Raw genomic sequence first — 259,550 nt, forward strand, 5'->3', positions numbered from 1 at the left:
AGGTGGAACGCAGGGACCCCGCTCGGGCGTCTCTATGCCGGTCCGAAGCGGGGTCAGTGTGTCTGTGTGTGGTGTGTGCAAGACATTTACCTGCGTTCTGGCAGCTGGTGCGTGAGTAGTCCGTCTTACCGCACTCTCTAACCGCCCAGCGCCATTCGCTGGCGGGAGGGGAGAGGGGGTGAAGCCCGGGGCTAACCCGTGCAACACCCGCTGTCCCCTCTGGGGACCCAGAGATAGTAGAAACTGCTCTTTTATTGAAAATTTGGGTGTCACCGGCCGTGAGACCGATGACGGGTTTCTTAAAAGAAACTTTTTTAAGGGAAACAAAAGATTCTCCGCCCGGCCCTCCTCCGGGGGAGGGAGTGGTGCGATCACCATCTCCCGAAGAGCAGCTTCCTCCATCTCTGGGTCGCCCGTCTCAGGGACGCTTGTTCTTGCGTTTCCCACTGGTCTTGGTGGGAGCCTGGACGGGCGGGGTGGCCGCCCTGGGACCGGCTCCACGGCGCCGCCGTGAAGGCTGCTGCGCAGGCTGCTGTGGAGCGGGGGCGGAGGCAGGGGGCCGCCCTCGGCGACGAGCAGACCGAGGTGCCGCCGGCGGCTGGGTGGAGGCAGCAGCGGGAGCACGCCGGGGCAGGATATGACTGATGGCCTCAGTCTGCTTCTGGGCGGCCGAAAACTGCTGGGCGAAGTTTTCGACCGCGTCGCCGAAGAGGCCGGTCTGGGACACGGGGGCATTCAGGAACCTGACCTTGTCTGCTTCCCTCATGTCGGCCAGACACAGCCAGAGATGGCGTTCCTGGACCACCATCGTGGACATCGCACGACCCAGAGACCGTGCCGTAACCTTCGTCGCTCGTAGCGCGAGGTCCGTAGCGATACGGAGTTCACGTAGAACTTCCGGGTCGTGACCACCCTCGTACAGGTCCTTCAGTGCCTGGGCCTGATGGACCTGTAACAACGCCATAGCATGTAGGGCGGAACCAGCAGCGCCACAAGCCGTGTAGGCACTGCCAATCAGAGCCGACGAGTGCCTACAGGCCCGGGAGGGGAGCAACGGGTTGCCCCGCCACTCCACCGCACGCTCCACCGGCGGGACAGCCGCGTACCCCCGCGCTGGTCCGCCATCAAGGGTGGTGAGGGAGGACGTGCCACTGGAGCGGTTTCTGGCAGTAAAAGGTGCCGTCCACGTCCCAGTAAGCTCATCATGCACCTCCGGGAAGAAGGGCACTGGGGTGGGACGCTGAGAACCAGCGCGGGCCACCCCAAGATACCAGTCATCCAGCCGAGAGGGGTCGGGACGTGATGGAGGGTTCCATTCAAGCCCTACCTTCTCGGTGGCCCGGGAAAGCATAGCCATCATCTTGGGGTCGGTATCCGGCACCGCTGACCGCCCAGCGGACGGCAGCGATCCGGAATCGTCCTCCCCCGAGAAGTCTGGCTCACCCCCCGATGCAGCGATTGACATCCGGTCGTCAGGGGGAGCCCCAAAAGTAATGAGCGGTACCTCACGAGGAGGACCCGAACACTCTTCTGGGAGCTCCAGATGGAACGGACTGTCGGTGGAAGGAGGAACCCCCAGCGGATCATCCGCCGGGAAATTCCCCACCGTCACCGTCAGACCAGTCAGCCCTCTGCCAGAGGTAGAGGCGTTTGCCGGGGGGAACGGTAGATCTGGGCAGAGGAACTGGCACCCCGCCCCTTTGCAGGAAGCGGAGTCTGGTCCGCAGCTCCGTGATGGACATGCCGCCGCAATGACGGCATGACTCATCCACAAACGCCGCCTGAGCGTGCTCAATACCCAGACACGTCAGACAGCGATCGTGACCATCACCTGGCGCCAGGTAACGACCGCATCCAGAAACGCACGGGTGAAACGGCATTGTGTTTCAAACACCTCGTCTTTAAAAAGACGTTCACCCGTGATACTCTTTTAGAAACTGCTCAGTGGTGAAGCACACAGGGGAGATGGCCGCAGCGACACAGAAGGCAGGTAGTGCAATCCTTGACTGCGCGCTTTTTCCACCCACAGGAGACCACCAACGCTGACACGCCGTACCGCCAACACCGCAGTGAAGAGTTCTTGAAGAAGAAAATGGCTCGTTGCGTCTCTCATGAACAAGATCGGCTCCGATGCGAAATGCTGTCTATGCATTGCACCTGCTGTGTATTTATGCTCACGCTGTGATCAGCGACAGCTGGATGCAATCATGCATGCCAATGTGCATTGGCTCGTTTAGTTTACACACGAAGAGGATTGGTATCTCTAAAGCGATATCCCAATTCGTCGGTCTCCGACGTGACGTCGAAGAGACCGACTGAGAGGGAACTGTTTTCTATGTGAATATATTTTAAAATGTAATTTATTCCTGTGATACAAAGCTACATTTTCAGCATCTTCTGTGTCACATGATGTCACAGGTGGGCGCCCTGGAGACCACTAGACAGGGATACAGGAAACACAGGATACAGGGGTGGTCTCCAGGGCGGATCAGGGAGCTCCGGAGGCCATGGCCGGGTTAACAGTTCAGGAGGCCATGACGGATCTGGGAGCTCAGGAGGCCATGGCCGAGTAAACAGTCCAGGTGGCCATGGCTGATCAGGGGAGTAGCTCCCCCCCCCCCCCAAAATTTTCTTGGGGGAACTTAAGGCATAGTCCACCCAGGAGAGCACGGAAGGGCGCGCAGGAGAGAGCTCCGGCTCTGGAGGGCGCGCTGACTCTGGAAGGCGAGCAGGAGGGCGCGCTGGAGGCGTCGGCTTTGGACGGCGCTCTTGAGGAGCGGGCTCTGGACGGCGCTCTAGAGAAGCAGGCTCTGGATGGTGCTCTTGAGGAGCGGGCTCTGGACGGCGCTCTTGAGGAGTGGGCTCTGGAGGACTGGACGACCCCAGCGGAGACTCTGGAGAGCTGGGTGTCTCCAGCGGAGACTCTGAATGAGCAGGCTCTGGGCGAGCAGTCACTGGAGGGCGCTCTGGCAGCGTGGTCACTGGAGAACTGGGCGGAACCAGCGGAGACTCTGGGAGGCTGGGCGGAACCAGCGGAGATTCTGACTTGGCGGTAGCCATTTTGGGTGCAGATTCAGGCTTGGCGGCCATCTTGGCCGGGGACTCAGGCTTGGCGGCCATCTTGGGCAGGGACTCAGGAACAACGGCCATCTTGGCCAGGGATTCAGGCTTGGCGGCCATCTTGGCCGGGAACTCAGGAACGGCGGCCATCTTGGCCAGGGATTCAGGCTTGGCGGCCATCTTGGCCGGGAACTCAGGAACGGAGGCCATCTTGCGTGCAGACTCTGGCGTGGCAGCCATCTTGAGGGCAGATAGTAACATGGTGGCCATCTTGTGAACAGACTCTGGTGTGGCAGCCATCTTGAGGGCAGATAGTAACATGGTAGCCATCTTGTGAACAGACTCTGGTGTGGCAGACATCTTGCTTGCAGACTCTGGCATGGCAGCCATCTTGTGAGCTGACGCTGGCTTGGCGGCTGACGGGCTTGAACGCGGAGAGGAAGCCGGCGGGCTTGAGCGCTGGGCGGCGGCCGGCAGACTAGAGCGCGGGGAGGAGGCCGGCCGCATCGGGCTGAGGACAGCGGCGGAGCTTTGGAGGATGACTGGGGATAGGAGACTGGGCTGGCGGTTCGATCCGTTGGAACCGTATGTGGAGGTTCTCGGCTTATGGCAGGCTGGCGCGATGTGCTGTGTCCGTGAGGGGACCGGAAGATGAGACTGACCAGAATTTGGAAATTCTTCAACTTCAAAATCAGATCCATTCAAATAGAGAATCAGGTTTATTAGCTTGATCAAGGGGAAATTACAAGAGGGAAGATCGCAGCGAATGGTCTCATCATCCAGCCCCAAAACAAACACAGCACCAAGAGCAGCCTCGTGCCAGCCTACCTGATGGGAGAGCTCGATGAAGTCCTCCACATATCGCTCCAACTCACGGCCACCTTGCCGCAGTCTCCTCAAAGCTACCTCAGCCCGACTCATCTTCTGTTTAGGTCCGTCGATCTGTCACAATCAGGCTGGTTGAGGAGTGGAGATGGAGGAGGAGAACCAGAGTAAATGAATATATATTAAAGTTTATTGAATGAAACACTGAATATATAAACAAACAAAAACCAGGAGCATAAACAGAGAACATGTAACGTTATCGACGGACATACGGGAGTGAGGAGACACAGACTTGAATACACTGAACATAGGACGTGGTAACAAACAAGATAACAAGATGACGAGGGGGAAATACAAATATGGGCATGATTAAACCAAAATAGACAAAACCAGGAGGGGAAGACAAAGACTAAACCATTACACTAGAAACATAGGGGGAAAAACACTAGGAAAACAGAACAGGACAGGACAAAATACTGACACATGATTCTTTAGAAATCATTATAATATGCTGATTTATTATCAATGTTGGAAACAGTTGTGCTGCTTAATTTTTTGGAACCTGTAATATTTCTTTCAGGATTCTTTGATCAATAAAAGGTTAAAAAGAACAGCATTTATTTCAAATAGAAAGTTTTTTTTTCAATATACACTACTGTTCAAAAGTTTGGGGTCAGTAAATTTTTATTCTTTCTTTTTTTTGAAAGAAATTAATACTTTTATTCACCAAGGATGTGTTAAATTAATTAATTAATAAATTAACAAGTAATAGCGTAGATTTACATCGTTAGAAAAGATATATATTTTGAATAAACGCTGTTCTTTTTAACTTCTTATTTATCAAAGAATCCTGAAAAAAAGAATCACAGGTTCCAAAAAATATTTGGCAGCACAACTATTTGCAATATTGAAAATTCTAATAATAAATCAGCATATTAGAATTAGATTTCTGAAGGATCACGTGACACTTAAGACTGCAGTAACAGCTGATGAAAATTCAGCTCTACATCACAGGAATAAATTATATTTTAAAGTATATTAAAATAAAAACCATTTTGCAATATTACTGTATTTTTTCAGTATCTTTGATTGATCATAACAGCCTTCTTTAAAAAACATTACAAATCTTACTAATCCAAAACTTTGAGCGTCAGTGTATATATTAACTAATAATCTGTTAATCATTATATAATGCATGTTAATGATTTATTAATGAAAGTTATTATAAAGTGTTACCCGTTATATACTAAAAATAACTATTATATACTATATACCTCAGATGCAAAAATCTGTAAATCTGTCTGAGATTTTTAAATTGAAATGACTGTTTTTGTCATGCTCCTATGTATAGGTTCAGTAATTTCCCTTTATTTCCAAAGAAAAGGTTATTGAATGCCTTATTTTCAAAAATGTCTAATGATATTTCCATAGAAGCCTGATAAAAAAAACTCATTTAACACTGTTGAAATCCTTTTAATGAAAATGTTGCATACAAAAATAAATGTGTTGTGCCTTCTTAACTGCAACCCATGGTCTTGAATAAATTGTAATTGTCACATACCTTATGTGCTTTATACTCACTTAAGATGCCCAAATACCACTTGAGATGCACTTTGCAGCTAGGGCACTATTGGACGATTGGAACACACCCTGACTGTGCTTCCCAGTTGTCTAGAGAAACACTATTCTCCCCTTCCCTTCCCTCCTCTCCGCTCTCACCCTATTGGTTGAATTTGATGAGACTTGAAAGTTCCCTATAGGCTGAAAGCCTAGTGGAGAGTTGTTGCTGTTGCTAGGTTCCTGTTACTAGGATGGGCTGTCGTGCCGGAAGGGGGGTGGGACACACACAATGAATTATGGATGAATGATTTTTTTTTCTTTTTTTTGTGCAGAGTAGAGAGAGGACTCATCTGTGATGCAGATGAGAGGGGAGTAAGTGAGAGAGAGAGAGAGAGCGGAAGAAAGAGGGGGGTGTCTGAAACCCTAGGGCAGGCGTTTGGCAGAGTCCTGGTTGCTGTGGTAACCAGCTGCAGAAAAATGATGTTGATTCTCATGCAAAGGCGAGGTTCAGAGTTCACTATCTGTTATTTGTTCAGCAGGAGCACCAGGGAGTTGACCTCCTGATCTTACCTGACCTCCACTAACCTAAGAGATTAGCCACTGATGAGTGACAAGACACTGAGAGAGGAAAAGAGGAGGGAGAGGGGACGGTCAGACAGGAGGAAAGTTGAAGAGGAAAAGGGAGTTGAAGATGAAACAAAGAAAAAAAAAAACATCTGATGTATGAGGGGAAAGAAGGATGTGCCCGTGTAACAGCAAATGCGAAATGGGATGAGAGAGCCTTATTGGACCACTTTGGCTGTCAAAATGAAAAGAAAGGTTACACACAGGGAGGTGCTGCATGTTTAACTCCAAAATGTCTGTCCACACAGAGCCTGAGCAGCCTTTCCAGTGTTTTATATAACTTTGCCAGAATGCAGATTCAGTTGTTGCAGTTTATTGTTCTGCATGGCACATTTTGTTTTTCAGTCTTTTATTCACCTTTTTCTTGCCGTGAATCACAGTCTCATTAAAATGCATAATCAGCTCTCCACCTCGGTCTAAACGTGCGGGTCGTCTTTACAATGGCTGCGAGCATTTTTAATAACACGTTATTGAATTTTCGCACAATGAACATAGGGAGGGATTGTGCAGAAACAAGCGCATGATATTTCATCCTTTATATAAGAAAAAAACACACACGTGCTTGATACAAAGCTTTTTTTTGTTTTGTGTTTTTTTACTCGTGCAGCTGTTCCCCTATAAACCATTTGAACCTTTCATATGGAATCAGGCCGACTAGCCTCCTGTGCTGAGGAAGGTATAAAAGCCATAATTACCATAAACAGATGAAGGACAATATGGAGCCTGCTGTTTCAATGTCACAAACACAGAAACACATGCACATACACCTACACGGTGACAGCACATGGTCTCACAAAAAAAAAAAGTGAGTTTACTTGCAACAGTAGGGGGGAGAATAAGGTCAGTGGTGTATTGTAAAACCTAGCAATTATCTAGAATACAGACCCACATTGAAACAAGTGGTGACACGTGCGGACAAAAAAACACATGAACATAATTATTCCCTAAATTAGACATCAACACGTCTCTGCCAGGGGCGTATTCTCTGAGGAGGCAAGGGATGAGAATTTTTTTTTTAATATAAAAATAAAACGATAACATTCAAGAGTGTATAAATAACTAGTTTTTCTAAAGAAACATTGTCCAACGGTGATACCAGCAGGTAAAGTTACAGCAGGAGTCCACGTCTCTCTCGCCTCCCCTGAGCCCATTGAGTTTTAACAGACCTTCCAAAGTGTGATATGAATGGAGGAAAGTCAAATGAGAGGAGGCCATGCCTCCAGTGCAATATGATTGGATATGCCTGATTATGTTTAGCTGTGATTGGTTCATGCGATAAATCGCGCCTCTTGTGTTCATGTGCATTCCGCTTTTGTGAATTAATTTGAATGAACAATATAATGGCGTTAATGGGAAGACTAATAAAAAAAGTATGCAAACAACTTGTACACTTAGATATAACCACTTTATAATGTCAAAATAAGACTTAAAATGGTAATAATCTGTGGAAGTTTTTAATGAGTAATCACACTGCAAAAATGCCTTTCTTACTTAGATTTTTTGTCTTGATTCCAGCCAAAATATCAAAAAAAAATGTAATCAAGAAGTATTTTCTAGATTAGTAAAAATTATTGTCTAGTTTTTAGAAAAAGCTAGTCAAAGTTAAAGGAGTAGTTCACTTTCAGAACAAGAATTTACAGATAATGTACTCACCCACCCCCTTGTCATCCAAGATGTTCATGTCTTTGTTTTTTCGTAAAGAAATGGTGTTTTTGGAGGAAAACATTTCCGGATTTCTCTCCATATAATGGACTTCTATGGTGCCCCAGAGTTTGAACTTCCAAAATGCGGTTTAAATGCAGCTTTAAAGGGCTCTAAATGATGCCAGCCGAGGAAGAAGGGTCTTAGCGAAACGATCGGTTATTTTCTAAAAACATTTACAACTTATATTCTTTTTAATCTCAAATGCTCGTCTTGCCGAGCTAGACAAGATGAGCATTTGAGGTTAAAAAGTATATAAATAGTTTTTTTTTTTAGAAGGTAACCCATCATTTTACTTGATTAGACCCTTTTTTACTTGGCTGTGATCGTTTAGAGCCCTTTAAAGCTGCGTTTTGGAAGTTCAAACTCGGGGGCACCATAGAAGTCCATTATATGGAGAGAAATCCTGAAATGTTTTACTCAAAAAACATAATTTCCTTACGACTGAAGAAAGAAAGACATGAACATCTTGGATGACAAGGAGGTGAGTACATTATCTGTAAATTTTTGTTCTGAAAGTGAACTACTCCTTTAAGTGCATTTTTGCTTGAAGCAAGCAAAATAATCTGCAAATGGGGTAAGAAAAATAATCTTGTTTTCTGTATGAAATATTTTTTTGCTTACCCCATTGGCAGATTATTTTGCTTGTTCAGTTTTTTTTTCTGAAAACAAGAAAATAAGCTTTACTTGTCTAGAAAATCCTTCTTGATTTGAGAATTTTTAGATATTTATGTATTTTTTTTTTTAGAAAATAACCCATCATTTTGCTAAATAAGACCCTTTTTTCCTCAGCTTTAAATTAGGCCTATTTAAAAGTTAACTATTAAAACGAATAGCTGAACTTAAGTTCACAAATATGCAATATGCAAAATACGATGGGACCATCGCAACTGGCCCACCTTTACCGATAATATATTGTGACACATACATTATGTACACAAAAACTTTTATTTTGGATGCAATTAATTAAATTAAATTTTAATAACTGTAAAATGCTTAAATACACTAGCTTGATGAGATTCATACATGGCTTTAAACAGAATATTGATAACACTGTTAATACAGAACACAAATACAGAACTGTTTTTAATAACCTCTTAAGCCTGCCGTATCATTGTTGACCTCTGACTTTCAACTGCAGAATCCATATCATTTAGGTGTCTAAATACGTCTGTGACACTAATATACCATGACATTCTTGTTAGCGCCGCTCTTTATCGTTGATAATTATGCGAGCACGGAGCGACGCCTCCTCGACTCGGAGCAGGAAAGGGAGGGAAAAGCCAATCTCAGTATGCAGATGGTTAAAATCCCTGCGGAGAGGCTGGCCGATTAGATGTGTGTTGATAAACTCACTTACTCTGAGTGACAGTTTGCAATATTGGGGTCGCGGAGGTGACCTCCGTCGACGACACTGATGAAAACAAGGAAAAAAGAGGAGACAAAATGCCAGAAGTGTCCCCTGATGCATGATGGGACAGGGATGAAAGCTTGTGAAATGTCAGTCTGTTTTTTTTCTTTCTCCTCGTTTGTGTGTGCTTCCTCTATGGTTAATAACCGTGCCAGAGCACGAGGTGTAATGAGAGGAGATTCTTATTCAGATCAGGAGATTTCCCTTATCTAACGCTCACTTCCTCAACATGTGGAAGTCACCTTGGGTGCTAAATCATCTGGTCTAGCCAAATGTACATACATATTCATGAACTCATGTTATATCGTATTAAATGTTATACTGAACACAAGAGATACGCTACTGTTCAAAAGTTTGGGCTCGGTAAGATATTTAACATTTTATGAAACATTCTGAAAGTTTGTTATGCTCATCAAAGCTACATTTATTTGATCATTAGTACATTTTGAAATATCTGTTTTCTATTTACAAATATTTTCAAATATAATTTATTCTTGTGATGGCAAAACTGAATTCAGTATCGCATGATTATCAATGTTGAAAACCATTTTTGCTGCTTAATATTTGTGTGGAAACATGCAAAACATTTTTCTTACATTGTTTGATGACTAAAAAGTTTAAAAGCACAGCAGTTATTTGAAACAGAAATCTTTTGTGACATTGTAAATGTGTTCACTGCCCCTTTTCATCAATTTAGTGCATCCTTGCTGAATAAAAGTATAAATTTCTTCAATTTCTTCAAACTAAACTGTTCATTTTCTATTAATTTCATTTAGATGTAAATGTACACTACTAGCCAAAATGTTTTGAACAGTAAGATGTTTTTTAAAGAAGTGTCTTCTGCTCACCAAGCCTACATTAATTTAATCGAAAGTTGTTTTTTATTTGAATATATTTTTAAATGCAATTTATTCCTGTTATTTTAAACTTGAATTTTTAGAATCATTGCTCCAGTCACATGATCCTTCAGATATCATTCTAATATGCTGATTTGCTGCTCAATAAACATTTATTATTATTATTATTATTATTATGTTGAAAACAGCTGAGTAGATTTTTTTCCAAATAAATAAATAAATAAACAAATAAAATAACTCCAAGCTGACTCCCAAACTTTTGAATGGTATAATGTACAATGTTACAAAAGCTTTTTATTCCAGATAAATGCTGATCTTTGGATCTCGAAGTATCCTGAAAAAGCAACTGTACGCAACTGTTTTAAATATTTATAATAATAATAATAATTAAAAATTAGTAATGATGCTGAAAATTTCAGATCACAGGAATATATTACATTTTTAAATGTATTCAAACAGAAACCAGTTAGTAAAAATATTTCACAATTTTATTACTGATTTTGCTGTACTTTGGATCAAATAAATGCCGGCTTGGTGAGCAGAAGAGACTTCTTTAAAAACATAAAAAATCTTACTGTCTAAAAACTTTTGACTGGTAGTGTATGTATATATTGGACACCAGGACTTTTAAAAAGTCCAATTAATAAAAAGTAATGAATAGAAACTACTAGAAACTAGAAAGTAATAGTATTTTTTAAAATCACCAATCAATAATGTTTTATACCAAAAATGTATAAAAACGATTCTCAACTATATCAAACATATTTTGATTTGAAAACCCATAACATTTTCCTAAGATGTTGATTTTTGACAAACAATTTTGACAAAAAAATTTGATTCCAATTACAAATCATTACAAAATATTATCATATTTCTAAAAGGGTGTTAAATTTGATCACTAAAGACCAAGGAGTGGGAATAGTCATGTTGAAACTTCCAAACATTTGGTATCTCATTACAGGACATCCAGACCAAACTGTTGCATGTAAGGTCTCAGAGAAAGTCACTGAAATATAATATCCTGTACAGAGGACCCCATAGCTGGGTGTCAGGTAATATATACAGTCAAACCAAAAATTATTCAGACACCAGATATCATTTTTGAGATTTTTTTTACTAGTGGGTGCAGGACACTTTAGTTTATTTATGTAAGTGAGGATAGCAAAATAAAGTAAACAGTGACATATTATAACCAAAAATTATTCATACAGTGGACTACCAGTAAAACTGATAAAAAATGGGACCAAAAATTATTCAGACACTTTGACCATGTTTTGCTCAAGTGTTTTTTGTTTAATTGCTAATGCGACCTTTTTACACCACAGACTGAACAAGATTAAGCATTGCTTGGTAATTGGTTAACAAATTATTGATAGTTGTGTAATATTGTCATCCATTAAATACCTTTCTATCAAAGTTCCTTTCTATCGAGTGTCATATTGTATCTATAGCGAATGAACTGTGATAATGTGAGAAATGTTGAAGGTGTCTGAATAAATTTTGGTTTGACTATATATCCTGCTGTCATTATTTTTATTTTAGTAATTCTAAAATCAACCTCATTTATTCTCTATTACATTATCTGTAAAAGCATCTGGTTATAAGTTGGTGAGGGCATGAAAGATGCTCTATAAAGAGCTCCATCCATATAGCAGCATATCAAGGCGAGTGGGAACGCTTGTGTGTGTATGTGTGTAAACTCCTATTCATGTTTCCTCTATTCACTGGGTCCATTGCATTGGAGAACACGGTGAGAGTCCCTGCCTTGTAGCACCATGTTTAAAAAGCTTGTTTGTGTTTTATAGGAGATCAAAGCAAGCAGGGGTCTTGGCCAGACATGAGACGCTACTGCTGCAATCTGCTCCCCTCTCATTACAGCCCTGCACATTCAGATGGGAGAAAACAAGCCCGGCTTCAGTCAGCCGTCTCAAGGAGACCTGGATCACTTCCCACATGCCTCTTCTGGAAGTCGCCCAAGCCAAACAGCATCAGGGTTCACCATTGTTTTTAGGGGTAAAGACGGCTACCTGTGCACACATCTATTGATCAAACAGGTATTTTTAAAAGCAGCCCATTTCAAAAAAGTGTTTGGATCTTTTCTGATGAACTTTCACACTATGTCTGAAGATATATTTATTGGAAATATCTATACTAGTCTTCAAAAAGGCTCTCAGAATATATCTTCAAGCTATAAGTGGATGTAATAAAGCTGTTATAAATGTCATCATGCGTTAGTAGGAGGTTGTTTAAATATTAAAATCAAATGCAATTATCCACAGTAGGTTTGAATATGCTTTGATTTGAGAGTAAATACAAACTGCTTTTAAATGTGAGATTCTCTTTGTCATCCTTCTTGGATTGACTCAGCCTATTTCTTAGGAGGGTAACGGGTGCAAAGACATGATTATGAGCTGGATTGGAACTGAGTTTGAAGTACTATTGAAGGGAATCTCCTATTGAAAAGGGTCCTCTTAAAGAGCTGGGATACTGGGCCAGTGATTGTCAGAGGGGACTTGGGCATAATATGGAAAGATAATTGGGTTTCTAAGTGAGCTTCACTACAGGGCTCTGATTGAGTCATACTCTTGAGGACTTCTAATCGTAACTTTTAGTCCTTTCACGCTGAAAAATTCGGAGCTGGGAAATCTCACTTTCTTCACATCAGTAAGTGATATCAGAATATTGTGGGAACCCTTACACAAGAGATGAAGTGACCATACTCATAATATCTGTAACACCGATGAACTCAGAGACAGAGAAGAGTAGGATCCAAATGTAGAGTGCTTATTTGAATAATAATGATAACAACAAAAATACTAAACAACAAGAAACACAAGGACCAGAACTGAGAATGCTGATGGAACATCCGTAAAAAAACAACCCTAGAAAATGAACACAGGAAACACAAGGGTTTAAATACACAAGTGTAAACAAGACTAACTAGACACGACAATCAGGGAACAACCAGACTAATGACAATGAACAAAAAGGAACAGGAACTAAGGCTGTATTTACACTACAAGTCTTAAATGGTTAGTTCACCCAAAAAATGAAAATTAGCCCATTATTTACTCACCCTCTAGGCATCCTAGCTGCTTTGGGAAGGGGCGTGACAGTACTGAAACACTGTCTAAGCTGTTCGTCAATCGCAATGCGGTGGGACTGCTAACCAATCACAACACATTTAGTTTTTCGAAAGGTGGACCTTTATCAATCCCGGAACTAATTGAGCCCTTTGTGCCAGCTTGGGGAGAAAGCAAGTGTAATAATGTAAATTATGTGAAAAACAATGCATTTTTTGAACCACCAAGCATGAGAGCATGTTCTAGTGCACCCCCAAAATGAAACAAAATAAAGACTTTGTAAAAGAGCATATTAGGACCCTTTAAGGTAGGGCTGGGCGATATGGCAAAAAAAAAAATGATCACGATAATTTTTTTCATTTCAGTCGATATCGATAATTATCACGATAAATGTCAAATCTTTATATCTATCAATTTTAAAGGAAGATTTTTACTCCCGAATGAAAGAAAAACCAGACAGTTAATTATTATTTATGGTTTATTGTCAGAACATGACAAATACTTTCCAAATAATGATCAATTGAGGTAGAATACAGATTAGAATATTACTAGTAAAATCAACATCAATAGAAGACAATATTATTAATATGATTAGAATATATAAAACTTTTTTATAAAAAAATAAGAACTGTAATATGATACAACACTTGTAACATGGCTCTGTAAATGCCGAGTTAAAGTGATTTTTAAGTATATTTATCATTCAACAAAAATAAGAATAGACAAATCTTTTCAGCATGTCAATCCCTTTGTGTAGCTGATTTAACACATTTTGTAAAATGTTTTAGCTGTCTGACAATATAAACAAAAAAAATAATGGCTTACTTTTCCTGCTAGGAGCACTTATGTTCCTAACTTAAAAAAATTTAGGAGCACAGTCAAAATTTTAGGAGCACATTCTACACAATAATCAAAACTCTGATAAAAAAATTAGCCTTCCTATTACGAGGTGATATTTGACTCCTCAAAGTGATTTACAGGGGAATTTAGTTTTTACCTTTGTTTTTACCTTTTACCTTTTATGTTTAATGAGGCTCAGAGGTAACATGAGTACAATCAAAATCATAAATTCATGTTGAGATTAATGTTTTAATTATAAAATTTTGAACACAGAAATATTAAAGATTTAAATAACTGAACAGATCTGCCAGCAGGTGGTGGCAGGACACTGATTTAATTACTGAATCATATCATTCTTTTGATTCATTCGAACGGATGGTTCATTCGGGAATAAAGCAAGTGACTGTCTTTATGAATGGGAAATTGAATCGTTTCACTAGATTCCTTTAAAAACGCAAGTTTCATTCATAAACGAAACACCGCTGTGTTTGAAAGGAGATGCGTGCAGTTGTGACTTTATTTCAGATTACTTTTGACAACGAAATAGAGCAAAATCAGGCAATAGTGTTATAGTCAGACAATGTAAGTCACTTAATAATAACTTCTTGTTTATTTAACTGCTGTATTAGATCAATTTCTCATTTACAAACTCCCTTAAAAATTTTTAAAAGCTGTCACTCATCTTAGTTCGCGATATCACAAAGCTCTATTATAAACAACGACGCTCTCTTTACTGCACAATCAGTCTCTTATTTACACTCTCTCTACACTTTATTTGTGAAAGGATTGGTGAGATATGTCCGTGATACATTACTCTACGTTGCAAAAACACGTAGAAACCTTTGAATCTCCCCACAAACACAAATATGCTGATGGGGTCAGTCGCACATGGTGCTTAAATATTTTTTTTACAGTTGCACATACTAATTTTTAGTCGCTAATGCGAGTGAAATGGTCGCACTGTAGAGCCCTGTGGCTGTAAACTAAATACTTTGTGCGGCATCCGGAAGTGCAGGCTGCAAAATGCCTGCGCAGCATTACGCATAGTGCGTAAACATTATCGAGCGCTTATCGAACTGTCATTATCGTTTTATCGAAAAAAAAAAAAAAACTATATAGTGATAATTATCGTTATCGAATTATCGTCCAGCCCTACTTTAAGGTGATTACTGCATTTTAAATATGGATATTTTTCTTACAAAAATGCATCAATTCACTACAGGAGGCCTTTATTCACCGCCCAGAGCCGTGTGAGGCACTTTTTATTATGGATGGATGAACTTTGTTCTAAAGCTTGGAAACGCCAGGATAAACTTAAAAACTTATAACTAAAAAAAAGCATAGCTTCATAAAATTACGGTTGAACCATTGATGTCAAATTAACTATTTATGATGTCCTCACTACTTTTCTGGGCCTTGAATGTGGTAGTGGTGTTGCTGTCTATGCAGGGTCAGAAAGCTATCAGATTTCATCAAAAATAACTTAATTTGTATTTCGAAGATGAATGAAGGTCGTACAGGTTTGGAACGACATAAGGGTGAGTAATTAATGACATTTTTGTTCATTTTTTGGTGAATTAACTCTTTAACAACATGTACTTACTATAAGGCTAGGTTCAGTTGCATGTAATGATGCATAACTCACTGTTGTACATGTAAGGGTACTAAAATAAAACATTACCTATATACCTTTCCTGCATATGAGTGGCTGTAATGCCAGGCCAGCAGAGGGAGCCATTACTCACACTGACTGTTGCTGCTCCCTCTGCTGCCTCTATGGTTACTTCCTGTTTGTCAGCCATTTAAGGAGCAGTGTTGCCAACTTGGCGACTTTGTCACTAGATTTAGTGACTTTTCAGACCCCCCTAGCGACTTTTTTTCGAAAAAGCGCCTAGCGACAAATCTAGCGACTTCTTGGACAAACCTTATTTAGTTTATGAGACTCTCTGGTACTGCCGCGCGAGCGCGAAGTCGTGCTTTCCCAGTGCGCGCGCGCTCTCCCTCTCTCTCTATTTGCGTCTGTTCTGTTCAGTGAGCAGCACTTTCAGACAAAAAAGATATTCTGATGCTTATAACTCTATTTTACATAAAAGTAAAGCCGAAATCACAGCACAGCCATTGTCTTAATTGTATGTGTATTTGATTTCATTAGACAATGTCGTGATTATGAATCATGATTTTAGTGTAGATGAATATGTTCGAGAGCTGGTTATGTAGTCCTAATGGGCCACGTTTCAGTCACTATTTCATATTTACCCCGTTGTCTGACAAAAGAAACCATAAAATATATCAATATATTTATGAAATATATAAATGAAAACAGTTTTATTGAATTTGGCTGCATTAAATAGCAGTATGTGAGCACAGAGACGGAAGACAATACGACGTACTGACGTCATGAATATGCTAATGAGCGTATGACGTCATTTAGCGACATTTGGCGACTTTTCAAGCGGGCTTTAGCTACTTTCCATTGAGAAAAGTTGGCAACACTGTTAAGGAGGGCCATGCCAAACAGGCCCTCGCGAAGTATTGTTTTGCTGTGCGGACTCTACTAAACGTTTCTCTGATTTTCTTGCCTTGTTCTTGTTATTTTCACGGTTTGGTTTCTTGTCATAGTTTTGCCATTGTTTTGTTCTGTTTCATTGCCTTGTTTATTTGTTACTTTTCGGACTGCCCTCTCTGGTTTTTGGACTCTGCCTGTATTTTTGTGGATTACGCTTTTGTCTTGCCCTGGATATTACTGTTTGCTGGTGTTCGATCCTGCCTGTCTTGACTACGATCTGAAATAAAGCTCGCATTTGGATCTTACCACGCTGTCGTCGAGTCCTGCGTTACAGTGGGTAAGCTGTACCATTCATATTTGTATAAATAAAAGATCACATTGCAATTTGCTTGCTAAGAACATTATCACCTCTGAAAACAAAATAATCGGTACCACTTTATATTAGGTGGCCTTAACTACTACTTACTTACATCAAAAAATAAGTACAGTGTACTTATTGTGTTCATATTGTATTGCAAAACTTTGCTGCTATTGAGGTGGGATACAGCGGCTTTGGTTTTTGGGTAGGTTTAAGGGTGGGTTAAGGTGTAAGGGGTGGGTCAACAGATGTAATTACAGAAATAAATAACAGATGTAATTACACGCAGGTATTTTTTAAACTATAAGTACAATGTAAAAACTTGTACAGTATGTACACAGTAAGTGCACTGTATCAAAAGATTAACTGGAGACCTAATATAAAGTGGGACCAAATAATCAAGCCAAAAACAAGACTGTATTTAAAATCAATATACTCCTAAAGATTTTTAGTGAACATTAGCAATAAAACACAGTCTGTGCCTCAAGTATATCTCTTCCTTAAGTCACATTTAACAAGTTGTGTATTCTAGATAAGAAATGATTAGTCATTTGAACCGTTCTGTCTGTACGTGTGGGCGTTCTGTGTAGCTTTATGTCTTTCTGTAGATTCTAGCCAGTTTCCTTTTTATCCGCTAATGCGGTGGCAGGTAGAAGTAAAGCTGTTATGTAGTACAAAAGCACACAAGGTCACTTGCTATCATTAACCGTAAAATGCGGATGTACTGATTTATCTAGTGTTAAACCAATTAGAAAGCTGTTTTCATCTCTCTGTTCTTAATATATCCCATAAAATGGCATTTCCGATGCAACTTGTTCAATTTAGTAATCATCAGCGAGGCTCGTCTTTCAATTTGAATGTTTATCTTTTATTCATTCATACATGTGAATTATGTAATTCTAAGGACACCAAGCTTTGAATACTTTGATTTTTCTTTATGCTGGTGATGTCTAACATCAAACTTGCAAACTAAGTTTTTGGGTCACTTGAGGTCTTGAGCTGACAAATTCAAGGAAAACATGCAAATAGGCCATTATTTGCAGTTCTAGCGTGTCAGTGAATGTAATGAAATTGAATAGTTTAGGACTAATAGTACTAACAGTAATACCTTGTCTTTGACACACAGACATTGTGGTGGTAAAAATGAGATATCTTCATGTGAGGGAGAAAAGAAAATGGATAATGACATTCTGATTTAGGCAACTTGGAACAGACGAGAATAATCACAATGCAAATTATCAAGGACAATCTAAATGGAAGAATTTTAAAAAGAATGATAGTGAAACTAAGTTAATTAAAAACTCAGCTCGAGTTAAACTAGTTGTCGCCAAACGCAATAATTAATCATGTTAGCAGTGCTGAACGATACCGGGAAATATGAATTCCCTGAACAGGAGACGACAACATATCACAATCCTGCATAATGCTCTAGTTGCTGCAGGAAGCAATTACCATCCGTAATTTTTTCTAATAAACTTGTATCCCTCTGATGACGACCAATTAAACATGCACAATTATGGTTACCATATAGTTATTCATAAGATGATTAGCATGCCCCCCTTACATTCAGATTGGCTGCATACTGATAAGAAGCAGGTTAAGCGACAGATACGTATGCAAATGGCATGCAAATCAACATACAGAAATAGCAGGAAGGCGCATGGACGTCGTAAGTGCTGTCAATAATAGCACTGCAGACGGGAAATTAAGAGGTGTGAATATTTATGCATGCACCTAAGTGAAAAGTTTCCAAATCATTTTTAACAATAAAACACATTTCTATTATTCATACATTAGTCTGTAGAAGTCGATCAGCCCCTTTTCTGTTCTTGTTCAACTCACCAGAACAGATTTAAGAGAACTGTCTGACAATTCACGTGACCATAACAGGTTTTTCTCCCTCCATTATACGCGAAATGATTCATGAATGCAATTAGCACTCAAGCTACAGCATTTTGAGATTTATTATGATACTTTTATATCGCACACACAAAAATAATATGTACAATTACATTTTGGCAGACCATTTTTAATCACATGGTTCAGTCTCTATGTATCATCAATTTATCTATATGTAATACAATCTGTTTAGTAGTTGATCTAGAAACAATATATCACAACAACGAAAGTTGATGCCAACTGTAATAATATACTGTAGTATTCTCACTGTCGCATTGGTATTGCTCATCCAAAACTAAAGTGTGGTTACATGAACTCACTGTATAAGAACATAACTGCAGTAAGATCACATCTGCTTCACATAAACACATATACTTCAAATATTTCAAATGCACAACTAGTGGATATGTAAACACCAATCCGAGCAGCAAATACAATCTATGATTGCATGCCTAGTTGGCTAGTTGAATATCGTTCTAAACAATTATTTCAATGCTATAGAATTGTACACACACTTAGTACAAAGAGTCTTATGCAATACAATGCGTCTGAAATTGGATAGCGCTTAAAATTGTGTCGATTTTCATAATCATCCAGGTTACACAGAAAAGAAAGGAAGAAGATAGGTTGGAAGTGTTTGTGAAAGTCTCCTTCACTGAGGAAGAGCTTTCAGGATGGCGTTGACCTCTTCTGCTACAGCAGTCAATGCAAACTCAAACTGTTCCTGAAGACAGAAGGAGAGAAAAGTGGAAGAAACTCAGCCAAGTACTTGGAAAAAACACCAACATTTTATACTAAGCACAACGGATGCCAGTGATATATCTTGCAGAATAAAGTAAAAATGGACCTTAAGAAGTTGCTGGAAAATACATACAAAATGTGTGTGAAGTTCTTGTGTAGATGTGTGTATTTAAAGCTGCAGAGAATGTGTGACTCAATGTATTCTGTTCAAACTATGACTCAAAATCTGTCTCTTCCCTCAGGGGCACCCTGTGAAGATCGATCATTGTCTGAAGAGCGACCCTCAAAACTACCATTTGAAACCAAAGCCTCCCACTGCAGGCCATGGAATAAACCAGGCTAAAGTGGGCGTTAAGTTAGCTGAAAGCTTCACAAACAAGAAACGGATAAAAATCCCTCTTGAATTAACTTAAAATGCACTTTTCTGCATTTTGAACCAACATAAATTAGACTTTCAAGCACATGTACTATGCATTAAGTGACAGTAAAGGTTTGTGATGTTAGCACAAACACCTAATGCATGCAAACGACCATAAATGCATGAGAAGGATTTGATCGTTTTCACAAATATCATACACTGTCATATGCAAGGCGATTTGGAAGTAAAAGGCGACCGCTTAAGTGTAAATGTGAGCATTTTACCACTAGATGGTGTCACATTAATGCCTCAGTGTTCTCCAGACATGATGAAGTATGGCTGTGGATATTTATCTGATCAGTCAAGCTGTTTATGAGCTTCTCTTCCAAGGTAAACAAAAGCCGGAGAGCTCATGGAGCTGCTAATGCACAAAACATTCCTATTCTGGGCCAGGAATGGAGAGGGTAGAATGGATTTTAGGAGGCAGACCAATTTCACACACGAGTACCTGCTTTGAGAGCGTTCTAAACGCGCAGGGCGAGAGGGCATCCTTTGGACATATGCTGCCTTTTGGAGCTGAAGTACTGACTGAGCAGGCCAGAACATTAAAATCACAAATTCTGTACTGTGTACAGTCCAGAAACTAGCTGAAATAACAAACAACAAAGCTTGAGGGCAACCTGTTACGTTAGGCTTAAGGTAAATTATTAAATAAATGTACTATCCTTTTTTTCCTAATGAAAAGTTTCAGTTAATTTAAAAGTGATTAAAAATGTACCAGCAAGTCCCAAGGTGTACCAGGGAAATCATTAGTTTAAATGACAGGATTATATTAGTAATACTAAAAATATTTTGCTCATAAATAAGTGAAAACCAAAGAGAAAGATCCAGAAAGAGCCTGATATACAGTCAAACCCAAAATTTACTCACCTTAGAAAATGGTAATGCAATTTGACAAGAACTGTGTCAGAACAAATTCATCTTGACAATGTCAGATAACTCTGATAGTAAGTTGTCATGGATTACAATCAACTGTTAGTATAACAATATTTACACAATTATCAATACTTTGTTGAACAATTATCAAAGTAAGTAAAGCAAAGTTGGGTCAAAGTATCTGAATAATTTTTGGCCCCAAATTTTGATCAATTTTATTGGTAGTCCACTGTATGAAGACTTTTTTGGGTATAATGTCACAGTTTACTTTACTTTGCTATCCTCACTTATATAAATGAACTATAGCGTCCTGCACCCACTAGTAAAAAGAATATCAAAAATTATATCTGGTGTCTGAATAATTTTTGGTTTGACTGTATAGTCACAGACTAACTACAAGGAGGATGGAAACTTGCTAAGGAAATAATGGCAGTAATTTTTCCATCATGACTTTTTACACTCTGACAGTTGTTGGTACATTTTGTTAACTTGCAGTTACTTTAGAAACCATTAAATTTTCTGTTGGCTGAGGAAACGGCTTGGCTTTGATTCAAATATTAGGAATTTGTTGCACACCATGATAATGAACAAAAAAATGAATAGCTGATTATTCTGTAAAGTAGGTTGATTGCTCCAACAAAATGTATTCACTAACCTGAACATATGAAAATATGAATAAATAACCTAACACAGAGGAAGATAATATGCTACTAATATTCACTACTATTTTCGGTTTCTTCTTAATAGATTTGCAAGCTGAATGCTATCTTTTCAACATAATCTCAGTTTACAGTGGCTAAACAGGTAGTCAGGTCTTTATCTTTCATAAATAGCAGCTAATGTAATTGAGTGTGGCTCTGAGGATGGGGCTGTCATTTGCTCATCTTGTTATCTCCAGTTAGAATGCTAAATATGTGTTTCTTTAGCATAGTTTATAAAAAAATAGATCTTGTGTCAGTCAATATTGTAATGCTGGAGACTCTTCTGGCTGATGTTCAAAATGCTGTTGCTTGCGGCATCAACAGGACGTGTTTGTCATGGAAGAAGTGATCAATTACAAGTTAATTTTCTGAGCCTGGCTTTTGCTGCTTTATTGACTATGTGGTTTTAGATTACAAATCGATGTTAATTGTAGCTGTGCGGTTAGGGTCGTATTGTACAGGACTTCTAGGGACAATGAGTGCAGGTGTAATTGCATCAAGTTTGAACTTTCCCTTCTGATGATGAACTTATCATTAAATTCAATAATAGTATTGGCATTGCTGTCGAATTATTGCTAGAAATGCACCAAATACAACGATTAATCTGCCTTTAACAGACATAGAATTTCAAAGCAATAACAGCAGTGCTAGATAGAATAGCGTACATTTAAAGCTTTTTAAAAAGATTTTAAAAATCTTTTAACAGAGACTCTAAATACCTAACATCTATCATCTCTGACTTTTGCACTGTTCTTCAAGCAGCGAGTTTTACATGGTGTCTTACCTTGGTCTGTACCATGCCTGATCTCTGGTCCCTCAGATGCTCCAGGGTAGCAGCAATATCAATCTCCTTTGCACCTGCAACAGAGCCACATAACATGAGTTCAAAGTACTCCATAATCATAGATCATCTTCCACTCTCAGCAGCGCTCACTTTTTCTGTGGAATTACATTCCCTGTACAATTTTGGATAAAGCTTATAGACTGTGTCTGTACCTTGCTCTTAGCTAGCCTTGTTTTAGTGTATAGCAGGTCTTCATGGTATATTCTAAAACAAAATAAGTCATTTTTAAGAAATAAATACAATAATAGCAGTGAAAAAAATATAATTACAAAAAACAGTAAATGTACACTGCCTTTCAAAAGTTTGGGATCAGTAAGACTTTTCATGTTTTTTTAAAGATGTCTCTTATGCTCATTAATCGTGCAATTATTTGATCAAAAATGCAGAAAAAAAGGAATATTATGAAATATTATTAGAATTTAAAATAATGTTTTTCTATTTTATTACTCATCTAAAATATAATTTGTTTCTTTCATGCAAAGCTGAATTTTAATCACAGATTACACAATTTTTCAGTGTCACAAAATCAGAAATCATTTTAATATGCTGATTTGATACTCAATTATCATCAATGTGGGAAACAGTTGTGTCCAATATTTCAGGATTCTTTGATGGATAAAAAGTTAGAAAGAACAGCATTTATTAAAATAGATTTTTTTCTAACAATGTAAGTCTTAACTTACTAAAAAATCCTGACCTCAAACTTTTAAATCGCAATTTATATTGTTCCAAAGGATTTCTATTTTGAATAAATGCTGTTCTTTTTGACTTTCTATTCATCAAAGTATCCTTAAAAAAGTATCACAGGTTCCAAAAAGATATTAAGCAGCAAAAACTTTTCAACATTGATAATAAATCAGCATATTAGAATGATTTCGAAGGATCACATGACACTGGCGCCTGGAGTAATCTCTGCTGACAATTCAGCTTTGATCACAGGAATAAATGATATTTTAAAGTATATTAAAATAGAACACTGTTATTTTAAATTGTTATAATATTTAATTTTTATGTAATATTTTTCAGTATTTTGATCAAATAAATGCAGCCTTGATGAGCATAAGAGATTCTTTTAAAAACATTAAAAATCCTACTGATCCCAAACTTTTGAAAGGCAGTGTACACGTTTAAAAAACCACAGAAAATGTGAGATATTACATTTTTTTCTACCTGCTCTGACTCTTAAAATAAATTTTGTAGCTCAACCCACTCAGATTGATTTAGTTATATTACATAATACATTTGGACTTGAATAAAGCATTTAGTTTAGATTTTGCAGGTCACCTAATTAACAGTGTTAAGTCCTTTATACTATTTAGCAGATTTAGCCAAGACCTGCAAATCATTTTAATTTTAGCATGAATAATCACTTAAAATAAGAGATTCTGAGACAGTGGTTAAAACATGAAAACACAGAGTGAACCCACATGCAGTTACATAAGACTGTGCTCATGTAGATTTGTAAATACAAATTACATCGGCACCAGCGACTGAACCAAAACTGTAAAGTGAATATGAAATTTTTCACATGGCGGTAAGAGCAAAAAGGCTGATTAAAAGAAATCTCCCTTTCACCTTTAGCATGAATGACTTTTTCTACAGGTCCATTGTTGTTTCTCCTCATAAATGAGCGGAGAGCAGGAGAGGTCTAACAAGGCCTTATTTCTCATTCATTCATTCATTCTTCAAAAAGAAAAGAAAGACTACCCCCTCCCTTCTGCACAGATTGATAGAGAGAGAGAGAGAGAGAGAGCGAGAGAGTTTGAGGGCGAAGGAAAGAGAAAAGCGGGTATCCTTATAGATGCTTTCTGAAAGGGAGCGAGTGCAGCTGGGGTTCCAGCCTCAAAAGTGCTCCAACACTTTCATGTCTTAAGAAGTGCAAGATTCCGAAGTTTAAGGGGAAAGACAGAGAGCGAGCAAAGGAGGGGGCATCTAACAAGAAAAGGCTTTGGAATTAAAACAGCATTCTTCACTAATTTACAATTCATTCCTAGAGATGAAGAAAAGCGAAAGAAAAATACGACGGGGTGTTTGAGAAAAAAAAGTGAGAGAGAGAGAGAGAGAGAGAGAGAGAGAGGAGGAAGACATGAAGAACAGGAGAGAGAAAAGGGGAATGGAAGAGGGAGATTTCTGTTGTTTAGGACTTTCTGGGGCTTTGATCACACAAGTGAACACTGGAAAGTGGGCAACCTGCGAGCCCCACCTCCTTCACAGAGAGCAGACAAAAGGGAGATGGAGGGGGCCGCTGAGGGCCGAGATCTCCGGGCCCTTGACAGCATGGGAAAGAGGCACAAATGCCGCGACGCTCTCCCTTGCATCTGGCCTTTGATCCCTCATTATGGAAAAAGCTACAGACCATGGTCGGGTCAGGAGTAGGGATGGACTGGTGACCAGAATAGAGAAGGATGGGGGGGAGGCAAATGCATGGGTGACCTCACCAGATGGGGTCAGGAAGAATGGTGCCCGTGCTGGAGAAATGATTCGGACAGGTTATGAAGGCACCTTCTGTCTTCGTGGCTGGATTCACATGACTTGTTAAACTCTATGCGGCGCTGAACGTTTCATATTTGCATGTGAAAAAGTCAACCGTATTAGGCGAAGCCGAGACCCTCGCAGTTGCTTACAGGTGCAATCACAAGGAAAAATCACATACACGCTTTTCTCCGTCCTTCACACTTTTATTCACATTAGCCTTATGTGATCCTTGGCCATTCATTAAAGACCTCAATCATCCCCTAATGCACAATGAGACCCTCACTGCGTGAAACGCTGTGTGTTATGCCAGCACTTTCTCATCTCTTACCTTTGGCCATTTTATTCAGAACCATGTCAATCAGGATGTAGGTTCCACTCCTTCCAGCACCATCGCTGCAAATGAAGAGAGAAACGTGTTATCACTTGTGAAAAAAGAGCAGACCTGTCTGAATGAGCATTACAGTGTGTGCCTGCTGAAACGAAAATAAAGCGTTCATTTCTCTGTTGTGTTTCAGCTGCATTGTTTGCTGTTGCATCATCCTTCAGCATTCACAATAATTCTGTCAAAGACGACTGCTGTCTTGTTTTCCCGTTCTTTACAGAACTAAACTGCATTTCCAAAAAAGGTGTTTTAAGAGCAAAAAACAAAGCGTCTAAGCACGAAGGGACTTGCAAGAGCATTTTAAACTTGTTTTACCTTCTACGCAATCTAAATTGCGAGAGCCAGCCAAACTCAGACGCAGTTGGATGGTAAACTGCATTCTGATTTGAAATCAAGGTTACTTTTCAAGACATGCGGCTGAATATTATGAGTGTATTACTGAATGAATGTGTGTATGTCACTTTCTGAGCTTGCTCAGGTTTATGCACACACACACACACACACATGTTGGGTTTACATGTTTTATGGGGACATTCCATAGGCGTAATGGTTTTTATACTGTACAAACCGTACTTTCTATCGCCCTACACCTAAACCTAGCCCTCACAGGAGATTGTGCACACTTTTACTTACTCAAAAAAACTCATTGTGCATGATTTATAAGCCTGTTTCCTCATGGGGACCTAAGAAATGTCCCCACAAGGTCAAAATCTACTGGTATTCCTATCCTTGTGGGGACATTTGGTCCCCACAACGTGATGAATACCAGGTACACACACACACACACACACACACACACACACAACACATTCAAGTGGGGGGTTTGGGAAATCAGAACTATTTAGGGAAACTCTTCCCTCTCCCTGTTATCATTCTGAATTATTCAAATATGCATGACAGCTGTGAAGCCTGTCTTCCCCACAACGCACAACATGTTGGTCATTAACCCCTGGTGTTAAAGATCATTTGGCCACTATTTTAGTTTACACAGACTCTCACCTTCCTCAATTTCACACTGAGTAAAGTAAAGGCCATCTATTTTTACCAACAGTCATGCAGATATTCACTGAATACTTCATTTATTTGACCAGTGGATCTTGTCTACCAAAACCTGTGAGATAATTCAGACCACTGATAATTTACATCACTGGACTTGATACTGCTTTCACTTTTGCATTTTATATTAAGAAATAAAAGCAATATATAAGTGACTAAGTACACTTCAAATCCATTAACATATTAATTGACATATCACATAAGACATATTTATATAAAATTACAATTAAACTTTATTTGGAGTATTTCTTTATTGCACAATGCACATATTATGCCTTAAATGTGTTTTAATATCACTATCAATAAGGATTGTATGATCACTGTATAATATACACTACCAGTCAAGAGTAATTTTTTGTGTGTTTTTTTAAAAGAAAAAAGCATGCATTTATTTGATCCAAAATACAGCAAATACAATAATATTCTGAAATATTTTTACTATTTAAAATAACTGCTTTCTATTGAATATATTTTAAAATGTAATTTATTTCTGTGAGCAAAGCCAAATTTTTAGTATCATTACTCTGGTCTTCAGTGTCACATAATCCTTCAGAAACCATTCTAATATGCTGATTTGCAACATTTATTATTATTATTCTAAAAATGTAAAACAGTTCAGTACATTTTTTCAGGATTCTTTGATGAAAATAAAGACCCATAGATCAGCATTTATCTGATAAAGAGATTACTATAACATTCAAAAGGAGGGGGGGTGATAGAAATTAATACTTTTATTTAGCAAGGATGCTTTAAATTGATCAAAAGTGATAATAAAGACATTTATAATGGTACAAAAGATTTCTATTTCAGATAAATGCTGTTCTTTTGAACTTTCTATTCATCAAAGAAACCTGAAAAAATCTACTCACCCTTTTTAACATAATAATACCAATACTAATAAATGTTTATTGAGCAGCAAATCAGAATATTAGAATGATTTCTGAAGAATCATGTGACTGGAGTAATGAGGCTAAAATTCAGCTTTGAAATCAGGAATAAATTACATTTTAAAATATATTCAAACAGATAACAGTTATTTTAAATAGTAAACATTTAATAATTTTACTGTTTTTGCTGTACTTTGGATCAAATAAATGCATGATTGGTGAGCAGAAGAGTTATGTTTCTTTAAAAACATAAAAAATCTTGGTTTAAATGCAAGATATTTAAAGTGTACCTTAAGTATACTTGCAATACTTCCACTTTAGCACAAATATACTTTACAATATACATACATACTAGTATTAGTATAGTGTCATAGTATTATAGATTGATGCAACTAGTTTATAAATGCATTTTTATATTGTTGTGATACTTGCCTGCAATGAACAATTATTGGACAAGATCTGCCCCGGTAGCACTTGTTAACCTTTCTGCAATGACAGAAAAAAAGAGGCCATCAGTATTGGAAATGCAAATAAGTAGATCATGGACATATTCATTTGCCATTTTAGAAACTCTTAAAAATACAGGCACACATAAACACATCACACTGCTTAATATCAAACACGTTACTATCAAACCAGAGGACTTTCTAGCACGTCAATCAAAATCATTACAAACGAAAAGGTCCATGCCAAACAATTAAAACAAATGGAGAGGTTGTTCAATCCGTCACATTGTGACAAGCCATTAAGTAAATGATGTGTGGTTAGGTGTCATGATCCAAAACACATTAACCTTGCACAATTATAAAGCCTGCAAAACCATAAGGCCTTGCAGGATTTTAAGGCACATAGGTGCTGTTGCCATGGAAACCAACTGTGTTAACTCATATTGTTTCGCTTATCCCCAAAAAATAAAAAAGCTCTGCTTTGTGCACACCTCAAGGTTGATTTCTCAAGAGATACGAAAAAGTGTTTTTAAGATCAGATCTAAATGCTCATGGGACGACTTTCAATTGTAAAACCCGCTGCACACATTTATATAATGTTATTTAAGACAGCAGGGTCCAAAATTAACACTCGCCAAGAGCCACACACTGAAAAATTGGCTTTGGTGAGTTTATAGAACAGAATTTATTAACTTTAACTTTTAATAAGTGAAGTCAACGTATAAAAATGGTTCTCTAACACACACACTCATGTGAGTGACATGCTCAATTAAAATCAAAGGCATAATAAAAACTATTAAAGAAAGAAAAATTCTCATTACTCACATATCATCCACAGACTATACAGACTAGATTAATTCTGTGGAAAAAATACCTTCAGAAGAATGCCTGAAGTTTTTTTCTTTTAGCAACACAAATGTGAAACATTCTTTGATTGTAATATTCATTTAATAAAAGTTAATTAAAATAAAATTTTGGACCTTGAAATAATTATAACAAAGTCTGATGTTTCCTACACAAGAAATGCGTAATAAAAGTGCTTTAAATAGTTGCTTTCTTGCAACTATCAGTTTTGTTTGAGAGAGGGCAGATCTGAAAAAGTGCAAAGGGGACCGTCATGCATTGGGCTGTTAGGGCAGAGCGTGTGTTTCTGGGTAAAACAGAGGGTGGAGAAAAAGGGTGGGTGAGTGCAAGAAACAGGGATATCTGGTAAGTTTGAGATGCAGGTGGGGAGGCAAGGAAAAATCAAGGGCCTGGAAGAGGAGATACAGTTTCCAATGATCACTTTTGTGACTATGCAACTGGGCTCATATAACTAGCTGCAACATCACAAAAATGACACTGGCAACCGCTAATTAGCTGGCCAACGAAAAAACAAGAGAGGTGAGTGAGAAGCGTTTGACAGATTCAGTGTGAGTCATGGCAGTGTATGAGACAAGACTGTGTCACAGGCCTTTGGGGAGATATTCAGAATGGCAACAGAAACCAGAGCAAGTCAAACACAAGCACCAGGGTTAAAACCATATCACCAAAGTCTCAATGCTCAAGGTGTCATTGAACCTTTGGGAGATTTTTGTTTTTGCTAAAGTGAAAAGAACACTTTGGGTCTCAGAATGGGAGTGATAATTCAGAATCAAGGATCATATGCCAATCATCAATAAGACTGCTGATAGAGGATCAGACCCATTCTTTTCATTTAACAGGGCACAAGATCCAGCATCAGCAATCCAGATCTAAATGCTTTGTGCATATGATCCAACAATCCTCCCATGAATCCAACAACTCCAAATCTCTCTTTAGAAATGTCAATACATACATTTTAATCTCATATGTGACCCTGGACCACAAAACCACTCATAAGGATACAATTTTTGAAACTGAGTTTTATACATTCCATTGATGTATGGTTTGTTAGGACAGGACAATATTCAGCCAAAATACAACTATTTGAAATTATGCAATCTGAGGGTGCAAAAAAATCTAAATATTGAGAAAATCACCTTTAAAGTTGTTAAAATTAAGTTCTTAGCAATGCATATTACTAATCAAAAATCAAGTTATGATGTATTTATGGTAGGAAATTTACAAAATGTCTTCATAGAACATGATCTTTACTTAATAACCTAATGATTTTTGGCATAAAAATAAATCAATAATTTTGACCCATACAATGTATTGTTGGCTATTTCTACAAATATACTCATGCTACTTATGACTGGTTTTGTTGTCCAGGGTTACATATGTCAGGTAACTCTTAATTCACCTGCATATGTAAACAAATAAGACATTTCCCCAAAGCATACAATGTGTATAGTAAACTATTTGAAATCTAAAGCATACTGCGCCCCTGTGTCTATAAAATGCTTAGATAAATGATGGATATACCTTAATTCATAAGTCAACAACAGGAAATTCTCCAAAAGACTACACATGAAACTGAAATGTAACATGCCAACATAACTACATTCTGTGGTGAAGTATTGGGATTAATAAACTAAATGTAACAGCACAGCAGAACACTTGCTAAAATGTGTTAACTCTGCTTGAGCATGAACAGTGAAACTAGAAGACCAAAATGGATCATCCTATTGCAGGTATACATGAGCCTGTGCCAGGGTTGTTAAATTTCTTTAAGGTTTTACCCCAGAGGCCTACTGCATCTCTTCAGAACGCACACAGCAGGTGAAAAATGAGGGAGTCATATGCTGCCATTGGCTTTCCTTTCACTACTGTTTTATTGCTGAACATTTCACATTTAATTGGAGTGTTTAATTTAATAGGGATTATTGTGGAGGCACTGCCAATGCGTTTGCTACTATGCACACATATAGGAATCTGGAATACAAAAACGTATTTAAACTAAAAGGGTAGATTTTATTCCCCCCCCCCCCCCAAAATACTCTCTATTCTTTCTAAACCTACAGGCTGAATGTAAATGAACAAAAACTTATTGGGAAAATAAGCATATTAGCCCAGAACTACATTAGTAAACATTCTGCCACTAAAGGGATAGTTGACCCAAAAATGAAAATTCTGTTATTAATTGCTCACCCTCATGTCGTTCCAAACCTGTAAGACCTTCATTCATCTTTAACACAATTACGATATTTTTGATGAAATCCAAAAGCTTTCGGACCCTGCATAGACAGCATAAACTACCAAGGCTACTACAGAATTGTTAAATAAATTCATTATTTTTGTTTTCTTTGCGCATGAAGTACTGTCGTAGCTTTGTAAAATTGCGGTTGAACCACTGATGTCACATGGACTGTTTTACCATTGTCCTTGCTGCATGTTTGTGCCTTGACCGTGGTACTACCCTTGCTATGCTTGTCTATGCAGGGTCAGAAAGCTCTCAGATTTCATAAAAAATATCTTAATTTGTGTTCCGAAGATGAACAAAAGTCTTAGGGGTTTGGAACATTTGGGTGAACTCTCTCTTTAACATCCTTGTGAAATACGGCAGCTGGACGCATACCTGCGGAAGTCCAGCAAGGTTCGAGCTGACTCTGGAACATTCTGGTCCATCCAGGACAAGAAGTGGAACTGAGTGACTGTGCGGGTCTCATTAGTCTGGACGTTCTTCAGGTAGAAACTGCGCACCAGGAAATCATCACACCAGATATGCTCAGAAACCAGATTTACCTTTAAGAACACAAGGAGAGTGTGATTTTACACTGTCACTGGAACATCCTGTAAAAGAACACGCATGAGGGTCTCAAGGTTCCAAATCTGATTTAAGATTGAAATTTTGGGAAATGTATCATCAAATGCTCTAACATGTAAAATTCAATTAAAACAAATACATTTTTAGAACAAACACAGACAAAGCTTGTAGGAAATATTGTTTTGGCACAACAAATAGGATAATTATGGACCCTTTTCACATTTACAAGGTACTCAGAAGCGGAAGTTGTCATAGTAGGGTAAACTTGACATGGCTTCCCATTTATTACAATAGCAAAAGATAGTGTTTGATTTTCCAAAAGAGGATTGATTATGGTGGTCAGTAAGAGGTCAAATTTGCTGTCACTCTCTCAGTCGTTTAATTAAAAAATCATACATCTGCATTTAATAGTTTTCTGAAATGTAATGCCAAGGTAATATACTGTAAAACAAAGTATAGCTTTATGAATGTACTTTTTTAAATAAAATATTAAAAAAGCTAGATTTACAATGTTAATAACTGTAGAAATGCATTATTACAATTTGTGAAAAGGGTCCATTAAAGGGTCCTTAAATTTAGTCAAGGTATTTAACCTGAAATACTAAATAAACCATCATTCAAATATATATAACCACAGTGTCCACAAGAACTTTACCTCATATATGTGGTACAGGTCTGAGCCTTCATCAGGCCAATACTGATGACACTGTTTGATGCCGTTTTCAGCAAGAGGTGTCAGCATGACAATAACCACACAGCCACTCTCCCAAACCATCTACACAACAGAAAATGCAACAACAATGTTACAATGTAGACTTGGAAAGCCAAAAATAAACTCAGCATTCCCTTTCAGCAGAGCTCACTTTAAACATAATTGGTCCTAGTAACTCAACCCCACTCGTCGCTGTAATCGAGGTTTAGTTTAGTCTTCCAGCCCACCTCTCTTGCCCTTTATCTCTCGATCTCCAGTTGCCCTTGTATACAGAACCTTCTCAGCCTTGCTCCATTTCCCCTAATCACACTTTTACTGTGCCCTTCAATCACGGAGGGGCCCACTGCGGCCATTAGGAAAATGAGGGAAAACACTGACTTTTATGGTAGCAATAAAATACAATGATCCCGCTCATAAAATAATCAAACTCATGTGCCACACGTCCCCACAGAGTCATTAACAGATGAATGCAGAGACATTACACCATGGTAAAAGTGGTTCAAAAAGCAATATAATGTTATCATTATGAATATGTTATCATTTTTAATCTCACAAAACACTGGAGATGAAATTGATGAAAAATAAAAGATCTTAAATTCAAGATTATATGATGAAAGAACGGTGGAAATACAAACCAGCTTTTACTGAATGTAGTATTTAATATTTTTTGCTTTTGTTTTACATGTTTCATCCTAACAGAATTTATGGGATTAGCTTACAGGAATAAAGACAGAAATGTGTTTGGATGCTTATTACTCTACACATTATTTGTCAAATGACGTTAAAGGTAAATGTCATTCAGCATTATAAATTCAGAATTATATTTTCTGACTGAGGAGATCATATACAAAGATCACAATACTTGATTTTTTAATTCAGGAATGGGAACTGAAGGTCATTGGAGAAGCTTGCACTAATGTTCCAGACCAGGTGATCAAATATTGTTGAGTTTAAGCTTTGCAGTGCAATATGCAGAAAAGGTCAAACAAAACCAACAAACATGTTTCTGAAAACTCAGCAGAGAACAGGACTGAGTGCTCTGTGCTTGGTGAGAATTCTAAATACAATTGCATAAAGCATGAATGTTCTGTGAATAAAACTTGAAAGATGTAGAAGTTCCTTCCTCTCTGAGGAAAACTTTTTACAATATTATGCAAAGAAACTTTTGTTGTTGACATAGGCAAATATCCAATTCTGACATTCATATTAAAACATCACATTGTAACATGGACCTAATGAGAATCATCACCGCTTGTCTTTAGAAGATCAGTGGAAATAAATAGTTGCAGAGAAGTTCATCTATAAAGACCTAAAACACCAATATGTCATATGCAATTTTTTTAAACTACATTTTTATAATATTCTCTTCAATCATTAGTTTCTCTTTGGATGTATACATGCAGATTTTTAATGAGTGACTTCAGAACTTTAAAGTACATGGATGCTTATCACTAATTAATGCTGTTCTATTTTGGCAAATTAGAGAAAGTCATGCCTAATGAAAAGAGAAAAGTTTGTACTCAATATATAAGTACATATGTATCTATACGTCCCCTTTATTAAAGAGAAAACCTAAGACAGTAAACTTTTAAAAGCTTGGCTCTGTTTGGTATGAATCACCTTTTCATTAATGAGAAAACAATGACATCACCATGTTAATTGACAGGGATTAATGTACTCAGTTTAATTTAAATGGAACTTTTAATGGCCTTTTTTGGATTCATAACTGGCTTGACTGTCTATAATTCATCTGCATGGAATTAAATCAATTTAGATCATTAATTTTCTGCCAGTAATTGACAAAATGACAAATTCAAACAACCAATAACATCAATTAGTGTACACCCACATCATTTAGTAAACACAGCTTTGTGATTATAGAGGGTCAAGTGACAGCAACACATTACCACAATCAATTTATTATAATGTAGATTATGCTTTGTATTTAATACCATCTACAACACCAAACAAACAGGAAACAAAGAGAAAACAGGTTCAGAGCTGCTGCTATCTGCTGGTTGGAAAATATTAATTGAGCTGAAAACATCTCACACATGCTAGCAAAAAGCATTTAGCTGTTTCATAAAATCAACTCAGCAATTAAAACTGATTCTAATATGCAGACAAACAAACAAACAAAAGCACTAAAAATCAATTTGTTATAATTAAAACTATTATAGTGAGATACTTTCTCATTCAAAGCATGTGTCTCGCAGAAAAAGCTCAGATTCTCACATATTTTCAGTACTGACAATGTGCAGCGAGGAATCTCAAACCTTATGGGACCTTTGGCCCTCTTAATTAAGGTAATATGGTGATGTTCATAAAGCAGCTTTCAGAGCGTGGATGGAGAGTGTCCTTTCTACCCTTACCATTACCAAAAATAGCCCCAGTTTTGCCTCACTTGAAAGTTCATAAGGTGCACAGATGCTTTCACATTATATTTCGAGTTCTCAATTTGCTTTTACAGATATTGAAACCAACATGAATGCAAAAGCAATTCTTGCTAATGGGTTTGGCTGAGTCTAATATGGTAAAAAGGAACTATCCTATATTTTGATTCATGTGTTTTATCCACATGGATTAGACGTAGACAACACAAAGTATCTTACCTGCCAGAAGTCTGCCACCGTGGGGGGAAGAGGACCTTGAGCGCTGATATAAGCTGGGTTTCGGGGGTCATGGTCCATCTTGAAAGTGAAAAGACAGAGTAAATTTTTCATGAATATTTATGACATGTACATTTTCAATCAATGCTAAAACACTTAGCAGTCTGTTGATTAAAATATATCTGTTCTACAGAAGAACAGAAGTGATATAGCTGGATGTTGGAAGGATGGAGGTTTCTATGGTGCTCTCCTCTGACCTGAAGCCTCTATGTAAACTGCACTGTTTCATTTATCTTATTTATTTGCTTGCTGAACATTTCTTCGGCCCCCTCCGATCTTTGGGGAAGGGGTAAACAAACTTGCTGCCAAGAGAAACAGAATGTCCACGATTTCTGTTTGGAGTTAAAAAGCTTGCGAGAAAAAAAAAGGAAAAGGAAAAGCAAATCAAATAAAGAGAAGGCAGCGAGGCCTGTCACTAATGAGAGCAGAGTCGTCTCTCTCACGACCACCTCCCCTTTCTCCTGTCTTTCTCAGTCTCATTTTTACCTACTCCACATCCACTCTGTCTTCCATTTCTATATCGTTCTATCATCTCCAGTCACCCCTTCTTCCTCTCTCTCCCCTGTCTGTCCTCTCCGAGCATGTGCATTCTTTAATACCTCTGATTAAAGCCGGCTCTGGGAGTGAAGCAAGGCATCTCTCTAATCAAACGCATTTATTGATGAGAAGCTCAGTGGCTGGAGGAGGGTGTCTGCGTGTAATTGTGTGTCTGTCTGAGTGAAAGCTGTCCCGACGGAAAAAAGCTAATGATGGAAAGGGAAAAAAAAAACTTGATATGGCTATGGACTATGACATTCATAATGCACTAGCCACAATTAAATAATGACAGGCAAGATCTTCACCAGCACTTCTGCTAATCAGCAGCAAAACCATAACAAGCAAAAGCAGATTTCAAACCGGTGCAAAGGGACAATCCACCTCTTTTAACTTATTAAATCTAATAGGTTTGCAAACTGTCAAAGTATGCCAGTGTTTCTAAACCTTTTGAGACTCAAGTATCTCTTCACTGGCACAAACAACAATGTGTTAAATGTTACAAGCAATATCATGCCGTTGTTACCATAAGAAGCTATTTCTACCTGATTTAACTTTTTAAATTTGGTTTTGATGGTACAGATTACAAGTTACCCTATTTAAAATGTAGTAGTGTGACTATTTCAATTACTTTATTAACGTAATTTTACTGATTGCATTTGATTACTGTTTTATTACTTTCAAACATTTAAAGTAGGCAGGGTTAACCTTACAGTAGTACTCAACACTGTTTACTGCCTGACTTTCAAAATCTGCCATCACTTGATTTAAGATTATAATAATTTAATTTTAAAGCACAGCCACCACAAAGACTTTAGCACCTCTTTTTACTTTGAGATTATTCTGAGGTTAAATACAGAGTTAAGATCGTAAGACATAGTTTAATAGCTATGATACAGTTTTCAAATCTTCAAATCTTTGCATAGCTATGACAGAAAACACTGGCATCTAACAATGTCTTGGAAAAAATAAATTGTATAGCCAAAATATCACAAGGATATTAAGTAAAGATCATGGTCCATGAAGATATTTTGTAAATTTCCTAACGTAAATATATCAAAACTTAGTTTTAATTAGTAATATACATTGCTATGAACTTAATTTAGACAACTTTAAATATTTAGATTTTTTTTGCACCCTCAGATTTCAGATTTTAAAAGAGCTAAATCTCAGCCAAATATTGTCCTAAACAGCAATATGTCAATAAAAAGCTTATTTATTCAGCTTTCAAATGATGTATAAATCTCAATTTCAAAAAATGTACCCTTATGACCACCTTTTTGTGGTCCAGAGTCACACATAAGAAATGAAACAGTTATCAAATAACCATGTGTCCTATTCTGTCTTAAACTCCTGAAACATTGGTGTCAAGTAACTAATTTAATTACATATTTTTTCTCAGTAACTGTAAATGATTACAATTAGTTACTAGTTACATTGATTCAGTGATGTTACAAAACATTTTTTGACTTGCATAAAACCAGTTCATTTAGATTTTACCACATGAAACACATTCTTAGATTTACCATTTAATTTTGTTCATACTATTTTTATATTAATATAACTTTTTAAATTAATATTATATTTTTAATATCACCAAACTGGATTTCATATAGCATTATCATTAACATTTTTAAAGTAAAAATATATATACTTGTTACTGTTTTCTCAGGTTTGTATACAGTCTTTACTGCAGGTTTACTTTTGTTTTTCTTCATTTTTTCTGTTTATCCTTTATATATTTGATGCATAGTCTATAGAGCAAACCAGATTTACATTTCACTGCAGGTTGTGTTCTGTATACATATGTATGTGACAAATAAAAATGTTAAATCTTAAAACTACTGTGGATGGAAAACAAGCCCATCAAGATGCACATATATTCTGGGGAACACATAAACCTGATTGGCATTTACCAATATATGCAGTATAAGATAATTGAGAATGGAACATGCTATTGATCAATTCTTATTTATTAATCCATGGCAACAAGCTGTGATACCACAATTTAGAAGTTAGCTCTTATTATTGTCTATGTCTGATGTATGGCAACCAGTCTTTCACTCTGACCATTAGTCCACACATCATACTATCTGTCCATCAAAGAACATCAACACGAACCATCATTCATCGGGTTCAAAAGAAAAGACGAAGCGAAAAAAAAAAAACTTCACTGATTACAACACATCCTGTCCACACTCATATTAGAGGAAAGATATTATTGTCTGGATGCATTACGAGGGGAAACATCCTCCTGACCTGAAATGTCTCCTTACAAAAAGAAGTGAAAGCTGTCATCAGGTTGGAATGTGCCCATTCTGAGCTGTAACAAAAGCATGTTTGCTGTAAGGAGGCAAGGTATGCAGTCTTGTTAGAGTGTCAGACCTGGGCTTATTAAATGAAGGAAGGAGAGAGTGGACGAGAGTGTAACACAAGCTCCAAACACTTCTAGAATTGCTGTTGCTCTTTCATCTGTAAGTGTATGTGTGTGTCCTTGAAGCTTCAAGCTAAGATCGTTTAAAAAGTATAAACGTGGCCATTTTTCACATCCAAAATGCTCTGATTTGATGAACATTTCAGCATGCTGATCAAATGCTACAGCTGTCTGCATGAGCGTGTGCTTGATAGCACGTATGTCTGTTTTTGTGAGTGCATTTGGGAGTACGTATGTCTTTAAAGCACAAAAGCCCATCACAAAGCCTTTCAAAACTTTTGCTAAAGTAATTGCATGGTTCAGTACTTCTGCACTAATTTCTCTATAGCTTCACAAAAAGATCAAACACCACTGCATGAGAGAGACAGATTCAAACCCCATGGTTACAGTGAATGACACGCACACCCATTAGCATGGCAGAAAATGGATATAATTGCTTTGCACAACCTTAATTGTTGGCAAGAGCAATTTAAGGGTAGAACAATTATATATACACAAGCTGGCTAATGCCGGCAGTCTATATGAAACTGTTTTTTGACTACCCGCTCTCTATAAAGGCTGTTATTATAGTTGATTTGTCATTTCACACTCAGAGAGATTATCACACTCCTAAAGTCCAATTACTTTAAGAGATCTGAGACTTTTAGCGTTTTATCAGTAAATTCAGCATCCTCAAAGAAAGAAGAAGATTGGGGCATTTTATGATTTTTTCACAGGATACATCACCTTGCTATGTGAAATGTTATGTATAGCGAATTAAAATTATTAGATTGATTTAAGATTGATGGAATAAAACAAAGAATGTAATATTTTTTACCTGGTTTATTTACTCACTATTACTGAAAGGAACTAAATGTTTCTAAATATCATCTATATGCATGATTGAAAGATAAAAAATAGAGATTCAGAGCATAACTCAACCCTAAACAGTCACCAAACCCGAAGGAAAGGGTGTTGGTGTGGCGAGGTTGTGAAAAATATCACGAATGATTTACTTTGAGGCCTTTTTTCCTTTCTTGCAGCTAATGAGAAAGAAGCTACAAACATTGACAGACATAATTATCACAGTTTTTGAAACGCACATTGCCAAATCCCTGCTGCGCTTTAATTACCGCGCCTCCATGCATTTGTCTCCGCACCAGCGGATCAGTGCACCCAACCCCGACTGCAGCGCGAAACCCTCGGGGAGGGAGGGCTGACTCGCTTGTGCCTTTTGTTTCATCTTTTGACGAGTTGGAGTCCAAAAATAACAGCATGTAAAATGACTCAGTTTGACTTGCTCAGTGTGATATTGCTGCACAGGTATTATACTGATTAACTTTATGTGTATGTACTGATTAAGGGGCTAAAACAAAAATTATTGTGTCTGCGATGGCAATAAAATAACAGCGTTTGGTTTCAAAGCATTCATGTGGTCTGTGTCTTATATTATGCACACAAAAAGCTAGTCAAGCCTTCCTTTTAGCTCATAATGTTTGCCATGTTTAGTTTTGTTCTAGAAATGAACAACTGAGTATTTGAACCTACTTTTGTCAGTTTTATTCTTTTCTCAGTCCCTCAGTGTCTGTGCTTCTACATGTACATAAAAGAGCATATCTAACGGCCTGAGAACGGTCACTGTTGATCCACAGAGGAGAGAACAGAAGGAGAAAGGGGAAACATAACTATGAGCAAATAAATAAAATATAACAGCAAGCCTTTAATTTCAAAAAAGAGGTTAAAATAGACCTCAAGCAGTTGGCACAAATGGACATAAATACTGTATATCGAAAAGAGTCAGTGTTTTGGTCGGTTAAACAACCTGAAAGAGATTTTTTTACTCCTATAACTGGACATGATGGGTAAAATATGTAATGAATGAGTGTGGCTACTTACAATGGGACTGGCGTTGATGTAATCAGACCTGGATTGGTTATTCTCTGGCTTCAGGATGACTCTGGAGTGATCAACTACAGTATTCAAAGACAGACAGACCAACGATGACGTAACTACTACAGCAGCAACACACTACTCTTAGTTGAGAATGCATGTTTTTATAAAAATTCTGATCAGTGTATGATTAGAGAAGAGGTTACTGACTTTTTTAATTAATCAAAACAGAACGCATTAGCCTGTGACAGGCCGTGCTGCTGTGTTACGGCATAGTGCGCAAGAAAACAAACATAAATTCACTCGAGGCAGATACAATTTGCGAGGCACTCACACACAAGGACGCCGTGTGGGCGGTTGCGCTGGACATTCTGTTCCTCCTGACCCACCGCACATGCTGCTGGCTCAGCCTGGTAACTACAGAGAGCCTCCCACTCCTTATCCAAACGATCCTTATTCTGCAGGTGATCCTCCATATACGACTACACAAGGGAGAAAGAAACAGAGACAAAAGTTGCTTGAAAGGTCCTAATGATGATATGGCGAACAGAACATTTCCTGTAACACGCATAACTCTCTCATGCATTCCATACAAAAGAGTGACGCACATATAAAGCAGAGGATTTCAGTTCAATGCCGGGTTACATTTGTTGTTTATACAATGCAAACAAGAGCGTGAACCATATTTCTTGTGCTTATGCATTTCATGTGCCGTTTGCCTTCCCGTGTAAACGTTTTTGAATTAAGTCTCCGTCCCTCCCCTAAATCCGACGAGTAAAAAAGCTCCATAGCAAGTTTCCATTCGTCTGCTATAATCCAGCTTTACCTCCAAGGCCAACCTATCGCTTTCTGTGCTTTCTTTCTTCCCAACAATACAATCACTCACCTATCCACCTTCAGACAGACAAGAGCTCAAACCCGCTCAGCACGGGAATCGTAGACAGTAATCCTAAACATGCACCACAAAGGAGGAAAGAGAGAGAGAGGGAGAGGTAGAGAAAGGGGGGTTGCAGGGAGGGGGCTTGTCCTGACAATCACACATGCAATTAAGACTCCTGAAAGGCCTGGGCACGCCAGTGCCTCTTCAGCCTGCTTCAATCACTCCTTTTCACTGCTTGCACAAATGCTGATAAGATTGTCTGCGCTTAAGCCGCCTTCCCAAGAAGCCCAAATTGAATTCAACTGAGACAAAGGGGAGTGGAGGGAGAGAGACAGAGACAGAGAGAGAAAGTGAGAGAGAGAGACAGACAGAGAGCTCAGAGGACTGTGTCGCTGGCCAGAGTGTAAGAGCGTAAGTGTTGTTTGGCGGTTGGTGTCTTGTTTTTTGGCTGCTTATTTCTGGCCTCCCATTGTTCACCCACAAGAAGGGGTTTACCTTCTGCATGTGGGCATGTGAATGTGTGTTTATGAGTTTATTGTGTGAAAACAAATTACACAATCATAACCTAATGTCAAGAATCCTCTTGGCCCGAATGCTGACAACAATCCGTAATCTCACAGGGCTTTGACACACATTCAAACTTTCCGGCGTGCCTTTTTGAAACATTTTAAATATATAATTTACAGAACATCTATGTCCTCATGTACACCAACATCACCACTATATAAACATTTTCTTACATATCTGAAGAGCATTTTGCACTGCTCTGAACAGGGAGCATGTGTGTGTGAGACCTTGTTTTAAAAGATGATGAACCGTGTGACAAGTTGCTTAATAGAAGACATTATGGTTCATATGGAATTCATGATTTAGTGAAGGAGAAGAGACTTTGATTAAATGCCACTGTAATAAGATTAACTCAAAGAGGAGAAAAAAATGTGGCCACTGGCCAAGAAAGCCTAGGTGTCAGAAGGCTTTCCTTTTAGTTTAGAGACACAAATACCATTGTTATCGTTTTAGAGCATGGTTATTACCACAATTTTCTATAACACCTACACTACTAGCTGTGGGGTTGGTAAGATTTTTCAGTGTTTCAATGTATGCTCACCAAGGCTGCATTTAATTGTGCAAAAACAGTGTTAAATATTACAACTCAGCTGTTTTCTATTCAAATGTATTTTAAAATATAATTTATTCCTGTATTGGCAAAGCAGCCATTACTCCAGTCTTCAGTGTCACATGATCCTTCAGAAATCATTTTAATATGTTTCTCAAAAAACATTTCTTATTGATTTTCAAAACAGTTGTGCTGCTAATAGGATTCTTTGATGTACATTTGAAATTAAAATGTTTTGTAACATTAAAATACAATACAATAATCTCTATTGATCTCTATCTAGCTTAACTTAATAACAACCAAAGCAGTTTTCCACAAAACCACTGCCATTTTACCAGCATAAACCATGACAGGCAGCTGCACTTAAAATGTTCTCATCCTTCAAGTGACATATCACAAGAGAAACAAATTACCCAGCAATCAGTTTACTTCTCTGGTTCTGCCTGAGTGCCGCTAGCAGACAAATGGCAACTGTAAGTGGCCACATATGGCTGTTATGAGGACAATTTGCTCTTCTTGAACATATATCTGACCTTCTGGACAGAAGTGTTTCATTTTTTTTTTCCTTTACTTTTTCTTGTTTTGATGTTACAGATGGCTGATGGAGCATCTGCCCTATGTGTGTGTGTGTGTGTGTGTGTGTGTTTCTGAGACCATATGTAACAGTAACTCTCTCTATTTGCCTTCTCTAATACCACCTCTATTAGCAAGATGATGCGTGATTTAATCAGAGACAGAGGGATTTGGCAACCAGCCAACCATTTAATCACTGAGGTACTTCTCCCTGACAGACAGCAGACTCTTTTTTCTCCGTTCACACTGAAAAAAATCACTCCATCTCTTCTTTAAGCAATGTCAAATAAGCACTAAATACTGCAGGGTATTGCTGGCTTTCAAATGCACACACATTTCATACTGAAAATACATAAGATTTGTTGCTGTACTTAAAAAAAAAAAAACGAAAAGAAGACAAAACCTGTGTCTCTCCCGCATTATCTTTCACCATGTCCAGGCTGCAAGTATGAATAATAAACACAGAGTGCAGTGGAGCAACAGCAGTGAACTGTGGCGCTGTCCAAGGTTCTGAATTAGTTCTTCATGATCCTGCAGTAGCTATATATAATAAAAAGGTCAGAAATCTGGGCTAAATCTCACACTGTGTCTGAAATCACATAGACAGTATGGAAGCAGGTACTACATTTGAAATTGAACTTACTATGTGATCATTAAAAACTATGTTCTATATAGTATGGACAAAATTCTGGTGATGCTGACCTATAGAGTCAGTAAATTGGCTTTACTGCATTTCGCAAATCCTCTTCCGTTGCTTCATGGGGTAGTAAAGTTTCCATCGAATGCACACTTTGGAATCTCATCGTAAGTAGTAGGTCATCTGGTTACTTTTTGTTGAATAATTTGTATTTGGACATAATCATTTTTCACATATATAGTAGATAAGTATTTAATTTTGGAGGCAATGTCAGATTCTTAAACCAATCATATGTGACCCTGGACCACAAAACCAGTCTTAAGTAGCACGGGTATATTTGTAGCAATAGCCAGAAATACATTGTATAGGTCAAAATGATCGATTTTTCTTTTATGCGAAAAATCATTAGAATATTTAGTAAAGATCATGTTCAATGAAGATATTTCCTACTGTAAACCTAAATTTTGATTAGTAATATGCATTGCTTTCAAATAGTTGTATCTTGGCCAAAAATGGTCCTATCCTAACAAACCAAACATTAAAGGAAAGCTTATTTATCAAAAATTGTGGTCCAGGGTTACATATATCATAATATCTGATTTAAGCCTTACATTTTATGCATACAAAAACATCCATATCTGACCTACAACATCTGTAGTAATGTATTTAAATAATTAGCTGTATTCTTATGTGATTAAAACTATGTAAAGACTGTGAAAGACAAAAAGCAGTTTTTGATACCGAATAGATCTTATCTTACAGTGTGGTAGTAGACGGAAATCAAATACATACTATACATTAAACCAAGAGGAAAAAAGCTAGGATTGTCAATCAAAACATGACGGCAACACAGGGGGCCATTATAATGCTGGGCAGCTCCATATGAGGCAGGGCTATGGAGAATGCATTTCTCTAGCTTTGCTCTTATCTTTGAGGAGGGATGAAAACAGATGCCTTATAGCAACCTGACATACTGAGAGATTACGCTATCAGAATAGTTATTATTTCATAACCCGTCTTTGATTGCACCCATTGAGAGATGGATAGTGTACAAGCAGTAACCTCTGATAGTACATTGCAGTAGCTGGTATTGCAGTCATTGCTTAGAGATGTGATTTTTTTAGGTTTTCTGTAGCACATCGACCAATATGGATTTTTGTATGGCCGATGCTCATATCTTACACAGCAGTGTGGCCAATGGTCGATATAAAGCCAATATATACAACATTATACTATTTAATTTAAAGATTTAAAACATGCTCAAAGGTGTCCTTGTTACATGTTACATGTACTTACTATTATAATAACAATAATTAGGCATAATTACATGCAAGTAAGCTTTAACCATATAGTAAGTACATGTAGTTAAGTAATATTACTTAGTACCTAAATATATAATTACACTGTAACAAGGACACTTTAAAATAAAGTGTAACCTATTTTTGATGTAATATTTACTAAATTAAAAAAAAATATTTTTTTAAATATGGAAAAAATATTTTTTGATTATTTGATTATAAACTTATTTAAAATGTTTAAACTGAATTACAAAAAAAAAAAAAGATTTCTTAGAGAGCAGTGTGGCCGATGGTCAATATAAAGCCTATATATACAATATCACACTATGTAATTTAAAGATTTAAAACAGTGTTTTTGTGTGTGTTTAATGTAATATCTACTTACTTTTTAAGAAACAAATATTTTTGGAATATGGAAAACAATATTTTTGAATTATTTGATAACAAACTTATTTGAAATGTTTAAACTGAATAAAAAAATAGATACTTATAGTATTTTTTAGAAAATAAATAAATAAATATTTAATTAACTAAAAAGGAACTAAATACCAAACGTTTATTAGATATTCAAAGACTTCTATAATAATAAATATATATTACTTAAATACTGATGATATACAAGTATAATACTGTTCACTTTTCTATTACTAATAATAGTCTTTTTTCATATACTGTTTACGATTTTGTTTAATATTAATATCTAATAATTTATTAAATAGAACATTTAAATAACGAACGAAGAGAATGGGAGTTCCTGTGCATCAAAATAAAAGTCTGGGAGCTGTCAAAATAAAAGACTGTCAAAATAAATATCAACTACTACATGTAAGCATTATTGCACTGTTCAGAGTGCAATGTGCATTTATACATCCTTACATTAAAAGTGTGCATAAACAGCTTCTACATAAAAAACTAAAAATCTAATTGTCTCTAACACAGTCTAAAAGAGTAAACTGCCAAGTGTTTTACTATCCTTGCTGTGTGTGTATGAAGACAAGACGCTTCAAAACAGCTGAAGAATCAATTAAATCATTACCACAGCACTTTGCAAACTTCTGAATGCTTGAACAATGGCTTTGTAATTGTGTACACTTTAGCACATGCATCTCTGCCTAACAACGCACATGGTTTTATTAGCTGCTGGGAAAAAAAACCCTTAAACAATCTCAATAAGGGACATCCATTACAGGAAAACACAATACACTAAATGAATCAACTCAGTGGCTGTCTTTTGCTCCACTGCTGGGTGTATGATAGATTCCCTGCTCGGTAATGAACACAACGCTACCAGGCACCTATCAGTCTTTCCTGTCGAAGCTGTGCTGAGATGAATAAAACAAAAGTTGGGGCGAAATTAAAACAATCCATTGTGTCAGAAAAAACAGCGTCCATGGAGCCCTGCAGTCCCTTTCAGAGCAAAAACAAACCCAAAATCTGAAATAAGAGACTGATGGGGGGATAGAGGTGAAAGAAAAACAAAAAAAGAAAGAGAGACAGAAGCAGAGGCATGTGTTTGGATATCTATCCACCTTTTTCTTTTCATAAGAGTGGGAGTGGCCATTTGTAAATTTTATGGATCTGGCTTCTGGTCTCATCCAGCTATTTTTTGCTGTGGAAAACAGCTTGTTTTGCTGCTTGATATTGCAAATTGGTGTCTTAACATATTATTTTAATTATGAACACACTGGTTTTTAGTGCAAACAGTTTTACCATTTACAATTATTTTCCTATAGCAGATAATGAACTGTAAGTCTCACGAATAGGCTTACTTCTGTGTTAAAAAGGTGGATAATGAGAATGCAAATGGGTGTGAAGTGTCCTGTGTTCACATAAGCATATGTTAAACTGTTTACCAGTATCATGTGTCCAGTGGAGATGTCCATGTTGGTTTGAGTAGGCTCTTCGCTCCAGGAGGATGTGCTGCTGCGGGTGGAGGGACTCTGCATCGGTCCATCACTGAATTGTGAGGACACGCTGTTAATGCGTGACGTGTGCGATGGGTGAAACACCTCTGAACGGTCTCCACGCTCTGATGTCTGCACCGCCATGCGCTGACGACAGAGATCCTATCGAGACAGTGGACAAACATTAGTCTTATCTGTGGAGACATTATCTGGGACAACTCATAAATCTGTTTTACTACAGCATCAAAGCACTGGTTATTATACTTTGAATATTATAAAGGGTATTTATAAGAAAATCATATAGATACAAACTGATACTGCATCAGCATTCCGGATCAAATAAACGCGATTTCATTTATCTCCACTTTGCATCTCAGAGTGGGTTCATGATACAGCCAACAGCACATTACGTCACTGTCTGTTCTACAAGATGAAATCGATCATCTGCATAAACTCACCAACCCACCAGTGGAGCAAATAATTACTATATGCTACCAGTCATATTTAAACACAAGGGTTATAGATAAGGGTTTGTCCTTAAAATGAATACATTTACATATATAATCAATTTTGTGAACATTTAAGACTAAATTGTTTATAAAATGCCACCAGAAGCATTGCAAACTAGCCATTTATTTAAAAAACCAATGAAGCTGACTTGAAAATACAGCTAACTCTCTCTCTCTCAGAATATAGCCACTGCATTCGTCAACCAGCTGCAGAAAAATGTATTTACTGCTATCCTAAGCCTTTCCTTTGGCCTTAATGGCTACATTTCTGTCACTCACATCATTCAGGAATTATAATTCCAAGCTTTTATCTACCATTTGTCACTTTATGCAAATGAAACAAAGCAGCAGACTAAAAAACAAAAAGGCAGAAACATACAGTTTGCTGGAGTCTTTTCAAATCACCTTCCCAAGGATCAGTGACTCTATGAGGATATCAGATGAATGCTTCAATGTACAAACTGGATTCTCGCACAGATGTGTCATTAGATCCCCGCTAACCTGGCTCTCAACACATAATTGCTGTGAGCAATTATTCATGGCAGAGCACACAGAAAATGTCTGCTCTACCTGACAGATATCACTGAAATAGGAGTCCTGAGAAATTATGTCTGTTAATAGAAAAAATAAATTCGAGGTGCGGGACGCTATTGTCTAGGCCAGTCAGAAGACGATGGGATGCTCTCTGCCTGTCAGTCATCTTGCGTGCTTGGTTCAGTGAGATCAGGATTGATCTTTGGGGGTTGGGATAGTGAAATGGCTAACATCGCTTACAGCACTGTTAACAAAACAATTCTAGTTCTAGAAGCACCCTATAATGTTTACAACGATTTACAAGAAATTAAATCTATTCTGAAAAGCTTGAAGCAACTATGTTAATTTCCAGGCTCAATGCTTTGAGGTGTAAAACAACAGCATTTTGTAAGCCATTTTAAAAGCTTCAGTTTTATGGCATTGTGCTGGATTGCGATTTTACTTTGCTTTCCTTCCATTTTATTTACTCAGAGGTGAAACACCACAGACAATTACTTCCTAAAGCAGTTGCTAGTCACAACAGCATGACCCCATCTGAGATCAAATGTCAAACAGTTAAAAAAGCACCCAGATAAAAAAAAGAGAGGAGAGTGAGGCTGACAGGAGGGTCAGTGAGGGAGTGTGGGGGTCAGAGGTGGAAGTTTAGTGCGTCTCACTAATGGAGCTCCCCAGTGAGAGAAACCTGGAGGGAAGGTGGTGGGGGCTAAACAGAGGCCACAGCCTGCTAAAATCAGCCATGGACTAGAGGACGGAGTCCACCCTTAACAGTAATATCTGAGCTGTTGTCCATCCAAATAACCAAAACTGCTAAAATATGTGCCAACTTCTTGATAAAAGCATGTTCATGTCAGCCAGCACAAATTAATGCATACAGTTGCTTCTGTTATAACCAGTGAACCAATAAGTATTTAATATTTGATTGAATTAACATTTAATCAATGAGCAACCATATTTAAGTGATTTCCAAAATTCTTTTTAGAAAAAAACAGGCTGGAACAGTGAAGAAAGTGAAACCAAATGAGAGAAAATAGTGCATATTTTTTAAAAGATTTTTAAGAGCACTGACAGTGAGATAAATTCTCGTTGAGTGCATATGTTTTTAGATGTTTCTGGAAGATAGAAAGTGACTTGTTTGTTCAGTAAGAGTTTGGAAGGTGCAGTGAAAACTGCAATATATAAATGTGAATGAATTAATGTTCTTGATCACATATAACATTAACATTTTTATGCATTTGGTAAATGCTTTTATCTAAAGTGACTTTCTGCGCATTCAGGGTGAACATCTTCATGTGTGTTTTCATTGGTGTTGAACCAATGACTTTGATGTTGTTAGTGCCATCCTCTAGTCTACTAGCCTGCACCTAGTCTCAGAAAATTGATCACTAAAACGATTTGATAATTTAAAGCCTAAATCTTTAAAACATATATTACTTTAAGAATGTTTTTACTTTGTAACTATTACCTTTTAATGTCTAGCAAAAGGTAAATCCTTTATAAGGAATGTATGGTAAATAAATGTGGTTAGAATGTGTGAGATAGAAACAGAATTTAAAAACATTGAGAGTATTTAAAGGCCACTGTTGGTCTAATAGCATTGACCTTTTCCAGTTTTTGGAATTAAATTGCAGGCAAGATACAGACTGATGATTTAATTTAAATAGCTTCAAATAGTAACAGTTTAAGCCTGTTGCACCTTTGAATAAATGTAAGTAAAAATAAAATAAGCGAGAAAATAATTTTTGCTAAAAAAAATCTTAGAATAAGAAATGTATCATAAGTTATTAAGAGGGAGAACAAACAAGTGAGAATATGCGTGAGTGTGTTTGATTATAGAATAAAAATAAAAGTGTAATAGTGTGACAGGGTGTGTGTGAGAGAGTAGGAGGGTGGCGTTGGTGATGGTGGTGTGTGTGTGTGTGTGTGTTTTGATCTTCTACAGAATCATTGCGGCAGAACTGATTCTAATTGCATGTTTCACTGTAAGAGTCCCTGTGCACAAGACTGCATTCATTGCAGCTACAGCAGTTGGGAAATCCCTTACAACTACACAGTAAGAGCCCTGTCTACGCCTTTAATCTTATTCGCTTAAAAAAAAAAAAAAAACCCTAAGCAACCTGGCAGATCTAAAGGGCCGAAAGCACTCGCTATAAACAACAATGACAACATTACGCACAAATTAAAATCAATACAAAGTAATTAAAACCTGAAATGGAAACATAACAAAGGTGTCAAGACATAATGCGTGACTGCCCCATAATAATATTGAGAAACACCGATTACTTTGCCACACTGATAGGACCGACGTTTATGGAAGGGACTTCTCGACAAAGTGTGAGAGGTTTATTAAATATTGAAGGCGGGGGAGGAAGCCAAGCACTTGCACCCTGCGATCCAGTCTCATTGAGTACAGCTGAGCCCAACACAAAATCAATAAGCCTTCACCGCAAGCCCTCCCTCCAGGAGCCGTGAAAGAAAGGTCAGACAACAAACTCATTTCCCTGCTAAAAAGGGCTCTGCCTCAATTAGGATTCATATTAAACACCGCTGTCGTGCAAGGACATCTGCGCCTGCTCCAATGGGTCATAATTAAGGAAAAGAAGCTTTAAATGAATTTCCCTGCCTTTTTATTAACGAGCTACAATCATTTTGGAACCACTAAGAACCTGCAAATATGGACAGAAACGGTTTGCTGGACAGGAGGTAAAAATAACCTTGGTTATTCAGTATATCTGAAAAACAGAGATGCTTATTCATGTTAAATTGCACGGATGAATGTTAGAGACAACATGATTGGCTGAAATAATCGGCCTGCTCTTACCTGATAGGCTGCCGTGGCATCGTGGCCTGTGTAGCTTCCCAAACCAGTGAGCTTTTCCTTCAGCTTATGGTGGGAGCGATAGCGCAAGCAGTACAGAGCCCCCGACATCCCCAACACCATGACAATAAAAACCATGGAAACCACCACCAGAATCAAAAAGTTGCCTGGCTCCACTTGACTCTGTTTGACCACAGGGATGTGGTTCAGTTTGCCCCTCTGAAATGAGAACAGAGAAGAGAAAGAAACATTGTGAGTTGAAAACAAGAAAATACATACACTTTTTATATAGAATATACAAAAATATTAAACAGAACATCTGTTTTTAACATTAACAATAATAATAAATGTTTCTAGAGCAGCTCATCAGCATTTTAGAATGATTTCTGAAGAATCATGTGACACTGAGGACTGGAGTAATGGCTTTTAAAAATTCAGCTTATATTGTAATAATATTGAAATATTTTGAAATGTAAGATATATAAAGGACATAATATGAATTTGATCCAACTGATCACAGTATAATATCCGATTGGTGTTTTCATATACTTCAAATAAGGCACCAATACACTGCTAGCTATACACCCTGATGCAGATACACCTCAAGCCGACACTTGGGAAGTGAAGGCCCGCTCCACTCTTGTCTTGGCAGGTTGAAGCATGCCACCACAGAGCAATTAGGGTCGGTCCTCACTGTACCAGCTTGTTGCTAATTAGCCTCCAAGTCTTGGGTTTGGTCGGGATGGGGGAATTGGCTCAGACCTCCAAGTTAATAAAATGGGAGAGGGGCTAAGCCGAGGGGGAGTACCTAAAAGGTCCGAGCCCCACTAACGTTCCACTGTAGAGGGGGTTGTCAGGCTTGTTAGCCCCTCGGGGGGAGGGCTGACAGCCGGGGCTAAGCTGCTGGGGGATTGGCGGCGTATTGTTTCCAAATGCCTTGTGAGCCTGAATAGACTGAGGCCTTTAGAATGGGGTTCAGAGTTTTTTTAATCTGCCTCTATTCGCATTCAGTGCTATCATACCAACCGACTGATCACAGAACTATAAGCCATACGAGCAGGCAAGATGCCATCCCACGACTGATTTTTCTGATCGGTATTTTAGAAACGATGACCCGTTTCCTGCTATCCTTTGAATTAGTTGCTGCGGTATTATTTTTCTTAAAGCATAACATTCGGGACTGCTACACCTTGTATAACAGAATGCAAATTTGGGAAGCACAAAATATTTAAATCGAGCTCTAATTACATATGCCACTCCATTTAATCACATACTGAAATCCCCCCATACACTGACTACTCGTTGCTGGAAATATTAGCACCTAAATGTGAGCTTTAGTAGTTTTCAAGGATTAGTTTCTACTTTTTGTGATTGTGAGCTTTTGTTGGTGCAAAAATGGTTTGCTTTCCACCCATCAAATGTTGCATGGAGAGTGTGTAGAGAGGAGGGCGCATTCAGCTGGAATAGAATACCCCCTCTCTCCTTCCCTCCATCCCTCTATAGGCTTAGCGCTCTCAATCGAATTACATGAAAAGATCTCTAACATGAAAAGCTGGCTCTGAAAAGAAAATTGTGCTTGGCTAAATAATGTCCGCAATTAATTATAACTAAATAGAATACATGCATTAGGCATTTGAGCAAGGGACTGGAAAATGGACCAAAAAAGGAGAGAAGACATAAAAGAAAAATTGAAAAATGTTGTCCTGAGGTAGTCTACTCCCTAGTTCAACACAGTGTATATGAAATTAAAGATGACTACAAAAATGAATCCTACAGCACATTTGTATATACATGTACATACATACATTAAAATAAAATAAAGCAAAGCATCTACGCCAAAGCAAGGTTGACAAAAACTATTTTATATTATGTACAAAATGATTGCTTAGCAAAAATATTTCTTTTGATCTAAACATGTTCTTTGGATGCATGTACAATTCATATATATATATATATATATATATATATATATATATATATATATATATAATTGAAAGGAAAAAAGAGGGAAAAAGATCTCAGTGTGACTGAATTATTAGAAAAATAATAAGAGAAAGAACTCAGTCGATGACATTGCAAACTACATTGTATGTTGTATTGTGAAATTGCCTTAATCTTTACTCTCAAAAAACAAAAAGAAATCTTGAATGAAGAAAAAAAGCTGATTATTTCAATTGAAATAACGTGCCAAATCCTCTCAGCCCTACAGTAGAAAACCCGCAAAAACACAGTTCACGTAAAAGCAGAGAAGAAAACTAAAAAATGAGAAAAAAAAGAGACAGAAAAAAGGAAAAAAGGGAGGGAGAGACAGAATCCTTTACGCTTTTATGGTTTTGTTCTTCTGTAGGGAATAAAATTGGACTTGCAAATTTCTGATTCACAGGAGTCTACTGAAAAAAGACAAACAAGTTCAAATGAAGCATTAAAAAAAAGTGCTAAATCCTTATTTGAAGTAGAAATACAAAGAACTGTGTGCGTGTAAGTCTATGAAGTATCTAGAATTCCACATAAATTTGTTTCAGTGAAGAAATGTTTTTCTTTATTTAAATATATAATAAGAATGTACTTTTTCATTTTTTAAATCTAAATAAGAGATGATTGGAGGAAAAAACAAAAAAACGAATAACAGAGAAACATTAAACAAATACAAAAAAATTGAAGCAAGACAGCAAACGAGAAGAGGAAAAATATGTTACTGGGTGAGATGTGTTCCTGGATTAATGGATGTGCTTGCAGGGTCATCAGCTAATGAATCTCTAAACTGAAACTTTACAACACTGACGAAATTTTAATCCTGATACATGTAGGTTTTTATAATAAACGATTAAATAACAACATTTGTAAAACATTAAATCAGCGTCCATACAAAATAGCACCTCAAACCAGGACCACTGCCCAAGCCAATGTAAAACATAAACTTAACACCTAACAAAAAGATCAATGCACGGCAAGACAAACATCACCGATAGCAATTAACTTTTTAAAGCAATCACTACTGGAGTTTTGGTTTTTATTTCTACCCACTTTTTTTGCTCTAAAAGAGACAGAAGATAAAGAAAAAGATTTGTATATTTGAGGAAGGACAAAAGGGAGATGGATTTGGGATGCTCCGGCTGATTTAAATCACTGAGGGAAGGGTTGGGTGGAGGAGAGACTGTGACGGGTGAAAGGTTGAGACAAGGGCCGCCCAGATATCCTTTCACTATTACACACAATAATCACTCTACCTTAAAACATCCACTCCAAAAAAATGAAAAGAAATACACTGAACTAAACACCTATAAATTTAAAAAGACCTGAATTAAACATCATGCACACGATATTAAACAAATAAAAATCAGTCTGGTAGTCTTTCAGATTTGCAGCCCCAGTTTTTAAATATATATTTAAATGACTAATTTTTGCACAACACACAAAACTACATTAAAAATTGTATTAAATCAGAAAAATATTTCTGTTTTAATACAGAAAGTCTAAATTGAATTTCCATTAATGCAGGTATCCTGTTAGATAAATTCAGTTAATTTGCACACCAGGGAATATATTTAAATTCATTCTATTTTACATTTCACTAACCATTTCACTCAAGTTAACTTTTCAAAGTAAATTAGAAATTAGACATACCCAATGTGTAAATACATTTACATTAAACGTTAAACATTAAAGCTGAATATACAGAATAAGCATAGAATGAATCTCTGATCATTGCAATTTGTAAAGTCCTTTAAGTTTCTCATTCCATTCTTTAAAAAAAAAATTAATCTCAGAGATAAATAAACTACTTACAGCGCTTATAAATTACCACCAAATAGTGCAATAACTTTCACCCGTTTATTTATCCACTATCTACCTTCCTATTCATCTTTCTTATATTATTATTATTTATTTTCGTCTCCAAGTCATTTGCAACTAGCAAAGACCCACGCAGATTGAACACACCGCTTTCCGTGCGATCGATTTCCCACAAACGAACAGCTAAACACCGATTTCTCCCTCTATAAAGAACCAGAATGATGTTTCTGTTTGTAGCTACTCTGTACCATTTTGCTCAGCTCTTACTACCACTCTATATTGACTCACGACCCATATCAATTACATAACGATCTGCAAAGCATCAAATCGCACACACTATGCAAGAGCTTCAATCAGCAGAAGCGTTAGAAATGAAAAGCAGGATGAAATGTGTCATGCTGTAGCACCGCCATGTAAGTCTTGCAGGACAGTGTCACTCTCATTATCAGTCCAGATGCATCCGGATGCGCAATAAGTTTTAGCTGACGCTTAATGGCGCTTTCACAGCCTCGTTACATTTATTTACCGACCATTATACATGCGCATCAACAGACACGTGTAAGTCCAAGAGATAGTTACCTAGTTCCATTGTCGGACAGCGCGGGAGGGATGCTTTTCAAGATCCTATTCCGCCTTTCTACATCAGATGTCCGACTGGCGACTGCAGCCTCCGTTCGCAATCCCGCTAGCTAAGAAAAGTTTTTAACCTCCCCGTTCGCGTCCACCTCAACAAAAGAGCTTCGCTGTTCGAAGTCTTTTTTTAATAGCTAGAAACGGAGGAAAAAAAGGAGTTTGAAAGAGGCAGAGCGGGAGAAAAAAAGGCGAGCTAAATCGTCCGCCACATTTCCCAAAGACTTATAAGAAGCTGCAGTGGGTTGTCTTGTCCTTTGAATGATCATGTGCGACTGAAAAGCCAGGGTTTTTTCACGGAGCCCCTCCTTATATTCAGCGAGACTCGAGTCGCTGTCTGTAGCACATGTCACATCCACTGGTTGCTATAGCGATGCCTCCACATGTTGCCCACAGCGTAGAGGGCCAGTTTGAATGGACGGTAAGCTTGTCACTCATTTGTTCAACTATTCGGGATTTCGGTGCCTGCTCAATCCTTCGCGCTTGGATTTTCCCTAAGCGTTCTCCCACGTCTTCAACCCGTTATATCGCAATCAAAACTAACTAATGTTGCAACGCCTACTGCCAACTACAGTCTGTACGAGCCAGACAGCGACGGACGTTTTCCTCACCACAGTATCGACCCGTCGTTTTACGACTGACTTCAAAGAATACAAGTCAGTTACTATATAAACATTGTCTTTCATATTACATAATTTATTTAAATGACAGTACGCATGACGATTACACACAGGCTAAGATGCGCCATACACACGTTTATTAGCAATAACGTGTGTATTGCCAGAGGAGTTTGGTTTCACTCAAGTTTTTTTTACTTCTTCTTCACCTAATCATCTAATAGAGATTCATTGCCTTTCTTTAGTCAAATAATTTTTTGTAAAAACCTGATTTCTACCTGATCTTACCTTTAAATTTGTGATTCTAGACCACAAAACCAGGCATAAATGCAAGCTTAATGAATAAGTTTTCCATTTACATATGGTTTGTTAGGATAGGACAATATTTGGCTGAGATACAACTATTTGAATATCTAGAATCTGAGGGTGCAAAAAATCTAAAATTTGAGAAAATCGCCTTTAGAGATGTTCCAAAGGTAATGTTAGCAATGCATATTACTAAGCAAAAATTAAGTTTTGATATATTTACGGTAGGAATCTTACTAAATATCTTCATGGAACATGATCTTTACTTAATAACCTAATGATTTTTGGCGTAAAAGAAAAATGGATCATTTTGACCCATCCAATGTATTTTTGGCTATTGCTACAAATGGTTTTGTGGTCCAGGGTCACATTTAGTTGTGTTGGTGTAACCTAATATATAAAGGTTGAATCAGTAATGTTAAAGAACATTTTTATTTTAATAAAATCAGTTAATTTATATATGCCACATTAGGATACCAGTTTTTTCATTGTAGCGCAAGTAGGATGGAACCCATGTACTAATTCACAAAAAATGGAACTTATTTTGTTCGTTATAAAAAAATTACAATTTTGGGGGACTATTGTGAGGTTTGAGGAGGGCAACAGCTGCAGCAAGCAGAGAGGGATTACCAAGTCTAACGAAGAGAATAGAGAGAGGGAAAAGAGGGGAGGGGGAGGCTTGTTTGAGTGTTTGTGTGTGTGTGCAAGAGAAAGAGAGAGCAATGCAAGCAAGCACTCAGAGAGGGAGAGTGTGTAAGAGCTATACAACATGTGCCCGTGAGGTGTAAGTGTGTGTGTGTGTGTGTGTGTGTGTGTGTGTGTGTGTCTGTGGGTTGGAGAAACTGGGGGTGGGGTCCCGTCAAATGCAGATGACGAGTCTGCGGAGGGGTCTTCGGTTTATCTTTGGTTTCAGCTGCACTCCTCCCTCCGTTGTCCCCTGCTTACCCCTCTTTGTCCCACAGCGTGACAGCTGGAGTTGGCAGAAATGAGAGAGGAACAAATAAAGTGGTTCACCCGTTCCTGCATCTCGAGATCAGATAAACACACCTCAGCGTGAGCACCGGCCAGACGTACTTCCACCTTTAACCTCACCTCCCTTTATTTTCCTTTTCTTGCTGCAAGAATCTGGGCGTGCTGTAGTGAATGACTTGTATACAATATGATCTTCGACATGGACAAACTGCACACAAGCTCAAAACCACAAAATGCAGTTAATCACACTGAACACTTATTCCATCACTATACGCTTTACGATATTTTGTCTACATGTTTGTGTGATTAATTCCTGCAAGAATGGTACATCTGTGTCCTAAAATGCATTGAATCATTATTTCACAGCTTCAACCAATGATGCATCAACCATTTGTGCCATTTACTAGAGAACAAAATCTGGATGACTAAAAACCTCACTGCCATTTCTGACAACACACACACAATGGTTCAAGGAATGATATATTAAGTTATAGACATTTAATGTCACCAAAAAATGCAATATCATTTTTCAACAAGGACTTACAAACTAGCTTGTAACTAAACCTAGAGTTGCACCGCATGTCTTCAGGCTGTAAGGAGTCCTGTGGTGACTGACGAACAATACTACCATCACTTGGTGTACTCACTTAACTGTACTGATCAATCTAAATCACAGACTGCAGAAGGAGAAAGTGATGTTAAACAAGCATCTGGATAGAGGGTGAAGTCAGGCTGCCTAAACAGTGCCTCCAACCATACCCACAGACTGCACCATCTGTCCGTATCTTTCCTCAGGACTCAAATGTAGATGTTTGAACACTGTATAGTGAATGTAAGCTTCACAAAGGTGGTCATTTTGAAAGAGTATTTTCGAAACAGCTTATTTTAATCAATTGTGGCAAATTGTTAAAATGCATCATTCTCTATGCTTGTGCTTTTTCTTTGTTTAATGCATCTAACAATCAAACCCATTTACTTGTCTAACTGTCTAATACTACACAGCTAAATTGTGCCAGAACTATTTATTTCCCAACAGTGTAATTGATTTTTGAAGGTGCTTGAAAGGATGTTACAGCTTAATTTTGTGTTAGGTGCAAAAAATGAAAGTACATATTGTACACTTCTGATATTTTATATCTATCCATAGCCAGGTTTGTGCACTTCAAGCTAGACAAAGAACAACATGCTGTTGTTTAATGGAGTTGGCTAGTCCAAACAGGTCTCATGAGAAGTCATAATTTGTACAAGATGGCAAAACCATATTAAAAGTATATAGCCCAAACCTAAACTTAACTATCAGTTTTAAAAGGAAAACAACTGTGGAAGTCATACAGTTCATGCAATCCAAGTCGTATGATATCATAAGATTTTGGCATGCTGTATGAAGTTGCCATTAAAGAGTGTTGGCTGTGATGGTGTAAAGGTGCGGTCGCATTAGCAACATTTTGTGGAACAGCAAATGTGCAGCTGTTTTTAATGACTCGGCGCAAAGCAGTACAATTTGTTAAACAGTTTTTTTTTACAGTCACAACAAGCAAAAACTATGTAAGTCAGATGTTTAAGGACTGTCAATTGTTTCATCACTGAAATCGTTTTTTAAAGGGGTCATCGGATGACCATTTTCCACAAGTTCATATGATTCTTTAGGGTCTTGATTATAGAATGAAAAGTCTATAATATACTTTGGTTAAAAATTCTCAATAGTAGTGTAAAAAACACCCTTTTACCTTGTCAAAATCAGCTCTGCAAAAAAAAAAAACTCATTTTATTGCACGGTTCCTTTATGTGCACATGAGCTCTGCTCGCCCCGCCCTTCTCTGTGAGCCGTAATGTTAGCCGCGTTAAGCCGCATTTAGCGGCAAAACTTGCCAACAAGCACATTATTAAGAAAGGCCATTTGCAAAGATGCATAAAAAAAACCTTACACTCACTTCTGCTGTGGGTGAAGCTGCATCAGGAATGATTCACACGAACATAGACGCATGTGTAGATCGGGATCGACGCTTTCCTTTTAAAAACAAAAGTAACACTTTCCTCTGCATTGTCAGCGGCTCAGATGTCGGGAGTAAATGACTACTGCTTTGTTCAGTATTATATCCAACAACAGAACAACTTAATCGCTCAATCGGAGGCATTCTTGTTTTCCTCTGCACCTGAGTCGACACAATGGTGATCGGAGTCGGACTGTTTCAGCTCAGTGAGGGTGGGTCTAAGGTAAGGTGCTCATGTCAATCAACTATCGTGGGAGCGGCCTCTGTCGGTGTGCCATCACACCAACAAGAAGCTGAGAATGACCTGATTTTAAAAAGGGGGTATTACTTTAAAAGATAAAAAAAAAAAAAAAAAAAAACTGGGTGGATTTTTATCATTGTAGGGTGGTTATGTACACAAACTGCCAACACACATTAATGTTCAAACAACCTATAAAAGTTAGTTTTGCATTCGACGACCCCTTTAAATGTAAGTTAGTAAGATGCCTGTGTATGTTGTGTAAAACAGCACAGACGTCACCAATATTTTCTTTTTGTGGCGTCCTACTTTCTATATTCCATTAAAGGGATAGTTCAACCAAAAATAAAAATTCCATCATTAATTACTCACCCTCATGTAGTTCCAAACCCGTAAGATCTTTGTTCATCTTCGGAACACAAATTAAGATATTTTGGATGAAATCCGAGAGCTTTCTTACCCTCCATAGACAACAATGCAACTGACACGTTCAAGGCCCAGAAATGTAGTAAGAACATTGTTAAAATAGTCCATGTGACATCAGTGGTTCTCGGCTTAATTCAACAATTTCTTCTTTTTCCTGTCAGACTTTGACATGTGTTCACGACAGTACAACTGTGGCGTGGTAACCAAAAATACCAAACAAAAGAACCTTTTTGGGCCTTAAATGTGGTAGTTGCGTTGCTGTCAATGCAGGCTCAGAAAGCTCTTGGATTTCATCCAAAATATCTTAATTTTTGTTCCGAAGATGAATGAAAATCTTATGGGTTTGGAACGAGATGAGGGTGAGTAACTAATGACAGAATTTTCATTTTTGGGTGAACTATCCCTGTAAGTTTTTCATTGTTACTAACTGTGTCACCCAATGGTTTAATTTGCTTCATTTTAATGTTATTTTGTAGCTAACTCAGCATCATATGTTGTGTGTTGTTGATTTCTGATCATGCTATATACACAAGATGTCTGTACACAAAAAAAAGTGTAACATTCACTGTACTTTTCTCACTGATTTTTGATAGCTTCAGCAATTTTTTTGTGGGGAAAAGAGGTACACTGTCCTTTGTCAACATTTAGCAATGTATGAAGCAAAGCTCACAGAAGTCATTTTCAAACCAAGCAGTTTTCTGTCGGTCAACGTGAGTTTGAACCTGATGCGAAATCTACATGGTCAAATCTTTCACCCTCAAACAAAATTCCTGACTGCACAGATTTCTATTGAATTGACTGAATTTCAACAACGAAAACCTACCCAAGCAACAGTAAATGTGACTGCACCTTAAGAAAAAAAAATAGCCTAATCAAAAATAATTATTTGACTCAATTATTTGAGAAAACAAGCATTTGCTTAATAAATTATCCTGTCTGTCAGAGCATTTTAACACTTTGCATTTTCGGCTAGTTTTAGAACATGAATCCACTTCACCATTGATGAACCAACATCAGGATGTTGTGTGACATTTTCAGGGCATTTTGGAGTGAATTAACTTTACATTTCCTTCATGGATGAAAGAGATTTGGTGGAGGGGAGAAGATGGGGAAAAAAACAACCCGTCTCTAATCCACGCTGAACACTGCCGCACTAATTGGCGAGCGCTAACATTTGGCTCGCTATGTCTCATACATATATAAGGCTTAAAGGACTAATTTAGGGAGAGATATGTGTCGGCCATGTCGCTGCAGTCTTTGCTGTAGATTAGCTTGTTAAAATAAGCTCCCTCATTGTCTGAATCTAGGCTAGAGCTAGACCCATGCCAGGCGGTTCAAAGCTATGAACAAGCTAGCGATCAAGGTAAATGCTACGCTTGTCATCTTGTGTATACTGACTCAGCATGATCAAAACCCAGCAACACACAACATACACAGCTGACTTAGCTACAAAATAACACTGAAAAGCAAACCAATAAAGAAAATCAAACCATGAGGCGACACAGTTACTAAGAATAAAACTTCAAATATGAAGAGAAGGATATCAGAAGAATGTCGGCACTGCTCTTGCTGTTTAACACAACATACACGTGTCTTACTAATGCCCAAACATTCGGACACTTGATTTCAGTAAAGAAACAATTCTTGGAAATCTTCGACTGATGTGGTATTGACTGTAGCACTCTGAAAACATCTATTCAACAAATTTTACTACTTTGTGCCAAGTCATAAAAAACTCACTAAGCTGCACAATTACTGTTCCACGCTGCTGCTGATCTGGTGAAAAATGCTGACTCACGCTTCAGTCCACCTTACTCGAAACTGCTGGGGCCAGGGCCAACAATTAAAGTATTCCCTTAATGCCCATATCAATACTTCTGATAGGCTCCCTTTAAAGTTTAAGAGTAATGGATTTCATTAGGAACATTGTACTCTCAGGGCCTCCAGCCATAGTTATTATGTTGAACTCTATTAGCAGTTCTTGCTTTTTAAAGGACATGCTTGGAAGCCACTTTGAAATAAGATATGACAAAGTCTAAAGATGGACTTGGCATTAAGGACATTTAAAACATTGAATGTGCTAACATGTTTAATCAATTTTGTGTTATTTGATATTGCTTATTACTTTTCATTTGTGCCTTAATCACATGGTTACTATAAATAATGCATTAGTTAGGTTAAAAGGTTTATTTCTTCATTATAGTACAAAAAAACATAATTATAATCTGTCCCCTAAGAAGAATCTTACAGATTATGTATTTGGAGCATGGAAATCCCTTCAGTTTAAAACACCCCCGCACTGAGTACGTGATTTGCGCCCTACTTTTAACTGTGTTTAAAACACAATCTGTAATTGATAAACACGACTTTAAACTTGAGCATTACTTTTGAGGTTAAAGAGAAAGGCCTGTTTTAAAAACCGTGCGCAGAATCATAGAAGCCTATTGTTGAAGGTGTCTTATGCCTCCACTAAGAGTCTGTCAGATGCAGTAATTACAGACTGCTGCTCCACCACCGCCTCTCAAACCTCAAAAGACCAGTGACCCAAGTACTGTGATCTACCTGCTGAAGAATTTGGAGAGTTTTCACAGAACTTATTTCTTACTGCCATTATGTTGCCATAGATGAAATGTCTTCACTTTATGGGTCAAGTCCCGCAGTTACGTTAAAAGCCATCGCTGAAAGTCTAAAAGTGTAAAAAGAAAGATTACTGTGATGTCATTGCTGATAAGTCAAGAGATGTGAGTGGTTAGTGGCTATGACCCATAATCCATCTATGCCCACAAGAAAATTATAGAAGGAAAAAAACCTATTGCCCTGAAGCAGCTACTTTGCTCACACAGGTACTGTATATACTATAGTCCTGACTCTTTTCACATTTGCACAAAGCTAGAAAGTATGATTTGTAGATAAGGACACCAGATGAAAATATGCAACTGGCTAAATCTGGTGCATTTACATCCGTGTGATGCTTGATAAATGCGCTTTGTTCCTGACAAATAAATAAATCACATGAAATAATTAAAAAAAAAAGACACTTGAGTGTTGAGTCATATTTGCAGAATTGCAACATGGCCAAAAGTATGTATAAATTACATCTGTTAAACAACAGGTTTGGCAATTCTAGTCATTTCAATGAAAACAAATGTTATGTACATACTGCATTTGTAACCCATGCTGGCAAAATGAGTCGGAATGAGCAAATTTTCAACAGGTGAGTACTTTACAGTTTTATATTCTCCATTAAAACACCTTCAAAATGATATATGACATGTTGGGATCGGACAAAAATGACTGAGCTACAGCCGCTTGAAGGCGAAAGAGTCAGCAGAGTTGATTTTGAGAAAAATCAAAGTTAAAGTTTTCTGAAGATTCCAAAGCAAAATCACCAAGCAAAGTTTCTTATTTTCCTCCAGTTTATTTCTTAATAATAATAAGTATATTATTACACAATATTTTTTATTCCATCTTTGTTATTAAAAATAAGAACAAAGACGCAAATAAACAGTAGTTTAATCAAGAGCAGCGAGTGGTTCCGTCTACTCTATTTAATGTTTGATTACCATTGAGACAGATCTATATTAAGACCTTCTGTAATGCATGGATCTAATATAATGTTACACATCAGATTTTCCCCCAACCATTAACTAAAAGTTCATGTAAGACAAAATAGATTGTTGATTATTGTATGTGTAAATCTCAGCAAGACATATTTTAAAGATCATTTTAGATGTTCAATTACTATTTGGAGCATTGGGATCACTAGAAGAACAAATTTTTGTGAAAACCTCAAATTTGACCAAAACTGGCATTTTTCACTTCTTTTGCCTGTAGCTCAAAATTACACCATGCACATTCAGACTCATTTTGCCAGCACGGGTCACATATAGTAGCTTCCATCTTGATCCCAATCTCATTCTAATTTTTTTTTTTTTTTTTTACAGTGTGTCAGCCGCAGTGACGCGCTTTACCGATTGGCTCATTTTTTCTGAAAGCGGGGCTTCCTGCGATAGAGTGGCAATAATGAGCACTGCATTTTTTCCCATTCAAAACTATACGAGCGACACGTCTTAGGATTTGGGACTGAAGTACCCATTACCGCTAGCTGTCAAAATTACATACTGCACCTTTAAATATAACTTTTTCAACAGCGGGAAGTTGGTTAAAAGGTCTTACCCAGTAACACACTATGCCAAAGGTGAAAGAAACTGCTCACTAGCCATTACCTCCAAATGGAAAAAAATCTGCACAGTAGAAAACCTTCCCAGAAGTGGTGACTGACCTTCCAAAATTCCTCCAAGAGCACAGCTACAACTCATCTAGTAAGCCACAAAAGACCCAAGGACAACATCAAAAGAACTGTATGCCTCTCTTACATCAATAAATGTTACTGTTCATGACTCCACTATCCGAAAGACACTAACCAAAAATGACACCTATGAAAGAGCGGCAAGGCAAAAACCACTAGCAAGGCTGGTGTGAATTTTGCCAAAATACACCTTAATGATCCTCAAGCCTTTTGTCTACTGTTTTTTTCAACTGATGAATCGAAAATGGAACTGTTTGGACAACAAGGGTTCCATTACATCCGGCACAAACCGAATTCCACATATAAGTGTGCTGGTGTGGGAATGCACTGCTGCTTCAGGGCCCGGGAAACCTGCAATAACTGAAAGAAACATGAATTCTACTTTCGACCAGGAATTCCTAAAGGAGGATATCCAGTTTTCAGTTTGTAAATTGAAGCTCAAGCGCAACTGGATTATGAAGACAGAGATTGAAAGCATAAGAGTAAGTCCACCTCTCAATGGCTTCAATTTAGCAAAATTAAAGTCTGAAGTTGCCGAGTCAAAGTCTTGACTTGAACCCTATTGAGATGCTGTGGTTTCATGCTTGAAAACCATCCAATGTGGCTGAACTGAAGCAGTTCTGCAAAGAAAAATGGGACAAAGTTGGGACAATGCTGTGAAAGACTAATCTCCAGTTTTCAGAAGCATTTGGTTGAGGTTCTTGCAGTTAAATGTGACACAACAAGATTTCAAAGAAGTTTTAGGGAGCAATTAGTTTTCAACTAGATTGACAGATTTAAAAATTTTTTTTTTTTGCTTCAATCAATTAAATAAATAAAAAATAAACAAAAACTGTATGTTTGATCAGGTTGCCTTTGTATTACGTTGTACTTTGTTTAAAGATCTAAAACTATGTAGTGTAAATACACAAAATACAACAACAAAAAACATCAGCAGGCATTTTATATCTTATGATCCTATTATTCCACTTCCACATAGAAACCGCTAGCCAATCTATTACATATCTCAACGGTCAATCACCTCCTAAAGCAGAATCCTGAAATGACCTGCAAAGAGCTCACACATCCCATATCCCTCTCCATCTAAAATTATATAGCAACAGCTATTCTGTAATAAACTGGGAGCAGTTTGTATCTACAGGTGCAATACCACATATATTAAAACAACCTTAGAAAGAGTTGGGTGATGTTTTTAAGACAGTCCCTGTTGATGTTTTCAGCTAAGGGCACTGAGGTCTGTAAACTGAGAATTTAAGACAGCTTCCATCGTTACACCATCACAGCAGACATCATTACTCACCGTCCATACATCAGTGTCAGATCTGCCACCTTGTTCCTGTATGCGGTCTCATTACTGCTGATTAGGCCTCTCATTCACACATGACACCTTGCTTTTCTCTCCTGATCTGGTAATGGACATTTTTAAAAGCAGCCTGTGACTATAAAGAAAGATAGTGAGAGTTTGAAAACAGCGAAGAGCTATCAGGTCACCCTTTGCACATACATCAGTAGACTGGATACTAAAGAAAACTGTCAGAAACACCTCTAGCATGCAAAGTGGTAATGTGAGAAACTTTTATATTCAAGGCACGTAGCAAATACTTTTATCCAGAGCAACGTACAGAAAAGCTTTAGGATCGCATGAGACTGTTGTGATCAACAGATGGCATACATGTAATTTGGAAAAATATCTGCTAGGAAGGAAGTGCTTTTGTACAAATACAAACAAGTACAGTAGTACGTAGGACAATAAGCCTAATACATGTCACTTTACTTTTTTAGTGATTGTCCACAGCCGACACTGTGGCTTTAATTTGTTTCCTTTTAAAAATGTTTGATGGACCGTGCTGAGTTACACATGACTTTTTTTGTATAGTCATCCATCTAGGAATTGCATGTGCTGGTGAGGTCCTTTAATTTATTATGCATGTCTCTGTTAAATTATTGCTTTTGATTATGGCTATGACCTGATTTTCATTAGGATACAGCCAGGACACACTATATTATAGATTATATTATCCACATACTCTTTCATGAATCCTTAATGAATGCTTAAACACACTTTAATCAGAAGTTGTGGATCATTGCTCCACTTCTGCTAACGGCTTTTATACAATATTATGTGTGAATGCCTCTTTATTGCTGTGGTTTTCTGATTTTGCCTGTAAAACTCTAACGGTAGCTTTACTGCAATACACTTCATCCTAAATTACATTTTAAACCATTCACAGTATGAGGACTGGGGTTAAAACACTAACGATAATTATTGTGAAAAAAATTTTCCTCGATAAAACTAACAAGAGTTCGATAAATGTTCGATATAAATATAAATGTTCACACAGACTTACTAGAGCAGATACGTTTACTCGCTGATAAGTTTCGGTTAGTGTGAAGCACTTGAATTTAGTGAAGAACACAACTGACTCAACTGTAGTTTAAAGTCCGATTAAACAGGGCTGACAAAAAGTCAGAAGGCTTTTCAATCTACAAACACCATCACAACACTAACCATGGTACTGTTGCAGAAATGTGATATTCATATAAAATTTTATTATATTAATAATGTATTAAATGTATTTTAAAAAGTGATGGAATATAATTATAGTATTTTTGTGATTAGGCTAGGGCTTATGCATTTATACTAAATGTATTTAGATTACTGTTTTTCATACAAATACCTAGAAACCATATAGATACATTTTACTATGGTGTTGTTTTAACTTGTGGTTATCACAGACCAATGGTTAATTTTAACAAAACTCAAACAGTTAAAATAATTAAATTTCACTATATAAAAATGAGGTTCTTAAAACTTTTACATATGTTGCTGTTTGTGATAATGAACATAAATGTACATCTGCATCCTCACTCAAGCTACTTCTACTGTCAACTCAAGCTGCTGTCAAATGTGCATTAAGAGACAAAAAAGGAAAAATGACTTCAAAAGAATTTAAAAAATTTGACTTTTTTGTCATATTCTGACCATAGAGAGTAGTTTAAAATCACAATTAATGATCTGGTTTTTACAGCTTTCTCTTAGGAGCAAAAAACTGCCTTTAAACTTCAAAGATATAAAGATATGAAACATATCGTGATAATTATCTATATCGACTCATATGAACAATTTTATCGTGATTTTTTTGCCACATCGCCCAGTTCTACACACTACCTTAAAATAAGAGACCTAAAAGGAAATGATTTTGTCTTTGAGCTTTGTCTGTGATATTTTATATTAACCTGAAATACAATTGGCTTTGTCAGATAGCTTGAAGCCATTGTTCAAATGTGCACCCTCTGCAGTCAATGTATATAGAATATGAAATGCATGAAAAACTATTTTATATATGGCAATTTCTGAGCATTCTATAGATCTGCTAGAATGGCTGTCTATCCACACAGTTACACAGGTTTTAAAAGTGCCAATTCCTAAAACACACTGTAAAAAAGTTAAAAGTTCAAGTTGTAAATAATATTAATATAATATATAATACAACGATTTCTACAAAATACTTTTTTTAGTTCAAAAATTCACATTTAAGTCAGTGTGTTATTTGCTAATTCTTTGTAATTAGTTGTGGAATTTATATTTTATATTGATTTAGAATTTATGCTTATATTTCTCATGGATTTTTTTTTTTTAAGGAATAAAGTCGTTTTTTCCCCCAAGTGATGGTTACAGGTAATACATCAGTTTATAGGCCAAAACATTTCAATGCCTTTTGCTTGTTTTGTATTTGAATTTCAAACTGTTTTTCTTAAAGTTCTCCAGGTGCAGGTGCTTTTTTATCTTTCTGGTGTGCATAACATATATTTTACACACACACACACACACACACACACACACACACACACACACACACACACACACACACACACACACACACACACACACACACACACACACACACACACACACACACACACACACACACACCACATATGTTGGGCTTCTATGTTTTATGGAGATATTCCATAGGCGTAATGGTTTTTGCACAAACCGTATATTCTATCGCCCTACACCTAAACTTTTTTTCTGCATTTTTTAATTCTCAAAAAAACTTAATTCTGTACTATTTATAAGCTTGTTTCCTCATGGGGACCAACAAATGTCCCCAACAAGGATTTCGGATGTTGCCATCTTTATAGGACATTTCGTCCCCATAACATAGGGTTTACCAGGACAAACACACATATATTTAGTTAACCACAAGTAATTTAACATAGCTTATTCAGGCAAGTACTAAAAAAAGAACATGTCATTTTTATTACCCCTCTTAAAATTTCTAATTTATCCCCTCTAATTTGCGTAATTTGTAAATTGTGACATTTAAATAGGTCATATTTAATTGTTAAATGTGCTATTACTAAAGCATACCTTCAGAATATGTCTTGACAAAACATGTTTTAAAAAAGCAGACTATGCTGAATATATGCAGAGCTCTATGTATTTGCAGATTTTTTAATCCTGCCGCAGTCTCGACTAAAACCTCAAGTGCCTTTTTTAAGGCAGAAAACACTCATTATGCACAGTTACAATTGACAGATACCTGCCACAAAAACAATACAGCAAAGGAAAGCTATACAGAAACACTAGTCACAACAATGGCTGCTGATGTCACACAGTTGACACACGCTCTGAATTCTCCAAAATGTTTACTTCATTTGTCATTTCATTTGTCTCCCCCGCCCACCGCCTCTCTCAAACACAGACTCACAAAGCACACGTTACTGACTGCAAGAGAGGTCAGTCATTAAGGAAAGAGGGTCCATGTGCCATTACGCAGAAGAAAGACAAAAAAGAGAAGAAAAAAGACAACATAATGGTCACATAAATTCTCATTAGCATCTTCATTACTACAGCGCAACCAGTGGGAGAAGACGTTTCCCTCGGCCTAGTCATTGCCATGACAACATGACTGAAACACAGCTTGACGACTACCCTCTACATGCGTCGTCTGTCTATCTATCGACACGCAGCTGAGTTTCTTGGGAAGTGGGGCTGTAAGCTGGACACATGCATCGCCTTCTCTGTCTATTTTTTTCCTTTTTCCCTTGTGTCTGAAGAGGAAGAGATGGTCAAGAGCATGGAACAGAGCCATGCCAGTTTGATCCATCGCCTCACAATTCCTCCTGACAGGCCAACGCTGAGACCTGACTCGGTGCCAATCACTCTGATTTCAGCGTTTAATTACTGCTAATCTAACACAGTGTCACAACTGCTAATGATGCTATGGAGTCTGGGCTTCTCCCTCAGTTCACTCTGGCGGACCTCGACCAGAGCTAACAGTGTCTTAAGTTCACATGAAAGCTGTTCTCTCTTTGCCTCGAGGCAAAAGACCGAGCACAACTCGAGCTCTGGTGAATGTGTAATGAAGCCCATGCCTATGCCTGTATGTTGGCATGAATCGCTATGAGGAACCAACTGGCTGTATTTTTCCTTGCTTAGTTCTACCAGCAGATACAACATTATATGAGTCAGATAATCAGCAGGTGTTGGTTATGGTGGTTTACAGCACATTAACCATAGCTAAACTGTATGGAAACAAAATTCTTGACAGTTCTGAAAGATTCACAGGACATCAAGCGAAAAGTATGTATATAAGAGCAGGCGCTGAGCAGACACCACAGACAATCAGCGACATATTCGATTAGCGCACATTATCACTTCATTACTTTTAATGATCAGCTCATGTTGAGGCGGTTTAAAAGCCCTGATTATTTTGCAGTGTTTCCACAATCTGCATTTGTATTAGCACCTCATTTAAGCTGAATAACCTTGATGAAAGACATACTGTGGAGAAAAACATAGCGCCAGTCTTATGCAAAAGCATGAATTGGGCAGACATGCATTAAAAAGGAAAGGTTAGGATGACTATTTCCATATGTTGTTGAAAAACCAGACATATGACAAAAATAAAGGTGATACTGGCATACACTATATTTTAAGGTGTCAATTTTTAAAAGGAATAGAACTTGTATAATAAAACGCTGAACATGAAAATAGACACACTGATTTGTTTTATCAATAGCTGTTGATGAATGATGGAATAAATGCAGAGCATTATTCATAGCATATGCCTGACAATTTTCATAGTGACTCATTTGAAATGTTCAGTTTAACTTGAAGAGAACGAAGAGGGTGGTCTTGGCACTATCTAGAATTAAGGTACTTCTAGGATAAGTTACAAACAGCACATCAATAGAGTTCAAACAGAAAGAGTAAATATAAAAAACAGTAAGTCAAATCTGAGACTGGTGTTCCCAAAAATTTTTTTTAATAAAAATCTTTCAAAAAGGGTGCATTAAAATTATCAAAAGTGGCATTGAACAATTCTGTTTCAGACAAATGCTGTTCTTTTGAACTTTCTACTGAATAGTCCTGAAATGTATTATAACTGTTTTAACACTGATAATAAGAATTACTTGACCAGCAAATCAGCATATTAGAATGATTTCTGAAGAATCATGTGAGTAATTGCCACTAGAAAAAAATGCTCTGTCTTCAATTAAACATTATATTTTAAAATGTATTACTTAAAATATTTTCACAGTATTATGGTTTGTATTTTTAATATATATCAAACAACTGCAGCCTTGATGAGGATAGGAAACTTCTTTTAAAGCGATAATCAGTGTTCAAGTGCTTTAAGGCATGCAAGCACAAATGAAAAAATCATGAAGTATTATTTAGCAAGTCACCTAAATCATTGATTTAAAAAAAGAATTGTTGGCAAATTCAGGTAATTTACCATAAAAATATGATGATTTTATACATTTATGACGGTTATAGTGCCACTAATAGTCAGATTTCCATATAACTTTGCATGCTTGTTTAAATCATCTGCTGCATGTGCTCACCTAGTTTCTAGGGCTGGTCCGAATACCATTTTTTGAGCTTCGAAGCTTCGGTAGTAATCAACACCGAATATTCGAAGCTTCGAGGGAGGGGGCTGAACGTATTCTTCTCTCTAATAAAGGCAGGAATCTCTGTATGTCTATCTGTTTGCATTTTTATTATGTTGAGAACAGTTCATCCAATCGACTTCACATGTGGCGGATGTGTTGCTGTAGACCCAAGGTAGTGCAGTGTTGCATTTTGGTGCAATATGGACACATGACACGTTTAGAATTATTAAACTTTTAATAGAACATTACGAGTTGGAAGCGGCGCGCCACACGCAGACAGAGCTCATATGCTTCGAGAACGGACACTGCGCTTTTTTTAATAAGGTAGCCTAACAGTTTTTTAACAAACAAATCACTCCCAAATCAGAAATTAGCAGCACAGTAATGTGTGTGCACAGTAAAATTACACACACCGTAAAGGGTGGGCTATTTAAATAAAAGAAAAATAGAAAAAATGGCGTGCTGTTTATATATTTATATATATAAATTTTGAAACACAAAATAAATGAGGCTCAAACATTATTAATAAACGTGCGTGTTTATTTTAGCACTTCCGCCAGTAAACAAGCAGCCTACAAAACATAACATAAATAGAATAAATAATACATTTAAATAAGAAAGTAGCCTAAATACAAATGTTAAATAGGCCATTAAACAAACATTCGTTGCAAAAATTCCTAACAACCTCGACAGCTCATCAGAATTACTGGCCCGAGTCCGACGTCTTTTTTCTCTTTCTCTTCCCCATTACACAGCTGCTGTTTTTAATAGCAAAGTGATTACATTTATTTTCGTTTCTTTAGTTTATGAAGTTAATTTAGAAATATATTTGGAACACATTTTGTTTGTTAAATTCGAGTTTTTGTTTTTTAAAGTAACGACCAAGCGGCCAGCAGCAGACAGATCAATTTAGCCTTCTCAAGTCATCACGATTTAAATTAAATATTCCATAGATATAAAAAACTTAAAGCATATCACAAAATTAGTTTAATCGTTTAACCTAAATAAACGTGTGCTATTATGCGCATATCCAATCGTTTGTGCAGAGAGGGAAATCGGAAGTGCGCTTCATAATTCATGCAGGACATGGAGGCGCCGGTGTGATGTGAAACTTAATTTTTGCTCATAAAGGTAAGAGCAATATATTATCCGGAACTTTAAAAGGTCTACCTTAGTTCACGAGTTCGCGCTTACATATAATTAGCCGGAGAATAGAAATGCATGTTTGGCGTGCTGTCCGGTGAAGGGCTCCGAGCTCGGGGATGGCCCGAACCCAGAGTACCCCCCCAATAGAAGTAGTGAGAACTCGGAGTGAGGAGATGGGGTGGTGGAGGGTTACTGATAAACCATCAAGTGAATGGAGGTGAGTCCGCTGTATTTAAACCTATGGCGCTGATTGACTTGAGTGGGCTCCTCTTGTGCTGTTTACGCTAAGTATCTGACGCGCTTCTCCCGAACTTTGTTAATGAAACATCATTTCACGAGTTCGCGCTTACATATAATTAGCCGGAGAATAGAAATGCATGTTTGGCGTGCTGTCCGGTGAAGGGCTCCGAGCTCGGGGATGGCCCGAACCCAGAGTACCCCCCAAAAAGCAAATAGATAGAAGGACAGCCGCCGGATTAAAGACACCCCCCAAAATAGACACTAATGTGACGGGGGCTGATGATCGGGAAGTTGGCAGGTAGGCAGGCCAGAGTGCTCTGGTTTGAGGCTACAGTCAGGTAGGCCCTGCCAGCTGTTGATGTTGGAGTACGTGGTTTGGGGTCGGAAGGACTACTGAGATGATAGGCGGGAGATTATGGCACGTGGCGTTGGATAGATGAGTCTCGCTTGTGGGCGGCGAGTATGTAGGCCCGACCGGGAGGGCTCTCACCGGCGGGGAGGTAGAATGAAAAGCCCGCCTGGGAGGGCTCTCTTGGCAACGATGGGAGATCAAGACTCCTAGCGTTGCACCAGGCGGGGGGGAGGGAGAGTTTAGCCCCTGGGTGGGGGGGATGAGAGAAAAACCTGCCTGGGAGGGCTCTCATGGCAATGATAGGAGATCAAGACTCCTAGCATTGCACCAGGCAGGGTGAAGACGTAGCGTTTGGCCCGCCCGCTGGGTGGGAAGGGGAAACTGAACGAACCTGCCTGGGAGGGCTCTCATGGCAATGATAGGAGATCAAGACTCCTAGCATTGCACCAGGCAGGGGAAAGGTGTAGCGTTTGGCCCGCCCGCTGGGTGGAAAGGGAAAACTGAACGAACCTGCCTGGGAGGGCTCTCATGGCAATGATAGGAGATCAAGACTCCTAGCGTTGCACCAGGCAGGGGGAAGGTGTAGCGTTTGGCCCGCCCGCTGGGTGGAAAGGGGAAACTGAACGAACCTGCCTGGGAGGGCTCTCATGGCAATGATAGGAGATCAAGACTCCTAGCATTGCACCAGGCAGGGGAAAGGTGTAGCGTTTGGCCCGCCCGCTGGGTGGAAAGGGAAAACTGAACGAACCTGCCTGGGAGGGCTCTCATGGCAATGATAGGAGATCAAGACTCCTAGCATGGCACCAGGCGGGGACGTTGCATCGGACAGAGGAAGGCATGACGTTTGGCCCGCTGGGCGGGAGGCGGAAAGACAAGCCCGCCTGGGAGGGCTCTCATGGCAATGATAGGAGATCGGGACTCCTAACATTGCACCAGGCGGGGGGAGGAGGCGTAGAGTCTGGCCGGCCGGGCGGGAAGGGAAAGTGAAAGAACCTGCCTGGGAGGGCTCTCATGGCAATGATGGGAGATCAAGACTCCTAGCATTGCACCAGGCAGGGGAAAGGTGTAGGGTTAGGCCCGCCGGGCCGGGAGGGAGAAAAAGACCCGCCTGGGAGGGCTCTCATGGCAATGATGGGAGATCAAGACTCCTAGCATTGCACCAGGCGGGGGGATAGGGAGACCTGGAGAAGGTTACTTTGGGTGGCTTATGGGCTGATGAGGGTTTGGTGGGCTTCTTTGATATGTGACTGGCCAGTTCTGATGTAGCTCTGAAAGGCTTCTGATGACCATCTTCCTAGGGTTTGGATCTGCTGTTTAGAGAGGCCTTTCTGGGCTGCTGATGTTGCTGCCCCGATGCGAAAAGAGTGGCTTGAGAAATTTCCTGCTGGGATGCCTGATGATTGCAGGACGGACTTGAGATGTTTTTGGAACCAGAAGCGATTAGCAGGTCTTTTGGCTTCGGCATTGGTGTTGCAGTGAAGAGCGAGTACTGTGGTTGGAGGAGTGAGCTGTAGGAGGCTGGTGGAGGGCCTGTGTGAGGCAGCCAGTGCGACCAGGCGCTCGCTTGAGCTGCGAGCCCCGAGCTGACGGCAGAGGGAGGCGGGGCTGTGTGTGACAGCCAGTGCGGCCAGGTGCTCGCTTGAGCTGCGAGCCCCGAGCTGACGGCAACGGGAGGCGGGGCTGTGTGTGACAGCCAGTGCGGCCAGGTACTCGCTCGAGCTGGGAGATCCGAGCTGACGGCAGTGGGAGGCGGGGCTGTGTGAGGCGGCAAGTGCGGCCAAGCACTCGCTTGAGCTGCGAGATCCGAGCTGACATGAGCTGGAGGCGGGGCTGTGTGTGACAGCCAGTGCGGCCAGGTGCTCGCTTGAGCTTTGAGATCCGAGCTGACTGCAGCTAGAGGCGGGGCTGTGTGAGGCGGCCATTGTGGCCAAGCGCTCGCTTGAGCTGCGAGCCCCGAGCTGCCGGGGGCGGGCGGCGGAGCTGAGACTGGTGGCCAAGCGCTTGCTTGGGCTGCGAACTCCACGGGAAAAGAGGTTGGTGGCCAGGGCTGCGATTGGCAGACGAAGCGGCCAAACGCTGGCTTGGGCTGCGGGCCCAGGCATTGCTTGAGGAGGAGCTGCGGTGGAGGGCTGGGCTGCGGCCATTGTTCTGTGTAGGGTTGTTTGATTCCGAAATTTTTGGAATCAATTTCGATTCCTGGTTCAGAATCGATTTCCTCACTGTTGTTTTCAATTCTTGCCATTTAAATTGGATGAAGCTAATTTTGCAATGACTGCAGGATATTGAAGTCAAAGAAAGTAGCTTTCTCATAATATGAAGCTTCATTGTAAAAATATGAAAATGTACAATATTTTTGTAGCTCTGACAGATTTTAAATTGTAATTTGTCTGTATTGCCCATGGAATTAGTCATAACCCAGGGCTCAGCAGTGGACATGCGTTTATTGCAATACTAAAACAAGTCATGAAGTGTCTAATGTCCACAGTTCAGCTGAATGATATTTACTTTAACAGTATGCGTCGCACGAAATTAGCAAACGATACAGTGAAACAAAATAAACAACTTTAACAACAACACTAATGTTAGAGCTTGTGGATTAGCTGTCAATCAGGTGCGTTCTAGAGACCACTGATTGGTGCTCTCTGCATTCTCACGTCTATTCCGTCGTGCAGCGCTCAAATTTGTGGACAACATGGGTGACTCCCATCGTAAAATAACTTATAGTTTTTTGGACTAGTTTATTAAAACGATCTAACAGAATTTTAATAATTATCAGTGAGCAAGAGCCGAATTAATGGGTGCTTCAGACGAGCTCTGTAATGATCGTTTCATTCAGTTTATTTTCATGGATCGCCGAAAACGTTCGGCAACATTTGATGACTAGCAGCTGAGATATGCAGCCTTCGTGGGATGCAGTCTTTCGTTTGACAGGCATCTATGTACATAGATATAAGTTGTTGAACTGAACACGGCTCTGAATAAGGAGTCAATTCCCCTTGATGGGATCGATTCCAAACTTGGAATCGACTCTCGATTCCTAATGCTTCGGAATCGATTCTTTGGAATCGATTCCCAGCCCTGTGAGAGGCCTCGCACGGGAGAAAGACATTGGCGTCGGCGCGGCCGGAGGTTTGTGTTTCCTTTTGGTCGACTTCGGGGTTAGAGGTTTAGTTAGTTGCAGATTATTGTACAAGTTAAATAATTCTGTTTTGTTTAACTTGCGTGAAGGCTGGACATCGGATTTTGCCAGCGCTAGTTTCATACTCGCCATAGTCCGTTTGTCTATGGGCGGAATTGATTGCCTGACCGAGCGGATGATGCTGGGGAATCGGCTGGTGTTCTCGCCGATGGAGGCGAGGGCAGGCCGAGGCGTTGTGAGGCGGTCTGGGCCGAGCGGCGGCCGCGAGATGAGGCCTGGGGCTCAATTGAAGCGAAATGCGGGGAAGACACGGTCCTGGAGCCGGCCGGAGGAGAGTCGGAATCGTCTTCTCTTGTGGCAGTTTGTCTTTGCGACGTAGTAGCGGACGGGGGAACCAGTTACTGATAAACCATCAAGTGAATGGAGGTGAGTCCGCTGTATTTAAACCTATGGCGCTGATTGACTTGAGTGGGCTCCTCTTGTGCTGTTTACGCTAAGTATCTGACGCGCTTCTCCCGAACTTTGTTAATGAAACATCATTTTGTGTGTACTCACATTATCAACAAAACGTGCTTTTAAAGAAAACAAACAGGATACACTTTCTGATGTTGAACAGGAGCGCTTCACAAAAAATTTGCGAAACGCAATTGCCTCAGACACAATTAGAAAGCTTTAAATTATTACTTTACTACTATAAAACGAAATAATTCAAATTCAAAACAAAACTCTTTCATTAGCTATGGGCCTAACCATAAAAATGCATTTAGGCATTAAAGGCGCGTCCATTGAGCAGATGGCGAGTCAGGATCGTCAATCTTTGCTACAAATACTAGTTTATTAATAAATATTCAAATATCTCCTTACTCCTTCCCCCCTGTCTCTGTGTTAGTGGCGCAGCAGTCTGATCTTCTCCATTCATATTCAAGCGCTAATGAAAACCGTTTTGCGGGGGATGCCAGGTGTATGAAAAAAATAAAATAAACAAAGAATATTCGAATCTCAAAATTTAAAATCGAATGCCAACCCACCGAACGAATATTTGAATATTCTGGTCCAGCCCTACTAGTTTCATGTTTTTGTTTAGGATTTATTGGCTTTTAGGTATAATTGACCACACCCCTTTAAAATTACTCTGTTATAGTTACCCAAAGAGTAAAGTTAAACCTTTTTTTAATAATTATTGACCTAGAGAGTCCAAGGCAAGGCAAGGCAAGGCAAGTTTATTTATATAGCACATTGCATACACAATGGTAATTCAAAGTGCTGTACATAAAAAGGAATTAAAATCACAATAGCATAAAAATTTAAAATAATAATCACAACAATAAAAACAAAATTAAGAACATTTAAGATGATTTAAAAAAAAGAAAATGATTTCAAATTAATTAATACAGTAAAATGATTATACATAAAATAGTGCAAACTGTTCGGACGTAGCACAGTGCTCATTCAATAAATGCACAACTGAACAGGTGAGTTTTGAGTCTGCATTTAAATGTGTCTAATGTATTAGCACATCTGATCTCTTCTGGAAGCTGATTCCAACTGCGGGCGGCATAATAGCTAAAAGCGGATTCCCCTTGTTTTGTGTGAACCCTTGATATTACTAACTGACTCGATCCTAGTGATCTGAGTTGTCTGTTAGGTTTATATTCAGTGAGCATATCTGCAATGTATGTAGGTCCTAGGCCATTGAGTGCTTTATAAACAAGTAAAAGTACTTTAAAATCTATCCTAAACATAACTGGAAGCCAGTGTAAGGACCTGAGGACTGGTGTAATATGCTCTGATTTTTTGGTTCTAGTCAGAATCCTGGCAGCAGCGTTCTGTATGAGCTGCAGCTGTCTAATGGTCTTCTTGGGAAGGCCAGTGAGGAGACCATTACAATAGTCCACCCTGCTGGTGATAAAGGCATGAACAAGTTTCTCCAAATCTTGACGGGAAACAAAACATCTAATTCTTGCAATGTTTTTAAGATGATAGTATGCTGATTTAGTTACTGCTTTAACATGACTACTGAAACTGAGGTCTGACTCCAGAATCACACCCAGATTCTTGACTTGATTTTTTGTTTTTTGACCCCTAGTGTCAAGGTACGCATTTACCTTATGAACTTCATCTTTGTTTCCAAATGCAATGACTTCCGTTTTCTCCTTGTTTAACTGTAAAAAGTTTTGGCACATCCAACTGTTAATTTCATCAATGCATTGGCAGAGAGAGTCAATGGGGCTGTAGTCATTTGGCGATAAGGCTAGGTAAATCTGGGTATCATCTGCATAGCTGTGATATGCAATTTTGTTCTTTCTCATTATTTGACTTAGTGGGAGCATATACAGGACTAGTTTGCAAAAATAGTTTTTTTGTATTAAAAATAAACTTGAATAATTAATTTACAACTTGATTGAACATTTTGATTCTTGAGGCAAAGTTGAAAAACACTGCATAATTACAGAGGTGTAAAACTTGTTAGCGCCACCTTCAAATTTCTCATAGACCTTTAGGGCCGTGAGTTGAACATGCCCACAATCAGCCTCCGGTAACCTTGTCTAATAGGTCCTCAAACTTCATTGGCCAATGGCGGCCATGTTTTTTGTAAAATACGTAAATGTTTTAGACACGTATGGCACTTTGAATAAAGACACTGCATACCAATTTTTACCAATTTTTTACCAAGTCGATTGGACAAAAGATTGCATCGTTATAGCCATTTCATTTTTTTCCTCTTCCACCAAGTGGCTAAAACTCCAGTTTTTTTTATTTGACCAAAGTTTGAGCTTTTATATGTGTACCAAGTTTGGTGTACCAAGATATGGCTATCCGTTCAAAAGACATAGCCGATTTAGTAGTGGCTCTGCCCCTTTCAAAAGTTTTGGCATCCTTTTGTGACGGAGAGTCAGGCCGATTGGGACAAGCCTGTAGATTGTGTAAGTACTACCATCCCTCCAAGTTTAAGGTCACTATGACCTACGATTTAGTCTGTGCGATCACTTTTCGGTGGAGAATGTTGACTCCCTGCTGAAAAAAGCCCTCTGCTAAACCCAGCCTAAGCTGGTTGCCTGATTTTAGCTGGTCATCTAGCCTGGTCATAGCTGGTCAGCAGGCTGGTATTAGAGGGCTTTTATTTATTTTAGATTGCTACTTTGATTATGCTTTCAGGAACTAATAAGTACCACATTTACCTATGTATAAATATCAAATTCACAGAGTTTCAAAGATTTCAAAGATTTTTTTCTAACCAAAAAATGCTCAAAATGCTCAATCTTTACATTATCTAATGTATAGCACTAGCAACAGCGCTAAAATCCTAAATCTTAATCACACCTTTGAAGCTTAAATGAATAATTTACTCAAAAGTGTGTTGCATAACTCAAATCAAAGCACCTGCTTTTTTGCTATAGCATGGACAGCAATCTGTGAAATACACAAACTCCTAACATATTTGCAACACTATGATATGGCTACACAGTTTGAGCTGAAGTCAGTGTATTTTTAATGTCCGTGGTATTACAGACTGTCTCCAAAAGTGTTCTGCTGATAGACTCACAAAGTGATGCCCGCCGTGAGAAACAGCAGTCGACCATTCACTGGGTTTCAGACCTGCTCTGCCTCTGACCCCACCAGTGCTTTACCATGTGACATGTCCCACAAAATGGCACTGAGAGGGAGACCCTGCCAGGCTGACATTTAAACCCCAGCATTGTACCCAGCTGTGACCCCGCACCACCCTCCCTCAGTGCCTGAGGGTGCTTGCTCTGTCTCGGTTTCTTTCTCTCACTCTCTTTTCTACATACACACAAATGAGACAACATGCTGAGAGGAAAGCTAGACTAGACTAACATATGGCAACAGTGCATCATTCAAATAACAGTTGACTGTTATACACTGATCATTTTACTGTTTCAGATTGAACTGGTTTATAAGACACAAAATAATTTACCTGTGTATTATTTACCAATATTAAACTACACAACTAACTAAATTTTTTCAGCTTCATGACACCTATCAAGACATTTCTCTTTCTGATATATAGTGATGGTTTCTAATGAACTGATTCATCCTAAATGGTCCTCCTCTCTAAAGGCCTGTTTAAAACAAGCAGGGCCATTTATATGCCATTTACCATACAAATTCTAATTCTGTGACTGATTTCAGACGCAGCTTCAACGTCTATTTATAGTGTAGGGGCCGAACACGTCGCCTTCTAGAGAGCATTTGATTGGACAGAAAATTTATTGAGAAGCTGAAGTGCAGGGTGATGTCATCAAAACCGTTCATCCATATTGGCGGAAGTTAGAGACTGTACGTTTTGAATGTCTTCTACTAAATGCGAATTTTGCCATTGTTTTGGAGCACACTAGTTTACAGATAAACTTAAGGCTAACATATTCATACTAAAAGCCAACAAACTTCAATTTTAATTTCATGGGGACTTTAACATTTAGATTTGATTCATTCTTGTGAATCAGTTTATTTGGATGGTTAACGTAAATGACATACTTTCCAAAACCACTCACTGATTTGAGTCCCTACACTATGTTTTTGAATCAGTTATGTAAGGTGTTAGATGGTTCTGATGTATTTAGTACAATTTTCCTGTTAAAGTTTGATACTTTGCCCCTAATTGTGAGTTTTAAATCATTTCAAAGCCTTTACTGTATACAACTCTGATTAAGTTATAAATGACATTATCATTCAAAAGTTTAGGGTCAGTAAGAATTTTTTGTAAGAAATGCAATGATGCATTAAGTTTGTTATTTCTGAAGGATCATGTGACTCTGAAAACTGGCGTAATGGTTGCTAAAAATTCAGCTGCGTCATCAAAAAAAAAAGGTTTTAAAAACATTTACAAATACATTAAAACATAAAAAAGTTATTTTATACTGTAATAATATTTCAGAACATTCCTGTTTTTACTGTATTTTTGATCAAATAAATGCAGTCTCATTAACGTGTTAACATGAAGGACTTCTTAAAGGAGTAGTTCACTTTCAGAACAAAACTTTACAGATAATGTACTCACTCCTTGTCATCCAAGATGTTCATGTCTTTCTTTCTTCAGTCGTAAATAAATTACGCTTTTTGAGGAAAACATTTCAGGATTTCTCTCCATATAGTGGACTTCTATGGTGCCCTCGAGTTTGAACTTCCAAAATACAGTTTAAATGCATGTCTCTAAATGATCCCAGCAGAGGAAGAAGGGTCTTATCTAGCGAAACGATCAATTATTTTTAAAAAACATTTACAATTTATATACTTTTTAATCTCTACACAGAGTACACACAGAGCTAGACAAGACGAGCATTTGAGGTTAAAAAGTATATAAATTGTATTTTTTTTTCTTTGAAAATAACCGATTGTTTTGCTAGATAAGACCCTTCTTTCCTTGGCTGTGATCGTTTAGAGCCCTTTGAATCTGCATTTTGGAAGTTCAAACTTGGGGGCACCATAGAAGTCCATTATATGGAGAGAAATCCTGAAATGGAGAGAAATCCTGAAATGTTGTCCTCAAAAAACATAATTTCCTTAAGACTGAAGAAAGAAAGACATGAACATCTTGGATGACAAGGGGGTACATTATCTGTACATTTTTGTTCTGAAAGTGAACTACTCCTTTAAGTTACCTAAATGTACTTTATGATATACTTTATTATCTTATAGTGTAACAAACTATTTCAAATTATAATTGCAGCTTGGTGAGACAGTTTCAAAATAGATGTAAATTAGCCAAGGTAAGGAAAATGATTGGCATGTTTCAAGAAAAATGACATTATCCTGTTGGTTACTTGAGGTTATAATTAATAGAGAGACAATCTGTTCCTAATATAACATGAGGTAATGGTCTTTGTGTTTCAAGGAATAAAACGGTGCCACGAGAGCAGTATGTGGGAGTGATGTCTAATTTAAAGCATTTGTTGTCTGACAAGCTCTAATGGCACAGCAGCGACAGCTTTTACAGTACTTTCAATGTAACTTTAAAATAACACGAAGTACAAGCTGCAATTGTCATAAAACCACCTGCCTCTCATATGTCACTGTCAGATGATGTAAAAAGACTGCAGGGTGGAAGGTCAAAATAGCTGGTTTGAATCCCATCAGCTTAAGGCCGACCTAGCCATTACCTTTTAAAACAGAGAAGGAAAGGGAGGTGTAATGAGGGCTAGATGCAGGTGCCCACACGTTACTCACTATTCCCTTTCAAGGCTCATAAATGCAATAAAAAAACGCCTCTCACACTGCTTTGGAGAGCTGCTTCAGGGGTTGATTGGTGGGGGGGAATGCCTGCACAGACCGCCATCAAACGCTCTTTCCCTGACCAAAAGGTCAGACCATGGTAAAAGGTTGCCAGAGTTGCGAGTCCGCCTCTCTTTCCTTGCTTTCATCCATCCTCTGGAGCCCTCGCTCCCGTGAAAGAGAAGGAGAGAGAATGAGGAGAGAGAGTCGCTCTGTAGTGGCTGCTCCAATATGACATTTCACACAGGGATCCACCGCAGCAACCGCTGGCATTTAAGTTACTTTTCAAGCAGGCAGACCGGGTTCCTAACAGCATGGCTGTTGTTAGTGGTGGCTGATGTGCCCGCTGAAATCTCTATCACAGGCAGCTCAGATCTCGGCACATTAGGTTGACTCTAAAAATGCAGCATAAACAAAATTATAGCATCGAGGCTCAGACACACACGCACACACACTTCATTTGACAGGTTCACACAGTCTGAACATTACACACCACATTAGCACTCCGGCACCTCGTTAACACACAGTCTTTTTGCACAGGAAGTTAGGATGCCCTCCATCTGTTGCGAGTGTAGGTGTTTATGATGTCAGTTAGTGTTGCAAATAATAGCAATGCTGAGCTTTGAAGAACCAAGCGACGAGATCTTTGACCTCTTATTTACAACACTGATAAAACATGGCTTCAGAAAGTCTTTATGCTATGTTTTTTTGGTTTGATACAACAACAACCTTCCTTTAAATAAAAGCCAGAAAGGTAAGACAGCAGTTGATCAATGTGGTTTTGAAATAATAAAGACCTTGAGTTTATTTCAATTAAGCAAAAAAATAAAAACTACAAATCTGAGGTGTTGCTGGATAAAGATTATCGTAAAGGGTTCGTCAACATGCCACAGCCTTTTTACATTTAAATGTTTAAAGATACACAACAGGATGTGCACATATAAAAAAGCATATGCACTAAAAAGAGAGGACTTTCATCTCCAGACCATTGAAAGACCCTTGGAAAAAAAGAAAAGAGATGGAAAGAGAGGAAACAGGGTTAAGCTTTGAAGTTGTGTGCAGCACTCTTGGTATTTCAGGATCAATTTATTATCTCTTATTTCATTTCATTTGTGCTACTCCCTCTTTCCTCTGCATTAGGAGAACAACATCATTTGCTTTGATGTCTGGGGCAGAAATATCATGGCTCTGCAGTGGAGATGTAAAGAATCTCTGGACTGGCACAAAAATCTAAATTATGTCCAGACTGTTTTAAAGTGGACAGTGGGACAAGTTAAAGTTTGAAACAAAGTGCTTATGGAAACACTTGCTATGAATTATGATCTATTTGTTCTATTTGTTTGGTCCAAAAAAAAGACACAATTATGACCTGAAAGGTTGTCATCCAAGATGTTCATGTCTTTCTTTCTTCAGTCAAAAAGAAATTAAGGTTTTTGAGGAAAACATTCCAGGATTTTTCTTCATATAGTGGACTTTAATGGGGATCAATGGGTTGAAGGTCCAAATAGCAGCTTCAAAGGGTCCCAGCTGAGGAATAAGAGCCAGTTTTACTAACAGCTTGCGCCAGCGCAAACCGTCTAAATAGTACTCTCAGGATTTACTAAAGATGCACAGTAAAGAAATAGTGCTGAAAAGGTGTGGACAGTTATTTTTGCGTCCGACCTTATTGAATATGCATTTGTAGGAGTTTTCCTTTCAGACACAACATTTATTGGAGGACTGTATTGTGCGCTAATGTTTGCGCTCGTCAAATTACTGGCATTTGCGCCACAGAGAACAGAGAGCGTGTGGTAAAAGGGAGAAAAAATTTCTACACATATTAAATTATTTGTTTATTTGGAAAGCCAAAAGAAGACATTATCCAAAAATATTGTTTGCCAAGCCATGTTATTTTTAATTTGTTTCAGGAATTAAAAGACCAACCCTTAACTAGGAGTCATGCAATACCAGGTCTATCGAAACTTCTTGCAACCCTTAAATTTTTGGCCTCTGGTTCTTTTCAAAGTACTGTGGCTTCTTTTTCTCTTTATTCTTTATTAGGTATGCTAATTTACGCTGCGCTTGGTATATTGCGTTGGTCGATTTGTAAATGAAATCTGTGTTCTTTAATTTGCACATTGTTAGTAAATCACCACAGAAATTTTTGGAATTGGGCTCTCGCACTAATTTGCCGTTTAGTAAAACTGACCCTAAGTGTCTTGTATAGCAAAACGATCGATCATTTCCTAACAAAAATAAAGGGCGTTTGACTTTCTTTGCACATTCGCTTTGTAAACACTGGGTTGATACTTCCGCCTATGTTACACGTGACCTTTCCAACGTGATTGCGTAATGCGTGTAGTTATAGTAGTGCAAGATGAGCATTTGTGGTTAAAAAGTATATAATTTTTTATTTTTGTTAGAAAATGACGGATCGTTTCTCTAGATAAGACCCTTATTCTTCGGCATGGACTGTGTAAAGCCCTTTGAAGCTGCACTGAAACTGCACTTTGGACCTTCAACCCACTGATCCCCACTGAAGTCCACTAAATGGAGAAAAATCCTCCAATGTTTTTCATTTAATTTCTTTTCGACTGAAGAAAGAAAGACATTACTATCTTGAATAACATGAGGGAAAGTAAATTATCAGGATTTTTTTCTGGAAAAGAATTAATCCCTTAAAGAGATGAAAATAAAAAAATCCAGCATCATTTACTTACCCTCATGTCATTCTTCTTCTATTTTTTGTCCATATAATAAAGTATATAATGAAATAAATGCATTTACAGTGACTGGATTACTGTACATAAACATGTCTATTATATTTAGAGACATTAGGATGTCACAAGGTTTTCATCAAAATTTTAGCTTTATATTATTGCCACGTGAGCTTCTTAGGAAATGGTTAAAAAATAGTTGTTCCAAAGCAGCTTTAGTGCCTTGCAGATCAAGCCAAAACAGATCATAGCAAGGAAAACCTCCCTAAGATACTGAAGTACATGATGAAGAAACCTTGGGAGGAAACAGATTCCTCCTTGAGCTTGCAAATTTTAAATAAATGATGAACAATTACATGTACAAAAACATTGTGCAAATAACAATAATCATAAGTTTCACAAACAAAACATCCATCATAAATTCACATGCAAGACTGGAAATAATTAGGTAAATATTGACACATTTTTTTCTTGCTCAATGGAAGCTCACACAGGCCTATTGTGCTGCTGCTTTTGGCCTTCTGTTACTGAATCAATAATAATCTGATCATTCACCTGATTAGATTGAGGCGATCTTCACGGACAGCTTTAATCTGTGCAGTTGTGATCTCCCTCACGTAAAGTGTACACAGCAAACTGATGTTCGATCTAACCACCAATGAAGCCCCACATTATAGTGCGGTATTGGCTGTGCAAAAGCTGAAAGCCACCATTAGGGGTAAAGTGGATATTCATTTGTGCCACCACGCAGTGGACACGAAGGCCATATTTGCTGGCCTTCAATATAACAAATATTTGCGTTTCCATGGTGATCTTGACTTTATCTCTTCCTTTCTATCTGGCTGATTAACACCTTCAAGGTCATTTCTAATCAGGCGAAGACTGTGGAACGGTGGAATTTATCAAATATTCCTTTGATACAAATTGTATCAATGTACATTTCAGAACCTTCCACAGTTTCAGCTCAGTCTTGCAAAAACCTTTTATGTAAATACAATACTCAGTTTCACATTTTGAGCAATGCTTAAATACAGTGTAAATTAATTTACAGTAAGATCATCACCAGACCCAACTGCATGAATATAATTAAGCAGCAAATGAGGGAGAATAACTGAAAAGTCAAACCAAGTGTGAATGCCTTTTGTCTAGCTTGGTATTCCTTTTTTTCTTAGAGTATTCCAAAGTCTCCTGACTGTCTAATATCTGACACACATGCGACTCTGAGAAGCGTCTTAATGAGTCATGAGTGCGAATGGGGATTTTTACGGAAACCCCATTTACATATCACAACAGAAACACCAATATGTTCCCCCAAAGACTTCTCAAGTGCTGCGGTAAAACATCAGCTTACACGCCAACTGTAGAGCTGTTATATTAACTGCTGCCTAGAAGTGCTAGAAGTGTGAGACATTTTCAGGTTTCAATTTAAAGCCTTAATTACAGTATTAGAAAGGACCATAATATTGTTCAAGGCCAGAATGGACAGCTTTTGCAGACAATTTTCAAAAACACTAAGCCAAATTATAGAATACATTTGTATTTAGTTTATTTTTTATAGCTCACACTTGAGTTTTTTTCTGCCGGACTGAAATGTGGATTCATACTATATTTGCGCATATGTGTGACAACGTGTCACGTATGTAACATGTTGTGAACACTAGCAGGGCAAGGCAGGCAAATATCTGAAAGGAAGGTCTAGTGAAAAGGCCTGAACTTGTTGGAGAAACCTCTTCCTGTTTCTACACCTGCAAGATGTGATTCGACAGCGGATCCCTTCCTTGACATGTCACAGTATTATATGCTAATGTTTATTTCCACTGCATCAAATTCCACTCTCTTGTTGGGTTGGGAAAGGAAGAGAAGGGACGGGAAAAAGAAAGTCAGTGCAGGGATGGAAAGAGAGAGTTTTTGCTCACATACAAAGACAATGTTTCAATGAAATGCATTATTTGTACCTATATGTTACTTTTTATGCATTTACAATGTTTAATATTCTTTATAACAACTGTTAATAATTACAGCATCAATTTAGAACTCTTTTCTCCTTTTCCCTCCATGTATTTCTTTCTTTTTTTTTTTGCTATTGTATTTATGGTTGAAATATCCCTTGTTACCTGCCAAGCTCCCATTCTAAAATGAGAATTTGCATTTAAATGGCCTACCTAGTTAAATTAAGGTGAAATAACTGCAAGTAAATAAGCAGACAAGGTTTACAAGCCTTTCACTAAGACTATTCTATGAAAACAAGCATGTAGACATGCTTAATTTTCTCTATAAAAATGTACACGCACACACAAACACACACATCAGGAAAATCGCAGTTGAGATTCCTGCCTGTCATAGATGATTTTCTGCTCCTTCCTGCATTATCTGTTGAAGTGGTGCTTGGAGAATTCTTCTGCTAATGGCTGCATCCATGCATAAACAACCTGAAATAATTCCTGCCCCAATTTATTCACAAACTCAGTCAGATGTACCGTTTGACAGGATCTGCCTCCTGCTAATTTGAGAATAAAGTAGCCAACAGCATCGGCTCATTCATACACATCCTTTCCACTACCTGCTCCTGATGCCATCACAGCCCATCCCTCCTAGAACAGCTTCTAAACTTTTCTTCCAGCACTTTACTGACCATCATATGAACACCGTTCTCAAAATTTATTTTCCTCTAATGTACTTCACTTGACCTTCCCCAATCATCCACAATTTCCTGACAAGTGCATAGCCTACAGAATCTCCAAATCTCAAAAAGTCCAACTCTGACCCATTGTTCTCATTTTCTTGTTGTGTCCTCTCACCTTACGCAGCCTGCATTGTATTTTTGGGGCTAATTATATTGTATTATACACAAAGGCTCTGATTTTCAAATAAATATATTTTGTTTTTTTCTTGATGTGACATTTTTGATAACTGTTCAGAACCTGTTGTTCTATTTCCACAAAAACAATGAAGGATTTTGTTATGTTTTTCTTTGTATTTGGTACTCAAATTCCATCAAGTACTTTTCCATCTTGTATATTGCTAGGAACACTTAAAGAGTTGTTGTTTAAAAATCCAACAGCACAGTGCCAAAAATGCTAAAGCTTTATAATAAATTTCAATTCATTAACATTAGTGACATAACATTAAATTCCGACTTTTCTGTGTTTTTTTCTGTGTTTCTGGGTTGGAAGTGCATCTTCCAACCCAGAAAATGTGAAAAAGGACAACCCAGTAACTTTGTTTTGGTAGGCCTTTCTTTGCAAGCTTGTGAAAAAACAAGGCACTCAGATTCCGCTTCCCCTATGACGTACAAAAGGGGATCTTATAATAATATTACTGCCCCTTAATCTGCACATTTCCACCCAAGGCGCCGGCATTTTATTTTCGCAAGCAACAACGGTGTACCAGTTCCAACACAATGGCACAAATTCGAGCAAAGCATGCTAACTGTTCTGTCTTTGACTGCACAGACGAGCACATAACACTATTTAGAGTCCCAGCCTCAGAGGAAACAAGAAAGCAGTAAATTTATTGATTTACTTACTGTATATTATGCTGCTTCCAAACAGATCTAATATAAATATGCAATTTCTTTACCAGCTGTTTATCTTCACAGACATAACCAACTGTTTTTGTAACTTATGCTTGTTTTTAACATAAACCTATATGTATTGGACAGTTTAAGCTTAAAAGAGAACTTAGTTTAGTACTCAAATGCCATGTGAAATCCACTGTCTGTGACCGTGCTTCGGATGTGTGCATTCAGAAAATCTATGGCTGTATCCGAATCGCCCCCTATACCCTCATTCACTATTCCCTACATTAGCCCACTAATACAGTCCACTTGAAGGAGTAAATGAAAACAAGTGAGTGAATTCAGACACTGAGTGCACCGCAAGGACTGCTGCCTTTGCATAGTTTGTGCTTGCTGTTTAATAATCATTAAACTGGCAAACGGGCAACTCTAGTAGTAAGATTAAAGAATTTATCCCGAACTCTGTAATGAAAATTATGTATAAACCCTAATTAAAATGGCTGTTCCAAATAGTACCCTATTTAAGGGTATAGTGCACTCGGGAACGTCCACTATGGTTTTGGGCACCACTAAAAATGTCTGTCCCCTCAAATACTGCCCTATTTAAGGGAATAGGAGGAGATTTCGGATATCAGAAGATTAAAGGGAAACTTTTGCCAAAATGCAATCTGGGGTGTTTTTTGGATTGTAAACGAGTCAAACTTTCATCTAAAAGCATAATTACGACGAAAGAGCCACTTTTAAGATTGACCGTGATTCGTTTTCTGGTCAAATGGCCAGTGAATGGCAGTGTTAGGGGCACTACTTTGAGCGCATCAAAATCGATATTTTTACAACACTAAGAAGGCTCGACACACCATGAAACTTTGCTCGAAGTATTGCCTGGGTCTCTACACATGAACTTGAGCATTGAGAACATTGTTTGTGTACACAGAGTTTACTAAAAAGAAAGGTTTTGAACAACTCACTTACACTGTTTGGGTTTCTGCTCGCAGCCGTCTTGCCAGTCAAGAAGTGTCGATCTCCGAATGCGAGGTAAAAGTGAGGAGAGTAAAGATGGATAGCTCCTAAAGCATATTTCCATATAAATGCACGGCTAATTTGTTGTTTTGTCACAAGTGAAAAACAATATTAACCTTAAATATTAAGTCCATTCATTCGCATTCGGAGATCAACACTTCTTGACTCGGATACTTCGAGCAAAGTTTCATGGTGTGTCGAGCCTTCTTAGTGTTGTAAAAATATCGATTTTGATGCGCTCAAAGTAGTGCCCCTAACACTGCCATTCACCGGCCATTTGACCAGAAAACGAATCACGGTCAATCTTAAAAGTGTCTCTTTCATCGTAATTATGCTTTTAGATGAAAGTTTGACTCGTTTACAATCCAAAAAACAATAGACATAACGCAATAGACATAATAATCAAAACCAAACAGATGTTTTTTAGCAGAGCATCTGAGCTACAAGCGGTAAAGACACTGTCCTATTCCGGAAAAGGGGGTGGGGAGCAGCAGCTCATTTACATTTAAAGAGGGATGCACAAAAACATTGTGTTTCTGCTTCTACTCAAAATAGGCATTTTCAAAGTTATATAATAAATTATCTGTGTAGTATTTTGAGCAAAAACTTAGCCTTGAGACAAACCTGAGATTTATATTACATCTTGTTGAAAGGGGCATAATAGGTCCCCTTTAATGTCTTGGCATTAAGTATTAAAACCTAACAATGGGTATTTCTTTTACAGAATCTAGGTTAATGTTAATTTATAAATACTGATGTTCCTTCCTAATATTTAGAACATTTACTTACTTATTTATAATTTATGTATTACTTTATTGTTAAAAAATGAATTAATATAGAGATAGTGATGAATAATAGCTGTAAAATGATGTTCATTCTTAGTTCATGTTAGCTTCTTCTAACTAAATCCTATGTTCCTGCAAAAATATTATCTTGAGGCTTCTGGGTGGACGAAACGCACGACTGGTTTTGGGTGATGATGGACGGTTCTTTTTAAAGCTCTTCTTCCATCACCTCTCTACACCTGGATGTCTCCCACACTTCCCACCAACTGCTAGGCAGAGACTGTGAGTAAACGATAGGCCTGTGCAGCTGACATAGAGTGTTGGGGATTTAGTCGCTATGGAAACCCCTATCATAGCTGACGTGGGGTGGCAGAGTCACTGTCGCTATGACAACTGGGCCAGCTGACATACAGGTGGTCAGGGGGCAGGTGATATCACCAGGTGTTGTGTGCCCCCCGTGACCTCTGGCACTGATAGAAGGAGGAAAAAAGGTCAGGCTTTTTCTTTTGCCTTTTATGAGCTATGTATATCTCTTTTGCGTTCCCTCTCTTATATCCCTGTTGTCTTGCTCTCCCTATTTCCCGTTCCCTTTTATTTTTCATCCTTTGTGCGTAGCCCTGTGTTTCTTCATCCCACCCATCCTCTCTCTCTCTCTCTCTCTCTCTCTCTCTTACTCTGTCTTTTAATCAGAGAAGGAGCTATAAAGAGGTTCATCTTTTAACAGGAAGGAAGATATGATATACTGGCCAGCAAATGAGTTCATTAAAACATTAATCAACACATTTATCAACTATCAACTGAAAAAAAGAAATCTTTCCCTTCCCTGCTTCCATCTCACACTTTTTTGTCTCCCTCTCCCTCATCTCCACCAGATTTCACACACATATATATTAATATGAAAAAACTCTACTGCCACCCTTTGTATCATTTTTGTGCAACGGAAAAAAAATATACCTAGGTACAAATGTCAAAACAACAGAGCTCTACACGCAGGAGCTATATATGCCATTCAGACATCGCATCAAATAATCATGTCTTCATTTTAAATGTTGCATGTGCCCACATGGAGGTGTGACCTGTGGAAGGCCTATCGATCCTCCCTCCTTATCTCTCTGACATTTACTTACCTCAGTCTACATCTACCACAGTCACATCCTCCACTGTCATATCAGATCTCTAGCTAAGCATTTCTGTCATTACTTTACCGAGAAAGATTTCAGTCATGCGTGAGGTGAGAGGAATCCTATGACTTGATTGGCCCCCATGGGAAGGCATTTTTTCTTTTTAAACCTTTTCTTTCCTTCTTTTTTCCTTTCTTTTTACTTCTTTTCTTTTTCCTAGATCCATCATACACCTTTATGATCTGCTTATGATCCTGTTTCTCTCTCCTACAAAGATATGCCTTTCATAATGTGTCAATCCACCTACTCACACACCAGGGATGTAATGATTCTTTCTTCAGTCGCAAAAGAAGTTTTTTGAGGAAACATTCTAGGATTTTTCTCCATATAGTGGACTTCTATGGTGGCTAACGAGGTGAAGGTTCAAACTGCAGTTTCAATGCTGCTTCAAAGGGCTCTACATGATCCCAGCCGAGGAATAAGGGTCTTATCTAGGGAAACAAATCTGTCATTTAAAAAATTATCTGTGTACTTAGGTTCAAAAGGGTAGGGAATGGTGAAAAACTCAATCTCATTTTCTCCTCCAACTTTAAAATCGTCCGACATCTTGTTTTACCTTTTTTTTTTTTGTAAAGGGCATTTGACTTTCTTTGCATGTTCGCTTGGTAAACACCTTTCCAACATGACTGGTGCAAGACGAGCAATTGTGCTTAAAAAAGTTTTTTTTAAATATAAAATGACCCATTGTTTCGCTAGACCCTTATTCCTCGGCTGAAATCATGTAGAGCCCTTTAAAGTGGCAATGAAACCGCAATTTGGACCTTCAAACGGTTGGCCACCATTGAAGTCCACTATATGGAGAAAAATCCTGGAATGTTTTCCTCAAAAAATTTAATTTCTTTGCAACTGAAGAATGACATGAACATCTAGCATGACATGGGGTTGAGTAAATTTATCAGGAAATTTTTATTCTGGAAGTGAACTTCTCCAATAAGACAAATTATAAGTGAAATTATTGCTTGAACAAAATGCTGAACATTTCTTTGTGAAACTGAAATATGACATTTTAAAACAAACCCCAGATCAAATGAAATAAATAAGACAAACAAAAGAAATCTCTTTACATAACAAAGTAAGGCTTTGCTTTTGCTCTTTCCATTTTATTCAGAGGAAACCACTGTATTTTAATCATGATCCAAACAAAGATTCTGCATGACCAGTTTTTAAACTAAATTAGACTGTATAAGTTTGAAATGTGAAGCTATAACAGAATGGTCTGATTTTAACTTTGTGAAAGTATGGTACGTAAACATCTAAACAAGACAAAAGCAGAAGAGCTGAAAGAGAATGAAAATTCACTCTTTGACAGCAGGTGGCGCTTATGGAACAGTGGCAATACAGCATTTACTTGGTTACCGCTGTAAACAAAGCAGTGCTGCGCTTATGAACACTGCTTTAATAGAGTCAATATGAAAAGAAAATACCATGTAAACCTTTCTAAAGACAGTCAGTTCCCCTCAGAGCAGAGGTCACGTTAACCGAAAATTGTCCGTCATTGACAGAATTTTTTTAGCAATGACGGAAAAATCTGAAGACCGTCCGTCACTTTGACAGATTACCTGAGGGTGATCTATTGTAATTTGTAGCTGTAATTCCCACCTCTGTCCAGTTGGTGGCGACTGCACTCTAGTGTGGCAGCAGAGCACTGAATCCAGAACAAAATCTAAACTGTCACAAATCTTTTGCTACGTGTTTGTTTATGCACAGACGACTACACAGAAGCTACAACGATCTATCACGGCACATTAAAGAGCGCCAAAACGGCACTTATTGCTTGAATTTTCTAATGAAATTGACAGAATTTGAAATTTGAGACTTCGTTTCATTGCGATTTTTTGGATGGGAGGCGCATTATGTACTGTTCAGTTATTAACTTAAAACAGCATAGACCAAAAGATCGACGGGGATTTATGAATTGAAATTGGTCATAAAAATGAGAATATATTAAAATAGCTGTCACTGGGGGGTGTGGTATTGAACATGAAAAGTTACGCTGTCTAATCTGTTCATCTGTTCTCTTCGAAATAAATGCATAAGCCTATATCGTCCTGTAGGTTGAAAATGTGAACAAAAATAAATGCAATTAAATGTGTTATTATAATTAAAATATGAAAATTAAAATGACGGGTAATAATGGATTATGACGGAATTTTAAAGTCTAACGCAACCTCTGCCTCAGAGATACATTCATATAAACTTCCACCCCCAACGATTCATTTAATATCTCAACTGATTTGAATAGTCACATATTTGTATAGATTTTCAACTGGCTTGTGATGCATCGTTAACTTACATCCCTATCACATATACTTCTGCTCAGTGAAACACACACAGTCGTATGCACGACTCTGCGTAGCTTTTTATTTTATTCAGTGCTATCTGATCACATTCACACAGCTGAGATAATTTCTCTTTCCCTTCCAGCTGAGAGTCCTGCGCCTCCGCGACCCCTGCAGAGCAGTCGTGATTAAGGCTAATTACCAACAAAACGGGCCAAGATGACAAACTTTAGACAGCGGCCCTGCACCCATACAGCATGGTGAAAATGACCAGAGGTGTGTGAACAGAGCGAATGAGAAAGAGAGGGCCAAAAAAGGGTAGTATTATCTTCTGAGCGCTGTAATGAGAGCTCTGGGTTCAAAAAGTTATTTGCACTTGATTACGAAAATCTGATTTAAAAAAGGGTCAACAGGAATGTTAAACATGACCAGCATCTCAATCTCATCGTTAATTACTCTTCATTTTTATAAACTACGTGATATGTTGTCAGTCGGCGCTGCAAAATGTATGCACTCATGAACAGTGTGTAAACACCAACTCACAGCAGTGAAACATAAAAACCATTTCATGACCCTGTCAAATGCAAATAATAATAATGTCGATGACAGTTTTTACTAGCAACCCAGCAGTTACAGTGGATAAAAGATAAAGGAGGAGTTGGAAGAAGCGTAGTTTGTTTTGCGACGTATTCTCCTCTTTGCTTGTTTGTGGCACACATACTGAGGTCTTATGGTCACATTCTCTATTGGAAAGCTCATTTAGACCAGGTTCATAAAGGCTGCCGGCACATCAATACCCTACTTGATTACATTCTCACCTCCGCTGAGAGGCCTCTATGAATATTTATCAACGTGGATGCACGCGCACCCTCCCCTTTCATCACATCCGTCCACCGCCCCTCAAAACCTTCTTCACTTAATTTCTTTATGAATATTAAAGGCTGCATTATGTCAGCTCACAGACTGACAGCACTTGAGCTAATCCTGTTATTGTCTTAGCGAGATGGCTGCATCTCTTGCTTAATGTGTCAAAAAACATGCGTCCCTTTATTTATTTATTTTTTTCCTCTTTCTATTGTTGTGTTTGTCTTATGTTGGCATGGAGACAACCCTAAGTGGATCGGAAAACAATTTGTGGAGGTGGGAGGATGGGTTATCAAAGTGCTGCTTTCAATAGGAATATGCTTGACGTTAATTCTTGGCAAACAATCAATGCCTGGGTTTTCATGTAATGGGAGCGTCGTGGCAAACAGCACAGGGAAGGAAACTTGAAAATTAAAAACATCTATCTCAGTGATTGTCCAAAAATCACAAAAACAAGAAAATGTTCACGCTTGTGAATCACTTACTGCCATGTGCTGTGAATGATTAAAACACAACACTACAAGCGAAATACTGAGAATGCGCCTTATTTTCAATGTAGAGCCGGCATTTATATGTGCAAGGCTTCCGGTGTCAGCTGCTATTTTATCTGTACAAAAATAAAAATTATGCTGCTTGATGTTGAAAACTAGTTTTTGTTAGAATATTATTTTAATTTATTATTGTAATCATAAACACACTGGGTTGGTTTACTGCACTGTGTTGTTCTTCTATTTGTTCTAATCTAGATTTTTAATAAACTTTCCATTGTATACTATGAATATGATTGGGTTTGTGACATTGCTGATGTTCCTCTATTCTAAGCATCTGCTAAAGGCATGAATGTAAATGTAAATAGTGGCTGATGAATCGTTAGTCAGAGATTCACAGGAAATTATTGACTACAACGCCAAATAAGTCCTATACTAAATAATTCCATGTCTCTTGCACTTCACTGACATTTGGGTCTGTACAGAGATGTGTTGAAATTTGATGAACAATTTTAGAACAACTGAAAATAAAACTAAAACAATCCCATAGTATATTTTTGATCATTTACAAACATAGTGTATGAATTCTCTAAGATATTCTCAGAGAAATCAGTGTGTCTGTGAGACAGCACTTTACAACAACAGTGTTCAAACAGTGACTATTAAAATATATTAAAAACAAGAATAAAGTTAAAAAATGGTCAATCATACCCACCAGAAAGATCATGATGGTAGTCACGTTTTACCAAAGTTCTGAACAAAAAGGCTATAACAGTTGCCAGCTAGACCAGTCTTATTCAGAATGCTGATAATTTAATTGCTTTAAAAAAAAAAAAAAATGTTAATTTATTAAAATCAGCATTAAATAATCATCAAAAATCTAGTATTCATAACGCCTGTCTTTCTGCCAGTGGTTTAACATGCGATGCTGCATCAGTGCAGTTGTTAAAATCATAGTTCACCCAAAAATGAAAATTCTGTCATTACAAGTACTCACCCTCATGTCGTTCCAAACCCATATTACCTTTGTTCATCTTTGGAACACAATTTAAGCTAAAAGAATACTTTTTTTGCACAAAGATAAAGAAAAAAAAACATTATTCAACTATTTTTCTATTCTGTGTCAGTCTACATGCACGTTCACAAGAGTACCGACACAGGAGCTGGAATTCTGACATAGAACGTCCATCTGTCTTAGTTCATCGTCTGTATATTCTGGTTCAAATATGCAAAGCTGGGGGGGAAATTGCAAGTCAACATCTCTTTTGAAGTCTTTAGACAATAATTTTTTTTAATAAAGGCATTTTTTTTGTTTTCTTTGTGCACAAAAATTATTCTTGTAGCTTCATAACATTACAGTGGAACCACTGATGTCACATGGACTATTTTAACGATGGCCTTACGACCTTTCTTGGCCTTGAACATGTCAGTTGCGTTGCTGTCTATGCAGGGTCAAAAGCTTTTGGATTTCAAAAATATAGAATAAAAATATCTTTATTTGTTTTCTGAAGATGAACGAAGGTTGTATGTTTTTGGAACGAAATGAGGGTGAGTAATTAATGACAGAATTTTCATTTTTGAATTAACTATTCCTTTAAGGACTGCTCAACAGGCCACTAAAGAAACAACACAGACTTAAGGGCAGGTGGTCCAGGGGTGTAGCAGCAGTATGGTGATGTTCATACAGTATAATAAATTCTAAATAGAAGAACACTGGGCATTTTACAGCACCAAAGTGGCAATTTGAGGACACCCAAGAGATTTGCGCTGTGATTGGCTAAATGTTAGTACACTCAAATCTAAGTAACAAATCAGAGAACAATGGCGGAAATATTGGTGCTAGGTCAAAAAAAGTGCGGGAGACATGTCCCCCCCGGTTGCTACGCCCCTGGGTGGTCAATGGTTATGAGATCAAATGTCCCAGCATAAGAACAGAGTCTCATTCACACAGTGTTCCCTTAAATTCTGAGAATAATGCAAGGATATCCTCTCTGATTATTATCCCAAACATAAGCAAAACACGTTTCCCCATTTTCAATCTAAGATATTAAACTACCCCTGTGGTATATACCTGTACAGTATTGTTTATGTTTTAAATGGCTTCATGTTTCATGCAGAACAGCACTTTTAATCATTTTAGTTTAAAGTATCTAGTGAAATTGCCAAATGTCTACGTGTTAGGCAATAGTCTCTAAACATCTCTTTCCATGTATTTGATTGAGATAACTAATAACCATCTGTCCCTCCATCCTCTCTCTCTTTCTCTCTCTGTTGTGTGGCCGTTTTGATTGACAGAGTATATTTGGCATGTTGCCTCTGCAGCAGACAGCGAATTGAATCAGTGACATAGAGAGCCGCTTAGCTCTATTTAATGGCAATCACAGACATATACACACACTTACACGCTCACACACATCTACACACACACAGACCACCATATATAAACATATACCACAATCACAGAAGGAGGTTTAATGATGTAACCCCATTCCTTTGGGTGTAAGACGTGTAAGTCGAATAATAAATCCAATTTAGGTTTGGACTTAGTTTTATCTGATCTAATAATTCACAAGAATAGAGCTAGCTAATAAGAGAGCACCAAAAATATATAGTAATGGCATGCATTTTTAGATATGCATCACAGTAATAGTATTTTTGGAAGTACTTTAGGAATAACATAAGCTACACAGTATGAATATGGCAACCATTTAGCACCATTAGGGATTTTGCATCAGATGGAGTTCGCATAAATCTTAGTGTAGCAATTCTGGGACTTTACCTTTCATCTGGGACGCAAGACTTTTTCCTATTAGTTGAGTGCTAGTCATAAGTGCTATGATTTTGCCTTTATCTATACTTATTCAGCACAAATGTAGCACTAAAACTTCAAAGAACATTTACATAAATAGCATCTCCAAGCCATGGCTTAAACTGTTCTCACAATTTATAGGGATAGATCACCAAAAATGAACCCACCCCCAAGTTGTTCTAAACCTGCATGAATTTCTTTCTTCTGCTGAACACAAAAGAAGTTATTTTGAAGAATGCTGTTCTCCACTGACTTGCATAGTTTGGAAAACAGGTACTATGTCAGTAAATGGGGACCAGCAACTGTTTAGCTACCCATATTTTTAAAAATATCTTCTTTTGTGTCAGCACAAGTAAGAAATTCATTCAGGTTTGGAACAACTTAAGGGTGAGTAAATGACAGAATGACACAATTTTCATTTTAGGTGAACTATCCCTTTAATGCCAGCGGTGCTATTGCTAATCCATGACATTTCTTTCTAGAGTTCGATATAAACACCATCTATAAAAGAATGCTAGGGACAGATTCTGCGAGTGGAAGGCATTCAATATGGGGTTGCACTCTGGGAAAGCAGGATGTCATCATTGGTAAAGGGGGGAAGAGGGGAGAGAAAGAAGACTCCTTTTCTCTGACTTACATCACTCAGTCCAGCCTCAAGAATCCGCAGACCACTCTCCTTCTCCAGCTGTCCTTTCTGCTCAACTGTTAAAGAGAAAAAAGGGTGACTGAGTGAGAGCACATCAGAGGGTATATAGCATGTCTTCAGTGCTGAGACGGATGAGTGTGTGACAGAGGTGCTTGAGCTCCTTTGAATATTCATTTCCATGTTGTTTTTGATCAATAACATTTGAATACTAAAATATATATGACATGACAAATATCCACAAGCAACAATCAAGAGGGACTGAGGACAATGGAAAATGATGAGAGGGTGTCTAAAATGCTCTTCAGGATTATTAGCACTAAGACAGGATTTCAGTATGTTTTGGGACTTTAGTATATTGCTCCAGGGAGTCTGACATCTTTAGAAAATACACCAAGAAAAATATGTTTCAGCTCGAAACCTGCAAGTACAAACATTTATCCTACTGTGTGAATCTGGGAAAGAGCACTGTGTGGTTGCAATAACTGAATTTACTAAGACCACTGTGGATGTCGTCATATTTTCAGCTGATGGATCAGAGTTCTGAAGCTTTTTTCCAGTATGTGACTATTTCTGAAGCTTTCAGAGATTTTCTATTGAATAAAAGGTTCATATAATGGCACCTTGTGTGTGGGCTTTGTATGTCAAAAGAAAAAAAATGATCTTTTCTTTCATAACTTCTTAAAATACTAAAATCAGTGGTTCCTTTCAATAACATTGTGACATGTTTAATACTTCAACACATATATAAGCCATTTCAAGTGGCATTTCAAGTTGTGAGAAACAGAAAAACATACATTTGACCTGCAGTAATGTTAGTTTGCTTACACTCCCAGCAAAGCAATACAAGTGATACTTAACCACTTAACATATTACAATTTCTGTTCATCCGCAACAGTTTGCTGTCTCTCCTCAACACAAATCCACAACAAATCAGTCTGAAAGTCAGCAAAGGTTAGATTTAACACAACTGAAAACTGAGTCTGTGCATCTCTCAAACAGTGTCACTTCTATTACAAAAAGTGTACATTTAACTGCTTCAAATAAATAAACAGATAAATATATTTTTTAGTCAATAGATAATAAAAAAGGTAATTTGATAGATTTTTTTTTTATTCTATTGTTAAATCTCATTTGTTTGCTTGGTCAGTGGTCTTTCTGAGTTTGGTTTATTTGCTGTTGTAGGCTGGAAGGGCTTTTGAAATAACTAATAATTTTCTGATATGGAACTGAAACGCTGAGCTGTTCACATGTTACCATTCATTCTAACCAGCATCATTTTCCTTCATTACATATTACTGGAACCATCTTAGAGATGAAAGCGGAATTTTTGTTCCTAAAATACATGCGTAAAAACATTTTTGTAAATCATGCCACGTAAATTTATTTATTTTATTATAGCTAGCCACTGGGATAAATCTATGATAAATTAGTTTTAGCATGCAAGTTTGACTCTTTCTAAGGATGTCCTTGATGTCATGAAGCTATTTTCATTCAGTGACACCAAAAGCTTCTATTTCAATGCTGAAATTCCTAATTTTGAAATTATATTCATAACAGTGCCAAGGTAATAACTAGAAAAAAAAAAAATATGTAGATACCAGGGTCAGAAATTAACTTTTCCATTAAGGGGCAATGTTTGCCCCCTGGAATTGGTTTCCAGGGGCATTTTTTACACTTGTGAGGGCAATTTTAATCACCTTGTGATGATAATCGTCATACTATGTTGTCTTTAATGTGAATTACTTTAATTCACCCAATTACTTCAATCAATATTTTAACTGGTGTCAATAACAAGAGACTGTTTAAAATTGTAAAATTGTATCTAAATGATAAAAAACTGGAGCTCATAGGGCTGCAGCATTATGACAAAAATCATTATTGTGGATTATTGCTCTTTACATTGTAATAATGATTATTAATATCAATATAGAAAACATTATATAAACATTATTATAAAATGTTTTTGTTTAGTTTTAGGCATGTCGCATTCTGGCTTTACAGACAAACATGTCAGCCCATGACGTTAGTCTAGTATAGCGCAAGTTATACATAAACTCCTGTTATAATCACTGAAGCTACAAAATTAATCTTTTATTTGTTTGTATCTGCACTGTGTTGTTTATGATGAGGGAATTCACGAGTGTGCACACTCAACACAGCTCCAGAATTTTTAGCGCGGACTAATCTAAGCGCCTATGATTGACCAATGAATTCGTAAGTTCAACAGAAACACATTTGATTGGTTATAAGGCTCAATGCTACACGAAACAGAGCATAAAAGCGATCTGATGCAATGCGAGTAAATCCGAATGTAATTCTGTGAATTGACACTTTTCATTCATTTTCACATTTTATTTTAATCATGACAGACGTAATACATTGTTTAATTGTGCAGGGGCATTTTTTGCCGCTTTGTCTAGAATTTAAAAGGCATTTTTGTTCATTTTGGTGCCATTTTTGCCACAAGACCTCATTCATTTCCGACCTGGTAGATATATGAAGATTACTCACAATTTAAAAAAGCACATTTAACAGCTTTCAGCAACAAATAGGCCATCAGAGATGTTCATTACGAAAGGTGGGAATCATGTCAGTCAGTTACTGATCGAAATGTGCAAAGAATTACCTGCCATTTTCTATAAGCCATGAAGAAACCTAGAACAACACAAGTGTACGAGCGTGAGAGTGTGTACACAGTAATATGTGGATTGAAGCATATCTTAGGATGATTGAATTAAACAAAATGCATCAGTTAGAAAAAAAAGCTCAACATATAAGATATATATAAATGCTTTCTCCTACTTTGATTCTCCGGCAAGTTGCTCTTTTCAAGCACAGCTTTGATAGCGCATTTAGAGAGAGAGTGAATTAAAAGGCTTTTTACAGATTACACAGAAGGGAAAATAATTATACAGTGTGAAATTATAATTGACTTTGTTTACTTTGCCGAAGCAGGAACGACAGAGGGAGGGAGCGGGGTTAAGAGGCAGCACTGAGATAGTGGAGAGAGAGACAGAAAAATATATAAGAAAAACAGACCGTCAAACACTCAGGAAGATAAGGCAAGAAAAGTGTGAAAATAAATGGCAATGCAAGGAAGCCGAGGTGAAGATTCTGGACAGAAAAGAGAAACGGCAAAAAGGAAACATTCTGAAGAAATGAGTTGAGCAAAAAGGAGAGAGAAAGAGTTCTTAAAGTGCCCCCAGATGACGTCTATGCTAATGACACCAGCTGAGTTGGTCTCTAGTGCTGGTCTTGTCTGCTGGAGACTCTTTAATTAGGATTTTAATCTACGAAAGCCCATTCCTCTCTTAATGCTACATTCCATATGATTAAGCACGATGCCTCAGAACAATCAACGAGTGGCTCATCTCTCCTTACATCACTGTCTGTCTGTCTTTCACTCCTGAAGAAACTCTTTCTCCCACTCTCCCGCCTGTGACAGCGTTAAAGCCCGGTCTCTATAAACAGGTATATGTGTGTGTGTGTGTACCAGAACGAGAATGAGGGAGTGTGTGAACTAAAGTGTCTATCAGCTGCTGTGGTTGAGAGAAAATGAAAGACACTTTTTTTTAGTGTCTGGGTTTCAAATACAGCTGAGCTATTCTGCACCACAACATCACTTCTTGAGACAGAGATCATCCAACCTCGCTAAACATCTATTACTGCCACATATATACTGTTTTGTTGTACAGGCACGGAAATAGAGGCGGCAAATATACTATCCGCTGTTTGTACACGGTCATTTTTGTCAGCTGAAAATGCTTCGCTTTCGTAGCAAAGCAAAGAACATTATGATGTGATGCTCATTTTTTGTGACACAAATTTAATCATTCGAAAATATGTTAAAAATGCAATTCATACAATGGCTGGCAAACTACGTAGGTATATTATGGTATAATATTTAAGTGTTTTTTAATAATAATAATAACTATACCCCTAAACTGCATAATAAAGTCCAAACAAGAGTCAAAAATAAACCATAAAACAGGAAGCGACCACATAGATCACTTCCAGACCCTATTAAATGTGCCAAGCTCAAAGTGTCACAATATCACACAACTTGACCTGGTTGGGCAAAGCAAGGCAAGTTCAGGTTTTTAAATATCATGTGATGTGAGCTCTCAAATTAAAGGACAAGATTACTTCCAAAATAAACATTTCCTGATAATTTATTCACCCCCAAGTCATCCAACATGTTCATGTCTTTCTTTTTTCAATCTAAAAGAAATTAAGGTTTTTAAGGAAAACATTCCAGGATTTTTCTCCATATAGTGGACTTCAATGGGGACCAACGGGTTCAACATCCAAACTGCAGTTTCAATGCAGCTTTAAAGGGCTCTACATGATCCCAGCTGAGGAATAAGGTTTTTTTTTTTTTTACCACAAATGCTCATCTTGCACTAGCTCTGCGATGCACATCTGTGACTTCAGGCATTACATAATCAAATTGGAAAGGTCACACACGGTTAGTTCTATGTCTGTGTACTTCGGTTCAAAAAGGTAGGGTAGGGCGAAAAACTCCCTCTCATTTTGTCCTCCAACTTCAAAATCATGCAACATCGTTGTTTTAGCTTTTTTGTAAAGGCCGTTTGACTTTCTTTGCACATTCGCTTTGTTAGTACTTCTGCCTATATCATACATAACCTTTCCAACGTTACTACGTAATGTGTCAAGCTAGTTTTTTTTTTTTTGACCAATTTGAAAATGACCAATCGTTTCAGTAGATAAGACCCTTATTCCTCAGCTGGGATCGTGTAGAGTCCTTTGAAGCTGCATTGAAACTGCTATTTGGACCTTCAACCTGTTGGCCACCATTGAAGTCTATTATATGGAGAAAACTCCTGGAATATTTTCCTCAAAAACATAATTTTTTTTTTTCGACTGAAGACAGAAAGACAATAACATCTTAAATGACATGGGGGTGAGTACATTTTCAATCTTGAAGTGAACTAAATGTCTAATGAATTCATATATTCGGGTCATTCTATGGAAAGAAAAAGTGCCAAAGTGCTTTATTTTGAGTCAAAAACAGGTTTTTTATCGTTTAAAATACAAGAATGTATTCATACTATCAAATACATGATGTAAATGGCATATACTAAATGTTGAATAAATATTATAAAATATATAATACAAAATATATAATATGTTACCTTCCTTATGGGTAACAACACTGAAGATCAGTAAATCAGGTCTTATGTATGTCACTGGTGATTCATTGTGTCACTGTGTTTTTTTCTGTCACATTAAATATATCAAAAATCAATTATAAAAACATAATCTCCTTATTTCTTGCATTTTTATAATTTTTCGGTAACTAAGTTGAAAGTAATATTTTATAAATACCTTTAATATTACCAAAGAAGGTACCACCAGTGACAAAAAAAATGGTATATGTGGTCTTTAAATAACTGCACAAAAAAAAATCATTAAGCTGTTATTTATATGTATTCATAAAGTCAAAACATAATCTAATAATGTGGTCTACGTTTATATGTTAAAAAACGAAATACATTTTAAGACATCTTGCCATACTAAAAGTGGACATTTCTGTAGAATGTCCTATTCATAAATTAACCTTGAAAAATGTATCTTAAAAATCTTTTCCTTTCTCCTTGAATGCGTTATCACTATTTACTTGATAATTACACCACTTGACATTCTTAAAGTGATTCAATTTAAACTTTAACATAAAACCAACATAATTACAAAGAATATATTTCTAAGCATGTGTGTTTCAATATGTCACTGACCCATGCTTGTTAATGAATTACCTGGATAATTTTAAGTAATTGTAATCTAACTAAATCATACATAGTTCAGTGTCACACCTATGAATGCAGACTACATTCATAGGTAAACAAGAACAAATACTATGCCACCAATATCCATCCGTCATTTGTTGATGTGTTTTTTACTCCATAGAGTGCAGAAGATATGCTAAATGAGAGCAAATGCAACCACGTTAACAAACATGCCTTCTCACATCGCATATTCGCACATGAGGGACTAAATCTCACTCTCCCCTGCGCTGAGCTTTGACCCACTCTTGCGAATGAAACTGCACCCAGGTTAACCTTGTGTCACAGCCAATCCCCAGAACCCCTCAGAGTCTCCATTTATTAGAGCTCAGAGACTGTGGAGGCCTCCTCCATCCACTTTGCACTCAGGCCTGTCTGCAGCCACTTTAAATGTAAATGAAAGGCTGGGGACAGAGTCAGGGGAGCCTGAGCGTTTCTCAGGGGAAAAGAACTGCATGAGGGTAAGATGCCCTGCTTTTTGAAAAAATGGCTCATGAAAGTTTGTGTTTTGTTGCATTTAGGACTGTATGCTGGATTTGGATGAGGTTCAAAGTAATGAAAAATAAACAGAGAAAAGATTTGTCCACAGATGATGAAAAAAGATAGCAGCCAAACAATCGTAAGCGGTGGTCGTCTTGCAAATCTGCCATAGGGGGCAAATAAGGCCTTTAAAAAATGAAACATATTTTGTTTAGATTTCATATAAGACATTTGACATATTGACAAAAAATTGTAAATAACATAAGCCCATTTGAGTGCACTATGTGAATTACAATCCGTTTCACACATACACACACACACACACACACACACACACACACCAATTCTGGAAGCTGTACATTTCTGATTTTATTCAGTTAAAATTGTCTTGACTTTCCAAATTGCTCAAGACAGCCCATGAAAACATGTGTCAGGCTTGATTTTCAAGTTGTTTTTCAAATGGCTTTAATTGGCTATTGTATCAGTCACTACAGTTTTATTCCAGATATGCACTTCTTAATGTTCCAGCTGTTCCGACGCCTCCGTTGTACTAATAGGCCGCATTTTTGAAAGTCTTCTCAAAGACGTAAATAGCAATTTAAATGCATTTAGTTTGAACAAAAAAAAAAAAAAAATCTTGTCAAACACTAAAATAACTCTAATCTATGGTGAAAGGTTTGGCTTCCTCAACCTCTCTGGCATGTTAAGCCAAAACCAGTGTGAATGTTTACATCGCTACAAATTTAAGCAGTTAAGCTGAAACAGGTTTATCTGTCAGTGATACCATTTACCTGATGGTAGGTAGGTCCAAAAACTTGGTTGTAAATGTACCTAAACAACCATTTATATCCAAAGATTCATTGGACAGGAAACAAGGACAACCTGTTCATCTGGCTCTGAATCAAGCTTGATTTGCCTGTGGGCTTTGAACCAGGGGATTTTATTTAAACCACACTACTCATCAGAAACAAGTGCTACTTCTCTCTCGTAAGCTCTCCACGCTTGTCCTGCAAGAGTCAAGATGTCTGAAGGACTTTTGGAAAATGTGGCCCACTTTAAACAAAGTCGAGCATGACAGTAACACAAACAAGTCAACAGAACCATTTGACCTGATACAGATTGCGCTGTAAATATATATATACAGTGTGTGTCTGAAAAATTAACTTTGGCCACTTGGGTGGCATGGTCTAGTATGAAAGCATTTATAGCTGTGTATGTTTTCGATACTGATGGCATATTTAAACAGCACTATAATGTCACATTTATATCATGCAACCATATTTTTAAAGAATACATTTTGCAACATGAATTTTATCAGTTTGTCATCATCCTATACTGAGCTGAGGCATGTGTGCATCTATTTCATTTTACTGAGGAGAGAAGGAGTGATTGAGAGATTGCGTATGAAATGAGGGCCATCCCATCATGCCTTTCCCCCGATCTGTTTGCAAAACATAATGCCGTTTTAGGATGACAAAAAAAAGCATTTTCCAGAAAGCGCTCATGGATCTTTTAATATCACATCTTCATCTCACCACCCACATTCCTCTGCTGACCTATTCACCCAATCAATCCATCCCTCTCCATGGCTGCCAATGAAAAAGGCTGCAAGCAAAGAGATGATGACAAGTGCCTGCCCGACGTGGCTATAACCGTTATCGAGCAATCACTCCAGAATTAGAGCAGACATCATGACAGATGCCAAACCCACCACATATGAAGCCTGTCTATACGTATCTATCACAGAGAAAGAGAGAAAAACAAAAAGAGAGAGACAGAAAGTGAATAAGATACAGAGAGAGAGAGCAAGAGAGGGGTGGGATAGATGAGGGATGCTTGTTTTTCAGTCAGACAGGCAGAAAATGTTTAGCAAATGTCATTCAATTAGCAGACAGAATTTTGGCAACTAGGAGTTAATAAGCAAAAAATGCAGATGTGAAAAGTGAACAGCACAGGATGGAATACACCACTATCCTTGCAAAAAAATCTCATTAAAACAAAATGTGTGAATTAAAATTATGTAACAGTCCACAAGAGGCTATGAGTTACAATGATTTATGAGTTTTGATTTCTTAATCGCGGTAAAATCAAATGGTCTTATGTGCTTGACACCAAAATGTAGCCTGATCTTGTTGTTCATTGGTGAAATGCACAAAATCATACAACTTGTACCAAAATGTTAGAGTATACACAGCTTTACAGAAGTAAAAATCTTTACACATATACTATATTATATAAATATTCTCACACAGCTACATTTGACTATTTTACATGACAATATTCTAAATAATCCATTGCCAGAAACCATCTGGTTCACACCCAAACATAGTAGGTGGCAGTGAATAGTGTCTATTCACTATCATATTGGCGAAACAGATCTGGCAAACTATCCAATGCCTATTTGTTTTTGCGCTCTGGTGAGCATTAAAAGGTTTCTATTCCAATCACAGACATTTCTGTTGAATTCATCTCAAAACACCAGAGTTTTTGTCCGATAACAGGCCTAGATAAAACTCATATTTAGGTGATCACATAGAGATTTATGTGGCAGTAGGCTATGCTTCAAAGTTGAAAAAATTAGCAGGATATTTATTTATTTCTTCTGCAAAAATCTGTATACAGTTAGAGTAAACATTAAAGGAGATGTTCACTTCCAGAACAAAAATTTACAGATAATTTACTCACCCCTTGTCATCCAAGAAGTTCTTTGTCTTTCTTTGTTCAGTTGTAAAGAAATTATGTTTTTTAAGAAAACATTTTAGGAGTGTTCTCCATATTGTTGACTTCTATGGTGCCCACGAGTTTTAACTTCCAAAATGCAGTTTCATTGCAGCTTCAAAGGGCTCTAAACAATCCCATCTGAGGAAGAAGGGTCTTATCTAGAGAAACGATCGGTTATTTTCAAAAAAAAAAAAAAAAAAATTGACAATTTATATACCTTAACCTTAAATGCTTGTCTTGTCTAGCTCTGTGTTAACTCATTTTGGTTCAATACAGTAAGGGTAGGTCGAAAAACTCTTGTTTCATTTTCTTCTCCAACTACAAAATCGCTGTTTTACTTTGCTTACATCACTGTTTTACCTTTTCTTTGTGAAGGGTGTTTGACCCTCCTTGTGTGTTCACTTTGTAAACTTCTACAGCGATGTAGGACGACTTTGAAGTTGGAGAAAATGAGATGGGAGTTTTTCAACATACCCCAACTGTATTAAACCGGAATGCACAGAGTACACGCAGAGCTAGACAAGATGAGCATTTGAGTTTAAAAAGTATATAAATTGTAATGTTTTTCACTACGTAATACCCTTCTTCCTCAGCTGGGATTGTTTAGAACCCTTTGAAGCTGCATTCAACTCACAGGCACCATTGAAGTCCACTATATGGAGAAAAATCCTGAAATGTTTGCCTTTCTTTACGACTGAAGAAAGAAAGACATGAACATCTTGGATGACAAGGGAGTGAGTAAATTATCTGTAAATTTATGTTCTGGAAGTGAACTTCTCCTTTGATGCTCAAGGGCTTTGTCGAATAATCTGTTGATTGCATCGTATGTGTGGATTATTCGGTTTTATTTAGTGTGACTCTCCAGTTTCAACAGCTAATAACATGATATGCGGTTGTCCCATGTTAACTTTATTTGAATAAAAACACAAAACATTTACCCTGTTTACATCTGCGAGGCGTCCATTATATATTGACCCTGTGTGTTAACTCGAATATCTGACTACCTGAATGTATTTTGCACTCTGTGTGTTTCTGTTCGCAAACTGAACTCCAAAAAAAAAAAAAAAAAAGGAAGAGGGGGGGTTACCAGCAGAAACATAAATTGGCGCCTATGCCACCAACAATAAAATGAAATAAATAAATACATACATAAATAAGAGCAATGCAGCGACTACTGATGCACAAAATCAAGTTGGAGGAGATGACAGGCGAAAGCGTGACACTCTACTTGTACCCCAAAAAAGTGAACTCGCCAGTGTGGGAGTTTTTTGGATTCTTTCCAAAAGACAAAGTGTTTCTTTCTTTTTGAACATTTTTGTATCATTCTGGTTACAAACTCTCTCCACCTCGCTACAACTGTATTTTGACTGTGATTCATTGGCCAAAAAAAAAAGAAAACAAAAAATTAAGTTATTTGCTTTGTACTGTATTTATTTTTCTTTTATCTACAGACATTGCAATAATATTATTGTAAATTCTTTTAGTCACAATGATCATGCAGTGAAAAAATGGGACAACATAACAGCCCTAATATACAATATATATTTACTAACAGGTAAACAAATAGTTTTTAGGTAAAGTTTTGAAAATATGAAATCACACTTTGCATACAAATACTAATAATAATAATAATTCGTTACATTTATATAGCACTTTTCTAGACACTCAAAGCGCTTTACAGTGTCAGGGGTATCTCCTCATCCACCACCAGTGTGCAGCATCCACCTGGATGATGCGACGGCAGCCATAGTGCGCCAGAACGCCCACCACACACCAGCTTACTGGTGGAGAGGAGACAGAGTGATGAAGCCAATTGGAATATGGGGATGATTCGAAGGCCATGATGGTCAGAGGCCAATGGGCAAATTTAGCCAGGATGCCGAGGTCACACCTCTACTCTTTTCGAAAGACATCCAACTCATCCGAAGGACGGTGCTTTTTGGCAGTATAGTGTCCCCATCACTATACTGGGGTGCTAGGACCCACACAGACCTCAGGGTGAGCACCCCCTGCTGGCCTCACTAGCACCTCTTCCAGCAGCAACCTAGTTTTCCCCAGGAGGTCTCCCATCCAGGTACTGACCAAGCTCAACCCTGCTTAGCTTCAGTGGGTGACCAGTCTTGGGCTACAGGGTGATATGGCTGCTGACCTACTATGAAAAAAATACCTAAAAATGAAATATAAATACCTACTATGTCTAGTAATGAGATTGCAAAATGACACCATTAGACATCAAGTTCAATTAAAAGACAAACTGATCTTCCACCAGGTAATATAGTTCCTAACTGTAGGATGTTTATGGTTGTTAAAAAAAGGTAGAACATTGCAAAATTTATGACAGATGTGTAATTTTTAGTGTTGCATAGTTGCTCCAAACATGAGTCATTCAAGCAGACTTTATATATTAAAGAAATAGTTCCCCCAAAAAGAAAATTTGATGTTTATCTGTGTATACCCATCCAAGATGTAGGTGACTTTCAGTAGAACACAAACAAAGACTTTTAACTTGAACTGTCTGTCAGTCATATGGGACTCAAGGCTTTGAGAGTCAAAAAAACATACGGACAAAACCAAATTAAACCCTGCGGCTCGTGACGATACATTAAGAAAACGTCTCAGGTTACGTATGTAACCCTAGTTCCCTGAGGGAACGAGACGCCGCGTCATGGAACGCTATGGGGAACGCCATTGGCGGGCAGCACTCTGAATCATGTCTACAACCAATCAGACGACGGGAGTGACGTCACAGGCGCGGTGACGTCAGCGACCAGGAAGTATAAAGCACGTGCGTTTGAAGCCGGCGGCAGCTCTTTTAGGAATGAAGCGAGCGCCGCAGGGTGCGGGAATTATGGTCCGAGACGCGGCGTCTCGTTCCCTCAGGGAACTAGGGTTACATACGTAACCTGAGACGTTCCCTTCCGGGAACTCGAGCCGCATCATGGAACGCTATGGGGAACGAGACTACCAACGCCCCCATAATTTCCAAGCCCTGCGCAGTGTCTGCTCAACCAGGGTGGAAAAGTTGTGTCTGGTGGTTCTTGCCAGAGCACAAGAAGAGCCATTGTCTAGTATTCCACGGACAAGAGGGCAATGTAATCCTCGGCCCTCGGGCACACGAGGAAGGTAGAAGACCTCTGTCTGGTCGCCAGCCAGAGCGAGAGGTACTCCTCGGCCCTCAGGCACACGAGGAGTCTTAGTCCTTTGTCTGGGAGTAGCCAGAACAAGAGGGACCGCAATAACCATTGTCTAGTGTTCCACGGACAAGATGGTGTAAGTAGTCCTCGGCCCTCAGGCCCACGAGGACAGTGCACTCGACCTCCAAGAGTGCTCCTCGGCCCTCAGGCTCCCGAGGAGAAGGTAGTCCTTTGTCTGGGGTTCCGCCAGAACAAGAGGGTCTCAAGAACTCGGCCTGGTATTCCTGCCAGGACGCGAGGGGAATAAGCCTTTGTCTAGTATTCCACAGACAAGAGGGCGATATAATCCTCGGCCCTTGAGCACACGAGGAAGGATGAACACCTCTGCTTGGTAGCCAGCCAATGCAGGAGGTACTCCTCAGCCCTCAGGCGCACGAGGAGTCTTAGACCTTTGTCTGGGAAAGGCCAGAACAAGAGGGACTGAATAAACTCGCCCTGGGAATCCTGCCAGGACGCGAGGGGAATAAGCCATTATCTAGTATTCCACGGACAAGAGGGCACTGTAATCCTCGGCCCTCAGGCACACGAGGAGGACAGTAATAGGCCTCTGCCTGGTAGCCAGCCAGTGCAAGAGATACTCCTAGGCCCTTGGGTGCATGAGGAGTCTTAGTCCTTTGTCTGGGAGAAAGCCAGAACAAGAGGGACCGAAGTACACTCGGTCTGGTAGCCTTGCCAGAACACGAGGGGAATAAGCCATTGTCTAGTATTCCACGGACAAGAGGGCACTGTAATCCTCGGCCCTTAGGCACACGAGGAAGAAGTAGGCCTCCGCTTGGTCACCAGCCGTTGCGGGAGGCACTCCTCGGCCCTCGGGCGCACGAGGAGTCTTAGTCCTTTGTCTGGGGAAAGCCAGAACAAGAGGGACTGAACAAACTTGGCCTGATAACCCTACCAGGACGCGAGAAGTATGAGCCTTTGTCTAGTATTCCACGGACAAAAGGCAGTGTGATCCTCGGCCCTCAGGCACACGAGGATGCGGAAGTACTCCTCGGCCCTCAGGCACACGAGGAGGATTATGGCGAAGAACGACTTCTCTTCTTTAAACAAAAAGAATGTGCCTTGAGAAGTCTCCTCCTGGCTAAGGAGGGGGCTGACTCTATCGGACTTAGCCTTGCTAAGTCGAGAGGACAAAGGAGCCTGGAGCGACATCCCGCAGCATTGCAGATGTCCTGGATGGGGACACCTGCTGTCAGAGCTTTAGAGGCTGACAAGCCTCGTGTGGAGTGAGCCTTGACTCCCAACGGAGATGGGAGACCAGAGGACTCGTAGGCTGTAGAAATGGCATCTATGATCCATCTACTAATTGTGGGCTTTGAAGCCGGGCACCCCCTCTTTGGAGGGCCGAAACAGACAAACAGTTGTTCTGATCTACATGGCAGCTCTGTGGACGTAGGCGTCTAGTGCTCTGACTGGGCACATGCAATTAAACTTCCTGTGGTCAGACTCCACGAATGGAGGAGGATAGAACGCCTGAAGCGTGATTGGCTGTGGTGCTAGGGACGGGACATTCGGTACGTACCTGACTCTCGGGTAAAGAAAAGCTTTGGCCATCCCTGGGGCAAAGTCAATGTGAGATGGGGCCACCGAAAGGGCCTGCAGGTCCCCAACTCTCTTCAGAGAGGTGAGAGCTAACAGAAGCTCTGTCTTTATGGTAAGCATGCGATCTGTGATCTCCTCATGGGCTCGAATGGAGGCTTACATAGAGCATCTAGCACCACGGCCAGGTCCCACGTAGGAACCCTCGGTTTCACTCGAGGCCTCAACCTGAGTGCACCGCGGAGGAAACGAATGACCAAGGGATCTCTGCCCACTGAGAGGCCACCGTGAGGGGCGTGGTAGGCAGATATAGCCGCCACGTACACCTTCAGGGTGGAGTGAGCTAGCCCTGCGGAAAGGCGAGTTTGTAGGAACTCCAGTACTGTACCAAGCGGGCAGTTAACTGGGTCTGAGCGGTGTTCGCGACACCATCTAACAAATAGGTTCCACTTGAGGCCATAAAGTTTCCTCGTAGAGGGAGCTCTGGATTGGTGTGGCCCCTGAGGGGGCACAACTCATAGGAGCGGGTCTCTCAACCGAGGTTGTTGAGACCCGCTCCTATGAGTTGTGCCCCCTCAGGGGCCACACCCATAACTTCCACCTCTCTGGGTGGGGGTGGCAGATCGTGCCCCCAGCCTGAGAGAGGAGGTCCCTCCTGACGGGAATCTCCCATGGAGAGCCGTCGAGCAGGGAGACTAGGTCCGAGAACCATACTCGGGCTGGCCAGTACGGGGCTACTAGCAACAGCCGCACTTGAAACCGGCGTACTCTTTCCAGAACTCCCGGGAGCAGAGCGATCGGGGGAAAGGCGTACAGACGAAGCCTCGGCCACGTCTGTACCATAGCATCCAGTCCTAGAGGAGCTGGAGGAGCTAGAGAGTACCAGAGGGGACATTGCGATGTCTCTCGAGTCGCAAAGAGGTCCACCTGAGCCTGGCCAAACACTCTCCAAATCTGCTTCACTACTTCTGGGTGAAGCATCCATTCCCCGGGCCTTGGCCCCTGCCTCGACAGGACGTCTGCTCCCACATTCAGATGTCCAGGAATTTGGACTGCTCTCAGGGAGAGAAGTTTTCCTTGAGACCATAGGAGGATCCGGTACGCCAGCTTGTATAAGGGGCATGAGCGGAGACCTCCTTGGTGGTTTATGTAATAAACTACCGCAGTGCTGTCTGTACGGACCAGCACATGACGGTTTCTCAGGTCTGGAAGGAAACACTTCAGGGCCTGGAATACTGCCAGCATCTCTAGGCAATTTATGTGCCAGGAGAGATGGTGATCACTCCACAGGCCTTGGGCCGAGCGGCCACTCATGACCGCCCCCCCAACCGGTGAGGGATGCATCTGTCGCTAGTGAGACGCGGCGACAAGGAGCCCCTAATACTGGACCCTGAGAAAGGAACCAGGGTTTCTTCCACATGGCCAAGGCACGTAGGCAGCGCTCGGGGAGAACCCCCTGGTTTTGAGCCACCACTGCAGTGGTCTCATGTGCAGCAGTCCAAAAGGTATCACGTTGGATGCAGCTGCCATAAGACCTAACAGTACTTGGAACTGTTTGACAGTGAGTGACAGGCCTAGCTTGACCGCATTTACTGCAGTAAGGATCGACTCGATCCGAGCAGGTGACATTCGTGCCTGCATCATGGTCGAATCCCAAACTACACCTAGATAAGTGGTCCTCTGTAATGGAGAAAGCACACTTTTCTTGGCGTTGAGTCTCAACCCCAACTCTTTCATGTGAGCAAGAACAACACCTCGATGTTGAACCGCTAACTGCTCCGAGCTGGCCAGGATCAGCCAGTCGTCTATGTAGTTGAGTATGCGGATGCCCTGGAGTCGCAGAGGAGCCAGAGCAGCATCCACACACTTTGTAAAAGTTCGGGGTGAGAGAGCTAGGCCGAAAGGAAGCACTCTGTATTGGTAAGCTTCGCCCCTGAAAGCGAACCTGAGAAACTTCCTGTGCTGAGGAAGGATGGAGACGTGAAAATAAGCGTCTTTTAGATCTATCGTGACAAACCAGTCCTCGGACCTGATTTGTGACACGACATGCTTGATAGTTAGCATTCTGAACTTCAGTTTCCTGACTGAGCAGTTCAGTTGTCTGAGATCTAAGATGGGCCGAAGCCCTCCATCCTTCTTGGGAACAATGAAGTACCGGCTGTAGAACCCGGACTCTCTGTCTTGTGGAGGGACCACCTCGATGGCCTCCTTCCTGAGAAGAGTTTCTACTTCCTGTTCCATTACCAGACCCTGCTTGGGGCTCACCAGAGTTTGAGAATACCCCGCTGAAAGGCGGCGGCTTGGCGCCGAACTGAATGCAGTAACCTTTCTCTACAGTGCGCAGGACCCACATAGAAACATTCGGCAGTAGTTTCCACGCTGCCAGAAATTCTACTAAGGGAACCAGCCTCTCGAGACTGGTTTCTGGATTTATTTGAGGAACTAATTCGGAGACCTGTAACAGCGTACTGGCAGGATGCTCCTGAACTAGCTTCTCTGAAAACCCCCGTGGGGGTTGCGAACTCTCCAGGGCCGCTACGTTTCCGGGCGGAACAGCTCGAGAATGATGTTCGCGGGAGATTGCCGCGCCCTGTAACACTGGCAGGGTTAGCTGACAGATCTCCTGAGGGCCCCGAGGGGGCTTGGTGACCATAAACTGTGGTGCAACGCAAGCCCCCTCGAGAGGGGCTGCCCTCATCGGCCCTGAGACACAACCGTCAGGGCCATTTAGCCGAGGACCTCTTCGATTGGAGGACGACCCTCAGGCCCCCGGCTTAGAGCGTTGCTGACCCTCAGGCCCCCGGCTTAGAGCGTTGCTGACCCCGCCCTCTAGGCCTGGCCGGAGGAGCACGGGTGGCAACGCTCTGCTTCTGTGCCTCCCTGTACGAGGAGCTAGTACACGGCTGAGGCTGCTCCCGTCTATGAGTCTTGAACGCCGCCGCCTGCTTGCGGGCCTCCTGGTGCCTGGCGACAACTGTGTCGACTGAGGCACCGAAGAGGCCGGTGGGATGCAGGGGGGCATCCAAGAGCGTGACCCTGTCCTTTTCTTTGAGTTCGGACAGGGTCAGCCAGAGATGCCTCTCCGCGGCCACCAGGGCTGCCATAGACCGCCCCACAGCGCGGGCGGTCTCCTTGGTGGCGCAGAGAGCAAGATCAGCCGTACGGCGTATGTCAGATATATTAACTTCCTCGCCATCGTTAAACTCCTTCAGCAGGTCGGCTTGGTAGGCTTGAAGGATAGCCATAGTATGTAAACATGAACCAGCCTGACCTGCTGCCGTGTACGCCTTGCCCATTAAGCTAGATGTTAGTTTGAGTGGCTTGGTGGGCAAGGACGGAGCCTTCAGGGACGACGCCGAGCCGGGTGACAGATAGTCCGCAAGCGTCTGTTCAACCCGTGGCATCGTCCTGTATCCGTACTCCTCCGCACCCCCCACATTTTATTTTTTAGCGGGGTTATAGAGGCGGAAGGAGTATGGCTTCTCCCATGATCTAGACAGTTCTTTGTGTAAATCAGGGAAGAAGGGAAGGCTCCGTTTGGGGGGTGCTGACTTTGTCCGCAGGAAGCGTTCGTCTAGTCTGCTTCACTGCGGCTCATGTTGTTGCTCAGCGGGCCATGAGATGTTTAGTTTGGCTACCGCGCTAGTCAGCACCTCCACGAGCTCCTCGTAGTGAGGCGAACGGGGGGGCGGTTGGGGCTCTGCCAGGCTTTCAACATCAACCTCCTCGGAGGAAGATATGAGAAGCTCTGGGACCTCCTCCCAGGGGGGAAAAAACCGCAGCGCAGGCTTCCGCATCCAGGAGGAGATCGCTCGAACCGCTGAGTGAGGGAGGAGATAGGGGGTCACCCGTCTCCATACCCTCCAGCAGATTGAGCTGCAAACCCCACGAGTGCAGCTGCCGCTCTGCCTCGGCGGAAGCGGGGCCAGACCCGCGGGGAACGCTGGTGAAAGCCCCCTCCTCGAAGAGGGCTTTCCGGGAACAGAGCACCCGCAGCGGAAGACGCTCACACTGCGGGCAGTCAGCCTTTTTAAAAAATTATATAAATACTGTTCAGTTTCTTTCACAGACCGATTGTTTCGTGTGTTAAGACATCAATGTATCGCCACGAGCCACAGGGTTTAAGTTGGTTTTGTCTGTGTATGTTTTTTGACTCCCAAAACCGTGGGTCCCATTGACTGCCATTATATGGCTGACAGGCTGCAATGGTTTGAGTTAAAAATCTTTGTTTATGTTCTACTGAAGAAACAAAGTCACCTACATCTTGGATGCCCTGGGGGTAAGCAGATAAACATCCAATTTTTATTTTTAGGTGAACTATCCCTTTAAGACTACCTATTTTATAAACAGACAGATGTTCAGGAGATGAATCCCCACTCTCTAAGCCCAAATAGGTGTGTTTACAGGCAGATCTTCTTAATTCAACGCTTTCGTTCAACATGAAATGACAGTCTTGCTTCATTTGTACCATGGTCATAGGGCTTGCTGTGTCTCAGGAGGAAAAACAAGCACAAAAAATTCAAACCTCTTTTCTCCCACCCATTTTACAAAGCGTGCAATCATCTCTCCTCCTGCAGAAATGCGTCTCATCCTTGTGTATTTCAATGGCGATATGACATTGTGCTGGCCTGCCTTTGATAAGCCTATGAGATGGAATCAAAGCAAGAAACCTTCTGCTCCGAGTCCACCAATGAATATTACAGAGAAAATGAGATGTGATAGTGGAAGTAAGCAAAAGAGTGAAACCTTAAAAGAGAAAAAGAGAAAGAGAGAAGGAGAGACAAAGATAGGCGCTGAATGAAGATGGAAGGGCAGAAAGAGGGATGAAGAGACGGAGATGAAAGGGGAGAGAGACAATAAGATGAAGCGACTGTGACAGATGAGAGGAGCAGCAACAAAGAGCTGGTGTTTGAGCAAGCAGCTGATCAGTTAGCAACAAGCCACATAGACTGTGTCTTACATCTCACTGCCACGTCTCAGCCTGCAGAGCTGTGCCGTTTGGTCTGGGGAAAACAGTGAAACACAACCTTACCCAGGGAAATGTCAGAAAAATACGAGTCAGTAGTTTGATATGGTTAATGCAGCAGTCATCTGGCCATATGCAGTCAGAGCTACATGCAGGTAAGCGATTGCATATGTAATGTCTGGAACTGCAGGATGCCGCTGTACTTTACAATCAAAGCTGTTCAAAAGTTCAAGGCCACATCAATGGTGTTCAGTTCTAAAGTCAAAATCCAGCCAATAGTGAGCAGATTCGGATCAGAATTTGGCAACAAAAAGCAAACTGCCTGCTGCAAACCAGTCAACCAAATACACAATCACTACAGAAACTGTGAAGGATATTGAATCCAAATGCTGAGTGGTGATAATGGTTATATCCAATGTGTCCATTCACACTTTGATGACTTATTTTCCTCTGAAATTGTTGGTACGTGTTAGCAGCCATGTTTGCTTGCTTTGTATTTAAAGAACTAAATCATACTTGAGTTAGGGGGTAAGATGCTCCCCAAGGCACTATAAAGTTTTCTCTTGCTCGTAGATAGACCAAACCTAATCTCAGCACATTTAATGCCACTTTTCTTAATTTTTGTTCTCAATTTCATCTAAACATCAACATCTGTAAGATTTAGTCATCATTTTGTGACCCGTGCTGGCAAGTGAAAAATCTCAGTTTTGGTTGAATTTGAGGTTTTCACAAAAATTAGTTCATTAAGTCCCCTTCTAGATCTCAATGCTCCAGATAGTAAATAAATTTCTAAAATGATCTTTATTTGTATGTTTTCTGAGAGGAGTACTTTTTCTCTGCTCAAATCTGGGCTGCTGCTGTTTCTCACCACAAGTTGTAGGTCTATTGTTGCAAAGTGCAGCATTCCAGCTTTGTGAATATTCATATTGAATTCTCGATGACATGAGTCCAAACTAGTGAAATATGATTTTTAAACCCATGCTTATGAAAACAAAACGATTGCGCTGTCTGACATTTGCAAAGCACGGCACAACACGGTTCTCAGAGAGTGCGCAATCTCCCGAAAAAGTACATTATTGTACATTGTCTTGGCAAGATACACACAAACATAATCTGTTATGTCTTACATGAATGTTTAAGGTTGGGGAAAAATCTGATGTGTAACATTATATTAGATCCATGCATTACATTAGGTCTTAATATAGATCTGTCTCAATGTTAATCAAACATTAAAATAAAAGAGGGAATCACTCTCTGCTCTTGATTAAACTGTTTATTTGCATCATTGTTCTTATTTTTAATAACAAACATAAAACATAAAATAGCTATATTGCGATTATTGATAGTAATTATTATTAAGAAAAAAACATGCAACGCTGCTTGGTGATTTTGCTTTGGAATCTCGATCTTTCTCAAAATCATCTCTGCTCACTCTTTCGCTTTCAAACTGCTGTAGCTCGGTCATTTTTTGTCCGATATAAACAAGTCACATCATTTTGAAGGTATTTTAATGCAGAATGAAAATAAAAAAGAACTCATTTATGAAAATGTGCTCATTACGACTTACTTTGCCAGCACGGGTCACATTTCTGTCTCTGGAAAATTAGATCTATGGCATTGTATTTTGTTGAATACATTTTTTTGTGTCTATTTTTTTACTGAGGGATTTGTAGAAACATCAATGTTTTTAGAATTGTGGAGCAAAAATTCTAGGTTTTATTTCAAAGTGAAAAGATAAAATTAGACCTCTAGAGTAAGATTTCAGTTAGGTTTCAATTAAAATATTGCAAATTAAATATGTAACATTTCATATGCACGTCATATAAGTCATATAATATTACCTTTCAAAGTAGTTGGAATATAATAGAGCAGTTTAACATTTTAATTTAATGACACTTCCACAAAGGGTAGAAATGGGGTAAAATGGTCTCTTCTAATAATTTTACATTTTGTGCTATGATATAAATGAAAAACATTTCTATTCATTTCCTTTAAAGGATTAGTTGAGTGCTGAATTATTTCTCCAGTTGAAAAGAAATTACGAATTTTTCTCTATACAGGTTGAAGGTCCAAATTGCAGTTTCAATGCAGCTTGAAAGGGGTCTACATGGGAAATAAGGGTCTTATGTAGTTAAAAAAAAAAAAAAAAAAAAAAATATATATATATATATATATATATATATATATATATATATATACCTTACTTTTTGAACCAGACTACACAGATGAAGTACTAACCACGTGTGACCTTTCCAGTGTGATTAAATAATGTGTGAAGTCACAGACTGCAGTTGGTTAAAAAGTCTGCATTGCAGAGGTTAAAAAGTATAGATATATAGATATACAGTTTTCTTTTTTTTTCTTTTTTAGAAAATGACTAATACCCTTACTCCTTGGTTAGGATTGTGTAGAGCCATTTAAAGCTGCATTGAAACTTCAGTTTGTACCTTCAACCCGTTGGCTCCCATTGAAGTCCACTATATGGAAAAAAATCCTGGAATGTTTTCCCCAAAAACCTTCATTTCTTTTCAACTTAAGAAAGACAGACAGGAACATCGTAGATAACATGAGGGTGAGTAAATAATCAGAAAATTTTAATTCACAACTGAACTAATCTTAATAACATGACTACTGATGCATCAACCTTTCTGTGTAGGTCTAAATATGTTACAGTTTTTCATGTGCATTGTTCTTGAGGGAGGGCTTCTTTTATCTTACGATTCCATCTTTAGTGTGTTGTTAGCCCCAGTTTTAAATATAATCATGTTCATTTTGCATTTATTGTGTAAACTTTTAACACTAGTGTTATTTAGATTAAAATGGCTTTTTATTATAGATGAAAAAAAACAAAACAAGACATGGTTTGTGTCTAGATATGCACAAATTTGAAAAATCTGGTATAGATCACCACAGTTCTAGAACGAAAGAAAGACTCAGTGAAACAGTGGGCTGTTTACAACTGAATCAGTGCAGCATGGGTGTGTTGTACATATGAACTGTCGACTCTTATTTCCAGCATACACTAATGGTTGTCAGGATCTGTTTATTAACAACCAAATGCCCGTGCAGAAAATCTTTGAAATCTATTTCACGCATCGCCCAACCGGATTATTTATTAGCTTTTCCACTTTCTTATCATCAGACGTGATCAATACCTGATTGGTCTAGCAGGGAGGTGAGGTAAGGATGCATTACCTGATTGGCCTAAAAATTGCCTAGCAACCTCTGAAATAGAACAAAATAATTCTCACTCAGTCTTAATGACTCTAGAGCCGACGGCTGTATTCAAATCCTTGGATTTGTGTGTTCATTGTCATGTGATTTTGTCTCAGATAAAGGCTGTTGTTGGATATGGTGCATTTCACACATCTCCAGTTGTTAGCAACCAAATTCGACAGTCTATCACAAAAAATACGCACAAATACGACCATGCACCCACCCACTACCAGCAGACACACTGATACACACAATGATCCCACTTCACATCAGACTTTTTATGTTCAAACTCTAGATGACATTTAAATAGAGAAACTGTAAAAACACAGATAAGACTGACACATTGGAAAGAGCTTCAACATTTTCACTCTCTCTCTCTGTTATACACACACACACACACACACACACACACACACACACACACACACACACACACACACACACACACACACACACATACACACACATTGATTAATAGGTTGTGACTTCTGTAATACTGTGTATATAGGCATGTCAAATGAGAGGAGATGGTGATGCTAATCTTTCACACTGATTTAAGCAGCTGGCACCCCAGAGAGTTTTTTCCCCTGCTTTTTTTCCCAGAATGAATGAAATACTACTCCAGCCAAATTTAAACAACTTACAATTGTGCTTTCCATTTATAGTTTATTACCAAAGGCATCTATTTTGGCACTGAGGTATTCTGAACACCACTGAGGTATTCACTGGACCTCTAAAAGCAGCCAAACACAAAATCTTATTTTTCATAAAATGTCTCTTTCAAGTTAACGTATAATTAACCTGTATAATTTGCATAATATTATAATCCACTTGTACCTTTTAGGCACCCTACAGCACTAATGCTACAATTACCAATCTGTAGATGATTAGAAACATTTAATCAGTTATCTGTATATCATATACACAATGGGGTCCAAAACTCTGATATTCAGTGGGGGTGCTTGTCTTTTCAGTATGTGGGTGCTAGATGCAACCTCCGGAAATTAGAAAATGCTGCAAAATTGTTTAAAGCATATTTATTCATTTAGTTAAAGCTGTTTTTTTTTTTTCAAAATAATATCACTTTATATGCCTGAGTCTTACCGAACTTACAGCAGGCATTTAAGTTGGAAAACACACAGAAAATCTAGATTTTTTTAAATAGAAAATTTAATATTAATTTAAAATGTTACTACATAATATTAAGAGATTCTGAGATTTTTGATGATTCAAGATCCAAAAGTTTTACACTTACAGTAGTGCTGCTGTCATTTAAGTAAATGGTAACAAACCAAATACTAAGACAATTCTCAAATTCACAATAATCATAATTTAAAGGTCCCATATTGTACACACTTCTGGAGGTTTATTTTAGTTGTTGATGTCCTTAAGAATATATATTTGTGGTATAAGTGCCAAAATCCATCTCAATAAATTTTTACAGCTCCTTTTTTATGAGCTCTCTCAATAACAGGTCGATTTTGGCCCATATAATTAATATTCATGAGCCTCTCTTCTGATTGGCCTGTTGTTTTCTGAGTGACGCACAGCCAGGCCAACCACAAGTAACTACGGACATGTATGCTGTAGCCTAGCCCAGAGCCTCGCCTGCTGTGGCTTGATGATACTCAAGAGGACATTTCAGAAAGATCATTAATGTTTTTTTCTTTTTCAAACACCGAATGCAGTAAGCTATGTAACTGTTGCTTTAGTAAAGCCCCTTTTCACAATACGCGCTGATTCCGGAAAATTACGGGAACGTGCACTGTGTGAACAAAAGCCAGAACCAAATGCCATAAAGGCAGTGTTGTAGTGATGATGCACGTTACCCTGCGACTTCATGACGAAAAAATACGTGCAAAGTGGAATGAAGCAGCGATCAGGGAGCTCTTCACTATCAGCGCTGAAGCACAGAACCTTCATCAGGTTAGTTTCGGTTTAGTGAAATGTACGCGTCGCATTACATCTCACATGCACATGTCTGTACGGGTTGTGTGTAAAGCACGCACAGATTCCGGAAAATCACTTTGTGAATGAACCAAATCAAACAATTCCGGAACAAATCATGGGTCACATTATCCGTGTATTTTCCGGAATCGCCGTGTGAAAGAGGCTGAAGTTGACGTGCCACTGGTCTCTTATTTTAATGTTGTTCGGAAGCCTGTGCAATGATGTAGTTTCCTGACATCCATAGACTGAACAGCATTTTCTCGACTTGTTTTCGTGTTGTTGCTTAACAATGGCATGGACGCCATGTTGTCGGGTTTCATAAAAGGAGGGTGGGACGGTGGTTGGTGCTCAGGGTGGTGACTGAAGGCGGTGACTGAGTAGATCGGACGTCACATTTTTACAGAAGTCACAGTGGCTGGTGAAAAGGAACAGCTACTTTAAGCAGGCTCTGTGCAGTTTACTGTGGATTGACTGTTTTGAAAATTATATGGTAGTTACATAGCCCCTAGACCTCAGTTATCATGAAGAAAGCCAGGACATTTCGATTTTGACAATATGGGACCTTTAAGTAAGAAATGTCCAATCCAGTGTTGGGGAGTAACTAGTGTATTTACAAAATAAATATAACTGTAATCTGTTACAGTTACGGAGAAAAAAAAGTGTAATTAACATACTGTTACTTATGAAAAAACAATTACAAAGGGGGTTACATCTGAATATTTTTAAACACATACAGACTGAATTGATTTCTTTCCCAAATTGCTTTGAGTGCTCTAAAATATAAGACACCAATGTTTCAGGAGTTTAGGATGCAGAATTGGACACATGCTTTTTCGATAACTGTTTTCTTTTCTTTCTGGGTTTATGTACTGTGTATGCTTTATTTTTTAAGATGAAGTGTTTTTTTTCCAAGGCATTGTTAGATGCCAGTGTTTCCTGTTATAGCTATCCAAAGATTTGATTTCAAAGCCATTATCGTAGCTATTAAACTATATTTTTTTATTATTTTTAATCTGTTTTTAACCTGATGATTTCAAAGTAAAAAGAGGTGCTAAAGTCTGATTTTGTGGTGCCTGTGCTTCAAAATTAAACGATTCATTAGTATTCAATTAAAAATCTTAATCCAAGTGATAAAGGACTTTGAAAATCTGACAGGAATATTGAGTACTACTGTAAAGTTAACCCTGCCTGGTTGAAATGTTAAAAAATGATTAACAGTTGAAAACATACATTAGAAATTTAGAAAAGTATTCAAAGATTAATCAAATGTATTCAGTTACATTACTTGAATAAAGTCATTTTAAATAGGGTAACTTGTAACTTGTAACCTTCCCAACACTGAGTAATTCATAATATCTTCAGTCCTTGCAACAACTGCATTGCATGCAAGCAAATTCACAATACCAAAAATCATGTTTTGTAAATAATATCAACTTTGAAATTAAATCTAAATCAGCTCTTTTGTGAAAAATCACCAGTTTAAATATCACTGAGAAACAATCAAAGCAGATTCATTTATTTCGATGGCTTCTCTGTCCCAAAGCCAAGCGTATACACATCCAGGAAGTGAGATCTGGCAAGCTGGTAGCCAGCTGCAGCTTTTTTCCTCCGGGAGCCCTGAGACACAGCGGGAGGATGTCCATTTTGGCTAAAACCAAAGCAGTAGGAGGTATGGGGTGTGAATACGCTTTCACACACTCAGATCCTGAGCTCTGTCTGGACAGATAAGCAGCTTTACTGGCACTGAATCACAGTAATAAACAGTGTAGGGAACTTTTTATTCAATAAATATTGATGCTGCAAACATAGTATTTAAATAAATGCTTTATTTGATTTAATAATGCCAGCTGGGAATGGATGGGACACTGCCTCTTAAAGAGTAGCCCACCCAAAAATCTAATTCTGTCATGATTTAGTCATCCTCATGTTGTTCCAAACCTGTATGACTTTTGTCTTCCATGGAATAAGATATTTTATAAAACACTCAAACATTATTTTGTGTTCCGCACAAGAAAGAAAGCCATACAAGATTGAAACCATGACAACATTTTCATTTTTGGGTGAATCCCCATAAGTCATTATAGTTTGTCTGTTGTATGTGCCAAAGGGTTCATAATAATATGTTTTACGCAATGGGAGAAAAAATATGCGAATGAAAAAATACAAACATGTACGACACAAACTGCCAACAAAGACTACCCGCTATAGGCATCAGTGACTTGGTGCCAACTCGCCACGCTACCAGAAGCTTCATTACCTTCCCCTGCAGCTGGTTCATCCTCACACTGCTTCAAACGCATGGTCCATGGCCCTCTGGCCAGAGAGAGAGAGAATGAGAGAGAAAGCGGTGAGGCAAACAGACTACACGGCAAGGTCACCTCATTACAACCCATTTGTTCCAGCTGTCATTAAAAATCACACACAGCGTCACTCAGAGCAGCAACGAGAGAGGAGGGGAAAAAGAGAGAGCGGTGTAGTTGAAAATGACACCTATCAGATATACTACATAACACCCACCCACCCACACCCACGTCCAAACACACACACACACATATATGCCACCAAATGCATTAATCACTGAACCCCTTCATGACCTTGTGGCTTACAAACACATCCCACCTCAGCCTCCATAACACACGCCTCCCTCCATTTTGGCCTTCTTCTCTCCTGTCTCCTCTCAGCTGCTACTCCTTAATAATGAGCAACTGTAATATTGGGAGAAGAAATTTTAATAATATGTTATCATATACGGCACAGTGATAAGTCTAGCTGGAGGGAGGGAGGGAGGGAGGGAAGGAGAGACGGCTTTGGAGAGCTCTGCATGGTTAGTCATTAGTTGGACTGAAGTTTGAAACTGGCCGCCCCAGAGCTTAATTTCCCCTTTTGTTTCTCAGGAGAGATAAAAGCTCAGTGGCAACCCACAGCATTGCAGAGCAGATGTGATAGTTTTATTAATAAAGAAAGTCCTGGTTAAAACAAAGAACTTCTAATGCGGAGCTCTCTCTGCTTTTTAATATGCCGAGAAAAGAAAGGAAGACAATTGAGTTTGGAAACCCCGGCTGTGCTTGGGAAGTAATGTTGAAATAGCGCTCACACTACTTTCCAAACACTTAATTTTATAAGCACTGACATCACTAAAAAAGGATCCAACCAAAAGCAAAATGTTATGATTTAACTTTGAGCATTTAATTATTAAGCTAGTCATTTTTAGGTTCTGTTAAATGTTTTGATATAGTTTAACCATAGTTAAATTCAAACAAAATTTACAAAAAATTAGCAGAAGGAGACAGTTAGACAGTTTTTTAATTAAAAAAACATACTTTTGTTTAGCAAGGATGCATTAAATTGATCAAATGTGACAGTAAAGACTTTGATATTGTTATAAAAGATTTCTATTTTAAATTCAAGAACATTTAGTAATATGATTTTGATGTACATTTTCCATGTTAATTCAATGTCTGATTTTAAAACGGCATTCCAAAGGATGAATTTTGAAATTAAGTTTTCATCTGATATATAATTTCGGTAACACTTTACAATAAGGTTCATTAGTTAAACATTAGTTAATGTATTAACTAACATGAACTAACCATGAGCAATACATTAGTTACTGTATTTACTAATCTTCATTAACGTTAGTTAACAGAAATACAGTTGTTCATTGTTTGTTCATGTTAGTTCACGCTGCATTAACTAATGTTAACAAGATTTTAATAATGTATTAGTAAATGTTGAAATTAACATTAACTAAGATTAATAAATGCTGTTTAAGTGCAGTTCATTATTAGCTCATGCTAACTAATGTGGTTAACTAATGTTAACTAATGAACCTTATTGTAAAGTGTTACCATAATTTCTTATTATTTCTAATGTGTAATATGGAAAAAGGCAACAAGAACTCCTGTTATGAAGTAGATTTTTGAGGTGTACTCTTGTCATAAATGAATCTATGAAACTCTTGTCATAAATTATTTTCCTTCATAATTTGTAACACAAAAAATGTCAAATATCTATTTAGGAGCCTTAAACCTTTCCAATGATATATAGTTTGTCATGATTAGATTAGGATTTATTTGTAAAATGGTGAAGTAAACTTGGGCATCCCAGAGAGTGGACGGTGACAGCCATAAAATGTTGATAGTTTCTAGCTAAGAATCTTTAAATCGCTTTACTCTGACATAATACCTTTGTATGTTTATTTTTTAATGTTTAATGGTGAATTTATTTATTTTTTTACATTATTTTTCATTACATTTCTTTAAATTTAAAGCAAAGTTTATTTCGTCTTATTTTACTGCTGTTTGATAACCTGATGTTCAGGGGTAAATCTTTAAAATAAAAAAGTTCTCCAGAATCGTGATCTTTATTCTGAGCAAAAAAATCGTGATTCTCATTTTATTCAGAATCGTGCAGCTCTAGTAAGGGGCGGGACACTACGGACTCTAGAGAGCATTTGATTGGACAGAATGTTTGATGAGAAACTGAAGTGCACGGTGATATCATCAAAATCATTGATTCATATTGGCGGAAGTGACGAGACTGGAAGTTTTGAATGCCCATATCTTGTAAACGCGAATTTTGTCATTGTTTTGAAGCACACTATCTTATAGCTAATCTTAAGGCTAATATATTCATACTAAAAGCCAAAAAACTTTAATTTTGATTTCAGGGGGACTTTAAAGGAGGTTTTCTCAATATTTAGATTTTTTTGCACCCTCACATTCCAGATTTTTAAATAGTTGTATCTTGGCCAAATATTGTTCTATCCTAACAAACCATACCAATGGAAAGCTATTTATTCAGCTTTCAGATGAAAAAAATGACCCTTGTGGCTGTTTTTGTGGAACAGGATCATTTCTTACGCCTTTAAATACATTTGATGGCACAGTTTGTTAAAACTCCATGTGTAAAAGTTGCACAACAATATAACCCAGATTACATTCAGTACATATGTTTAAAAAGATTCATCACTTTTCACTGTCTGTGCATCAAGTGCTGAGAAGTTTGTATAAAGGTTCAAAGCGTCAAGAACAATTCTGGTTTAAAACATATATTTTTTATGTCTGATGAGAAGAGGATGATTCACATCATCATAATGCGAAGACTGGGGTTAAAAAGCCCTTTTATAGAGGTTGTGGGTGGCTGAGAGTTTATGATTCAGGATTTACAATAAGCGAATGCACTTAAAGCTTAAGTACAGTATAAGCACATGTTTAAAACAAATGTAAAAGACAGTGAGAATCGATGCTTTTAAGGGCATGATAAATGTCAGACTCAGGAACATTTAAAACAATAAAGCAAAATATGTATTACACAACAAATATTTCTGATGAGGGACTAAAAAGGTAAGGGGCTTGATCTGCTGCTAATCAGTTTGAATGTGTTCAGAAATATCTATATGACTGAGTGGAGAACTTCTGCAGTGTTGTGTCGGGTAATTTTACTTTATGCAGCTTTTAAAGGCATAGTTGGCCCAAAACTGAAAATTCTGTCATTAATTATTGATGTCTTCGGAACACAAATGAAGATATTTTTGCTGAAACCTGAGATCTTTATGTCCCTGCATAGACAGCAACACTACTACCACATTCAAAGCCCAGAAAGACAATAAGGACATCATTAAAATAGTCCATGTGACATCAGTGGTTCAACCGTAATGTTATGAAGCTACAAGAATACGTTTTGCATGCAAGGAAAACAAAAATAACGACTTTATTCAACAATTTCTTCATTAAGGTTATTAAGGTTGAACCACATATGTCAGACTATTTTAACAATGTGCTTACTACCTTTCTGGGCCTTGAACGTGTCAGTTGCATTGCTGTCTATGCAGGCTCAGAAAGCCTTTGGATTTCATCAAAAACAATTGTGTTCAGAAGATGAACGATGGTCTTACAGGTTTGAAACGACATGAGGGTGAATAATTAATGACAGAATTTTCATTTCTGGGTGAACTTTCCCTTCAGTGTGTTTGGCTAGGAAAATTAGTATTTTGTCTTCTTTTCCAGTACAAACATCTAAACATCCTTAAATCAAGAAACATATTTGAGATGCAAAATGACATCAAGTCTTGTTTTCTAAAAAGAGTATCAAAATTAAATGAGTTTACGCTTAAAACAAGAAAAATATCTGCCAATGGGGTAACAAATGGAAATTGTTTCCCCTTTGAATTAACTTTTAAGTGTCATTTGATAAATCTTAAAATTAGTTATAAGATTTTCAAGTAACTTGGTTTTGATTTAACAATAGTTAGATATTCTTACTGGAAAACATGACAGAAATACTGAAAAAGGAAATCACTTTTTGTAGTGTTTATCCATTCAACATTTTACACCTTTGTAGTCAATAACAAAATAGTAGTCTTTGTTAGATCATGGTTCAGAACAGAAAAAAAGAATCTTATTACATTACAAATCTAGATGAGATCAGATATTTAAAGAAAAGCTACCACTCAAATATAAAACAAGTTCTATTTCAATAAGTTTCCATCAATGTTATTAAAACTTACTATAACTTACTAAAATGAAGAAGTAAATGATTGAGCACAAATAAATATCACTTAATTTTACTAATTTTTCTACTGCTGATAACAATAAAGCTTTCTTTCAGTGCATGTAGCGGTGGTGACTTTGGCAAGTGTCTCATGGAATGTGTAATGAATGTGGCTAGTGTTCTGTCTGGCTGAGGGCTGCCGGGGTTGGCAGGGCGGAACTGCCAACATCAGGCCCTGCAATACTGCCAGAGAGTAGAGAGACCACATGGAGCAACTGCAGGAGCTTACACAGTCTGGCAAAGTCGAAATACACCCAGGCAAATACAAACACGCACACACAATGGGAAACAACGGTAAACACACAAACAGCCAGCTGCAAACAGCAGCCTCATCTATAAATCCATGTACCAGCATCTATGGCACATCTACACCACACACACATTATCCATCCCCCCTCCGAAATAGAAAAACAGGTTATAGCTACCCTCAGAGCCCATTAACTTTCATTAAATCGAAGAAAATGGGCAGAATATTCTCAAAATATTCCAGGAAGTCATACGGTTTGGAACAACATGATGACAGAATTTTTTGGATGACTATTCTTCTGTTATTGAGAGCATTGAAACAAGAAGACTTATTCTTTAGCAACAAGGCATAAAAACGATAGAGCAATTAAGCATTGAGAACTGTACACTTATATGCAGCTTATTTTTTACGTTTGAGCTTTTCTCTCAAATACAAGGCAATTCAAGACAAATATATGTTGACTTTTTAAAATCAGTGACATTGTCTTTCAAAATATAGTTTAGACCATGTTTAAATATATTTAAAGGTTGTATCAGCGATTTCTAGCCTGAAACATAAAGTGTCAAATTCAGCTGACCTTTCATCACGATCCGCTCGCTGCCTGCCCCATAAATTGTCTGTGAAAAAAACGCGTCTCTCTGGTCAGCCTAGGGTCCGAGATATGCCAAAAAAACAATCGGCACTACCAACCTTTCCACACATAAACAAACAGTGTTCCAACCAATCAGCGTCAGGGGTTTGGTGTTGTGGACTTTCGCTCCGCCTCCCTCACATACCTGCACCAATAGGAAAGTCCACAACACCAAACCCCTGACGCTGATTGGTTGGAACACTGTTTGTTTATCTGTGGAAAGGTTGGTAGTGCCGATTGTTTTTTTGGCATATCTCGGACCCTAGGCTGACCAGAGAGACGCGGTTTTTTCACAGACAATTTATGGGGCAAGCAGCGAGCGGATCGTGAAGAAAGGTCAGCTGAGATTGACACTTTATGTTTTAGGCTAGAAATCGCTGATACAACCTTTAAGCACGTCAGCAACTCTGTGATACTTCAGAACACTATTTACATACTTTCAGGTAAGTTGACATTTATCAGTATAGAATGAGATAAATGTATACTAAGCTTCGCATCCGGTAAACACATTTACACTTGAAAAAAATGGGAAAGTGCATGCGGTATGAGAAAATATGCAAGATATGCATTATGCAAGGATGATATTTAGGAGGCTTTTTTGACAGCGGAGGACACAGACAGACAACATCAGAGGAGTTCTCACCTCTGTGAGTTCTGTGAGCCATCCATCAGATCAAGAGAGAAAAACAGGAAAAGATGGACAGAGAGAGAGATATAGACTAAAAATAGTGAGACAGAAAGGTGCATACAATGGAAAGAAAGACAGCAAAGGGATTGTAAGCATAAGCAATAGTAAAAGAGAACTGAAATAGGGCAAAACATGTTTAAGAATCATTTAAAGGGTTACTAAAGGGAACATTTTGTCATTAATCACCCATGTTGTTCCAAACCCATAAAAGCTTTGTATTTTTGATGCATTCTAACAGCTCTCTGACCTTCCCATAGACAGCAATGTAATTAACAATTACATTAACAGTAATGTAAATAATCAATGTCTAGAAACATAGCAAGGAGATCAGTAAAATAATCCATGTGACATCAGGGGTTCAACCGTAATTTTACAAAGCTACGAGAATACTTTTTGTTCGCAAAAAAAACCAAAAAATAACGACTTTATTCAACAATTCACACTAGGTCCATTTTAGCGAGTATCCCCTGAACACAAACAGCGTATGCTGTTTTGTTTCAGCAGCACCGCACGGATATGTACGTCATTTCCGTTCAAATCAAAGCGTAAATAAACACAGAAAATGTATCCGCGTGGCACAGCTGACACAAAACTGCGTACACTGTTTGCGTTCAGTGGATACTCTCCAAAATGGTGCTAGGGTGACGCTGAGGAGATGAATTGTTGAATAAAGTCATTATTTTTGTTTGCTTTGCATACAAAAAGTATTCTTGTAGCTTCTTAAAACTACGGTTAAACCCCTGATGTCACATGGATTATTTTACTGATCTCCTTGCCACATTTCTGCACATTGATCGTGTTAATTACATTGCTGTCTATGGGAGGGCCAAAGAGCTGTCAGAATGCATCAAAAGTACCTTAATTTTTGTTCCGAAGACGAAGTAAGCTTTTACGGGTTTGGAGCAAAAGAGCAAAAATACATGTGGTCAAATTCATTGAGCGAGAGAAAGACTCATCTCGACAGCGTATATAAGTACCTGAGTGTGTGTGTGTGCTGCGAGTGTGTGTGTACGTGAGAAATCGGTGTGGAAAAGGTAATTCTTCGGCTGTTTACACCTCCAGGTGATAATGTGACACCTCCTCGGCCGAAGCTATGGATGGAAAGAGCGTCAGAGAGAGAGAGAGAGAGAGAAAAAGAGAGAGGGATGTGTCCCCGGTGTGTTGACAGGAAAAGAGAGGTGTTGTGTGAAGTAGAAAAATATCCAGAGGGCCACTCTCTCCACAGCACCCTTCAGGAAGGTAATTAGTGTGGCGCTGGTGTAAGGCCACGAATACGAACGCCACCATCACAGGGTTTTGACAGAATTTACACCTTTTCATTAACTGTTGTCTGACTGTATAGCAAATAGCGTTTCGCTTTTAACCAGGCTGGATAATTGAAGTTGAACTGCTTTAATCATCTGTTTTTGAGCTTTTATGCACACTCTTCCACGAGAGTTCAAGTGCATCTTCCAGAGTAACTATAAACATGGTTGTGACTTTTAGAAAAAGCTCATTTTAATTTATAAAGTAATACTCTGGGTTAAATACAAGTTAAGCTCCATCGACACTGAAAATGTAAAATTGGACAAGCTCCTTGTTTTCTTAAAAAAAATAAATAAATAATAATAATAAATAAAATAAAAATTTAGGGCTTTACTCTTACTTTTCTTTTTGAAGCACTTGTGCTCCTAACATAAAACATTTAGAAGCACAGTCAAAATTTCAAATTTCAAAAAATTTGATCAAAAATTTGCCTTGGTGATAATTGACTCCTTAAAGTGATTTACGGGGAAATTTTGTTTTTAATTTTGTTTGTAATGGCATTTTTGGCAACTTTATTTAAACTAAATCTGCTAGTACGTAGCGGCGAGTCACTGATTTTATTACTGAATCATATCATTCATTTGATTTGTTCATAAAGCTGATTCATTCAGGAATAAAGCAATTTTTCTTTATGAATGGGAAATTGAGTCAATGACTCACTAGATTTGTTTAAAAAATGCACGTTTATTCATAAACGAAACAATGCTGTGTTTAAATGGAGATGCGCAGCGGCTCAGTTGTGACATGTTTCAGACCAATTTGATGACAAAATATAGCAAAATCAGGCAGTAGTGTTATAGTCAGAGAACATAAGTCACTTAATATTAACTTCTTGTTTATTTAACTGTTGTATTAAATCAATATCTCATTTACAAACTCCCTTAAAAATCATTAAAAGCTGTCACTCATTTAGTTTATCGCAATCTCACAGAGTTCCATTATAATCAACGAAGCTCTCTACACAGCACAATGAATCTCCTATTTACACTGTCTCTACACTTTGTTTATTAAAGCATTCGTGAGATATGTCCGTGATAAGCCCTTGTTTCCTTCCCTTGAGTCTGGAGTCCACACTTTTGTGATGTAAAATTACTTTGACTTTAGGGTTTAAGTCTACTGTGGAGCTCAGTGCGCACTCAGCAAAAGTGCACATCTAGCGCGTCTAACAGTCGCAAAGGCGGGCTCTTGAGCACCCTTCTGAAGCCCTTAAATGACACATGGGGCACCCTAAGGTCTTGTGTACATAAAAGACACGTGCATGGGGTGGCCATTGTAAGTCAGCAAAAACGCAGTGCATCCTGTTTGGGACAGAGCCAATGGGATTGACTGGGGCCATTTTTGGAGGAAATAAAAGCAGAAATTAGAAGTTTATCATTTTAGGAAAAAATTTACATCTATTCTTTTATTACAACTTGTGTATTATTTGAGCTGCCCTGTTGAAAATAAAAACAGAATAAGCTGGTTAAAGGTGGTCATTAGTTGGTCATGAGCTGGTCCTAAGCAACTAGCTCCTACTCTGGACCAGTTTAAACCAGCTCATGACCAACTAAGGGACAGTTTAAACCAGCTCAAACCAGCTACCATGCTTCAAAACATGGCTGTAAAGTCATTTTTACAGTCATGTTAAGGCTGTGACACAAACAGACATTAAAGAACTAGCATCAACCAAAGCCAACTGTGTTTTCGCCTCGCGCTGTGTGTGTCTGAGCTAAAAAGTTGAGCTTGAACACACCATGAAGACTACAGCCAGTAGCCGGATACACATATGTTTTCCAACTGCAGACCTTGGCAGAAGTCTATGTACCTCATTCAAAGGGAAACAACACTAGGATATACAAATCATTAACTTTTCGAATATGAATCATGTTGATCAGTTGCCAAGTTGATCAGTGGTCCTGACTTTTTCATTTCAGACAGCCATGCTGTATGAAAATATTTGCGTATTGGATGCTCAGGTAGGATGAAGAAATATTAAAACAGCATTCTGTGTGACTTTATCATCTGCTTGCTTTCGTCACATTCTTTGTTTTTGTTTTTTTTGTTTTTTGCATGTACTAATTCGCTAAGCTGAACAGCCAATCAGAGTGATCTGTCTCATTAACTGGCCGATGGTGATGCAACATTGGTCAAAAAGCTGCCAATGGGCTCCGACTAGTGCAAGCAGTGCAGAATACACCACAGAAACTGAGATGACAGACTGTCAACGATGTCCCAACATTCACAGACTGCCAACCATTAGCTTGGTGTCACAGCCTTGGTGTCACAGAGATCCACCGATACAAAATTTCTCAGCCGATATTGATAGCTGATTATTCGGAATGATATCTGCCAATGCCGATACCAATAGTTTTGTTTTCCTAAAGGGAAAAAAAATCTCTCCAAACTAACTCTGTTATCTAATCTTCTTATTTGGTACATTAGAGGTTAAAATGAACAACAACACCTTTATATTCAATGCTATTTATTTTCAGATATAATAATAACACTCAAAAATTGTACATAAGATAAGGTAGTTTTCATTTGGTCTTCATGAAAGGTTTTTTTAAACATACATATTTAATTAACAGTAATTAAACTCCCTCTAGTGTTTTTTATAGCTAACTAACAAACTGTGGATAACTTTGCTGAGGAATGTGACGTAAACTGTTTTATTTGGCGCCTTTCTTTCGGTTATAACACTGATTAAGTGACTACATGACATATGATACATTTCAGCTGTACTGTATCTTTCAACATACCTTCTTTACATTTACATTGTGCTATAACTTGTAATAAAGTGGAAGAGACTCGCATTTCACACTGCTACTTTTTTTTTTATCAAAAACTGCATTTATTGTTTGAATTTCATAATAAAATGAACAGGATTTGAAAACTGAGACTTTGTTTCTTATCAGAAATAACCAAGCACAAAGCTCTATGTGATTATTGGCGCATTAAGGCGCATTACAAAAACTTTTTATGAAGGGAAAACTACGGACCTGGCAACCCTAGCTTGAACTAAAGGTGGTTCATAGAGTTAAACAGAACCCATATTACGGAACAGCATTAATACATTATTACTGCTTTAACCTGGACAGCCCTTAAAATCATGCCATTTGATTAACAGGAAATAATTGGCTCTGGTTTTTAGACATTACGTTGTCAAACTGAATATACCATTATGTATGTAACTTCAGTGACTGTTTTTTACAGAAAATTACAAAAATAATACAGTGTATTTTAATGTTCAACGTTTGGCCTCATTCATTTCAACTGCTCCACTGTAACCAACATTTTTTAAGGAAAAGAGGGACAAAAGTGGAAATTAATTTTCACAGTATTCAACAAATTATACCACAAACGGTGTCGACCGAACTTATCTTGTACTGAACCTGGAAAACTCCTCAGCGTGCTTCTTCGAGAGTACCTACAAACACTTTTGTGATCATTAGAATAAGCTCATTTGAAAATTTGAGGGGATATTTGTGCCTCTTTCCACAATAAGGAGGTGACAGATGCGGCGCATGACATGTCTCACTCAGAGCAGGTTTATAATAACATACTGTCGATGCATTCCCCATGGCCAAGAGCCCCCACGCAAACCTTGAAGAGCAGTGAATATATGAATTCTGCTCCGCTCGGCCTACGCTACTCAATCAGAAACGGATATTGGAGTTAAATTGAAAGAGTCTGTCCTCTTGGAGCTAAGGCTCAGATATGGCAGACTTATCACCATGAGAGCGGCTGGATGGGGGAGCAGGGGATGGCTTACTTTGGAAGCACAGTGGTACCCTGGTGCACGCTGGGTAGTGACCCATGACAGTGAGCCTGTATCGATTTAAAGAGCGAGATAGAGAGGCCAACCAAGAGGAGCGATATTCCTCTTAGGAGTGATACATAATTCATTCCAGGCTTTATCTTCTTTTCTCACTTTTCTTTCTCTGTCTATTTCTTCTTCTTCCTCTCTCAGTTTTTCTTACACTGAAGGGTGCACACCAGGGTACTTTCAATTTTAGTGAGGGATTAGGGCTTGGCATTTTGGATGCATCCCAATAGAAACTTTGATCTTCATCAGGATATAAATGACGGCTGACATCGAATGTGAGGTGCAGGGTTAAAGAGGAACCTCTATATTACCCAATGCTTTTAAATCAAGCTGCCCTGTTACCTTAAAGGCAGACACTGGGACGATGCTGCTGAGGTTGAGGGGAAGTGCTATCTGTGAAATGGCAGCCATCACCATCAAGTGGCCCGTGAGCGAGATATAAAAGCGGATTTTCTCTTTGGATATGATACTTTTGCACTGACCTTCTAAAGAAGAGCATACATCAGGATAATAAAAAAGGAAATAAAACAAAGGCTGTGGAGGAAAGAGGAAAGGGTGAAGATAAGCATAAGGGGATGAGAGGCTTCAATAAACAAGCCACAGTCCACCACTACACCTCCATGACTGGAACAAAAGAGCTTCATCGGTCAGTCAAGAAGCAAGCGTGAGTTTAACTACAAGAAATGAGCATCATTTGGCTGAACACAGCCTCAGAGCAATTCATTCTAGGTCAAAGTTTTAAAAGCTAGTTAGTTAAAAGCCTTCATATCAAATGCTTACTGACTACATGTTTAGTTCTAAATGTATTTTAGACATTTTTAATTGACACCATACATTAGATATGAACAAATAAAACTACTTAAAATTAGGGATGCACCAATGTATCAGCCGCTGATATTTATCGGACGATTTTAATGATTTTAAAGTCATCAGCATATCGGAAATAGCATGAAAAGGGCAGATACCGATGGTTTATTAATTAACTGCACGGAGTTGCATATCTGTTGCGCAATCCAGTGTTTTTCTCAGGATTCACACAAGGTCACATTAGGGACCTGTAGCGCTAATGTGAGTGGAGAAAACAGAATATAACTATATAGGCTACACAAAAAGGAATATATAGGCCTATACACAAAATATATTTCACTTAAATCATTAAAAGATTAACAAAACGAAAGAAAAAATTGTACTGAGTTTCATTTACATTTATTCATTTAGCAGACGCTTTTATCCAAAGCGACTTACAAATTGGGAATACAACAAGTGATTCATCCTAAGGAGGCAGATCAACATAGGAAGTGCTCAAAAATACCATATATTAGGCGTTATTAGATGAGTAAAGGCTAGAAAGGGAAGATCAAGAAAGAGAGGAGAACAAAGATTTTTTTTATATATTATTGAGTCAAATAGTGTTGAAAAAGATGGGTTTTCAGCAGTTGCTTGAAAGCTGTTAAGGAGTCTGCATTCCGGATAGGGGTGGGAAGATCATTCCACCAGGCAGGAACGTTGAACGAGAATGTTCTGGAAAGTGATTTCATGCCTTTCTGTGGTGGTACAATGAGGCGTCTTTCACTAGAGGATCTCAGACTTCTGGAGGGAGTGTAGATACGAAGTAGTGAATGGAGGTAGGCAGGTGATGATCCGGTGGCTGTCCTATATGCCAGCATCAGTGTCTTGAATTTGATGCGTGCTGTAACCGGTAGCCAGTGCAGTGATATGAAGAGAGGTGTGACATGGGCCTTTTTGGGCTCATTGAAGACCAGCCGTGCTGCTGCATTCTGAATCATTTGTAGAGGTCTGATTGTACATGCTGGAAGACCGGCTAAAAGAGCATTGCAGTAGTCCAGCCTGGAAATGACCAGGGCCTGGACGAGGAGTTGTGCAGCATGCTCTGTTAGGAAGGGCCTAATCTTTCTGATGTTGTGCAATGCAAACCTGCAAGATCGAGCAGTTTTAGCTATGTGGTCTTTAAAAGTCAATTGGTTGTCAAAGATTACACCCAGATTTCTGTCTGAAGTCGATGGGGTAATTGTTGATGAACCTAACTGGATGGAGAAGTCATGCTGTAGAGTTGGAGTGGCAGGAAAGACAAGGAGCTCAGTCTTTAGCAAGATTGAGCTGTAGATGGTGTTCCTTCATCCATGCAGAGATATCCGCCAGGCAGCCTGAGATCCGTGCAGCTACTGATGTATCATCTGGTTTGAATGAAAGATAGAGCTGTGTGTCATCAGCATAGCAATGGTTAGGAGAAGCCATGTGCCTGTATGATGGGGCCTAGAGATGTGGTGTATATGGAGAAGAGGAGGGGTCCAAGAACTGATCCCTGAGGAACCCCAGTGACCAGTTGATGAGTTTTAGATACCTCCCCTCCCCAGGCCACTCTGAAAGACCTACCAGAGAGGTAGGATTTGAACCAGTGAAGTGAAGTCCCTGTGATGCCCAGCGATGAGAGGGTGGACAAGAGGATCTGGTGATTCACCGTGTCAAAGGCTGCAGATAGGTCTAGCAAAATTAGTACTGATGATTTGGAATCAGCTTTTGCAGTCCGCAAGGCTTCAGTGACAGACAGTAGCGCAGTCTCAGTTGAATGGCCACTCCTGAACCCTGACTGGTTAGCATCCAGTAGATTGTTCTGTGAGAGGAATAAAGATAGCTGATTGAAAACAGCTTGTTCCAGTGTATTTGCTATGAATGGAAGGAGAGAGACAGGTCTGTAGTTGTCTATGAGTGAAGTGTTAAGTGTAGATTTTTTGAGCAGTGGGGTTACCCGGGCCTGCTTAAATGTAGTGGGGAAAGTGCCTGTGAGAAGAGATGTGTTGATGATGTGTGTGATCGCCGGTAGGATTGTTGGAGAGATTGCTTGGAGAAGGTGTGAGGGGATAGGATCTAAAGGGCATGTCGTTGAATGGCTGGAGAGAAGTTTGGTTATTTCTGCCTCAGAGTAAGGACAGAAGGAGAAGAGGGGAGTTCCAGCCATGAGTGTGGTCAATTTTAGTTCTTGTATGTGTGGAGCTGAGAAGTTATTACTGATAGATGTAGTTTTGTCTGTAAAGAAAGTGGCGAAATCATCAGCTGTTATAGAAGTCAAGTCAAGTCAAGTCAAGTCACCTTTATTTATATAGCGCTTTTAACAATACGGATTGTGTCAAAGCACTGCACAGTATTTAAACAGCACAATAGTGTGTAAGTAACGCATTATTGTAAACAATCAATTAGAAATCCGGAAATCACAATAGTGGTGAAAGAAAAAAGAAGTGGTGGGAGGTGGTGGAGGGGGACAAAAGCAGTGAATTAAAAGTTTTGAAAAGGTTGCGTGCGTCCGGAGCATTGTTGATCTTGTTGTGGAAGTATGAAGATTTGGCAGTATGTACTTGGGTAGAGAAAGCTGAAAGCAGTGACCGATACATACTCAGATCTGATGGATCCTTAGATTTGTTTCGGATCATTGTAAAGTGCACTGAAGTTCACAGAAAGGAAACCGAAACAGCAGAAAGCAGTTTCTTTATTTGTTTTATATCTGTTTTGCTTCTGTATGACCAACTAGTAGTGGTGCAACGGTGCAACTTCTAATCCACAGCATGAATACAACAAATAAATCAATAATACGAGTATTCAGGTGCAGAAATTTAATAATTCATTGTAAAAATAACTAGTGCTTCTCACTGCAGGTATTTATAGGATGCTGTCTCTTTAAGGCCTAATGCACGTACCTAATACTGGCACGCATCTCTTTCTCAGCTGTTTCGGTTCACTGAAGACATAATAACCGACTGTGTTTACCAGAATAAAACAACGGGTATTTAAACATAACTTTGTATGTACGTTTCCGTTCAAGAGAAGTTAAAGAGGAATCAATCTGTGAATCGCGCAGTTTGAATCGCGCCTCTCTCTCTCTCTCTCTGTGCGCGTGCTCGCTTCAGGTGTGTGCGGCAGCGTTAAAAACAAACAAAAAACAGCGCACGTGTTCTAGTTTGCGGCAATGGTTTAAAATTGTTTGAATGGGTAAATTGGCAAGACAAAACGTGCAAATTATAAACTTTTACTCTATGATGGATAAATTTAAGTTAATCCGCGAATCACATGCGTGCCGAACCGTGGGGGCTGGTCCGTACGGATCACGGATATAGATCACCATATTTTTGCTAATTTGACATCGCAGTCTGTTCATTATTAAAATAAAATACAGTTAAAGAAATAGTAAAAGTTACACTGCTGAATTTAAACAGTGCCGTTCACATATGCAGTAAAATAAATCTGAAAGTATCTAATTTTTAAGTACTACAATTGATATGACATATTAGGTGAGGAAATACAAAAGCAAGTGTTCAGGAACAGAGACACAGACCACAGTTCAAACTCTTAAATATAGAAAGCAATAATTTTGGTGTTGAGAAATGCACCAGCCTTATAATTCTCTCCATTTTAAAAACATCCAGGTCAAATAAGCGAAAAGGAAGTCAAACTTCCAGATGCAACGCCACTAACCACAAGACAAAGGCTCAATAAGCCTTGTGACAATAAGCCTGATGGGTTGATTTGCAGACAAAAAAGGTATAGTGGGAAATACAGGCTTAAAAAGCAGATAGAAGACGCAATGACAGCTGAGTTAATGAGAAACCAAAGGATAAACTGAGAATCTGATCAAATAGCTTTTCACAGCAACACAATGGATGTGAAATCTGTATGAAAACAGACAATGTCATTGAAATAAAGGCATTTTTCTCAGTCGAAAATCATTTCAGTTGTCATTCTGTCAACTGCATTGAAAATTAAACTAGCAAGTTTTTCTTCACAGTTTTGTGGTTTTTTTTCTGTCTCTGTGCTAGCAGATATGGTCATAAGCTAACTTGTTTCTAATGAAAATACTGGGAAGGGGGAAAAAATCAAACAAAGAGACATATTCATGAATTTCTCCTTTAGTGCAGCTGCATAATGAAATAAGCAGAGACTGGTTGAAGCCGTGTGCTAATCCAACTCCCAACAAGTCCTTTAGAAGAGGAAATATATTAATTATACTCAAAGAGGAACTACAAAAGCAAAATGGGGGCTTTGAACACAGAGGGCCCTAAATGTCACCCGCTTGCTTTGAAGTGAAGGGTGCCTGTCTTTGTTTTTCCACGCTCTCTCTCTCTATCTGTGTGTGTGTTCACAAAACACAAGTGAGCGAGACAGAACACTACTGCTTTCAAGAGGGCATCTTGGACACACACTTTTCCATTATACAGAAAGAAAACATATACACGTATACACGTATACACACACATACACACAAACAAACACACTCTTGAATAGACAGGAGGAGCTGGACCACGAATACAATGCAGTATTATTTTTATGCATGCAGTTGTATAAACCTCTCAAGTAAAGCATATTTAGCACAAAAAACAAGAATATACTGGAAACTGTATATGGCACATCATTTGAATCATGTTAGCTATTAAAAATAATTTCAATTAGACTATCTTCAAATTTAATTAAAGATCCTCAGCAGACTGGTCTATAACCTGCAAACAGGTCATAGAAATGTTTCCTGAGCATTAGATCTGTCCAATTAAAACCTTAATCTTTCCCAAGTGCCTAATAATGTCCAGCATAACAATGCAATGTTAAATCAGAGGTACACAACTAAAGACAAAGCAGCGAAGCCAAACCACCCCGAAATCACAGAAACCCTGAAGCAGCAGAGCCTGTGACTTCCTGAGTTTGTCCAGCGGGAGAGCCAAATAAGGCTCTGTGCAATTACAATCAGCATTCACCTTGAAGTAGACCAATCAATTCTCTCCACTACTTGTTTCCATCAAGAGCCTGCTATCTGAGGGCATCCAGGAGATGCTAAGAAGGGGAGAAAGAAGAAGACAAGAATGGCAGAGGCCAGTGATAGACGAGGAGAGAGGAAGAATGGTGTAGATGTGTTGTTTAGCGTAGAGAGCTGCAGTGTGGAAGACTAGAACATTCTGCCAGCATGTAGAAGACCCCCTGTGGCTGTAATTGATCAGATAGTCTTCCTCCTGAGAGACTACCTGAAAGAAACCAGCTGACTGTGTTTTTTAGAGTGAAGAGTGGAATCAGGTCTTTGAAATGGGCAAAGCTTTGTAAGCGAAAAACTTTCAGGCGATGATTTTGACAGCGTTGGACAATGGATCACTTTATTTTAAGGTGTGGCTACATGTTACATGCACTTACTGTAGTAATAACAAAAAAACAAGCATAATTCCAAGAAACTAACCCTAAACCAAACACTAATCCTAACTTTTACACTGTAGTAAGCATATGTAATGTAGTTCACTTATAAGAGAACAACATCATCTTAAAGGAAGTTCACGTCCAGAAAAAAAAAAATCCTGATTAATTTTATGTTTATGTCTCTGTCTTCAGTCAAAAAGAAATTAGGTTTTTGAAGAAAAACATTGCAGGATTTTTCTCCATGTAGTGGAGATCAATACTGCCCTACAAAGGCTATGTGCAGTAACCACGCCAACACTGAAACTAAGAAAAATGCCTTTTTACAGTTTTTACACCAGCCAGTCAAACATGTTGTAGGTAGATTAGTGGTAACACGTTCATGTAATGACTTCTTAGGAAGAATTTTTTATAGATAAAAACCATGACAACTGATGTGACCTTTGATTACCAAAATGCAGATACTGCACTCTGCCTTTGGATGACCTGAAACAACTAAAACACTATTGCAAAAGCAAAGTGCAGTATCTATAAACTAAATGTGTTCAACCAACTTTCTTGATGTGCTTCTTACTACATGTTGATTGTTTTTAAGAACTTTAAGAGTTTTTTTGATGTTTGCATGTGAATGTTAAAATTGGTCAGTAGTAAGCCTCAAGATTAAGAGTTATCTTATCGCAATGCTCCTTTCACAACAAAGGGTGTTTTGCTCATTTTATTTCATTTTATTTGTATTTAATTAATTACTTTTGCTTTAAAATCTATTGCTTTAACAACTTACAAAAAAACCTTTAAAAACTTTAATTTGTTAAAAAATACACAATTTAAACAAAGGAAGTACAATAAACAAGTAGTGTGTGTAGGCTTTTCTCAAACTTGTACATTTCTAGTTTATGCTATCTACACCGTTAAAGCTAAACAATTACTATTAATAAAATGAATAATTAAAATAGGATTAATATGTATATTTAGCTATCTGTGGAAAAAACTGATTGGCAAGATGGACTCAATATGACAGGACGCAAATTAAACTGCCCAGTTCTGTTACATTTTCTGATTATGAAAAAAATCTATCATCATAAACGCAGTTGTATCTGTCTTTTAATTAGGTTGCCAATTTAAGGCTGACTTATTCTGTCTTAATTCTATCTCAGTCATGTGATCTAACATGATTTGCAAATTGTGGATGGTAAACACATTTAGCTATTTCATAACTGTTGATGCTGGGTGCGCCTGTCCGGTTGTCTCTTTGCCTAATAATATAACTTTACCGAAACCAACTAAATTGTGAAGGAGTAACCGCTGTCGCTACAGTTGGATTAGTTACCTGAAACATAGAGGGATGTTCAAATCAAAAAAACAAAAATGTGATTTTAAATCGGATTATCATTACGTTGTCAGAGTGGATATTGGCTAGCAGTGCAGGTAGGCTGAAATGAAGCGGCTGGTTAGTTAATTTGCCCTGCTGGGAGTTCATATATGTCTTTCTTACCCGTCTTTCGATATTGTGTAATGGCTACCAAGGCAGATTGCAGTATTTGCGGTGTCAAAGCAGGGAAAACAAACCTAGAACGCAGTAACATCATTTACTGTGGTTTGCCTTGGTATTATTAATGTGGATTTTGTAGTTACTGCAATTTTAACACTCTTTTCTCTGAAACGGGACAAAATTTAACCAGGAGACTTTGTCACAAGACAAAACGGATGTCACAAAGCCCATTTTAAGCCTTAACTCAATTTGACCAAATGTGTAGTTACTGCACTTTGCCTTTGGACGGCAGAATAGTGGCCAATGGGATGAAGGTCCAAATTGCAGTTTCAATGCAGCTTAAGTTATAAAAATGTATATACTTTTTAACCACAAATGCTTGTAGTGCACCTGCTCAACCTCATGCATTACATAGTCGTGTTAGAAAGGTCACGTGTGACATAGGTGGAAATACAGACCTAGTGTTTACTAAGAAAATGTGCAAAGAAAGTCAAATGCCCTTTACCAAAAAGGTTAAACAACAATGTTGGACGATTTTGAAGTTGGAGGTGAACATAAGATGGAGTTTTTCACCTTAACTTTTTGAACTGAAGTACACAGACGAAGAACTAACTGGGCATGACTTTTCCAACGTGATTAAGTAATGCGTGTAGAGGCGGACACGCATCGTAGAGCTAGTGCAAAACAAGCATTTGTGGTTAAAAAGTATATAATTATTATTATTATTATTATTTTTTTTTTTTAAAGACAGTTTCACCAGATAAGACCCTAATTTTTTAGCTGGGATCATGTAGAACCCTCTGAAGCTGAACTGAAACTGCAAACTGGGCCTTTAACCCGCTGATCCCTATTGAAGTCCTCTATATGGAGAAAGATCCTGAAATATTTTCTTCAAAAATCTTAATTTCTTTGCGACTGAAAAAAAAGAAGAAAAAAAAAGAAACGTCTTGGAGGACATGGGGATGAGTAAATTTACAGGACATTTTTATTCTAGAAGTGAACAAAAAAACATAAAGACAAATTAAGGACTCTAAAACACTCCAACAGTGAGAAATAAGTATGACTAAAACACTACAAGCTTTGATCTGAAATAAAGAATAGGCAAGTGTTTATCTACAGCAGGGGTTGAATACCTTTCTGACACTGAGTGCCATTTTTATTTATTTCAATCACTCACATTGTGGTGTCTGTGGTGCTGGATGCTGGACTCAGTTTCCCACCATAGCAAGAATGAATCATTTTTTATGTGTCATGTGGTGATAATTTACCGTGAAACTCTTCCCTTAATGATGTGAGTGTCACCATCATTACATTTTGTGCATGGATTTATAAAAACGTATGCCAGGTTGAATATGTTTATCTGCTGTGTGTTAATACAGACGGATTACTGCAAGGGGCTGTTTGTCATGCAAATGCGGCGAAATTTAATATTTACAAAATAAACAAAATTAAATAAATATATTTAATCTTCCTCATTCTTATCATTTGTGTGGTGGCACGAGTAGCACAGGTTGCAGATTTTCAAGAGTAAGTTCACTTTCTGAATAAAACTTTCCTGATAATTCACTCTCCCACATGTCATCCAAGATGTTTATGTCTTTCTGTCTTCAGTCGCAAAGAAATCAGGGTTTTTGAAGAAAACATTCCAGGATTTTTCTACATATAGTGGACTTCAGTGGTGGCAAATGGGTTTGCGGTCCAAACTGCAGTTTAATTGCAGCTTCAAAGGACTCTACACAATCTCAGCCGAGGAATAAGGGTCTTATCTAGAGAAACGATTGCCAATTTTCTTAAAACAATAAAAATGTATATACTTTTTAACCACAAATCATGTTGGAAAGGTCATGTGTGACACAGGCAGAAGTACCAACCCAGTGTTTCCAAAGCAAACGTGCAAAGAAGGTCAAATGCCCTTTACGAAAAACAACAATGTCGGACAATTTTGAAGTTGGAGGTAAACATTAGATGGAGTTTTTCGCCCTACCCTTTGAACCAAAGTACACACTCACCGTATGTGAACTTTCCAATTGATAAATTATCAAGAAATTTTATGCTGGAAGTGAACGGCTCCTTTAAGAAACAGATAATAAATACCAAGGTGAATAGGACCTGTTCAACATGACTGAATTTTTGAGTGACTGAATAATTAATGACAGACACTTCTCTAATGATGGGATTCTGAATCAATGCTTTTTTCTGATACTGAGGTCAGCTTTAGGGCCTATCAATATCCTCTTCCTGGTGAAAAAAGAATCATCCCCACTAGACAATAAAATACAACTCACAAATATTCACTTATTGCTCAAATATCCCCAAAAATTCAACAAATCTCAAACACTTTCTGATGCCAAAATTAAACTGTCATTATGTCTTTGAGGAATATAAACAGATGAGACAAAACATCAAAACAACAAAACACAAGTGTGAATGCAGCCTATTGAATCTGCCATGGTGTATAACATCCTTAATAATAATTAAACAGCAATAATGCTGAAAAAGAGAAAATCTGCCACTGTTCTTGATACTGAAGACTTTGTTCTTCTTTACTATTGACTATTTGCTTTGTATGTTTTGAAGCTATATTTAGCTGAAAATTTAAACATTTACTACGTAGAATTTTAACTTTTCAATAAGCATTTACAATTAAATATGTAATTTACAGAAGTTAGCATAAATTATTTTTATTATTAAAAGACAGGATGCAGTTGAGTTGCTTTAAATCGTAGTCGGATCGAATTATGAGGCTAGTAACTATACACCCATATGTGACCCTAGACCACAAAACCAGTCATAAGGGTCAGTTTTTTTAAATTAAGATTTATACACATCTGAAAGCTGAATAAATAAGCTGATGTATGGTATTATATGGTATGGTATAACTATTTGAAATCTAAAAAAATCTAAATATTGAGAAAATTGCCTTTAAAATTGTCCAAATGATGTTCTTAGCAATGCATATTACTAATCAAAAATTACGTTTTGATATATTTATGGTAGGAAATTTACAAAATATCTTAATGGAACACAATCTTTACTTAATATCCTAATGATTTTTGGCATAAAAGAAAAATTTATATTTTTGACCCATACAATGTATTTTTGGCTATTGCTACAAATATACTCGTGCTACTTAAGACTGGTTTTGTGGTCCAGAGTCACATATCACAAAGAAAAATAATTAATAAAAAGAATCAAGAATTGTTACCAAACCTGATTGAATCTTGAGGTGCCTAAAGATTCCAACAGATATGACAGCAAATAAAATGTGCAAAGAAAATAATCTTTCTGTATGATAGTATATGTTGTTCAGCAACTAATGGAATGAAAAAGACTTGAAGAAGGACTGAGAATTATTGAGTGACTATGGCAGTTGGAAAATGTCAGGGGCAACTGTAAGGTAGGCCTACTGCCCTGTTAGAAGTCACCAGAAATTGCTGACCAGGAATCTAAAATAACAACTGAACTAAAAGATTTTGAACTATATTGCAAAATGTATAGCATTTATAGCTTACATTTGTCACATACAACCTCTACAATCCTTATAAAACAGCTTTATTCCATGTATGATAATTAAAAAAAACCTTATTTGGTATGGATTGGGGCATCAAGGGTAAAATCTGAAAAAAAAAAAAAATGTGTTTACCTTTGCTCAGTCTCTATAGAGCAGTGTGTAGTCTCTCTCTCTCTCTCTCTCTCTCTCTCTCTTTGACAGCCTGTCTCATTTGTCACTTTCCTTAATCTCTCACACTTGCCAACACTTTCGTCTTCATCAAGCCCAAATCACTTGATATTATTCATGCTTGTTTTCCACAAATACCTCGCTGGGGGAATTAGCAAACAAAAACAGTGCCCACATTCTCCTAATCCCCGTCTACGGGCAGAGCCTCCACCAATACACTAGAGCTCGGGCCGGCTGTCGAACTGGCTGCCACTGTTTTGAAGTTCCTCTCCACAAATCTGTGTTGACACAGCAAGCGCTTACCGTCTTGCCACCTTGCCCAGACTGGGGACTGCCTCGTCTGGACGGCAACGGTTTGAGAGATATCAATGAGCTTGCATAAAACACATGATCCAAAAGGTGGAACATTTTGAATCAGCTGTGTTGGACTGCTATACATGTCTGAGATTTAGAAAAACAATGGATTCCTATGGACCTATTCACACTAGGCATTAAAGCCAATGAGAAATGGTCTCCCATATTTGTAGAGATAATGCTATTTTGTAGTAGATAACGATCCTGAAGTACCTGATATCTGGTGTTTTTGTTGTGTTCAATATTGAATACATAAAAAAATATCACTGTACCTTATTTAAAATAACTGTTTAGTTCAAAATATGTTTAAGAAGTACACTTGTAGTAAAATTTATGTGCAAATACACAAAGACACAGGACAGATAGATACTCTCACAAAAACAGACTTTGTATGTAAAAGTGCAGAACAGAGACACTGTGTTAAGACATGCACTCGTTTGGTGCCTGAATAAAATTGCATTTTTGAATAAATAATTTAAGCAAATGATTCAATGACTCATTTGTAAAGATAGTCATTTGTTTCCATTCCAAAATTAATCCGCACTCTTGAATTAATCATTTAGGTGAATAAGTCATTGACTCACTCATAAATACAGTCATTTTGAATGTTACAGTTTAAACACAATATTGCTAGTTACTTTGTGTAGTTTTGCTCCTCCAATGTAAATATTTTGAACAAAGTTAGAGAACCATTGCATGTTGTTACAGAATTGATTAGATGAATGATTCAGCATCTCATTCATGAAGTCACTTGTTTCCTTCCTGAATAAATCAGCATTTTAGAATGATTCAGTGATTCATTCATCACACTGACTTGTTCTTTTCCTGAATTAATCAGCGTTGTTTAACAAATTGTTTAAATGAGTGACTCAGTGACTCATTCATTAGGACAGGCACTTGTTTGGTGCCTCAATAAAATTGTGTTTTTGAATGAATCATTTCAAGTCAATGATTCATTGATTCATTTGTAAAGATGGTCTTTTGTTTTCATTCAAGTATTAATTATCACTCTTGAATAAATCAGTTGAGTGAATAAGTAATTGACTTACTAATAAATACAGTCATCAGTTTAAACTAGGGCCGGGACTTTAACGCGTTAATTTAGATTAATTAATTACACAAAAATAACGCGTTAAATTTTTTTAACGCATTTTAATCGCACTTAGTTTTGCACCGCGGAACGTTTCTCACTGGATGAGATTCGGCGGACCGATTATACTGGAGCACCAACTAGCGTTCAGACAAGCCAAAGAGTATAGAAGTACCTCTATACTCTTTGGACAAGCTGCGTCCGTATGTCCCAAATCGTAGTATGTTTAAAAAAGTATTCCAAAGATTCCCGGATGGTCTACTACTTAACGATCAATGCACACTCTAACGGCTATTATTGCCCACAACACACTGCGCCGTGAACGAGGATTCGATTAGAACTACAAACACGCATAAAAAGTGTTAAAAAACTACAAACATGGACAGGGCAGTTTAAACAGTAACAGGATTCAGGTAACTAAGCAACAGAGCGTCCGTTAAAGAAGCAGTTATGACGAAGTAGTCCTAAAGCTTGCCTACTATTCTGCTACATACTCAAAAGTATGTACTTTTCTTCACAAAAAGAGTACATACTTATAGGGCATAGTATAAGTAGGCGAATTGGGGCGCAGCAAAACAAACCACTGTGAACATGGACAAAAAAGCTGATGGGACCGCTTTTGTTGGCCCTGTGGATGGGAAATTTTGTTATAAAAAAACGAATGGATGGAAGCGTCGATAAGAGCATGGTTGTGTGCAAGCTATGCAACAAGGAATTTGCATATCACCGTAGCACATCGAGCCTATTGCTACACTTAATGGCAATATTGCACTGGTCTGTTGGACTTGGTTGAACAAAAATAAACAATATTTTGTTGCTTAAGCTTATGTATTCAGTCATTATTCAATGGTATACTAAAAATCCATATAAAAAAACGTTCTTTTCACTGTTCTCAGGTCAAATATTTATATATATATATATTAAAATGCGATTAATTTCAATTAATTAATTACAAAGCCTCTAATTAATTAGATTAATTTTTTTAATCGAGTCCCGGCCCTAGTTTAAACACAATATTGCCACTTACTTTGTGTAGTTTTGCTTCACCAATGGAAATCTTTCAGAACAAAGTTAGAGAACCATTGCATGTTGCTAAAAAACTAATTAGATGAATGATTCAGCATCTCATTCATGAAGTCACTTGTTTTGTTGAATAAATGAATCAGCATTTTAGAATGATTCAGTGATTCATTCATGATCTGTTCCTGAATTAATTAGCATTTTTCAAATAATTGTTTAAGTGAGTGATTCAATGACTCATTCATTAACACAGGCACTTGTTTGGTGCCTGAATAAAACTGTTTTTGAATGAATCATTTAAGTAAATGATTCAGTGACTCATCTGTAAAGATGGTCATTTGTTTCCATTCCTGAATTAATCAGCACTCTTGAATAAATCAGTTGAATGAATAAGTAATAAACACAGTCATCAGTTCAAACACAATATTCGCCAGTAACTTTATGTAGTTTTGCTACATCACCTAAAATATTTCAGAACAAAGTTAGAGAATCATAGCAAGAACTGATTAGGCAAATGATTCAACATCTCATTCATGAAGTCACTTGTTTTGTTCCTGAATAAATTAGCATTTAGAATGATTCAGTGATTCATTCATGATACTGACTTGTTTTGTTAATGAATTAATCAGCGTTTTTCAACAAATTGTTTAAGTGAGTTATTCAATGACTCATTCATTAATATGCAATTAGGAAAATGTATTAAAGTTGAAAACATTTAATTAACCTCACATAGTATGTCTGCACTGACAGGTTTGGACAATTTTCAACTTTCTTGCTTGCTCTATATGGTTTCTCAAACAGCACCACCAATTGTACAGGAGTGAATTTTAGTTCCCCCTCAGTCGAATCACTTCGACGTTACATTGGGATCTCGCTTGAGAGACCGATCATCTCTGAGCCTTATTAAAAAGGCCAATTGAAAATTGGCGAGTGGACGTGCGCGCCGGCCACGCCCCCGTACATACGGGTATATAAGATGGCGGCGCGCACCACTCAGTCAGACTTTTTTGCTTCAGAGCCGATGGATTGAGCCTCGGTCCTCTTGACTGCTACTACTAAGAAGAGTTCTTCAGAGTTCATGCTCCCTCCTGCTGGTGCGCTGCCAAAACTAAAAGAGTGTTTCACAGAAAGAGCATTGTTTGGCAGCCGCCAGCGTGATCCTGCGGGCGGCCATTTTCACGGCCATATAAAGCCTTTGCATTTCCAGCGAGCAGCCCCGGCGAGTGCACGGTTGCCCCCGTGGTGCCTCCCTGGGCAACCAGGATCACAAAAGAGCAATTTCTAGCGGCCGTTTCAGACGTTCTTTTCAGAATGTCTTTTCGGCCGTGCGTTTCTGGGTGTGGTAGTTTCCTCTCCTCAGCAGACGGACATGAACGCTGCCTCACGTGTTTAGGCTTTGAGCACGCTGGGGCGGCGTTCACGAATGGTTCATGCCCACACGGTGAAAGCATGACCATGGCCATGCTGAAGTCCCGCCGCTCGTTCGCGAGCTGGCTCCCCCCACCTCCCTCCCGCGGTCAGCCGTTGAGCCGCCAATGCGCTTCGGCCACCGCGGTGAGGCCCGGGGGGGGGACATTCAAATTATGGTAGAGAACGTTCCGCCGGCTCAAAAAGCCCTGCGGACTTCTCTGTCTCAGCGTGGTCCCATTGAGTTTCCGCAGCAGTACACTTCCCCGCCTGGCGGGCCGAGCGTCTCCTTCGGTGCTCTTGCAGAGGATGAGATGTCTTTCACAGCATCAGAGGGAGAGTCAGACAGTGACACATCTCTTCCCGCGGCACAGCGCCCACCCGCGGTCGCTGCCCCTCCGGAGGTTGATGTCGAACTGTCGGCTATGCTTCTCCGGGCAGCCGGGGGGGATCGGTCTGGGGGTTCCCCAAGAGCCTCCGGCTGATCCTTCTAGGCTGGACGACTGGTTCCTGGGGGGGGGGCACCGGCAGCAGCGCCGCGCTCCCCCCCGGTCCCGTTCTTCCCGGACATGCATGACAAAATCGTGGCGCACTCCCTATTCATTTGGAGCGCGCTCCAGCTCCTCTCCCCTCGCCACTCTCGATGGCGGGGCAGCCATGGGGTACGTGGGGGTCCCCTGGGTCGAGCGCGCCGTCGCGGTGCACCTTTGCCCGCGGGGCGCGGCCACCTGGCGGGGCCCTCCGCGTCTCCCTTCCAGGGCGTGTGGATTTTCTCCGCCGTCATGGGCCGGGCCTTCCGCACCGCTGGACACGCTGCCACCGCCCTGCATGCCTGGTCCCGACTAGGGGGTATTTGAAGAACTCCGCGCCGCTACTGACTTCGCACTTCGGGCCACTAAGTTCGCGGCGCGTTCCCTTGGTCAGGTGATGTCCACCTGCGTGGTCCAGGAACGCCACCTATGGCTGACTCTGGCCCAGATGGCGGAGGCCGACAAAGTTCGCTTTCTCGACTCTCCAATCTCCCAGAGCGGCCTATTCGGCGACACCGTGAAGGATTTCGCTCAGCGGCATCGAACGTACCGCCGGCCCCAAAAGCCTGCGATCTTCCGCCCATCAGCATACCCCCGTCGAGATGCCAGAGCAGTACGCCTCCCCGCCATTCGGGCTGGGCGTCTCCTTTGGCGCTCCACAGGAGGAAAATAGTTCTCCACGGTTCAGAGGCAGATGGAGGCCATCTAACATATCCTGCCCCGCCGCGAAGTTACCATTCCGCCGCCTGGATCCCCGCCTCCGCCTGCCCGTCACCGAGGGCGTACCCCCGCGGCTCCGAAACCAGCTCCGTCCCCTGCTGAGCCGCACGATCCAGGACTCGCAGCCCGACGTCGAGCTGCCCGTGGGAGAGGGACGCCGCTCGCCTCTCAGGGTCCTGCAAGGGAAGACTCTCGCAGGCGAGCTTCGAAGCGTCCCTGATGCGAGCACCCCGGAGGTGGAGAGAGCTGCTCTGCCGGCACTCCCGCTGGAAGCAGGAGTTAGCCGTTCATTTGAAATCACAGAAAGACCTGACTTTCTCACCTCCGGGGCCCCGGCCCCGAGTTTCCTTCCTGAGCAGCACTTCCACTCCTCGGAACCAGACTCGGGACCGGATATCGCCAGCGCGGGAACCAGGGAAGAAGGTAAGCACTGCTTAGTGCAGTTAGACACTTCTCCAGGACGTTCATCCTTCTGGGTTTTGTCTCCTTCCCTGTCTTTCCCTAGGCTGCCCCACCACGGTCACGTCGGTCAACGTTCCCTTGATACCACTACGCTGGTTGATATGGACGGTACGGCCCGGCTCCAGGTGTCCGCCCAGACTCAGAGGTACCCCTTACATTCTTTATTCGGCAAGCATGCCTCTGTTCTGCCTGCGGAGGTCGCGTTCCTACTGGCGAAGGACGCGATCCAGCCTGTCCCTCCAGCCGGGACGAGGTCAGGATTTGACAAGAGTCCCGACTTCACGTGTCCAGTTAGAGTGGTGGGTTAACATCCGCCCTGGATGGAGCTCTGTTCCGATCCCTTCTTAGGTAGTCGGCACACATGCTCACGACGAAGCACATACAAGTATGTTTCCGTCTCCAGGGCTGGGTCGCAGCCATCTGCCTGAAGGGCACCCGCTGTCGCGTCTCGATCTCGATCGAGCGCTTCAGCGCGAGGTGCTTCCATTTGGCTAGTCCCCCTCCTTCCTGCCTTCTTTAGGCCATGGGAGCTCCCCTGTCCCCTCTTCGGCAGACAGGAATTCGCGTCTTCAACCGTCTCTTCGACTGGTGCTTTACCAGCCCACTCGTGAGTTCCCGAATACAGGGACCTGGTGCTTCGGCACCCCCGCCATCTGGTCCTTCAGGCCAACCGAGGGAACCCTTTTCCTTGGTCGGGAGCCCGACTCGGTCCACAAGACGGCCCGCCTTGCTACCAAGAGCGCGCAGTCAGTGCTGTAGTCCCTGAGCTAATCAGGCACAATACAGCGGTCCTCTCAAAATCAGAGGCTCCTGGGGCACATGACAGCTCTAGCCGCTTGCCGCTAAGCTTGTTTCATGTGAGACCGCTTCAGCACGATCGAGTCCCATGATGGGCATGGCATCTCGGCTCACTCCGGACTGGCGTTTTCCAGCAGTATTGCCGACAAGTCAGCCCGTGGCTTACCACGGGTTGGGTTGCCATGTACGACAGAGGCTTACAGCTCCTCCCCATCTGCTCCCATGGAGTCCAACGTGGCAGATTTTGCTACTTGCCATTCACTTGAAGCAGGGAAACTCAACCGTGCAGCCGGCCGGTTCCCACGGCAGTCCACCCACCTGCAGAATGGCGACTCCACCCCGTGACGCAGCTAGTTGGAGTTATATCGGCAAGGCCCAGCCACATCCGCTCGCCCTTCCGATTCCTCCCATTGCCAGAGTAACACTGGCACACAGCTGACCTCCGGGGCCCAAGTACGCCCTTCCCCAGCGAGCCTCCTTGCGCAGACTCTGTGCGAGTCCAGGGAGGACGAGGAGTAAGTCTGTAGGTTGCGCTACAAGGATGGCCCACCCGGACTTAGGTCTTAGTAACCATTCCCTCGCGGCAGTCCCTCCCTGTAAGGGCACGGTTTGACACCGTAGACCTCTCCGGCCTTCCACAGGCCGTGATACAAACTATCACTCAGTACTGAGCTCCCTTGACACAGGCAGGCTTACGCACTGAGATGAGGTCTATTTGCTGGCATTCCTCTCGCTGAGAGGCACAGAGATACATGATTGCAGTAGTGCTTCCTTTCCTGCAGGAGAGTTGGAGCGCAGGCTGTCCCCTCGACTCTCGGAATATATGCCGCCGCTTAGCCGCATATCACATGCAGTAGATGGAGCAAAGTAGGTAAGCACCCACTGGTCGTGAGGTCCCTCAGAGGTGCCCAGACCGCACCTCATACCCTCTTGGGACCCCCCCCCCGTCGCCCTTCAGGGCCGCGGGGCGCTCCATTTGAGCCACTGGCCTCAGTCGAGCTAGAATTCCTGTCATTAAGACAGCGCTCCTGACTGCCCTGGCTTCCATCAAGAGGGTAGGAGACCTACAACCTTTCTCTGTCAGCGAAGCGTGTCTAGAAATCGGGCCCGGTGACTCTCACATTACAACCTGAGACCCCGGCCCGGTTATTGTGCCCAAGGTTCCCCACCACGCCTTTCCGCGATCAGGTGGTGAACCTGCAAGCTCTGCCCTGGAGGAGGCAGACCCAGCCTTGCGATGTTGTGTCTATAAATATGTGAAAATGAAATCACTCGGCACTTCAGGCGCACCGAGCAGCTTATCTGCTTCGGGGTTCAGCAGAAAGGGAATGCTGTCCCCAAACTGAGGTTGGCTCATTGGGTGGTAGATGCCATCTCTCTGTCTTATCTATATCAGGGAGAGCCATGCCCCTTAGGTGTTCATGCCCACTCCACTAGGAGTGTTGCTTCATCCTATGCGTTGGCTCATGGCGCCTCACTAGCAGATATCTGTAGAGCTGCAGGCTGGGCGACACCTAATACCTTTGCTAGGTTCTACAACCTCCGCGCAGAGGCCGTATCCTCCCGTGTCTTAACATAAGACTACAGGCGAGCGGGAGGACGGCTGGTGTCGGCTTGCTGCGCCATTCCCACGTGGATCCGTGCGCCATCTCCCAGAATGTTCCCTCCGGTGAACCCTGGGTCCTCCATGCCCCGCAGTCAGGGCTAGATGCGGAGTAGTCCTTGGCTGTGATCCTGCCTGGGTCTCCTTCGCCCCGCAGGTTGTGGCTATACTTTTCAATATTTTCCAGCGGAGGAGACCGCTGTTTCCCTCGTGTATCCCTAAGAAGCCTTATGGATATATTGAATTATTCTCATTTCCACATGTACGAATTCCATGTGCCCCCCCCCCCCCCAACCCATGCTTCAGTACAACTGGCATCCCTGTAGGCCCCCTTATTGGGCCTCAGGGCGTTGGGAAGGTTAAGTTACAATGACCGCCTGCGGACACGTCTGGGAAGACCTGCCGGCACGTGGCATTGTGCGTAACGCGGTGTCAGGGTCGTGGCCTTTTCCATGGGTCTAAGTTCCCAATGTAACATCGAAGTGATTCGACTGAGGGGGAACGTCTAGGTTACGAAGGTAACCCTCGTTCCCTGAAGGAGGGAACGGAGACGTTACATTCCCCTGCCACGCCCCTGGCGTCGCGCTGACGCTGGGCTCTCCCGGCTCTTCAGCAAAAGCCTGACTGAGTGGTGCGCGCCGCCATCTTATATACCCGTATGTACGGGCACGTCCACTCGCCAATTTTCAATTGGCCTTTTTAATAAGGCTCAGAGATGATCGGTCTCTCAAGCGAGATCCCAATGTAACGTCTCCGTTCCCTCCTTCAGGGAACGAGGGTTACCTTCGTAACCTAGACGTTTCATGTAGCCCAGTGACTATTTTTTCAGCCTTGGTGTAAACAGACCTCTGGTCATCGATTTATTCCGCATTTGGTGTGAACAGGCCACAACACAGGAAAGATCACAGAGCTGATCAAATCTTTCTCTCCCTCACTTCACTTCTCAGTTTCAAAGGCGTATAAAGCTCCATGCACAAAAACCCCAAGCCCTAATCGAGATGCCATACAGTATGCCCAGAGTACGGCACGTCCTGACATTGCTGTAATCATGGCCCAAATTTCACACTCGTTCAAACTCAGGATTTTTACTGTGAGAAAAGCCTAGACACATATCCAAGCGCACAGAGGACAGCATGCTACCTAATCAAAGGCTTGCATAATGTCTCAAAATCACCGCCAGTGTGATTACATGATAGCACAGAGCTATGGTCTAGAAACCGACAACTCAGCCAGACACAGGTTCAAATTAACAAGATGGAGCTGATGGTGAAAAAAAAAACTGCAAGACCATCCGGCTGGGAACGAATAATAAACTGGCTCATATTTTCATCTGTAATCACAGGTTAACAAACCTGATTGAAGGGTTTTCTTTTATATTTCATGTTTCTGTAATCTCAATCTAAACTCAAGTACTGATTCTGATTATTTGTTGAATGTAATTCTGCAATGCAATCCAACTTGAACCCAAACCAACATTACTGACAGTAAATACTTTTACATTGTTACAAAAAACTACTACTTCAAAGAAATGCTTTTTGAAACTGTATTCAAAAATCCTTAAAAAAAGCTATGTATCATGGTTCCCACAAAAAATATTAAGCAGTGCAACTATTTCAACATTGATAATACTAAGAAAGTTTCGTAAGAATGATTTCTGAAAGATCACGTGACTCTAAAGACTGGAGTTATGTCTGCTCAAAATTCAGCTTAGCAATCACAGGAATAAATTACGTTTTAAAATATATTAAAACAGAAAACAGCTATTTTAAATATTTAACATCTGTATTAATATTTCATAATATTCAAGTTTTACTGTATTTTTATTAAATAAACACAGAATTGGTGAGCAAAAGAGACTTCTTTCAACAACTTCCAAAATCTTACTGACCCTAAACTTTTGAATGGTAGTGTACTTACATAATATAAGAATAGTAGCATACAAATTAACCTCACTAAAAGCTTTCTATTCACCTGTCAGAATCAAAAGCCAAAGAAAGAGAAAAAGTAGGAGTCCAAAGTGCCGTTTGATTGACAGGTGACATCCAGGTGAAGTCGAGACTCTGCCTTGTCCATTAAGGACGAAAATGCACCCTGCTGCTCTACCACAGACACAAACACATGCACATAAAGCATGTACACATACAGATCTAAAGAGGATCAGTTTATTTTAAAGTATGCATTTATTAATTTCTAAAAAAAAAACCTTTTAATTTCTAAAAAACTTTTTGTTCCTCAGTCTTACTCTCACCCACAGTCTGTTAAGGAAGAGGAGATAGGGGAAATTTTTGATCACAGAACTAAATGCGCTCAACCAAGGAGGGCAGTCAAGGATGAGAAGGAGAAAGGGGTGGGAGGCGAATGAGGGGAATGGAGACACACGGAGTGTGAGAAAGCAGGGGAGGAGGGAATTAGAGAACGGGAAGATGAGAGATAGAGGGAAAATTAAGAAGGGCACGAATTAACTAAACTCACAGAGGCAGCAGAGGGCTAAAATGAGGGTGTCATTCTACATCAGAGGTTTTGTTTTGAAGACAAAATGTGTAATGTGCTTTCAAATGCGCAAAAAAGCTACAGAAATATATATATGAGCCAGTCAATACCAAACAACACTTGTGATTCAGTTCCTATTTAATGAGGACGTGAAGAGACATTAAATGACTGAATCTCACCAAGTGTAAACACTCCCTGACGGCCAGTGTAACGACGACAAAATCTGTGTTCGTTTATTAAAAGTCATTAATTGTTCATGATCATCCATTATGGTGACTTTTATTAGTTAGCATGCCATGTTGATTGTTAAACAACACCAGACGTATGAGGTTTATTAATACTTAAACTTCACTCAAAGATCATCAATTACACATTCTCAAGTTGTTTCAAATCTGTATGAATTTCTTTCTTCTGTTGAACACAAAAGAAGATATTTTAAAGAAAGCTGGTAACCAATCAGTTGCCAGTAGCCACTGACTTCCATAGTATAAAAAGCGAGTTTCTTAAAAAGAAACACATACACACACTCTAAAAAATGCTGGATTAAATGTTTTGACCCAATCTTCTGGGTAGATTTATTTAACTCAACTATTGTCTAAAAATTATGATATGGCTGCTTTGAAATGAACCTAAAATCAGACACATCATTACTAGAGGCATCAGCAATAATTAAAATGTGAACATTTATTAATAAGCAATTTGAATATGTTTATTATTTGATTAATATTTTTTTCAACTTTAGAAGAAAATGAAGCAATGTTCATTTATTGAACATATTAATAAATGCCAACATCCAACCTATTTTTTGGGTTCGTTTTAATCAAGATATATAGTAATTTTTAAGCAATAGCTAGGTCAAAACAACCCAGACACTGGGTTTGTCCATATTTCACCCGGCACTGGTTGTTTTTAACCTAGCATCTTTTAGAGTGCAGGTTTGCAAGTGTGAGTAAATTATGATTTTTTTTTTTTATCTTTAGATAAATGTTTCTTTAATACTTGAAGAAAGGTATCTATTAATACTGTCATTCTTTTTAGTTGTGCCACAAGAAAACTACGACATTATTTTCACGACATTAACGGATCTATGGCAATGAAAGAACACCAACGTTATCTCACAACCACTGTTGGGCACGGTATTTTAAAAAAGTAATTAGTTATAGTCACTAGTTACTTCTTACAAATAGTAACTGAGTTAGTAACTGAGTTACATCATTATAAAAGTAACTAATTACCAGGGAAAGTAACTATTGTATTACTTTTTTTAATGTTAAAATATGTAAAATAACTTGAATGCCCTCAATAATAAATATGGCAAATGAATAAAACATTGTACACTAATCTACACTGTTTTAATGTTGCTGTGAGACAATGTGAGAGACACCTTTTAGGGGCTAAATATCACATTACTGGGGTTGCTTCAACCCTCGGTGAGGAAATTAAAAACATCCTACTGGCAACGCTGTTGTCGCACCAGTGAGGTCTGTCTCGTTTTTTCCCGATGAAACTGCAAAGGGTCATAAAAACAAGAAAACAATGTGCTTTTGTAAAATAAATAAAATAAACAGGGTGATCTCTCTGCAGTCTCAGTCTCTGTCACCTCTCCTTACAGAAATGTGAATAAATCAACCTGAATCTCCACGAATACCTGCCTTACAGACATGAGAAATATATGTATAGAAAGCTTGAAGTTTAAATGAAGTCACGTCGAAAACAAATATTTTTTGAAAAAAGTTATCCATATGATACCAACGTGAGCTCCAGTTTTTACCGTCTAAACTCATCTCTAAAGTAATCACGCCCACAAGCGGCTCCGCTTTTCAAATTTTAAACATTCACGTGAGACGTGTGGACATGTAAGTAAATGCCCACCTCCATTAACAAATGTGAAAATTCATCAAGTTCATCTCGGCTACTTTTTAGTTTGTAGAAGAAGACGTGCTGAGAGGAATAAAGCCAGAATTTAACTCAGAGGAACGCAAAGCGAAAATTGTAGTAACGCCGTGTTTTATTGTTAGTAACAGTAACAGCATTGTAATGGCGTTGTAATGGGGGAAACGGTAATTTGTTTGATATGAAAAAAGTAATGCCGTTAGTAACGCTGTTTATATATAACGCTGTTATTCCATTATTGCTCATGACCAATTTGTACATATTTTACGAAGTGGCTAATTCGTAAGAATCCATATGACCTCACTCGTACGATTTTGTATGATTTGTCTAGACCCCATTGACAGGTAGGTTTAGGGGCAGGATTATGGGTAGGTCATTCATACGAATTCAAACAAATTAGGGAACTCGTAAAATACGTATAATTTAGCAAAAATATTATGAATATTATGAAACTAATTAGCCACCTATGGCAAAATATGTACGAACTGCCATGAAATCGGGTTAAAAACACAAAAACGATCTCAAATCTTTCACTCTGGTTAGCATGACCCAGCTAAGTGCTAAGAGATACCATAACACCACTTTCTCCACTGATGTCCACTGAACCATGTTGTTAAAGCAACATATGAATCTCAAATATTTTATTACATAATAGTAGATATGTGCTTATTTTAGAGGGCTTTAAATGACGAGATGCTTGAATACGCTACAAATGGAACCTGTTTCCACTTCTGCAGCACTTCACATCACAGTGCAAACCATGAACTCTTAATATCAACGATTAAATAGTCTGTGACACTGACAATTAAATCAATAGTAAGTCAATCGAAATTCTTAAGGAAATGCTATTGAACTGTCAAATGCTGATGAGATATGATCATTGTACAATTCATACAGCCCTCATAAAATGCTCAAAGGATCAGTGAGAAGATACAGCCCAACACACACACACACATATTTCACATCCAATTGGTGGCAAAGAGTGAGTCAGGTATATGTAAGCCATTACTTTAGCTGGAGAGGCCAGGGTAATTATGGCTGGCATTTTGACAAGTGTTTGGTGGAGTGAAGGTCAACTGTGTCTGCGTGGGAGATCTATGCTAATCTGCCCAGCTGGAGCGCAGACGAGCAGCCCCTGCACCGCAGCACTGCAATTACAGAGAGAGAAAGAGAGAGAGATAGACAGAGCAAGAGAGAGAGGGATGAGTGGGTGAGGAAGTAAACACGGCAGATATGTCAGAGATGTTGACGGATGTGAAGAAATGTCAGCAGGAAAATAAAGACAACATGAGATTGAGGGAGTACAAATCAGATGAAGTAACCAGACTCTTAAACAGATGCCGGCTCAGTTTAACTTCCTCAAAGCCAAGCGAGGGGCAAGGGAGAGAACGATAAAGAGAGGAATAAATGAGGCTGCTGTCGCAAACTGTCACTTTGACCTATGTTAAAGTGAGAGCACGGCCATTATTGTTCTGGAAGGTCGTGACCTTTGACACGATAGCAATCCGGGTCATGATTCCTCTTACTCTGTCTAACCTTTAATATATTTTTCCTTTTGGCACACTGGTCACTTTTTTCTCTGTTTTCTCTTTTTAACTGTTTACATGACCTGCTATTCTGGCTCTTTCTTCATTTTTGGCTGTGGTAGCAGGTGTAGATGGCCTTGACAGTGACTCTGATTATATTCCTGGTGGGACGTGACCATCAGGGTTCCATGTTCCATCTGTCCTAACCTGTCCAGACGCTGACCCATCCGGGGTTCTCACGGCCTGGGCGCAACACCCTGGTCAACCCCTTAGAGACCCCCAAGATCTCCCCCGCAGATATGAAAGACCAGACTAAGAGTGGTCGTCTCTCCACCCACTAGCCTGACACACCCTCATGTGATACCCTCTTTTTCTCACACATCAGCACAAAGAAAAATAATTATAAAGAATATGTATTTATAATGTATAACTGGTACAATGGCCAGTGCTAATGTATCTATATGTGAACATGGACCACAAAACCATAAGGGTCAATTTTTTAAAATTAAGATTTATTCATCATCTGAAAGCTGAATAAATAAGCATTCTATTGATGCATAGTTTGTTTGTTAGGATTATACAATATTTAACCGAGATACATATAAACACATATGTGACCCTGGACCACAAAACCAGTCATAAGGTTAAATTTGTCAAAACTGAGATTTATACATCATATGAAAGCTGAATAAATAAGCTTTCTATTGATGTATGGTTTGTTAGGATAAGACAATATTTGGCTGAGATACATCTATTTGAAATCAGAAATCTGAGGGTGCAAAAAAGTCAAAAAGACTGAGAAAATCACCTTTAAAGTTGTCCAAATTAGGTTCTTAACAATGCATATTACAAATCAAAAATTACATTTTGATATGTTTACAGTAGGAATTTTACAAAAAACCTTCATGGAACATGAACTTTACTTAATTTCTTAATGATTTTTGGCATAAAAGAAAAATCTAAAATTTTGACCCATGCAATGTATTTTTGGCTATTGCTACAAATATACCCCAGCGACTTAAGACTGGTTTTGTGGTCCAGGGTCACATATAAACACATACACGCTAGCTATCTATCTATCTATCTATCTATCTATCTATCTATCTATCTATCTATCTATCTATCTATCTATCTATCTATCTATCTATCTATCTATCTATCTATCTATCTACATGTATTTGTAAAACAAGTAAAAAACACTCTCCTTAATAGCAAAACATGCAAATAACACCAAGCATCAACCACAGTGAAAAACCCTCCTCCTTCCCCAGTTCCACCTGTATAGATCTGCCATGGGTTAATATATATGCTATTTGTGCAGCACCAGTATGTCTTAAATACTTACATCACTGTATTTCCATAATGTAACATACTTTGGTTAAAACTCCTCAATGGTCGTGTAAAACAACACCCTTTTTACCATCAAAAACAGCTCTGTTCACAGTGACCCATTTCAGTGCATGTCTCTTTAAACCCCTCTCTTGCGTGTTCTGTGTATTTTATGGTGTGTTATCATCAAAAACAAAACTAATCTATTAAGTCCTCAGTGGCTTTGATGTGAGGAGAGAAAGAATTTACTTTTACATCCAACTACAAACACCTGCATTGCTTTCAAGATGTTGTTGTTGCTACAGCAGCTTAAGAAAATGGCGGACAGTGTAAAACTGCTAATAAATATGCTAATACGGAACAGTCCATCAGCGGTCGTGGCCGTGGCCTGAGCAGAATGATGTCATACTGCTCAGAAAATCAAAACGGCTTGATAATTGAGACACTTTAGGTTTTGTGGGGATTACAAAAAAGAGTGAATAGATTTTTATCATTGTAGGGTGGTTGTGTCCACACAGTGCCAAGACCCATTTATATGCAAACTGTGAATTTTGCAACCGTTTTCCCCTTATATTAGCCTATTTTATCAAATTGATAAGATAACATTAAAATGTCACAAATATCGGGCTATACTGATATGCCCACCATATGGCACATCCCTAAAATTTACAAAACCAGAATAATCCTCACAACAAAGTATCCCTGTGCCTGCTGTCATATATACCAACTGAAACACTGAGACTGAAGCAGAGTTTCTCCAGAAGAGCACATCCACTCTACAAAAACACTGCCTCACTCACGCACACTAACATTCCTCCCACACAAACATTCCACTTTAAGGTGGCTGATGCACAATGCAATCTGTTTTATCAAAAAAGCCTTTGCTCCTCTATCACAGGAAAATCTACACTGTCGCACGTTCCCTTTCAGCATATGAATTTAGATGAGACCATTTTCTCTCGTGATTGATATGCGGCATTATGAGTTTAATATCGTCTGATCAGAGCATCATAAAAAATGCACCAGTGTACAACAGACTTTAATGAAATCTCACCCAAAAGACAAATGATGATGCAGAATGCCCCTTCTTGAAAATGTAACTTGCAGTTCTCTTGAGAGCATTTTTCAGAATGTCATAACAAATGAACAGGATACGTGTGTGTGTGTATATATGATTTTTGTGAATATGCAAGGTTGCAGTCATCCTGTTGGATCATCTGTCGTCATGTGCCACAAAAAGCAAAATTCAACCAAACAGAGAAGGTCATTTTTTACAATATATTTTTAATATATTAATTATTAATTAATATATTTATTTTTAGAAAAAAATGTCATTAATTTATAACTTAAAATATAATATTCAAAATAAATCTATGCATTTTGATAGTTTAGCTATTGTTATTATTTAATTAATAATCAAAGAAAAATCTAATAATCACTCAAAGAAACACATATGTATTATTCTATGTAACTATATGCATCACATATATTTTTTACATGTTCTTAATTAGAAAGGATTTCATAATAGCGATATACCACAGATTTAGATTCCACTCAAAAAATGTGAATAATTAAAATTCTATATAAATGAATATGACTAATTGAATTATTATATAATAATCATCATGAATTATAATTAGCTAAATAATAAAAACACCAGCAACCTTCTGTCTCAATTATCTTAACTAACTAAATAAAATGAATCAAACAAGGACAGATATAAATAATTTTTCATATGCAGCATAAAATAAATTTACAGCTCAATACACAAAACATTAGATCATTTAACCTCTGTCCACCTGTAATAAATTTTACAAATGTTGATGTTTAGATGAGATTTAGTGACATGGATGGTCAAGAGGAAAGGCAAACGCACACAGCCAAACACACATGACAAAGTATAAAGATAAAATAAGGCACATAAATTAACTTGGGGACTGCAAAAGGTGAGGAGGAGCAGAAGTGGGAGACAAGCAGAAATGAAATGTGACAGGCAGATAGGAGAAAGAAAGCATGTTAGAAAGAGAGAAAAGAGAGAGCGACTGAGAGATGAAGAGAGAGATGACACATTGTAAGATTACACTGTGCAGTTTAGGGTGCCATTTCATCAACACTATGGATGAATCAATGGCCCGATAAATGATTGTGAAGGACACACACGCACGCACATACACAGGCAGATAAAGCAGGGGGTTCATCTTTTGTTTTGAGACCAAGCAGGGATTACCATATCCAGTCTTTTGTCCAAAGCTTTCTTTCCAGATGAATAGAGTACAACAGCAAATTCCTCAATCCTAATGAATGTACCCCAGACCCCCCATAAAGCCCTTCAGTTAGTTGCTGTGTTGCTAGCAGCTTGAAAGACTTGAGCACAGCTTTGCATCAGAATACCAAATCCCTGCCCATATACATAGACCCTACAGGATACAAGCCGACCCATCTATACCGCTGCTCCTCCACTGGAAATAGCTTGGCAGGAAGTGATTATTTTTTTGTCAGAGAAAATTAATGGTTACATGTTTGTGAAGCCATGGCTACAGAAATGAGGTGTCATGAACCGCTCTGACATACAGTACACTTCAAAACCACTTTTGAAAGAGTGCAATACATCTAAGGAATAAGAGCAAAACTTTATAATAACTACATGCTATACAGCATTTGCAGTGTGTTTGTTCTTTTATAAATACTGTGCATTTGCATATTAACACATGATATGCCATATGTTCATCATATTGTTTTAATGTATCAGTATACATACTGACTCTGTGTGCATAAATTACATATAAATGTATTTTATCCAGCAAGATTCTTCCTGACAAAATTTTAAGTATCACTTAGTGCAGCAATAAAGGCATGCACATTTGCAATATTTGTTTTATTTTATTTTTTTGATCAAGGAATTTTGAGGATGGCTAACCTGATTGACCTATATGGCACAGATATATGGCATAGACTTTAAAAAATAAATAAATTTGCAACTAAAATTATAAACTATGTATTACTTGTATGTGCATTTTGATATGTTAATAATAACGCAAGAGCAAATGTTTGTTTATTAAATAGCTAACAAATCCAAAGTTCTGTCATGAAACTCTAGATGGCGCAGTACAACAGGTCAACTCAATCTGACATAATGATATCATTATAACATGGCGCAGCTGATTGGTTCTTTTTGTATCAGCAGCCAATGAACTTGCTGCTCAACATATAGCCAACAATACTTGGCTAAAGCTTGATGTAGCAGTTGCAGCATGCTACAGAAACCCTCCACCTCCCCAGCTCCTGTATAGATCTGCCTCGGGGTGATTCATGTATGCTATATATGGGGGATCTTTAATACAGTGGCTTGCAAAAATATTATTTTTTTCACGTTTTGTTATGTTGCTGCCTTATGTTAAACTGCTTTAAATTATTTTTCCCCACATCAATGTACACTCCATACCATAATGACAAAGCAAAAACAGAATTGTCACAACTTCATAAATTTATTAAAAATTAAACAACTGAAATACGTACATTGCATAAGTATTCATACCCTTAACTCAGTACTTAGCTAAAGCATCTTTATAGCCTTAAGTCTTTTTGGGTATGATGCGACAAGCTTTGCATATCTGCATTTGGCAATTATCTGCCATTCTTCACCTCACCTCTTCACCTCTTATGCTCTGTCAGGTTGGATGGGGGCAGATGCACATTTTCAGGTTTCTCCAGAAATGTTTAATTGGGTTCAAGCCCAGGCTCTGACTGGGCCACTCAAGGACATTCACAGGGTTGTCTACAAACCACTCGTGCTGTGTGTCTAGGGTCATTGTCCTGCTGGAAGTTGAACCTTTTGCCCAGTCTGAGGTGCTGAATGCCCTGGACTGGGTTTTCATTGACGGTATCTTAAAGTTTTGGTGCTGTAGCGTCTGGACCAATCAGACATAGTTATTTGTTACATTTAACAAATTATCCTTAAAACCAACAAGCCAAATTTAGGTTGGCGTTCTAGAAACAACCCCAATTCGACCAACATTAAGGCAACTGGGCCTTAAGGGCTCAGTTGCCAGGGCAACTATCTGATAACACCAGTTTTACAATCCAAAAGAATGCAGCAACTATCTCCACATATGATCATGGAGTTCAACTAGAATGAACATCACCATCATGTTCTTGGTCACCTGTCTAACCAAAGCCCTTTTCCTTCAATTGCTCAGTTTCCATCAATTGCTCTAGGAAGAGTCCTGGTTGTTTCAAACTTCTTCCATTAAGTGTATTGGAGACTAAATGCTTCTGTAAACCTTCAATGCAGCAGAACTTTTTAACTCTTCCCCAGACCTGTGGCTTGATGGAATCCTGTCTCTGAGCTCTACAGGCAGTTTTTTGACCTCAGGGCTTGGTTTTTGCTCTGATATGCATTTTCAGCTGTTAGACCTTTTATATAGATATATGTGCCTTTCCAAATCATATTCATTCAATAAAATTTGCCGCAGGTTAACTTTACTCAAAGTGTAGTAACATCTACAAGCAATATGAATGCCCCTGAGCTAGAAATAAAATTAGAAATAAAAAACTGAAAAGATCCTGTTGCATAAGTATTCATACCCTTTTCTGGGACACTCGAAATTTAGCTCAGGAGCATTCATATTGCTTCTAGATGATACTACACTTCGAGTGGAGTTAAACTGTGGCAAATTCATTTGAATGAGCATGATTTAGAAAGGCACACACCTCTCAGAAAAGGTCTAACAGCTGAAAATGCATATCAGAGCAAAAACCAAGTCCTGAGGTCAAGATAACTGCCTGTAGAGCTCAGTGACAGACTTGCGTTAAGGCAATGATCTAGGGAAGAGTTCAGAAAAAAATCTGCTGCATTGAAGGTTCACAGAAGCATGTAGCCTCCATTATCCATAATGGAAGACGATTGGAACAACTAGGACTCTAGAAAATGTCTGCCAGCCCCCATCCAAGCTGACAGAGCTTGAGAGGTGAAAAGGTGAGGCAAAGAATGGCATATAATTGCCAAATGCAGACGTGCAAAGCTTGTCACATCATACCCAAAAAGACTTGAGGCTGTAAAGGTGCTTCAACGATGTACTGAGTTAAGGGTATGAATACTTATGCAATGTACTTATTCCAGTGTTTTATTTTTAATAAATTTGTAAAATTTGCAAATCTGGTTTTTGCTTTGTCATTATTATGGTGTATGGAGTGTAAATTGATGTGGGGAAAAACTCATTTAAAGCAGTTTAACATAATGCTGCAACAAAACAAAATGTGAAAAAAATGAAGGGGTATGAATACTTTTGCAAGGCACTGTACATTACCAAGCTAAACCCTCCAAGAGTTATCATGATAGAATTGAAAAATCGCAAATCCTTTATGAACAGGGGTAGTACAGAACAAAGTGCAATGTTGGAGTATACAACTGGCTAGTACAATTTATAATTATTAATGCGTGTTTGGTATTATAAACCAATTGACATTAGACATTTATTGGAAACAAATCACCTCATGAGCTGCTGTTGTGAAAGCTGTAAGGGCATTTTAGACATCTAGTACATACACCTCCCTCTTCAGACAATCTCTCATCTTATCATCTATAACTTTTCAATAACTGCTGTGGTATTTCAGTTGTTTATTTTTTTTCCTTCTTACATTATTAAATTCAGACAGACACACTTTATTGACCTCGAAAGGGAAAGACAGGAATTAAATGTAAGTTGACATATTTGTATGACATACAACAACAACAAAGACAAAACACATGGGAGCTACTGTCATAGACAGATGCTTGTGGCAGAAGCAGAGGAATACTACTAGATAAGTGGAACACGTTCATTTCAGACACCCATGAAACCATTCTCCATTTTGTGTGTGGCTGAATAGAGGGGGGTTATATGTACAAAAAATAATCCTGTCTAACATGCTGATCTAATGTTCACTAATGTGCTTAGGTCAACAGTACATGAGATTATAGTGTCATTTGGAGCTACAAAACAGCTACTTACATGCACAAAAGACTAATGCCTTTCAGTGCGTCTAAAAATCAGACCAATTATGCCACATATATTACGGTTTTTGCACAAGATTTAATACACAAAATCAATTCATTTAAGCTACTCTATAATAAAACTTTCTATATCCTTTGAATATTGCAGTAAGCATTGAAGACGTTAAATAAGCAAGTCAGTTTGTGTTGTTTTAAATGTAAAAACACTGCTTCTAGAAATATTTCAGCAAAACCAAGATTTAGATTATGGACATATAAACACATATTAATAGTTACAACCCAAACATAATCCTCATTACTCCACCATATTTCCACTGAACACAAATACTTTGAAGTTGCTTAAATACCTCAGGGGTGTATGTGATGTCAAAGGCACAAAAATTGGAATAAATGATTAGGTGCGATCAGTGGTGTGTATACAGGAGTAATAAAGTGTGAGGAGAGATCCTCTCTGTTTAAATAAAGTAATAAATTGGTATTCAGGCACCAGGGTTTTCATAATTTATCTGCCGTGTGAAAGCGGCTGATCATGTTGACTTAACATTTTGTCTGACATTTGGGTCTGACGAACCCAGCCATTAACTCTCTCAACATGCTACAAGAGACTCTCAAAGGGAGGAGAGACTAGAGATATACACACTCATGTAGACGCACGTACACAAATAAAAGTCGAAATTCACACCACAGCAATTGGACAAAATTGGGCCGCATTTCCATAGAAGCCAAGGCACAAGCTTTAACATGCACAAACACATCTGCTCACACAGAGCCAATCATAACCGGGTCGAGAAGGACGACATGTCCAAAGACAAGCCACAAATACACAAATACCCTCATGCATTATTTGTGGAACTGAAATAAGTGCATTTACTACCGAGGTCAAAACGCTGACAATCAAATAAACAAAAATCTAAATTTTCATTAAATGCACTTCATGTACTGGCTTGTTGGTTGTATGTCATTATTTCAATGAGTGATAGTGAAAATTATTTGTAGCAGGAGATAGATAAACAAAGAGAAATAAATAGAAAGCCCATAATGAGTAAGTCAAACTGTGATAGAATTTTAGCACATACCCATAGTATATATTTTTAAAACACTTCGGTATTTCAGGTTCAGTTTGTGAAATATTTCCCTTGTGTAACTCGTCTTATCTGTCAGGAAGTACAGACAGGCATGGGACAAATTCACATGAATCTGTTTTCCCTGGAAGTAATTATGATGGATCAGGGGAATACAGACCTTATAATGTCAGATTCCTTTTGTTTTTCCCTTTCATTCGTCGCCCTTTCTTTTGTGCATTAAAGATCATATATGAAATCCTGAGTGTTAAATGTTAAAACAGTGAATGAAACAGAGAAGCAGGACTGCAGGCAATTCTTTTCTACTTTATGAATTAAATTTGATCAATTCCTGAAACAATGCTGCATGAATGAAGTGTCCTGTTCCAATTTAATTTCAACTGACATAACAATCAGAATGCACAACTGCAATTCAAATTCAATTAATTCACTTCAATTTTAAGAAATTCATGTCGAAGTTTCATGTCAAGTTAAAGTTTAAAGTTACAAACAGCCAAACAAATCGATTATTGTCAGCAATAAAATTTGTCTTTAATTTACATATACACTACTGTTCAAAAGCTTTTTTTTCCCCTTATGTTCATCAAGGTTGCATGTATTTGATAAAAAAAAAAAAAAAAATACAGTAAAAGATAGGGATGTAACCATAGCAAATCTCACGATACGGTATCTCGGTATGACCACAATACAATATTTATTGTGGTTTTACTATTATTTATTTATTTAAAAAAAAAATTAAGACTTGGAAAAAAATTTAAAGTTAAATTATTCTATCTGATGCACTTTGAGAGTTCAACACGAAGAGCTCCAACCCATGTCCTTAACTAAGAAAACTTAAGTCAGAAAAAGTCAGTGAATTGATTTGTACCTGAGCTTTAAATAAAAGGGTTGAGTCCCCAACCCTTTTTTATTTGTGGTATACTGTCTCAGTCTAGTTTACATTCACACTGGTGTATTAGGAAGCCAAACCAATTAGAATATAATAATATGACAACAATTTTATTTTATATTATTGTTATTTCTTTGACAGTAATAGCCATATATTGTAAAACAATAACACTCTAAACTAAATGAAAATTAATATTTCATAGGTATATTATTTTTGCTTTACACTACAGTAGGGAAATTACAATACTTTATTTTCTAATTTCTACAATTGAAAGAAATATTTTGAATTTGGACTGCAGTAACTTTACCCATGTAAACAGCTACCTCTCAGCAATTCATACTACACTTTTAAGCATTTATTTTGACGGAAACGGCAGCAGAGCTTTTGTTTTGATGAAAAACTCAGCTTCTACGAAAACAGGCTTACAAAAGCATTACAAGTGAAATGCTGTAATCATTTGCCGTGAAAATAAAGCATAACTAGTGGCCATTGCATTCCCAAACATATGCTAAACTCAACACATGCAATAAACAAGATCACTGCATTCATTCACTGTGAACTGAGCCTTTCTGAGGCGCGGAAAACACCAGATCACGAGCTGATCGCCTGAACGAAGTATGCGCTTCGTTTTGAAACACACAGTGAAAACAGACTTGATGAAGTTATTAAGCCATATTGTGCTTTGGGTTTTAGTTCATATGACAGAAACTGTGCTAAAGCATAATGGCCCAAAATACAACTTTAAAGACCATTTATGTTGGAATAAGAAGTTTAAATATATTTTAAAAACAACACTGTTTGTCCAGAAGACTTATCGTTTTATTGAGATATTGAGACAGTTTTACGATACTGATAATCCCATACAGAAATGTAATATACAACATATATGTCCCTATATCAGAAGTGCTACTCTCATATATGTTAAATATAGGGCAATATATTATTATCACATATTGTCACGGTTCATGCATCTGCCGTGTTCTCAGGTCTTGTGATCATGTGTCTGTCTGTGTTGTTTATCAGTGTTAATGACAAAGACAGGTGAATGCAATCAGGAAGTGCAGTGTAGGGAAGGGAAAACAGCGACCCCAAGTGGCTGAGGGAGGCCCCACAGCCCAGATCATGACACATATATCCATCTTCTGGATATATGTAGATATATGTTTATAACATATATGAATTTCCCATAGTACAATTTGTATATAAACATATATTGGAAGTATATATATGGTCAACTTTTATACGGTATTGCATGTTATGACCATATATGTTTACAATATATATTAAAATTGTATATTGTATTATATGATATGACCATATATGTTAACAATATATATCAAAATTATATATGGTGCTCTATGTTTTGACCATTTGTTACCAATGTATATATTGAATTAATGCAAGTTTATTAACCATTTATGCCTAAAAGATTCTGCTTATTGTAAATCACATAACAAAATAATTTTTGCTTAACTGTTTCAATTCAGTTTTCTGGGGGGAAAATAGAGATGAATACATGACCTGTTCAAAAAATGTCAATGTACTAGTTACTTGTAAAAGGAATGTATTATAGAGTTATTGAAGGGGGAAAACACTTGTAACTGTTTGTCCATATGTGCTCTCATCATCAATGAACTAAAACGCATTTCATTAAAATACATGAGCGATTGTGTGCGAATGTCACAATACCGCTTCTGCGCATGCGCCAAAATTCAAACACACCCGCGCTAACGGCAGAGTCTGAGCAATGGCTGGGGCTAAACAAGTCATCTGCGGTAAGATGTTTTTCTTAGCAAGTGGAAGGATAACAAATGTGCCAACACCTTCACATAATAAACGACAATGATTTTATAGACGGGCACGAAGATAGACCGACATCAACTGAGTGGAAAGGATGAAACGCCTTTGAATGTGGCAGCGGTGCAGGTAATGTATGCTAATTTACTCAACGCTTTATTCCTACACTAATATTACATTAAGTGTTATATGATTGTTTTGGTCTGCAAGCGCCTCGGTCTCTACATAGATCAGCTAATGTTTTAAATATTCCCTGTCATTGTTTTATATATGATGTTATGATTACAGCTGCATAGATGTGTTTTGCAATTTGCTCGCATTAAAGTTAATTTTAGCTATTGGGTAGGTTAATGATTAATCTGTATGGAGATACTGTGAGCTCTTTGTTTTCACTGGATAAGCAATGCCACATCTGGAAATTATTTAAAGCTGTCTGACAAAAATAACGGATGAAAATTATAATGTTTATCTCTGAGATGTAGTCTAGACTAAAACTATAAAACTGCACAAAATGGAATTATTTAAATACGAGCACCTTGAATGCATATAGTAAATTACAGTACTTGGTTATATTGCACCAAGTGCATTGACATGTCAGTGAGATGCCTAGAGTGGGTGCATAAGCACATGCATGTGTATATTGCATAAAGGTACTGTACACTAAAGGATGTGATTATGGGGTTTTAAAAATATGGTTAATCTATCGTAGTAAATTTTGTTCATATCTTTGCTGATAATTGTGCTATTCTTGTTTGTGTCCCATGAATAGGTAATGAGTCCCGAAATTCTCAGAAAACAGAAATGGAGGCTGAACCTGCAGATGTGGATGGTAGTGATGTGAATGATGGAGCGTCTACACAGAAAAGGTTAAATATGTAAACAAATCAAATCAACAAAATATTTTAGTTTAAAATGTGTCTCCATGTACTATTTAATAAAATTCTAGTGCATTTAATCTATTAAATAACAGTAGAGTGAGCGAGTTTTTGGATATGGTAAGATTAAACTTATTTTAGTGAATGAAGTGCCACATTTCAGTTATCATTTTGTTAGGGTGGGTACACAAAATATTATTTTATCCTTTCTTCTAGAAAATCATCAATCTATCTGCTTTCTAACAGCTTCATAATGCCGTAAACATTTATCTTTAACATGGCTTTAAGCACTATAGATTATTAAAGTTTCACTTTCACTGTGACAAAGGCAGTAAATGTGGTGCAGGAAACTATTAAAGTAGTATAACTATTTAAATAGATAAACTGTTCGGCATGATGACGTTTAAAGCCTCCGACAGGGCCTGTAGTCCCATTTAGTAGCATGTTAGCAACCGTATTTTTTAAGAAACATATAGAGACATATTATTTGAATGGGCATGCAGGCTGTGCTCTGTTGTTCTGCCATGTCCTTGTGGTATCTGGGAATATTTTACAACTACAACTTATAATTATTACATAAATAATGAGTATTCTGCAGTTTTAAAATAATGTTTAACTTTTCCAACTATGTTTAATACTCAGTATATTTGTCATCTTATAGTAGTGTTAATTTCGTCAGACGAGACGAGACGAAATATGTTCGTCAACAACCTTTTTTTTCATGACTAAGACGAGACGATGACAAGACTGCACCACTGTCCAAAAACGCTGACTAAGACTAAATTAACATGCCTTATTGTTGACGAAAAAAGACGAGACGAAAATGTTTTGCATAAAATAAAAACTAAGATAAAATCTCTCTTCATTTTCGTCTACAATCGTCTCTGCTTTTTCATCAGCTGTTACGGCTTTAAAATATTCAAACTGGCTGGCGCTGAGCCAGAGACGGACGAGCTCTGCGCTTGTCATATAATCACAACTATGCAGTGTTTTTAACCACATAACGCTTATTTTAGGTTTCAGACATTTAAATACTCATATCACATATTCATATCACATACACATAGGCTAAGTAACTAAAAAGTTCACTCTATTCCTCTTCTAGTTCACCAGCCACCTACTTGCATGTATTTCGGGAGAAACGGATGAATGTATATGTGCTGTAAATACGGCTGACAGGACTCTCTGAACAGCAGCGCGAACAAACATGGCCGCGCCCATCTCACGTTACAGATTACGATTCAGATCATTTATATAGGGTTTTAAACGACGAAACATACTAATTCACACATATTTGTGAATCGGAATATTAGATTAGAGTTCATGGCATGGTAAGCAAGTGTGTGAGTATTCTGGATAAAAAAGGAAAAACGAAATAAAAGCGATCTATCTGTCATACAGTGTTATTGTGTCTGTGTTGTGTCACGTGACAAGCTTGATGCGTCGCCATGGAAACAATAAGGACGAACGTTCTAAAATAACGGTCGCTTTAAAAAAAATCACTCTCAGGGGTCCGCTAGAATATTTTAAACTCACCACTGAAAGGGTTAATCATTTGTGAATGTGTCTCCTAAATCAGAAATTGAAAACCAGACACGTTTAACATTTGCATTCAACAAAAATCCTTCAACAAGTGTATTTTGTCAGGTAATTATGACATTTAACCAATGTTTGAGATATGTGAAACACTTTTTTTACTGAAATGTGTATCAGTAATAATCTCAGTAATAATGTGTTATTTTAAAAAAAGACTACAATTTTTTGACTAAACCTAGACTAAAATATATTGAGTTCTTTTTTGACTAAAACTAGACTAAAATTAAAAGACTTTTAGTCGACTAAAACTTGACTAAGATACCTTGAGTTTTCTTTTGACTAAAACTAGACTAAAATGACGAGACTTTTAGTCGACTAAAACTTGACTAACAAAAAAAGATATGTGAATGACTAAATATGACTAAAACTAACAAGGACATTTGGCACAAGACTAAGACTAAGACTAAATTAAAAATAGGTGACGAAATTAACACTATCTTATAGTAGTTTATCACTTTAAGATACAGGCACAGTTCTAATTAAAAAGCAAAATTAAACTTTGGTAAAATGTTGGATTGCAAGACTTAAGTAGGTTTTATATTTTCATATATCATCATGTTGACTAAAATCAAGTACATGGTTCAGAAAATGTATTGTAATTATCTTATAAAAGTCTAACTTTTATCTTTTTTTCTTTCTCTTTTCTTTTTTTTTTTTACAGATGCTGGAATCCAGAAATTTCTTCACCCGGGGCTTACTGGGGATGGCAATAAACCAAAAACTAACCAAGCTGTGGGAATACAAACCTGTAGACCTTGATGTTCTGTTTCTTATGCCTGTTCAGTGTTTTGATCAGTTATATATGTAATTGTTTCTTTTTTTCTGTTTGATTGTGCAGGTCAGTAACATTTTTTTTCCTATTTAAATCAATTTTGTTTAAATAAAGATGTTTCTTTGTGTAGCTTACTGTACCATTTAACATTTGTGACCCTTGAGCACAAAACCAGTCTTAAGTCGCTGGGGTATATTTGTAGCAATAGCCAAAAATACATTGCATGGGTCAAAATTTTTGATTTTTCTTTTATGCCAAAAATCATTAAGAAATTAAGTAAAGATTTTTTTGTAAAATTCCTACTGTAAACATATCAAAATGTAATTTTTGATTTGTAATATGCATTGTTAAGAACCTAATTTGGACAACTTTAAAGGTGATTTTCTCAGTCTTTTTGATTTTTTTTGCATCCTCAGATTTCTGATTTCAAATAGATGTATCTCAGTCAAATATTGTCCTATCCTAACAAACCATACATCAATAGAAAGCTTATTTATTGAGCTTTCATATGATGTATGAATCTCAGTTTTGTCAAATTTAACCTTACGACTGGTTTTGTGGTCCAGGGACACATTTAAGGCTTAAGGTGTGAAATGTGCAATGCACTGCAACTTTGTAGAGTGTAGTGTCTCACACGTGTCTACAACCTGTATTTAAAGATCAAAGATCACATATTAAAATATTAAATATATGAAACCATATATTTCATGCATATGTGTAATTTTTATATATAACGTTATAAAAAAATACATATATCTCACATATATTAATAATTATATACATTCCATATATGGCAATACATGTATTATACATACATAAACATATATTTTTGTATGGAGTAGACTTATATGTCAATATATGAAATTGTTCCATTTTCTAATAGGAATCATATATGGATATGGCACATATAGAACATGTATTTAATATAAGGGTATTTCATAATAAGCACATATGTTACATTTCTGTATGGGATACTATTACATTCCTAGTAAAAGAGTAGTATTGTGAAATGTTATTATATAACTTCTTTTTGACTAACTGAATTTTAAAATATAATCTATTGCTTTGAAGTCATTACTCCAGTATTCAGTATCACATGATCCTTCAGAAGTAATTAGATTATGCTGATTTCTTATTATTATCAAATGTTAAAAACAACTACTTTTGTGGAAACAGATACATTTTACTCAATATAGATATTAATTTCTTACAAAACCGATTTTGTAAAGATGAAACAAAAACAAACGTACTGCCCCCAAGTATTTGAACAGTAGTGTATATATTTCTTTATATATGAAAAAAAATTACAATTATGGAGTAAATCTACCAGAGTGTGATTAACCAAATTCTACTTTCAGTTATTCCAGTTCCAATTCATCAATTTTTAATATTGTTCAACCATGGTATTGTCCAATACCTAACAATTTATATACCATAATCCACAAGTATCCATGCTATTACACCCTTAAGAAACACCAAGAACATTTAAATTTTAAAACGATAATAATTTGCAGAGCCCATTTTAATTTAAAAACATTAATAATTTGCAGAGTCCATTCTAAAACACTGGTGCAAAACACCAGCAGGGAAAAGACAAATGAAACACCCATTGAAACTACAACAGCGCAGTGCATACGCTTGTGCTTATCACATAACAGTGATTTCACAATAGCCTTGATAGCTGTTTTTGCTTGATTTCATGCTTTTCCATGTGTAAATGTGTGTGTGTGTGTGTGTGTGTGTGTGTGTGTGTGTGTGTGTGTGTGTGTGTGTGTGTGTGTGTGTGTGTGTGTGTGTGTACCTGGTATTCATCACGTTGTGGGGACCAAATGTCCCCACAAGGATAGGAATACCAGTAAATTTTGACCTTGTGGGGACATTTCTCAGGTCCCCATGAGGAAACAGGTTTATAAATCATGCACAATGAGTTTTTTTAAGGAAGTAAAAGTTTGCACAATCTCCTGTGAGGGCTAGGTTTAGGTGTAGGGTAGGGTTAGGGCGATAGAAAATACGGTTTGTACAGTATAAAAACCATTACGCCTATGGAATGTCCCCATAAAACATGTAAACCAGTGTGTGTGTGTGTGTGTGTGTGTGTGTACCTGGTATTCATCACGTTGTGGGGACCAAATGTCCCCACAAGGATAGGAATACCAGTAAATTTTGACCTTGTGGGGACATTTCTCAGGTCCCCATGAGGAAACAGGTTTATAAATCATGCACAATGAGTTTTTTTAAGGAAGTAAAAGTTTGCACAATCTCCTGTGAGGGCTAGGTTTAGGTGTAGGGTAGGGTTAGGGCGATAGAAAATACGGTTTGTACAGTATTAAAACCATTACGCCTATGGAATGTCCCCATAAAACATGTAAACCAGTGTGTGTGTGTGTGTGTGTGTGTGTGTGTGTACCTGGTATTCATCACGTTGTGGGGACCAAATGACCTTGTGGGGACATTTCTTAGGTCCCCATGAGGAAACAGGCTTATAAATCATGCACAATGAGTTTTTTTTGAGGAAGTAAAAGTATGCACAATCTCCTGTGAGGGCTAGGTTTAGGTGTAGGGCGATAGAAAGTATGGTTTGTACAGTATGAAAACCATTACGCCTATGGAATGTCCCCTTAAAACATGTAAACCCAACATGTGTGTGTGTGTGTGTGTGTGTGTGTGTGTGTGCATACAGATTTGAACTGTGTGTAAAAAGGGGGTTTAAACCTTGAAAATAACTAATGCTGCAATCAAGGTCGTGGCACTATGAGAGGATTCTTCCCCAATGTGTCAGGAGATGATCGGAATAGCAACTAGAATGCAGTAGCGGAACGAGTGGTGTGTGTGTGTGTGTGCATGCACTTGTGTTTGTGTGTACCTGCCACTCTGGCTAGCTGGGCTGTGCTGATGTTTTGAGCATTGGGGCGCACTCGAAAGGTTACTGCTGGACCTAGAACCCTGAGAGACACAGAGAAAAGAGAAGAGACAATAAAGAGAAAACAAGAGGAGAGAATGATTAACAGAACAGCAGTATGCAGTGAGTGTGATGAGCAAAAACTGTTGCAGCTGTGAGTCATGAACATAATCTTTTATCTTAAAAAAAATACATTGTTGCAGATGCAGTCAACTGCAACACCACAAACAGCGGATCACTAGGGAATATTGCGTTTTGGTTAATTTTCTTATGACAGATCTGTGCCGTTAGCTTCCTTCTCTGCTTCTGACATAAATTGACAAGTTTTTCCTCCATGAAATAAATCCTCACGGGAAACCTGATGTTCTTAAAAGTTGTCTAAAATGTTTAGTGAATCAACACCATTCAGCAAACAGGTCTAAATGGAAAAGTAAAAAAGTAAAGAAATCATTCTTTAAAGAAAAAATGCTCAGAGACATTGGATTTGAATCTTTTTGCAGTATTTGAATTGGTGATCCAGAAATGTTGTGCAAATGCATGATGGCATTTCGTACAAATGGCATTTGTGATTGAGCCAAACAGCTGTCTGGGTGAGATCCCGGCAGCGCTTCTCATTCATTTATCTATTCTAACAGAGAATCCTGTGAAGTATAATATTTCATGGTGAATTGAAATGATTTTTAAAAATGCTAAATATATTCAAAACTGACACAGTTAAAACAAACCGTCACACATCCCCTCACGAAACAGAGAAACAGACTCAGGCAAAGGAAGAGAAAGATCTGCAAACTGGCACGCCACCACGACTCCAACACAGACCCGCAGACGAGCTACTGTTCATCTCAACATGTCTGTTTTTCAGTTAAAGATGACTAAAGCACCGAATGGGATGGTTAGTTTACAAACATGCAGTTGTCCTTCCCAGTTTCGTATTCTGAGGCAGATGCATTTATCTGGGACGCAGCTCTGAAGCAACTCCCACTGTGGGCCAGGGTGAAGAGAGGGTCACAAATGGAGAGAAAAAATGGGATTGAAAAAAAGAGAAGAGGGGAGAAAATAAAAGAGAAAAAGAGAGAGAGGTGGAAGACTGGAGGAATGAATCTGTCACCAGAACAAAATCCCATTCACACGTCAGCAAGTGGCAAGAGCAAGTCAAAGGTAACCTTTCATCCTCCATAGAATTAACACACACAGACTCCCAGATAGCTAAAAGATAATAGAGCTTCTAGACTTTCACGTCTCATTTTATTCACATTATATTCTCAATTATTGTAATCCGTAGTTCAGTGTCAAACCATCAAGACACACTTTCAGTTTTAAAAATAATATCCAGAGCAAACAGTAATCTACTAAAACAGTAATCTATTTTAAGATTAATTGTTTTGAAAAAGGAAGTTGTGTTGTATTTAATGTACTTTTATTTATAATAATCAAATATTATTTAAAATTCAGAGGTCTGTATAATGTAATTTTTTTCATCCTCGTATAGGGGGATAATTCGTCCAAAAATAATATTTCTGATTTTAATTACTCAGCCTCATGCCGTTCCCCACCTGTAAGATGTTTTTAATGAAATCCGAGAGCTTTCTGACTCTGCATAGCCAGCAACAGGACTTTCACGTTCAAAGCCCAGAAAGGTAGAAAAGACACTGTTAAAACAGTCTATGTGACATCAGTGGCTCAACCTTAATTTTATAAAGCTACAAGAGTACCCTTTTTAGCACAAAAAAAAACAAAAAAAACAAACAAACAAAATAGCTACTTTATTCACCAATTTTAACCAACATAGGCTTATTGAAACTACATGCCTCTGAAAAAACTGCAGGTTCCAGTTAAAAATTAACACTAGAGGCTGTAAAACTCAGATAACTTTTATTCCTTTTCACATAAATTATGATTTACAGGTAGAGAGTTTTGATTAATAAAGCCTAATTTTCACACAATGACTTGCAGATTATTATGTTATGACTTGACAACTATTTTAACATCCTGCACGATTTGAAAAACTGTTTGACAAAACAGCTCAAATAAAAAAGGAAGTTAAAATAGCATGGGTGCATCAACAAATGCATTTTTACATGACTTTTGCATTTGTTAACACTATCGGTTAGGTTTAGGGTTGGGTTTTGTGTAGGGGATATTTCCAACATGATAGAACATTAACCTTCAGCGACACTCCCCAGATATTTGAATTCTGAACAGCCGCAATACGTACCTCAAGCAGCGTGATAAAAACGCAGCAATACGTGTCTGTACCAACGAATAAAAACATGCCACGGTCACGTATTAAACTTGTTTTAGCGCCACACTCTTGACATTTCACTTTGACATTGCTGTGAAACCTGCAGTAAGGCATGTAATTACAATGTTGCAGAAATGTGTATAGACGCACATATTTTTTTTAAATGAGTCTGGGTTGATTTTAACCATGTTAAAAAATGACTGTAAATTTAATGGTAAATTTTTTTTAAAATGCTACAGGAAACAACTGTTAAATGGTTAATGGTAAGCTCCCCTACTAAATACGGTGAAAAACAGTATTGAACATGGCATGTAATTTTACAGTAGTATACCGTTTTCCGAAGTGAAAAAGAATGTACAATTGACAGTAAACAACCATAAACTGACATTCCCAGAATTCACTGTGTTACATTTTTTAAATATGATGTTGTTGTTTTTTTGTTAAAATAATTGTTTCTTCTTAGTTTTTTTGATCAGTTTTGTACATTAGGGTTGTATGTTACATCTAATGTTGTTAAATTAATGTTTATGGCATTGTTGTAGTTTCATGAGTGTTACCATGATAGTGTTTAATGTTTGTGTGAATGACACTGTGCACCTTCTATATATGTTAGTATTTAAAAGCTGCTTGTGATGGGCTTTGGTTCATTGTGTGACTTTCTCATTACCACATATTTTTGGTGGTTATCAGTGTATTACAAAGGTACAAAACAGATTTCAGTACTTCAACAGGTTGGTACATTAACATTATATCAGTATTTAACTGTAAAACTTAAAACCTTGTTACCATATTTTTACGGTAAAATTCTGGCAACCACAGCTGCTGTTTTTTACTGTAAATTTTACTGATTTTTTTCTTACAGTGTACCCATCTGGGCCTTGAACGTAGTTGAGTTGCTGTCTGTGCAGGGTCAGAAAGCTGTTGGATTTCATCAAAAATATCTTAATTTGTGTTATGGAGATTAACAAGGTGTTTGTCACGGATTGGCCAGGTTCTTCCACCTCCCTCACACAGCGATCACTCTCACTCTCACTTCTAATCACACGCACCTGCAAGCAATCAACCCCTGCACATATAAGCACGCCACACACAGCCATCAGTGTCCGGGCTCGTTAGTTCGAAAGCGGACTCATCGTGTAACTCCTTCAAGTTCACGAAACCTACCTTGCTACTTACCTGTGACTACTTACCTGTATCTCTGCTCTGTTCCAGTCAGTCTGTCGAGTCGGCCGTTTCCAGTCTCCAGTGTGTGAGTGTGCCATAAGTCAGCGTCTTGTCACCGCCGGCGTGCGGGTGAATATCCTGTCGAAGTCCTCCTCTCTCCGTTCCTGCAAAAAGGGGAATTCATCTCAGTTCATCTACCAAGCCATTCAAGTATCTATATTCATCTAGACAGTTCAACTTACCCGGCTCTGCACGTCATCATCTGCATTGCTCTGCTGACTATCAATAAACCTTGTACTTATTCACTTACCTGTCTCGTCGGTCTGCTTCCTTAACAGAAGCCCGGACTGAAAACAGCATCAGCATGAGCAACATGGATCCATTTCAGGAGCTAGTGGACTCGTTGCGAAAGGTATTATTAGGATCTTCAACCTCCATTCCCTCAGCACCTCGTCCCACAGCTCCACCGGAACCCAGCACTTCTTCGGCACCCGTTCCATCCAGTCCCATGGCCCGACCAGCGCCCTACTCAGGCGGGGCGGAGGAGTGCAGCGGATTTCTTTTGCAATGCTCATTGATTTTCACCATGCAACCTGCTTTATATCCAACAGACCAGTCTAAGATCGCGTTCATCACATCTTTACTCACTGGACCCGCTCTGAAATGGGCTGACACCATCTGGCGCCAAGCCGGGCCAGCAACCAGTACCATCCAAAATTTCATCGCTCACTTTAAAGAGGTTTTTGGAAGTTCAGATGAGGCGATCTCCGCCGGAGAGCAGCTCTACCACTTGAAACAAGGAGGTATGACCACTCAAGAATATGCATTACGTTTCCGTACTTTAGCTGCTGCCAGCGGATGGAATGAGCGATCGCTGTTAACAACGTACCAGCTCGGTTTGGAACCCAAACTCCGTTTACAGTTAGCAGCTCTGGATGATTCAATGGGTCTGGAAAAATTCATTCAACAATCACTTCGATGTTCCGATCGCATCCAGTCTTATCACACCAATGCTGAACCTGCTGCTACTGCACTCCTCCGTTCGCCTGAGTCATCCATTCCTCCAGAACCAGAAGCCATGATACTGGAAGCTGGCAAACTCACATCAGCTGAGCGACAGAGAAGGCTGACCTGGGGTCTGTGCATGTATTGCGGGGCCAGCGGACATATCCGTGTTAACTGCCCCATTCGTCCAGTTCGATCCTTGGTGAGTGGTCTGTGTTCTGAAATTGAAAATCTTCACCCACTGACTACCAATGTTCAGTTGTCCAGTCTGTCATTTTCCATTACAGTCATGGCTCTCATCGACTCCGGGTCAGCAGGAAATTTCATCTCGGGCACCCTCTGTCGCCAGCTCCAACTCCGAACCGAAGCCTCGTCTGCAGTTTACCAAATCGAACCCATAACCAGCAAAATCACCACCCGTACACGGGTCCATTGTAAGTGTGAGAACGTCATCCTGCAGATCGGAGTCTTGCACAAGGAATCCATCCAGTTTCTGGTTCTGGAGGGCGCATCCATGGACATCATCCTAGGGCGCCCGTGGCTGGTGAAGCACAATCCCATCCTCTCTTGGGGCAATGGCGAAATCGTGAAGTGGGGACACGGATGTGCCGCTAGCTGCTTCCCAGAACTTCCACGTCCTGTCATGAAATCCTTACCTCTGTACGTCACGTCTGTTGAAAGCCCAGTCGAGAAACAATCTATCCAGATCCCAAACTGCTACTCTTCCTTCCAGGATGTGTTCTGCCCCAAGAGAGCTTCCCAGCTACCTCCACATCGGCCATGGGACTGCGCCATTGACCTAGTTCCGGATGCTCCAATGCCCAGAGGTAAGATCTACCCGTTATCACTTCCGGAGACTAAGGCCATGGAGGAGTACGTACAAGAAGCTCTGAGTCAGGGGTACATTCGACCATCCACATCACCTGCAGCATCCAGTTTCTTCTTCGTGGCCAAGAAGGATGGAGGGCTGCGGCCATGTATCGATTACCGGACTCTTAATCAAGGAACCATCAAATTCCGATACCCACTTCCTCTCGTCCCTGCGGCCCTTGAACAACTCCGAACGGCCAAGATATTCACCAAGTTGGACCTCCGCAGCGCCTACAACATGGTGAGAATACGTGAGGGGGACGAGTGGAAGACCGCGTTTGTGACCCCAACTGGCCACTACGAGTATCTCGTCATGCCCTATGGATTGGTCAACGCCCCCTCCGTATTTCAAAATTTCATCCACGAGGTACTCCGGGAGTTTTTACATCACTTCGTCATAGTCTATATTGACGACATCTTGATCTACTCCCAGAGTGAGGCCGAACACCGCCAACACGTTGCGGAGGTCCTTCAGAAACTTCGGGAGCACCAGTTGTATCTCAAGGCCGAGAAATGCTCATTTCATCTGCAGTCCGTCCAGTTCCTTGGGTATGTCATCGACCAGCAAGGTGTTCGCATGGACGAGGGGAAGGTGTCAGCAGTCGTCTCCTGGCCAGCACCCACCACCGTCAAAGAACTCCAAAGATTCCTCGGCTTTGCAAATTTCTACCGTCGTTTCATCAGGAACTACAGCCTAATCACTGCTCCTCTAACCAACCTGTTGAAAGGAAAACCTCGGACCTTCCAATGGACTCCAGAATCTGACGCAGCCTTCCAGTCCCTCAAGGCCTCTTTCACGCAAGCTCCACTCCTGACTCACCCTGACCCAGATCTCCCTTTCGTGGTCGAAGTGGACGCATCCACTACTGGCGTCGGAGCTGTCTTGTCACAACATCATGGTACTCCTCCACTACTCCACCCATGCGCCTACTTCTCGCGGAAGCTCAGCCCAGCGGAGAGGAACTACGACATCGGCAACCGCGAGTTACTGGCCATCAAGCTCGCCCTGGAGGAGTGGCGGCATTGGCTGGAGGGAGCTCAACACCCGTTCCAGGTCATCACGGATCACAAAAATTTGCAGTATCTCCGAGACGCCAAGAGGCTCTGTCCACGACAAGCACGTTGGGCCTTATTCTTTTCCCGGTTCCACTTCAAGATAACCTACCGTCCAGGCTCCAAAAATGTCCGAGCAGATGCTCTCTCTCGAATCCACGACACTCAAGAGTCTCCGGAAACGTCCACACCGATACTTCCAAGAGATATCATCGTCTCCCCCATAAACTGGTCCAATCCTCCAGCCGTCGCCACTCCAGCAGCCAGATCTCCGCCGGGCTGTCCACCAGGTCGTCAATTCATCCCTCGGGAACAACGGGTAGATCTTATCCACTCGACGCACACATCCCTGGGCACTGGACATCCAGGGGCCAACAACACCCTCTCGCTGCTTTCAGAGCGCTTCTGGTGGCCTGACATGGCAAGGGATGTGAGGCGATATGTCCGAGGCTGCAAGGAATGTGCCATCTCAAAGAGTCCACGACATCTACCTGCAGGAGAGCTCCATCCCTTGCCCGTCCCGAACCGTCCCTGGTCACACCTAGGAGTGGACTTCATGACCGATCTCCCCCCTTCCGATGGGAATACTTGTATTCTAGTCATTGTGGATCGTTTTTCCAAGTTCTGCCGACTCCTTCCATCTGAAGGGTCTCCCTACTGCCCTGGAGACCGCTGAGAAGTTATTTGACCACGTATTCAGGTACTACGGCATCCCTGAAGATATAGTATCGGATAGAGGACCCCAGTTCATTTCCAGAGTTTGGGAGGCCTTTTTTCAGCTCCTAGGTGTGACCGTAAGCCTCTCATCAGGATACCACCCTCAGACAAATGGACAGACCGAGAGAAAAATCCAGGAGGTGGGACGGTTCCTTCGGACCTTCTGTCATGGTCACCAGGACTCCTGGAGCCAGTTTCTGGGCTGGGCAGAGTACGCCCAGAATTCACTGCGGCAACCCACTACAGGACTCACACCATTCCAGTGTGTGCTTGGCTACCAACCGCCACTCTTCCCCTGGAATGGTGAACCATCACAGGTGCCCGCAGTGGATCACTGGTTCCGGGAGAGCGAGAGAGTCTGGGACGAGGCTCATCACCATCTCCAAAGAGCAGTGCGCAGAAACAAGGTCGTCGCTGATCGCAGGAGGATTCCAGGTCCCACTTATGCTCCTGGTCAGAAGGTCTGGCTCTCCACCAGAGACATTCGTCTGCGCCTGCCCTCGAAGAAATTGAGTCCCAGATTTGTTGGCCCCTTCACCATCGTGGAACAGGTCAACCCCGTCACCTACAAACTCCAGCTCCCACCTCAATACAGGATTCACCCCACATTTCACGTCTCACTTCTGAAACCCTTTCACTCTCCTGTTCTTCCCTCCACAGAACCTGGCCACGAAGAGGAACCCCCTCCCCCCTTGGTCCTGGAGGAAGGTTCCATCTATTCTGTTCGAGAGATCCTGCAGTCCCGACGTTGCGGTGGCATTTTGGAGTACCTAATAGACTGGGAAGGATATGGACCAGAAGAGAGATCGTGGGTACCCAGAGGTGACATACTAGATCCTGCCCTTCTGGAAGATTTCCACAACACCCATCCTGACTTTCCAGAACCTCGGGGACGAGGTAGACCACCGCGACGTCGGAGATCTCGGCCCTCAGGAGCGGGCCCTGGGGAGGGGGGTAATGTCACGGATTGGCCAGGTTCTTCCACCTCCCTCACACAGCGATCACTCTCACTCTCACTTCTAATCACAAGCACCTGCAAGCAATCAACCCCTGCCAATATAAGCACGCCACACACAGCCATCAGTGTCCGGGCTCATTAGTTCGAAAGCGGACTCATCGTGTAACTCCTTCAAGTTCACGAAACCTACCTTGCTACTTACCTGTATCTCTGCTCTGTTCCAGTCAGTCTGTCGAGTCGGCCGTTTCCAGTCTCCAGTGTGTGAGTGTGCCATAAGTCAGCGTCTTGTCACCGCCGGCGTGCGGGTGAATATCCTGTCGAAGTCCTCCTCTCTCCGTTCCTGCAAAAAGGGGAATTCATCTCAATTCATCTACCAAGCCATTCAAGTATCTATATTCATCTAGACAGTTCAACTTACCCGGCTCTGCACGTCATCATCTGCATTGCTCTGCTGACTATCAATAAACCTTGTACTTATTCACTTACCTGTCTCGTCGGTCTGCTTCCTTAACAGTGCTATGAGTTTGGAAAGAATTGTCATTTTTGAGTGAATTATCCTTTTAAGCCTTCTAATATGTACAAAAACATAATTCCCCTTACAAATACATGCCACTTATATTTAGATTCCGTACACTAATTTCCACCTATCTTCTGCTTTCCCCACTACACCTGAGCACACACCTTTGTTTGGCTTCTGGAAATTTCAGTATGAAAGCAGTAGCTGTTAAAGCTAAATAAACACAATGGTCCAGACTCCCGTTTATAACAGCATCAGCGCTGATAAGTTATCAGTAAAATGCCACCAATGTCCAGTGCACAGAGGGAGGAAAGCCATAATGTAACGATAGCGCTTCTGTTCGGCTTCTTTTGCACCATGGGGGAGAGTGTGGGATGGAGATGATAGGTAGACTATGTGTGTGTGTGTGTGTGGGCTGTACAAGAATACATAAGCGAGTGAGAGAACGAAAGAGAGGTAGAATTAGTGTAAATGAACGTGTGTGTGTTAATGTTTCAATGTGTACAAGAGAACAAGACTGTCTGATTGCAAATCCGTGACTGTGTGTCTATGTGTTTTTCTGTGCCCCCTACTGTCTACACACAGTACAGCCCTTACGTCATGTCTGGAGTTCAGAGAGGTGCTATGCTGACTCTTTATGTAACTGCAACAGCGCCGTGTTTGAGCGTACAAATGTTTGCACGAGGGTGTGCTAAATTTTCGTGATCTTTGACTGCTTATATGGTCATATGAGCAGAAGCTTGTTCTGGACTGTGTAGTCTGCTTGTACACTTTTCTAGCTGGCTTATCTTTAGTTCAAAAAATGCAGACATTACCACATTATGTTTTATATAAGAGTGTGCATCATCCAGTACACCTTTCCATTATTTCTCAGAAAAGATGAAAAGCATTAGATGACAAAAGATACATTAGCAGGTATCTGCGTAAATAGATACAAGGCCCTATTCAAGAGAGGAAATTAATCATACGCAGAGACACAGATCACCTGGACAGCTCTCAACTATACACAAATATTATACTTTTCTATTTTAGTGAGGCCTGTAAAGCATGTCTTTAGCAATATCTTGTTTTTATTCTTGCACGTACCAATAGAGAGGAAATGAATGTGTTCCTCAACTGATGAAAAAGTACCTCTTTCATTAATACATTTATATATGCTTGATGCCGTTAAAACGGCGAAATATTTTTGAATGTTTTTGAAAGAAGTTTCTTATGCTCACCAAGGATGCATTTATCTGATTAAAAACAATAAATAAATAACATTGTGAAATATTACTACTATTTAAAAGAACTGCAAATGGGTATTTTGAGAAAGCAGTTGGGTTAAATGTTAAATGTTTAACACAACTTTCTGGGTAATTTTATTTAACTCAACTATCATTTAAAAATGACTATATGCTTGGCTTAAAATTAACCCAAAATAGGTTGTAAATATCACAAAAGACACATAATTACTAGAGGCATCAGCAATCATCAAAAGGTGAACATTTATTAATAAGCTAAAATGTTTACTCTTTAATTATTATTTCCCTCTCAGTCGGTCTCTCGACGTCACGTCAGAGGCCGACGAATTGGGGATATCGCTTATAGAATCCTCTTCGTGTGTAAACTAAACGAGCCAATGCACATTGGCATGCATGATTGCATCCAGCTGTCGCTGATCACAGCGTGAGCATAAATAGGCAGCCGGTGCAATGCATAGACAACCTTTCGCTTCAGGGCCGATCTTCTCTATGAGACGGAACGAGCTATACTTCTACAAAGAAATTCAACTCTACAAGACTGCGTGTGTTGGCGGCATGGCGCGTCAGCGGTGGTGGTCTCCTGTGGGTGGAAAAGCGCACAGTAAAGGACTGCACTACCCGCCTTCTGTGTCGCAGCGACCATCTCCCCTGTGCGCTTCAGCACATAGAGCAGCTTACTAAAAGAGTGACACGGGTGAACATCTTTTTGAAAGACGAGGCGTTTAAAAAGAGCAAAATGCCGTTTCACCCGTGCGTTTCTGGATGCAGTCGTTACCTGGCACCAGGTGATGGTCACGATCGCTGTCTGATGTGTCTGGGCGTTGAGCACGCTCAGGCAGCGTTCGTGGATGAGTCATGTCGTCATTGCGGCGGCATGTCCATCACGGAGTTGCGGACCAGAACTGCCAGTTCCTCTGCCCAGATCTACCGTTCCCCCTGGCAAACGCCGGGGAGACTCTAGCTCTGGCAGGGGGCTGACTGGTCTGACGGTGACGGTGGGGAGCTTCCAGAAGGATGTGCTGGACCTCCTTGTGGGGTAGCACTCATTACTTTTGGGGCTCCCCCTGACGACCAGATGTCGATCGCGGCATCGGGGGGTGAGCCAGACTTCTCGGGGGAGGATGATTCCGGATCGCTGCCGTCCACTGGGCGGTCAGCGGTGCCGGATACCGACCCTGAGATGATGGCTATGCTTGCCCGGGCAGCCGAGAAGGTAGGGCTTGAATGGAACCCTCAATCACGTCCCAACCCTTCTCGGCTAGACGATTGGTATCTTGGGTATCTCAGCGCCCCTCCCTGACCGAGGGTACTCTCGGCACGGACGCTCTGGCATGCAGCTGGCCGCGGGGTCTGCGCAAATATGCGTTTCCCCCAGTGAGCCTTCTCGCACAGACACTGTGCAAGGTCAGGGAGGACGAGGAGCAGGTCCTGCTAGTAGCACCCTACTGGCCCACACGGACCTGGTTTCCAACTAATGCTCCTCATGACAGCCCCTCCCTGGCAGATTCCTCTGAGGAAGGATCTACTGACTCAGAGACGGGGCACTCTGTGGCACCCGCATCCAGACCTCTGGAAACTGCATTTCTGGTCCCTGGACGGAACGCGGAGGTTCTAGGTGGTCTACCCCAAGGAGTGGTAGACACCATCACTTTGGCGAGAGCTGCATCCACGAGACATGCTTACGCCTTAAAGTGGAACCTGTTCGTCGAATGGGCTCTCTCTAGAAATGAGGACCCCCGAAGATGCCCGATCGGAGTCGTGCTCACCTTTTTGCAGCAAGGATTGGAGCGTAGGCTGTCTCCCTCCACCGTTAAGGTCTATGTAGCCGCTATCTCTGCAAACCATGACCCCGTTGAAGGAAGGTCGGTGGGTAAGCACTAGGGCTGTGCGATATGGACAAAAGAAACCTATCACGATTTTCTTGAACAGTATTGCGATTTTGATTTTAATCACGATTTTGACACAGACATGTTTTACAGTGTGAATCTAAAACATTTTTTTTAAAGGAAAACAATTAGATCTTTAACAAAGACCTGTAACATGTCTCTAAAACAGAAGGCAGAAAAAAAATCACCTAGCAGGTGAAAAAAAGTTAGGAGCACCAAAAAAAATGTAGGCGCACCCAATTTCTTTTTAGTAATGCACTGATCTTGATTCTTCATGGCTGATTCTAACAGCAGATGTTTTACAAGCACATGATCAAAGTAGGCTACTCTTTCAATATTCAAAGTGCAAATAGAGACCGAATTTTTCAAGCATGATACAGAACTATAGACAACTGCACAATATATTTTGCACAATATATTTTTTATAGCCCACATACTAATAACTGCCTAGATATTATATGTAGCCTAATTTACGCGCATTGAGAAGTCGCTCTCTAAACGCGGGATATTAAAATTGCTTTTGAATGCGCGTCCGCATTTTATTTTGGTTTCGTTTTAACGATCTTGCGAGACTCTCAAAGGCGCTGAGCGTGCACTCTACAATAAAAGAGATTATTATAACAAAACCATTTGAAATATGAGAGGACACAAACAGGATTTTGAAAAGCATGTCCCCAGTGAAAATTACGCCCCTGTGTGAGTGGAACTCTGCGCTGAGTTATCATCTGATGTGAATGAATGCCGCGTTGTACAGTAATGTATATGGACACGAAGGCGCCAGAATTGTGTCTGACAGAATGTACGCTATAGCACGAAATATATTATATTTCTTCAAAAGCGGTTTCTTGAGACCTTTTATTTTTCACAATCGAAAGAGAGAATGGCGAACCTGTCACTGTATCAGCTCACAGCAGTCTGTGCAGTAGTTAGGCTAGCGAAAGTTTTGTAAAGAAATGAAACCAAGTCGGACCACAACAGTGTCTCGCACTCACACGAATGGTCCCAAATATAATTTCAGGTCATGCAGATTAAATTTTGGGAGCATATGCGACCAAAACGTTCACAATTTCGAGTCCTGCCTAGTAAAGGTAGAACAAAATGTCTTAAGAACAGACCTATGGCAAAAAGTAAGTATGTGTGTGCGTGCGTTTGAAAAAACAACAACCCAGACCACAGTGTCCCACACAAAAACAATTAGAACACTGGCAGAGTCTAGCTGCTTTCTGCTAAGAAAACCAGCGTTACCATTTCTGGTTTCAAGCATGAACGTTGGCATGTTCTTGCTCTCTGTTTAGGCGCGCTGTGTTGTGATCGGTTCAAATAGCATGCTGCAGGAAAAGTATCAGTCGAATGTGTGCCAAAAATCGTGCTGTACGGCGATTTAGAAATCGTGCATGTTCACATCGCGATTTCGATACGATTTTAATTAATCGCACAGCCCTAGTAAGCACGACCTGGTCATCAGGTTTCTCAGGGGAGCGAGGAGGTTAAATCCTCCTAGGCCCCCCTCCGTACTCTCTTGGGACCTGTCTCTGGTGCTCACAGCACTACAGCGGGTCCCCTTTGAGCCTTTGCAGTCAGTCGAGTTGAAGTATCTTTCTATGAAGACTCTGCTCCTGCTTGCACTGGCCTCCATCAAGAGGGTAGGGGACCTGCAGGCGTTTTCGGGACGACTCGTGCCTTCAGTTCGGGCCGGCAGATTCCCAGGTAACCCTGAGGCCCCGGCCTGGCTACGTGCCCAAGGTTCCCACTACTCCCTTCAGGGATCAGGTGGTGAGCCTGCAAGCGCTGCCCCCGGAGGAGGCAGACCCAGCCCTAGCTTTGCTTTGTCCCGTCCGAGCATTAAGATTATACGTCGACCGGACGCAAAGCTTCAGGACCTCAGACCAGCTCTTTATTTGTCACGGAGGACGGCAGAAGGGGAATGGGGTTCAATCACCTCCAATCTTCCATATGTCCTAATTTGAGCCATGTGAGTATTGCTCCGAACCTGTGTTGCGATTGGCAAACAGCGTAGACCGCGTTCCGCCCTGCTGCGGCCCTTCCCAAAGCAGCAAACTAGATTAAAGTGATTCTTACGTTTTAAATATGGATATTTTTCTTACAAAAACACATCGGATCGCTAAAGGAGGCTTTTACCGACCACCCCGGAGCCATGTGAGGCACTTTTTTATTATGGATCGACTTGTTTTGGACTGATGAAGCGAAACACTCGTCTATACCGTTCAGTTCTAAAGCTTGGGAGATCGAGGATTTTTTTTTATGTAACTCCGATTGCATTCGTCTGAAAGAAGGAAGTCATATACAACTATGATGCATGAAAGGTGAGTTAATGAAACGGATGATCATCAAGTCAGTGTTGGTGTTTACATCAGCCGCAACTCTGCATGTGTTTGAAACCTCTATAACACACGTCAATGGCGCGGCTCCAGCACGGCTACCGGAGCAGTTTGCGGACACTTTAGTTAAAGCTGAGATGACCTGCGGCTCGTTGAAGCATCCTAGAAGCGGCTGTCCATAATACGTGCTAAAGTTAGGCGAATCCCCAACCCACTAACGAATTGAATTTCTGTAGGCGGGATACCGCGTTGTGACATCATTCCATGCGGGAAAACAAACGCTGTAGTCCAAATGAGCCGTTCGTTGTAGTTCTTGAAAAGGGACTTTTTAAGAACTAAATATCTCCCTTTGGAGTGGATTTGTAACTTTGTAGATGTTTTTTATGCCCAAACATACACACCACACACTGGCTAAAGTTCAAAAAGTGAAAAAGCATAATAGCACCCCTTTAAAAAAAACACAACTTTTTAACTTTAATTTTAATAATGACCTAGTAAATGGTAAAATTAACATCAACTAAGATTAATAAATGCTGTAGAAGTATTCTGCCCTCCAAAGGCAAAGTGCAGTAAGTATGCGAACACTGAAACTGAGAAAAATGCCTTTAAAGTTTTTTGACAGCTAGTCAAACACTCTCGTTTCTCTGAAACAACATTCTCGTTTCTCTGAAATGGGACAAAATTGAATCAGGAGACTTTGCCACGAGACAAAACTGTTGTCACAAAGTCCATTTTAAGCCTTAACTCAATTTTGACCAAATGTGTAGTTACTGCACTTTGGCTTTGGAGGGCAGAATTGTTCATTCTTAGCTCATGTTAACTAATGTAGTTAACTAATGTTAACTAGTAAACCTTATTGTAAAGTGTCAATGTATTTCCTTTATCCTTGTATATAAAGCTGCATTTATTCAGTATGTGAAATGCAACAACAAGTTTCTCAGCAAAACACAAGAGTGCCAGAAAGCATTTGTTGCATTCCAAACAATTAAACCAAAAGCGGCCTTTAATCTGTGCACTCGTAGAACATCGGTTATCATCAGAAAATGTGTTGTAATTGAACTGAAGTTTACCACTACAGGCAGGTCAGAATAACACACACCTACACACTCTGAGATGCATTCTTTCTCTCTCTCCCTCTCTCCGAACCATTTATTTAAAGCTTGAACTTATATACACAGAATTCAGAATACACTCATAATCACTGTGCTGTCACTTGAAAATAAGTACTTAGCCCAAACTATACTGCGAAATGGAAAAACAAAACAAAACCACAGGTTGAGTGTTCCATTAGTGCCATTAGTGTGTCGACCGGCATGAGACTGTCTTCAACAAGTATGTATGCGTGTGTGTGTGTGCGCACACATGCACTTACGAGAGCTGTAGGAAGTCTGTTACATGAAGGCTGACTCTCTCAGCTAAGAGCTCCATGAGGTTCAGCCCCTGATCAGTGGACAGCGAACTAGGAATGGGCAGAAAGGAAAAGAGAAAGAAAGAAAGAACAATTAGCAAGATTTGTACATTTTTACAAGAATGTATCCAGCTATGGGTGTCATATCAGACACAATACTGAAATAGTGAACAGAGCTCACAGGAGGTATACAGAGAGCAGAGAGTGCATAAAAACACATAGGGAATAGGACACAGGTGGCTTGTATGCTTTGATAAATCACCTGTATTTTCCAGCAATGAGGCAAACAATAAGGTGTAAATGGAATCCCTGTGAAGTGTGATGTCTTTATGATATGGCCACGCCAGCCCGAGTTAAAACACACACACTCGCTCACACATCAGAACACGTGCAAACACACACGAAGCGGCTCGCACACATGCCTAAAGAATGATATGCATCCAAATGGAAGCGTGCTGAGAAAGAAAGTGAGAATTAGAAGATGCTAGAGTGCAACTGTTTCCTGATGCTTTTTCACGCCTAACGCTGCCTTCCAATACACACTTGCACACTTTTAAATCTCCTTTTTGAGAATATGCCTGTGTGTTTTCAGGTACTCCAAGTTAAATGGGATTGCAGTAAGTGGGTCTCTGCAAGATACATCAAGTTATTGGAGATGCAGTGGCTGTGGATGCCATCATCTTTCGCTTTGAGATATGTATACAGTACAACACACACAACCATTTACACACTAACATAATATACAGAGAGGACGAGTGAGGGAAACCAAATAAATTGCAATATGGAATGCAGTAACATAAACTGAGCATGAACACTGAATGACATAATGTGCCCATTATGCATAGAAATCATAATAACCATGTAAAGCCAGAGATGACTCCTTATTACCATGGTTAGATCAATGCACCTACATTTTCTATAAAATATACACTGGTTCTGTGATAAAAATGGTGCCTAAAAACATGTAGAAACTGTAGTTATAATATATGTATAAGCCCATGCTCTGATGAAATACTGGAATATGATACGCTCCAAAATCATTTAAAATAAAAATTTCAGTTGAAGTCAAAAGTTTACAAACAGTACACCTTGCAGAATCTGCAAAATGTAAATTATTTTACTAAAATAAAAGGGAACATACTAAATGCAAGTTATTTTTTATTTAGTACTGACCTGAATAAGCTATTTCACATAAAAGATGAGAAAATAATGTTGAATTTATAAAAAATGACCCTGTTCAAAAGTTTACATACACTTGATTCTTAATTCTGTGTTGTTACCTGAATGATCCACAGCTGTGTCCTTTTTGTTTAGTGATAGTCATTAATGAGTCCCTTGTTTGTCCTGAACTGCCTGCTATACTCATTTTCATTTTTTTTATTTTGAACAAAGCACAAGTCAAAATATCAAAAACCAAAACAAAATATATAAACACAACAAATGTGTCGCAGCACCAAAGAAGAACAATGTCCCAATGATGTTATACATTACAAAATGTTCTTCAGAAATATCCTTTAGGTCCCACAAATTTGGGGGGGGGGTTTCAACATTTCTGAGTATTTGAACCCTTTCCAACAATGACTGTGTGATTTTGAGATCCATCTTTTCACAATGAGGACACCTGAGGGACTCATATGCAACATCTTTTATATGAAATATTTTATTCAGGTCAGTACTGAATAAAAAATAATTTTTTATGTATGATCCCTCTTATTTTGGTATATAATTAACATTTGGCAGATTCTGCAAGGTGTATATAAACTTTTGACTTCAGCTGAGTATGATTGTATGTATATGTAACAACAAACAGATTTTTTGAGAAATTAATACTTTTATTCAACATTGCTGCATTAATTGATAAATTGATCAGAAGTGACAGTAAAGACATTCGATTTTACAAAAGATTTCTATCTTAAATAAATTCTTTTACACTTTTACACTACATTTACCAAAGAATCATGAAAATAATGTATCAGTGTCCACAAAAATATCAAGCAGAACACTAGTTCCCTTCCGGGAACTCGAGCCGCGTCATGGAACGCTATGGGGAACGCCATTGGCGGGCAGCACTCTGAATCATGTCTACAACCAATGAACGACGGGAGTGACGTCACAGGCGCGGTGACGTCAGCGACCAGGAAGTATAAAGCACGTGCGTTTGAAGCCGGCGGCAGCTTTTGTCATTCAGCAAGAGCGCTCTGTGTCTGTCTGTCTCATTCATACTGCTGTTTTTTCGTGCCAGTTTTGCACACCTTTTATTTGAGTAATATGAAAACAACCAAGGGGAAAAGTTTTATGGCGGTTCAGCGCCCGCATAGACAGTGTGTCCCTCCCTGCCAACGCTTCATTGTTGGTGGGGATACACACAGTCTATGCGTGGTTTGCTTGGGAGCGGAGCACGCACAGTCAGCCCTCGAAAAGGCTGACTGCCCGCAGTGTGAGCGTCTTCCGCTGCGGGTGCTCCGTTCCCGGAAAGCCCTCTTCGAGGAGGGGGCTTTCACCAGCGTTCCCCGCGGGTCTGGCCCCGCTTCCGCCGAGGCGGAGTGGCAGCTGCACTCGTGGGGTTCGCAGCTCGATCTGGAGGAGGGTATGGAGACGGGTGACCCCCTATCTCCTCCCTCACTCAGCGGTTCGAGCGATCTCCTCCTGGATGCGGAAGCCCGCGCTGCGGTTTCTTCCCCCCGGGAGGAGGTCCCAGAGCTTCTCATATCTTCCTCCGAGGAGGTTGATGTTGAAAGCCTGGCAGAGCCCCAACCGCCCCCCCGTTTGCCTCACTACGAGGAGCTCGTGGAGGTGCTGACTAGCGCGGTAGCCAAATAAACATCTCATGGCCCGCTGAGCAACAACATGAGCCACAGAGAAGCAGACTAGACGAACGCTTCCTGCAGACAAAGTCAGCACCCCCCAAACGGAGCCTTCCCTTCTTCCCTGATTTACATAAAGAACTCTCTAGATCATGGGAGAAGCCGTACTCCTTCCGCCTTTATAACCCCTCTGAAAACTATGGTAATGTGGGGGTGCGGAGGAGTACGGATACAGGACGATGCCACGGGTTGAACAGACGCTTGCGGGCTATCTGTCACCCGGCTCGGCGTCGTCCCTGAAGGCTCCGTCCTTGCCCACCAAGCCACTCAAACTAACATCTAGCTTAATGGGCAAGGCGTACACGGCAGCAGGTCAGGCTGGTTCATGTTTACATACTATGGCTATCCTTCAAGCCTACCAAGCCGACCTGCTGAAGGAGTTTAATGAGGGCGAGGAAGTGAATGCTACAGAGATGCGACGCACAGCTGATCTAGCTCTCCGCGCCACCAAGGAGACCGCTCGCGCTGTGGGGCGGTCTATGGCAGCCCTGGTGGCCGCGGAGAGGCATCTCTGGCTGACCCTGTCCGAACTCAAAGAAAAGGACAGGGTCACGCTCTTGGACGCCCCCCTGCATCCCACCGGCCTCTTCGGTGCCTCGGTCGACACAGTTGTCGCAGGCACCAGGAGGCCCGCAAGCAGGCGGCGGCGTTCAAGACCTACCTTCCTCGCCGCGTTTACTCCTCTGAGGCTGCTAGACGGGAGCAGCCTCAGCCGTGTACGAGCTCCTCGTACAGGGAGGCACAGAAGCAGAGCGTTTGCCACCCGTGCTCCTCCGGCCAGGCCTAGAGGGCGGGGTCAGCAACGCTCTAAGCCGGGGGCCTCTAAGAAGAGGCCTGACCTGAGGGTCGTCCTCCAATCGAAGAGGTCCTCGGCTAAGCGGCCCTGACGGTTGTGTCTCAGGGCCGATGAGGGCAGCCCCTCTCGGGGGGGCTTGCGTTTCACCACAGTTTATGGTCACCAAGCCCCCTCGGGGCCCTCAGGAGATCTGTCAGCTAACCCTGCCAGTGTTACAGGGCGCGGCAATCTCCCGCGAACATCATTCTCTAGCTGTTCCGCCCGGAAACGTAGCGGCCCTGGAGAGTTCGCAACCCCCACGGGGGTTTTCAGAGAAGCTAGTTCAGGAGCATCCTGCCAGTACGCTGTTACAGGTCTCCGAATTAGTTCCTCAAATAAATCCAGAAACCAGTCTCGAGAGGCTGGTTCCCTTAGTAGAATTTCTGGCAGCGTGGAAACTACTGCCGAATGTTTCTATGTGGGTCCTGCGCACTGTAGAGAAAGGTTACTGCATTCAGTTCGGCGCCAAGCCGCCGCCTTTCAGCGGGGTATTCCCAGCTCTGGTGAGCCCCAAGCAGGGTCTGGTAATGGAACAGGAAGTAGAAACTCTTCTCAGGAAGGAGGCCATCGAGGTGGTCCCTCCACAAGACAGAGAGTCCGGGTTCTACAGCCGGTACTTCATTGTTCCCAAGAAGGATGGAGGGCTTCGGCCCATCTTAGATCTCAGACAGCTGAACCGCTCAGTCAGGAAACTGAAGTTCAGAATGCTAACTATCAAGCATGTCGTGTCACAAATCAGGTCCGAGGACTGGTTTGTCACGATAGATCTAAAAGACACTTATTTTCACGTCTCCATCCTTCCTCAGCACAGGAAGTTTCTCAGGTTTACTTTCAGGGGCGAAGCTTACCAATACAGAGTGCTTCCTTTCGGCCTAGCTCTCTCACCCCGAACTTTTACAAAGTGTGTGGATGCTGCTCTGGCTCCTCTGCGACTCCAGGGCATCCGCATACTCAACTACATAGACGACTGGCTGATCCTGGCCAGCTCGCAACAGTTAGCGGTTCAACATCGAGGTGTTGTTCTCGCTCACATGAAAGAGTTGGGGTTGAGACTCAACGCCAAGAAAAGTGTGCTTTCTCCATTACAGAGGACCACTTATCTAGGTGTAGTTTGGGATTCGACCACGATGCAGGCACGAATGTCACCTGCTCGGATCGAGTCGATCCTTACTGCAGTAAATGCGGTCAAGCTAGGCCTGTCACTCACTGTCAAACAGTTCCAAGTACTGTTAGGTCTTATGGCAGCTGCATCCAACGTGATACCTTTTGGACTGCTGCACATGAGACCACTGCAGTGGTGGCAAAAACCAGGGCCAAAACCAGGGGGTTCTCCCCGAGGAGAAACCCGTTCCGCAAGATCAAGGTCACGCGGCGCTGCCTACGTGCCTTGGCCATGTGGAAGAAACCCTGGTTCCTCTCTCAGGGTCCGATATTAGGGGCTCCTTGTCGCCGCGTCTCGCTAGCGACAGATGCATCCCTCACCGGTTGGGGGGCGGTCATGAGTGGCCGCTCGGCCCAAGGCCTGTGGAGCGATCACCATCTCTCCTGGCACATAAATTGCCTAGAGATGCTGGCAGTATTCCAGGCCCTGAAGTGTTTCCTTCCAGACCTGAGAAACCGTCACATGCTGGTCCATACAGACAGCACTGCGGTAGTTTATTACATAAACCACCAAGGAGGTCTCCGCTCACGCCCCTTATACAAGCTGACGTACCGGATCCTCCTATGGTCTCAAGGAAAACTTGAGAGCAGTCCATATTCCTGGACATCTGAATGTGGGAGCAGACGTCCTGTCGAGGCAGGGGCCGAGGCCCGGGGAATGGATGCTTCACCCACAAGTAGTGAAGCAGATTTGGAGAGTGTTTGGCCAGGCTCAAGTGGACCTCTTTGCGACTCGAGAGACATCGCAATGTCCCCTCTGGTACTCTCTAGCTCCTCCAGCTCCTCTAGGACTGGATGCTATGGTACAGACGTGGCCGAGGCTTCGTCTGTACGCCTTTCCCCCGATCGCTCTGCTCCCGGGAGTTCTAGAAAGAGTACGCCGGTTTCAAGTGCGACTGTTGCTAGTAGCCCCGTACTGGCCGGCCCGAGTATGGTTCTCGGACCTAGTCTCCCTCCTCGACGGCTCTCCATGGGAGATTCCCGTCAGGAGGGACCTCCTCTCTCAGGCTGGGGGCGCGATCTGCCACCCCCACCCAGAGAGGTGGAAGTTATGGGTGTGGCCCCTGAGGGGGCACAACTCATAGGAGCGCCCGGTTGGTACAGTACTGGAGTTCCTACAAACTCGCCTTTCCACAGGGCTAGCTCACTCCACCCTGAAGGTGTACGTGGCGGCTATATCTGCCTACCACGCCCCTCACGGTGGCCTCTCAGTGGGCAGAGACCCCTTGGTCATTCGTTTCCTCCGCGGTGCACTCAGGTTGAGGCCTCGAGTGAAACCGAGGGTTCCTACGTGGGACCTGGCCGTGGTGCTAGAAGCTCTATGTAAGCCTCCATTCGAGCCCATAGAGGAGATCACAGATCGCATGCTTACCATAAAGACAGCGCTTCTGTTAGCTCTCACCTCTCTGAAGAGAATTGGGGACCTGCAGGCCCTTTCGGTGGCCCCATCACACATTGACTTTGCCCCAGGGATGGCCAAAGCTTTTCTTTACCCGAGAGTCGGGTACGTACCGAAGGTCCCGTCCCTAGCACCACTAGAGTCCGATAGAGTCAGCCCCCTCCTTAGCCAGGAGGAGACTTCTCAAGGCGCATTCTTTTTGTTAAAAGAAGAGAAGTCGTTCTTCGCCATAATCCTCCTCGTGTGCCTGAGGGCCGAGGAGTATATCTGCATCCTCGTGGGCCTGAGGGCCGAGGATCACACTGCATTTTGTCCGTGGAATACTAGACAAAGGCTCATACTTCTCGCGTCCTGGTAGGGCTATCAGGCCGAGTTTGTTCAGTCCCTCTTGCTCTGGCTTTCCCCAGACAAAGGACTAAGACTCCTCGTGCGCCCGAGGGCCGAGGAGTGCCTCTCGCAATGGCTGGCGACCTAGCAGAGGCCTACTATCTTCCTCGTGTGCCTAAGGGCCGAGGTCTATATTGCCCTCTTGTCCGTGGAATACTAGACAATGGCCTATTCCCCTCGTGTTCTGGCAAGGCTACCAGACCGAGTGTATTTCGGTCCCTCTTGTTCTGGCTTTCTCCCAGACAAAGGACTAAGACTCCTCATGTGCCCAAGGGCCAAGGAGTACCTCCTGCACTGGCTGGCTACCAGGCAGAGGCCTATTACTGTCCTCCTCGTGTGCCTGAGGGCCGAGGATTACAGTGCCCTCTTGTCCGTGGAATACTAGACAATGGCTTATTCCCCTCGCGTCCTGGCAGGACTCCCAGGCCGAGTTTATTCAGTCCCTCTTGTTCTGGCCTTTCCCAGACAAAGGACTAAGACTCCTCGTGCGCCTGAGGGCCGAGGAGTACCTCCTGCATTGGCCGGCTACCAAGCAGAGGTGTTCATCCTTCCTCGTGTGCCCAAGGGCCGAGGATTATATCGCCCTCTTGTCCGTGGAATACTAGACAAAGGCTTATTCCCCTCGCGTCCTGGCAGGAATACCAGGCTGAGTTCTTGAGTCCCTCTTGTTCTGGCGGAACCCCAGACAAAGGACTACCTTCTCCTCGGGAGCCTGAGGGCCGAGGAGCACTCTTGGAGGTCGAGTGCACTGTCCTCGTGGGCCTGCGGGCCGAGGACTACTTACACCATCTTGTCCGTGGAACACTAGACAATGGTTATTGCGGTCCCTCTTGTTCTGGCTACTCCCAGACAAAGGACCAAGACTCCTCGTGCGCCTGAGGGCCGAGGAGTACCTCTCGCTCTGGCTGGCGACCAGACAGAGGCTGACTACCTTCCTCGTGTGCCCGAGGGCCGAGGATTACATTGCCCTCTTGTCCGTGGAATACTAGACAATGGCTCTTCTTGTGCTCTGGCAAGAACCACCAGACACAACTTTTCCACCCTGGTTGAGCAGACACTGCGCAGGGCTTGGAAATTATGGGGGCGTTGGTAGTCTCGTTCCCCATAGCGTTCCATGACGCGGCTCGAGTTCCGCGTCTCGGACCATAATTCCCGCACCCTGCGGCGCTCGCTTCATTCCTAAAAGAGCTGCCGCCGGCTTCAAACGCACGTGCTTTATACTTCCTGGTCGCTGACGTCACCGCGCCTGTGACGTCACTCCCGTCGTTCATTGGTTGTAGACATGATTCAGAGTGCTGCCCACCAATGGCGTTCCCCATAGCGTTCCATGACGCGGCGTCTCGTTCCCTCAGGGAACTAGGGTTACATACGTAACCTGAGACATTTTCAACATTGGTAATAATAAGAAAATGTTTCTCGAGCAGCAAATCAGCGTATTAGAATGATTTCTGAAAGATCATTTGACACTGAAGACTGAAGTAATGATTAGTGCTGGGCGATATGGAAAAATCATGTATCACGATATGGATTATTTTATATCACGATAACGATATATATCACGATATACCAAAATAAAGTACGTTTTCAGTTATTCTCTGAAAAGTTTGACAAAAATATCATTTGCATAATTTTTTTTGCAACTTTATTTTTATTCGTTATTTGAAGTGACATTTAAATGAACTGTCACAAATGAGAAAAATACATTTTAGTGCAGCAATATAAATGTATCAAATGACAACAGATGTGGTGGAGGTAGAGCTACAGTAGCCTTCACATTTTTTATCCACATCATAGTTAAATAGTATTATCAAAATAAACTATTTTTTTATTAAAGTGCACAGCCATTTCAAGTTTCTGAGCAGAAAAGCACTCAATTATAAAAAATAAACAAAACATTTTTCAACCTTGTAGTGCAAAGTTTGCAAACCAAAATAAAGTATCACGCCTGTTTCACACATACTCCGTCTGGCAGTGCGTATGCAGTCCGTGTGCGTTACGTATGCGGTGCAGAGGCAGCACGGACTCATTTTGCTTTCACACAGGACGCGTTTGCAGTCCGTTCCTGATCCGTGGGTGTTTACCTCAAACACACCATTTATCCGTTATTTTAATTTCAAATCCAAACGTGCTTTTTCAGCATTGGGATACTCTTTTATCACAGTACACTAATACAATAATACTAGACATATTCACGTTTAAACTCAACGTATTATAAACAACGTAGGCTATTATTCAATGCACTTGACTTCTAGATTTGTATAGGCTATTAAGTTGCTCATGCAAGTTGCAACACATTTAAACACAGCATAGGTAGGCTATAGCTTCCTTTTCATATTGAAATTGGGCTATCACAAATATTTTAAATTAAAACTTACCACAGACAAGCAGTCGGCTCTCTGTGCCTTTCTTTCGTATTAAATCTTTATTAAAAACCATATTTTAAAGAACTTTTCTACCTGGACAAGTGCATCTATTATGTTGCCTTGTTTATTTAAAACTGCACTATTTTAAACCTAGCCAAAAAGCCACGTGTTGACTGTGAAACACAGTAGACTGCATTTATATGCATTTATGGTACATTTCCGTGTCAATCCATGTTCATTTTTACAGCGAACAATGTGCTGTCACTTTAATTCAGCGCATGCAGCGCAGCAAAAACAGACTCTGTGCCGAAAGGATCGCTCCACTGCTGCAAACGCACCGCTTCTGGAACGCACTGCCGGACAGCAACCGCGTGCAGTGTGAACGATCTGATCCGTTAACATGGGTGCGGAAAAAAATACGCAACGCATACGCACTGCAGACGAAGGCTTGAAACAGGCGTCAGCGTCGGGCGCGGAAACAGTCTTTTGGCAGAGTTTGCACATGACTGTCTTCTGCTCCGTGTCGGAGCTCTTGAAGCCAAAATGCAACAAAATCACTGACGTACCCCCACGTGTCGGTAAAAGTAACGTTACTTCTTGTCTGCTGCCTGCGTAGCAGTTTCAGTTTGTTGCGACTCGATCCGGGCATTCATCTTCAACCTCTTGCGTCTCCATCTTTAGGCTAAGCACTCACGAGTTACGGTGCGTTCACACTACAGCGTCAAATCCGCGCTCAGTGCCGCTGGCAACGCTACAACGCCACTGCTTTGGGGAGTGTCAAATTTAGGGCAGAGCACGCCTCTGAAAAACAATGTTCACACCCTATTTACGTTCAATTGTCTTCTTTTAACGGCAGTTCGCAAACTAAACACTGGCATGTAATGAAAGCATGCAAAGTGCATTTACTTTTGCGTGACTTTTTCAATAATATGTGATTTCAGCTCAGTAATCCACCAGTTTCGGAAACACGCGTCATAATCTTCCCTTGCCTACTTCTCACAGCGATTGGTTGTCGCCCGGCGTTTTGCGCTCGAGATTTGCATAAAGTTGAGGAATGCCCAACCTTTTGACACTCTCAGCTGCTCTCAACGCTTTCTCCGCGCCGCTTCCAATCCCAAAATGCACCACGCGACCGTTTACGCGCAACTTCCATATGAATGAATAGAAAACGCTTGCTAAGCCCCGCTCGATACGTGCCAGTGTGAACGCACCGTTAAAGTATGTCGCAACAACGTAAAGCGTCACGTCGCACAAGACGGAGTTTCTTTGTGAAAAAGTTCGTTTTTATTCTTGATTATCACTTATAGGGTAGAGTATGCATTGCACAGCAACAAGACACTATAATACATTTGTCATAGCCTATTTAATGCAATATTTTCTTTAGTAATTGATAAAATTAGGTTAGAGACGATAGAGACGATAGAAGAGAAATAGGACGATAGACACTTTTCTATCGTCCCCACGATATATATCGTCATATCGCCCAGCACTAGTAATGATGGTGAAAATGTAGCTTCCCTATCACAGGAATGAATTTTAAAATATGATCAAATTAAAAACGGTTATTTTGAACCATAATAATACATTTCTCAATATTACGGTTTTTACTGTATTTTTGACCAAATAAATGCAGCCTTGATGAGCATATGAGACATCTTTCATAAGCATACTGTTGATCATTGTGTCCTTTATGAGTGCAAATGTGACCCTGTACCACAAAACCAGTCATAAGGGTACATTTTTTGAAATTGAGATTTATACATCATCTGAAAGCAGAATAAATAAGCTTTCCATTAATATATGGTTTGTTAAGATTGGACAACTATTTGAAAATCTAGAATCTGAGGGTGCAAAAAAAATCTAAATATTGAGAAAATTGCCTTTAATGTTGTCCAAATGAAGTTCTTAGCAATGCATATTACTAAACAAAAATTAAGTTTTGGTATATTTACACTAGAAAATTTAACAAAATATCTTCATGGAACATGATCTTTACTTAATATCCTAATTTTTGGCATAAAAGAAAATCGATAGTTTTGACCCATACAATGTATTGTTGGTCAAAACAATGTTATTGCTACAAATATACCGGTGCTATTTACGACTGGTTTTGTGGTCCAGGGTCACAAATATCCTGTTCCTCATTATTCAGTCTATGTAAGTGTTTCTATACAATATATACTTACTCTTCAGTAATAATGTAGCCAAAGTCTCCATCACGTGGACTTGAATACGCTGCAACATTCACCTCCAGTCTCACACCCTTCTTTTCCACCTCCTCTTTCTCCATGGAATTTGTTTGTTGCTCTTTTGCTGGTTGAACCTCTGGTTTCACTTCCGGAGAACCGTGCATCCACTGATCTACCTCAGCGTCGACCACTGGCTCTATATCCAAAGTGTCAGGTTCCATTTTCTTCCTCATCAGGTCCAGTTCTGTCTGCGTTGTCCGGCTCTGGACATTCTCCAAACTAGCTCTCAATGGACTTACAGCATTTGGCTGGTCAACGAAGCCCAGAAAAGGCTCTTCTGCTTGGGGAGGACGCACAGATTCTGGGCCAGAGTTATGATCTAGGAACTCCAGCAGCTGGCTGATAAAACCTTTGTCCTGGAAACAGAAAATTAAACTAGGAATTCTATTGACTTTATCACAAAGATATACCATGAGTCATATAGCCTTATAGTGTATTTCCACATATTACCTTATCATCTGATTTAAGGGCAGTATTTTCTGCTTCTGTAAACAGAATTTAAAATTACGGTGAAGGTTATGGCTCTTGATTGATCAAAAATGTCTATACTTCAGGATTGTAAGTGGGATTTTAAAGCATGTGTAACCATTTGTCTTTGTTAAAGGATAACTACCTTTATGTTTGGTGTCATCTTCTGCTTTCTCCGTCTGATGTAACTCTTGATTGGGTTCCCTCTTTGTCTCCTTTTCAGCTTGTGTGGCTTTTTTACCTTTGACCCCTTCAACTCCATCCACCACCTGCAGGGCTTGGGTGATGACCTTGGAGAGCTTGTCCAGGTCCTCTGGGGTCAAAGTATCCACATTGACACTCTGACGCCCGAGCTGGTTAACCACTCCATCAATAAACTTCTCTGAGAGAAAACAGAGACAAAACTGTCTGGTAAAGTATTTAGTAAGTAGAGAACTGCCCAGCTCTAAACTGTATGACCCCCCATTTGATTTTCAAAAAAGTATAAGTTTGCATGCAATCCAGTAAATGCCCCTAACAGGGTAATTGCTCACCACATAATGCTTAATTCATCTGTTTGGAGCCAGACTGTGTTTCTCATCATTCTGATTAAGGTACATTTACAATTTAATAATTGTGCTTTTTTTACATTTTGGGGCACAAATTCTCATAATGATATCAATGTTTTATCAGTCACTTCAGACTGATTCGGATCATGGATAATTACAATGTAAAAATCAATGGATAATCAACACAGCCAAAATAATATGATCCTGTTTCTCCTTACTAACATAAAATGAGTTTTACTAAACATAAAAAGAGGATTGAATTTCTCATGGCTTCTTTTTTAATGCACATAAAATATTTATACTGTATAAATATATAACTTTGTGCAACAGCGACATCAGCAGGTAAAGTTACAGCAGGAGTCTGTGTCTCTCTCGCCTCCCCTGAGCCCACTGAGTTTTAACAGACCCTCTAAAGCATGCCATGAGTTTGGTGTGGGGTAACTAAGAATGAATGGGGGAAAGTCATGTGAGAGGAGGCAATGCCTCCATCGCGATATAATTGGTTACGTCCGGCTGTGATTGATTTATGTGATAAATCCCGCCTCTTGTGTTTGTGTGCATTCGCAAATAAGTCTGAATGAACAATGTCAATTTTTTTTAGCATTTTTGTAAATTTGAACCCTTTCCAGTAATGACTATGATTTTGAGATCCATCTTTTCATATGAGGGACTCATATGCAACTATTACAGAAGGTAAGAAGGTTCAAATGCTTACTGATGCTCTAGAAGGAAAAACAATGCATTAAATATCATATTTTTTTTATTTAATACTGCCCTTGAGAAGCTACGAAAGATACTTTTTCCCAGATGTTTTCCCGAAGACAAAACAAGTTAAATTTACCCTGATATTTAAATTCTAAAAGTTTTCACACCGCTCTTAATGTATTGTTTCCTTTTGAAGCATCAGTGAGCATTTGAACCTTCTGTAATAGTTGCATATGAGTACCTCAGTTGTCCTCAGTGTGAAAAGATAAATCTCAAAATCATACAGTCATTGTTGAAAAGGGTTCAAATACACAAAATTGCTGAAAAACCAAATAATTTTTTGGGACATGAAGAATTTTTCTGAAGAACAGCAGGCAGTTTAACAGTTCAGGACAAACAAAGGACTTATAAAAACTATCACAAAAAAAAAACACAGCTGTGGATCATTCAGGTAACAACACAGTATTAAGAATCAAGTGTATGTAAACTTTTAAATGGGGTCATATTTATAATCTATTATTTTCTCTTGTGGACTATATGTAAATGTCTTTTGTGTGAAATATCTTATTCAGATTAGTATTAAAATAAAAAACAACAAGAATTTGTATGAGCCCTTTATTTTAGTAAAATAATTTACATTCTGCAAGGTGTATGTAAATTTTTGACCTCAACTCTATATATATGAAGAAGAAGGATTAGCTCACCATCTACTGAACTGAGGTCCTCCTTGTAAGCAGGGCTGGTTGCTGAAGATTTGAAAAACAATTTTTCGATTTGGGGCTTTGGAGGTAGCTTGGAAGCTCCTGGCAGTTTTTCTATTTTGGTAGTAGGAGTGCGCTGTAGGCTGAAGTAACGCAGCTTTCCCTGTGTTTGACCTTTACCAGGATCTTGTGCTCTCATGGGCCCAGCTTGATACTGCTGAAGCTCAGCGAGAGGGACTCCAGTACGATCCTGTTCAAAACCACTGAAGTATGAGCGACCTGGGGGAGGCTGCTCCACAACAACCTGGAGATCAGGTCGGCCTTGTAGGAAGGAGTTGTGGGGTGAAGGAGGCTTCTCTTTGAGCTGGATTACACCCTTATGATTACGGGGGCCATCTCCCTTGTACTATGAGAGACGAATAAATAAATATGTAAATAAAAAGATATGGCATACAAAATAGAAACATTCCTCTTAGAAAAAGCTATAATATACATACAGTACCACTTCTGTAAAGCTTTTGTAGGAACATCTTTATCAAAGACTGACTAAAGGTAAAAATGTTTAAAGAGTTTAGCCTCTTTTTAACATTGTTTCAGCCTCCCTCTTTTTGCTCTGCATATTGTTCTGCTCTATTTGAGAGATTACATAAAACAATTACATTCTGCCCACCTTTGCGGAATAGAAGGCCAAACTGACTTTAGAACAGCAGGGTGGGCTTCGATGAACAAACCAGCACACACACACGGCTGGCTCCAAAAGCACTGCAGGATACTAATGTTCAATAGTGCAGTGAACTTTTCAACTCTCACAACTGTTAACTTCAAGAACAGTTGTTTGGTGATGGTGTGTGGGTGCCAAACAGGTTGTACCTCAGATTACATGTCCCCAGTAGCTATGTGCTTATCTGACAGTTGTCTAATGAAGTGCAGAACAAGCAATACACAGCTATTTCTGGAAAATCTGAGTTTCCACAGCATGCACAGTGCAGTTGTTAGAAGTGCATTTAAATAATGCATTTAAAGAAGTACTATATTTTGTTCACGTCAACAGTATGAGTGTATCCAGTTCTGGCCAGTTGGTTAGAGTTTCAAGCTCAAGATACAGTGCTTTGCGAAAGTATCCATACCTCTTCATTTTTCACATTTTGTTATGTTGCTGCCTTATGTTAGGCTGCTTTAAATTACTTTTTTCCCCAAATCAATCTAAATCTTTGCAAATTCATTAAAAATAAAAAGCTTAATTCACTCCATTGCATAAGTATTCATACTCTAATCTGGGACAGTTGAAATTTAGCTCAGGAGCATTCATATTGCTTGTAGATGTTACTACACTTAGAGTAAAATTAACACGTGGCAAATTCAATTGAATGGGTATGATTTAAAAAGGCACACACGTCTTCATAAAAGGTCTAACAGCTGACAATGCATATCAGAACAAAAAGCCCTCAGGCCAAAACTGCCTGTAGAGCTCAGAAACAAGATTGTGTCAAGCCACACATCTGGGGAAGAGTTCAGAAGAAAATTCTGCTGCATTAAAGGTTCATAGAAGCATGTAGTCTCTGTTACCCTTAATGGAAAAAGTTTAAAACAACCAGGACTCTTCGTAGAGCTGGCCTCCTGGCCAAACTGGGCGGATTGAGGATTGAGTCGTGCCACACCACTATTAAGCCCAGATCGGTGAAGTGTTGCAGTGATGTTTGTCCATCTGTAGGTTTCTCCTATCTCCACATATGATCATGGAGCTCAACTAAAGTGACCATTAGGTTATTGGTCACCACTCTAACCAAAGCCCTTCCCCATCATTGAATACTTTTGCACTGCACTGTATGTCCTTCTAGAAATCAGATTTCACTTTTAAGGGTAATATATATATACATATACATATATATAGTCAAGTTGTAAGTGAGTAAACAGCACTATTTATATATATTGTTGTTGGAGATTCACCTTCCAAAGCACTTGCTGCCCTTGAGGACTCTGTTTGAAGGAGGCAACATCAGAAGGCAGGAAACCTTGAAGGTACCTCTGCAGTGTCTTGCTCAATTCTTCTTTCTGCGCCTTCAGCTTCCTGCTCCCCATTGGGAATGTTTAAAACACAATTCACAAACACAATGTTTAAAAATAGATAAACAGATTTTATAAAGTTTCTAGAATACAAACCTGTCTATATTAGATCATCACTTTACTAAGTAGTTCAATTTGTCAACACTACATAATGAACAATACTTTTGCAGTGTTTATAAATCTAGATGTTGATTTCTACACATACAAATACATTTCAAGTTGCATAAATCAACATTAGTACATGAATAATGTATGAACACTAATTAACTGTGAACAATAGTATACTTATAAATTGACATTAATCTAGATTATTAAACGCTGTACACACTGACATGACACCTAATGCATTAACTAATGAAAATGAAACTTGTGTTACCAAAATGCCTTATCAACAACTGGTACGTAAAGGGATAATTCACCCACAAATTTAAATTCTGTCATTATTTATTAATTCTCATGTTGTTCCAAACCCGCAAGACTTTCGTTTATCTTCAGAACACAAATTAAGATATTTTTGATGAAATCCGAAAGCTTTCTGACCCTGCAGAGACAGCAATGGTACTATCATGTTCAAGGCCCAGAAAGGTAGTAAGCACATTGTTAAAATAGTCCATTTGACATCAGTGGTTCAACTAATAACTAATAATTTTATAAAGCTACACAAATACTTAATGTGTGCAAAGAAAACAAAAACAATTTTTTTGAACAATTTCTTCTCTTCCATGTTCAACACCCATTCAATACAACAACGCATACCTGGCCTCTGATGTTTTGGGTGAACTATCCCTTTAAAGATACTGAAACTGATTTAATAAAAGGCCACAACAACAACTACTACAAAAAAGTTTCCATAAACACATTATTGTCACGGATGCTAAACACAACATAGGATTTAGGAGCTCACCTGGAATTGCCATTGAAACGAGAAAAGGTGTTTGTAAATCCTCCAAGAGGAACCTTGGGTAGTTGTGAGAGCTCTTTTGAGATTACCTCCTGAGTTGTGCCATCCTGCCAAGTATATCCTACAATAAAACGGACAGAGAAAACCATAAAGTAACGTATACATAAACTAACCAGATTATATTCAAAGACCCCCCGCTTACACCTTGAATTGCTGACATTTAAAAAGACATTACAAAGACCAGACAAGAGAAACTATTTTTAAGCCACCATCATGGGTAAAGCGCACTGCTGCTGCTCATTTTGCCCACAAGCAGAACTTTAAATAACTTGCTACTGATATTCAAAGTATTCATGTTAATTACTCCATATCTTCTCTTGGAGACTAAAGCCTTGCACAGTAATCTGAAGAATTTGTGTAAGTACCTCACGTATGCAATCATTTATTCACCTGAATTTACCATTAAAAAAATGCTACGCTTTGAGGAATGTCAAACTTCTGGTCAACATCAAATCTAATTCTGCATCGCACAAACATGAAACAAGACCAGGGCAGGTCAAAATCCATAACAACACTTTCTGAATTCCAGGGAGGAGAAACATAAACAGAAAAACACCAAACTGCATCCATCTTGTGCATTCTGGAAACGTGTTCAGCCAGCTTTCATGCAAATGTCACCCACTCAGACATACTTGAGATTGTTCACCACACTAAGAGACACAGGTATGCGGTGATTGAACGGATGGATGGGAGGAATGCCATTAACCAGCCACAGACGCGGAAGAACGAATAAAGATCTGAAGAGCATCTCCTTAAGCCCCTATAGATGTGACCTCATTAGCCTTCCAGCAGCCTTCGACACTCAGTCCTGTTAATCTGTTTTCTTGGAAACATGATGGGTGGGGAGGCAGACAATGTAAATCTCTTATTTACATATATCACTAAAAAAGACCCAAGACAGATCGTGGGCTTACAGTGGGGTCTCGGCTCAGCTGGCTTACAGTTAAATATCATCTGCCACCATCTGTAGATTCTATACATCGCAGAATAGCATGCTGGGTGAAGGAGAGAGAAATGTCACATTAGAGATGCTGTGACTTTTTGAGGGATCTGAGGATATTCGTTTAATAATATAACACAGCATATACAATTCATTTTTGAAAAATATGTTTCTTGTCAATAACATTATCAACAAAGTGTTGGGTAATGAAGGTTTTCATTTAATGATGAGACAATAAAATGAGTATCATTTTAATTAAAATATACAGTTGACAAAAATGATGACAAGAAATGTTTTGTGCTAATCAGAATGAATACACTCAATTCATAACGCACAAAATCACAAACAATAACTGTAGCATAAAGAGACTACTTGTCAAATAGATAGTTCACCCAGAAATGAAAATACTGTCATTAATTACTGACTCCCATGTCGTTCCAAACCTGTAAGACCTTCGTTCATCTTCAGAACACAAATTAAGATATTTTTGATGAATTTCGAGAGCTTAGATAGCAATGCAACTGAGACGTTTAAGGCCCAGAAAGGTAGTAAGGACATCAATAAAATAGTGACATCACTATGTGACATCAGTAGTTAAACCTTTATACATTTTATAAAGCTACAAGAATACATTTTGTGTGCAAAAAGAACAAAAATAGCATCTTTATTTAACAATTTCTTTTCTTCCGTGTCACTCTTTTGTTTTCTGGTAGTTGCGTTGCTGTCTATGCAGGGTCAAAAAGCTTTTGTATTTCATCAAAAATATCTTAATTTGTGTTCCGAAGATGAACAAAGATCTTACGGGTTTTGAACGCCATGAGGGTGAGTAATTAATGACAGAATTTACATTTTTAGGTGAACTATCTCTTTAAATACTGTATTAATTTAAACCTGTGTCAACATTTAACATGTTTGAATATTTTATTTAATTTTGCAAGACTTAAATGTTATTTTTGTTCACTAAAATTAATGAACAAGACATGCTGACTAAACTTAGTGGATGTATTCAGCAATAAACAAAAGAAAAAAACGAAATAAAATTCAGTGAACTGCACAGGAGAAATAGCAAGCACAAGGACAGCTGAGCATTTATGTGTTACGCCAGCATTTACCCTCCATGGAAACACACACACTTACAATGTTGTTACCTTCCTGTCACCCACTCCCGCTGCACCCTTTTGCCTCAGCAAAGGTCCACCTCATTAGGTCCTGGATGGAGTCTGATATAATGTGCTATTACTAATTAGCAGACCGGTCATTGATGTTGCTGCTATCAAAACGTGTGTGGGGGGTGATGGTGGTGGGGGTTTCTTCCAGACATCTATTGCTTTTTTTTTTTTTTAAAGAGAACGCCATGATCTTCAAATATTTAAATCCCTTTCTCAGCAGCAGACATGCCTTCCATTCTTTGTTTTGACTGGCTTTTGGTTATGCGGGTCAATACGCAAATGGGTGCACAAGTTAATGTGGAACCATCTTCCAATTAGCGAAGCTGACAAACATTGATTTAATTCTGTTCATCATGAATTGCCTAATTTATTGTGATAGTATAATAGCATAAATTAGGCAAGGGGGCAGGTGGGCTTTTCCTGGATTATATGGGATTTCCATAGTATTTTCATGAACTAATTAATTTAACTCAGGTGGCACATTCCACAAATACGGTACACCCTGGTATCTCATTATTTTAACCATTGGAGGCACAAATCTACTTTTTTTTTCAGTTGTTGTTGCAAGACCAAGATGATACATTTGACAATCTTTTATCTAAAATAAAATAATTCAAATGCTGTCATTCATTACTCACCCTTGTGTCATTCCAAACCTGTAAGACCTTCGTTCATCTTCGGAACACAAATTAAGATATTTTTGATAAAATTCGAAAGCTTTCTGAATAGACAACAAGGCAACTGACACATTCAAGGCCCATGAAGATAGTAAGGACTAAGGATTTTTGCCGATATACAATATTTTGCCGATATGCCGATATTTTTCAACTCATTTTGGCCGATAGGTGATGCCAATACCGATACCAATATATTTCCTTTTGTTTACTAATCAACACCAAGTCCCTCCTGTGCAGAAATTATAAGCAAGTTATTTTTCATTTTGGTTCTATATATAGAACCAAATATGGTTCTATATACTTGGTTATAGGTCCGATAACATTGTGCATCTCTAGTAAGGACATCATTAAAATAGTCCATGTGATTTCAGTGGTTCAACCGCTTCAAGAATACTTTTTGTGCACAAGGAAAACCAAAAAAATCTACTTTATTCAACAATTAACAGGCTAGATCATGATTGACAGGCGATCTGACCACTCATAACGCCAGATCTGCCATCTTGTCAGACAAACAAACTAGACAGGAGAGACAGGAGAGTAGTTGAGCTTCGGTGGACATAAACTTTTGGACCTAAATCTTTTTTACTGACGTCTTTTCGCGGTTTACATAAAATACGTTCTGATGTTCATTCATGTTTATTTCACGCTTTAAAGGGGTCAACGGATGCCCATTTTCCACAAGTTGATATGATTCTTTAGGGTCTTAATAAAAAGTTTATAACATACTTTGGTTAAATATTCTCAATGGTAGTGTAAAACAACACCAGCAACAGTATTTATGGAGGGCGTTTTTTTGCGAAGGGTCAATTTCTTTTCTTCTGTTTGTCTTTGACACGTGTTCACGAGAGTACCACAACACATGCGTGTGGTGCTGCTGATGCAGGAGCTAGCGTTCTGATGTAGAACAAAAAGTATTCTTGTAGCTTTATAAAATTACAGTTGAACCACTGATGTCACATGGACTATTTTATCAATGTCCTTACTACCTTTCAGTTGCGTTGCTGACTATTGAGGGTCAGAAAGCTCCTGGATTTCATCCAAAATATCTTAATTTGTGTTCTTAAGGTCTTACAGGTTTGGAATGACATGAATGTGAGTAATTAATGACAGAATTTTCATTTTTAGGTGAACTATCCCTTAAAATACATTAAAAGGTGATACTGACAATCTGTTTAATTGAAATTCAGTTTATTGTAGCTATATATATAGCTCATTTTAATGAACAAAATTACATGATTTTGCCTCATTTAAAAAAAAAAAAAAAATATATATATATATATATATATATATATATATATATATATATTTTTTTTTTTTTTTTTTTTTTTAAATCTAGATTAATCTCACTGTAATCTTGGAATTAAACTAGATTAATCTAGATTAAAATGGCTAATTTGAATTCTGCCGAAGGCATTCAGAATATGTGTGCTACCCAAATAATGACTAAAAGTAAGTCTTTGAGATCGGGTTTCTCAAGCCAGGTGGCGCATTAGATCAGGCGCTCATCTCCTGTTTCCAAAATGCATCACAAACTGCTTGAGAATTGCATTTACAACACAATTAACTATACAAACTTGTGTAACCAACTATTCCTACACTGCATGTACTTCTGCGTAAAAGGCTGCGCGGCTTGCGCGTTGCAGTTAAATACACAGACGCGCACGGGCATGGATAACTGCGTACATAGTCTTCGGTTAAACTGCGTTGCTTTTAGAAGCGTCAATTCAGTTTATGCATACAGTTTAATGTCTTTATTTCGGGATTATCAAAGTAAATTATAACTCGAATTTGAGATTTTACTGGGTCACAGCAAATTTTCAAAAGGGGAACGTCAATGGGGCTCTGAAGCAAACCCGGCGGCTTCATAGCTGCATCCATGTTAGAACGTCTCGTTTGATGTGGTAATTTCACAGTAGGCATACACACAGGTTCGAAGACTCGTTCTCTACCCCTACAGTGCAATTTGGCTAGGTATAAATCCGTGCTAAAATATCAAGGTGAAAGTCATCATAGCTTGCGTAGTATAGACCCATCTCCCAACCAAACTTTGAGAATAGATTAACGGCAATATTTTTTTATCGCCCGATTAGAGTCTCACGTTAACGTGCCGATAACGGCCCACCACTAATATATATATATATCCGGATATCCGGTTTCCATTTAGTCCTTAATTTTTAGTACCATCTTATACTAACAATCAAGGATCTGAAATTTAATATCCCTTATCCAAATATGACGAAAGGTCATTGAAACCTCTCTTGCCTCCTACGCGCAACACACAAGCCAAATCTACTGCAAAAGCCATCATCACTGGCCAGAAAATGGCAAAAACAGAAAACACTGCAGCAATGTGTGTTAGTCAAGCATCTGTTTAGAACAGCATTTAGGAATTCCTCAAGAGAAGGCTTCTGGACAGATTAATACTGTCTGGCTGTCTTGAGTGAAGCCCATGCAAAATGATGTGAACTTTGCTGCAGAGCAACAGATGCAGAACGATAGAGAAATAATTTGATATTCATAAGCCCTCTATGGAAAAGAGAACCACCGAGAGCTCTGTAGAAACTGTTGACATTTACTGTACTGGAAAGCACCTTCGAAGAATTCAAAAAAATACTGAATTTCCTAAAACTAAATGCAAGGAATTGTACATCAACAAATTGTGAATCATACTGACAGGTTTGTTAATACAAATGTTTTGAATATGCAAACAGACAATAAAAAAAGGAAAAAAAGACATGTACAAGGACACATGCGCTTCTCGCTGTGCTAAAAGCACTGATTGCAATAATTACCAACAATTTATTTGGATTACAATATAATGGTCCCTGTTTTGCAATACTGGTTTCACCAGCCCTTCTGACAGTTAACTTTGAGTGTGCAAGGTAGAAATGTAAGTAAAATCGAATAGGACTCGTTATTTAGCATGTTGGAGGGCTTACACACAAGCTAACAGGTACCAATCAAATGTGTTTTTCGCAGCCTGATCTGTCAGATATAGTGCTTCTCTCACACTATCAAATAAACAACACATATAAATACATTTGTAGCACGCCCAAGATTGCTTGGCAGAGTATAGCATTTTCCCAGCATGCATTGTGGCCACTGAAATCTAATTTGTTGCCTTATTATTGCTGTTGAATTGTACTGTATTGTTATGCATTTGTGTTCTCCTGTTTATTCGTGTTTTCATGCTATTTGTTATGCCACTTGCAAGTTTTATACCAATGTTTTCATCCTACTGCTAGTTACCATAGTTGCGCAGAATGTGCCAGTTCATTATTTATCTTGTCATGTCTTTCACTTTCAGTCCAAGCTTTAAAGTTAAATATGTTTGTATGTGAAATAAATGATGGTAAAATACTGAGCTCCACATAACTAGGTTGTGGACCTACAGCTCGCCACAGCATCTAACAAGCTGAAAACACACTGACCGTCTAATAGTTACTAAGGTACTATTATATTCTGCACATTAGTGTGGAAAGATATTTCAAGAATCTCATAAACCAAATGAATTCCCAGGAGCTGTCCGAACATCTTACTTGCGCACAAACAACCACACAGGTGTCATGGATGGTTTTAGCAGAGGCTAAGAGGTATATGTCAAAAATGTAGTGCGTTATTGCAGCCACTGTCCCCTGCTCTCCTTCTATCTGTCTTTCTCACTCTTGCTCCTCTGTGTCTCGTCTCTCGTGGGCCATGAGAGTAAGTAGCTCTAATGCACATGTCAAGGTGAATCATTTTGCTTCGCTGAGCTTCTATCTGAACATGGAGTTTCTACCCGGATGATGGTAAGGCCAGAGGTCATTGGTAAGCCTGGAGGGCCATGTTACACATCTATACACGTCTCATCGCACCAGTGTCTCTTCATACGCCTTGTGTTGTGTTACCTGAACCTCCCACCAGAACCTGCATAACTCAGAAATCAGGTACAATGTATACTAATATTCTACTAAACAAATCTGTATCTCCAACTATTTTGGAAAATAAACAGTTGCTAATTGTTGAATGTACCTGATGTGGCACATCAAAATGGGGGGAAAAAATGGTATTTTGAGATGGAGTATTTGTAATATAGAATGTATGTAGTGTGGAACAGAATTTGAAAATGCTAAGACATGTTTTTCTATTACACTGCCACTGCATCTTAAAAATGTGATGCTCATGGCGTAAGATGTGACTAAGACTAAACAGCCAAAGGTGTCTGCCTTCATATTTACAATTCAAAAAATAGTGCAGATGGAACACAACAACATATTTTTATACAAAAAAAAATCTACCTTGGACAGACTACAAAATAGGTTGTTATGGATTGTTATATGCCAGTAATACACCTAAAATCAAACAATATATTGACTTCAGAAGCATAATTTTGGTCTTCCTTAATAATATAATGCTTTTAAATTACACTATTATTCAAAAGTTTGGGTTTGACATGATTTTCTCTACTATTTGATCAAAAATACAATAAAAACTGTAATATTGTGAAATATTATTACAATTTAAATTACCTGGTTTATATATATTTAAATGTCATTGTGAAGGCAAATCTTTTTGGCAACCATTCCTCCAGTCTTTAGTGTCACATGGTCCTTCAGAAATCACTCTAATATGCTGATTTCCTGCAAATAAACATCATCTGTTGTGCTGCTAAATATTTTAGTGGAAACAGTGATACATTCAGGATTTTGATGAATAGAAGTTCAAAGGAACAACATTTATTTGAAATAGAAATCCTTTATGCCATTATAAATGTATTTAATTTAGTTTATGATCAAGTTAATGTGTCCCTGCTAAATAAAAGTGTTAATTTCTTAACCGTTACTTACCCCTAAACCTTTAAAGAATAAGTTTACTTCCAGAATAAAAAAATCCTGATAATTTACTCACCCCATGTGTCTTTCTTTCTTCAATTGCAAAGAAATGAAGATTTTTGAAGATTTTTTTTCTTGGCTCGTGTAGAGTCCTTTGAAGCTGCACTGAAACTGCAATTTGGATCTTCAAGTCCACTATATGGAGAAAAATTATGAAATGTTTTCCTCAAAAACCTTAATTTCTTTCCAACTGAAGACAGAAATGTAAGTAAACTTCTCCTTTAAACAGTAGTGTACGCTGATCTGGGTGCATTTTAAGCAAACAAGCCATTAATTGTGATTCATACATTTAATTAAATCAAATTTTACTAAAAGCAGATTGATAGACCTAGTAGAGCATCACTGGCTTTGTGCTTCTGAACAGCATGAGATACATTATGTATGACATAACTTGGACTTCCAGCTGAGTTTTGTTTTTTAAAGAACAAATAACTTTAAATGATTTCAGAAAATCACTTCTAAGGTATTTCAGCTGTCCATTATGTGTGACCTCGCTTAAGAGCCAAGCCATTAAATCCATCTTAATTCCCCCTCTTTCTCACTCTCTCTTCTAGCTGCTCCTTACCTAACTGTCTGTCTATCACCTCCTATCTGTCCCTCTCTATTCATTAATACCCTTCTACTCCAGGAGACATCTGTAACTTCCCATTATCTACAGACACACTGACCATGGTTGAAGATCAAAGGGATTGCACAATGCATTACAAGCGGGTTGTAATGTTTAAATCCAGGAGCAGGGAAATCTGAAGAACATCTAAAGACAATGGCATGAAATATGGGGCAGCTCACAGCAGGAGGGCTGTCAGTTGGCGTGATGGACCTGTATGACAAAGAGAGAGAATTCTTGCCGTCTGGTCAATGGCATCGATCTAATGACATTGTGCAGGGCTTCGCAAATTGCGTGATTTCTACAGCTACTCTAAACGTGTGATAAAGAGAATTGTGAGTCGATGGCATTGATGTTCTCTACATCTATCTGCCTATCTCCATCTCTCCTGTGAGGAGGAATGTGCAAGGATGATGGGTTTGTAAGGCTCACAAAGAGTGTGATGGTTGCAAGGTAGATGTGATCAGATCTCAAACAAGCACAAAAAAAGTGTGCGTGTATAAAAATGTCACACAGACACACATACAAAACGCACAAATACAGGGCGAGCGGACAAGAAAACAAGATAAGATAACCGCAAACATTTAATGGTTCACACATTTGTCATCTGTCTGCTGAATTGGGCACAAATTCATAGACGGAAGCACACAAACAAAACATGCGCGCCGTTCGAACACACAAACGCACACAGGGGAACATCTAAAGACGTCTGAGATTCTCCCTCGCAAAAGCGCTCTGAAATTAAAATAAAAACACTGCAACACAGCATGTCAATCAAAAGCCGAGGTTTCAGACACCATCTGCATCCAAAAAGAAAAAAAAGAGAGAGAGAGGAAGCTGAACACAGCCTCTCATCCTCCTGATCCCTCTCTCTTTATTTGGCTTGGGTAATTGGAGTAAGTCGGCCATCTCTCTGGCTCTCTAATATTCATTACCATGTTGGTAATTTACCCAAAGACGGTTGTGTGCCTTCCACGCTTTTCAACTCTCATTTATGGCTGTTTGAAAAGATCAAGCTGGGAGCAAGCCTCTCCAGCCTATTAAAGGCTCAGATCCTTCACCGAGACAGACAGGATGGAGCATGCTGCCCCCAAATGGCTATGCTGGAGACTGACAACAATAAGCCGTTCTCACTGGTGTCAGAAGAAAATGCTTTAAATATACACTGCCTTAAAAAAGCAAAGCTAACATGAGCATTTGTTCTTATTTACATCTCATTAAATAACATTGTGACAAAGGGAGGTTAAATAAAACCCCTCATTAAATTTACCCACCCTCATTTAACCACCCACATGCTACAAACATGTTTGACTTACTTTCTTCAGCAGAATACAAAAGAAGATTTTCAAGAAATGTTTTTTGTTCATAAAACGAAATTCAGTTTTGGACCCCAATGTCTTGCAAAAAATCTAATTTTGTCTTCTGCAGAAGAAAGTAAGTCAAACAGGTTTGTAACAAGGGTGAGTAATAGGGCTGGGTTTTGACACAAATTTCTTGATTCGATTTGATTCTGATTCACAAGCTTGTGATTCAATTTGATTCCTGATTCAATTCGATATTTTGGATATATTTCAGGTACAGTACACGCCAAATTTTCTCAAGGATAAAAAACTCAACTAACCCTGCAAAACATACACGACAGTCGGTTGGTACTACATTACTATAATATTGAAGGTTCAAATTAACTGATTTGTATACAGACGTTTAAATTACACCCTGGTTTTTATAATAATAAAGTTACAATTACATAATTATAGACCTATTTCTCTAATTCGTTTTTTGAAATATAGACATTTAAATGGTGACTATTATTAATGGATTTATTCACACATAAATTAAAAATTGAAGAACAGTATAACTTAATGAATGTTATATGCTGATTATATTTACCAAAATGCTCCTCTCTGAAGTTCATTTTTCTAACTGACTAATGAGTTCATGGTCACTGAATATGTTTTGTTTTTTTTCTGACGTAAATGTGAAATATTATTTGCAAGCTGTTGATGTCTTTGCGCGGTTGAAACATGATTGAGTAATTAGAGACAGGATACAGATTTTGCTAAGTTGTACACTTTCTTTGAACATACATTCAGATGTTTATTCATGTTCATTTCATGCTGAAACTGGTATTAAAGCGGAGGAGATGATCAGTTCACATCTGAACCTTACATTAAAATTGTAATAAAATTGTAATAAAATGGACAGTTCTCAAAATTTAAGCCTATTTCATATCAAAAGTAAAAAAGCACAAAGCTTATTATGATTTATTGGATGGGGGGCATGCAACAATATTCTGTTAACTAAAAACATGGCTAGACTAATCAATTCTTGAGATTTACTAATCAATGTCGTTTCATTAAAATGAGAATCAATTACAATCTAAAAATCTATATTTTTTTAACCAGCGCTAGTGAATAAACTAGGATAGAATCAACCATCCCTTGTAGACCTATACCTCCATAACCATAACAGTTCTAGGGGTCCTATTTCAACTCCCTTTGTCATTTTGCTATTTGATGATTTTTTTTTTAATTATGGGGTTAACTATCCCTTTAAGTCCTATTAAAACAGATCCATTTCCTCTAAAAAGTTTTTTAAATTGTATTATTACAGCTAAATGAATGTGACTCATTGGATAAAACAAATGGTTGTACCCTCTAAACTGAATTTGAATCCTCTGAATTCATAATACAAATGACTGACTGAAAAATTCTGTTACGGGGTTAGTATAGTTTATATATTTTACATGTATAGTTTGAAGAAGCTTAGATGAAACAGTCTGTAAACAGTGTGAACACACACACACACACGTATCATTGTGTATTAGCTTTTAATATAAACTGGCTTAAAGTTTTTTGATGAAACTCCATGCTAGCAAAACTTCAACACACTGAATAGACGACTAACACAGAGAGTACTCAGAGTTTGTCGTTCAAGTGCAAGTATCTTAAATCAGAACTACAGATCAGGCATGTTCAAACAATATGTTCAGCTTGAACAGATTAAGACTCACATCTCTGCAGAAGTTCTCCTCTATCAGTGATAGTACATTCAGTCCAGCCCTGCTAACACAGTGTATCATTGAGAAACCTTTCTGTCACGAAAGCCCTCAGATGTCCAATTCCAAGCCCCTGAGCAGTGGATGAGTGCTCAGTCTCATCCTTTCATCCCACTCTCTTTCATCTGTCCATGTGACAGACAGCAACATCGTGCCACAAAAGATGAATGCACGTTTGGCTGTGTGTCAGCTTTGACTTGAGATGACGAGCTCTGGAACTGATTGTGACACGGTTCTGCCAAGGATAAAACTTACTAGCTAAGTACATTGACGAAACCACAAACTGCTGTCAGTGAAGTTTTGATGATGTTTTTTAATTCTGTTACTCACTGATCTTCGGCTTCACAGAAGTTTGGCCAGCATTTAATCATGTCAACAAGGTGCACTGCAATCAAGGTCAATATAGCAAAATAGCCAGTGATTACTCATGACTAGGTAACACAACATAGGGATTCAGCTTATGAAGATGCTGTTATATAAAACCTGAAAATTGAAATGTACAAAGTAGTACATAAAATACTAGATAAATCAATAAAGATACAATAAAAAAAAATAAAATGTAATTTACTCCTGTGGAATAAATTACTCCAGTTTTAATCACTCAATTCTTTCGAAAACATTGTAATAAGCTGTTTTGCTGCTGAAGAAACATTTCACATTATTATCAATGTTAAAAACAACTGTGCTGCTTAATATTTTTGTTAAAACCGTGATGGATTTTTTTCTTTGAATATTTCATGCATAGAAAATTTAGTTTTTTAGATAGAAATCTTTCTTAACAATGTAGTATGTACTGTCACATTTCAATCAATTTTAGCATATCATTTTTAAATAAATTCATTCATTTCTTTAAGAAAAATTTTAATTTTACTGACCCAGACTTTTGAATTGTATGTGGGTATTTAGGAGAGAATTAACTATTGTTAGTTATTGTTAATAAATAACAATAATTAATTTACTTCATGGCTTTGCTACAGTAGATAAAATGGCAGAATAATTACAGTAACACTAAAAAAGTAGCAGTAAATAAGCAGGTGAAGTGAGATGACAAGTAAACATGCTAATGTCAGATCTAAAAAAAAAAAGTTAACAGACTGAAAGCTAAAGCAAGTGACAGCTGATAAGAACTGAATAATTAACAGTCAGGGAAGTTGGTAAACAAAGAGCTGTGTAATTAGAAAAACAGACAATGGACTTGTGAATACATAAACAATAATTTCCACAGTGAAACGTATCTTATACTGTGGAAAAAAGAAAACAATTAACTGTGATACGTGAACGTGATAAACAAGCACACAAGAGTGTGATACCTCTGTGGGCCAGCTTCTGAAGAACGTTCCTCAAGCGCTGCACAGCTGCCAGAGACACATCGTAAGTGTAAGGAGCTGAACTTGAATAGCTCTTACACTGACCAAACAGCCCATCTGGAAAATAAACACACAGACAACTTTTACAACCACATCATGTGTGATAAAATGACCTCTGTTATAATAAATGAATACATTTTATTTAGTTATGTTTTCTAAATGCCATGTCAGCAGCAAAGCTATCTTCATAACAAGAACAAAGTGAATTTAAAAAAAACATATAAAATTGCCAAAATGCTGTTCACCTTATTATTCAACGTGCAAGTAAGCATATGGGCGAAACTTCCAGTTCATTAGCCGTTATAGGGAAATAACGAGAAGAATATCAACGTGCAGTAAACGGTAAAACTGTTTGCACTACAAACCAGTGTGCTCATAACTAAGAACACAATTTGCAATATCAAGCAGCAAAACGAGCTGAGACCAGAAGTCAGACCCATAAAATTTAAAAATTGCTTAAAGGTGCAGTATGTGATATTGACAGCTAGTGGTTGAAACTGATCTTTCTCCCACCCCATTCTCCTCAGACTAGATGCTCACGCGGGTTGCCAGATATAGGTTGTTGAGTTGAACTGCATTTTAATATGATTTTGGTCATAGAGCTTTTTAAATGGATCCCGAGGCTTTTTAGGTCGAGTAGAAGCTGCAGTCTCTGACCCAGTTTATTTGCTGGCTTTCATGGCTGCAATACGTTGTATTTTCCACCAACTGGCAACCCGGGGTGTCAAAGTACTACTGGGTAAACTGGCAGTGGGCAGGATCACACAGACCAAAACAAAACCAGACATTCCGACACGGAACAAGCATTCCAAAGTATGATAGCTGGCTGTAGCATTGTTTTTCAGACAAATAAATATGTAAACTTATGTGAAGGAGAAGTTCACATTTCATGATTTTTCTCCATATAGTGGCCTTCTATGGTGCCCCGAGTTTGAACTTCCAAAATACAGTTTAAATGCGTCTTCAAACGATCCCAAATGTGGTTGTAAGCGATCTCAGCCGAGGAAGAAGGGTCTTATCTAGCGAAACAATTGTTTTTTTGTTTTTTATTAAAATTTATATACTTTTTAACCTCAAACGCTTGTCTTGTCTTGCTCTGCCTGAACTGCTTTTTTCCGCTTCAAGACAGTTAGGGTATGTCAAAAAACTCCCATCTCATTTTCTCCCTCAACTTCAAAATCATCCTACATTGCTGTTTTACCTTTTTTGTTACATGTTTTTGATCTTCTTTGCATGTTCACTTTGCAAAAGCTGGGTCGGTGTTTCTGCAGCGTTGTAGGGTGATTTTGAAATGATTTTAGAAGTTAAGGGAGAAAATAAGATAGGAGCTTCTTTACAACTAAAGAAAGAAAGAAATAAACATCTTGGATGACAGGGGGTGAGTACATTATCTGTACATTTTTGTACTGTAAGTGAACTTCTCCTTTAATTTATTTTCGACTAAAAAAGACATGAACATCTTGGATGACATAGAGTGAGTAAATTAACAGAAATTTTTTATTCTGGAAGTGAACTTCTCCTTTAACATGTTCCCTAAATGCCTGCAAACATATTATGGTATTTTTATGCTTTGGTACAGTCGAAAAATTACATACAACAACTTTAACATCTCAGAATAAAAATGCTGTCTATTTACATTGAAACGGTGCATTCTAGTAAATAAATAAATTATTATATCTACTATATTTTTATTATTATACCCAAAGGTATGAACAAATAATCAAATATGGCAATCATTCTATCAGGATCACAATATGATTGACTGAGTCAAATAACATTTTACATCTTTAAATTAGAAAGAAACCATAATACTATGTTTTTTTAATGCAGAGTTGTTCCTCTAGTTCATAATCGTGACCATTATAACAGAAAACCCGCCCACCCATGTAAGGCTTGAAAGAAAAGCACAACTGTTTGTGTCTACCAGCCATCAGTTTATTTTTTGCGGCTGAAGTTTCTGCTTGGGGTCATAATAGCCACAGGGGTTTAGGGTATTTTCTTTCTTTCTTTCTTTTTTGACACTTTCAAGATAAGCACAAAGGCCATCAGGAAACGCACCTAGATAGAGACACACACACATTATCTGGCCCCTTGTTTATCTCCCCATCACCAGGGACCCAGTGCCACTCAATAGTCCGTTGCTAGGCAACCCAAACCATGGCTCAGATTGGCTTCATAATTCAATGGCTATCTGGGCGAACAGGGAGGATGCAGGGTATAGCAGCGGTCCTCACGAGGAATACTAATGACCACAAGTGTTCCTTCATCGTGTTAGAGCAGTTTTCATCTGTTTTCTGAAAGTGCCGCTCATCTGCACCATGACGTGACGAGCTCTGCCAGACTAATGTCGTACGTTAAGGTATAAACGGTCAATATAATTACACCCAATTGTTTCATCGTAAATAATTCTGTCATTGTAAGTTCAAACCTGTCTCACTTGATGTATTTAGGGAAGCAAGCAGCTCTTTGGCAGATTGATATTCTAATATGTGAATTCAACGCAATGAGAGGAAGCAATTAAAACGAGACAACAAAGCAGCTACGGCGTCCACAGACTAAACATCCTACTCTGCCTCCTTTTGACTTGAAAGCTGCCATGTCCAAACTTTTTACATGCGCACCAGACACATGACATAACCACCAGCGAACAGACCCTTTTCACTGCCTCCGTGTCGGTTTCCATAGCAACTCCCCTCACTGTCGGCTGCCTTTTTTTTCCAGCCGTCTCCGGGAATAATCACACTCTAATTACAGTCATCGCGCTCAAATATAGACTCGGCTGCGCTTTCTTCTATCCCACGATTCCTCGAGCTCTACACTGTACAACCATAAAACAGAGCCTCAGGGAAATAGAGTGAGTGGTAATATAAAATCTATCAGGCAGTCTGAATTATCAAACATGATACATTTGCTTCCCACTTGGTGGTAAATGATATGCCTCTAGAACTTTGCACTTTGTCACTCATTTGCAAAAAGCTCTTTATACTGGTTACGATAAGCTTAATAACAGCTCAGAGAGCTCTGCTAGGTCCTGCATCAAGAAAACCCTGGACCGCTCTATGATCAGTATTGTGGCCATTGTGTCTTCTGATAGATCAGAGCTGAAGTGAAAATGGAGAATATAGATTGACATTTCACAGCATTTGACCTATTTAGAGAAGATCTGAAACCCTCAAACTGCCTCTGTCACAGTGAAACGTTCTCAATAATCTAACAAATGGTTTCAAGCATGTGATTTCTCACCATATACATAGGCAAATCAATTATATTTGAATTAAAATTACCCTTTTTTAAAACAGTTTTTTAAACCACTGCAAATGACTGAATTAAATATTTCAAAGAAACAACTGATTATTTAAAATTAACAAAAACTAAAATTCCTAATTGTAGTCACACTGTTAGAATTGTGCCATAACCAAACCAATAATTATTTAAAAATGTTTTACAGTTAATGGTTACTGTGATTATACTGACCTAATATTATATGAAAACGTCTATTTCAATCACTCATACTCTCAAACATTATATGTTACCCAGGAGCACAAGTCAAAAGAGCAGTCATAAGGATAGTTAGGATAGGACAATATTTGGTCGAGATACAACTATTTAAAAAATTTAGAATTTGAGGGTGCAAAAAAATCAAAATATTGAGAAAATCGCCTTTAAATTTGTCCAAATGAAGGTCTTAGCAATGCATATTACTAATCAGAAATGAAGTTGTGATATATTTACAGTAGGAAATTTACAAAATATCTTCATGGGACATGATCTTTACTTAATGTCCTAATGATTTTTACCATTAAAAAAAAAATTGATAATTTTGACCCAAACAATGTATTCTTGGCTATTGCTACAAATATACCCGCGCTACTTAAGACTAGTTTTGTGGTTTAGGATCACTCATTATAGTGTCAATAGTCTCACGTAGCCAGACCTTCGACATTCCTGAAGTGTTTCCAGTTAAGTGTACCATATGCATCAGACGTTTAGCCAACGTTCTGTGGGCGTGACGCCTGAGGCTGAGACTATAGTGTCAACACTTTAATGTGCTGTAATTCTTGTGATCTACCACAAGGAGGAGACTTAACAAGCAAAAAGGGCGACTGATACACTCCTGCTTTGAAATCACAGAACAGTCCTATGGGAAATCAATGTGTTAAATATATTCATGGTCTATAGTAGTTTTAGATACTGTCTATCTAATCTCTTATTAAGGATGATTGTTTAACTCTAGATGTTTTTTTTTTTATTTGAATTGTTTTGTTGTTGAAAAGAATGACTGCATCATTCAAAATCAATTATTGCAATTACATTCTAAAATAGTTTAGTAAAACAATTCTAAGACAAGAAGCCAGTTGTAGATATTGGCATCATTATAACTGAAGGATCCGAAATCAATATGCAGAGCCAAATAAAATAGAGCACTATTTTAAGCAAATGACACTACACTGAACAGACTGAGAGCATTAGGAGTGTAATAAGAAAGCAGACAACATTTCAAATCATTTGCTGAAACTACTGAACTGAAACAAACAGTAGGAAAAAATGGAAAAAACTAGAAAACTTATAATCGAATATGTGACACTTCTGAGCAGTGCTAGTCGGCTAAAAGATATCTAGTCTGCCAGTGCATTTGGCAAAAGCAGACAAATTAGACATTAAATTGTCTCACATCTGAGATGTTTTCTTTTTTTTTTCTTTTGAGGAACTGGCATTAAACGCAAATTGTGGACGCCAGACTTGCTAAGTGGTTTTCTTTTCTCATTTCTTTGGTTTCCCCATGAGTAAACAGATTATAAAGCACTTCTTCTAGGAAGAATATTACAGCACAAAGTGTGTTTAACCTTGTCTTTTCCTGTCCAGTCAGTTGATGTCAGCATATCTGCTTTAATGTAGTAAACTATAAAACAATTGAAATGTCTCCTGTCCTCCTTCCAGGTTATGATCACTAACGTCAGATTAAACCCGCATTTAACCGAGGTGCTGTCAGAGATGGCAAGGATCTGAAATGAATTGCTGTAATATAGCCAAAGATTCACAAATAACCATAACTCACAACTTCCTCTTCAATGGCTGTTTCAATAAGAGAGCAGGTCGTGAGGATGCAAAAAGAGCTCTTGGGAATGAGGCGGTGAAGCACGTATCCCATTGACAATGCTGAGGCAATTATGTTAATCGATAAAACAAGTGAAACACGATGTTGCAACCAAATCAATAGTAATTCTAATTTTCCCTTTTTCCTGGTCTATTGGTCAACCGAGACCTTGGTGTATAACCAAGAGATGGGCAGATAATGACAGAACAGGAGGTTGCGGTTGTATGTGAGACGACAGCCACAACAAACAACAAAGAGCTTCAAAATTATTCAGATACCCAGTCAGCTGTTCAAAGATGTTAAAACCATCACTATAATGAGTCTCAGACAGACCACACGCAGAAAATCGATTCCACCGTGCAGAGTGAACCGCAGAGTGATACTAATGAAGATAAAGAACAGCCAGTGCCACAGAAGAGGAGTCCATTTTTGCAGCATTAAGAACCACACATTCAGTAGATTATCTGGATATGTTGAGGCCTTTGTTCATTGAGGCAGTTAGTTCATTTGCAGATCTCACTGAAAGTTAAGTCAGTACTCCAGTGTAGTGGTTAGTAAGACATTGCGTATACCTTCTCAACAAGGCAATCTTATTTGGATTTATTATTATTTTACAAAAGTTTTAGTAAATTAGAAACAAATAACTGAAATTGGAAATGAATCAATATAAAAAAAATTAACTGAAATTTATTAAAATATAAACTGGTAAAATAAATTAAACTTCGGACAGCAACTTCTTGATTCTATAATTCTATTCTAATATTTTCCACAATTTTTCTTATTAAAAAATAAAGTACATAGTATATCCAACAGAAAATTACTATGAATAATACTAAATACTAATATGAATATTACTAAAAATAATATGGTAGTTTTTGCCCATTGGGAATCATATTTTCTCAAATAAGTATCAGGAGACGCTAATTTTACATTTGTACACAGTGAATATGACATAGCAGCAAACTGGAAACAGCACTTAAAATCAAGCATTTACTGTAAAGTTTGTCACTCATGCATGTTCAGTGACAGCAGAAACTCGCACACATATAGTTTACTTTCTTTATATCACTTTAGATTCTAATCAGAACAAAAACAGGAAGAAAGGGAGCTCATTAACATCTGTGCACATGTGCTAGCATTTCCAGTGCTGTTAAAATAAAAGTCCATTATCTGACCCTTAACAGCTAAACAGAAAATAATATAATAAAAAAATTGCTAAAATAGATCGCCTTGCTTATATATATATATGAGGTGGTTATTACAATATTTAAATAATTGAAATTAGGATAGAACAACAAAATATAGCTGCAAGCAGCAATTACCTGGGTTCAAGTGTTTTAGGAACTTTGAGCAATTATAGACATTTTAAGATGCTTCTACCCACAAAAGGCTGAGAAATCATAAATAAAATCACTACTAATATAATTTAATGTTGACCAATAGATGGCTCTGCTCCAAAAAAAATGTGGTGTGGTTAACTAAGAGTGATGATGACACGCATATAGTTTGGTGCCAATACACCAAAGAATTGCAGAGAAACAGCCTAAGATCCATTTAGACATTTTTCATTTCTCTTGACACTGTGGCACTGTGGAGAAACTGTGCAGGTAACCTCAGGACATGGCTGTCAAAAGAAACTCCAAGTTTGGTCTGAATACGATAAAGCGTTAAAGAGATATAGCCTCATTTCTACTTTGGCCAGTCTCAATTTTGGTAAAAATCGGATGAACCATCTAGGACGAGTTTAAAAAAGTAGCCTTTTTACATAATGTCAAATATTTAACGAATAGTTTGATTGACAGCAGTGGTTCTAGAGGCAAAGCTGTTGAATAAGGAGATCTAACATATGATATGAATACTGCGTGTATGTGTGAAAAATCCAAGGCATAAAACCCGCTAACGCCAACTAATGTGCGATTTCTTTCAAATTTCTCACAGACCTCGAGAGCCATGAGTCAAACAGGCTCATCGAGTTTCATTCTGATCGGCCTTAGCTGACCTCATCTAATAGGTGCTCAAAGTTGATTGGCTGATGCTTTCCATGTTTTCTGTGGACAAAGACACTGCATGCCAGTGTCTCATGGGTGTGTAGTTACAACCATTTAAAAAAAAAATTTTCTGTTATAGCTAGGGCTGGGCGATATGGCCTAAAAATAAAATCCCCGATTTTTTCCCAAAAAAATCCGATTTACTATTTAAAATCGATTTTTTTCCCCCCCTACTACTTTTAGCATGTAAAGAAACCCCAGCTTTTCCACAATATATTTCGGCATTGGGCACCATATATTTTGCAGTATACATTGCAACTGCATCAGTGATTGCTTTCCACCAGGACCCATTCTTATCATACCGGACACAGTAAATGTTTGTAAGACGAATAAATATGAGATGGGAGGAAAATATATATTTCCATGCTTTTCTCTTGGACTTATATCGTATACAAAAATATACAATTTTGAACACAGAAATATTAAATGATTTAAAAAACTGAAACGATCTGCCAGCAGGTGGTGGTAAGACACTGATTTAATTACTGAATCATATTCATTTGATTCGTTCGAACGGATGGTTCATTCAAGAATAAAGCAAGTGACTCTTTATGAATGGGGAATTGAATCATTTCACTAGATTCGTTTAAAAACGCACGTTCATTCATAAATGAAACACCGCTGTGTTTGAATGGAGATGCGCAGCGGCTCAGCTGTGACTTGTTTCAGACCACTTTTGACGACGAAATAGAGCAAAATCAGGTAATAGTGTTATAGTCAGACAATGTAAGTCACTTAATAATAACTTCTTGTTTATTTAACTGTTTTAATAAATCAATATATCGTTTACAAACTCTCTTAAATATGATTAAATTTTTGCCCATTCAGTCTCTTATTTACACTCTCTCTGCACTTGAGATACATTAGTCAATGTGCAAAACACAGAAACCTTTGAAGCTCCACTCAGCGCAAACACAAATATGCTGGTCGGGTCAGTCACACATGGTGCTCCTAAATATTTTTTCATAGTCGCACGTAGTAGTTTCTTTTTGCCCTTGAACGGCGGGTCGCACCATTGAGAAATTAGGTCGCACTCTAGAGCCCTGATATGCAAATAATTCGTCCATTGTCTTCAATCATCTCTCTACTCTGTTTATGTGGTAAGTGAAATTGTATGTACTGTAATGTAACAGGCTAACTTGCAAGCAAGCAGCTAATCATGTCCCCTTAGTGACTCGCATTATTTTACCTGAACGCGTTATTTGTTTACCGTTCTGAATACATATATATTTATAAAAAAAATCGTGATACCTCGATTTAATAAAAAATTAAATCGTCTTAAAACGTAAATTCGAATTAATCCAAAAAAATCGAAAGAATCGCCCAGCCCTAGTTATAGCACCACCAAGTGGTCAGACTTTTTTAATTTGACTAAAGATTGGCCTCATTCATATGTGTTGAGTTTGGTGAAAATATCTCATTCTAGTCAAGAGTAAAAGGGGCCCTGCCTACTTCAAACATTTTGGCATCCTGTCGTGTGAATCACTAATCGAAATTCTTTTGATAACTTCTTGCCATGAGGGTCTCTAGATAATGCATGTCAAGTTTTGACAGAGCTTGAACCCCTAATTAATGCTTGTCTCATGACAGATTCACTCTTTTTAAATACTCAAAGTAAGTGGTCATCTCTATCCATATGCATAAAGAGACACCAGGAATGCAAACTATTAAGAAGGAGTACCAGGAATACTGGTGTATAAAGTGGTGCTGGTTTTATTTGTGTATGAGACAGTTTTTCAAAGTTATTCAATATGAAATCCAAGATCTGTGTTACTCACCCTAAGACTGAAGCAACAAAATATAGCATATTCCTTCTAATGATAGGGTCCAAAGGTCTGACTGGAAATACAACTCTGTTCTTCACACTGGCGGTATAATATCACCATAGTGTTTCCAATTTAATTTCACCAGCGTCACAGTGTAGAATACAATATGTGGTTTCATTTTACAGCCTGTTTTTTTATTTTCTGTTTTTGTTATCTCATTTCTGCATTCTTGCAACTGAACATGTTGCAACTTTAAAATAGATATGGCACCTTATGGGGACTTTTGTTCACACATCAGAGTGATCATAAATCAAGCCAAAATAACACCAAAATAACTATTTTATAAAAACAACAAACATGCCTTCTTGTTTTGAATAGAATAAAGAACACAGACCATGATTTAAACTTTAAACCATGAATTTAGCATGTTTTGCACAGACAGAAAAAATAGTGAAACTTCATTGTTAATTTGGAACTTTTACATTATATATATATATATATATATATATATATATATATATATATATATATATATATATACACATACACACATATATATATATACAAGATGTGGATTTTGAACTATCAAGGCCACAGAGAAAATGGCATTGGAAGCTTATATCCTGTCCTTCAGCAATTATGCTTCCAACACCATAGAAGCTGGTTTAATGACAGGAAGCAAGGTTTTAAAGATAAAGTTCAGAGTATAGAAAATGTCAAGCGATTTGGCACTAGTCAGTCTGTGAAAACACATACATACAGCTCCTCTCCAAACTGAAAAGGTTAGATTGTCTAAGCAGATAATGACTTGCATTCTGATCTTGAAATACACAGTGTCTTGTGTAGACATTTTATATCTTATTTTAAAATGTTCGGTCATCTCTGGGAAGGGTGGTTTAATTGGTTGAGGGAGTAATTGGCAGCTTTCCAGTGAGTGTATATATTTTTTAAAAAACCCTGGGCCCCATGGTCAACCCATCAGTCACTTACCCTTTACACAGACAGGTTTACATTGTTCAGCTCTTAGCTATTTAATGGCACAAGTAAATAATGAATGCCTCTGTGAATGTGTTTGCCTGTTTCTTAAATTATCCTGTTAGTTTAAGAATGTTCCTGCATTTTTCCACTTGTCAACTTCTTGTTTGAGAAAACCTTTTTCCTACCATTATAAAGGTGCAAGCCAGAAACATTGCAGTTGGCAGGCTGTTTGCGGTAAAATACGTACATGTATAGGCGAATGTGAAAATATGAAATGTGTCATACTACACTGTATATGTCTGATTTTACTTTCGCCTTTTTAACATTAACATCTTAATGTGATTCCCCTTGATACTAAAATGTTTTCAAATACTAGACTGTACTCCATGGATGATTTCAGTGTGTAATTATCATTCAGAGTGGAAGAGTGGAAGACAGATCACAGACGATCAATAGCTGGCAGCTCAACAAGAACAAATAAATCAAAACTGAAATGCTCTTAAAAGAAATTTTTCGGCCTCTTTTTTCAGCATTATTGGGGATCTGAATCCGTGTATCATTCGTCCTTTCCATTTTCAAAATGAAACGAAATAAGCAGAAATAAGAAAACGGCCCCTTTATTCGTTTTTTCATTCGTTCAGAAAACGAAAAAACGAGTTTTGGCTCGATTTTTCGTTTTTTGGTTCACCCATAGAAAACAGATAAATGATTCGTTTTCCACATGTGGGCGGTCCCGAGACGCCCCTTTACGCCGATTGGTCAGCCAAATCTGGACCGGTGACGCCATCCATTCATTCATTCGTCCATTCAACAAAATAAAAGACCAATTTTTAAAAAAAGACTGTTAGTTATTTATTTTCATTCTTTATTTTCATTCTAATTGCAGTCTTTAAAACAACAAACATGCATGGGCAATAACATTAATTGCATCAAAATATAATAAAATAAGACACTTAAAAATAACAAAATAGAAAAAGCAATAAGAAAATCACATGTACATATATGTGTCACAGTTAGGGCGGGTTGAGGAGTGGAGATGGAGGAGGAGAACCGGAGTAAAATGAAAACTGTAAAGTTTATTAAACAAAATACTGAAAATGATACAAACAAACAAAAACCAGGAGCATAAACCGAGGAAATGTAACGTTAACGACGGACACTGGGGTGTGAACTGACAATGACTAAATACACAGAAACGGGGGCGTAGTAACAAACAAGCTAACAAGGCTAACGAGGGGGAAGTACAAATAAGGGCAAGACTAAACCAACTGAACATGAACCAAAAGGGGGAGACAAGGACTAAACCAATATGACTAGAAACAGAAGGGGAGAAAACACTGGGAGAACAGAACAGAACAAGACAAAATACTGACATTACACCACCCTCTTGAGGAGCAGGCTCTGGACGGCTGGACGACCCCAGCGGAGATTCAGGAGGGCTGGGCGTCTCCAGCTGAGACACTGAAGGAGCAAGCTCTGGGCGAGCGGTCACTGGAGGGCGCTCTGGCGGCGCGGTCACTGGAGGGCTGGGCGGAACCAGCGGAGACTCTGGGAGGCTGGGCGGAACCAGCGGAGACTCTGACTTGGCGGTAGCCATCTTGGGTGCAGACTCAGGCTTGGCGGCCATCTTGGCCGGGGACTCAGGATCAACGGCCATCTTGGCCGGGGACTCAGGATCAACGGCCATCTTGGCCGGGGATTCAGGCTTGGCGGCCATCTTGGCCGGGAACTCAGGAACGGCGGCCATCTTGGCCAGGGACTCAGGCTTGGCGGCCATCTTGGCCGGGAACTCAGGAACGGCGGCCATCTTGACCGGGAACTCAGGCTTGGCGGCCATCTTGGCCGGGAACTCAGGAACGGCAGCCGTCTTGCATGCAGACTCTGGCGTGACAGCCATCTTGCTTACAGACTCATGCGTGGCAGCCATCTTGCTTGCAGACTTTAGCGTGGCAGCCATCTTGCTTGCAGACTCTGACATGGCAGCCATCTTGCTTGCAGACTCTGACATGGCAGCCATCTTGCTTGCAGACTCTGGCGTGGCAGCCATCTTGCTTACAGACTCTGGCGTGGCTGCCATTTTGTGAGCTGACGTTGACGTGGCGGCCATTTTGTGAGCTGACGTTGACGTGGCGGCCATTTTGTGAGCTGACGCAGCTGCCTGAGGTACTAGGCTGAGGAACAACGTGGGGCTTAGGAGGACTTGGGGACACGTTGGAGGCAAGGAGGGGGTGAGGTCGCTGGAGTGATATGGGAAGGGTTCTGGCTTTTGGTGAGATGGGGTGATTGCAGGCTTCCAGATGGGAGGAGGATTACTATCCTCCACCATGACTTGGAATGAGGAACCACACAAATCGAGAACGAAATTTACAAAATCTGCTACGGGACGGTAGCAATCATTTGGAGTAATCAACTGGAACAAATAATCATCTTTGAGTCCCATCTGGAAGCATGCGTTGATCATTTTATCACTCCATCTCACCAGATGGTAAATACTCAGAAACTCCTCCACATATTCTTCCAGCGAACGCTCACCTTGCTGGAGGTTCCATAGTTTGTCCTCAGCCCAGGTCATATTTCTTTGTCTTGGTCCGTCGTTCTGTCACAGTTAGGGCGGGTTGAGGAGTAGAGATGGAGAACCGGAGTAAAATGAAAACTGTAAAGTTTATTAAACAAAATACTGAAAATGATACAAACAAACAAAAACCAGGAGCATAAACCGAGGAAATGTAACGTTAACGACGGACACTGGGGTGTGAACTGACAATGACTAAATACACAGAAACGGGGGCATGGTAACAAACAAGCTAACAAGGCTAACGAGGGGGAAGTACAAATAAGGGCAAGACTAAACCAACTGAACATGAACCAAAAGGGGGAGACAAGGACTAAACCAATATGACTAGAAACAGAAGGGGAGAAAACACTGGGAGAACAGAACAGAACAAGACAAAATACTGACAATATGTACAAATAGTTACAAATTATTCAAACAAAACGTTTTAAGCTTTCAAATAATTTAAAGCTTGTGTCGCATTGTTTATTGTAAGGTGTAAAAATAAGATATATATATATTTTTCAACAAAATTATGGCTTTCTTCTGTTCAACCTAACTCGTTTCACAGAAATATTTATTTCATAGCTATTAATCTGCACCCCGCATGTTTTATTTTGCGGTATGGTTTATAATCTGAGTATCTGCGGTACCCAGACAGCGCAAAGAAGAACAGATCAGTGTTCAGTCAAGTGTAAATGCACAGAAGTCATAACTTTTCTTTTAGACATTATGCTCAGTTTTGGACAAGCGATGGTAAGTGCAGATATTGTAATGCAAATCTACTGAAGGTACCGAGAGTGGAAAATTTAATTTTTACTGTACTGTATATTGTAGCCACAGGAACATTTCATTTCGCCAGGATTTAAGTTATTATAAGTGTGCACAGCCTTGATGCTTAAGTAAAATGTTATTAGCTAGAAAAAAAAATTAAAGTCGGTGTTTCACAGTGTTCAGCCATCCACCGATTAAATTAATTGTACACCCCCCACCTTTCGTTTTTTATAGAAATGTTATAAAGAAATAATTTTATAGAAATAACATCAATGTAGTTATACAATACAATCATCCGCTTCATACAACACGAGCAACAGTGCAAGAGACGAGTGATTCAGCAGATGATTGACACGACGATTAACATAGACAGACAGACAGACAGACAGACAGACAGACAGACAGACAGACAGACAGACAGACAGACAGACGGTAGGTGGATGGACGGACGGACGGACGGACGGACGGACGGACGGTAGGTAGGTAGGTAGGTAGGTAGGTAGGTAGGTAGGTAGGTAGGTAGTTAGGTAGGTAGGTAGGTAGGTAGGTAGGTAGGTAGATAGATAGATAGATAGATAGATAGATAGATAGATAGATAGATAGATAGATAGACAGACAGACAGACAGACAGACAGACAGACAGACAGACAGACAGACAGATAGATAGATAGATAGATAGATAGATAGATAGATAGATAGATAGATAGATAGATAGATAGATAGACAGATAGACAGACAGATAGACAGACAGATAGATAGATAGATAGATAGATAGATAGACAGATAGATAGACAGACAGACAGACAGACAGACAGACAGACGGTAGGTAGGTAGATAGGTAGATAGGTAGATAGATAGATAGATAGATAGATAGATAGATAGATAGATAGATAGATAGATAGATAGATAGATAGATAGACAGACAGACAGACAGACAGACAGACAGACAGACACAGACAGACAGACAGATAGAAGGCTCTATACAGTGTTATCTGGTGAGCACATTATTGGCTTCTTCCATTAAATTTGCTTGTCAAGTAAGATTTTTTTTTAATGTACTAAGTTGGTGATCCAGTGTAAATATATAATACAGTATAAAATGACAGTTTTTTTTGTTTTGTTTAAACATTTTTTTTTTTTTTTTTTTTTTTTTACATTTTTTAAACTCTAATATTTTATTTCCCAGGGCCCACCCAGCAATTAAGTGTCATTAATTATCTGTGCACATTTAACTTAAATTTCAGCAAAATAAAACATTCCTGTGGCTATAGCGGTATATGTATATTACCTACAGGCACCTATATTTTCTTCTTATTTAACACCCTTCAGAAGGCCTTTATTAACCTCCAAGTCGTGTGGAGTACTTTTTTTATGACGGATGGACTTTTGAATGATGGGCTTCAAAATCTCGACCATCATTCACTGCCATTATAAAGCTTGGAAGAGCCAGGACAATTTTTTTAATATAAGTCCAATTGTATTCACCTGAAAGTCATGTACACCTGGATGGCTTGAGGCTGAGTAAATCATGGGGTAATTTTCATTTCTGGGTGAACTATCCCTTTAATAGTGATTGTCGTTAATGTTATCATCAACGCATTTTAATAAATTATAATACTTAAAACTACTATAGTGTAGACATACAGCATATATCTAAAAAGAAGCACTAACTGCTGTTAAACCAACACAATGAATTACCTGAATTAAACTGTTAATGGATTAAGCTTTTATTGATGTCCACACAATTCTTTCAGAGTGCAAGTCCTTGATAATCACATATTTCACAGGCACATCCTCAGATGTACTTAGAAACTACTGTCAAGTACATATCCACAGTAGTTAACACTGTGTAATCTTCTTTATTAAATGTAATCTAAGCAAACAGTAAAAGAATACGGCGTGACAAGTAAAATACACCCACTCACATACTGCCTGGTCCTTCTAAACACTTCCTAGTTTAACAGAGCCAGACTTTTGACTACCGGTGTAAAGTCTGGTCCACTTCACAGCTTATTCTAGCCAAGAACCACCCACTAAAAATGAGAGCAAACCATCTGACAGTTATAACAGGCAAATAATCAGAGCTGGTTTATTTTCACATGACATTTAGAGGAAGGCAAATCTGAAACTGATTAAAATCACAATAATAGACTGGCAAGCAAAAGCGGTTGATGATGGCACAGCAGTCTTTGTGAATGTCTGTACAGACACTGCCAAAAAAATAACAGGAAATGTACAGTATAGTGCAAAAGCATAGATAAATAGATTGAATAGATTATTTGCTAATAAATTTCCACTAATTAAAGGGGTCCTATTATGCTCCTTTACAAAGTCTTTATTTTGTTTTTGGGGTGTACTTGAACATGCTGTCATGCTTAGTTGTTCGAAAAACGCATTATTTTTCACATAATTTACATTATTATAATAGCTTTCTCTCCAGGCTGGCACAAACGGCTCGATTAGTTCCGGGTTCCACCTTCCGAAAAACCAAATGTTTTGTGATTGGCCAGAAGTCCCACTGCGTTGCGATTGGCAAACAGCGTAGACTGCGTTCCGCCCTGCTGCGCCCCTTCCCAAAGCAGAAAACTAGATTAAAGTGATTCCTACATTTTAAATATGGATTTTTTTTTTTTTTTTACAAAAACACATCTGATCGCTAAAGGAGGCTTTTACAGACTGCCCCGGACCCATATGAGGCACTTTTTTTGTTATGGATCGACTTATTTTGGACTGATGGAACACTTGCCCGTGCCGTTCAATCTATGCTGTTGTATGAGAGCCAGAATTGATTTAATATACCTTACACCTTATTTCAGTCATTATTTCTCACCATCATGACGTTCCTTTGTAAGACTATCCTTCATCTTCAAAACACAAATGAAGATATTCTTAATGAAACCTGACCATTGAAAGTCCAAAACTTCGACACACTTTAAACTTTAAAAAGTTCATTAAGAGAGCATAAAAGCAATCTATAAAAGTCAACATTTAAAGTGGATCAAAACCTTTCATCAGAGTTGTCTTAAATCCAAAACAATACCCATTCTTCAATTGTTGACTACTGTATATAAATCAAGCCATTCAATTCAAGTCTTCTAAAGAGACATAATCACGTCATACAACAAACTGATTTAAAAGGATAGTTTACCAAAAATGAAAATTCTGTCATTAGTTACTTACCCTCATGTCATTCCAAGCCTGAAGATCCTTCGTTCATCTTTGGAACGCTAATAAAGAAATTTTTGATGAAATCCAAGAGCTTTCTGACCCTGCATAGACAGTAACGTAATTAACAACATAATCCATGTGACATCAGTGGTTTAACCGTAATGTTATGAAGCTATGAGAATACCTTTTGTGTGCAAAGAAAACAAAAACAACGTCTTTATTCAACAATTTCTTCTCTTCTGTGTCAGTCTTCAGTGTGTCTTTACGAGAGTACCACGACACATACTTAAGTCATTATTTTTGTTTTCTTTGCACACATAAAGTATTCTTGTATGGTTGAACTACTGATGTCACATGGACTATTTTCTTTACTACCTTTCTGGGCCTTGAACATGGTAGCTGTGTTGCTGTCTATGCAGGGTCAGAAAACTCTCTGATTTAATCAAAAATTACTTTAATTTGTGTTCCGAAGATGAATTTTACAGGTTCGATATGACATGAGGGTGAGTAATTAATGACAGAATTTTCATTTGTGGGTGAACTATCCCATTAATAAGACCATAGACCATTGCAAATACATAGAGCACATCGAATATGGTAAACAAAACCTCAGCCATAATTCCTTAATGCAGTTTATTTGTGTTTTTCGAAGCTGAACTGAAGTCTTATGGGATTAGAACAACTTGAGAATGACTAAATGACGACAATTTTCATTTTTGGTTAAACTATTCCCTTGAAGGGCTCACTGAAAAACTACAGGGAATAAAAAACACTGAATCAGTCCACATTTCAATGATCTGGCTGTTGAATTCTCAGACTGTTCCACCACGTACTGAATGATGACTGGTCTTCACAGTCCTCTAGTGCTCCATGTTTTTTCCACTAACTCATGTGTCTTTCTGTTTTTTTGTTTTTTTTTTTCTATTCAGCTGCAGGCTGTTCTCACTCATGCCAAAACACTGGGTCCACCACCAGCTTCCTGTCTCCTGACTGCTCTTCATTGTCAGCGGAGAAGTATTCAGTGAATGCCTGCAGGTGGCATGCGCAGGTGTTGTATTGGTACATCTATTGTGTAGAAATTGAACAGGAACTGAGACAGGACAATTCCCTGCAGTGCCTCAATATTACCTGACTGTAAGGTGGTGCAGAATCGCCCACCAGGGGTGATTCCCACACTTCTCCAGCCTCACAGGGTGCTGAAGAGGTAGAGGGACTGACGGGGGTTTCACATGAAGGTGTAAAGACTTTTTGATAGCACAATAGAGCTAACAATAAAAAGAAAGAGCTGCTTTTCAAAATGCAACTTGTTACCCTGTCCCTGATCTCTCACATTATCAGATTATGGGTCTGTTGGTAGGCACTGATGGCCTTCATTCTGCACCAGGTGATCTGAGGTGAGCCAACATCAGAAGGCATAAAGATAATGCAGCAGGATCAAGCACGTTCAATCTAAAGATTTATTTTCTGTCTCTGTTAAAAAGAGTGGCTAAGCAGCCCATCCATCAAAAATAAATCTCGTCACTCCATATCATTCTCAAGAGAACAGATGGAGAAAGAAACTGAGGGAAGATAAAAGTCCCCTGACAGTCCTTGGGATACTTCCTTCATAAGTCCTAAGGTTTGACAGCACTCCCAAAGTACTTGGGTTTTTCACTCTTCACTGCATTTGTTTAATTGAAGTGAATGGCTTGAAACGGTGCTTATCTAGTTTGAGCTCTAAATGTATTCCACAGCGAGGGAAAATCGTCGAACACATAGTTCCGAATACAGCTTTGTAGAAATTGAAGACATGAACATATATTTCACTTTTGATCACTAAAACCACCAATAGGTTAACAAGTATCATACTGAAATATTTGAAACTGTTTCAAGACACATTTTCCGCCACAGAGACATGTACTCTTAAAAATAAAGGCTCCAAAGTAGTGTTTTGCAGGGATGCCATAGAAGAACCATTTTTGGTTCCCCAAAGAACCTTTCAGTGAACGGTTCTTAAAAGAACCCAAAAATCTAAAGAAACTTTTTCCACTATAAAGAAACTTTTCTGCATTTTAAAGGTTCCATGGATGTTCTTCATGGAACCATCAAAGCCAATAAAGAACCTTTATTTTTAAGAGTGTGTAGAGAAGAATTTATACACTGACAGAAACCATTCTGCAATCAGGCAGCAGAAGGTAATTCTCAATCCGTCTCTCTGACAACTAAACTTTGATTGGCTCTTTTCACCTACAGCCTGAACTTGAAAGGACTTGAGTTGATAGGTCATTTTACTAGACAAGTCCCTATTCATTGAGTCCCTCACTTTCTCTCTTAAAGGCCACAGACATTGCTTTGCATTCTGAGAAATGTTGGATAGTCCCAAAAAAAAACAGCTGTCCATCAGTGATCATTCTGCAGTTACTGTCTGACCTCGTTCTATAATAAGGACAATCCAGTCACCTCAATATTACAATACTACCATAACCATTCCTCATTCAAGCTTTCACTATTTTCACGTCTTAATAAGAAGCTCTTTCTTGCTTTCACCAGCACAGGCAAGATGTCAACTTACTGGTTTCATTTCAGGACATAATTAAAACTTAAGATCAGACTTTCCAAAACAAAATAATAAATAAATAATGTAAATAAATAAACCTTTACATTAACTTGACATTTACTTTACAACATTTATATATATGTATTGCACAATTTGTCGGTTTGATAAAACACACACGTCCCCAGAAAACAAATCCTAACACAAGATCATTTATAGCCATGAAATGAAAGACAGTTCCACTCTGTAAAGCTCTCTGTGGGGAGCAGAGTGACAGCTTGGAAGAGACTTTATCTGTGAGCTCTTTTTACAGTTTTAATGAGAAGCATTTATTTTAAATGGTGATAGTGCAAAATGTTTTCTTAACGACTCACCGTTGATGCAGGCTTCATACGACTCGCATACCTCATCTTCAAACAAACAACCTGTTGAAAAAAAATCAACATCATTGGAATGGAAAGCCACTGAAATGGGTGAGGGAATTGATAAAAGTGGTTGTACAACTCATCAAGTTTCTGCTAATCAATATCTGGAATGCAACCTGAGGAGGCAAAAAATTAGCCATGTAGGACAGACTTCTAATCAGTGGGACTTCTATTTTGAGAAGTAAACAGGTTTTGAAACATCCTTATTTATGATAAGCATGCTTTTAGCACTTGCACTTTTAGCACATGCAACAGCTATCCTATACAGTGTGTAATAATTTGAGCTGCTTCTAAAACGCACTCTGTAGTTTCTATTTACTTATTGGTTAATATTAAATTTGAGCTGCTTCTAAAACGCACTCTGTAGTTTCTATTTAGTTATTGGTTAATATTAAATTTGAGCTGCTTCTAAAACGCACTCTGTAGTTTCTATTTACTTATTGGTTAATATTAAATTTGAGCTGCTTCTAAAACGCACTCTGTAGTTTCTATTTAGTTATTGGTTAATATTAAATTTGAACTGCTTCTAAAACGCACTCTGTAGTTTCTATTTACTTATTGGTTAATATTAAATTTGAACTGCTTCTAAAACGCACTTTGAGCTGCTTCTAAAACGCACTCTGTAGTTTCTATTTACTTATTGGTTAATATTAAATTTGAGCTGCTTCTAAAACGCACTCTGTAGTTTCTATTCACTTATTCGTTAATATTAATTTTGAGCTGCTTCTTAAAGTACTCTGTTGTTCTATTTAATTATTCGTTTGTTTTATTTACATCTATTCACTGTTAGAAAAGGAGTGTTCTTCTGTTATTTGTCCGGCGATTGTTTTTGCTTTAAATTCTAGTTTTTATTGCAATCATTAAAATTGATAACTGAGCGTACGGCCAAGGGAAGCTTTTGTTTTTGTCATATCGTTCCCTTCTGGAGCTATTACAAGTGCGAAGCTGTTGCTTTTTGAGTTTCGATTGAGCCATTTTGCGTGCGGGCGAGACATTCGCGGCTCACTGAGCCTAGGAGGCGTCCCTAGCTTTTATCATTGAAGCACTGTTTGGTTGTCTATTTAACTGCGTCAGAACAGCTGACGCTGAAGCGTCAGCGGAAGCGTTCAGCCTCCTCGCGTGAAGACCGACGAGAGTAAAGACTTGCGACTTTTCCTGCGCGACTTCACCGAGCAACGACACCGACAACGCACTTAAGTACTCCTCTCCTTTATTTCACTCTTCTTTCTGTCCTCCTCTATCATGTGTTTCCAACTCATTCCGGTGGTCTCTTCACACCGCTCTAATATCACACGCACACGTCGACGCAATATTTCTAACCTGCGTCCTATCGACACTTCTTCCACTGAACCTTTCTCTTTCACGGTTGGACTCTGGAACTGTCAATCAGCTGTCAACAAATCTGACTTCATTTCAGCATTTTCTGTGCAATCTGGTTTGAGCATTCTAGGCTTGACTGAGACCTGGATTCGTCCAGAAGACTCTGCAACCCCAGCTGCTCTTTCTAATAACTTTTCCTTCTCTCACACCCCTCGTCAGACTGGAAGGGGTGGGGGGACGGGACTTCTTATTTCTAACAACTGGAAATACTCAACCCATTCTCCTCTATGCAATTATAGTTCATTTGAATCTCATACAATCACTGTAACATCTCCTATCGAACTCCACATTGTGGTAATCTACCGCCCTCCTACTCAACTTGGCATCTTCTTAGAAGAGCTGGATGGGCTGCTGTCCTCGTTTCCAGAGGATGGCAGCCCACTTCTAGTCTTTGGGGACCTCAACATTCACCTTGACAAACCCTATGCTGCTGACTTCAATTCACTTCTAGCTTCATTTGATCTACAACGTGTTATCACTACATGCACTCATAAATCTGGCAACCAACTTGATCTCATTTACATGCGAAATTGTATTTCAGACAATATTGTGGTCAAACCCCTACACATCTCTGACCACTTCTTCATTACATTTGACCTACATCTTGCTATTTGTGCACTCCCAACCCCTCTACCTGTTACTTTTAGAAGAAACCTACGCTCTCTCTCACACTCCCATCTTTCTTCTTTAGTATCCTCCTCCCTTCCCTCTCCTACTCACTTCTCATCCCTGGACACTAATGCAGCAACTGACACCTTATGCTCCACTCTTACCTCCTGTCTAGATGCTATATGCCCTCTCTCCTCCAGGCCAGCACGATCTGCTCCGACAACCCCTTGGTTATCCGATGTTCTTCGTGAGCATCGTTCCAAACTTAGGACAGCTGAGAGAAAATGGCACAAATCTAAGGATCCATCCGACCTCAGTATGTATCGGTCTATGCTCTCATCTTTCGCTACCCAAGTACATACAGCCAAATCTTCATACTTCCACAACAGGATCAACAATTCCCCGGACGCACGCAACCTTTTCAAAACATTTAATACACTGCTTTGTCCCCCTCCACCACCTCCCACAACTTCTATAACAGCTGATGATTTCGCCACATTTTTTACAGACAAAACTACATCGATCAATAATAAGTTCTCAGCTCCACACATACAGGAACTAAAATTGACCACAATCATGGCTGGAACCCCCCACTTCTCCTTCTGTCCTTGCTCGGAGGCAGAAGTAACCAAACTTTTCCTCTCCAGCCATCCGACGACATGTCCTTTAGATCCTATCCCCTCACACCTTCTCCAAGCAATCTCCCCTACAATCCTACCGGCGCTCACACACATCATCAACACATCTCTTCTCACAGGCACTTTTCCCACTACATTTAAGCAGGCCCGGGTAACCCCACTGCTCAAAAAACCTACACTTAACTCCTCACTCATAGACAACTACAGACCTGTCTCCCTCCTTCCATTCATAGCAAAAACACTGGAACGGGCTGTTTTCAACCAGCTATCCTTATTCCTCTCACAGAACAATCTACTGGACTCTAACCAATCAGGGTTCAGAAGCGGCCATTCAACTGAGACTGCGCTACTGTCTGTCACTGAAGCCTTGCGGACGGCAAAAGCTGAGTCCAAATCATCGGTACTCATCTTGCTGGACCTATCTGCAGCTTTTGACACTGTGAATCACCAGATCCTCCTGTCCACCCTCTCAATGCTGGGTATTACAGGGACTTCACTTCGCTGGTTCAAATCCTACCTCTCTGGTAGGTCTTTCAGAGTGGCCTGGGGAGGCGAGGTATCCAAAACTCATCAACTGGTCACTGGGGTTCCTCAGGGTTCAGTTCTTGGACCTCTCCTCTTCTCCATATACACTACATCTCTGGGCCCCATCATACAGGCACATGGCTTCTCCTACCATTGCTATGCTGATGACACACAGCTCTATCTTTCTTTCAAACCAGACGATCCATCGGTAGCTGCACGGATCTCAGGTTGCCTAGCGGATATCTCTGCATGGATGAAGGAACACCATCTACAGCTCAATCTAGCAAAGACGGAACTCCTTATCTTTCCTGCCACTCCATCTCTACAGCATGACTTCTCCATCCAGTTAGGTTCATCAACAATTACCCCATCGACTTCAGCCAGAAATCTGGGTGTTATCTTTGACAACCAACTGACTTTTAAAGACCACATAGCTAAGACCGCTCGATCTTGCAGGTTTGCATTGTACAACATCAGAAAGATCAGGCCCTTCCTAACAGAGCATGCTACACAACTCCTCGTCCAGGCCCTGGTCATTTCCAGGCTGGACTACTGCAATGCTCTTTTAGCTGGTCTTCCAGCATGTACAATCAAGCCTCTACAAATGATTCAGAATGCAGCAGCACGACTGGTCTTCAACGAGCCCAAAAAGGCCCATGTTACACCTCTCTTCATATCCCTGCACTGGCTACCGGTTACAGCACGCATCAAATTCAAGACACTGATGCTGGCCTATAGGACAGCCACCGGATCATCACCTGCCTACCTCCATTCACTACTACACATCTACACTCCTTCCAGAAGACTGAGATCCTCTAGTGAAAGACGCCTCATTGTACCACCACAGAGAGGTATCAAATCACTGTCCAGAACATTCTCGTTCAACGTTCCTGCCTGGTGGAATGATCTTCCCACCCCTATCCGGAATGCAGACTCCTTAACAGCTTTCAAACGACTGCTGAAAACCCATCTTTTTCGACACTATCTGACTCAATAAAAAAAAAAAAAAAAAAAAAAAAATCCTCCCTTCTAGCCTGTTTTTCCTCTCTTTCTTGATCTTCTCCTTCTAGCCTGCACTCTTCTAACAACGCCTGATATATGGTATTTTTGAACACTTCCTATGTTGATCTGCCTCCTTAGGATGAATCACTTGTTGTATTCCCAATTGTAAGTCGCTTTGGATAAAAGCGTCGGCTAAATGAATAAATGTAAATGTAAATGTAAATGTAATGCTTTTCCAATTCAATCCAGCTCATTCTTCAATGTGGAAGTAAGCTTTTGGGTGAGACTTACCATTCATTAGCCGCTATAGAGGGTTTGCACGATCGTTGTTATGATTTGGTCAGTTATCGGGATGTATGGCGATAATGCCAATACTCGGATGTAAACAACAGCTTAATACGTTGTTCTGCTAATTAATGCTGTCTAAATCACGGAAAAAACATGTGGAAGCTGCTAAATCATATAAAGAAGGATTTGTAAGCAGGAAATGGCGCAATATTTTGACTAACTAAAGTTATTAGGTGGTAAAGATACCTACGACCTAATATTTAACCTACCTGACTGGAAATGATAAGAACAAACACGAATGTTGTCAAGATTCTTCAAGATTCTTCCTGAAATCCTGGTAAAGTTTGGCCAACACCTTTTGTTCCTCAGACAGTTTTTGCACTCTTCTCCTTGATTTGTTATAACTTTTAGCAGTCTATAGTACTCCAAATGTTTTTCCCGGTCCGACAGATTAGTACAGCCCAAAACCTGAAAATAATTGACCATTTTTGGCAGCAATAATCAGCAAAATATGCGAGTTCCTTTTGGTTCAGCGCATTGTTTACGTTTAGTGCCGCCAAAATGGACGATTGACTAAGCATCATGAAAACATACTATAGGGAAATAGAAGAATAGCAACGTGCAATAAATGGTAAACTGTTTTCACTACAAACCAGTGTGTTCATAATTAAGATAATACATCAAAATAATATGGTAAGATATGCACTATCAAGCAGCAAAATGACCATTTTGTACATCTAAAAATATCTTAAGACCTGAAACCAGACCTATTACATTTACAAATGGCCGTGCTCGGTCTTACAGGAAAAAATAGTGGGGATAAACAAGCTAGTATTAAGTAACTTACATTTTAGGATCAATATTGCCAGCATATTTTTCCTTCACCGATGAAAAATCCACCGTTTCGCTTCTCTGGGAAACACACAGAGACAGTTGTAGCTTTCCCAAATGAATCAAAAGGCCAACCGAACGAATCGGTTGAGAAAATGAGATGACTCACTTGTTTTGTTCCTAAATGATTCACTTTTGATGACTGAATCGGTTGTGCAAATGTTTTAACGACTGACTCATATTTATATCGTTCCTCAATCAACCAATGTTTTTAAAAGAATCGGTTGAAGGACTGAATCATTGTCTAAGTTGACAGCCACTTGTCGCCACCTGTTGGTGGAGAAAATCCTGTTGTAGAGTGAAAAAATCCCTGTGCTGATGAACAGTATCTTTTTTGCTGTTAAATGTACATTTAAATTATCATGCCGTCTTTTTAATAACAATGTGGTATTTATTTACATACTCAGCTAAAAAAGGTTTCTACAATGGATCAATAGGCAAAGGGGAAGAACAAGGCACAGGACATTTATAAAAGAAGGGAAAAATAGTGAGTGGAGTGAGATATATAAAAATGTGACCATTGACCACAAAACCAGTCTTAAGTAGCACAGGTATATACAGTTGTGGTCAAAAGTTTTGAGAATGACACAAATATTAGTTTTCACAAAGTTTGCTGCTAAACTGCTTTTAGATCTTTGTTTCAGTTGTTTGTGTGATGTACTGAAATATAATTATAAGCACTTCATATGTTTCAAAGGCTTTTATCGACAATTAAATGACATTTATGCAAAGAGTCAGTATTTGCAGTGTTGGCCCTTCTTTTTCAGGACCTCGACTGGACATGCTCTCAATCAACTTCTGGGCCAAATCCTGACTGATAGCAACCCATTCTTTCATAATCACTTCTTGGAGTTTGTCAGAATTAGTGGGTTTTTGTTTGTCCACCCGCCTCTTGAGGATTGACCACAAGTTCTCAATGGGATTAAGATCTGGGGAGTTTCCAGGCCATGGACCCAAAATTTCAACGTTTTGGTCCCCGAGCCACTTAGTTATCACTTTTGCCTTATGGCACGGTGCTCCATTGTGCTGGAAAATGCATTGTTCTTCACCAAACTGTTGTTGGATTGTTGGAAGAAGTTGCTGTTGGAGGGTGTTTTGGTACCATTCTTTATTCATGGCTGTGTTTTTGGGCAAAATTGTGAGTGAGCCCACTCCCTTGGATGAGAAGCAACCCCAACATGAATGGTCTCAGGATGCTTTACTGTTGGCATGACACAGGACTGATGGTAGCGCTCACATTTTCTTCTCCGGACAAGCCTTTTTCCAGATGCCCCAAACATTCGGAAAGAGGCTTCATCGGAGAATATGACTTTGCCCCAGTCCTCAGCAGTCCATTCGCCATACTTTTTGCAGAAGATCAATCTGTCCCTGATGTTTTTTTGGAGAGAAGTGGCTTCTTTGCTGCCCTTCTTGACACCAGGCCATCTTCCAAAAGTCTTGGCCTCACTGTGTGTGCAGATGCGCTCACACCTGCCTGCTGCCATTCCTGAGCAAGCTCTGTACTGGTGGCACTCCGATCCCGCAGCTGAATCCTCTTTAGGAGACGATCCTGGCGCTTGCTGGACTTTCTTGGACGCCCTGAAGCCTTGCAGTGGAAAGTTTTTTTCGGGATTAAGTTCATTTTCATGGCAAAGAAGGACTATGCAATTCATCTGATCACTCTTCATAACATTCTGGAGTATATGCAAATTGCTATTATAAAAACTTAAGCAGCAACTTTTCCAATTTCCAATATTTATGTAATTCTCAAAACTTTTGGCCACGACTGTACATCAATGGAAAGTTTATTTATTCAGCTTTCAGATGATGTATAAATCTTACTTATAGAAAATTGACACTTATGACTAGGTCCAGGGTCACAGATAATAACAAATGGATAAAATGCTGGCAAAAGAGGAAGAAAGGTCTAATGCTGCAGCATGTGATTTACCGAATTCATGGGATTCACAGTCTTTTATGATTCAGTGTGATTTCATTCATTGACTTATGAAGTCATTCATCACTAAGTACCACCTTACTCTCAGTCAATCATCCCTGGAATACAAAAGAAAGAAACAGACAGGTCTCCCTGTTCACCAATGATACGGCAAATGCATAAAGAAAATGACAAAAGTTCATGTAATTATTGCGGACATCGGCTCTAGAGAGATGAGGCAGGATTAGATGTGAACACACAGACTGCTGAAGCTGAACCGACCAGAACACAAACTGTGACACAAAACAGTTTGCTGTCTCCATGGAGACGGGACTGAAAGGGAGCTCTTAGGTGACAAGAGGAAAGATTACAGAGCTTTGTACACGTGCCAATGTGTGTGTGTCTGTGTGTGCATGGCCAAGGGACTCTTTAGCAGCTGTCCTTTGATAAAGCACAAGGGAAAGACAAATGTCCCTGAAAGGAAGAGAGAGAGAGCTGCCTTTCCCTTTTTCATTACCACATACATTACGTCGTTCATAGTGGAGAAATGTTTCATTTTTTTCCTCCTTTCTCAAGCCTCTGAGATCACTTTATAACCCACACATTTCCTTTATTATGTCTTTCTCTGTCCCTGCCTGTATGCTTTCACAGCTGTCATTACCAGAAAAATAATAATCCATAAAGGATCCGAAAAGAATCAACAAACTAGAGCAAAATAAAGTCTGCAAAACATCTCAGAAAATCTTACCAAAAGTTATGAGCCATGAGTGCAAATACTGGCATGCTGAATCAGAAAGCCGGCTGTAATAAATGGCCTGTCAATGGCGGAGGGAGGGTCAAGTGAAGATTCAGTCTCTATTAAACATGAAGACAGTCCCGCAATAAACTCTGCTCTACACACTGTTTAAAGCTCTGTAATTACTCCTGGGCACTCAAGTCTTATCAAACCACTCTGCCTCTTTTATTAGAACTTGTCAGAATTCTCATCAGCATTCCATATTAATTACCCCCGTTCCTCACTCCGACGTCTGTCTGGATAAAACGCGTTCTGCCTGCTACTAGCTCCTAAATCAGGTCGACAAAACCATTTGTTATCTCCGAAGAGTGTCTGCGCACCCTGGCTGGCCTGTGCTTGTTAGCTCCTGAGGTTGATTAAAAGGAAACATAATTAAAGAGTAATAGCTGAAGTCTATTTTCTTCACCGTTGGGAAGACAAGAGGCTTCCGTGGCCCAGCGCGCTGAAGAGAATCACTTCAGCGATAGATTACCTCAGTTCAATCTAAATAAAACACTTTTGAGATTGTTGGTCAGTGTCAGTGACAATACTGCATAACGAGAACTACAATATGGAAAAGGATAATTGTTTTTGTGGATTTTATTAGAATATCAACCCAGAGAAGACGATGAAGTTAAAATATAATTAAAGCTTCTGTTAAAAAAATCCAAATCCAAAAAATATTTTGAAATAAATCAAACTGATGATTGCAACAAAAGAATATGGTATTGATTAAAGGGTTAGTTCACCAAACAATGAAAATTCTGTCGTTAATTACTCACCCTCATGTCGTTCCAAACCCGTAAAACTTTTGTTCATAATCAAAACACAAATTAAGATTTTTTTAAATGAAATCCAAGAGCTTTCTGACCCTGCATAGACAGCAATAGACTACCTTTTTGGGATTTGAATGTTGTAGTTGTGTTGCGTTGTCTATGCAGGGTCAAAAAGCTCTCGGATTTAATCAAAAAAAATCTTCATTTGTGTTCTGAAGATGAATGAAGGTCTTACGGGTTTTGAACGACATGAGGGTGAAATATCCCTTTAAGAATTTAGTAGCACCCAGTTGGTCTGTCACTCACAACAACATACTTTCAGACATAACTTTTGCCGTGTCGCGCCGCATCCAGTGTAGACAGCATAATAAGTTCTATTGTATTTTGTCGCGTCGCGTCGCGCCGAGCCCCTCACGTCCGGTGTAGACACGGTGTTACAGTACATCTTTTACTAAATATTTGGCTAATCGCCATTAGTAAATTTTTGCGATACATAATTACTTCGCAAAATATCTCTCATGAAGCATAAACATAATTAACAGAAAGAAAAAAAAATTACTGTGTAGGACTGGTCACTTGCCATTGGAAGCTCCTTGTAGCAGCCTAGGTTCCTGCTGGATCCTGCAGTTTAGCTGGTAACCTCGACTCAGGGGGGAGAGGGAGGGGATACACGTTCTATAGTATTTTGAAAGTGATTGCAGTACCAGTTTAGGCCACAGTCCTACATACGGTTCCTTTAATAAATTCAAAGCACTATAATTTCCTTATTCATTTGATACAACTATTAATATATAGAAAATAATATTATTTTGTCATATTCGTGATTCCTGAATTTATATATGAAAACTGCGTTTTGAAGTTCATTCGTTATGTTTGTATAAGAAAATTCGTTAACCTAGCCTATTAAGTTGATTTAATATTCTTGATCATTTTTAGAAGAAGTTTAAAAAAAAGGAATTAGCTTGTAGTCTATATATATTTAAGGCTATAGGTTAATCTTTTTCTTAACTTCTATTAGGCTACACTGTAGATCGAAATAAAATAATTCTTGTTCATATTTAACATCGGAGAATCACTGAAAATGAAACTATTTAAATCTGTATAAAGGAAAGACAAAATAAATCACAAGAACAATCTGTATTTTTCTTGTAATCAAGAACATTTCTTTTGACAAAATTAATTAATGCCGAATGATGTTTGACAGTGAACGCATCTCCACCGCAGCCGCATATAATCGCTGCTGTCAGTCGCAAATATTAAACATGCGTGTCAGGAAGCGGGTTGGGTACAATATTTTCTCTTTTTTTTTTTGCGGTCTGAGTTGTGGGCGGGTTAGTTGAAAACGTCGGTCGGGTTCGGGTTGTTTGTACATTGACCCGCGCATCACTGATTTGCACTCCAAATAAACATGAGGCTACTTGCAGTTGAATTGCAAAGCAACTTTTTTCTATTTTGCTCTGTACAGAGAATAGTAATACTGAAGTTTTAAAGCCTATAACTTTATATGCTACCAGAAATAACAGTAAAGCAAAAAAAAAAAATGTCTTTAATTAGATTTAGGCATGCAAATTTTTTTTATATTGTGCCACCCTAACATTTTTACTGGTCTCTTTCGGCCACCCTATGAAAAAAATCCTGGAGGCGCCACTGCTCTTCACCCCTCCCACAGCAAGACGCTTTGACTGAAGCCTACAGGCTGACATCTTTATGAAGAAATCATTTTAACCCTCCCACCACTCACACAGTGCCTCATTTCCCCAGAGGTTCAGTCTGTGAGGATGAACAACAACAGCAGTGTATGCAAAGCCCCATTCTATGGTGATTAAAGCAAACCTGCGCTCATCGCAGAACTGCATACTGAGCGATGATGGCATGAATTAGTGTTTTATTCAGGCTGGGAGATTTATACACACTTAAATTTCTGCCTTTTTATGGATATCCAACATCTTTTATGGTGAAAAAAGAGTTTAGGTGCTGAGAATGCTTGCACTCCATACTAATTCGACCATCTTAACTACATGTGGTGTGAAAATGGATTTTGGTGAGGTTAAAAATAACCAGTGCCAAGTGACCTGGATTCTGAATTATTAATTCACTATGATCCATAGAGGGTAGGAGACTCTGTTCACTTATGATTGGACTTGTTTAATCATTTTTGGCCTGGTATTATTGTAGACCATTTTAATAAGGATGTAAATGAATTAACTGCTACATAATTACACATTTTATGATTTTCAGCATATTTACAATATCTGTTAATGGGTTGCACTATAGGAATAATTATGACATTCAACAACCAACAGCCTTAATTACAATGATCAAAAAGCTATATCATAAATATAGAACCTTGTATCCCACTATGTCTATAAATATATGTTCCTCATACAATTTTATTGTAAATAAATAAATAAAAATGATTGTATTACTTAATAAAAGTCTACCTAATGGGCATATTTGTGTGATAGCTAAAATAATGAGACTTTATCCTAAACATATATGATTAAAACATATATGTGACCCTGGACCACAAAACCAGTCATAAGGTTAAATTTGACAAAACTGAGATTTATACATCATATGAAAGCTCAATAAATAAGCTTTCTATTGATGTATGGTTTGTTAGGATAGGACAATATTTGACTGAGATACATCTATTTGAAATCAGAAATCTGAGGATGCAAAAAAATCAAAAAGACTGAGAAAATCACCTTTAAAGTTGTACAAATTAGGTTCTTAACAATGCATATTACTAATCAAAAATTACATTTTGATATGTTTACAGTAGGAATTTTACAAAAAATCTTCATGGAACATGAACTTTACTTAATTTCCTAATGATTTTTGGCATAAAAGAAAAATCAAAAATTTTGACCCATGCAATGTATTTTTGGCTATTGCTACAAATATACCCCAGCGACTTAAGACTGGTTTTGTGGTCCAGGGTCACATATAATGACTTACTCTATTATTTTTACATTCTTTAAGTGCATAAAGTCATTCTTAACTTACGAACTTCAGACAAGCAGTGGTCATGGATGGTGACAACACATAAAAAGTTTATGGATCCTTTGGAATTATATGGATTTATTTTTTAACCAAAGGCATTTTAAAGTAACTCTTTGTGTTTTGTCCAAAGTACAGCAAAACAGAAAAAATGTGAAATATTTTAACTATTTAAAGTAACTGTTTTCTCTTTGAATATACTTAAAAATGTAATTTACTCCTGTGATATCAAAGCAGAATTTTTAGCATCATTACTGCAGTCACATGATCCTGCAGAAATCATTCTAATATTCTGATTTACTGCCCAAAAAGCATTTATTATTTTTATTAAGTTTAAAAAAGCTGAGCAGATGAATAGAATGTTCAGAAGAAAATCATTTATATGAAATAGAAATCTTTTGTAACATTGTAAATGTTTTTATCATCACTTTTGATCAATTTAAAGAATCCTTGCTCAACAAAAATATTAATTTCTATTAATTTAATTTAAAAGTATTAATTTCTATAATTTCTTTCTTTCTTTATGCTGACTCCAAGCTAAAGTAAATTATACTGAATCCAAGGTATAGTGTATAATGTTACATTCATTAAATAATCCTGAGAAAATGTACGTAACTGTTTTAAATATTAATAATAATAATAATTATTATTATTATTATTATAAATGTTTCTTGAACAGCAAAGCAGCATATTGGAATGATTTCTGAAGGATCATGCGACACTGAAGACTGGAGTAATGATGCTAATAAAATTTAGCTTTGATGACAGGAATAAATTACATTTTTAAATATATTCAAACAGAAATAGTACAAATAGTACAAATATTTCAAAATTTTACTGTCTTGCTGTAATTTGTATCAAATAAATGCAGGCTTTTTTTACACTTAAAATCTTACTGTTCAAAAACTTTTGACTGGTAGTGTAGATAGCCAATATAATTCATAAACTCCTTCTCAGGAATGTTATATTGCTATAAATGTGCTAATAATTCTTGTATAGTTCAGGAAAGTGTCTAGATGTATTATTCCATCAACAAGCACAGAAACCGACCTGTCATCTTTCAGGGTCACTTCATCCTAAGGATGCATTTCAAATTCGGCCGATAAATTTACCTGACCTCTAGCACCCTCATCTTCACTATTCCCCAGGCCACTGCCCCGATTATCAGACACTCGTCTCTTCAAACCCTTTCAGACATGGACTCTGGATCTGGATTACACTGCACTGTAATGTTTATTACATACACACATTTCTAAAATAACTCTACAAGTAATTGCATTGGGGATAGATTTTTATATTGCAAACTGCAGTGTTTTTATAGGCCTCAAGTGTTTTCTTATGGTTGTAAGAAATGTGTTCTAATTGCATTTATTCCATTGAAATGGTCTTGGGTATGGTTTATCTTAATTGATTCTTAACTGTAATGAGTTTTGTAGCAGCTCTATGACTCCTTTTTTCAATATTAGTAGAGTATGAAAAAAAAACATTTTGAAAAAGGCACACTAAGGTCAGCTTCTTTAAAAAAAAAAAGATGCAAAAATTGTATTTTCATTTTCAATGAGGCAGTACTCTTTAAAGGGACACCTGTGTACCTTAGTTACACCTAAATGGTTCATAGTAGTATCATTAGAGTGCATGAAAGTAGTAGTATCATTAGAGTGCATAAGAGGTGCTTTATCGTGAATACAGCTGGTGACCATTTAGAATCTTATGGAACCCCGTTTCTGCCACTGAATAAAAAATAAAAAAGGTAATTGGGAATTTTAATCTCACATATCTAACTTTTTTCTCGCAATTGCAAGTTTAGATCTTGCAGTTCTGACTTTTTTTCTCACAGCTGTGTGATACAAACATGCAATTCTGACTTTTTTTTAGAATTGAGAGATATTTATTCAGAATTATGTGTTATTAAGTCAGAATTGTGAGATATAAACTCCCAATTCTAAGAAATAAAGTCAGAATTGATGATATAAACTGGCAATTGTGAGAACAAAAGTCAGAATTGCGAGATATAAAAAATCACAATTGCGAGTTTACATGTCGCAGTTCTGACTTTTTTCTCAAATTTTGTAATTCAAACTTGCAATTCTGCCTTTTTTTTCTCAGAATTGTGAGATATTAATTTGCAAATGTAAGTTATTAAGTTAATTGTGAGATATAAACTGGCAAATCTGACTTTTTCTCTCAGAATGACGACTTTATAGCTTGCAACTTTGACTTTTTTTGCGAGAAATAAAATCACAATTGACTTTATTACTCCAATTGCGAAATATAAACTCACGAGAGAAAAGAAGTCAAAATTGCAACTTGCATTTGCAAAAATAAAATTGCAATTCTGACCTAATTACTCCTAATTGCAAAGTTTATATCTCGCAATTCTGAGAAAAAAAAAGTCAGAATTGTGAGATACAAACCTGCATTTACAAGAAAAAAAATTTAAGTTCTGATCATATTACTCCCAATTGCGAGTTTATATCTCATAATTCTGAGGGAAAAAAAAGTAAAAAATGTGAGATATAAACTCACGCAAGAAAAAAAGGTCAGAATTGCAAAATACAAACTTGCATTCGCAAGAAAAAAAATTTAAGTTCTGATCATATTACTCCCAATTGCAAGTTTCTATCTCACAATTCTGATAAAAAACGTAAAACATTCGAGATATAAACTCGCAAGAGAAAAAAGTAAATTCTGACTTTATATCTCATAATTCTGGGGAAAAAAAGTCAGAATTGCGGGAAAAACAGTCATAATTGTGAGATTTAAACTTGTGCAAGAAAAAAAGTCAGAATTGGGAGATATAAACTTAAATTTTGCGACAAAAAAATGTGCAGTTCTGATTTTATTGCTCAGAAATTGCAAGTTTATATCTCACAATATTGGGAAAAAAGGCAGAATTGCGAGAAAAAACAGAATTGTGAGATATAAACTTGCAAGAGAAAAAAAGTCAGAATTGTGAGATACAAACTCGCATTTGCGAGAAAAAAATGTGCAATTCTGACTTTATGGCCCGGTTTCACAGACAGGGCTTAGCCTAAACCAGGATTTTAATTAAGACATTTAGGTAATTTTTATAAACGTGCCTTAGAAAAAAACATTACTGGTGTGCATCTTGAGACAAAACAAAGGCATTTATATATTTGAAGATCAGTCTGTGCAAGTTTCTTTTAGTTGAAACAGCTCAGACTTACATTTTAGTCTAGGACTAGGCTTAAGCCATGTCTGTGAAACCAGGTGTATATCTCACAATTCTAAGACAAAAGTCAGAATTTTGAGTTTGTATCGCACAATTCTGACTCAGAAGTAGCAATAAATTATTATTTTTTAATTCAAATTCTATTCATAAAATCAAGCACTGGAACTAACCATTTTCTAAAATACTAATAATATGTTTATATTACTATTGATTGCATTACTACTAAAGGTACACATATGCATCCTTTAGGGGTATATAAGGTATAAAGATGTCCTTTAAGAGTGCTACCCTAGTAACAAGCTGCTGTACCCTCAATTTTGGCACATTTTGCAAAGTATATGAAGTAGAGTATATAAAGATCTCCATTTCACTGGAGGAATGATATGTTATAGTTTGGGTGTGTACCAAGCATATGAGACATATAATTAAAAGACACTATCTCTTCTCTTTTAATTACCATCAATCGTGACATATGTCAAGGACACGACTCTCTCTTCCTTCAACCTTATGTTGGCTTGTTTTCAGATTTACACTGTCCCTTGCTATACCTTGCTAAATGGGCTTTTGGCAGGTAACGCAAAGAGGCAAATCAAGAAACGAGAGGAAAAGCGAGAGGAAGGGGCTGTAGAGAGAGAGAGAAGGGGGAAATGGGAGACTGGAATGGAAAAGAAGCGGTGTTGTTTTCAGCCACACAGACAGGGTACATGACCCGAGTGTAAATTAATAGCGCATCTTGAACAGGAGAGTTTTGTGCTCACTGAGTCTCATTAAAAAGCCACCTCATTCAAGGTGAAGGCAAAAAACTTTTAATAACACTTTTAATAAACCATCCATGTTTGTTCTCTCAAGAAAGGAAAAAAAGAAATCAGTTCACCTGCACAAAAAAAAAGATGGAGCATGATGGTATATCTATGCTGATCATAACATAATAATTGTTTTATTTAATAACGTTTATTGATTCTTAATTACTTTTCTTACTAAAAGGTTTGCTATGAGCTGTTCAAGATAACATTAAATGCCTAGTAATAGGTCATAAATATTTAAATAAACAAAAAAAACCACCCAGAATTAATTAACAAATGAAAGCTTTTTGCATAATTCGTAATATAAACCATCTAAAAGACATCTAAAAGAAATGCTTAAGACAATGTTACTGTTGTGCTCACATGTACGTAATCTTCTCACACCCACATACATTATGTTCAATTTGGCCCTCCCTCTCGGTGTACAGAGAGGACTGAATCTAATAAAGTTTATTAACACCATGATTTACCCGCTGAAACTGCTGTTATGTCAACATTGTCAGAAGCGTAGGAAGGGTTACAGTAGACAATAATAATGTACTCAACCTCATTAGGCATTTCTCAGAAACCTGAAGTTGCCACAAATATCCTACTCTATATCATATAGATGAACATTATGCCTCAAAGCCTGTATGGCTTATTATGGGTAACTGAAGAAACTGGTGACAGGAGTTCTTGCAGAGACTTATGGATTCCATTTTGTTCCTCAGAGAACTGCCCAGTTTGTTCCTTGTTTTGTTTTTCAAGATGCTGACTGCATGCGTAGGGTGTGCGTCTCAGAGCAGTGTACGGGAGAAAGCATTGCCATCCTGAACCAGGATCTATCACTGATGACAACTGCAGCAGAACATTAAAATAATAAACACTCTGGCTGCAACAAATTATAATACACTACCAGAATCAAAAATCCTGAGTGATAATTCTTATTACAGTGCCTTGCGAAAGTATTCATACCCCTTCGTTTTTTCTCATTTTGTCACATTGCTGGCTCATTTTGTCACATTGCTGGCTTATGTTTTTTCCCCACATCAATCTACACTCATATACACCATAATGGCAAAGCAAAAAACTGTTTTTTAACATCTTTGCAAAGTTATTAAAATAAAATATAAAATATAAAAAACTTAAATGATTCCATTGCATAAGTATTCATACCCTTATCTGGAACACTTAAAATTTAGCTCAGGATCATTCATATTTCTTGTAGATGTTACTACACTTCGAGTGAAGTTAACCTGTGGCAAATTCAATTGAATGGGTATGATTTGGAAAAGCACACACATCTTAATAAAGGGTCTAACAGCTGAAAATGCATATCAGAGCAAAAACCAAGCCTTCAGGTTAAAAAAAAACTGCCTGTAGAGCTCAGAGACAGGATTGCATCAAGTCACACATCTGGGGAAGAGTTTAGAAAAAATGTTGCTGCACTGAAGGTTTACAGAAGCATGTAGTCTCTGTTACCCTGAAGAAGTTTGAAACAACCATGACTCTTCCTAGAGCTGGCCTCCTGGCCAAAATGAGCAACTGATGGAGAAGAACCTCGGCTAGAGTGGTGAGCTCCATGATCATATACGCAGACGGGAGAAACTTACAGAAAGACAAACATCATTGCAACACTCCACCAAACTTGGCTCTCCTCAGTGAAGACACATGAAAACACACTTGGAATTTGCAAAAAAAACATCTAAAGGACCCTTAGACTGTGAGAAACAAGATTCTGTAGTCTGATGAACAGCCTCATGCTGTTGTTCTGTTTTTCAGTGGCAGTTACTGAGGGACTCGTCAGAGTGGAAGAAAAGCTCAATGCACCAAAATATAGAGATAGCCTTAAAGGGGTCATCCGGTGCCACATGCACTTTTACAAGCTGTTTGAACTGAAATGTGTATTGGGAGGTTGTGTACACAACCACCCTAGAATGACAAAGATCCGCCCAGTAGTTTTCTTTTAATTAAGTAAAATAATTTGCCCCTTCTCATATCGAGCCGTTCTAAGATGTCTGTCATTGTGGCGTAATTACGAGAGAGGCCGCTCCTGCGATAGTTGATAGACAGCAGTGTTTTAGCATAGACCCGCCCCGAGTGAAGTAGACTGACAGCACCGAGGGAATGTGACCGCTGATCTATCTAAAGGGTTCATGCTCACGTGAATCATTTCTCACCATACTGCTTTATAAACGAGGGTCAGTATAAAGCTTAGCTTTGTAACGCTAGATGGTTTAAAACGGTGTCTGTTAATGATTAAGATGTAACCTTAACGCAATACCTGCAAAAGTGTTTACAGCCCACAACTTCACATGAGTAAAGACTATAACACTCACATTTATGTATTTCAATATAAGCACGGGGTAAGTTATGTTAACCGATCACTTTTTGCTCTTGTTCAATCAGCTATACCTCCGTAAACACATCGCGGTTCCTGTCTTTACCACAGTAAACACACCGCGTTCAGCTCTGTACCACAGTAAACACAGTAAACACAAAGTGTTCAGCTCTGTACCACAGTAAACACAGTAAACACACCGCGTTCAGCTCTGTAACACAGTAAACACACCGTGTTCAGCTCTGTACCACAGTAAACAGTAAACACCGCGTTCAGGGGTCCGTTCTTCGTACCTCGCTAACTAAGTTAGCTGGATTTGATTGTTGACGATTTTGCGTGATCTTGGATCGTTCGGTTCTTCGAAGCTCATCCGGGACTTGCTGTCATAGTAACAGGCCCGTAAGCTTAAACCTGCTCTGGAGCAGGTTTATCTCATGTAAACAGGATT

General features: G+C 39.1%; 1 protein-coding gene across 1 annotated transcript; it reads right to left on the minus strand.

Annotated features, from left to right (window-relative positions):
• Positions 1-18,771: 18,771 nt before the first annotated feature.
• ptprn2 (protein tyrosine phosphatase receptor type N2) lies at positions 18,772-241,067 on the minus strand. The gene is made up of 23 exons (XM_073836598.1): positions 241,061-241,067; positions 240,934-240,984; positions 221,590-221,703; positions 208,901-209,018; positions 207,880-208,000; positions 205,936-206,338; positions 204,124-204,360; positions 203,961-203,995; positions 203,448-203,866; positions 192,217-192,303; positions 176,814-176,893; positions 97,274-97,338; positions 49,706-49,921; positions 45,794-46,006; positions 39,770-39,917; positions 39,442-39,515; positions 34,542-34,619; positions 31,873-31,992; positions 31,029-31,195; positions 27,537-27,590; positions 25,108-25,172; positions 22,245-22,318; positions 18,772-19,448 (listed from the first exon to the last, which is right to left on the minus strand). Exons 1-23 carry the CDS (start codon positions 241,065-241,067, stop codon positions 19,377-19,379), a joined length of 3,018 nt encoding a protein of 1,005 aa, XP_073692699.1. The 3' UTR covers positions 18,772-19,376.
• Between the last annotated feature and the right edge of the window lie 18,483 nt (positions 241,068-259,550).

Source organism: Garra rufa, chromosome 3, assembly GCF_049309525.1.
Source record: "Garra rufa chromosome 3, GarRuf1.0, whole genome shotgun sequence".
Lineage (NCBI taxonomy): Eukaryota > Metazoa > Chordata > Actinopteri > Cypriniformes > Cyprinidae > Garra > Garra rufa.

Excerpts from the sequence above, each read along its gene's own strand:
- ptprn2 (XM_073836598.1), bottom strand. Across the intron at positions 31,993-34,541 it reads CGGTGGCAGACTTCTGGCAG|ATGGTTTGGGAGAGTGGCTG; the intron begins GTAAGATACTTT and ends TCTGTTGTGTAG. Across the intron at positions 25,173-27,536 it reads CCAATAATTGTTCATTGCAG|CGATGGTGCTGGAAGGAGTG; the intron begins GCAAGTATCACA and ends CTTCATTTGCAG.